Source organism: Cervus elaphus, chromosome 10 (assembly GCF_910594005.1).
Source record: "Cervus elaphus chromosome 10, mCerEla1.1, whole genome shotgun sequence".
NCBI lineage: Eukaryota > Metazoa > Chordata > Mammalia > Artiodactyla > Cervidae > Cervus > Cervus elaphus.
The window spans coordinates 49937347-50151921 of NC_057824.1; the positions used below are offsets into that span (position 1 = coordinate 49937347).

The following is a 214575-nucleotide window of genomic DNA, read 5'->3' on the forward strand; positions in this document are numbered from 1 at the left end:
CTGAAGGCTTCATAGCCTAGAGCCTGTGCTCTGCAACAAAAGAAGCCACAAGAAACCCAAGCACCGCAACTAGAGAGTAGCCCCCACTTGCTGCAACTAGAGAAAAGCCCAGGCAGCAACAAAGACCAAGCACAGCCAAAAAAAAAAAAAAAAAAAAAAAAGCCTATTAAACTGCTTGAATTAAGGAGGAAAAAAAAATGCTAAGATTCCCATTTGCTGCTTCTCCCACACATCCACTCTCCCAACTTTTCCACCTTACACTCCCCAGGAGGCTGATTCCTATGGACCACGTCACCCAGGTGCCCTTGCCCCCTGGCTTCCTCCTGGGACCTGCCAGTGGAAGGCACCTGCTGATCAAGGGGAGAAGACCACCCTCCTCACTGAAGCACCCTGGGTTGCTGTTCTCCTCCACCAACGTCCCTCTCACTATAACTGGGGCTACTTATTCCCCGTTCTGGTAATTGTTCCCTCTCTTTGCTCCTTCAAGCATACGGGCAACAGGGACTCCACCCTTGCCCGTCCAATGTGCTCCACCTTCTCTGCCGGCATCCCATAATCCTTCCCACTCCTTTGGAAATGATCCCTTTTAAACTCCCCTCCAGTCCCTCCATTTGAGAGTGTCATCTGTCTGCTCCCCTGACTGATACAAACGGAAACTAATTTCCCAGAATTTACTAAAGTCACTTTATTTAATTTAAAAAGAGAAATTACTTGATTGCATGGCCCTGTTGAATACCAACTAGGAGAAGTAAGAGAAACATGTAGATGCCTTATAACAAAAGATAAGTACATCAAAGACAAAGAAAACTCTTAAGAACTTTCCAAGTGAGAGCAAGTCATGTACACAGAAATAAGATTAAAATTGTTATCACAGCAGGGACAATGACATAAAGTATTGTATTTAGGTTGGTACAAAAGTAATTGAGGTTTTTGCCTTGTGAAATTTGCCATTTGATATTGGAATACATTCTTAAGTAAACGTGGTTATGTTGTACATCATTTTAATACACATTTCTCACTTTATTTTTTTTTTTTGCTAATGACTAATTACTTGTTGTTTATTTTACATGTATTTTAGACTATGGATATGATGTTAGACAAAAAGCATATTTGAGAGATTTTCTTATTTGAGTTCAAAATGGGTCATAAAACAGTGGAGACATCTCAAAACATCAACAACACATTTGGCTCAGGAACAACACAGTGGTGGTTCAAGAAGTATTGCAAAGGAGACCAGAACCTGGAAGATGAGCAGTGTAGTGGCCGGCCATCGGATGTTGACATTGACCAGTTAGAGCAATCATTGAAGCTGATCCTCTTAAAACTACATGAGAAGTTGGCGAAGAACTCAACATTGACCATTCTATGGTCATTCTGCGTTTGAAGCAAATTGGAAAAGTGGAAAAGCTCAATAAGCGTGTGCCTCATGAGCTGAACAAAAATTTTAAAGATTGTCATTTAGAAGTGTCATCTTCTCTTATTCTGTGCAACAACAATGAACCACTTCTCAATCAGATTGTGACCTGCAATGAAAAGTGGATTTTACATGACAACTGGCGATGACCAGCTCAGTGGCTGGACTGAGAAGAAGCTACAAATCACTGCCCAAAGCTAAACTTGCACCAAAAGAAAAGGTCATGGTCACTGATGGTGGGCTGCTGCCTGTCTGATCCACTATAGCTTTCTAAATCCCAGTGAAACCATTCCATCTGAGAAGTATGCTCAACAAATCGATGAGATGCACTGAACACTGCAACACATGCAGCCGGCATTGGTCAACAGAATGGCCCCAATTCTTCTCCACGACAATGCCTGACCACACGTCGCACACACGTCGCACAACCAACGCTTCAAAAGTTGAACCAACTGGGCTACGAAGTTTAGACTGATCCATCATACTCAACTGACCCCTCACCAACCAATGACCACTTCTTCAAGCATCTTTACGCTACAGGAATAAATCACTTTATTTCTCGTCGGCAAAAATGTGTTGATTTTAATGGTTCCTATTTTGATTAATAAATATGTGTTTGAGCCTAGTTATAATAATTTAAAATTCAAGGTCTGAAATCACAATTACTCTGCAACCAAGCTAATAAAGAATCTTGAACCGGGTGCCCAAAGCCAGCCGTGGGGCACCACTAGGTGGCGCTACTGACACCCGCCGGGAAGCGGTCATTTGGGGCGGGCACCCAAGGGTTCCCTGGAGGTCCCACTGCAGAGGACGCCAGCTCCGCCGGGTGAGAAGAGCATCCTGGGAGCCCCTGTGGGGGTCGTGGGGTTGGGAGTTGGGCCAAAATTTACAATGCCTGTTGAAAAATATAAGCCCAAAATGTAATAAAGTGGCCCTAGATGGTTGTACACTTGCACCCAGCAGATGTAAATAAAGATCACCTCTGGAGGAGGGCACAGCACCAAGGTCTCAAAGAATTCACAAGGATCAAGTTCCAAATAGGATGAAATATAAATTTAAAAAATCATCAAACACAACAACACAAGTGATCATGAGCAAAAGAACTACAGAAACAATTAACTGCAGAGTTAGAGCTTTAAAGGCTGCTAATATTAGTATTATCTGACACTGTTCATAAATCAATAGGTGTAAGGAAATAAGATATTGGAAGTATGATTTAAATTTAAATCATCAATCAATTTAAATCATAAATCATAAATAAATTTAAATCATAAATCAATTTAAATCAATTTAAAACTGACCAGGCAGGTTTGCGGGGTGGGGTGGGGTGGGGGTGGGGGGAAGCACAAATAGAAACTCTTCAAATGTAAAATATAAACATTGAAATAAAATAGTAAATGGATAAGTTACACAGCAAATTAAATACAGTGGGAGATAAAATTGTCAGAAGGCAGCCTGGATGCACAGAGAAGGAAGATACAAAGGAAGAAAAAAAGTCAAATATAAAGGACAAATATAAAATAAAAAGCTATGGTTTTTCTAGTAGTCATGTAGAGATGTTATAATTGGACCATAAAGAAGGTTGAGTGTCAAAGAATTGATGCTTTTGAATTGTGGTGCTGGAGAAGACTCTTGAGAGTCCCTTGGAGAGCGAGGGGATCAAACCAGTCAATTCTAAAGGCAATCAACCCCGAATATTCACTGGAAGGACTGATGCTGAAGCTCCAAAATCTTGGCTGCCTGATGGGAAGAGCTGACTCACTGGAAAAGACCTTCATGCTGGGAAAGATTGAGGGCAGGATGAGGCAGGGGCAGCAGAGAATGAGATGGTTGGATAACATCACTGACTCAATGGCCATGAGTTTGAGCAAATTCCGGGAGATAGTGAAGGGCAGGGAAGCCTGGTGAGCTGCAGTCCATGGGATTGCAAGAGTCAGACACAACTCAGCAACTGAACAACAACAACAAAGGACAGAGTGAAAAAGGCCTGATGTGTCAAATAATACGACCTCAGAAATATGGACTCGAGAAACTGGGAAATAAACAGTATTTGATGAGACAACAGATTTTCTAGTATTGACTCAGGAAGCCCAATAAATTCCAAGCATAATAAGTAAAAAGAAGTCACAGCCAGAAACATTCTAGTTTAATGGTAAAATACCAAAACCAAAGAGGAGGTGTTAATAGTAAGCAAAATAAAAAACCCAGTATCCATAGAAGCACCACAAACAGACAACTAACTTCTCACCAGAACCCAAAAGAAAGTGCAAAGTTATCTTTGAAGTGTTGAGAAAAAAAAACTATGTCAACCTTGAATTATGTACCCAAATAAGCTATTTTCAAGAACATTAGTAAAATAAAGATATTTATAAACAAAATAAGAAATAACAGAAAGAAGCAAGCTCTGAGGTACAAAAGAGAATGGTGAGAAAAAAGAAGCAAGCATACAGGTAAATCAAAAGTAATACTGAGCTTATAAAAGAGTAACATGATGCCTAATTTGTGTGATTGAAAATACCAAGGTAGGAGTCCCAGGTCTAGTTAGGTGAGTAAACACACTCCACCCTGTCTCTCCCCCACTGATAACCACTAAAGCCCTGGACAGAATACATGGAATTATTGGAGGACTCTGAAAAATCAGTTACAGGAGATTGGGAGAGAGAAATCAGAACTCATGGAAAGGTATGGTGGTGAGTTTATGGTTTGGTTTTGTTTTATCCTCCCGTGTCTCTCATCCCAGACTCAGAGCATCCTGAATCCCAGAACTGCACAGCAGACACAGGAAGAAAAACTCCAACAGAAACCCTCCTTTACTGATCAGAGGACTACGACAGACAGACTAGAAGGAAAATCGTGGTTTTATTTGTAATTGCACCCCACCCTGCCCTGGGTTAAGACCCAAAGAAGCACGCTCATGCAGTAGGGGTAACCCAGTCACAGAGCAGTCATGGCCACTGTGAGAAAAACTAGAAGAGGGATAGGTGTTAGCTCTTCTCTAAGTTTTTGGTAGAATTCAGCTGTGAAGCCGTCTGGTCCTGGGCTTTAGCTTGCTGGAAGATTTCTGATTAGTTTAAATTTCTGTGCTTGTGATGGGTCTGTTAAGCTTTTCTATTTCTTCCTGGCTCAGTTTTGGAAAGTTGTACTTTTCTAAGAATTTGTCCATTTCTTCTGACTTGTCCATTTTATTGGCAAATAGTAGCTGATAGTAGTCTCTTATGATCCGTTGTATTTCTGTGTTGTCTGTTGTGATCTCTCTAATTTTGTTGATTTGATTCTTCTCCCTTTGTTTCTTGATGAGTCTGGCTAATGGTTTGTCAATTTTATTTATCTTCTCAAAGAACCAGCTTTTGGCTTTGTTGATTTTTGCTGTGGTCTCTTTTGTTTCTTTTGCATTTATTCCTGCCTTAATTTTTAAGATTTCTTTCCTTCTACTAACCCTGGGGTTCTTCATTTCTTCCATTTCTAGTTGCTTTAGGTGTAGAGTTAGGTTATTTATTTGACTTTTTTCTTGTTTCTTGAGGTAAGCCTGTATTGCTATGAACCTTCCCCTTAGCACTGCTTTTACAGTGTCCCATAGGTTTGGGGTTGTTGTGTGTTCATTTTCATTCGGTTCTATGCATATTTTGATTTCTTTTTTGATTTCTTCTGTGATTTGTTGGTTGTTCAGCAGCGTGTTGTTCAGCCTCCATATGTTGGAATTTTTAATAGTTTTTCTCCTGTAATTGAAATCTAATCTTACTGCATTGTGGTCAGAAAAGATGCTTGGAATGATTTCAATTTTTTTAAATTTACCAGGGCTAGATTTATGGCCCAGGATGTGATCTATCCTGGAGAAGGTTCCGTGTGCACTTGAGAAAAGGGTGAAATTCATTGTTTGGGGGTGAAATGTCCTATAGATATCAATTAGGTCTAACTGGTCTATTGTATCATTTAAAGTTTGTGTTTCCTTGTTAATTTTCTGTTTAGTTGATTTATCCATAGGTGTAAGTGGGTATTAAAGTCTCCCACTATTATTGTGTTATTGTTAATTTCCCCTTTCATACTTGTTAGCATTTGCCTTACATACTGCAGTGCTCCTATATTGGGTGCATATATATTTATAATTGTTATATCTTCTTCTTGGATTGATCCTTTGATCATTATGTAGTGTCCTTCTTTGTCTCTTTTCACAGCCTTTATTTTAAAGTCTATTTAATGAGTGTTGCTACTCCTGCTTTCTTTTGGTCTCTATTTGCATGGAATATCTTTTTCCAGGCCTTCACTTTCAGTCTGTACGTGTCCCTTGTTTTGAGGTGGGTCTCTTGTAGACAACATATATAGGGGTCTTGTTTTTGTATCCACTCAGACAGACTTTGTCTTTTGGTTGGGGCATTCAACCCATTTACATTTAAGGTAATTATTGATAAGTATGATCCCATTGCCATTTACTTTGTTGTTTTGGGTTTGAGTTTATACACCCTTTCTGTGTTTCCTGTCTATAGAAGATCCTTTAGCATTTGTTGAAGAGCTGGTTTGGTGGTGCTGAATTCTCTCAACTTTTGCTTGTCTGTAAAGCTTTTTATTCCTCCTTCATATTTGAATGAGATCCTTGCTGGGTACAGTAATCTGGGCTGTAGGTTTTTCACATTCATCACTTTAAGTATGTCCTGCCATTCCCTTCTGGCCTGAAGAGTTTCTATTGAAAGATCAGCTGTTATCCTTATGGGAATACCCTGTGTGTTATTTGTTGTTTTTCCCTTGCTGCTTTTAATATTTGTTCTTTGTGTTTGATCTTTGTTAATTTAATTAATATGTGCCTTGGGGTGTTTTGCCTTGGGTTTATCCTGTTTGGGACTCTCTGGGTTTCTTGGACTTGGGACTTCCCCATTTTAAGAAGTTTTCAACTATTATCTCCTCAAGTATTTTCTCATGGTCTTTCTTTTTGTCTTCTTCTTCTGGGACTCCTATGATTTGAATGTTGGGGCATTTAACATCATCCCAGAGGTCTCTGAGGTTGTCCTCATTTCTTTTAATTCTTTTTTCTTTTTTCCTCTCTGCTTCATTTATTTCTACCATTCTATCTTCTACCTCACTTATCCTATCTTCCGCCCCCATTATTCTATTGTTGGTTCCCTACAGAGTGTTTTTGATCTCATTTATTGCATTATTCATTATATATTGACTTTTTAAAATTTCTTCTAGGTCTTTGTTAAACCTTTCTTGCATCTTCTCGATCCTTGTCTCCAGGCTATTTATCTGTAACTCCAATTTTCTTTCAAGACTTTGGATCATTTTCATTATCATTATTCAGAATTCTTTACCAGGTAGATTCACTGTATCTTCCTCTTTGGTTTGGTTTGGTGGGCATTTATGCTGTTCCTTTACCTGCTGGGCATTTCTCTGCCTTTTCATCTTATTTATGTTGCTGTGTTTGAGGTGGCCTTTCTGTATTCTTGCAGTTTGTGTTTCCTTTTTTTTTTTTTGGTTGTCAAATGATCCTTTATTTTTCTTTTTCCTTTGCAGTTCTTAACTAGCTGGGCACTCCACTGCACCACTGTTGATATCATCTATGATGTCATGAGGGTGGCGGCCATCAACATTGCAGCCCACAGACTGGGCGGTCCCCAGGATCTCTTTAATGGTTCCAGAAAGTTCTCTAGCTAGAGACCGGTGCCGCATCTGCCGGGCAATGTTGATGATCTCATCAAAAGTGATGTTTCCACTGTGCTTAATGTTTTTCTGCTTCTTTCTGTCCCTTGGTGGTTCCTTGAGGGCTTTGATGATCAGGGCAGAAGCAGAAGGTACCACCTCAATCTGAGCTTGTCTGTTCTGAATGGTCAGTTTCACTGTAATCCTCAGACCCTTCCAATCACCAGTTGCCTTGGCTATGTCATCACCGACCTTTTTTGGAGACAGGCCCAAGGGGCCGATCTTGGGGGCCAGGGCAGACGTGGCACCGACTTCCCCACCGGTGCACCTCAGGTACACGACTTTGATCTCGTTGGGGTCAAACTTAGGGGGCATGGTGGAGGCGGCTGGTGTCGGATGAACCTGAATTCGGGACGACCGAAGAAAGTTGCACCTTCGCCTCCTCCTAGCCGAAAGCCGAAAGCTGTGTTTCCTTTTTATTGTGGAGGTTCCTCACTGTGGGTGGGGTTGGATGGGTGGCTTGTCAAGATTTCCTGGTTAGGGAAGCTTGTGTCAGTGTTCTGTTGCATGGAGCTGAATTCCTTCCCTCTAGAGTGCAATGAAGTGTCCATTTATGATAAATGTATGATCTTTTTAATATGTTGTTGGATTCTGTTTGCTAGAATTTTGTTAAGGATTTTTGCATCTATGTTCATCAGTGATATTGGCCTATAGTTTTCTTTTTTTGTGGCATCTTTGTCAGGTTTTGGAATTAGGGTGATGGTGGCCTCATAGAATGAGTTTGGGAGTTTAGCTTCCTCTGCAATTTTCTGGCCTGTATATTGAAACTCAGGTCTATGTTCCTACTCAAACTCTTCCAGAAAATTGCAGAGGAATGTAAACTTCCAAACTCATTCTGTGAGGCCACCATCACCCTAATACCAAAACCAGACAAAGACACCACAAAAAAAGAAAACCACAGGCCAATATCAGAATCCAACAACATATTAAAAAGATCATACATTATGCATGACCAAGTGGGTTTTATCCCAGGGATGCAAGGATTCTTCAATATCCACAAATCAATCAACATAATACACCACATTAACAAATTGAAAGATAAAAACCATATGATTATCTCAATAGATACAGAGAAAGCCTTTGACAAAATCCAACATCCATTTATGATAAAAACCCTCCAGAAAGCAGGAATAGGAGGAACACACCTCAACATAATAAAAGCTATATATGACAAACCCTCAGCAAACATTATCCTCAATGGTGAAAAATTGAAAGCATTTCCCCTAAAGTCAGGAACAAGACAAGAGTGCCCACTCTCACCACTACTATTCAACATAGCTTTGGAAGTTTTGGCCACAGCAATCAGAGCAGAAAAAGAAATAAAAGGAATCCAGATTGGAAAAGAAGAACTAAAACTCTCATTGTTTGCAGATGACATGATCCTCTACATAGAAAACCCTAAAGACTCCACCATAAAATTACTAGAGCTAATCAATAAATATAGTAAAGTTGCAGGATATAAAATTAACACACAGAAATCCCTTGCATTCCTATACACTAACAATGAGAAAACAGAAAGAGAAATTAAGGAAAAAATTCCATTCACCATTGCAATGAAAAGAATAAAATACTTAGGAATATATCTACATAAAGAAACAAAAGACCTATATATAGAAAACTATAAAACACTGGTGAAAGAAATCAAAGAGGACACACATAGATGGAAGAATATACCATGTTCATGGATTGGAAGAATCAATATAGTGAATATGAGTATACTACCCAAAGCAATCTATAGATTCAATGCAATCCCTATGAAGCTACCAACGGTATTTTTCACAGAACTAGAACAAATAATTTCATAATTTGTATGGAAATACAAAAAACCTCAAATAGTCAAAGCAATCTTGAGAAAGAAGAATGGAACTGGAGGAATCAACCTGCCTGACTTCAGGCTCTACTACAAAGCCACAGTCATCAAGACAGTATGGTACTGGCACAAAGAAATATAGATCAGTGGAACAAAATAGAAAGCCCAGAGATAAATCCACGCACCTATGGACACCTTATCTTTGACAAAGAGGCAAGAATATACAATGAAGAAAAGACAATCTCTTTAACAAGTGGTGCTGGGAAAACTGGTCAACCACTTGTGAAAGAATGAAACTAGAATACTTTCTAACACCATATGCAAAAATAAACTCAAAATGGATTAAAGATCTAAACATAAGACCAGAAACTATAAAACTCCTAGAGGAAAACAGACAAAACACTCTCCGACATAAATCACAGCAAGATCCTCTATGACCCACCTCCCAGAGTATTGGAAATAAAAGCAAAAATAAACAAATGGGACCTAATTAAACTTAAAAGCTTTGGCACAACAAAGGAAACTATAAGCAAGGTAAAAAGACAGCCTTCAGAATGGGAGAAAATAATAGCAAATGAAGCAACTGACAAATAATTAATCTCAAAAATATACAAGCAACTCCTGCAGCTCAATTCCAGAAAAATAAACCACCCAATCAAAAAATGGGCCAAAGAACTACACAGACATTTCTCCAAAGAAGACATACAGATGGCTAACAAACACAAGAAAAGATGCTCAACATCACTCATTATCAGTTCAGTTCAGTTGCTCAGTCGTGTCCGACTCTTTGCGACCCCATGAATCGCAGCATGCCAGGCCTCCCTGTCCATCACAAACTCCCAGAGTCTACCCAAACCCATGCCCATCGAGTTGGTGATGCCATCCAGCCATCTCATCCTCTGTCGTCCCCTTCTCCTCTTGCCGCCAATCCCTCCCAGCATCAAGGTCTTTACCAATGAGTCAACTCTTCGCATGAGGTGGCCAAAGTACTGGAGTTTCAGCTTCAGCATCAGTCCTTCCAATGAACACCCAGGACTGATCTCCTTTAGGATGGACTGGTTGGATCTCCTTGCAGTCCAAGGGACTCTCAAGAGTCTTCTCCAACACCACAGTTCAAAAGCATCAATTTTTTGGCACTCAGCTTTCTTCACAGTCCAACTCTCACATCCATACATGACCACTGGAAAAACCATAGCCTTAACCAGATGGACCTTTGTTGGCAAAGTAATGTCTCTGCTTTTTAATATGCTGTCTAGGTTGGTCATAACTTTCTTTCCAAGGAGTAAGGGTCTTTTAATTTCATGGTTGCAGTCACCATCTGCAGTGATTTTGGAGCCCCAAAAAATAAAGTCTGACACTATTTCCACTGTCTCCCCATCTATTTCCTATGAGGTGATGGGACCAGAAGCCATGATCTTAGTTTTCTGAATGTTAAGCTTTAAGCCAACTTTTTCACTCTCATCTTTCACTTTGCAAATCAAAACCACAATGAGGTACCATTTCACGCCAGTCAGAATGGCTGCTATCCAATAGTCTACAAGCAATAAATGCTGGAGAGGGTGTGGAGAAAAGGGAACCCTCTTACATTGTTGATGGAAATGCAAACTAGTACAGCTGCTATGGAGAAGATTGTGGAGATTCCTTAAAAAAATGGAAATAGAACTGCCATATAACCCAGCAATTCCACTACTGGGCATACACACCAAGGAAACTAGAATTGAAAAAGACACTTGTACCCCAATGTTCATCGCAGCACTGTTTATAATAGTCAGGACATGGAAGCAACCTAGATGTCCATCAGCAGATGAATGGATAAGGAAGATGTGGTACATATACACAATGGACTATCACTCAGCCATTAAAAAGGATACATTTGAATCAGTTCTAATGAGGTGGATGAAACTGGAGCCTATTATACAGAGTGAAGTAAGCCAGAAAGAAAAACACTAATACAGTATAGTAACACATATATATGGAATTTAGAAAGATGGTAATGATAACCCTATATGCAAGACAGCAAAAGAGACACAGATGTATAGAATAGTCTTTGGACTCTGTGGGAGAGGGTGAGGGTGGGATGATTTGGGAAAATGGCATTGAAACATGTATATTATCATATGTGAAATGAATTGCCAGTCCAGGTTCAATGCATGAGACAGGGTGCTCGGGGCTGGTGCACTGGGATGACCCATAGGGATGGGATGGGGAGGGAGGTGGGAGGGGGGGTTCAGGATGGGGAACAAACGTACACCTGTGGCGGATTCATGTCAATGTATGGCAAAACCACTACAATATTGTAAAGTAATTAGCCTCCAATTAAAATAAATAAATGTATATTAAAAAAGAAAAAGAAAAACTAGGAGAGAGAGAGAAAACAACAGCAACAACAACTCTTCTCCCTGACCACAGACACTAAGAAAGGGAGACCTTGTGGTTGAAGGAGCCTGGGAGGAACTCCCTTGCTTTTCTCTCTCCCCTCCCTCTCACTGTTTCCCTGCAAGGCAGATGCAGTCACAGAAAGTGCCTGTAAAAAGTGATGAAGAAGCTAAAACCTGGGCTTTCTATCTTTAAGAGGAAGAAGCTTGAAAGAGGGATTCCATCAGCTGCATATGGAGTCCCATGTTCTCACCTAAGATAAACATCCATGGAACTGATCCTAAAGAACATACTAAAGGCTTTGTGAACTAAACTGTGATGTAGACCCCCACCCCAGTCCCAGGGTGGCTCATGGGCAGTGGAGGGGCAGGGGGTGAAGGAGAGGAAGGGGGTGGGTGCACACACAGGACAAACTCCACAGCCAAGTTTTTGAAAATCGAAATGGCTTTGGAACCACAGCCCACAGCAGGCATGTTGGGACTCTGGGCTGAAGACTCAGGGAAACTCATTGCCTAAACAGCAATCAACGCTCTCCAAAAGATTCTAACAGGACCCAGCACCTCATAGAACAATAGTTACAATGTCCAGGATATAAAGCAAAGTTACTGGAAGTAGAAATAAAGAGAAAAATCTCAACAACCCACAAGGCATGCCCACCTCGATGACACAGATGTTGGAATTGCTAGACAAAGACTTTAACACAGCAATGACAACCTTGCTCTATGAAATAAAGGTGAACAGTCTTGAAATGAATAGAAAGACAGACATTCTCAGCAGGAAATAAAATCCGTAAGAGCCAAATGAAAACATTCAAGCTGGGCGCAGCTGGGAACCACGCAGTTCACCATGGCGGAGCTGCAGCAGCAGCTCCAGGTGCAGGAGGCGGTGGACTCCATGGTGAAGAGTCTGGAGAGGGAAAATATCCGGAAGATGCAGGGCCTTATGTTCCGGTGCAGTGCAGCCTGTTGTGAGGAAAGCCAGGCATCCATGCAGCAAGTGCACCAGTGCATTGAGCGCTGCCATGCACCTCTGGCTCAAGCTCAGGCCCTGGTGACCAGCAAGTTGGAGAAGTTCCAGGACCGCCTGGCCTGGTGCACTATGTATTGCAATGACAAGGCCAAAGGTTCGATAGATGCAGGGAGTAAGGAGTTTCACGTGAAGCGGCAGCTGGAGACCTGCGTGACCAAGTGTGTGGATGACCACATGAACCTCATCCCAACCATGACCAGGAAGATGAAGGAGTCTCTCTCTTCCATGGGGAAATAGCTGTCTGCTAGTGGCCATCAGGGCTGAGGGCAGGAATTGATTTAAAAAGAGGAATGGGGATTTGGGTCTTTTAAGGAGAGTTGATGAATGAGGAAAGTAAGGATGGCAGCAAGTCTAAGGCCTGTGTTTCTTTCCTCTGGTTGCTGGTTCCTGTGTGTTTCAATCCTAGAAAGTGAAATGGAAAAAAAGAACAAAACGGTGCTAAAATTTGGGTCACAGATAGCACAGGAGGTTTGTTGTGAGCCTGAATTTCATGTGGCAAGTACTTCCCCTGCCAATAGGGAGTCTCCCTTGTCCCAAACCAGGGCTCTCCAAGGTACCAGATTCTCTTACTGCACAGATACCAAGAGGCCGGCAGGTTCATGTAACCTGCTTATGGTCTAGTGGAGTATGAAAGGAGGTGTTTCTATTTGTTGCCCATCTGCTGTTTACCAGAAGGATCACTACAACATTTTCCACAAACTAATAAAATCCATGCAGTCACTAATGTCAAAAGGGGCAGGGGACTTCCAGGGGGTTTGTTTTGCTTGTTTTTCTTTTATAGACAAGGGCATGACGTTACGACGTAAAGTTGGGAGAGGCAGTTTGGATAAAAACTTTGAAAGGGTCCATGCAGGTACTCATTTCTCCATCAAGATGTGGATGTGTGTTTCTTAAAATTCTCACACATTACATCATTCAGCCTGGAGACCCTGCAGAAATGTAAGACGCGATATCACACTGGTAAGGGAAGCAAGTGTTCCCTCTCACTGGCAGCCATGGTGGGCCCTGAGGCTGCCTGCAGCAGAGTCAGCCAAGCGACAAGACAATCTTACAGTGATACTCAGCCTTGAAGGGAAACGGGATTTTGACAGTATTATATGCTCATATTCAGGAATGAACAGTGAAAGGGAAACTATTAGCTACTTAAATAAGAGGGTTGTGAAGTACGGGCTTTGGAAAAATCTGTTTTTCATGAGACAGAATGAAAGCCTAAACCCAGTGTTGCTTACTTTGCCTCCTGAAATAACAGAGCTTTGTTGAGACAATCCCCTGGCAACAAAAAAAGTCAAGGGAGGAAAAGTAAGCAACTCAGGGATGAACTGTGGCTCCTTTAGAGCGATAAAGGGACTGCCCTCCATTACCAAATACCACTTTTACCAGGGCCTTTGCTACATGCGTTGTTCTTGCCCCAGTTCTGGCCCCTTATCATTTTGATAAGGACCTTGTCTTTTTACCAACTTACTACTTGAAATGATAATACTGTCTGTTTGCTGTTTCAAGACTGTGATATATTTTCCTAGTGGTTTGGTTTTCAAAATAAATAAGACTTAATTTTCAAAAAAAAAAAGAAAGAAAGAAAACATTCAAGCTGACAAACATGATCTTGCTGGAACAAAAAGTTAACTGGAGGAGTTCAGTAGCAGAATGGAGATAACAGAGGAAAGAGTCAGTAAACTTAAAAATAGATCAAAAGAAACTATCCAACCTGAACAGCCAGGAAAAATAAGATTTATAAAAATGAACAGAGCCTATAGACCTAGGGGAAAATATAAAAAGATCTAACACATGTGTCACTGGAATTCTAGAAGCAGAGGAGAAAGGGATTGATGCAGAAGAAAACACTTGAACAAACAATGGCTGCAAACTTCTCAAATGCTTGAAAGAGATCAATTTAAAGATGTAAGAAGCAAAAAAAAAAAAAAAGATGTAAGAAGCTCGGTGAACTCCAGAGAGGACAAACTCAAAGAAAACCATATCCAGACACATCATAATCAAACCAGAGAAAATTAAAGATAGAGAAATCTTGCAAGTTGCCAGAGAATCACAAAACACTACATACAGGGGACAATGATTCAAATGACCACTGATTTCTCATCAGAAACCGTGGAGGACAGAAGACAGCAGAACTGCATGTTTAAAGTGCTGAATGAAAAGCAGTGTCAACCCAGATTCTACCTCCAGCAAAAAAAATAGATGTTCTGAAATAGAGAAAAACTGAATGGACTCATGGCCAGCAAACCTGCTCTAAAAGACATGCTAAGGGAAGTTCTTCACAGGGAAGAGAAATGAAATCAGAGGAAAACTTGGAACTTCAGGGATCCAGGACCAGTGACAAAAATGGTAATTATCCTGGTGAATAGAAGAGGTGGTTTTCTCCTCTTAAGTTCTTTAAAATATATATGACTATAGAAAGCAAAATTACAACATTGTTGGTGTGATTTTCTGTGATTATAGATACAATACATATGATAATTACCACATAAAGTGAGTGGTAAAGAAAACTCCATGGTTGTGAGGTGTCTTCGTGTCACTTGAAATGATAAAATAATTTTAATTTTAACTAAACTGAAAAATTAAGTACACATATCCTACAGTAACCACTAAAAACTACACAAGTTTTCTTTAATAAATGGTGCTGGGAAGACTGAATATCTACATGCAAAAGAAGGAAGTTTCTGTATGGCGTAATGGAAAACTTGTTAAAAAAAAAAAAAACTTGTAAAAAAAAACTTGTAAAAAAAAAGTGGTGATGGTTGTACAACATTGTGAGTGTAAGAATGCCACTGAATTGTACACTAACAAAGGGTTAAAATATAAAATTTTATGTTGTGTATATTTTATCACAAGTATTAAAACTTAATAATGTAGTATACCAAAACCACAGAACTATACACTGTTCATGAGGCTGATTTTTTTTTTTAATGGGACCAAAAAATCTTAACTACATTTACTGGGAAACGAAGAGTTGTTTTGTTCTTGTTGTTTATTCACCAAGTCATGTCCGACTCTTTTGTGACCCCATGGACTATAGCCCGCCAGGCTCCTCTGTCCATGGGATTTTCCAGGCAAGAATACTGGAGTGGGTTGCCATTTCCTCCTCCAGAGGACCTTCCTGATCCAGGGATCAAACCCGTGTCTCTTGCATCTCCTGCCTTGGCAGGCAGATTCTCTATTGCTGAACCACCAGGGAAGCCGGGAAATGAAGAGACACACTCTTGAATAACTCTGGGATTAAAAAGAAATTAAGAGGGAAATAACAAACCTCTCAGGTAACAGTAATAAGGACAACATGTCACCAAGACCTTGCCCACAATGAGCGTGTATGCAGAGGAAAGTGTCCTGGGTTAAAGGCATTGGTGATCAAAGAAGAAAGATGAGGGATTTCTTTGGCAGTCCAGTGGTTAAGACTCTGCTTCCAGTGCATGGGGCGCAGGTTTGATCCCTGGACAAGGAACTAAGATCCCACATTTGGTGTGTCGAGGCCAAAAAATAAAAAAGGAAAAAGATGAAATAAGTAAAGGATGAGAATACTTTGGGCTCTAGGATGATAATATGTGCTTAATTTTTCAGTTTACTTAAAATTAATATTTTACTATTTTAAGTGACATGAAGACACCTCACAACCATAGAGTTTTCTTTACCAAGTTCACTTTTTGTGGTAATTATCATATATATTAAATCTATAATCATGGAAAATCCCACCAACTATATTATAATTTTGCTTTCAATAGGCATAAAGTGTAGGGGTTTGGCAGAGACTCATGTGTTCCTTAAGATCTAGCTCCCTTTCCTACCAGACACACAGAAGTGTGGGCCTTGAGGTGCATGCTTTCATGTGCTTTAAAAAAAATATTTTCTTGGACACACCCCACGGCATGTGGGATCTTGGTTCCCCAACCAGGGATTACACTTGCACCCGCTGCAGTGCAAGCAGGGAGTCTTAACCACAAAACAGTCAGGGAAGTCCATCATGTATATTTAATGGATAATTTTTAACAGAATACCGAAGAGCTGAAAAAATATTGAAAAATTGAAAAGGTCTATTAAAATTCACATTAAGTTTAAAGATTTTATTTATATCAAAACCAGAATTTATTATAATTTGACATCCTAGCTTTAATGGAAGCAAGCATCAATAAGACACTCAAAACTGACTGAATTCTTTGGCATCCCCTGAAACCCTCAGTCTGAGGTGAGTGCTCCGCCTGCCTCACCCTAATCCTCTTCCCACATCTAAACACATTTCCCAGCCTCTCTACACACAGATTGGGGTCAGGCAACTGATCCCTGGCTGATGCAGTGTGGGAGGAAGTGAAGCATGTAACCTCCACAGGAAGTGATGTCAAACCCCCTCGAGCAGCCCTCCAAACTCTGTCTCCCATCTGCCAGGTGAACAGAGAGGGCATGAAGGGACCTGAGAAGGTGAGACAGAAGGAGCCGGGGTCCCTGAATCACCGATGGGAGCAGAGACGCCCTGGAAGCCTGTGACCAGGAGCGTCCACACTGGACCGTTACAGGACCCAGGACAGAGCACCCACTGTGCTCAGCCAGCAGCATCTTGGGCTGTTTGGTACACAGTCATACGGATTTACCTTACCGCGTGCACGCCGGGTCCAAGAATGAAGAGACACAGTCGCCATTTCTTTAGTAGACTCCAGGTCCCTTTCCTTCCTGCCTGCATTTTCCAGTCCACATTGTGCTCTCATGAAGCAGGGGTTTTCAGCAATAAATAAGACAACAATCGTGAGCACCTCTCTATCTACCACACACTGGCCAATGGTGAATTCAGACTCTGTCATGAAGTTGGGGGGTCCTGGCCAGAAACAGGTGGCTCTCTCAGATGAAGACAGTTGGAAGAGAGCTGAAGAAAGGGATGCTTAGAGAAGAAGGGGGCGGGCAGGGTGTTATTGTTGTTTAGTTGCTAAGCTGTGTTGGACTCTTCTGCGACCACATGGATAGTAGCCCACCAGGCTCCTCTGTCCGTGGGATTTCCCAGGCAAGAATACTGGAGTGGGCTGCTATTTCCTTCTCCTGGCGATCTTCTTGACTCAGGGATCAAATTTGCATCTCCTGCATAAGCAGGCGGCTTCTTCACCACTGAGCCACCTGCGAACGCTGAGAGACAGGGTGGTGGCCCACGGCCAGGCCAGCAAGTCTGCTCTTATAACTGCCGTCCTGGCGGGGCGGAGAAGAGAGAGAGCCGTGGGAGGGGCTACTTCATGGGTCACTCCCAACGTTCAGACATCATCCCTGGACTTCGGAGAAGCCTTTCTTTCCCTTGGTCCTGCTGTTGCTGCCCTCACTCACTCGTCTCTGCAGAAACAAACTCTCTCCCTGCTCCCCCAGGTCTCATCAACTCTCACATGCCTGTGTTGTCTGCAGTTCAGTGTTAACTATTTTCCTCACAATTTCGATTTGCCCTTCAGAGGATCACGCTAGAGCCATTGATGCAGATTTGTGAACCAGGAATGCAATGCAGCCCAGTCGTAACACAAAAGAGTAGACATGGGGACATCTACATGGTTAAGAATCCTCCTGCCAATGCAGGCAACACGGGTTCTATCCCTGGTCCGGGAAGAGCCCACCAGGCATGAGGGAACTAAGCCTGAGTGCCACAAATACTTAGCCCGCGCTCTAGAGCCCGAGGGCAGCAACTACTGAAACCTGAGCACCTTCACGTCCAGAGAAGCCACTGCCATGAGAAGCCTGTGCACCCCAATTAGAGAGCAGCCCCTGCTCGACGCAACTAGAGAAAGGCCTCATGCGGCAAGGAAGAGCCTGTGCACCCTGACAAAGACACAGAGCAGTCACATAACAACAATAATAATTCCAAAAAGAGACGTGGGAGATAGAGATTGAAGCGATGCATCTACAAGCCAAGGAATGCTGAGGACGCTGGAAGAACCAGCAGCTGGAAAAGGCTGGGAAGCATCTTCCTCCCATATGCTGTTGGGAGGCGTATGACACTGCTAACCTTGTGATTGTGGATTCTGGCCCCCAGAATCGTGACAGACACATTTCTGTTGTCTTAAACCAAAACCAGATAAATATGAGGGGCCAGTGACATGCAGTAACACTACGTTTTGTGGGCTGAGATGAAATGTATCTGGGGTCCAGGACCTTGGCTGAGATCCATTTGCCATTTCAGGCCTTGTAAGCAACTCTCACTCAGCTGTTCAGAATGAGTGTTTACTAAAAAGATATTGTAAAGAAAGAAGGAGGGAGTGGGAGAGACGGAGGAAGAAAGGGGGAAGAGGAAGAAAAAGGAGGATTTTTATGTCAATCATAATTCATCAGAAATTTGAATTCTTTGCAATGCACATAAATAAGATCACTTCATGGCTTTTTATCCTAAATTTGCTGACCAACCTGAGGATTGGTGGGGAGACCACGTTGACAGGGATGTGCTTGAGCTGATTGTTAAATTTGGGGGAGTGTTGCAAGCCGGTTGTTAAACACAGCCTTATTAAAAATTAAACAGTACCTGTACAACGTGGCTTAATGCCACTTAAATGGTGAAAATGGTAAATTTTATTTTTAGGTATATTTTACATAGTAAAAAATCTTAAGAAAAAACATGAACTTAAAATTAAATGTGTGCATGTGCTAAGTCCTTCAGTCCTGTCCGACTCTTTGTGACCCCACAGACTGTAGCCCACTGGGCTCCTCTGTCCATGGGATTCTCTAGGTAAGAATACTGGAGTGGGTTGCCATGCCCTCCTACAGGAGATCTTCCTGACCCAGGGATCAAACCCACGTCTCTCAAGTCTCCTGCATTGGCAGGCGGGTTCTTTACCACTAGCGCCACCTGGGAAGACCTACAATTGGATAAATCAAATTAAAAATGAGGGACGGGCATCCCTGCCTCCTTATTTCATCATATGCCACTACTTTCTCTGCTTTCGGGGTTGCTGTGCTACTGCCCCTGCATGGTGGGAAGACCGCACACGGCACGTGCTGCACGTTTCTTCCCGCCTCACTTTCAGTGACTTCACATCGGTAGCTGTATTACCTGCTTAGGCTGCCAGGGCCAAATACCACAGACAGGGTACCTAAAAACGAGAAATTGATTTCTTACAGTTCTGGAGGCTGGGAAGCCCAAGACTCTGATGCTCACAAGGCAGGTTTCACCCTGAGGCCTCTTTCCCTGGGTGTGTAGGCGGCTGCCCTCTTGCCATGTGTTCACATGGCCTCTGAGTGTAGGCGGTGCTCTGGGCTCACTTCTGATGAGGACACTGATCCTATTGGGCCAGGGCCCCCTCCTGGTGACCTCATTCAACCTCCAGTATTTCTTTAGGGCCTTCATTTCCAAATACACACTGAGGGGTTAGGGGCTCAACATATGAATTTGGGGTGGGGGGGGACACAGTCCACACAATAGTTAACTTGACATTCTGGGAGTGTTTACACATGGAAATTGTAAAAACCTACAAATCAGGACACCTTTTCTGAAAACTGGCGAACACTCACCAGCACGCTCCTCTGAGGGGAAGTGCAGACAACAATCCCCTGGTCCCACTCTTGTGATTGTCCTTCACTTCTCCCAGCCCGGGAGCTCAGCAAGGTCAGGGGCCAGCCTTTACTCCCCAGTTCTTTGCCCTCTGTTCTCATGTCCTGGGAGCCTAATCAGCATTTGTCGGTGGATCAGGAGCTGAAACGCACCCTAGTGACGTGAGGAAACCTAGTCACACAAGATGAACCTTGTGAATGTGACAGAGGCAGGAACTGCAGATGCAAGCTCTGGAGCCAACTGTGGGGCAGAGGACTTCCCTTCTCTGAGCTTCTGGTTTCTTATCTACAAAGTGGGGGTAATAACAGTACCTCCCTTGGAGGGGCCCAGTGAGGACAGGATGACACAGAGGGCTCTGCACACGGCCTGGATAGCTGCATGGATTATCACACTGATACCCATCCTTTAAAGATCTCTCCTTTCCATACACATTAGGTCCTCACCAACCACCCCACACCCTGTGCTGGGTGACAAGGACCCAAAGCGCCCTGAGCCACTGTCCCATTAGATCCTCAAGCATCTCCCTGTGTAGCAGGAAGACAATACAGAAAAGGGAAGCGTTGGTTGTTAATACGGCCAGAGGGCTGCTGACCCTTTGTCACTGCATGGGGAAGTGGTCGGGAGCATGGGCTCTGGGTTCAGACCCAACACCACCACCGACATTCACATGCAATGTGACTTCGGTTGAATCTCATAGTCTCACTTGGGGCCCAAGTTTCTTCCCACACAAAATGAGGATCAACATAGACCCTGCCTGCCTCCTGGGGTTAGTGGGAGAGTTAAAAGAAGTTGTTAATTTTGATGAACTCTAATTTTTAAGTATTTTCTTTTATGGGTCATACTTTAGGCTCTGAATATAAGAAATCTTTGCCTAACCCAAGATCTCAGTGACTTTCTCCTGGTTTTTTTTTCTTCAGCAGTATAATTTTAGAACTTTCACTGATATTATTAAAATACTAATATAAAATATTTTTATATTTTAAAATAAAACCTGGATTTGTTTTAATCAGGTATGGTAAGACAAACACACAAATAACTGTTATGAAGAAAGCAGTTTATATTTACAACTCCTTAAAAACAAGATGCCCATCACTCCATGCATGGAAGCACCAGGATCAGTCAGGAAGCAGAGAGAGGAAGGGGGACTCATGAGCAGGAGCCTTTGCTGTATGTTCTTTGAAAAAGACAGGCAAGGGAGAGCAGGGAGATTTAGGATTGGCTGGTTTGAATAGTGTCTGTAGGCTCTGGGGATTAGAGGCTGTCACTGGTAACCTGGTACCTGGCCCTGGAGTGAATAAGGCAGAAGAATATGGGCCTCGTGGAGCGTAAGAGCCAAATGGAGGAAGTGGTGGGGAGTGTGGGCTCTGGACTGGTTGGTTTGCATTTGACAGGCGAGCTCCTGGGCACGTCCGTTGCTCTTCTAAGAACTGGCAGCCTAGGAGGGACAGTCCCTCCCTGGTCACTGAGGACCCAGATGTCAGACCATCAAGAATACAGCGAACAAGAAAACACAGTCAATATGGGTACAAGACGCCCAGTACAGTAAGTGGGAGATGCCATTCCTGCCTGTTTCAACATTAACTTTGTGGGGCCTGGGTCTCTGCTTGTTTCACGCTGTGGGTCTTCTCTTCCCAGCTGGACTCTAGGTCCTGGAGGGCTCACTGCACGCCTGCACCCAACCAGGGCAGGACAAGCCTTCTCTGGGCCCCTTTCCCAGGGAAAACAAGAGGAAATAAAGGGTGCTGATGTCAGCAGAGGCCCGTGGACTGTCTATGGGAGAGAGTAGGGACCAAGACCTTGACCCTCCTCTCTCCTCTGTCCCTGTCCTTCCGAGAACCCCTCGTCATCTTTCTGTGCCTCGTGTGTCCTGCCTCGTCCGGGCCCAGACCACGCTCACATCCCTCCTGCCTATGTTTCCCCAGACCCTGAGAAGTGGACAGCTGAATGGAGTACAATGAATGATCTCCTCTACTCTGGGCTGTGGGAGGAAGGAGAAGTGAGGGAGGGTAACTGGGGGTGCTTGGTTGGGGAGGGGCAATCTGGATAAGAGCCAGGTTCACAAGGCAGACGGACATGAGTGTGGTCCAAGTCCTGTCCTGGAGGAAGCAAGAGCCTTCAAGGTGACCTCTGTGTGGATCTTGAAGATGTTTGGGCTGAACTGATAACAGGAATTCATCTTCTCTTCCCCTGATAGGAATGGGAGAGTTGGGGACTCTCTATGACATTAAGGTCTGTGACTCAGTTTCCCCCAGGGATGAAAGGGATATAAGGATGCATCCACCAAAGAATGTCCTAAAGCTGGAAGTGAGAAAAAGCATGTTTAGGGCTTGAGTCAGATAAAAGGATTCCATGGAGGCGCAGAATCTGTTCTCTCCTGCCTGGAAACACAGGTATGTAGAGATAGCACGGCTGCCTGGCTGGCCGTGAGAGAAGTGTGGAAAAAACTATTAGGACTTGGTGGGGGGAACTGAGAAAAGGAGAAAGGAAGTCAAAACGGTGTCTTCCCACCACTATGGTCCATTCAGTACGCAATGCCAAGCTCATCGTGGAGCTGGTGAGGGTAGCCTCCTTCTCAGCCAGCCCTGGGGGTCACCAAGACCACCAGCCCCCCGTGTCTCACCCCACCCAGCACCAGTCACACCTGGCAGTGTCTCCCTCAGAGATGATCCCAGGGACAGTCACCAGGGTGACCCATGACTGCTCTGACCTTGCTCCTCTCTGTCCAGGGAAGGCCCTGGATGAGCCAGGGGCTCACAGCTGCAGATGGAACCCCCTGAGGAGTGTTATTAACTGCAGCCTCCTGGGGGTCACCTCCCAGAGCTCTGCACTCAAAGGGCGAGGCCCAGAAATTCTGAGGTGTGACCAGGAGGAAGCTTCCAGAGGGAGCAGAAGGCTCTGTGGGCTCAGCAGGACTGGAGCTCAAGGGCTGGTCCCACCGCTCAGAGTCCTGGACACGGGCCTTGGTTCTGCCTGAAGACTGGGAGGGGGAGACACTGCAGGGGAGCCCCGGCCTGGAGGGAGAGGGGCCAGAGCAGGCTGGTGCCCCCGTGTCTGAGGGGGGCTGAGCGTGACCACCAGCGGCTCCCCCCGGCTCCTCCCTGAGGGGCTGGAGCTGGGCGGGGACCCGGGCCCACCTCTCCCTGAAGGAGCCTGAGCTGGTCCTGCTGCCGCCCCTTCCCCTGGGAGGAGAGACACTCAGAGAAGCAGAGACCAGGAGAGACACAGAGGCGGCTAGCCAGGGAGATGTGAGGCGGGAGACAGGAGCTGAGGGGGGGAGGCCCAGCGGGCGCAGGTCAGGACCAGCCCCCAGGGTGAAGACGGGGGCGAGGAGCCCCAGACCATGGCTCCCTCTGCACTGACCACAGGGAAGCCCTTTTGCAACAAAGGAAAAGAAGAAGCCAGGTTGATAAAGGAAGTGCCCGTCACTGTCGGGGTGGGCGGGTTTGGGGAAGGCCCCCACCCTCCTCCGTCCTCTGGAGGAGCCTGGTCCTCACTCCTGGTGCTGAGTGTCCCCCAGGCCCCCACAGGCCTCCCCTCCGGCCTTGAGGGCTCTGCCTGTCCTCTCACCCGGGAGGGGGGCAAGGCCATGGGGCTGCCCCTGCTGCTGCCCCTGCTGCTCCTGGCGTCTCTGCAGGCTGGTGAGTGGCTGGGCGTGTCCTGCTCTGCCAGGGACCCCGGGGAGGGGCTGTGGCTGGGTGTGTGTAGAAGGGTCCCCTGGGGTAGCTGGCCAGGCCTCCCACCCCCAACAAACAGAAGGGGTCCCACAGTGCGGGGTCTCCCAACCTTCCACCCTCCTCCCTGCCCCAAGCCTGGAAAGAGGATCACCCAGGCCAGAGGGCCAGTCCTACCCCCCGTCACACATCCCCCTGCAGGTGAGGGTGCCCGATGGTCTGGGGTCACCTGCTGTGTCTCTCCTGGTGGCTTCAGAGTCTCTCCCTCCCTCCTCTAGGTCACTGGGCACAGAGAAATCCAGAACCTCTCTTTGAGATGAAGCAACCAAGGAATCTCTCAGCCCCCGAGGGTGGCTCCATTCACATCCCCTTCTCCTTCTCTTACCCCGGGAAATTAGCCAAGGATCCCAACGTGAGAATATCCTGGAGATGGAAACACTTCCATGGGGAGTACATCTACAACATGACCCCTCCATTCATCCATGAGAATTTCAAGAACCGGCTCTTCCTGAACTGGACAGAGCGTGAGAAGACCGGCTCCCTCCGGATCTCAGACCTGCGGAGGGAGGACCAGTCTGTGTACTTCTGCCAGGTGGCATTAGACACACTGGCATACGGCAAGCAGCGGTGGCAGTCCATCGAGGGGACCAAACTCACCGTCACCCCCGGTGAGTCCAGCTGTCCTGCCTGAGGCTCTTGGAGGCCACTGATGCCTTGGGCCCCGGGCCTGGCTCAGGCACCCTCTTCCTGACTCCCCTCTCTCAAACTTCTCTTCCTGCCCACCCCCTACTCCTCCCCAGGCCTCCACCAACTTTACCCTTTTCACCTTTATCTTCCCGAACCCAGGACCACCTCCTGTGCCCATCCCCCTCTCTGCCCTCCAGATCCAGCCCCTCCCCCATCCCCAGGCCCCCCCCCCCCCCGCACCCTCTGTGCTTTCAGCTGTCCTTGCTTCCTGCTCCAAGTTGGGCTCCACCCGGCCCCTGCCCGCGCCCCACGTCCTCCAGGTGACTTGACATCTCGGGGTGCGGCTCCTCCCCTTTGCCCTGAGTCCTGTGTGGAGCCCCAGCTGTCACATGTCTGTCCCCCCAGCCATGAGCTCAGCCCGCACACACAGCAGGTGCCGAGGGGCCCCATGTCCCCATCACCTGATTTCCCGTCTCCCCTTCCTTCTCTGCTCTGCCCCCCAAAACATCAGTTCAACCGTCCTTCCCTCATGTCATCTCTTTCCTCGCTTTCCATCTCCTCCCTCCTTCCATCCCCTTTACCTCCTTCCCTCTGTCCCACCCCCCCATGTGGTTCCAGTCACCCTGTCCCCGTGTCCACCCTGACCCTCCCCTCTGTCCTGGTCATGACGAGGCAGCAGGCCAGGCAGCTCCCCTGACTGTGACCTGCATCCGGGCGGGATGCCTTGGCAGCACCGCCCCAGCTGACCTCCCCACACCCTAGGTAACAGTTGGTCCTATTGCCTTCCTCGCACAGCGAAACCTGCCTGACGTGATTTCTGGTGCAGGTGGGGTCTGACCCCAGTTTAACCCCAGAATCTCTTCTCTTAACCATGAGCCTCTCAGCCTTACCTACTGACCTGTCATCGCGTTATCTTGACTATTTTTAACCTAACAATGGATGTGTTGCATTAACAGATCTCCCTCTGTCAATCAATGGGCCATCGGAACTTGAACCTCAATTTGTTTAACCTCACTTTATTTGTCTCCAGAGCAATGGGGGTGGGGTCCTGTCTGACAGTCACAGGCAGTAAGGGGGTTGTTGTCTGTAACGTTTTAGAAAACTAGTGAATGACTAATACAGTTTGCTTTTATAATCACTTGTGCTGGCAATTCTAAACAGTATCCACGAGGGATGATGGCTCTCAGCTGGGAAGGGCACTCTCTCTGACCCTTGGAAAACAACTGCCCCTTCTTGACCACCATGCTGATTTCAAAGCAAACAGTGCCTCGGAATCTGAATTCACCGAGACAGACCCAGATTAATGTTTCCTGTGTCTCCTTCATATATCCTTAAATGACCTTTTCTGAGAGGTTTTTGGCCTCCTTAGATCCCTCTTCTTCCATTTCTAATTCCCTAACTTCCTCTCCATTCTTTGTTTTTATTATTAGTGTGCAACATTATCTTTTGAATGTTTACTTTTTATAACTTAAGTTGTAAAAGTAAAGCATAAGTCTTGACCAAGATGGAGAGTTACATGCACATGTTTATCTCCACTCCCTCTCAAAATCTAATGAATGACAGCGAAGGGAGTTTTTAAGACAAAAACCAGCAACAACAAAACATTTGTGATCTAGGAAGACAAAACCAAAATTGGGGAAGCTGGAAACAGGTGTATGTAACTCACTCAGGAGATCACAGGAGTTTAAGCCAGCAGTGGGGACAACCAGGAGGAAAGCAATTCACACAACAACCCCCCCTACAGGGTCATAAATGTGAACCCCTAATATCCCTGCTGGGAAAGATTGACAGCAGGAGGAGAAGGGGACGACAGAGGATGAGACGGTTGGACAATGTCACCAACTCGATGGACATGAGTCTGAGTAAGCTCTGGGAGTTGGTGATGGACAGGGAAGCCTGGCGTGCTGCGGTCCGTGGGGTCACAAAGAGTTGGACACGACTGAGCAACTGAGCTGAACTGAATATCCCTGAAGGAGGGTATGAAGCAGTCCAGATTATGACTGGAGATTAGCATAAGTTTTATGCTTTTGTTGCTGTCCAGTAACTAAGTCGAGTCTCACTCTTTTCAACCTCGTGAACTGTAGCAAGCCAGATTCCCCCGTCCTCCACTATCTCCCATAGTTTGCTCAGATTCATGTCCATTGAGTCACTCATGCTGTCTAGCCATTTTATCCTCTGCCATCCCTAAATCCTTCTGCCTTCAATCTTTCCCAGCATCAGGGTTTTTTCCAACGAAAAATCAGGGGCCAAAGTATTGGAGCTTCAGCTTCAACATCAGTCCTTCCAATGAATAGTCAGGGTTGATTTCCCTTGGGATTGACTGGTTTGATCTCCTTGCTGTCCAAGGGACTCTCAAGAGTCTTCTCCAACACCACAGTTCAAAAGCGTCAATTGTTCACCTCTCAGCCTACTTTATGATCTAGCTCTCACATCTGTATGTGACTACTGGAAAAATCATAGCTTTGACCATGGGGACCTTTGTCAGCAAAGTGACATCTCTGCTTTTTAATATGCTAAGTTTGTCATAGCTATCCTTTGAAGGAGCAAGGAAGGAAATTTCATTTCATGGCTGCAGTCACCATCCACAGTGATTTCGGAGCCTAAGAAAATAAAATCTATCACTGCTTTCATTTTTTCTCCTTTTGTTTGCCATGAAGTGATGAGACCAGATGCCATGATCTTAGATTTTTTAATACTGAGCTTCAAGCCAGCTTTTTCATTCTTGTCTTTCGTTGGTCCTCATTAAGAGGCTCTTTAATTCCTCTGCGCTTAATGCCATTAGAGTGATATCATCTGCATATCTGAGGTTTTTGATATTTCTCCCAGCAATCTTGATTCCAGCTTGTGCTTCATCCAGCCCGGCATTTCGTATGATGTACTCTGCATAGAAGTTAAATGAGGAGGGTAACAATACATAGCCTGGTCACGCTCCTTTCCAATTTTGAACCAGTCAATTTGTTCCATGTCAGGTTCTAACTGTTGCTTCTTGACCCGCACACAGGTTTCGGAGAGACAGGTGAGGTGGTCTGGAATTCCCATCTCTTTTAAGAATTTTCCACAGTTAGTTGTGATCCACACAGTCAAAGGCTTTAGTGTAGTCAGTGAACCTGAAGAAGCTGTTTTTCTGGAACTCCCTTGCTTTCTTCATGATCTGCCTCCTCAAAGCCCAGCCTGTACATCTGGAAGTTTTAGAATTAGAATTCCATCATTTTCTGTATTTCTGTGTTCCGGAACCTTCTGTCTGGGAATCATCCACTCCTTGAATTTTCACCAGAATTTAACCATTAAACCTTCTGAGCTTGAAATCTCTACAAAAGGTAGTTCTTTAAAACTGGCCTCAATTTCTTCTTTGTCTGCCCATTAAAGTTTACTCTTTTTTAATTCTTTTCAACTTTTGTTTGTCTCAGAAAATCAGACATTTCACAGAGCTTTGTAGATTTCTCAATGATTTTTGGAATGCATGTATGATTTCAACACTCTTTTGACACTGTTAGGTTTGTAAGAGTCTTCTCTGCTTTCTGGTTTGTTTTTCTCTGCCTCCTGCATTGTTTATTCCTTCTGCTGTCCTATTTCCTTAAATATGTATCCAGTCTAGGTTTTCATTACTTTCAAACTGTGAGTGTCCTTAGAGCTGCCTCCTCACTGTTTTTGTTACTCGTTTCTCGGATGCTAATCTTTCATTCATTTAAAACATCTTCACATTTAAAATAATGAAAGTTTATAGAAGCTTTAGTTTTGTAGGGTTTTTAACGTGCATTCCTATCACTTTTATCTGATATGTTAGTAAAGTTAAGTAATTTTTAATTTTAAAAATCTTAGTTGAGGCATGGTATTTACACTTTTATTATTAATTTCTAATAAGAGTGGACATGAATTTGGTCCACACTAACCAGAAGACTTCATTGGAATTTGGGATTTTCTTCCCTTTAGTGGGGTATTAAGTAATTTTTCAATTATCTATTAAAAGAGGTACAATCTATTTGTAGGACTTAGAAATTAAGTTAACCTTAGAAGTGCATTCCAGTATATGTTAGGTACAGACACATACTGTTTGATTCCACTTACAGGAGGTCCCTAGAACAGTCATATTCACAGAATCAGAAAGCAGACTGCTGGGGGCCAGGGGCTGGGGGGAAGGGGAAAAGGGGGACAGAGCTTCAGTTTATGAAGGTGAAAAATTCAGGAGATGGATGGTGGTGAGACTTGTACAATAGTGTGAATGTACTTAATGCCACTGCACTATACAGTTAAATATGGTTAAAATAGTAATTTCCATGTTATGTGTCTTTTACCACAATAAATAATTTTTTATCCTGTGATTTAGTTCACCTGTGGGTAGGTGGTAAAATGAGGTTCTGAGGTCATAGCACTGATCAGTCAGAGTCAGGATTTTAAAGAAGTGAAGAGGATTCAAAGCTTCCAGCATCACCTCTTGTTACTCCGCTCCCTGTGGGAGAGCTTCAGAGACCTGCTCCCCACCCCCACTTTCCCCAAACTAGGGAACAAGATTTGACAGCTTCACCCAGATACCTCCAGCCCATTAGTGAAGAATTTGCATATTTTTCAGCCACCAAAACAACCACCTGGGGTCCTATCACCACCACCACCACAGCTGGCCTCGGGGGCTCAGAGGGCAAAAGGAGTTCCAAGCTGTGGTCCCTGACCATGGAAGCTACAGTCGGGTTGGCACTGGCCAGCGTTGTGCTGCTCAAGATCCCGATCGTGGGACTGGCTGTGTACCTTTGGTGGAAGAGAAGCAAAGGTAAGTGGTCCAGGACTGCTAGCCTCTCCCCAAGATTCCCAGCTCGGTGTTTCTCAGAACATACTGCACCAGAATGACCAGGGGTGCTCCGTTAAAATGCTAGTCCCTGCTGGACCTGAGGTCTGGTTTTGGGAATGTGCGTTTTTAGTGACCTCCTCAGGTGGCATTCGTGTGTTATCAAGTTTGGGACCCACTGTGTTTGTATGCATGGAGGGAGAGGCCAGATCCTGGAAAAGTTTAAGAGAGAAAACAAGTATGACTTGGTGATTGCACTGGTGCAAGGGTGAAGGCATGGGAATAAGTCTCATGTCTCCAACTTGGGCAAATGAGGCCATGGTGAGGCCACCAAGTAAATTCGGGAGCAGAGGAGGTCAAGGACCATGATTGGGAGAGAAGAATGGTTCTTGAGCTTGGGATGGTTTATGTTTGTGTGGCATCTGAGTAGAGATGCCCATCAGAAATTTGGATGTATGCATTTACAGCTGAAAGAGAGTGCAGGGAAAGAGGCATTAACTATTTATGCCACAACAAACTCCAAAACTGATTTGAAATATTTTTGAAAAAATTTGCAACTTGGGAACTTCCCTAGTGGTCCAGTGGTTAAGACTCTGCCTTGCAATGTCGGGGATGCAGGTTTGATCCCCGGTGGGAGAAGTGAGATCCCGTATGCCGCAGAGCAACTAAGCCTGCACGCCGAAATTACTGAAGCCCACGCGCTGCTACACAGTCAGTACGTGACAAGGAAGATCACGCATGACACAACAAAGATCCTGTTTGTCCCAACAAGACGCGGCGCAGCAAAATAAATACATAAATAATTTTCAAAATTTGTAGTGAGCAATGAGCCCTGTCAGACTGTAAAGCTCAGAGCTTGCAAAGCACAGAATTGTGCGTGCCTGCAGCCAACCCTGCTTCACACTCTGGCCTGGTAACCGCTGGCACACGAACACTACCGCTGTGAGCCCGAACTTACCGACCGGTAAAATGGGAGTGAAAACAGTACTTCCCTGGAGGTGTCGTGACAAACAGAAGGCATTTAGAATAGATCCTGCAGCAGAGTAAGCGCTACATGAGCATGAGCAATTACAATTTAGCTACAACAGTTAAAATTACGTCATTCTGGATTATGATAGGTAAACAAATGGAATAAAAGTGAAAAATCAGATACAAGCAGGATAAAAACAGATCCAAATATATGTGGGAATTTAGTAGGTTAAAAGGAAACGTTTCTAATCAAGGGGGAAGAATGAGTAGCTCTGGAATAATGGAGTCACAGCTGAGAGAGAATAATATCAGCTCCCTGCCTCATAATTTGCACCAAAATTGAAGATATAAAGGAGGAAAAAATAACCCTATTGCTAGCAGAAAGCAGGTGAAACTTACTTTACAACCATGGGTTGAAGATGACTGGCCTAAGTATGACAAAATATCCAAAGTCATAACAAAAATATTTATAAATTCAACTACATACAAATTGTTTTATTAATTCTGCAGAGCGAAAACCAGAGTGGTTGTCTCCTGAGAGTGAGGATGAGGGTCAGAGATGAAGAGAAAATGTGACATAGTCACTGTGGAAATGCAAAATGGTATTTGAGGATCAACTCAGATGAGAAACCACAAATGGGTAAAAACATCATTGCACATAGTTATGTCTTCCCCCAGCAGTATTCAAGCCTGCAGGTTTAGAAGCATTTAGGACTTACTGGTTAGAATCTGCGTACAACTGTTAGCACCAAAATCCAGAAGGAAAGGTTAAGATAAATAACACAGAGTTTACCTTTTCCCCTCATATAAAAGAATGTGGAGCCAGAGAGCAGAAGCTGCGTCCATAAGCACCGAGGCTCCTACCTTTCTGTTCACTGTCCTGCATTTCGGCTTCTCACCCAAAGGCCACCTCATGGTTCATTATGGCTGCTAGAATTCCAGCCATTGTTTCTCAGTCCAATCAGGATGAAAGAACAAAAAGACTATTCCCCAACTGTCTGTCCTCCTTTTAAAGAGCCTTTGTGAAGTCCTACCCACAACTTCCCCTTATGTCTTATTCGTGAGATTTAAAAATTTTTTACTTAAATGATGGCTGCTGTCGTTTTTTGGGGGGGTGGGGGGGGGAAGGTTCTTCACTGTGGTCTGCAGGCTTTCTCCTTGTGGCACTGGGGCTTAGCTGCCGCATGCAGCTTGTGGAATTTAGTTACCTGCGCCCCCACCCCAGCCCACCCCCACCACCCAGGGATTGAACCTGTGTCCCTTGCATTGGAAGGCAGATTTTTAACCACTGGACTACTCAGAAAGTCCCTTATGGGTTAGATTCAGTTATACATCCTACATCTGTCTGTTGGGGGGGGCGGCACCCAGTCACTCCAGATAAAATCAAGGTTCTGTAACTGAACAAGGAGAAGTGAGTGGATTTGGGGCAACATACAGTATCCCCTGCCCCGGGGCACAGCCACGATTGGGGACATGTCAGCAAGTGTGGCAGAAGCTCAGGGGGACCCAGGGGGTCAGGGAGCCCGTGAGAGGGCGCAGGTGGAGAGGAGGGGGCTCAGTGGGGGGCTTGGGTAACCTGAGAGGGAGCGGATCGTCAGGACAAGAGTGCAGTGAGGTCACGCACAGGTAGAAACGGATGATCCCGAAGAGAGCCGGAAGGAAAGATAGCTGAGCATAGAAACCCTAGTGTGTGCTGTGTCAGAGTTCTCAGTCCAGTGATTCAAGAAAAGAGGAAAGAAAACGACCCAGGGTGCAACTGAGCGGACCTGTGGTAGTCTGAGCTGAGGGAGGCCAAGACCACCGTGTTCAGAGAGTGACAGGGCTCTGGGTGCGGGAGGAGCTGCTCCCCTGACTGGTGTGGGGGCCGAGGCAGCACAGGTGCGGGCAGCCTCGGGGTGCCGCCGGGCGGGGGGCGGTGTGTCAGCTCTGAGTCCCAGGCCCTTCCCCGGGAGGTTTCAGCTGCTCCCGTCTCTGCAAGGATGGACTCAGAGTGGGACCAGGCAGAGAGGCGGGGAGGAGACAGGCCTCCGTGGACGGCACAGTGACACGCTGTTGGTCCTCCTACAGGTGTGCGGACTGAAGCCAGGACCCCAGCCAGGTGAGCGCTTGTCCTCCAGTATGGGGGGTGCGGTGGGGCGGGGCTATTTTATGAGCAAGAAGTTTCCTCCTGAGAGCAGCACCAGGGAGCCTTTCACAGGCCTCCCCTCCTGGACCTCCACCCACATCCTCCCAAGCCCCCACAGGCCAGGCTCTTCACTTCCTGAGGCTCCCGATCCTTAGAAAGTCAGAGCAATGGACCAGCACTTTCTCTGACTCTGTCCCAGAACATCTCCCTTTGTCTGTCTCTGGCACCTGCCTTTCCTCCTTCCATCCCCAGGTCTCAGCCTTTCCCTCTGTTCATCCTGGTCTGTCTCCCCCTTGAACAGTCCTTCCAGAACACACCCGCCCCCTCCACGCTCTGTCCCCTTTCTTGCTCCTCTAAAGTCTGTCCTCTGCCCTGTGACTCGCGGCCCCCAACCTGGCTCCCTCTCCTCTGGCCCCGGCTCCTCTTCCTTCCCTGACACTCACCCTCCTCACCGCCCACCGCGTTCCTTTCTCATCCTCTCTGCCACGTCCAGGCTTTTCCGTCTCACAGCCCCTCCCTCCTTTCTCGCCTTCCTGACTCTTGACAGTGTCCTCCCGGGACCCCTCCCCGGACGGCGTCTCCTCGGGGACCAAGGCCTGAGCACCGCCCGGGGGACCTGAGGGAAGCTCCCTGGTTCTCACGCTCCAGTTTGGACCCAGGCGCTGCCGCAGAGAGGACAGGCGCCCCCTCCTGCTTCTCCTCCCTGCGCCCCTCAATAAAGCCGCTTCTCTGCAAGAGTCCACCCCAGTCAGCTCTCAGGGACGGGGCTACACTGCAGATGGCCCCTCAACCCCATCCAGGCAGCCTCCTCCTGAGAGCCCCAAACCTCTGCCTTCATGTCCGAGTGTGACCAGGCAGGTCACAGAGTCCCCACCGAGAGAGCGGCCCGAGGCAGGTGGTAGCTCTTTCCCGCCCAGACTCTGACACAGCACTGCCCTCCTGTTCCCACTCAGGGAGTCCTCCCAAAACGCGGAAGAGAATTACGAGAACACCGGGAATAAAGGTAAGTCCTGCCACCAGCATCCCCGCTCTCACCTGGGTCTTCCTTCTTCTCCCCACACCCCCTCCCCACACAGGTGCCCTCAGCATCCTCCTCTCTCCCCTGCCTCACCCACCCTCCCCTGAGACCCTGGTCCTGACCTAGAGATGACCTCACTGCTGGAGCCCCTGCCCATTTCTCTATCTTGGCTGCCTGGTCACCTGACTCTGGGACAATTGGTCTTTTTCCAAAACAACATATAGAACTGGAGCAGGACCATAAAATAAGCAGGTCAGGCTAGGACCTGTAAGGATGAGAGGGAAGTTTGGAGAAGGTGGGGTGGATGGACAGAGGGACCGTGGTATCAGTGGGGCACCAGCTGTGGGATCGTGGCTCTGAGATGGAACCCCTCCCCTCTGCTGTCTCACCCCCTCCCATTTCCTTCTCCCCCAGGATGACGCTGGAGTCCCCAATGCCTCCCTCACTGTCTCCAGCTTGAGCTCACCAACTCAGCAGAGCCTCCCCTCCCCCCTCCCCACTGGGAACCCCAGGAAGAGACCCTATACTCTGTCTTAAAGGCCTAAGGAGTGGGACTGAGTGGGGACCTGCTTCGAGTCAGCTGCGCACAGGGATCTCAGCTCCTCATAATCTCCCCGGCCAGACGCAGACAGCTGAGAGGCCGGCAGGTACGGGGCCACCAAGGACCTGAGAGTCACACAGCCCCCGCCCCAATTCCCTCTTCACCTCCCCAGCCTTTCACCACAAAAATAAAAGGACCTGTACAATCTGCCTGAATGCATCTGCGGAGAAAGCTGACGTCACCTTCAACTTCTGTCCTTCTGGATGTTGAAAAAAATGAACCATGATAGATAGCTCACACCCAGATTCCTCCCCTGGTACTTCTGTTCAGTGACTGCCTCAGGCCAGAGACAAATAAATCCCCAAACACTGGTAATCAATCCGGAACCCAAGGTCCGTCCCCTTAATCTAACCCTTCTACTTTCCTTAGGACAATAACTAGCACGTGTCGTGTTCGTGCTTTACGTGCATGGCCTCATTTCAGCATCATCAGCCACTCTATGTGGCACTGGATGCACCATCTGAGAGAGGATAAGAACCAGAATGGTCACAGTGCTTTTCCCGAGGCCATGTTGCTAGTAAGTGACTGAGGCAGGATGTGAACCCAGACCTGCCCTCTCGATCTCCTTCTCCCAGGACTCAGGCGTCGTCGCCTCCCCAGATCCCTATACTGACAGGTCTCCCACCAGAAGGCACCATGTGCCCCAGCGACATGGAGAAGGAGAGAAAAAAGCCAAAATTTAGAGATGAACCAAACCACATTAACTAGTAACCTGGTTTATTAATATATAAGCTGCACAACTCTAACTTTAGCCAAGTAACCTCACAGCCAATGAACAATCCCATCAATAGACTACTTCATCCAACAAATTAGAATACACATTTTTTCCCATGGTCACATAGAACATTCACCAAGATAGACCACATTCTGGGTCACAAAATACATCCAAACAAATTAATTAATTAATTTATTTTTTCATCCAAACAAATTTAAAAGGATAGAAATCATGCAGTGTCTACTCTCAGACTGCAATGGAATTAAACTAGAAGTTTCAGTAATGGAAAGAACTGGACAATCCAAAATACATATAGATTAAACAGTACACTTCTAAATTCATATAGATCAAAGAAGAAATCTCAAGGTAAATTTTAAAATATTTTTAATTAAATAAAAGTGAAAGGACAACTTGTCAAAATTATCAGATGGAGCAAAAGTAGTGTAGTGCTTAGAAGGAAATTCATGGCACTGAATATGTTTATTAGAAAAGAAGAAAGATATAAAATCCATAATCTAAGATTCACTAGGAATCAGGAAATTTGACTGAACTGAATTTCTTAAGATTCAATCTTAGGAAACTAGAAAAAGCAGGGTAATTTAATTCAAAGTAAACAGAAGAAAAGAATGATAGGTATTAGAGCAGAAATGAATGAAATAAAAAATAAAAAATCAATAGAGAAAATAAACAAAACCAAAAGATCAATAAAGTTGACAAGACTCTAGGCAGACTACTAAGAAAAAAATTAAGAAAAAAGAAAATTACTAAAAATTACTAATACTAGAAGTAAAAGAGGGGCTATCACTACAGATCACATAGACATTAAAGGATAATAAAGGAAACTCCATCTCCACAAATTTGTTAACCTAGATGAAATGGACCAATTCCTTGAAATACACAATCTGCCAAAACTCCAATAAGAAAAAAATAGACAATCTGAATAGGCCGATATCTATTAAAGAAATTGACTTGACAATTAGTTACCTTCCAAAACAAAAAACACCAAGCTCAGATGGGTTCACTGGTAAATTCTTACCAAACATTTAAGTAAGGAGTTATGTCAATTTTCTACAATCTTTTTCAGAGGATAGAAGCAGAGAAAATATTCCCCAACTTGTTCTACGAGAGCAGCATTTCCTAAATACCAAAATAGACAAACATGTTACAAGAAAACTACAGGCCTCATGAAGACATGCATCTGACCAAATCCCACACCCTTTCATGATTAAAAAAAAAAAGCCTCTAAGTAAACTAGAAATAGAATGGAACTTTCTCAATGTGATAAAGAATATCTACCAAAACACCAATACCTAACATTATACTTGGGCTTCCCTGATGGCTCAGCGGTAAACAATTCACAGGAGATGTGAGTTTGATCCCTGGGTCAGGAAAATCTCCTGGAGAAGGAAATGACAACCCACTCCAGTATTCTTGCCTGGGACATCCCATGGACAGAGAAATCTGGTGGACTGCAGTCCATGCAATCACAAAAGAGTTGGACACGACTCAGCAGCCAAACAACAACAACATCATACTTAACGGAGAGAAATCTGAATCTTTCCCACCAAGATCAGGTCCAAGGCAAGGATGTCCTCTCTCACCACTCTGTTTCCACACCATGAAATAGAGGTCCTTGATAATGCAATACTGTAAGAGAAGGAAATAAAAGTTTTCAGATTGGGAAGGATGACATGTTTGCAGATGACATGATTATCTATGCAGAAAATCTGAAAGGCTTGACAAAACAAACAAGAATATCCTAGAACTAATAAATGACTGTAGCAAGCTTACAAGTTATACGTTTAACCTAAAAGTCAATTGCTTTCTTATATACTAACAATGAAAAAACAGAATTTTAGAAAAAAACAAAACAAACATTATCACTGACACTAGCAACCCCCAAAATGAAATACTTAGGTATAAATCTAACAGCATATATACAAGAGCCTTATGAGAAAAATGACAAAACTCTGATGAAGTCAAAGAAATAAATAAATGGAGGAATATTTCATGTTCATGGACAGGAAGAATCAACGTTGCCAATATGTCAGTTCTTCCCAACTTGTTCTACAGATTCAATGCAACCAATCAAAATCAAAGAAAGTTATTTTATAGACATTGACAAACTTATTGTAAAGTTTCTGTGACACAGAGAACAGACTTTGGACACAGTGAGGGAAAAAGAGGGTGGGACAAATTGAGAGAGTAGCATTGAAACATACACATTACCATCTGTAAATCAGATAACCAGTGGGAAGTTGCTCTATAAAACAGGGATCTCAATCCAGTGCTCTGTGACAACCTGGAGCAATGGGATGGGGTAGGGGGGAGGAGGGAGGTTCCAGTGGGAGGGGACATATGTACACTTAAGGCTGATTCATGTTGTATGGTAGAAACCAACATACACTGTGAAGCAATTATCCTCCAATGATAAATTTAAAAAAAATAAAGCTTATATGGAGAGGCAAAAGACCCAGGATAACCAACAATACTGAAGGAGAACAAAGCTGGAGGACTGACCCTACCCACCTTCAAGAGGTATACTAATGAAGATGGTGTGGCATTGGTGAGAGAACTGACAAATAGATCAGTGGAACAGAACGGAGAACCCAGAAATAGGTCCCCATAAATATAGTCTGATCTTTGACAAAGGAGCAAAGGAAACACAATGGAGCAAAGACAGTTTCTTCAGCAAATAGCGCTGGAACAACTGGACAGTCTCAGGAAAGAAAAAAAAAGGCTCTAGACACAGATCTTACACTTTCCACAAAAATTAACTCAGAATGGATTATACCTAAATATAAAATTCCTGGAAGATAACTAGGAAAAAATCTTACTATTTTGGGTATGAAAAGTGAAAGAGTTAGTCACTCAGTCATCTCTGACGCTTTGCAACCCCATGGACTGTAGCCCACCAAGCTTCTCTGTCCTTGGAATTCTCCAGGCAGAAATACTGGGGTGGGTAGCTAGTCCCTTCTCCAGGGGATCTTCCTGACCCAGGGGTCAAACCCAGGTCTCTCTTTACTGTCTGAGCAACCAGGGAAGCCCACTTCAAGTATGGTGAATCCTTTTTAAACACTATCAAAGAAATGATCCATGAAAGAAATAATTGGTAAGCCGGAGTTCATTAAAATTAAAAACCTCTGAGTGGTTCAGTGATAAAGAATCTGCCTGCCAATGCAGGAGACACAGGTTCGATCCCTGGTCTGGGAAGATCCTACAGGCCTCAGAGCAACTGAGCCCGTGCACAACTGCTGAGCCTGTGCTCTAGAGCCCAGGAGTTGAAACTACTGAGCTCAACTACTACTACTAATACTGCCACAACTACTGAAACCCACACACTCTAGAGCTCATGCTCTGCACAAGAGAAGCCACCTCAATGAGAGGCCCAGGCCCTGCAAGTAGAGAGTAGCCCCTGCTTGCTGCAACTAGAGAAAATGGCTGCACAGCAACGAAAACTCAGCACAATAAAAGATAAATCAAAACATAATGACAAGGAAATTATTAACAGAAAATAAGTCACAGACTGGGGTAAATATTTGCAAAAGACACATCCTGATACAGCAACTTTTATCCAAAGTATATGAAGAACTCATATTTCAACAATAAGAAAACAATCCAGATTTTCCTGGTGGCCCAGTGGTTAAGATTCCGTGCTTCCACTGCAGAGGGTGTAGATTCAATCTCTGGTCAGGGAACTAACATCCCACATGCCACGCAAAAGCAATCCAGTTTTTAAAATGGGCCAAATACCTAAATAGACACCTCACCAAAGAAGATATATAGATGGCAAATAAGTATATGAAATGATGTTCCACGTCATATCTTACCAGGGAAATGCAAATTCAAACAACATTTGACACCACTACACATTTATTAGAATGGCCAAAATTCCAAACACTGACAGTACCAAATGCTGGCAAGGGTGTGAAGCAACAGGAACTTTTTCTCACATTGCTGGTGGGAATAGAAATATACAGCTACTATACAGCTACTTGGGAAGACAGTTTGGTGGGTCTTACAAATCTAAATATACTCTTATCATAAGATCCAGTTATTGCACTCCTTGGTATTTATTCAAAGGAGTCGAAAACTTAAGATGACACAAAACCCTGCACACTGATATTAATAGTAGCTTTATTCATAACTGCCACAACTTGGGAAGTAAACTAGAAGTCTTCCAGAAAGTAAATGGGTAAATAAGCTGTAGTACATCCAGACCATGGAATGTTATTCCACAGCTTAAAAAAGTTACCAAGCCATGAAAAAACATGAGAGAACCTTAAAGGTGTATTGCGAAGTGAAGGAAGCCAATCGGAGGCAGCTGTATACTCTTGATTCCAACTTTATGACATTCTGCAAAGGGCAAAAACCATGGAGATAATAAAAAGATCACAGGCTGCTGGGGGCAGGGGTGGTGGTGGGCAGAGATGAAGAGACAGAGCACAGAGGATTTTTAGGGCAGTTCAAATACTCTATATGGTGTTATAATGATGGATGTGTATCCTTATACATTTGTCCAAATTCACAGAATGCACACCACCAAGGTTGAACCTTAGGGTAAACCATAGTCTTTGGATGATTATGACGGTCAATACGGGTTTGGTAAAAAATGTACCATCCTGGTGAGCAACATTGTTAAAGGGCAAGGCTATGCCTGTGTGGGTGCAGGGGGTATATGGGAAATCACTGTACCTCTCTCTCAACATATCGTCAACTGAAAACTGTTCTTTTAAAACGTCTTTTAAAAAACTATCATAGAAATTTTATTAAAGAGTAATATTTGATGATATAAAGATTTCTTTTAAAAAGATCAGTAAAGGAGAACTTCCCTGGTGGTCCAGTGGCTAAGCATCTCCCAATGCTGAGGGCCTGGGTTTGATCCCTGACTAAGGAACGGGATCCCCCATGAAGCAACTGAGACTTCACATGCCACAACTAAAGATCCCACACCCAGCAATGAAGATTAAAGATCCTGCATGCTGCAACTAAGACCCAGAACAGCCAAATAAATAAACATATATTAAAAATAAAAGATCAGTAAGGGAATTCCTTTGTGGTCCAGTGGTTAGAATTCTGAGCTTTCACTCCAGGGGACATGGATTGAGGAACTCAGATCCCCCAAGCTGCACAGTGCGGCCAAAAGAAAAAAAAGAAAGGATTGGTAAAATTTTTAAGTCTGATAAATAGCAGTTTTTTAAAAAGATATTCTTAGTGTGTACTGAAGTATACACTACAAATGCATAGTACTCCAAACACACTAAGTGTGGTATATATGTAAGTACATGCAGTATATATGTACTGAAACGTGTCCAGGTGAAATAATGTTTGGAATTTTCTTCAAAATAACAAATGCTTCCAGATAAAATCTATGCTTCTCAATAAAATCTGATGTCTGGAATTTGCTTTAAAATATTATGAAGGGGAGATATAAATTAGGAATTTAGGATTAACATATACACACTACTATGTATAAAATAGATGACCATCAAGGACTTCCTATATAGCACAGGAAACTATACTCAAAATAACTTGTAAGGAAAAAGAATCTGAAAAAAGAATATATGCACAACTGATCACTTTGCTGTACGCCTGAAACTAACACAATAATGTTTGGTTTACAAGAGACCCACATGAAGCATAAGAATATGGAAAGGCTGGAGTGAAAGAAAGAAAAAACATGTCAGGCAAATTGTAACCAAAGAAATCTGGCTTAACTACAGAAATATAAGGGGAAAAAACAGACTTGAAGAAAAAGGAAATTTCTAGGAATCATGGGTTTACTGTGTAACAGTAAAGATTCATTTACTGAAGATATATTAAAATTCTAAATGAGAATGCATTTAAGTGACTTCCCTGAGGGTCCAGTGGCTAACACTCCAGGCTCCCAATGCAGGAGGCCCAGGTTCAATCCCTGGTCAGGGAACTAGATTCCACATGCCGCAACTAAGATTCCGCATGTCAAAACTAGAGATCAAAGATCCCAAGTGCCACAACCAAGACCTGGCGCAGCCAAATAAATATTTTTAAAAAAATAAAACAGCTATTTTAAACAGAAATACATCAATGATTATTGGGGGGGGGGAGTACAAAGGATCATGAGGCAAGTTCTGGGGATCGTGTAAATGTTTTATATCTTGAGTGCATCTGTGGTTATGCAACTATATGTCTATCAAAATGTACAGTTATGATACTAAAGAGTAAATTTGATTGTATGTAAATTATACCTCAATAAGTCCAAATTTCAAGACAAAAAATATTTAATATCTTTAAATGCACTGATTATTATTAAAGGAATTCTCAGAGACCAAAACTAAATGAAACTAAAAACTCGGAGAGTGATACACTGAAGACTGCTTTCCCTTTGAGAGTATTTGCCAAGCTCAAGGAATCTGAGATTTGGTGTTCAGAAAACTGAAAACAGGCAACAAACCCCCAAGGTCTTTGACAATGGGGTGAATCTACCAGGCAATTATCCACTTGGCATAAAGCCAGAGTCTCAAAGTTCTACATCCTCATACTGTGTGAACTGGAGACCACCACCCCACACTCAAGCAGAGGATTTAAAGAATTTGACTGTCTTGGACCATGATCCAGAGTGAATAGAGAAAACTCTGGATAATTTACACCCTCAAGTCAGCCCTCAGGGAGATGTGCAGCCGAAACTCACAAAACAGCGTGGGCTGAAAAATCTCAAGCTGTGTTAATTTAACATGCTCTAGGGTGTTACTAGCCTAAATTCTTGGCAAAAGCAAGAATTTTCTTTGGAGAAACCCATGATTGGGTGAGATTCTTCTACGCTAATTTGGTAACCTCTAAATTCAACACTAAACTAATAAAAAATCAAGTACCAGATTAATGAGCAAGGGATCTTATTTGAGTCATATTTAAATCAACCATAAGGTTAGTAATAGGGGTAACTAAAACCCGGAGCCACACATGCTTATGACTTAGATCTGTTATCTGTTCTTCACATTCTTTGCAGCCTTCCAGCCCGCTTTTCCATTTGTTACTTTTGGCTGCTTTCCAGTTTCTTCTTTTCATTTTTTGCTCTTGTTATCAGCTTTGACTTGAATTTGTCATTCTAACATTAAACTAACTGCTTTTTAAATTCTATTTTCCCCAGCTTTACTGAGGTATAACTGACAAAACTTGTAAATATTTGAGTTGTACAGTGTGATTTTTTAAGGTGCACATCATGATGGTTTAATATAGGTATACATTGTGAAATGATTACCACAATTAAGCTAATTAACACATTCATCGCCTCTCATAGTCACCTTTTCCCACTATCAGTACACACAGATTCTCTTTTCTCCACAATCTCACCATCACCTGTTATCTCTTATCATTTTGACAACGGCCATCCTAACAGATATGAAGTGATGTATCATTGTGGTCCTGATTTGCATTTCCCTGATGATTAGGGTTTTAAGCACATTTTCATATTCCTGTTGGGCATTTGCATGTCTTCTCTGGGAAAGCATCTATTCATGTCCTTTGCCAATATTTAAATTGAGCTGTTTCTCTGTCATTGAGTCATATTAATTCCTTATACATTTAGATATTAATTGAATGTAATGCGCTTGAATCATCCCCAAACCATCCCCCACTCCACACCACCACCGGCCACAGAAAAACTGTCGTCCACGGAACTGGTCCCTGGTGCCAAAAAAGGTTGGGGACCGCTGGTATAGGGGTCTAATTTTTTCACATGTGGATATCCAGTTTTCCTAACACTATGTGGTAATTCACAAAATTGAGTACTACACATGTGAAAATTAATGAATTACAGCTATCCACAATAAATAATAATTCTCAGGATGAGTGAAAGAAGCAAGTGTAGAAGAGTATTTCAGTATGATTTCATTTTATATAAAGTTTAAAAATATGCAAAAACAACCCCTGTGTGTAAATGCAAATATATATGGTAAGATTACAAAAAATATCATCTAAATGATACACACTCATTTCAAGGTAGTGGTTTCCTCTGAAGGGCCAGGAAAGGGACCGGATTAGAGAAAAACATAAAGAAGGCTTTAGAGTAATTATAATGTATTTTTCTTCAATTGGGTGGTGAAGACAGGTGTTTGTTGCATTATTGTCCTCTGTTAGAGATATTCTTGTAATTATTTCATTTTTAACCAAGAAAAACCTTTTCTATTTAGGTACATAGGAGAAAGAGGAGCCCACAAAGGAGACTGACAAAGAGTGGGCAGTGAGATAAATGGAGAACATCGTGGGGTCCAGGAAGCCAACGGCGCATGCAAGTTTCAAGAAGGAATGTCAAGTGCTGCCAGTGGCCAAGTAAAACAAGCACTAAGTGAACTCTGGATTTGGTAATTATGATGTTCATAAGTAGCACTGGCCAGAGCCCTTTCAATGGTGTGCTCAGGGTAGGAGCCAGTCTGAGCAGGGCAATAAACAGAAACTGATGAATAAATCAGCAAGGATATAAAGTGTTTTGTGGGGGTAGGGAGGGATCACCCCTCTTCTGGAGGTGAGCCTGGGTGCAGATGCAGTTTTCTAAGGTGGCTTGAAGCAGAGACAGCAGGGACAATGGTCTTTGCTTTCTCTGTGAAGCAAGTGCTGCCCCCTTCTGGAAGTGAGGAGAGAATGATGTAGTGTGACTGTGATTGTGCTTTGCACAATCAGTTCAGTTCAGTTCAGTTGCTCAGTCGTGTCCGACTCTGCGACCCCACGGACCGCAGCACGCCAGGCCTCCCTGACCATCACCAACTCCCAGAGTTTACTCAAACTCATGTCCATTGAGTCGGTGATGCCATCCAACCATCTCATCCTCTGTCGTCCCCTTCTCTTCCCACCTTCAATCTTTCCCAGCATCAGGGTCTTTTCAAATGAGTCAGTTCCTCACATCAGGTGGCCAAAGTATTGGAGTTTCAGCTTCAGCATCAGTCCTGGGAGAAGGCATAAAGGATTGCCTTTATTAATAATAAGAAATGTAACAAAACAGGAATTCTCTGGCAGTCCAGTGATTAAGATGGCAATTTCATTGTTGGAGCCCAGGTTTGATCCCTGGTTGGGGAATTAAGATCTCACAAGCCACATGACACAGCCAAAGGGAGAAAAAAAACCAAACAAACAGACTCACAGATACAGAGACAAAAGTAGTGGTTATCAGTGAGGGAGGTGAAGGGGGAAAGGAAAAATAGGGGTATGGGATTAAGAGAACCAAACTACTAAATATAAAATAAATAAGCAACAAGAATGTACTGCACAGCACAGAGAAATACAGCCATTTCAATAACATTAAATGGAGTACAATCTATAAAAATATTGAATCACTATGTTGTATGCCTGAAACTAATATATTACAAATTAACCAGAATTCAATTTTAAAAATTAAAAAATAAAAATAGAACCTAGAAAAACCACACACACACACACCCCCTCAAAAGAAGGGGAACTTGTTATCACCAACTAACCTATTGTGATACGTTGCAACAGAAAAAATGGCCACAAATTCCTTACGGCTCCTTCTATCATGATGAAGAGGCTATTTCCTCATGCCTGAATCTGGGCTGGCGTTATGACATGCTTTGGTCAACAGAATGTGATGTAAGTGTTGTACAGTTTCTCAGCCTAGACCTCATGTGGCCTTGCAGCTCCTGCTCCCAAGGGACACAAGGAGAGGACATTTCCAGAAATAATGACCAACACCAGGTATTACCTAACGCTAAGTGAACAATACAGAGAAAGCACTGCTAGAGTTTAAAATAAGGTTGGCAAATTCAGGGGAGGTTTTCTGTAGGAGATGAGAAAGCTGAGCCTGGGTGTTTGAGATTGGTGCAGAAGAGCGAGAGGATTAGGGCGGTGGGGAGAGAATCAAAGGCCTGTAGGAGAGGTGGATGTGGGTGTCTGGAAGGCAGCAGGCAGCCAGCCAAACTGGAGCAGAGAGTTGTTCTTGGAGAGAACTAGGCAAGAAAGTTTGGATTATTCTGTAGCCAACGTCTGCCACTGATTTGTGAGCAGAGGCAATTAATCATACAGGTCAAGTTTTCCTAAGTTTTCACAAAAAAAGTTGCAAAGAACACTCTGGGCCCAACCCCCTAATATCTTTAGCACTTCCCCCCTCTACTATCAGCCCCCGCCCCCCGACGCCTTCCTCACTGCCTGTCTCTAAGGGTTCATTTCCATCAGTGTTTGTATCCATTCAAGACTCATCTTGTAAAGAACTGAAAACACAGGACAGCTTAGGCAGGAAAGGAGTTGATTAGCCCAGGTGACTGATGAGTTAAGCAGCACATCTGGCTTCCACTGCTCTCTCTGGTCATCTAGTCTGTTTCTCTTCACTGCCCACTTCTGCCCCCTACCGTTCAGCTTCATTTTCAGTCCCTCTTTGGTGGCCCCAGCAGCAGTGGGCTCCTCCAACAAGGAGCCAAGACGACTCATCCTCCCATGTCAGTCTTGCAGGAAAGAACGAGACTTTCCCCTCTAGATCCAGCAAAACCACTAAGATTACTAAGACTTAGTAGGTGACCTGTCCATCCTGGAGACAATCGATATGGCCAAAGGGATGTGTTGCTCTGGGTGACCAGCCCTGAGTCAAGGGCAGGATACCTATGCTCCAGAAAATGATTTGAGGCTGGAACTTTTACCTGTAAAACTTCAGAACACACAGCTCTAAAAAAAAACCATCCCCTCGTTTCTCATCCTCCCATGCAGCCCTGAAGATAGTGGAATTACATACCGTGTATTAGATGTGTCCTCTGATGGCCATGGACACCACTCAGGGTATAGTGCTGCACTGGTGCACACATATAGTGCACACAGCTGGCCCCTCCACATACCAGCAGTCTCATGACAACTGGTGGCCCACGAAATTGGGGATCCGGGCCGCTGTGGCTGCACTGCTGGCCCAGGAGCCCCACACTCTGGTGGTCATCAAACTGGCCAACACAGAATACAAGTCCGTGTGTGGCAGCAACTGGAATGCCCTCCAGGTGAACTGGTTCTTCTGAACTGCCTTTGCTGACCATGTGGCCTTTGTGAACACCTGAGAAATGACCTCCAGCCTGGCCTTCCCCAACAGCAACCACCCAGGGAGGTTCATCATCCACAATGAGGTGGACTTGATCCTTTCCTTCCTCTCCCCAATCTAAACACTTCTGCCCGTGTTGGGGCTGTGTGGACAGAGGGCCCTGGTACTGGGACACAGTTATGAGGAGGACCACAGCCACAAAAGGACTTCTGGAATAAGGGCAGGTACCATCAAGTTCAACCACAATGGCTTTCAACCTAACTGTTGCCCCACTTCAACCCCTTTTCCACTCAGAATAAGAATGATTATTCTAAAACATAAATGAGACTAGGTCAACAACTTGGTCTTCTGTGTCAGTATAAAACCAAAGCTTTTGATCTCAGTACAAAATCAAAACCTCTCACCATGGTCACCAAGGCCCTACAAGATGGTGCTGCCGAACTCTGCAGGCTCATTTTTCACTGCTCTTGCCCCATGCTCTGTAACCCAACCTCAAGGTCTTCTTACTGCTCAAGTAAGTCAGGCTTGCCTTGGGCCTTTGTATCTGTGCCTGGAATGCCCCTCTCCCACATGGCCAGCTTTTTCTCATTCAGTTCTCTCATCAGGCACCACCTCCCAGAGGCTTTTCCTGACCGTCCTCCCACCCCAGCACTCTATCCCCTTCTCACCTCGCCATTTGTTCATATCACTAACCAGAACCTGAAATTATTTGGCTTACTACTATTATTGTTGACCTGTCTCCTTGAGTTTGTCTGATTGCTCACTGCTATATCCCTGAGAGCTCGAGCCATGCTTGAGATACTGCAGGTATGTTAACAAGCATTCGTTGAACAAACGAATGACAACTTAAAGTCACATGACTCCAATGATCTCTCTCTGCCCTGCACCTTCTCACAGCAAACTGCCTTCTCTGAGAAACAGGCAATGTATTGCCAAAGTGTCCCCTTGTTGCTGTTGTTGGATTATATCTGCATAATAATCACTACGGATGCTTCACTTTTAAATCATGTGTGCATGCTCAGTTGTGTCCAACTTCTTGCGACCCATGCACTGTAGCCTGCCAGTCTGCTCTCCATGGAATTTTCCAGGCAAGAATACTGGAGTGGGCTGCCATTTCCTACTCCAGGGGATCCTCCTGACCCAGGGATCCAATCCAAGTCTCCTGCATCCCCTGCACTGGCAGGCGGATTCTTTACCACTGCACCACCTGAGGCACTCACATTTACATTAGGGCAGTATGATTTTCTTTCTTTTAAAAATATCTTTTAATTGGAATATATTTGAAGGGCAGTATGGTTTTCAATGCAGTTTCTACCTTTATTTTGGAAGACTCCCAAGAACATTCTACTGTTTTACTAATGACAGCTGAGAGATGACACAGAGCCGAGGAGTCCTCGGTCCTAGTTTGGTCAGAGAAACAATGATGTAGGTGGCAGCTGGGGCAGAAGCACTCTGTCCTCGCTGGAAGACTGGCCTCCTGAAGAGACCACCCGTGACTACTTTGACACGTCATCTTGTCTCTTGGACGTTCAGTTCCTCGGTTGGGGGGTGGGAGATGGGATCACTGAAAAGGATCCAGTCAAGACTGGGTTTTATCCGTGCACAGAGGGCTCCTCTCCGTCACGAGATCTGGCTGGCTCTGTCTCTGGCGCCGAGGCTTCCCTTATCACCCTAAAAGGGGCTCCGTGACCAGGCACGACCACGTCGGCAGTGCCCAGGACCCGCTTTCGGCTGTGCTTCTGGGCCACTGGGTCTTCACTCAGCGCCTGCCACGAGCCCTCGTCCCCATCACGTTCAAACACATCGCCCACTACCATGATGGTCCCCAGGGCCGTGCCAGCCACCAGCACGCTCACGTCCCGCTGGCCACCGTGGCCGGGTGTGGCCCACACCTCGAGTCCCGGCCCCAACCGCAAAGGCCGCTCCTCACCCAGTCCGTGGGGGAGGTAACGGCCCCCGGGAAGGCAGAAGTCGTGCGAGACCAGCAGGGCCGCCCCGGGAAACAGCCCCAGGTTCCCGATGTGGTCCGAGTGTCCGTGGGTCCCCACCACCAGAGTCACGTCTCCGGGAGCCACTCCCTGACCCTCCAGGGCCCCCAGGAGCGCCTCGCGAGCCCAAGGGCCCGCGGTGTCCACGAGGATGGGGCCCCGAGCCGCCTCCTCTAGGGCGGCCTTCGCCTCGTAAGGCAGGGGCTCTCGGTGGGTGGAGGGCGGGGCCCAGGCCTGGGGCAGGACAAGGGTCACTGAGCCGTCGGCTCGCACGGCGTCGCCGACCCCCTCGGGCTCCGCGTAGCCTTGGAGCAGAACCACCACAGAGTAGGGGTCGCCGGGCACCAGCAGAGGGGTCTCCCCGGGCAGCGGCTCGGTGCGCACTAGACCGCTCATGGCCTGAGAGGGATCAGCTGAGAAGTGGGGCTGTGGGCGACTGTCCTCTCCCTTCAGGTCCCCACACTCGCTAGGCCTCCGCCGAATGGTACCTTCCAAATCTCAGTTCCTACCCCCCTCACACGCTTAAGTTGGCATCGCCCAATTGAATTTCGGCGCGAATCCGCCCGTCCCTCAGCGTCTTCGGCCACCGCCCCGCTCGCGTGTCAGGTTCTCAACCGCAACCCCGGGGGTGTCGTAGTTATTTCCTTCTCTCTAACCGGAGCCGCTGTCCACCTTGGACCTAGCTTTAGCGCCTCTCTTAAGACTTGCCTCACTTCGAAGGAAGAAGTGACACTGGAAAAGCGAGAGGGAATTTGTCTTCCGCGAGCTCCCGTAACCCAAATATGGCGGCCCCGCGCAGGAAATTTCATTCCGGCGCGTTTTCAGGCATGCGCAGACCGGGGCTACACAGACCCCACCCCCAGCCTGAAACCGGTCTCAGCCCGCCGATCCCTGCCAACCTCCTAGGCTGCAAAATTACAAAGCACCATTAACTTCCTACAGGCCGGCGGCCGACGGCCCTCTTCACCGGACGCTGCTGTTTATCGGGCAGCTATGATGCGTGCACGGCAGTTGTTTGAAATTTGGGGTCCAACTGATATTAAAAAAAAAGTTTACTAGCGTTATAGAAAATTTGGCACCTTTGATGTTACATGGTCGTCTCTCGGTGAAATTACTACGAAGTAGACCAAAGTGTCTACCCCATCTAACTTCATCTAACTTATCAGTGTTGCCCTGTCCCCATCCAGTGTCCCCTTCCCGTTCACAGATTGGTGGCATGTAGCCTCCTAGATGCCAGCGGTGTGTATAGGTTGTTCAGAATGTCCATTCTGTCTTCTCTGTTTTAAGAGTCTAAAAACAGACCTTCAAGGGGCAAAGGGACTTTGCCAGGGTCCACTGCTCCTATGCCCAGCTGACCTCTGGGTCCAGTGGGCAGTAGTGGAGATATTCAAATAACAATACGGTCACCACACACACCTGAGAAGGGGCCAAATGGCATTTAGAGGACTCATCTGCTGGGGCCGGGCTTCTATCTACTGCTTCCACCTTTCTCTCCATAGCCAGGCAATGCTACACCACCAGGATCCTGCCTGAGACCAGATGGGAGAGAAGAGCTACAAGCTGTAAGGTGGGGTCACTCACACATACACACACTCTTAAAGCTGTGGGACAAGGAGAGCTCAGACTTCAGAGGGTTCTCCATGACCCCTGTCCCTCCTGGGGGCTCAAAGGCAAGGGTCAAAGATCCTCTGGGTCATGCTGGGAGTGGACCGGTGTGTTAGTCATCTCCTCCTCTTCCTCCTCCTCCTCCTGATCTTGCTCCTCCTCTTCAGTCTTCTCTTGCCCATCTGTGATCTTCTCCTTTCCAGTCCAAGTTTCCTGTAGACATGCTAGATTGGGAAATAAAAAGTAACTTAGATATTAGTCCTGGGGGACAGAAAGGTTGTAGCCTGGCAAGAAAGGGGCCAGCTCCCACGCTTACCAGTTTCAGAAGCTGGAAGCACATGACCTTCACAGAGAAAATGCTGTAGGGGCTGCTCCTGATGGTGGAAGTACCAGTCTCCCACGACATCTTCAAACTCCTCCAGCATGGTCTCACACTGGTCAAGTGGAAGGGTCAGAAGGGTACCTGCTCTGCTGTTCTGTGCAGACCCTCCCTGCGCTTCATTCCCTGTCTCCCCACCGTACTCTGGACAGGCAGGGAGCCAGGCAGGTGAACTTGGGTTATTAGATTTGTGGTCCTCTTTCATTCAACAAACATTTATTGACATCTACCCTGCCAAGTAAGTTATTAAACTCCAAGTCTTAGTTCCTTGCCTGTAAAATGGAAAGTGGTAATAGAATCTACCATATCAGGTTGTTGTGAGGGTAAAATGAGGCAGCAGCTGGAAAGTATGTGGCCCCAAACTGGGCACACAGTAGGTACTCAATAAAAGCAGTATATATTCTTAGCCTCCATTATTACTTCTGGATATGCTCCTGGGCCCATGTCAGTCAATGGCAGAGTCCCTGCTTTGCTCAAAGATGGACCTCCCTAGGATCTAGCTCCCCTCTCAGGTTCCCTTCTCACCTCCCTGGGCAATGCAGTATTCTATCCTACCTGCTTCTTGAGGAACGTGACCTCCACGCTGGGCTCGTCCCACAACTCCAGAGGGATCCCCAGATCCACCTTCACCCCCTTCTGCACCAGGCCTTTCAGCGTCGCCATGGTCTGACTCTGCCCCTGAAAGATGGGAATTTGAGCTCAGTCCAGTCCTCTGCCCCACCTCCACCCCTTTTTGCCAGATCCACTTTGTCATCTACTGGAGATTCTGGTGAGTGCCACAGGGATGAGGCGAGTCTACCATGGGGAGGGGACACTTCAGAGCTGGGAGGAGATGGGCAGACTTCGTGAGGACCTCAGGGGAGATAGGCTGTAGTTTCTGAAAGGTGGGATCCTGCCCTAGAGAAGAGTCTGACCTTGGCGTATCTCAATGAGCCCTTGCGCTCAGCGTGAACACTGTAATCCAGGATCCGCTCACATAAATTCTCCAAGGCCTCTTCCAGCCTTGTCTCTCTGTGGGAAGAGGGGAAACAAAGACTCCCTGGATGCTGTGGGTGCTCCCAGGGCTCCTCGGAGGACTGGAAGGTGGAGGAACATCGAGAAGGACTCACGAAACGCTGTAAGGGATGTGTCTCTTCCTCTTGCCTGTGTCCAGCACCTGCCCCAGCTCCAGCACCTCTCGAGATCGGCCAGTACGACTCAGCTCTTCCTGTAGCTCCAGGCTCAGGAGTTTACATACTAGATGTCCAAGGGGATGTGAAAAATAAACAAACATACCAGCAACTCATTCCATAGATGGCAGCAGAGCCACAGTGGTTATGGGTGCAGGCCCTGGGGCCAGACTGGCAAGGCTGGAATCCTGACTCAGCCACATAGTAGCTGGGTGACAATCCTGCTGGGTCTTTGTTTCTTCACCTCTAAAATGAAGTGCCTCCATGACAGGGCTGTGGTGAGGATTAAATCAGTCTGTGTACAGCCCCTAGAATAGTGCCTGGAAGGTGGTGAGCACGGCAGAAGGGTTTGTTGTTTCCTGGAGTTATTTATTTAACTCCTTCTGGATACACAATAGCAATACAGAGAGCAACAGACCCGTGATCCCCATCCACAGGACACTGCTAGTGTCACTGGGGACAGATAAAAAGACGATGACAATATTTTGTAATGGACCCTACACTGGGGCGGGGCGGGGGCGGGGGGAAGGAGATAAAACCAAGAGACTTAATCTCACTAGGAAATGCAAAATTCCTTCAATGGTCATTCATTGACTTCCTACTAGCCTGTGATTCCCTCAAAGATGAGCATTGTGTCTCTTCCACCACTGTCTTCCCAGTACCCATGGGTCCCAAGAAAAGGAGTGGCCTATACAGAAGTGCCAAGCAAACTCACCACAGGGGCAAGTAACAAAAGTGTCTCACATATGCCTATGGCACGATGCTAGGACCAGGGAGACATAGGTGCTCTCCTTCCCTCCAATGCAGTGAGAGGTGACAGATAAGGAAGGAGGCTTCCAAAGGTGGTGACACTTAAACTGGACGTTGAAGAACCAAGTACAGAAGAGTGAGGATCATTCCCGGCAAAGGACAAAAACAAAGTGCAATGGCAGAGGAGCAGGGGGAGCAGGCGGGTTCAGTGACCCCTGAGACGGTCAGTGTGGCTGCAGCGTGGGCACGTTGGGGATGGGAGGTAGGGCATGGAAATGTAAGAAAGATGGAGGCTGGTAAGAAAGAAAGAGACTTGAAAGATGTGCCAAAAACGTTGAGTCTAATCACAGCAGGAGGCCTGAAGAGGTGTTAAAGCAGGAGGGACTCAACTGAGTCTGTGTTTAGAAAGACTGACAGGTGTATCGGGTTAAGAGGGAGAACACAAAAGAAAGGAAAGGAAAGGAGCGGTTATGACCATGTCATGAAGAACACTGATACTGAAATGCAAGGTGGAGTAAGGCAAAGGGGAATAGAATCCAGGAAGAAATTAAAGCCAGGAAGGCAACAAACTAGGGAATCAATGCGCTCGATGGCTCAGCTCTGAAGTGCCCCCTCCCAGTTGGTCCCACAGATGCAGCTACAGAAGATGCTGCTCGCTGAAAACTCCACACAGTGCACACCCTCTTCAAAGCCTCACAGTTATGGGGACCCTCTCCCAGTTGTTTGGCCACCTCTCTCTTTTATGAGCTTCAAAGCCTGATTTATTGACTCTCAAACCCTCGCAGGAGGGCGTAGGACCTATAATTTGGGAGCGTCTCTACTAGGGTGGAGCAGAGGATATCTACACGGTAATGAGCCTGACAGCCCACTCCTGCAGGCTCTTCAGATTTAGCTCTGGTCGTATGGGGGAAAACACACGCACACACAGAGAGAAGATGCTGACTGGAGTGGGCGATCGGGCCGATAGTCTCTGAACTACAATTCCCACAAGCCACTGGGGCCCAAACCAGCAAAAAAAAAAAAAAAAAAGCAGGCCCACTTCTGGATGTCTCATGGGAATTGCAGTGCCATAGTTTGGGGGTAGCGCTACGCATTCCCTCTGTTGGCCCCATTCGAATTCCACCAGGCTCCATCAGAACCTCACTCAGGTCCTCAAGGAGGTCGAGTGACCCACCCATCACGTTCCATTTGGTCTGGCCCAGACGAAGGAGGTAGGGCAGAAGGATGCGAATAGGGGCTACTCCCTTTAGATACCTTCGCATTTGCTGGGCAAGCGTTCTGTGTCATCGTCCTCCTCCTTCGGCGTCCCAGCCCAAGCACCGTACACAGTCAAAATGAAAAGCAACGTTCCCAACCGCACAGGTCCCATGACCAAGTGCCGTCCACAGCTAACCATCCCTCACTTTCAAACCAACTTCGAGCAGGCAGCGGGCCCTTTAAATCCCCAGGCGGTCGGCGGCAACTTTAATCCAACCTGGCCTGGGAGGCGCACGCGCAGTGCCGCCTCGAAAGAGGGCGGGGCCTCGCTGCGCTCTGGGCTTCCCCACCTGGTTTTGTGGCGCCTCCCGAAGGTCCTGGCCGCCGGATAGTGAAAGAATAAACTGAAGTAATTACAGCAAGAGAGTGTGCTCCTTACACGCATGCACAGAGACACCATTTTTATATCATTTCAGGCTGTGAGACTAGGGAGCTCACTCCGGCTCGGGGAAGGGGCAAGGGACCCGCTCTCGGTCTCTGCCAGGACCTGCTCCCGGAGGGGGCGGGGCCAATATGGCGCCGAGCGCCGGGTGAGCGGCGCTTTGGCGGCGGTGAGAGGGTTTTCCTGCGCTGGGCGTTCGGCTGGCGGGGGCGGGTCTGAGTGGTACCTGGGACTAGACTCTTTGAAGGGCCCGTGTGGGGACCCAGAGGAGGACGGTTGGTTGTGTCCGTGTGCGTGGGGACCCTGTGTTTGCACTGGAGGGATGTTGGGGGATGAAGTGGGCTCTCTACGCTTTCTTTCGCGCTGTACCCATTGCCTGGAGACCCTTCGACCCGCTTCCCTGCTGGGGAATGCTACACGGGATCTAGATCAAGTTAGTCTCCTGTGAAGCCTCCTTGCCGCTTCCACTGACCTGAGGTTTCCTGAGGCCGTGCCTGTTTTGTGAGCCTTTACACTGGCAGCGGGTACCGCGGGCTATTGAAGGATTAGGAGCTCGCCAGGGAACTGGGACACGACCGCCTCCTCTTTACTCGGCTCCAGGTCCAGAGTATGTGTTGAATAAATGTGTCCTCTGCAGATAAGATTTATAGAAGTGGGGGAGGAGACCTGGGATGGGTTGAGAAGAACGAAATTGTTTTTCCCTCTCCTCTTCCCGCCCCTCCATCAGGCCCACACCTGCCCCTCACCACCTTGCAGTCGGTCCTAAACACTTTTGACATTAGACTTCCTAATGCCAGCTTCAAGTGAACCACTTTCCTTTTGGCCACAAAGTAGATTCCAAGCTTGGGCCTATGTCTTGTTCGATAATAGTGGTACCGAGTCCTTAGTGAGTTTCTAATCTCTAAGCCTTACAACTTACTCATATATTCAGCAGATATTTGTTGAGTATCTAATCTGTGTGGGGACTCTGCATACATCAGTGAACATAACAAAGCTCTCCGTCCACCCAGAGAAGGGAAGGGGCGATGTGGTGAGAAGCATAAGAAGTAATACAGTATGTATCAGCAGACGTTAAATTCCATGGGAATTAAAAAAAGCAAAGTGGGGGTGGGGTGCATTATTAAACAGGATAATGGGAATAGGCAGCCTGGGGACATCTAGGGAAGAGCATTCCAGGCAGAGGGACAGAGCAAAGACCACAAAGCAAGAACATGCCTGGCATCTTGGAACAGCAAGGAGGACCGTGGGGCTGGATCATAGTGGAAGAAGGAAGGAAAGGTCAGAGACTTGATGGGGAGAGAGCAAATCATGAGGGACCTCGTAGACCGAAATAAGGATTTTGTATTTACATTGTGGCACACTGGGAGACAGTACAGGGTTTTGACCAGATAAATGACCCAATCTCATTTATATTTTGACAGAATCATTCTGGCTGCTATGTTGGGAATAGATGTAGGGAGCAAGGATGGAAGCAGGAAGACCTTGTCAGGAGGCTCTTAAGGTTCCCGGGGGATGGATAATGGTGAGCTGGCCACACAGTGGGAGCAGAGGGATCAAGTCAGATCACCTGATGGGTTTGCAGTGAGGGCTTATGTGATGAAAGAGCGTCTGGATTAATGGCGTTGCTATGAAGATGGGGAAAGCTGAGGCTGGAGCAGGTGGGGAGGGGGATGTCAGGAGTTGAGTTTAGAAGAAATTTTAAGTAGCCAATTAAATATACAAGTCTGGAGTTGGGAAGAAAGCTCTGGATGGGGGATATAAATTTACCATCCTTAGCCTGTATGCAATACTGAAGGCTGTGAGAATGGTTGAGGTCACCAAGGGAATATGTATAGCTCATAGCTATACGAGGACCAAATGCAGGGCATTCCAGCATCAGGCAGATGAGAAGAGGAAGAACCAGCCAAAGGCAATGTAAAGAGGGGCCAGTGAAGTAGGAGGAAAACCAACACCAGGAGTCACAATCCTGACTGGGGTAGGTTCAAGAGAAAGAGAGGAGTTGGGGAGGGGCGGGACGAGAACCTCTACAGTAACAGGTAGGAAGACAGAGCACGTGGGTGCCAACGATGCTCAGCAGGTGGACATAGTGATGGGAACCTGGGGAGGTCTCTTCTGATGGCCAAAAATCAGGGAGGAGAAGAGATGACAGGTGAGATGGAACCTGAGTCCACTGAGCTCTGACCATCAGCAGCATCAAGGGCCCATCTGAAGTTTGTGGCCATGAATTTAAAGTGCAAATTGGTCAAAATGGCTTGTGTATTTTCTCATCACATTCAGTGGTAGGGGCACATAGGCTCAGACAGGACGAGTTGTATTTAACCAATATTTTATATTTGTCAAGTATGAATAATGATGCAAGAAGGGACAAGAGACATGAAGGTAGGCACGTCAACCACCGGAGGAAAAAAAGACACTTTGCACATTTTACAGAGAAGAAACCCAAAGCCGGGAGCATTTAAGTAGCTTGCCCAGACAACACTTCTAAGTAGTGCTGGAGCTGGGATTTAAACAGAACTGAGATCGTTCCACTGTGCCTGGCGTAGAAGCAGAGCTCAATAAATTGCATCCAGTTGGGTCCAAGTCCTACCTCCTGTTCAGTGAGTGCCGCTCATGTGAGGATGGACAGAAGACATCCCCCAGCTCCTCCCCCTCACACTCCACCGTTCTCCCCTCGGGGCGGCCTGTCCTGACAGATAGCCCCTCTTTAGGTCTCACTCTCAGGTTCCTGTCACCCCCCTCCCCAGGGTCTCCATCTCTCCCTCTCCGCCCCGGGGCATCATCCTTCCGGGGAGGGGAGGAGGGGCTCCAGGATGGCTGAGGAGAAGAAGCTGAAGCTGAGCAACACCGTGCTGCCCTCGGAGTCCATGAAGGTGGTGGCCGAGTCCATGGGCATCGCTCAGATTCAGGAGGAGACCTGCCAGCTGCTGACGGACGAGGTCAGCTACCGCATCAAGGAGATCGCGCAGGTACCCTGGTCTTCCTGCACTGCACAGAGACTGTGCCCAGGCCACCTTCCCCAGGGTCTCGGGCTGACATCTGTCCTCCCACCCCCCACCCAGGATGCCTTGAAGTTCATGCACATGGGGAAGCGGCAGAAACTAACCACCAGTGACATTGACTACGCTCTGAAGCTAAAGAACGTCGAGGTGACAGGGACGCACAGGACGTAGGGGCTGGGTGCCGAGACCTGCCAGTCGCTGCACTGACCTCCGCCCAGCCTGCGCGGGCTCCCTTCTCATCCAGGGTCTCTCTCTCCCTCCTGTTGTAGCCACTGTATGGCTTCCACGCTCAGGAATTCATTCCTTTCCGTTTTGCCTCTGGTGGCGGCCGGGAGCTTTACTTCTACGAGGAGAAGGAGGTTGACCTGAGCGACATCATCAATACCCCTCTGCCCCGGGTGCCCCTGGACGTCTGCCTCAAAGGTCGGGGGAGGGGAGAACAGGGCAGGGAGGAGGGAAAGGGCCCTGTGTGGGTGTGAGGAAGGGCACTAGTGAAGGAGCCCTCCTCCTGAGACCCCTAGTGGGGAACACGAAGGAGAACCCACATCCCTTCGTGTGGAGTGACTTCCTGGTGTCGCCACCCCGTGGTTCACCTGGACACCTTTCTTCCTCGCAGCTCACTGGTTGAGCATCGAAGGCTGCCAGCCGGCGATTCCAGAGAACCCACCCCCAGGTAACCTCCATGCCCAGCGCCCACCCTTTCCCCTCCTCCCTCCACATCTCCTTCCCTGACTGCTTTCCTTTCCCACCAGCTCCCAAGGAGCAGCAGAAGGCTGAGGCCACAGAACCCCTGAAGTCAGCCAAGCCAGGTCAGGAGGAAGACGGCCCCTTGAAAGGCAAAGGTCAGGGGGCAGCTCCAGCTGACGGCAAAGGTCAGTACCGCTGGGCCAGGCCTCTTGCCCCAAAGCCAGATGGTCATGTGGGTGAGGTGGGTGAGGTCAGGGCAGAGGGCGTGAGCTCTGGCCAGAGCCCCAGAAAGGGCCAAGAAGCCGGTCTCCCTGGGTAGGGGAGGTGAGGCTAGAGGTTTGCCTGGTGCCCAGGCCTCCTCAGGAGCTTTCCTGCCTAAACCTGGCTCCCCTACTCACACAGGGAAAGAGAAGAAGGCGCCACCCCTGCTGGAGGGGGCGCCTCTGCGACTGAAGCCCCGAAGCATCCACGAGCTGTCAGTGGAGCAGCAGCTGTACTACAAGGAGATCACTGAGGCCTGCGTGGGCTCCTGCGAGGCCAAGAGAGCGGTGAGGCCCCGCTGCACCCTGCCTTCCCTCCTCCTCGGCCCGGGGTCGCCCCGCTTCACTTGCTCCCCTCCCTCCCACAGGAGGCTCTGCAGAGCATCGCCACGGACCCGGGTCTCTACCAAATGCTGCCACGCTTCAGCACGTTCATCTCCGAGGGGGTGAGAGGCCACGGGAGGGCGGGGTGGGGTTCCCGGACCGGCGGACCGGGGGACCGGCGGACCGGCTGGCCGGCGGGTGGGAGGCAGGGGTGGCTCATGGAGGGTTCCCGCTGCCCATCCCTGCTCCCTCCCCACCCCAGGTGCGAGTGAACGTGGTGCAGAACAACCTGGCCCTGCTCATCTACCTGATGCGCATGGTGAAGGCACTGATGGACAACCCTACTCTGTACCTAGAGAAATACGTGAGTGGACCTGTCGGCCCACCCCTCGTCCAGGCTCGGGGACCGTCTGTCACAGTGAGCTGACGCGGGCTTCTCCTGCAGGTGCACGAGCTGATTCCGGCTGTGATGACCTGCATCGTCAGCAGGCAGCTGTGCCTACGGCCAGACGTGGACAATCACTGGGCGCTCCGGGACTTCGCTGCCCGCCTGGTGGCCCAGATCTGCAAGCACTTCAGCACAACCACAAACAACATCCAGTCCCGCATCACCAAGACCTTCACCAAGGTGAGCCCTTTCCATCACTAGCTGGGTTGTCACGGGAACAGTGAGCACCACGCCCAAGCCAGTGTGGCTTCAGGAAGTGACACTGAAAACCAGCGACAGAGAGGGGCGGACTGGACCTGGGCCAAATCCAGTGTCTTTTTCTAACTGTGTGATTCCACTTTAAAGTTCAAAAACAAAAACTAATCTCTGCGGGACTTCCCTGGTGGCCCAGTGGTTAAGACTCTGTGCTTCCAATGCAGAGGGTGAGGGTTCGATCCCTGGTCAGGGAACTAAGATCCCACATGCTGCACAGTGCTGCCAAAGAATTAAAACAAACTAATCTCTGACAGAGGTCAGAATAGCAGCTACTATCAGGAAGAGAGGGTGGTCGGGAAAGAGCTCTTGTGTCTTAATGACTTATAAGGAAATGTGTGTATGAGACTCGAGTCCTTACCAGTTAGCTTTTCACACCCCTTCATTTGGGTTTATTTTCCATCCCCTTACAGAGTTGGGTGGACGAGAAGACCCCGTGGACAACGCGCTACGGCTCCATCGCAGGCCTGGCAGAGCTGGGACACGATGTTAGGCCCTGGGAGGGGAGCACTGGGAAGGGGAGGGATTGGGAGGTCAGAGTGGAAAACAGCCTCCCGACCTGGGAGACCCTGTGGTGACCCCTGGACCCCGGCTTCTCCCTTCCTTTTCCTATAGGTGATTAAGACACTGATTCTGCCTCGGCTGCAGCAGGAGGGGGAGCGGATCCGAGGGGTTCTGGATGGCCCAGTGCTGAGCAACATTGACCGCATCGGGGCTGACCATGTGCAGAGCCTCCTCCTGGTGACAGAGCCCCTCCCTCCCCCTTCTTCCCACTGATGCCCCCTCTGCCCCCGCCACACACACACACACACACACACACACGACAGTGTTTAGCAAAGCATAGAGCGTCTTCCATTCACTTATCCCGTCTTCACCTCATATGCAGAGCACACCTCAGAGTCCAGTATTGTTACATAGCTGGAAAGACCAAGGCACTGAGTAAGAAATAAGGAGTGTGACGCAGCCTGTGACTTTCAAGCCTGACCTGCCCCTGATGCTTCTGCAAGGCACATGCCCTATGGACCAGCTGGCCCTTAGATGTGACCAGTGTGATCATGCAGTGAGCTGTCCGCTCAACCAGCTGGTGCCTGTGCTCTCTACAAGGAAAAACCACCGCATTCCTTACACATTGATAAGCCAGCGAGTGCAGCCTGGCCTCTGGCAGGCACACACTGAAACAATGGATGACCTCCGTCACCCCTTCCCCATCCCGATTCTCAGCGTCCCGGCCCTCCCTCGACCTGGCGGTTCTTTGCCTTGTCTCTGCAGAAACACTGTGCCCCTGTCCTGGCAAAGCTGCGCCCGCCACCCGACAATCAGGACGCCTACCGGGCAGAATTTGGGTCCCTGGGGCCCCTCCTCTGCTCCCACGTGGTCAAGGCCCGGGCTCAGGCCGCCCTGCAGGCTCAGCAGGTCAACAGGACCACCCTGACCATCACTCAGGTCACCGCAGGGCAGGGAAGAAGGGGGATCGAGTGCAGAGAAGGGGAGGGTGAAGGGAAAAAACTCGGGGTGTGGTCCCATCCCAGTGGGGCTCGCAGACACTGCACGCCGGGGTGCGCACCCTGACTTCTGTGAAACACGGGACCCCAAGTCAGCCGTCGTGGGGGAGCTGGTGAACGCAGATGGTGACGTTTTCTTCCTGCTGCTGCTTTCTACAGCCCCGGCCCACGCTGACCCTCTCACAGGCCCCCCAGCCTGGCCCCCGGACCCCCGGCTTGCTGAAGGTCCCCGGCTCCATCGCATTGCCCGTCCAGACGCTGGTGTCTGCGCGAGCTGCCGCCCCGCCACAGCCATCCCCGCCACCAACCAAGTTCATCGTCATGTCCTCGTCCTCCACCGCCTCATCCACCCAGCAGGTACCCCACGTGGTCCCAGGGATGCTGGGGCCTGTGTCACATCTCACTGTGTGGTGGGAGCCTGGGAGGCATCCCCCAGCCTGGGGTGTGGGGTGGGTGCAGGCCAGCAGCACTGCCTTCCTTCCGGCCCAGGTCCTGTCCCTCAGCACCTCGGCCCCGGGCTCCGGCTCCACCACGACCTCTCCCGTCACCACCACCGTCCCCAGCGTGCAGCCCATCGTCAAGCTGGTCTCCACCGCCACCACCACGCCCCCTAGCACCGCCCCCTCGGGTCCGGGCAGCGTCCAGAAATACATCGTGGTCTCTCTGCCACCCACTGGGGAGGGCAAAGGAGGCCCCACATCCCATCCTTCTCCTGCCCCTACCCCATCCTCAGCCCCCTCCCCGCTTGGGGGCAGTGCCCTCTGTGGGGGGAAACCGGAAGCTGGGGAGAGCCCCCCTCCTGCTCCAGGGACTCCAAAGGCTAATGGCTCGCAGCCCCCCGGGGCTGGCTCCCCTCCGCCCGCACCCTGATGCTGACCCTCTCCCTGGATTCTCCCTCTCTCTCCCACACACACAGACACACACATACTGGGTGGAAGGGGGTAGTAGCCAGCTTCCCCCATGTGACTTTCTCTTTAGATATTGTACAGCCAGTTGCTCAGAATAAAAGTTTGATTTTTAAGTTGTGATCCACCTCAGTCCTCCCTGGGTCAGGTCCCACAGGAGGGTCTAACTTGTCGAGCTCACTGGTCTCGAGGACTCAGGACTCTTCTAGCCCCAGGCCAGGACACTAGGAGAGAAAACACTGTCCTTCTGCGATGCCCTGACTGCCACCTCTGCCTCCCATGCCCTCGTTTGGGAGCTTCAGATCCGAATGACGTAAGCGTCGCTGTGGCTTAGGTGTCGCACCCACTTGTGTGGGCTGGCGCTGCCGCAGGGTCTGAACGCCAGCCTGAGAAAGCGGACCTGGAGGCCGGAGCACGTGTGCCGGGGAAGCTCGAAGGAGAGGCTGGCAGGGCCCAGCCCCAGGGGAGCCGAGGCGGAGGGGCCTTGGCCGGGAGGCCCAGGAAGGCCCGGGACGTCCATCTGTGAAGAGCAGAGGCAGGGAGGGGTGCTGAAGGCCCCAAGAGGAGGGAGGGCAAGAGAGCCAAGGGGCCAGGAAGCTGACTACACAGACCCCCTGCGTGAGAAGGCACGGGTCAGGGCTGGTGGTGGAGGGAGGGGCAGGGCCTTGGAGAATCAGCAGCTGGTACCTGGAAGAGGCCTGAGAGCTGAGAGCCTCCTTGCACCCGAGGCAGGTCCCAGTGAAGGGCTCCCTCCGCCAGTTCTGCCTTCTGCTCTGGGCTGCTCAGCTCCTGAGACAGGCTGGAGTAGGGAGAGGAAAGGGCTGGGGTCAGCCCCTGCCCCACAGCTCCCACCCCAGCGCTGTCTGTTGTCCTGAGAAGCTAGTGAGACTGCCCACAGGCCTGCAGTGCACACGCGCTCACCTGACCACCCCTCGAGGCAGGGGAAGGTGCAGCCTGACGTTGAGAGCCTGGCTGCAAGGGAGAAGGGAGCAGTCAGTCCCGGGAAGGCTGCATCCCATCTTCATTAATGTCACCACCAAACCTGCGCACAAGCGCCCCCCACCCCCTTCCCCAACTCCAGAGGCTCTCCCCTGGATTCTGAGGCTGCTGGCGGCACCTGGGGTGAAAAGAGCAGGCATCTGGGCCTTGTCTCCTACCCTCCACAGCTGGACCAGGCTGGGCTACCCTCACTCACCTCTTTGGGGGCAGGTCACAACGTAACTTCAAATAAACCTGGAGCCTGTGTGAGAGGGTACAATGCTGTTACTCAGGCCCCATCCCACTGGCAGGCCCCTATGTGCGGCTGTGGCTTTTGCCTCAAGACAGAGAAGAGCTGAGATCCACCCAACTCCACGAGCCACGCCAGGCACGGAGCTGGGTCTGCCTGTGGGCAGGGTGCCTATTCTAACTTGGAGCCAATGTCAGCACCACCACCACTCCTGAGAGTCAACCTGGGAATTACACATATACATACAAATATACGTGTACACACACATACGTACATACATTGGCTTGGGCTCCAGAAAAATTCTAGAACAGGGAAATGGTCTCACCTGCCTGAGCCTCGGTCCCACTGCACAGAGGGAAAGAGCCGGAAGGGGAGCGGGGAGGGGAGGTCATCTGAGAGTTGGTACCTCATCACAGTCAGCTGAGACCAGAGAAGAAGGGAGGTGAGTTTGGTCTCCTTACACCTGAATGGCCTCCCTCCCCCTCAAGATACAGAATGTGCTAGGCCAGCCCGGTCCTGACCTCACCCTGAGGGGGCTGCAGACGGAGGATCCGATGAGATTCAAACTCATCCAGGTACACTGAGCTGTGAAAGGAGACCTCATCCACCCGAATTCCCGGCCCATAGCCTGGAAAGAGAGAAAGACCCCCTCTGCTGACCTGTATTTTGGGAGGGGGTGGGGATCCGTCTAACCTCTCCAGATGAAACCTGGGACAAAGACCTCTACCTAGAAGAAAAAGACCCGCTTTCTCCTTACCTCTCAGTTCGGACTTCCCCACACAAAACTCCTCGGTCAAGCCGATGCGCATCTCTGTCAGAGGAAAGAGTATCAGAAGAAGCCATCATGCCACCATACCACCATACCCGCCACCAAGGAGCCATTCCTACACCCGAACCCGGCCCAGCCCACACGCTGCTCACCTGAGCCGCTGGGCAGAAAGCTCTTGAGCCGGATCTCTCCCTGCACATCCACCTTGAGCAGCGAGCCCTGAGAGCAGCGGGAGGTCAATACCCAGCGATTCCCACATGCCACCATCCTCAGCCGCAGGGCTGGGGGCCCAAACTTACATTAGAGGCTATCAGTACGGATAATCTCTCGACTACGTCCAAAAACACTTCGTTCTTTTGACTCTAAGGAAAGAAAGGGGGTCTCGTGGTTGGAGGTTGGTCAGTCTGTCTCCTAATGTGGACAGGCAGAAAGGACAGAACAGTGGAGGCTGGGGCCCCAGGATGGGGGCACAGGGCTAAGAAAAGGGATCCTCCATATCTAGAGAAGGGGAAAAGATATGCCGGGATCTTGGACTCTGGGGGCTCAAAAACCAGAGGATGTGAACCCATCAGCCCCTCCCTCACCTGGTCAGAGCGGCTGGACAGGACAGGCCGGCTGGCTGCACTGCTGGGGGCCACTTTGCTCTGTTGTGTCTCGGCCCCAAACTGAAAGCACCCAAATCAATCAATCCTCACGACTGATGCTTCCCACTAACCCTCCTCAATCCTGGCCTCCTCTGTCCCCGGACTGACCAAGCCAACGCTGCTGAGATCAAAGAGGCTGAAGGGTTTGCTGACCACAGCCTCTGTCTGGATGAAGTTCCTCAGCACCTCCGTGGATGTGGTCTGTACGTAGCCATAGTCCTAGGGGCAGAAGAAGGACACTTTTTGGGTAGTCGGTTGGGGGAAGGGGTGAAAATGAATGCTGTATCTTCAGGGAACCGGGGACAGGGAGGAACCTCACCAGCACTTCATCCAGGAGTTCGTAGACCAGAGCCACGTTGCGAGAGATGGTCGCCTCCCCTAGGGAGCCACAGTAGTCACCCAGGAGAGTGGCCAGCCTGCGAAAACCCAGACAGAGGGTGCATAACAACTCCTCTCTGACACCCTGACCCCTGCGCCCGGGTGGTCAGCCCTGCCCTCCTCACCGGGAGAGCAGCTCCAGGAGGCTGAAGGGAGAAATGTTTTCTGAAGTAGTGGCCACCAAGTAGAGACCGCTGTGTCTGATGTGAATGAAGTGCCGGTCATCGTGGTGCTGAGGCAGAGGCAAGGAGAAAAGCGTGAGGAAGAGAGCTGCAGTGATTCCCGGCCATGAGACTGAGGCTGCCATCCTGATTTCCCTACTTACTAGCAGCGTGATTTTAGGCCACATACGAAACCTCCCCAAGGCCCAGCTTCCTAACGTGTAAATGAAGTTAATAACAGTACCTACTCCAAAGTGGCTGAGAATGAGACGTGTGAAGAGCTGTGCCTAACTCGGTTAGCGATCAGTAAACCGCCATTAATATTATTTAGAGGAATGTACCCCACCCCCCCCACCCCCAGTATCTCTTACAGAAAGTCCCGGGAGGAGGCGCCTCCCAACCCCAGACCACCAACCGCATACCCACCACCCCACCCCCACTCCCGCCAGTGGTTACCATGACAACCGGAGACTCGTCTCCAGGCAGTCCCGTCAGCTTCCGGTAGAAGAGCTCGGCCACATCCCGGCCGCCGCTGTCTCCGCGGACTGACCGAGTGGAAGGAAAGCTAAGGATATGGCGACACTCGCTGGCACTGGGGCCCTAGTCCCACTCAGCCCTTCTCCCCCCGCCCCTCTGGCCAAGGATACAGTCCTTGTAGATGAGCGGGTCCCCCTTGGAGGACAGAATGAAGAACTGGGAAATCATGGCCGTTCTGGAGAATAGACTAGGAGACAGAAAACGTTGGGCCTGCCCCGCCCTGCGGCCCTGGAACAAAAGGACGCGAGAAGGCTGGCCCTTTAAGAGCGATTCTCCTCCGACCGCGGGAAACCCGGCGCGTGCCCCGCCTTGCCCAGCTTTTCCCTCTAAACACCCGCGCCTCTTCCCCGTCACTCAGCCAAGGTTCGCCCGCTGATTGGCCGAGGCTGGGGCCCGCGGCAAGCGGGAGGGGCGAAGGGCATCCTCTCCGATTGGCCCTCACGCAGCGGCGCTGGTCACGTGGGGGGCGACGTTTCGCGCCAATTTCGGTTGGTCGGCCGCAGTCCGCCGCGCGGACGTTTTTTTGCTGACCGGGGAGTGAGAGCTCAGAGCCCGCCAATCGCTGCTGTACGGTCCTCGGCAGCAATGGCACTTAAGGACTACGTGCTCGAGAAAGGTGAGGGAATGCGAGTGTAGGAGGGGCGTTCTGCGCGGGAAGCTTGCTGGGCGACACCTGTTGGTGTGGGCTGGAGTCCTGGGGGACCGGGCTCTTGGCGCGCGAGGCCGGAGGCAGGGTAAGGAAGTGGTGGAGTGGAGGCGCACGGTTTCTGGGATGCGCACGGGCCGCCGAGGCCGGGGGAGAGCTGGTGATCGTGTCCAGGAAAGGAGTCGTGGAGGGGGGCGGTGCGGACACCCGAGCTGGAAGCTCCAGAGGGAAGGGTCGCGCTAGGGACAGAGCAGGCCCTCAGAGGCCTATCTAACCAGCAACCCCCAGTCCCGCTTTTCTCCGCGCGCGCTTAGGTACTCCCAGCGCCCCAAGACGCGCCGAAGCCCGGGGTGGGGCGGGCGGTCCCGGGCCGCTGCGCGCCGCGATTGGGCCGCGTTAGGTCCACCTCCTAGCGGAAGTGGAGGCGGGCGGAAGTTGCGCGACGCTGCTGGAGGGAGTGTCGTGTGTAAACAGTGTCCTTCCGCGCGGTGGCCTCGGAGAGGGCGACCGAGGGTGGGGGCGTGCCTGGAATTGGAGGGGTTTCTGCGGAGGCCGATGGATGAAGTGGTGGGGTGGGGCAGGGTGGCCCTCGACGAGCGGGCCAATCGCCGGACGGGCTCCCTCCTCGGGCGGAGGAATCCCGGGCTGTGAGGCGGCGGCATCTGGGCCCATGTGCTTCTTTGTTTACTAAGAGCGGAAGCAGTGGCGGGAGAGGGGGTGGGGCGGAGGACTGGCCTGGTGGCGGAGATCCCCGGGAGAGCAGCAATTTAAGGGACCGAAAGAAAGGGGGAATAAAGCACGTAGAAGGAAAGCTGAGAACCGTGAGACTTGAGTATGCTGCCGGGTGTGGGAGGCCCTCAGAAAAGGGTACTGAGATTTCTAATTAAGGCAGAGAGTGGAATTCCCCTGGGGGGGAGCGTATTGGGTAATACTCTAAACTGCCAGGGGCCACTTATTCTTCCTTAGGTAAAAACAGACTTGCGAAAAGGAGTTTTGCTCTGTTGGGGAGAATTACGTAGGCCTATTTGAATGTTCATTTAATTTGTTTAGAGATTTCACTTTAAATAGAAGTAAGTTTTTTAGATCTCTATCAGGGATTTGTAGTAAGGTATATGAAGAAAAGTCCATCTTTACGACTTTATTCTTTCCTTGCAGAAAAAGTGAAGAAGTTCCTACAAGAGTTTTACCAGGATGAAGAATCTGGCAAGAAGCAGTTCAAGTATGGGAACCAGTTGGTGAGTCTGAAGTTAGGTAGATGGAGTGGGGTGGTGACTTGAGCTCTAAGGCCTGGCTTATTTTAGCAGGTATGTTTTTCTGGGAGTGATGAGTTTAGCACCACACCTGATACTTGTGTATCACTGTGTGCTGTGTCTGTGCTCAGTCTAATTCTTTGCGACCCCGTGACTGTAGCCTACCAAGCTCCTCTGTCCATGGAATTTTCCAGGCAAGAATACTGGAGCTGGTTGCCATTTCCTTCCCCAGGGAATCTTCCTGACCCAGGGATTAAACGCATGTCTCTTGTGTCTCCTGCACTGGCAGGCGAATCCTTTGCCACTGTGCCACCTGGGAGAAAGCAATGTGAGACTCAACAGGACTCAGTTTCAGCTCCTTCAATCCCTGAAAAGACCTTAATTATTGCGAACGTAGTGATACACACCTTTCTCCCCTGTGGAGCCTGGATCCTGCGTGCTGAGCTTGTAGTGACCAATTTTTGCTTGTGAACACAGGTGAGATAAACTTGGCTCCACTGCTTTCTCTTCCTCACCCCAGGTTCGACTGGCTCATCGGGAGCAAGTGGCCATGTACATAGACCTAGATGACATTGCTGAGGATGACCCTGAGCTGGTGGACTCAATTTGTGAGAACACCAAGCGCTATGCCAGGCTCTTTGCTGATGCTGTTCAAGAGCTGCTGCCTCAATACAAGGAGAGGGAGGTGAGAAAAATGCAGGGCACACAACTTAGGTTTGTGTCGAAAAACTTCCTGGGTACTAATGCTGTCCAAGCTGACCCAAAGGGGTCAGTGGTTTCTACCTGGCACTCTTAACGTTCTCTCCTTTCACCATTCTGCCACTCAACTTTTCCTGTTTTCCTTCCTTTTCTTTTAGGTAGTAAATAAAGATGTCCTGGATGTTTACATTGAGCACCGGCTAATGATGGAGCAGCGGAGCCGTGACCCGGGGGCAGCCCGAAGCCCTCAAAACCAGTACCCTCCTGAGCTCATGCGCAGATTGTGAGTGGCCACGGTGGGGACATGCGCAGGGTTCAGGTCCCCAGACTCTTGGTAATGACCACTTTCTCCCTTAGTGAGCTGTATTTTCAAGGCCCCAGCAGTAACAAGCCTCGTGTGATCCGGGAAGTACGGGCTGACTCTGTGGGGAAACTAGTAACAGTGCGTGGAATTGTCACTCGTGTCTCTGAAGTCAAACCAAGGATGGTGGTGGCCACTTACACTTGCGACCAGTGCGGGGCGGAAACCTACCAGCCGGTATGTATGAAGCAGAGAACGGGAACACTTAACTCTGTGAGAATGAATTTTGTCTACTGATGTTTATCTGATGTCTTTTCTGTTTACTGTAAAACACGCCTGTATGGTCACTTTTCGGTATGGAGTGGTCTTTCCATCCAGTCTGTTTTCTTTGTGTCTGTCAATGTCTATCTAGCATGGCTTAAGACATTCTCGAAAGTGCCATGGTCTCTGCTGAAGGAGAGGCGTGATTCCAGTGACTGAGGGGCTCCTTTCCTTATGACTTCTTTGGTGCTTCCTTTTTCACTCTAGATCCAATCTCCTACTTTCATGCCTCTGATCATGTGCCCGAGTCAGGAGTGCCAGACCAACCGCTCAGGAGGCCGACTGTACCTCCAGACTCGTGGCTCCAAATTCATCAAATTCCAGGAGATGAAGATGCAGGAACATGTGAGTTTGGGGTATGAGGGCCAGGGCCCAGGGAAGTTGGAGGTGGGGAGTTCACTCAACTTCAGTAGTCACTCGTGAAATAGAGGGAAGAAAGTAGAACAGAGAGGAGCTGAGGCAGAGAAGTTGCAGAGAGTAGGAGGCAGGCTTCTCTGGAACTTTCTGACTGAGCTGGGATATGGTAAAGGAGAGCTCAGGTTCCCTCTGTCGGTTTATATGGGGCCAAGTAGGCCAGGGAGTGGCAGAGTGGTGTGCGCGGGAGGGGAGGTTGTTAGCCCTCCGGCCTCAAGCGCCCTTCTCCCCCAGAGCGACCAAGTGCCAGTGGGAAACATCCCTCGCAGCATCACGGTGCTGGTAGAAGGAGAGAACACAAGGATCGCCCAGCCTGGGGACCATGTCAGCGTTACCGGCATCTTCCTGCCGATCCTGCGCGCTGGGTTCCGACAGATGGTCCAGGTGAGAAAGGGAGTTTAAGAGGAGGAGCAAGTGGTGATCCCTTCTTCCTCATCCCTCCCTTTTATGGGCCCTGCAGAAAAGTGTCAATAGCAGAACAGAACCAGAGGGTTTGTCAGGAACTCCAGAGGGAATCGTGTGGGTGGGCAGGTAGAGAACTTCATTCACGCCCTGGTGGTTTCCTGCCCAAGGGTTTACTCTCAGAAACTTACCTGGAAGCCCATCGGATTGTGAAAATGAGTAAGAGTGAGGAGGATGAGTCTGCGGCCGGAGAGCTGAGCAGGGAGGAGCTGAGGCAAATCGCAGGTGAGGGGTCGGCGGGAAGATAAATGTGAGTTTATCCCAAGCACTTCTTTCCCCTGGAAAATACTCTTGAGTCTTTGCTTTCCCACAGAGGAGGATTTCTATGAAAAGTTGGCGGCCTCCATCGCCCCAGAGATATACGGGCACGAAGATGTGAAGAAGGCATTGCTGCTCCTGCTGGTGGGAGGGGTGGACCAGTCTCCTCGAGGCATGAAAATCAGGGGTGAGTGGAGGCATCGGGGAAGAAAGGATGCTGGATCAGGGTCCCATCGGTCACAGAATAAAAGCCGGCATCTTGATTTCATGGGCACAGGGTGGGATTAGACACAGGGCAGGCAGACCTCAATAGTCCTTTTCTCTGTGTGCAGACAACTTGCATCGAAGGAACAGTCACTCAGGGGCTTCCTTCCCTTCCTCCAGGCAACATCAACATCTGCCTGATGGGGGACCCTGGTGTGGCCAAGTCTCAGCTCCTGTCTTACATTGACCGCCTGGCTCCCCGCAGTGAGTATCAGATCCTGGGAGAGGCAACCTGAGGACAGGGAGGACCGCCAGGCGTCCGTTGTGGGAGGGTCAGGGACTGAAGATGGGTGTTGATGTTGTCACCCCCAGACCTGCCACAGCCTCAGGATGGCCCGGCTTAGGTCCGTAGAGCAGTTCAGCACAGGCCTCGCCTCACCGGCCCCGTTCCCTCTGCCCTGCTGTGGCTCCCTCGTTCTCCCTCTTCCTAAACACGCCTGTGCGTGTCTACCTTCCTGAACCTTCTATGCAGGCCAGTACACTACAGGCCGTGGCTCCTCCGGGGTGGGCCTCACGGCAGCTGTGCTAAGAGACTCTGTGAGTGGCGAGCTGACCTTGGAGGGCGGGGCCCTGGTGCTAGCCGACCAGGGAGTGTGCTGCATTGACGAGTTTGACAAGATGGCAGAGGCCGACCGCACGGCCATCCATGAGGTCATGGAGCAGCAGACCATCTCCATCGCCAAGGCGGGCATTCTCACGACGCTCAATGCCCGCTGCTCCATCCTGGCTGCCGCCAACCCTGCCTACGGCCGCTACAACCCTCGCCGCAGCCTGGAGCAAAATATACAGCTTCCTGCAGCATTGCTTTCCCGATTTGACCTCCTCTGGCTGATCCAGGACCGGCCCGACCGAGACAATGACCTGAGGTGACTGCAGCTCTGCACGCGGGGAGACACCCCCTGTAGCCCTCTCTGTGCGGGGAGGAGAGACTGGGAAACCCCTCACTGTCTCCTTAGGGAAACGCCAGAACCTTCCCCTTAAACGCAGGGCTCGCTCCACAGTTCTCAGAAGGGGTCAGGGCTGAAGTGCCGATGATCCTTGATGACCCGGCTGTGGGGTGGAGCGCTGAGGGGGCACGAGATCCAGCGCTCCTGTTGCCTACCTCCCCCCTCCCCCCCAGGTTGGCCCAGCACATCACCTACGTGCACCAGCACAGCCGGCAGCCCCCCGCCCAGTTTGAGCCTTTGGACATGAAACTGATGAGGTAGGACAGCCAGACAGGGCTGTACACTCCCCTGGGCGCCACGGGAGGCAGTGTCCTGGCCTCTGTGCTTCTCTTAAAAAGCTTTCATCCCTCCCCCCTCCTCTGGTGTCCTGGGTCTGGGAACAGGGAGTCTTGGTTTCCCTGGGCAGGCCGTAGGAAACCACAGCGGAGAAACCTGCCTTCACACACCTCCACCTGCCTGTCTGAGGGTTATTAACAGGTGCAGATTTTGGCAAAGCTGGCTTCTGCTGCATGGGTATCTGACAGCATTGCCTTCTCTGAGGCTGTCCAAGGACTCCTAGGGATTCCTACTGCTGTTTTTCCCTTTTAGCTGTTCTCATGAACTAACAAAACCCATCTCTTACAGACAGGTGGATTTGTCTCAATTGTGCAAAGGCCGTTTTTCTTTTAAGAAAAAAGTTGGGGATAACTTGAAATGCTGCATTTGGAGAAATCCAGCAGTAATACTTAAGCTTAATCATCCACCAATTGTTGTTTCCTACTTTAAAAAGTGTCCTCCCTTCCAGTTTTTTTACTCCAGTTTTCCAACTCAATGCAGAATAAACACACTCTCCACCTCTCCTGCCTTCCCACAGGCGGTACATAGCTATGTGCCGGGAGAAGCAGCCCGCGGTGCCAGAGTCTCTGGCCGACTACATCACGGCGGCGTATGTGGAGATGAGGCGAGAGGCTTGGGCCAGTAAGGACGCCACCTACACTTCGGCCCGGACTCTGCTGGCTATCCTGCGCCTGTCCACCGCTCTGGTGAGTGCCAGTCTGTGTGCTGGAGGATCGTCCGTTTGGGCTCTGCTGGGGCCTGCCCTCCTGTCTTTGCGCTGCCGCCTGCCTCCTGCTCAGGCCCTGCCGGGGCTAAAGTGCTGACAGTGCAGATAGTGGTCCTCGTGTGCTACCGCACTGTGGGTACTTGCTGCTCCGGCAGGGCACGCCCAGCGTCCCAGGAGAGAGGCTGCTCCCTGTTTCTCAGATCTTGCTGAGGGGCGGGTGGGTTAACCTCGCTCCGGTGTCGGGAACTTTCATTTCTACCGTCATGCCTTGGACAATCGTCCTGGGGGCTCCAAAGTGCTGTTCGTGCAGGTAGTGTGATCACCTGACCTACTGCTGAGCCAGCACTTCCCGAGCCCCAGGGACACTACCCCTCTGCCAGTCACCTTCTCGGCTGAGCGCCCCAAGCTCCATCTGTCATGGTGGGGAGCCCAGTGGATTCAGAAGGGTCTGGTCTCCCTCACAGGACAGCTGAACGCCGGGACTGGCCAGTGTTGAGAGGCGGAGACTTGGGCAATTGCTGGACGCTGCCCCGGGCATTGCACTTGTCTCGGTCTGACAGTGCCGGCCCCACGCTGCGGATGCCTGGTGGGCGGGGAGGGGCCGCTACTCCTTTGTGAGTAGGAACGCTGAGGTGCCCAGCCTTAAAGCTGGAGCAGGGTGGGGGCCTCCCTGACTTGGTTCCATCCCCCTCCTCCTGTGCCCATCTCTCCCTACCTTCCCCTTAGGCACGTCTGCGAATGGTGGACACTGTGGAGAAGGAAGATGTGAATGAAGCCATACGGCTGATGGAGATGTCCAAGGACTCACTGCTGGGTGACAAGGGGCAGACAGCTAGGTGAGTAGCTTAGCAGAGGGTGGCAGGAGGCACCTTGACCCTCTTTAGCAGGAAACCTATCCTGCGGCTTCTGCACCCCTGGGTCTGCGGTGCTGGCCTCAAAGTTCTAACCCTGACCACACACCACACTCGTCCATCCAGGACCCAGAGACCAGCAGATGTGATATTTGCCACGGTCCGTGAGTTGGTCTCAGAGGGCCAGAGTGTCCGGTTTTCCGAGGCAGAGCAGCGCTGCATCTCTCGTGGCTTCACACCTGCTCAGTTCCAGGCGGCCCTGGATGAGTATGAGGAGCTCAACGTCTGGCAGGTCAACACTGCCCGGACACGGATCACTTTTGTGTGAGTCCAGTCACTTGGACACTGGATCTGCTCTGCATATTGTCCTGCCCGGCTTCCTTTGATGGTCTGACAATGCTCTTGAGGGGAAATGAAGGTCCCCTTTTTTGCCCAAGCTGCACTTGTTTTACTCATTCTTTTTCCTAATAAAGTGTGTGTCCATTTGCTGCTTCTGTTCAAACAGGATTTTGAGTTTTCTGGATTCTAGTCTTTTCCCTTTATGCTTACCTTAGTCCAGCCATTCAATAAATCGGAGGGGACTTCCTGCTCTGCCTGCCAAGGCGCCAACACAGGACCACAGTGGGCTCTCCCACCCCCCTCCAGTTGTCAGTCTAACGTATAGACAGTACTTCTGCCCCCTGGGCAGGTTTCTCATCTTCATGAGCGCTGGCTGCTGCAGTAACACAAACGCCTCCCCCTCAGCCACCCACAGTGCCCACAGGAGAGAACAGAGCCACTAGAAGGGGTGCTGAGGGGCTGCTCCCCTTTTATTAGTGACAGGTTCCTCTCAAGGGAGTGTAGCACCCCTTCCCTTGACAGCTGTCTGACCCCTGTACGTCAGCCCTTCAAGTACCCTCTTGTCAGAAAAAGAGCCCCCGCATCCGCCTGCCGATGCCTTGCCGGTCATAGAGAACATTGAACTTGTTCACGAACTGGTTCATGGTGTTGCAGGTCTTGGTGATGGTGCCAAGGTAGGCCATGAGCCCCACGTCATTGCATTGCTGTGAGGGAACAGAAAAAAGCAGTTCCCCGGCAGCTCTGGGTCTCCCACCATGTGCCCAGACACAGAAGCCCGTCGTGTCCTACAGGCACAGGGCAGCGTGAGCCCCACCTCCCCATCCTGGGCTTTGCACTCACATCGTAAAAGTCTGTCTTGAACTTGTCTGTGCTGAGCACCGGGAGGCAGTGACACAGAGCATAGGCTTCCCGTAGGATCTCATGGTTAAAGGGGACCTCTCCTGAAGGCACAAGAAGCTGCATTAATGTGGAAGCTGTCACTCCCCCGGAGGGAGAGGAAAGCACCTCAGGACCCAGGGAGACCCCCGTCCTACCTGCCTCGGAGGCCTTGACGTACTCCAAGATGAGCTTGACGCGGCTGTGCAGCATCTTGATGGCGCTGTGCTGGGCGATCAGGTGCTCGGCCACTGGGGGGTCAGGCCGAGAGTGAGAAGGGGCGGCCACACCGTCCCCCCACTTCTAAGGAAGCCCCCGCAGCCACCCTTACCAGTGGAGTTCTCTCCACTGCCTGTTGCGGTCATTCGGGCCACGTGGTCCACACCAATGCGTTCCGCTTCCTCTGTGGCCAGAGTGTAGGTCAGCTCAGCAAAGAGCATGGTGGCCTGTGGGGCACACAGGGTCAAAAGCAGGAAACCCATGGGCGGGCGGCAGGGGCTGAAGGGCTGGGCATTACCTACCTCTCCATTGATTATATCTATGACTGACTCAAAAACGCTGACAGGAAGCTGCGAAGAAGAGACGAGAGAACAACTCTTTAAACGTCAGACACCTGAACCTATTTAAGCACAAAAACTGGACTTGGCCCTTTCACATTCCATTTCCTCAGCTAATCTTCCCAAGGACCTACTGAAGCGAAACTCATTTCCATTTTTACATGTGCGGAAAATGCAGTTTAAAGGTTAAGTGACTAAAATCTCACAGATGGTAAACTGCAAAAAGGAGAGTCAACAGAGATGTCTTACAGTAAAAGCAGGGGCATAGCAACAGGCAGGACAAAGTGGGCACCAGGTCACTATACTCACATCTGTGTGCTTGGTCATAGGGTTCAACTTAAGAAACAGAGGGCTCTCAATTATCTCGCACACCTGGAAGAAGGGAGGATGCACACGCGTGTCAGGGTCCATCTCATTCTCTCATCCCCGCCCCAGTATGTACCTGTGTGAACGTGTATACCTGCTTATGGACGTGGATGTCGGAAGGGTCAGGCGGCCCCCCTGTGGTATACCAACCCAGAAACTCCAGCTCCTTGAATACCTGTTTAACTGGAGAGAAAGGGGCCAGGACACACAGTATATCTCTAAATCATCCTTCCTTAATTTGAAACTCCTGGTGTGTTTTTACCAGCTTCTCCCCTTCCCATCCTGGCTCCACATGGAACAACTGATCTCTTCTTTTCTCACTCCTTGTTTTCTTTGAAGGGAATAACCCGTATGTGTTCCTTTTGTAAAGTCTCTTCAGCTACTCTCCATTATTCCTCTGATCTGGTCCCATTTCTCTGTTTATTTTTTTTTCCCCAACCCTCTCCATCTTCCCCATTCTTTTATTCCCCACTCCCACTTTTCTCCCCCACGTCTCTTCCCCTCTCACACTGCTCCTCCTTGGTGTAATAATATTCCTTGTCAATGATAATCTTCTCTTCCACGGTGTGGGACAGCAGTTCAAAGGAGTTCATCACCTCAATATTTCGGCCCTCCTGCTTCCCAATCAGAGCCCCAATCACTGGAGGAGAAAAGGACACATGAGAGGTGAGGGTAGGGAATCCTCAAGGACTTCCCTGGTGGCTCAGAATCTGCCTGCAATGCAGGAGACCTGGGTTCAATCCCTGGGTAAGGAAGATTCTCCTGGAGAAGGGAATGGCAACCCACTCCAGCATTCTTGCCTGGAGAATTCCAAGGACAGAGGAGCCTGGCAGGGTACAGTCCATGGAGTCACAAGGAGTCGGACAAGACTGAGCGACTAACACTTAAAGGAATCCTCAAACTTCTCTAATAATAGCCTGAGGGTCTGAGGTCATGTGAACCAAGTACTACAGAAATGATTTGCGGAGGAGGAATTGGCTTCAGCAAAGGAAGGAGAAAGGACCACTATTTGGGGGGAGGAGGCTGGAGAATGACGCTGAACACTCACCCTGCATAGGCCGCCCCTCCTGCGAGCGCATGCGAATCCAATGGTCTGAGATGTTGAGAATGACGAGGGGATGAAGAGCGACTGAAACGCTGCCAGTCACTCCGGAGGCCATCACGCTGGGGACGACTAAGGAGGGGTAAGACGCGGTGAGAGTCCAGGCCCCACGTTCCTCCCGGCAGCCGGGAAAGGGAGACGGCAGAGTCGGGCCATCCATCCCTCCCGCAAGTTAACCCAGGGAGCTCGCTGCCGACTCGCCATCCCCGACTGCTCCCGGGACTCTAGGAAGGCCTCGACGGGCCCGCCAGGAAGTCTCCAGAAGCCGCCCCCGCACGGCCCGTTACCTGCAGCATCCACCTCCATCCCGCTGCTCCCTCCGGTCCCGTTCGCCGCTGCCGCCGTCGCCGCCATTTCCCCCGCGCCCGCCAGCGTCGGCCCCGCCCCCTCCCTGCCGGCTTCCGTAGGCAGCGGCGCATGCGCATTGTCGCCGAGGCGCGTGCCTGCTGGGATCCTGGGCCACGCCGGGCGGTTCCTACTTGGCCTTTCGGGGACGGCTCGGGCGGGCCCGGAGCAGGGAGATCCGACAGCTGTTTGGTACCCCCTTTTCGCCTGCAACTGACCGTGAACAAATTACCTAACCCCACCCTGATCGTCCTCTTCAGTAAAACTGGGATAACGCCGCCTAGTTCCTAAGGCAGAATGAATGAAACGTCATTTTGCTGCGCTCGGAATAAAACCCAAATCCCTAATCACGGCCTGCAGGGCCCTGCAAGATTCGGACCCTGCCGATCAGCTGGCCATGGCCTCTACTTTGCTGCCCCTTGGTTCCCGTGCTTTAGCCACACTGGCCCTCATGTCTGTTCCCTTCACACGCCTCACTCACGCCCACCTAAGGGCCCTCTGTCGCCTTCATCACTGTAACACAGGTGACCAAATCCATACGTGACACAGGGGCACCTAAGTGATATTTGAGTGAATACTTTGCAATGGAGCCTGGTCTTGAGTGACTCTGTCTACACGGCTTATCTTTCCTCTTTCTGTTAACACCCCCAGCGTTTTCTAACCCCCCGCAACTTCCCTCTACCTTCCATCTCCATCAGTTTTGCCAAACTTAACTTTGGCAAACCTGGCCAACTCCAGCCCTCTCCCCACCCCTGCACCCAAGCAACTTGGGTACACTGCCTTTACCCCATCTCCCATCTCATTGCCTCTACAACCTAGCTGGCTCTTTCAGTGTGTGTCTGCATTGCACCCAAAGTGTTACCTCCTACAGAGCAGGTGTGAATTCGCTTCAGTCCTGTCTGACTCTTTGTGACCCTATGGATTGTAGCCAACCAGGCTTCTCTGTCCATGGGATTTCCCAGGCAAGAATACTGGAGTGGGTTGCCATTTCCTTCTCCAAGCGATCTTCCCGACCCAGGGATTGAACCTGGGTCTTCTGCATTGCAGGCAGAAGCACTTTACCATCTGAAGCATAAGTGAAGCCCAGAGAACAGGTAGAGACCTCTATCTTGACCGTATGGAGTCTACTGGTGCCCAGAACCAGCAGATCCCAGGAGATGTTTTTTGATGATAAGGGTGACTTCTGTGAATTAAGTAATCCCTCCTAAACAGCTCCTAACCACTGTTTTTAGTTTTATAGTTATCTGAACAATGTTTCGAAAGCATTTAAAACAATAAAAAGACAGGAATTCTGTAAAGATTGAAATAGCAATGCAAAGTAGCAAATTTAACAGCAGAATCATCTTTTTTTTTCCCCCAGCCTTCAGTCCAGCTAAGAAGCCTTATACTCCAGAGCAACTGTCTACTATTTAAAAGAGGTATATATTTCTGACCTCATTTTTCCTAAGCATCAGTCAGTCGTGTCCAACTCTTTGAGACCCCATGGACTATATAGCCTGCCAGGCTCCTCTGGTCATGTAATTCTTTAGGCAAGAATACTGGAGTGGATTGCCATTTCCTTCTCCAAGGGATATTCCCAACCCAGGGATCAAACCTGGGTCTCCCACATTGCAGGTATAGATTTTTTACCATCTGAGCCACAAGAAAAGCCCAGAGAACAGGTAGAGACCTCTATCTTGACCCTGTGGAGCCTACTGGTGCCCAGAACCAGCAGATCCCAGGAGATTTTTTGTGATAAGGGTGACTTCTGTGAATTAAGCAATCACTCCTAAATGGAGCCTGGATGAAGAGAAGTTAAAAGGCCAGCAGCCCTCAAAGGAAGGGACCTGAGAAATCCTGCAGGGAGAGAGGTCTTCTGGCCAAAGGGAAGATAAGAAAGAGTCTCTCTCATTCTTACCCCCAGTGAGTGACAAATCTCCTAGTCAACTGAGAGGGTTATGGAAGAACTTCACTTCTCTACACATACCTCATTTAGGAAAAATGAGGTCAGAAATATGTATCTCTTTTAAATAGTAGGCAGCTACTCAGGAGTATAAGGTTTCTCAGATGGACTGAAGGCTGAAAAAAAAAAAAAAGAGAGATTATACTGGTGTTAAAGTTGCTGGTTTGCATTGCTATTTCAGTCTTCACAGAATTCCTGTCTTTTTGTTGTTTCAAATGCTTTTGAAACATTGTTCAGATAACTATAAAACTAAAAACAGTAGTTATTGTGAAATTTAAAGATGACTTTGAAATTGAATGAGTTGCTTTGGAAAAGTATATGCTAAAGAAGTAGGGTGAGGAGTAGGGACTCCCCTTGTGATCCAGTGGTTGTGTCTCTGCACTCCCAATGCAGGGGGCCTGGGTTTGATCCCTGGTCAGGATCTCTCCCACACACCGCAACTAAGATCCGCAGCAGCCAAATAAACAAAAAGAGGCAAGCAGCCTCCCCAAGAGACAGCAGCTTATCACAAGCTTGCCTATTTTTTCCTTTTTTGTAAAAAGGGCCTCCCTGATGGTCCAGTGGTTAAGAATCTGCCTTGCAATGCAAGGGACATTGCTTCGGTCCCTGATCCAGGAAGATCTCACACGCTGCGGGGCAACTAAGCCGGTGCACCACCACTACCGAGTCAGTGTGCGGCAACTCCTGACACTCATGCGCCTGGAGCCTGTGGAGGAGAACCCACTGCAGTGAGAAGCCTGCGCGCTGCAGCGAAGAGTAGCCCCCACTGGCAGCAGCTAGAGAAAGCCCAAATGCAGCGACAAATAGCCACCATGACCAAAAAATTAAATAAATAAATCTTTGTTTAAAAAAAATTTTTTTTAAGTGCATTGAATTAGAGAAAAAAAATAAAACACCTCAAAACCCCAGGGTAAAGCAACCATCCCCTGGTTCTTTTTCTCCCAACAAAACTAAACATAATGTATTACTTGGTTGTTTTGTTAACTTTTCCTTCCACAGAGTGGCGGTGACTGGGCTGGTTGGGAAGACAGCAGACGGTCTGCTCAGAGAGCCTGCAAAGAAAAGATTCTCAGGGACAGCTTGGGGACCACAGTTAATATTGCATTGCATTTATGAAAGCTGCTAAGAGAGTACATCTTAAAAGTTCTCATCACAAGAAAAAGTAACTACAGATGGTGATGGATGTCACACTCCAGTAACTGTGAATTCTCCTTTTCACCAATTACCCCTTCTTTCCAGACCTTTTGTTCAGAAGAGTCAGGTGTGAGCAACAAGGCATTTTTAAAAACTTACAAAGACCCATAACTCCCTCCACCTTGGCACATGTTTTTGTTCCCTATTCTTGCTGTAATAAATGACCACAGACTTTATGACTTAAAACATCACACACTTATTCTGGCGGTCAGAAGTCTGAAATAGTTTCCATTGATCTGAGACCAAAGTGTCTGTATGGTCACATTCCTTCTAGGGGAGAATCCCTTTTGATGTCTTTTCCAGCTTCTAGAACTGCATTCCTTGCATTTCTTGTTTCATGGCCTCTTCCTCAACTTCAAATCCAGTATTTTAGCAGTATCTTCAAACGTCTCTCGTTGTCTCATTACCACTTTGCCCTCTACAGTACTCTCTCTACCTCCCTCTTATAAGGACACTTGGGATGACCTTCAGGGCCCACTGGGATAATCTCCCCATCTGAAGATTCTTAATCATATCTGCAGAATCCCTTTTGCCATGTTCACAGGTGCTAAGGATTAGGACCCAGAAATCTGGGGGGCCACTGTTCAGCCTGCCGCAGCATGTATGAGCCTCTGGAGGGGAGCTGGAGAGAGCAGTGCCCTCAATCAAGTGACCTGGAACCACATCAAGCCAACAAGAGCTCCTGACGGTTGGGCCAGAATGAAGCTGGAATTCCCTAGGCTTCCTTTTGACCGGGTTGCACTCAGAGAAGTCTACTGGCCAGGCTGGCCTGGGGTAGTGATTAAGGGAAAGAAAAGAAGTGTCAGGCCAACAAATGGTCAGGGCAGAAACTTAATTTTTCAAAATAAGTCTAAAGAGCTCTCCATCCCTTTCATCCTGATCATTACCCGAGAGAGGGCTGACCAAGTGGCGACGGCCACAGTCAGTGGCCAGGCTGCCTTACTAAGCTAAGGTGTGTGGACCAGCAGGAGGTGAAGCAAAGCCAGGCATTTAGGGTACACTCTGACACTGAGGGCCCCATCGACCCATGACTTTGCTTCAGGTGGTTTCTCCCAAGGCGGTAGCTGCCACTTTTTCATCTAAAACCCTTCTTGGGCCAGGCTGACTACATTTTGAAATAGATCATTTCTATTTGACTAGTGAGGCCTTTTAGACTCTTTCTGTCTAGTTAACTCAGGTTGGAGTTGCGTCACCCCAGATTGGGGGTTTCAGCAGGTGGCGCTGTTGCAGGGAGTGGCTGCTTCCTCACGGTCCCAGCTCTGAGATGCCTCCTGCCGTCAGATTCTGCGTGCTGTCTGGGGCCTTTCATCACTCTCCTTCCCCTACTTCACACGAGTTAGTCAGAGTGAGCATGAGTGCTCAGTTGTGTCTGACTCTTTGCGACCCCATAGGATGGTTAACCCACCAGGCTCCTCTGTCCATGGGATTTCCCAAGGCAAGAATACTGGAGTGGGTTGCCATTCCCTCCTCCAGGGGATCTACCCAACCCAGGAATCGAACCCGCATCTCCTGTGTCTCCTGCATTGCAGGTGGATTCTTTCACCACTGAGCCACCTGCAAGTGAGTCTGAAGAGGCTAAGTTACATGTGTGGTGAAGCACTGCATCTTAGCACTAACACCTCCCTAAGGCCAGGAACTTCCAATCACTGAGCAAGAAGCGCTCACAGCTGGGATGCCCCAGAGCTGCTGCCGCCGTGGGCTGCGTGGTGTAAAGGGGTGACCCAGAGGGATCAGCACTGAGGTATCGACCAAAAGACAAGGAGTAAGGGCCCTCTCTGATTCCAGGGGTGCAGAGAATGCGATCACCCTGCAAAATCTTAGGGCACTGAGTAGAAAGGTGAATAAAGAACCAAGAATTGCACATCAATTTCCAGTAACTGCTAAAAACTAACGGGGATGCCCCTCGAATTCAGCCTAGGGTTCAGGTGCATCCCCTAAGAATGCTCACACCCAGAGAGCTGGAATAGAAGGACATCCAGATGTCCTGTCTGTCCCTCTCCATAGCTCCAAGCCTGCTTCCTCCCACTGTCCAGAATGCCCAAGTACTTAGAGGCCTGTCTCAGTCCTCTGGGGTCCTATATTGCGATGTTGGACAAGAGGGGCCAAGTGATGGGAAGAAATTGGCCTGGTGGCGATGGTCATCCAGAGCCAGGGTGGAGTGTGGTCCTTGCTCCTGGGCTGGCCTTGGGGCTGGCAAAAGGTTTTGCCCTCGAAGCAGCAGCTTTCACAGGCCAGCTCTTTCCACAGTGTGTTACTTCATAAATGCAACTCCCAGACAAATAAGTTAAGAAAATTTTCTGCATTCTGGGAGACAAGCTGCCCTGGAGCAGTAAAGATGGGGCAGCTTCCTTGTTAATTGTCCCTTAGGGGGGACTTCCCTAGTGGTCCAGTGGCTAAGACTGGACACTCCCAACACAGGCAGCCCAGGTTCAACCCCTGGTCCAGGAACTAGATTCCACATGCCGCAACTAAAGATTCCATATGCCCCAACTGAGACCTGGCACAGTCAAATAAGTACATAAATAAAAATAAAATATTAAAAAGAAAGAGAACTGGCTCTCTTCACACACTCTTTGGGAAGATTTCTGTTTTTACCCCCCACCCCGACCCTTCCACCCTAAACCAAGTCCTGACATCCTTCTCTGAAGACAGCTATTGTCTGACATGAGACCCACATAAGGCCACCAATACTCTTCCTTCTATTGACCTCTGAGAAGGCTTACTATTTTTTTAATGAAATTAATGTTTTTACTGCTTCATCAAGGATATTCTTAAATGAAACCAGATTTTTTTTGAAACTGGATTTTTTTAAAAGCTATGAGCATATAGCAATGAAGAATATAACAGTTCAGTTTTGTGCCACTACCTGAATTTATGCTAAAGCGTTAGCAGTTTCACATTTTCATAGCATCACTTCAAATGTCAATACCATGAAAAAAAACAAAAACAATCTGTCTTATGAAAACAGTTTTGATCTCCCAGACCACCTGGTCTCAGGGACCCACACAGGTTCACAGAACATTGAAAACGGCTCAAAATCAGCTATTTCAATAATAAGATAATAGTACCAACATCACACAAGAAGATTAGAGATTTTAGATGAAACAGATAAATTCGTAGAAAGAACTTAACAAACCCAATATGATTCAAGAAGAAATAAAAAATATGAATAGTCTTATAGGGACTTCCCTGGCAGTCCAGTGGTTAGGACTCTGAGCTTCCACGGCAGGAGACACTGGTTTGATCCCTGGTTGAGGAGATCCTACATGCCGCCTGCTATGGCCAAAAAAGAAAGAAAAAGGGAAAAAAAAGAATAGTCTTACAATCTTAAAAAATTCAATCAAGAATTTAAAAAGTCCTTCCATAAAGAAATTCTAGGCCCAGATGACTTCAAAGATGAATTCTTATGGAAGTCTCTTCTGAGATAGAGAACAAAATAGATACAATTCTGCTCTAATCTGTTTGAAAAGCCACAGCTGCATCTTTAGAACAAATTAACTGTTTCATCACGTTTGCATCTGGCATCCACTTCTTAATGGTCATTCCCTTGGCCCCGGGGTGACGGGAGGGGACAGGGGAGGGCTGGGGAGGGGAGAGGGACCCAAGCTCCAGCTAGATCAGGAGTCCCCTACTTGGAGCCAGAGCCGAGGCAGGCGATTGAGCCTGTGGCAGCTGTGCCTACCAAAGCTTACATTTTTTTACTCTATTATTTTTTCTTTTCTTTTAGATAAAAGCTATATGGAAGTTTAAATGTTTTCTTCTCCATCTTGATGAACTGCCTTGGGAATCTTCTCTGTGATTCAAGGCATTTCAGAGTCCACAGACTCAAAAACAATTAATAGTAGGGCTTTTGAGAATTTGCTGGGAATTAACCAGACGGCTGGATTCTGGGGCAAACACCAAAAAAGTGAACTGCAAATTGACTTCTGGGGTCCACAGTAATAGGGTTGATTGTGTCGACGGTGCTGGGACTCTAAGAGCTGTTTCCTGAGGACTGTCAGTAGGTGAGGGCTTTCCAAGTGGCACTAGTGGTATAGAACCCGCCTGTCGATGCAGGAGAGGGAAGAGACGCGGTTCAATCTCTGGGTTGGGAAGATCCAACCTACTTCGGTATTCTTGCGTGGAGACTCACATGGATAGAGGAGCCTGGCAGGCTACAGTCACAAAGAGTCAGACGTGACTTAATAACAGCACCACCACCATATTTTACTGGAATTGGTTAGATTACTGTCTTTAGACTGAAGTTGCCAGAGAGTAAGTTCGGTTGTACTGAAGAGCTGAATGGGTGCGCTACAAATATTGAAGGCAGTGAAAACTGAGATCAAATGCGAGGCAAGGCCACAGGGGAATCAAGAAGATCACAAGATTTCATTTTGTTTATAATCTGAAGGATTTGATTCTGACACTTCCAGGATTCCTCCTGGAAGGGAATAAACGTGAGTGAACCACGAAGCCTCGCCCCTCATTCCCTCAAGCGTTTCATTTATTTCACGCTTCCTTCACATGGATGGGGCTTCACCAGTTTTCTTCGGATCTGGGTGGATCTGGATCGGTAACTTTCCCGTCTTTTCTGCTTGTATCACTTGTGCAGGTTTTTGTCCTCACGTGAACTCTGATGGGCCAGAAGGTTTTCTTCAGATTTCAGTCATTTAAAGGAGGCACTTTTACATGAACTTGGTCTGTTTGGAAGCATAAACTTGATTTGGAAACTTCAAATATGGGCGAGTTTTCTATATCGAATCCTTCAGATATCCTTCTGTTGGCCGCGGGTCAGCTGGGGACTCGGATCGCTTGGATCCAGGGCGTTAGGCTTGGCCCTCGGAGGCCCCACGGGAGACCACACAGGCTCATAGCGGGCACCCGCTGGGCACCCTGCGCCCCGCCTTCCGCTCCCCAGCCGGGCAGGCGCGCCGCGGACCAGGTGCGCGGCGGCGCCCTCCCGGCCTGACCAGCAGGGGGCGCGAAGGGCGGGGACTGCAGGCCCGCCGTGTCGCTTCAGCCCTGGGGCCCCCGCGCCCAGTCAGCAAACCACCGAGAGGCGAAGACCTCCCATTTTCCTAGAGGGAACAAAAGGACGTGGGTGCGGGGGGAACCCAGGATGGTGGAGGGGGTGACTAAGACCGACCCGGAAGCGAAACGGAGGGAACTTCCGTTCTTTGTTCTGTCCCCGGTGTGTGGGTCCGTGACAGTGTCCAACGGGGCCTGTTTGGTGTCCGGTCCCCTAAATCTACCGTCCCTGCCCCCAGGGTGAGTCCGGCCGCCCCCAGGGCTCGAGGTGGGACGGAGGCAGTGATCGCCGGAGAAGGGGTGGTGTCCCTGCCGCCGCGGCCCGCGGGGTCCCCAGGACCACCCGGAGCAGGGTGCCGGGGGGGAGCCGGTACCAACTCTGCTTTCCCCGGCACCCCGCCCCTCACGGCCGGCCCTGCGTCGGGGGAGGAAAGGGGCTCGGTTCTGGTTCTGCGACAGCGCCCGGCTCCAGCCTTTCAAAGTTCCAGTATAGCTGGAGAGGCGTCCCTCTCTTTAAAAACGGCCGATGACAGCGACCCTAACTTGGTCCTTCCCGGAGACGTTTTCATATGATGTTAACAGTTATCCCGGCGGGAGGGAGGGTTTAATCAACCTAGATCGGCCCAGAGAATGAGGGGTTCTAGGAAGTGTGCGCAGTTAGAACCATTCAGATGACAGAAGAATCCCCCTGGCGCCCAGTAAATCGAGTCTTTTCCGGAGAGGTGTACCACTGGGTCACATTTCCAGCTGTATTAGGTGCCTGATTTGATTCGCTTTTCAACTGGGATTGAACATAGACCCGGTGTTCCCTTTCTGAAACTCATGGAGAGGAGAAGCAGGATCCTGAACTTGAAATCTGTGGGGCACTTAGAGGAACTAAACGTATTTATCATCCCCAAGAAGAGAAATTGTGGAGAGTGGGCATCATCTGGTTTCGCATGTTTGGTGGAGAATCCTGCGGAAGGAGAAGGTTGTATCACCGAAGCTCCATAGGACACTAGGACTCTGAGAGGTGAAAGTCCAAGGGGTGGATTTTTTTTCAGTTAAGCATCCAAAGCCCTTTCTGATGGCTTACCTGTACAGCAGTGGGATAGACTCCCTGAAGTAGCTGAGAGTGTCTAGTAGCAAGTTAGCTGCCAGAACCTTAGGAACTTGAGGTGTTTCTTGTCTTGGGTTGAAACGGAGAAGCGTGATTTCATTTCCAGCTCTAAAGGTGCAACACAAATACCAGCTGTGGTCTTAATCAGTATTTGTTAGCACACATCCTTCGTCTTTTCCTCTTAACTCCAAGTATCTAGATTAGAAGTGAAGTTTACAAAACATTTGAAATTCCTTTTTCTTTTCCTTAGTCCTACAGCATTGATATCAACTAAAGTCTGAACTCCCAGGGATTTGAACAGAGGCTGCCAAGTTCCCAATAATTGCTAGTCTGGCCTTCTAGAGACTAACTCCAGAGAAGGAAGGAAAGAGTCCGGCAGGTAAAGCTTTCCATGACGTGCTCTCACTGCCCGGTCGTCTCTCCCAGTCCCCAGGAGCACCGCAGGGAGTTGGATGGGCAGTGGCGCAGGGGGAGGACCCTGCCTGGACCTGAAGCTCTAAGGGCACAATGGAGGTTTTTCTTCCTGTGAGAAACATTGTTCTGTGATCCAGACACTGGGGACTTGTTCTCAACAGTGTGCCTTTGAGCTCCAGCTTTGGTTAACCCAGCTGTGAGGAGGGAGTGCTACTTCTTTCTCTGGAGTCTGAGCCTCTGACTTTCCTTTCTAAGGAGAGTTTAGACTGAGAGTGGATTTATTGGGAGTGTCTGCTTATAACCAGTCCTGGAGATTGTCAAGTTGGGCAATAGGAAGAAGAAGATGGCTGACTCTGAGAAAAAGCTGAAGGGCCCCAGCTAGGAGGGTGATGATAGCAAGAGGGTGTGTCACATTGATTGTCAGTGGGCCTGGCTCATGCCTGGTTCATTGCTTTTCACTATATAATGGCATTGTGGTGGGCCTTCTACAGCCCCTTGCTGCCCAAAGACTAGAGTTCTCTGAACTCTGAGTGACTCTCGCGGTCCTTCTCCTTTTATATCTTACATGAGTGCAGCGGTCACTCTTGATTTTTATACTCCTTTCAGGAGTACCCTGCAATGTACTTGGCACTCAACAGATGCTTGTTATATGAGTAGATGAATAAAGAGAGGGAGGCGGACAAAATCCAGGGGTTTTCCCCTAGGTTCTTGCGTAAGTGTCAGGCTGCTCTGGCGACTGCTGCACTCTTCTCAACTTGTTGATTCTTGAGGACAGACTTGTACTGGAGATTCAAATCTTAGTCTAGGTACTAACTTGACATTCACTGTTGTTCACTGGAGCAACAGAGAACAGATCCCTTTTGATTGCCGTGGCAGCCAGGGAGCAGGGACCTTAGTAGGGATAAAAACAGAGTAATAAATGATATTAGGCTTCTTAAAAAGCATTGGTTCTTGCTTCAGGGACTTACATTCTGATCCAAGGAAATCTGCTATGAGAGAAGGGAGATGAAAAAGCAGGCTGGCTGCTACTTCTCAGGGCGAGGAGACACAGCAACTGGGGACTAGTTCTGGGGACTAGTCTCCCAGAACCTGGCGAATATGTCCACCCACACCGTGTGATGAGACTATATAAGGACCGCACAAAGGGCCCAAATCTGTTAATAACATCCCACCGCCGACTGACACTGAAAACAGAAAATGTCTTAGGGAGAAAGGGAGGAAGAATTTATCTTTTTTCTGGCCATGCTGCATGGTTTACAGGATCTCTGTTCCCCGACTAGAAATTGAACCTGGGCCACGGCCGTGAAAGCACTGAATCCCAATCACTGGACCACTGGGGAACTCCCAGATTTATCTTAATAGATCTGAGCTACCTGTCCTAGTTCTGTGAGACAGGGTTTTTAAAATGAGTCAGAGAACTTCTGGAAGTTCTGGAAGTATTCTGTAATATCTGTTATTTGGGGGCTGTTTCTTGGCCCCTTTTCCTCTAAAAAGAGCATCTACGTTTACTATAATAGCTCGAAACGTACCACGGTAAAATTTTTTTTTTCTTTTTAGTAGAAGAAAAATGTTTAATGAGGATTAAAAAAAAAATCCCGGTATATGTTAGTTTATCCATTATTAAGTATACTTAAAACTTGATATTATACTTATACATTTTGCCACCTGTAACACTTTTTCATTGTCCTTCATTTGAGTAATTGCTTAGTATTTAACTTTGTTAATGGCATCATTTGGCACCTGTCTTCTCCATTTTTGTTGTTAGAAATACCACCCAGTGTGAGTTGGGGAGCCTAAAGTGGGATGTTGTACAGGAACTTGGGTGTTTGACCCAAAAGACTAGTCCCAGTTACTGCATTTGCTCTTGCTGTTTGGTACTAACTGAAATGCTAGTTCCCCTCTTCCATATGCAGGAGGGTTTTTAAAAATTATCTTTGAACCTTGAAATTTTGTTTCTGCAGTGCTTCCACCTTCTCATACAAAACCTGCTTCCTGGTGACTCTGCAAATAGGAGACCAGAGATCCGAGCTTCTAGCACAACCCATGGAAACTCAGGCTGATCGGGTATCTCAGGAACCTCAGGCCTTGCTTGAGAGCGGTAAGGAATTCATTCTTTTATTCACTTACTCAGCAGATACCCATTGAAATCGCTCATTCACCAGGTGCCGGGCTAACTGCTGGAGTCCTGACTGGAGAGGACATAGTCCTTGCCTTTCACTAACTCCCAGCCTAGTGGGGAAGGCTGGCTGAAGCCATTCATTAAGTACAGCTTGATAGGCTTTATAGCTGAGACATTTTTTTAAGGGCTGTGGGTGCCTCATGCAGCGTTTAGAAACCTGTGACAACCACCAAACTCCATTTTCCAGGTGCCTTATAACAGCCAGTGGCAGAGCCCTGGTGTGTGCTCTTCTGGAGCATGTGCTTAGGGGAGCTCTGGGGAGTTATTTTGCAGATCCCAGGCAAAAGGGGTAGATGGAAGAGGAAGGGCGTGAAAAGTATTTGTATTTTGTTCTCACAGACTGTGCCACTGACTTTGGAGCCAATTTGTGTCCAAGGAAGTATTATTCCCATGCTTATCAGGAAAACTCATTTAAAAACATTTTTATCTGCATGATTCTACAGAATCTAGTATCTCCAGAGATTTAGTCTCTCAGGGACCAATATGTTAACTTAAGAATTACAGGGAAAGATACATAATCAAGCACAGAACTTAGAGTGTGTAGATTTGATCTGGGGATCGAGAAGAGAAGAGAAGAATCATGGGCATTATGACTCCCTTCAGAGTTGGAGTGAAGCTAGTTTTCCTCTGGGTAAGGAGCCCAAGAGATTGAGTTGAAAGGTGGAGAATGATGGAGGAGGCACGAACAAGGTAGCTGGTGCCTCCTGGGGCAGGCCAGAGGGCCAGGGTCGGCGGGGCTGCGGGCGGCTCTGCTCCGGCCACGGGGCCCACGCCGGCCGTGAGCACCTCTTGGAGCAGCAGAGGGGGCGAACTTAGAGATGTAGGAGTGGGGGGTACTAGGTCGTCCCAGGACCCGGGAGTTTCTGTAACGGGTAGAGAGGCTTGAGTGCAGATTGACTCTCTCATGGACCCTCTCGTCCTCAGCCCTTCCTTCCTCAAAAGGCCCCGAATTTCCTGACAAGGACAGTCTGGGGGATGAGATGCTGGCACCTGCACTCCTAAAGGCCAAGGCCCAGGTGAGCCATGCTTTATCCTTCTTTCCCTTCCCACTTTGCAGGAATCTCTTGTGCAGCAACATCCCATTCCATGCTTCCCCCGTCAGGACCGCGGGACTCCCCCGCAGAATCATGGACTCCACTTAGTCTCAGCCTCTCCTCTGTTTTCCTCCACCCTGACCGCCATTTCCACTTCCCCAATATTGGGAAGTGTTCTTCAACCCCATCCCGAATTAGCTTTTGGCTCCACCAGCCTCATCCCTGAGCCAGAAATTGCACGTGAGAACATGTCGTTTCAGGAGCTGGTGACCTTTGAGGACGTGGCTGTGTACTTCATCCGGAAGGAGTGGAAGCGTCTGGAGCCTGCCCAGAGGGACCTCTACAGGGACGTGATGCTGGAGAATTACGGCAATGTGTTCTCGCTGGGTAGGAACGATGCTTCCTCAGTGAAACTCCCTCTTGGCCTTCCTTTGCCTCCTTCTTTGCTAGTAACAGTTGAGTCACTGAAAAGCATCATCTAAGGACTGACTTCCTCTCAGAAAGTTCTGACAGTAATAGTGACTCCCATTTGTAGTCTGTAGTTCCTTAGGCATGTTTACAGTCTCTCCTTCAGTTCTCACACTGTCGCAGCTGTTGAGGCAGCCAGAATTATCCTCATTTTATAGGTGAGGAAGGAGAGGTCATATTGCTAGTGACTGGCAGGACCCGCCCTGGCCTTTAAAGTCTCAATCTGTTACTTTTCCTCATGTTATTCTTAGGACTTAACATTAACATATAACCTAGAGATTTTCTGAAAAGATTCACACACTGGGATCCCTGAACATGTGAGGCACTGCTTTGTGGCCACGTGAAGATTCTGGAACTCTGTCAGGCTCCTCCCCTTCTCTGTTGGACTTCCTCTAGGGACCTGTAGCTTTGTGGATGGACCTCGGGTAACTGCTGCCCTTGTAGAAATTTTACCTTGTGTCAGGAAGCAGTTAGCTTCTTAACCTTTAAGCCTGTGACTGTTCCTTCCTTCCCCCTCACCCACTGTCAGGACGGTTTCCTGGGCAAGGCCAGGGTCTTCCCCACTCCCACGTGAGGCCTCCCCCTGCGTGTCTTCTCTGTCCCCTGCAGGTCCTGGGTCTGGGACTGAGCTCTGGGCCACTTGGTACGAACAGGATAAACCTTGTCCTGTCTTTCCCCATGAGCAGGAATCCCTTTTCTGAATTTTGACGTGATCTCTGGGCTGGAGTGAGAGGAATTGCCGAGGGGCCTGGATTGGAAGGGAACTGAGAGCAGAGAGGTCCTGAGAGGTACCTGTTCGGGGGAGGGAGGAACAGCTCTTTTTGTCCCTAACACTCACTGCCCTGCCTTGACTCCTTCAATTACTGACAGACTAAACATGCTAACCATCTGGACCCCTTCCACTCGTCCTCTATGCCTGAAGTTCCCTTAGAAACCCCAGAGCGCTGAGAATGGCAAAGTCAAACATAGAAACTGTTTACAAATCCGCTCAGTTAGCACAGTGTTCTAGGCCCAGGCCAGAGGTGGACTGACCTTTGTCTCTTGCCTGTTCCCATGGACTTGGTGAAGGTGACGTGACTGCAAACCAGAGTGTCCTGTTCCCCTGGGGCTGCAGGGCTGCACCCTTGTTGTGGCTTCCTCATCTGCTGCTGCTTCTCCACACCTGGCTGTGTCTTCCTGTGGGAGACAGACTGGCCCGTGTTGCGTTTCTTGTGCCCACTCCTCTTCATCCTCTCCCTGGCCCAGCTGTCACCGTCTCCCAGGTTATCTTGAGCCTCTGACCTCTAGGACTTTGTCACTTCATTTAATAGTATGTCCTGCCTCTCCTGTTTTTTGGTTCTCTGCCTCTGCCTGATCCAGTTTTCTCTTCACTTCCAGCTTATTTATGGATTTTCCTGCTTTTCTTCTTCCCTGTTTCTTTGGCCCAGTTCTCTTATTCTGCCTCAGCTGCATACAGCCTGGGCAGGCCTTTTTGCACATTGATAAGTGGCATGTGCTTTTAGCCTGTGAACATGATGTGATTAGCCTGTCTCTGGTTTTGAGTCTTTTTTCCACAAGGAACAAATGATATTTGTGTTTTATATTGTGCCAGATGGTGAGACCAGAACTGAGCCTGATTCTGAAATTTCTGAAGATACAGGATCACACGGGGTGCTCTTGGGAAGATTCCAGAAGGATATTTCTCAGGGTCTTAAGTTTGAAGAAGCCTATGAACAAGAAGTCAGTCTGAAGAGGCAGCTGGGGAGCTCCTCTGGAGAGAGACTGAATAGGAAGATGCAGGATTTTGGTCAAGTGACAGCTGAGGAGAAGCGAGCCCCCACGGGAGGGAGAAGTGAGAAATGCAGCGATCTGAGGAACAGCTTCACTGTGAGTTCCAACCTCATTTCCCATCAGAGACTCCCTGTGGGAGACAGACCCCATAAGTGTGATGAATGTAGCAAGAGCTTTAATCGAACTTCAGACCTTATTCAGCATCAGAGAATCCACACTGGGGAGAAACCCTATGAATGTAGCGAGTGTGGGAAGGCCTTCAGCCAGAGCTCACACCTCATTCAGCATCAGAGGATCCACACTGGGGAGAAGCCTTACGAGTGTAACGACTGCGGGAAGACCTTCAGCTGCAGCTCCGCTCTCATTCTCCACCGGAGGATCCACACGGGAGAGAAGCCCTATGAATGTAACGAGTGCGGGAAAGCCTTCAGCTGGAGCTCCACCCTCACTCACCACCAGAGGATCCACACTGGAGAGAAGCCATACGCTTGTAACGAGTGTGGGAAAGCCTTCAGCAGGAGCTCCACCCTCATTCACCACCAGAGGATCCACACTGGAGAGAAGCCCTATGAATGCAGCGAGTGTGGGAAGGCCTTCAGCCAGAGCTCACACCTCTATCAGCACCAGAGGATCCACACTGGGGAGAAGCCCTATGAATGTATGGAATGTGGAGGGAAGTTTACCTATAGCTCAGGCCTCATTCAGCATCAGAGAATCCACACAGGGGAGAATCCCTATGAATGTAGTGAGTGTGGGAAAGCCTTTAGGTACAGCTCCGCTCTGGTTCGCCACCAGAGAATTCACACTGGAGAGAAGCCTTTGAATGTAATGGGAGTGAGCAAAAGTTCCCTCCAAGTGACTGCTGAAGTAAGGATCAGAGAGTCTACGTGAGAGAGAGTCACACGCCGGTTTTCCTCACTTCCTGAGTCTCCAGAGCTCCTGCCTTACTCCCCGAGTATGAACTTAGGATGTGTCCCTTCACCTTAGAGAATGGGGCCTGTTGCTCAAATCATCCTGGCCCAGTGGTTAGCAACCTAGTCAGTTTCCCCAGGAATGATTCCAGCCTTGAAGAGCTAGGCTGCCAGCCGCAGACAGAGTGCTGGGAGCAGAGGAAGCTCTGGGACCAGTCTCCTTCCATTTGGGAGGGGAGTTTGCACTATACCATTTTTCTCACACCAGAAGAGCCTTTCCACAGTGGGGATGGAAGCACAGTAGGAATAAAATTGCAGGGGTTCCTCTAGTTGGAGTCGGCATAGTCAGCACAGAAGAAAGTGGAAGGAACGTCTGGGTTGTGAAAGGGAAAATGGAGGCTGCATTTCAAAGCCACTGCTTCTAATCCAGCTTTAAATTTTGATGAGGAATTTCTTCCTTTTGATAAGGAATGTGCTATTTTGTTTCCTGACTTCATTAATTATGGAAATCTGGTGCTGAGGGATTTGTTATTTCGTTGGGCAGGTGTGGGTGAAGACCCTGAGAGAGGTTTTCTGTAGTGACCGTGTATCCTCCAGAGCTCTTGGAGCAGCAAGACCAAACCTCCACGCATTTGGTGGAGAACTCGCTCATCCCTTTTATGACAGGACTAATTGGGAAGCCCAGCTCCTTCGTGAGTGTAACCTGAGGGGAAGGATCCAAAGCCTTTAGCACTAGCCTCCATTTTCCTTCCCTCCTCTTCCTCCGGCCACTCCTGTGATGGAAAGTGATTTAAGCTAAACCCCTAGCTACCAAGGATGCTTTTAAGGAGCTCACTCAGCCAGCTTGCCCCGCCCTCAGACCTGTGACCTATGACCTCTGGCCCCAGCTGCTAGACCTCTCCCGACCCCACCTCTGACTTCAGCAGCCAAGTGTGAACGCAGAGAGCAAAGCCCTGAGGAAGAAGCTCGGGCCTGAGCCTAGCGGAGGGCTCCTTGCTGGGTTAGGATGGAGCTCCCCAAGTTTTCCCAGCAAAAGGGATGTGACCTTTCATTCTGTTTTCCCAATCCTGCTCATCTGTAGCATAAATGAAATGCACTATTAAACAGAATAGTTTTTCAGAAGGATGGCTTGAGTGTGTCTTCTTGCAGGGGCCAAGTTTATTTCAGTTTAAACAAGAAACATCAGTGACTATGAATGGACTCTTTAAAAGTTAATCTTTAAAACTTTACAAACGACCATTTCTCCTCTAATCTCAAACCTGGAACCTCTGCCCTTCGACTGCATCCTGCCCTCTGCACACAGCGCATGCAGGCTGTCTCACTGACGCGGCCGCTTACACATCCATGCCTGCCTTTAGGGTTTTATGTCTGCACGTCCTTCTGTGTGGTGCAGTACTTAACACCAGCGACCAGGACTGGAAAGGCGTTTCTGGGTATGGGGTCCTTGACAGGAGCCTACTTAGATGCTGGGTCACAATGGACAACCGAGGAAGTTCCCTGGCGGTCCAGTGGTTGGGACTCGGTTCTCTCACTGTCTGGGTGCAAGGTTTGATCCCTGGTTGGGGAACTAAGATCCTGCAAGCCATACCACACAGCCCAAAACAAAACAATAGGTATACTGAGATTTCTTGATTTGGCTTTTGGGCGGGGGGCAGTTATAGTCATGAAGAAGGCTGAGATGGAGAAGATGAGGAAATGTCTGGAACTCTAGCCTCTGAAAAATTCTGGATCATACACTGTGATTGGCCATGTAATGTGTTTTTAATTTTTTAAAACTCATCATTTTTGGCTCTTCTTTGACGCCCACCACAGACTTGAGGGTGACTTTGTTTCTCCATGTGCAGACCATGAGCCATCACAGCAGGGTCACTAGGCTTCTTGCTAGTCACGCAGGTGTTGGCGTTTGAGTCAGACCCATGAAGTATAATTCCCGAGGGTAGAGCTTCTAAACATTTACGCTGAGAACTGGTCATGAAATGGAGAACATTTCTAGGAGATAAACGTGAGCGAGGCCTTACTAGGTTCTGCGTGGTAAAGGGGAGGAAGTGGCAGGCAGGAGGTGCCTGGCTTCTCCTGTGCAGGTGCAGTCGTGAAGCTCTGGGAAAGACGCCTGAGCATGTGGAACTGCTGGGTGATGGCCCATCACTGCATGGGAGGGCTCAGTCCCTTCTCTGCCCAGGCGCTGACCGCCTCTACCCTGCAAAGACCATGACCGTCACTCCTCAGAGCTCAGGGGGACCTGAGACTCAACAGGGCCACTGTGTGAAAAATACATTAAAAAAATACCTTTGCAATAGCTATAACGTTTGACTCACTCGAGTGTCCTAATGATTCATCCCTTTCTCCTGATTCCTCTTTTCTGTCCCTAACTGGGCATTCCTCAGTGTTCAGTCATGGTATCGGTGGTCTCTTTCTATGCCTATGCCGTTACCCCAGGAACCCATTTACTCCGATGACCTCAACTGTTAGCTTCAATTAATTTTTACATCTGCACAACTGGTCCTGATCTCTCCCAAGCTCCAGTCTCTGGTCTCATCAGGTGGTGGGGCATTTACCTTTGGGCCTTTTGAAAGTTTCAAATTGTTTCTTTCAAACCAGATACATTCCCCGCCCCCCCCCCCCCCCCATAAACTGCCCTCTCTCAGAATTTCTACAAACCGCTCAAGGTCAAAAGGTCTGAGGTGGACTTCTCTGGTGTTCCCGTGGTTAAGAATCCGTCTGCCAATGCAGGGGAGACGGGTTCAGTCCCTGGGAACTAAGATACCACATACCACAGGGAAACTAAGCCTGTGCTCCCCAACTACTGAGCTCTCACCCTATAACCCATGCTCTGCAACAAGAGAAACCACTTCCCTGAGAAGCCTGTGCGCCAGGAAGCTAGAGAGCAGCCCATGCTCACCTCCACGAAAGCCTAAGAGTAGAAACAAAGACCCAGTGCAACCAAAAATTAAATAAAAAATTTTTAAAAGAGTAATTAGTCTCATCCTCCTACATCTGACCAGCATCAGTCAGATGCTGAGCAGGAAAGTCCTGAGCAGGAAAGATGGATTGCTGTCACGGGGGAAGGTTTTAGAATTGAGGTCATGGAGGTGGGGGGGGGGGGGATTTCCAAGTGAAGGTCTTAGTAGAAGCAGACACGTGGCATATACTCTTCCTGACCCTTTCCCAACTGGTTTTTGTATGGCCACCTGGGGATTTATAGCTAAGGAGCAGGGAGGGGGTCAGTGGATGGGAACTTCCTAAGGGGAAGCTTTAGGGGTCAGAGGGGTTTGGCTAAACTGACTTAGGATTCTTGATGGAGAAAGGGCAGGGTGGTTTGGACATCTCCCTGGGGTGATGGTGTGGGATGACTAGATATTAAGGGGGTTCAGATGTGAAGGATGCGGGACTCGCTAAAACTAGATTTTACAAGGAAGAGCACAGAGGGGGCCCAAGAAAAGGTTTGGAAGTCTGTTTGCTCAAGCAAAAAGTCTGTCACATCAAATAGCAGGATGGTAATGAGCCCCAAACACACCCTCTGTTCACTCCCGTGAGGTTCCTGCATCCTGCTCCAGCTCCCTACCTTCAGCCAATGAGAATTAGAATCCAGGAGGGCCTTGGAAAGCATCTTCAACCTCGGCTTGGTGCAGACACTGTGGACAGTATCCCGGGGCAGCAGGCTCTCCAGCCTCCGTGGTGCTGTGTGCAGGGATGGGAGGCTGGCTGCTGCCCCAGGCAAAATCGCTGGACCTTAAGTTGTGCTGAGTACGCTCCTGCTTTCCACCCTTGGCTCTGCCTTCTCACCTGTGAGTGATTCACAAGGACATTATCAGTCATAACAAAAGTAACAAAGCAATTTCATCCCTGATGCTTCCTGCCCACCCTAAGTTACACCTGTTCTTTGAGCTCCAACTGAAATAACTCTGAGAGAATATTCTGTGTTCAGTTTCCAAGTAGGAGAAAAGCCTGGTTTTACCTGAACATGACAGCTGGCAGGAGTGTGAACGGAAAAGAACATCTTAGCAAACTGTTCCTGATTAAAAGATTGTCTTTAAAAGCTCCCCAAAGACTTTTTCTTTTTTGTTTTTCAAGGAGATCAAACCAGTCCATCCTAAAGGAAATGAGCCCTGAATATTCATTGGAAGAACTGATGCTGAAGCTGAAGCTCCAATACTTTGGCCGCCGGATGTGAAGAACAAATTCATTGGAAAAGACCCTGATGCTGGCGAAGACTGAAAGCAAAAGGAGAAGAGGGCAGCAAAGGATGAGATGGTTAGATAGTATCACTGACTGGATGGACATGAATTTGAGCAAACTCCGGGTGACAGTGAAGGACAGGGAAGCCTGGCGTGCTGCAGTCCATGGGGTCGCAGTCAGACATGATTTAGTGACTGAACAACAAATTGTTTATAGAGTTTAAGTTTATTTTTCCACTTTAAAAAAGCAGTCAGGTGCATTATTTTAAATATGTTAATAATGAAGAACTGAAGGGGTTTTTTTAATGAATAAAAATTCCCATGGACTATCACCTATACACACAGATAAATATGGTCACCAGCGTGGTTTCTTGGGAATGACAGAGACTCTCAGCACGTTCCTCCACAAGCATGGTTTCCCTCGCGTATCCCTTACTTTGGCTGCTGACGCCAACTTCCCTGTCAAGCCCCGGACCTGGGCGTCGTCCTGGCTGCTCGCCTTTTCCTCCCCACATCCGCTCCCTCCACGTCTCCAGCCCATCCTGTCTGGCCCATTCCGGGGGTGCTTCCGCAGCGGCCGAGGCCGTCTCCAACTTGTTCCCGACTTTGGCACCAGCTTTAACAGCCGGTCTCTTTGCTCCCAAAGTCTCCTCCAGCCCATTGGTCCTGCCTGTGCCGGAGTCATCTCTCCTAAATGCTGATTGGATGATGGCAGCTCCAAGCTTTCATTCTTCCTCTTGACACGGGGCTTCTCACTTCCCGGCCCTTCCCACTCTCCCGACGCTCCTCCCCTCCAGCACACGGGGGCAATGCAGAACGGCAGTGCCCGGATGGCATTTAATGCCTTGGGCCTTTGCACATGCTAATGGCCTTCCCCCGCATCCACTCACCTCCTCCTCCGTAACCTTCCCCTAGTCTGTGGAGCCTTCCCAGGGCCTGGTGGACGCCACCTTCCATCCCCACCAGGTCCACCATTTCCTCCAGCTGCCTCTGCACCTTGTACGCACGCTCATGATTGTGCTCATCTTTCCTCCTCTGTCTTCTACTTATTTGTTCAAACCTCTGTCGCCTTCACTCTGGTGGGGTTTTTCCTACATTTTCACACTTTGCTACCACAAATAAGTATGGCGTTCATAATCAGAAAAAATATACACCAAGAAAAAGGGGAAATAAAGGTAGTAAGGAGTACCAGCCATGACGTAGGCACTGTGCATCAGGCATTGTTCTAAGCGCTTTACCCGATAACTCATTTAATCTCTGTAGCCAGCCTGCGCGAGGTGGGTACTATTACTGCCCCGTTTTTATTCCCTTTTCTTCAGGAAAGAAGAAAGGAAGGAGAGGAGGGAGGGGAGTTCTCCAGGCACAATACACTGCGCAGGGAGACTCAGAGACACTCATTACCGTCTCCCCAGATCTCCTGCCACTGATCCTTGAAGCTCTTCGCCAACAACTTAGTGAGTGCCGTGGGGGATACAGAGATGAACCACCCAGGGCTTCTGCACTAAGGGGGCGCTAGCCTAATGGGAGCCAGAGTGAGACCCCAGGAGAGGTCAGTAACTATCATGACAGGGTATCTTTACTGACCATCTATGCGCCAGCATGGACAGGAAAGTCAGCATTATCTTCACACGATCATATGTGCTGTTAGTCATATTAACACCCCTCTTACAGATGAGAACCTGATACACGATAGAGATAGTAAGCAGTGGCACAGGCGTTCAAACCCAGGCAGTCTGGCTCTAGAGCTCGGGCTCTTCATTACACCGCAGTGCTGTCTCTGCAAATGAAATGGGGAATCACAGGAAGCCAGCCAGCTGGTGTCCACGTGGACAGAGCACGTGGCTAGCACAAAAAGCTTCAGTGAGCAAATGGCATTAAAGCTGAATTGAGAACAGGGGTCAGTAAATACAGGCAACTGTTCCTTTTTTAGTGTTACAAGGGTGTGATTCCTCCTTTCCTCAAGACTCCATCATGTTCCCCTGGATACCACCCCAGACCATCTCAACATTACAGTCACCGTCACCATCATGCCCACGTGCGGGACCTTCTGTGCTCTGTGGCATTCTGTGTGTGGGACAACACTTAGGCTGGGGGCAGGCAGACATCATCAAGACAAAACTGTCCAGAACTGTGAAATACCACCCAGTCTGCCTTACCACAGTGTGGACTCCAGACGAAAAGTTCCAATGAAAAGGAAGTTCAGGTGGTCTCTTTGGCAGGAAGAGACTGATGCATCATCAGACTCATGGAGTAGCAAGTGACCCCCAAAAAATTGCTCATAAAGCTACTTATGTTACCTGTCTTGTACCCTGAATTAAACATCTAAGTTCTCAGAAATTTGTATCTGCTCTAATTACACCATAGAAACACCAAACTTCCCCAGCTGAACGTACTCTGGGATAACCCCACTCCATTTTCTTGACGTCTCACACCTGTTCGGGGACTGTCACTCTGTCCTGTCAGATTTCACCACTGACTCCACAACCCGCCATCAGAGGCCTCTCCGCTCCCCAGGACCCCCCAGCCCCTTCCCCATGAGCTTGCCACTGACTCCCACCACCGTGTCTTTGCTGGTACCGTTCAGTTTGCAGTGTCCTGCCCTCCTTTCCAGGTCGCTGAATTCCCAGTATGTTCACACCGGGGGGGAAAGCACTCCAAGCGCGAGGACAGCAGCTGCAAAGGGCTCTTGCAGAGGGCTGTGTTTGCCACATTCTCAGAACAGTGAGGGGCGCTGCTGTCTAGGAAGGGTGGTGCTCTGAAAATCGACTATCAGATGGGAGGGGGTTTTTTCACACAAGAGTTCTTGGTCCTCGATTCCAGTTGAAATGAACAGAAAATTTCCCTAGATATTACAGGCAAGGATTAACTGCTGGTGTGAATCTTTTCCTCTTTTCACATCTGAGTCCCTGGCCTGGCACATCTTCTACTAAGCAGCAGCCTACGTGGGCATCCACTGGTCTCCACGGCGTGAATCCTCCATTGCTCCACCAAGGCTGGCCACTTGGCAAAGCCTTTGTTCATTTGCTTGAGCTTGTTTTTTAAAAACTTTATTGAGAAGTAATTCATCACCATATCCAGTGGTCTTTAGTATCCAGAGTTGTGTAACCAGTCATCACAATTTGACATATCATCCTAAAAAGAAATCCTGCACCCTTTAGCAGTCACTCCTCACTTCCCCCCAACTCCCCCAGCCCTAGACAACTACCAGTCTACTGTCTCCATGGACTTGCCTATTCTAGACATTTCATGTTAACTGGTATCATAATCGTACAATATGTGGCTTTTCATGTCTAAGTTTCTTTCACTCAGTATAATGATGTCATTTCACCTATGTATGTTGCAGTGTGAATCTATACATCATCCATTTTATGGCTAAATAATATTCTATTCTATGGATAACCCCATTTTTTTTTTCTTTCACCCACTGATGGAAACATTTGGGCTTTTTCTTATTTTTGGCTATTATGAATAATGTTGCTTTGAACATTCATGTACAAGTTTTTGTGTGGATATGTTTACATTTCTCTTGGGTACGTATTGAGGGTAGGAATTTCAGTCAAATGCTATATTTAATGAGGAAATGCCAGACTGGCTTCCAAAGTGGTTGTTGCATTTTACATTCTCACTGGCAGGGTATAAACTTCTGACTTCTCTGCATCCTCAACAACACTTGATGTTATCTTTTCTATTACAGCCATCCTAGCTGGTATGATGTGGCTTCATCGTGGTTTTGATTTGCCTTTTTCTCATGGCTACCTTGAGCACCTTTCCTTTCCATCAACTTATTGTCCACAGGTTTATCTTTGTCCTTTGCCTGTCTTCAATTGGTTGTCTTTTTATTACTCAGATGTAAATATATTCAATGTAAAAGTGCCTTATCACACATACACGATTTGTAAAAATGTTCTACAGTCCTGTGGGTGGTCCTTTCACTTTGAAAGAGTCCTTTGAAGCACTTTGAAGATGTCCTGTCTTTCTCCTTTGCTCCCTTATGCTTTTGGTATCTGTAGTAGGTTGGACAGAGAGGTGGAGGTTTGCTGCTCACACATACTGGGAGTAGGATGCCGGATAAGATGCCCAGATACTCTAACCCCAAGCCTAATTTCAGACATTGAATAGTTTTTTCAGTGTAAGGATGTTCCAAATACACTGTTTACCTGGAATCCAAATGTGCTTTTATTTGCTAAACCTGGCAGCCCGGCCAGGGGTCCTGTGTATGTGCATATGAATGTGTGTCTGTGCGACGCACGAGCAGACGCTCACAAGCATCTTCAAACCAAGCTGGCCTCACAGTCCCCGGGACAGCGACCCCCCAGCCCACCGGGGTCCTCAGCCGCTCTCCTGGACCCGAGCAGGCACTGGCCTCCTAACTGTGGGAGGTGGGCACCGGGGCTGAGCAGAGCTCAGGGAGACCAGTGGTCTTCCCGTCTCTGAAGGTCCCCAGCAGACCTGAGCACTGGTTGCCGACATCATTACCGGCTCAATACTGCATCCATTACTGACTCTCCCTCCTCTCTCTCTCCTGCCTCCTCGCGTCCCCTAGATAAATCTTTCTGCCCCCAGGCCCTTTTCTTGGGCTCTGTTTTAGGGGAAATCCAAACTGACAGCTGGTACTGGAAGTGGCCCTAGAAACTGAGTCCTCAGGATAGGATTCTGGAACAGGTGGTTAAAAAAAAAAGAGACTGGTGATAAACTCCGTGGTGGTAACCGCTGGCATCCTACCCCGCGGCAGTCACTACCATTCACTTGTTCTGATGAGAGATGAAGTGCAGGTACCGGGGGAGCATGTTTAGGCCGTGGTTCTGGGACCCGCATGTTACTGGGACGGGAGCGGTTCTATATAAGCGCTGCAGAGTGTCCTTCTCTCAAGCTTTGAAGAAAGAAAACAATAGACTGGGGTCAGCCAACTATCTATTGAGGGCACGCTGTGACAGCCAGGAGTCCTCCGGGTGATGTTTAAGGGTGCACCTTCTACAGAGCAGGCAGGCTGCTCTGAAAATCAGGTGCAGGATTTAGTTGTCAGGGCGGCAGAGCAGCAAAGGTGGCTAAATGAAAAGCCTCCCCTAGTCACTGAGGCCAAGATTCCAGGCCCTGATTGGGGTCCTAGTATCCGAGACATTTTGGTAGCAGTGCTTTATCACCTGGAACCCTAAATTCCCTTCAGCCCTCTGGCCTAACAAAAGCACCTCCCTTCCCCCTTGATGCAGGAGAAGAGCCTCATTTTGCCTGAAGACCATGCAAAGATCCCACCTGACTCAGGTGCCTCTCAAGATTAAAGCCCATTCTCAAAATCTGTCCCCATCTTCCCCAATACATACAGACTGCAATATTGTGATTGATGACAAACATGAATGTAGTCACCAGACAATCTGAGCAGGCCTATAAGTTACACGGTGTGTAAGCAGGAGCCACATCCCCACGTCCTTTACCTTTGCTGAACTGATGTCTCTCTGCTCACACCTATGGCTTCATTTCCCTTTGATGTGGTGGGAGAAACAAGTAGGGTTTCTGTCTCACAGAGGGTTCAGCTCAGGATTTTGATGTGTGAACCAAAAATGTGCTGATTCACACGGCCCTGCTCAGGAGTGGCCCTAAAGGCTAGAGAGGGGAAAACTGGTGGGCAGAGCTGTGAGCCGTGTACTGAACACCAACTTTTCATGGAAGGAGAAAGTGTCTCCTGGGCTGTGGCTTAGCTAGACAACGGGTCTGCAAAGAATAAGGCTGAAAATCTGAGACAAAGAGATCAGAGGAAGATTTCAGCTGATGGACTCACGGGAGCTGAAGAAGTGTTTGGACCTTTGTCTCACATCAACGCCCATCAGAAAGTACCACTGCAGAGTCAGGACAGACCTGGGGTCCAGGCCCTTCTCACCAGAGGATGAGATGCAAGTCTCTGGACTTAGCAGGTTCCTACTGTCCCTGATCTGGACCAGGAGCTCCAGTGGGGGCTGGAAAGACACCCAGCTGCCATCTAATCACTAAATTCTGTGGGCCTCCATGAGGATCTGTTCATATCCCAGCACTGCTGAATCTTTTTCAGTAATGACTCCCCCACCTCCCGCCCTAACATATTTGGCTGGTGCAGGGGCTGATTACCTGTAGTTTAATCTGATTCCAGGATGGCACATGAGGCAGTTTCCTGCGATCAGAACTGGTACTAGACATGACACTTTCTTGCTGTCCTCAATTCTGGCATGTCAGGTTTGCATGACCGATAGGGCTGCAGCAGCAAAGAGAGATTTCAGTGACTACCAATAAGAAATGGAAAAAAACTTCACAAAGGTAAGCAACCGATAGGAGGAAAGAGTGAAGTCAGGTTTCCAAGTACCAGGAGGACCAACTGGCCAAAAGCCACACCTGAAACCAAAGAGTCTGCAGTCAGAGGGAAAAGACAAGGTCGATTTAAGGTAAAATCATACTCTGGATTACTGGCTTCTGGAACTAGAAGAAAGTGTCTCAAGGAGTCAAGATTTTCAGACTTTGGCAGACAGAGTACACAAGACCAAAAAGCATGTGAGGCTGACAGAATGTTCCCAAAGACCAAAAAAAAAAGAAAAAAAAGTGTTCCGTATGTAGGAAACGCACAATGAAGACCAAGCTGCAGCTGCTCTACACACCTGGCCACAGTTTCCTAACACATTCGCAAGTACTCAAAAGTTTCATTTACCCCAAATCCAAATATTCCAAAAGCAAAACCAGTAGGAAGCTTCCTCTTTCTAGAATAGGGTTTGATTAACAATTTTTTTTTAAACAATAACAGTCCTGAGGCATTACAAGAACTTTTAAGTTTATTCTGAATCAGATTAAACTGTGTTCAACATGGCTCATTTCTTTACAAGTCATAATCTTGAGTATATCCTAAAACAGCTAAACAGTTCTAATGCTTCTTCTTTAATTATACTGGACACAAAGCAGTGTAACTATACAGAAGGCAATGCCGGCATGGTGTACGGGACGTGAAGTGTGGTGAGGGGACCCTGCCCCGGTGACTTGGTAGGCAGGTGAGGAACCCACCCTGTCCCTGCCTGAGCTCTCACTCCATCCCCTTAACATTGAGTCAAACAAACAAAATCTACTCCATAGTTAACTCTGCAATTATTGGGCTGTCTCTAACATTCACGTTCTAAAGTTAGAAAAACAAAAACCACCAAGAGATCGTACCCGACAGTTAAGACCCTTCTCCCTCTGCAGTGTGGACTTTCTGATGTTTGGAAAGATTGGACTTACTACAGAAGGTTTTCCCACAATCACTACACCAATAGGGCTTTTCCCCAGTATGGATTCTATGGTGCTTATTAAAATTGGAGCTGTGGTTGAAGGCTTTCCCACACTCCTTGCACTTATACGGCTTCTCTCCAGTATGGAGTCTCTGGTGAGAACTAAGACCCGCGTGCTGACTAAAGCTCTTCCCACACTCATTACACTGATAGGGCTTCTCCCCGGTGTGTATTCGGTAGTGGCGAATGAGGCTGCCTTTGCCACTGAAGGCTTTGCCACAATCTTTACACTGGTAAGGGGCCTCTTCAGTGTGCATTCGCTGGTGCTTAAGGAGGTCTGAGCTCTGACCGAAGGCCTTCCCACACTTACAGTCATAGGGCCGGTCCACCAGGTGTGTCCTGTAGTGAAGGGTCAGGTTGGAGCTGTGGCTGAAAGCCTTCCCACATTTGGTGCACACATACGGTTTCTCCCCCGTGTGTGTTCTCCGGTGTTTAGTGAGGTTGGAGCTATTACTAAAGGCCTTCCCACACTCAGCACATATGTAACGTCTCTCTCCTGGGGCAGGTTTAGTCACTACTTCTCTACCTTTAGCAGAACCTTTGTCTTGGAGAGGGCTTTTTGTTCCTCTCTCCTTTTCTGGATTTACCCACTGCCTTTCTAACCTGGCCTCACATTTATCGGCGATAATCATGGGAAGTGTATCCCTTCTGAATCCTTCTGCATGAGATTCTTCAGAACTTCCCTCCTTATCTGTTGATTCCTCATTCTGGGTCTTCGACTTACGATCTGAAACAGTAAGCAGGATAAGGACATGTCAGTTGCTTCCTATCATGAGGAAAAAAACCATTAAATGAGAAAGAACCATCAGGTAACACTGATGGATTCTCAGGGGTAACCAAATACCACTCTATAAAGTCACAGTATCACGTTTAAGACAAACAGGGCATTATCAGATCTAGTTTACAATGCCAGACTTTCACGCAAGCCCCTACCAGAAGCTATCATGGTATGAGGAGTACACAGCGTTGTCTGCCAGGAGAACTTCATGTATAGAGGGAAATGAGGCAACACTTCAGGCAAAACTAAGCATACTGAGACAGCAGCAAAGCAGCTGGGTGATGCTCAGGCAGAAAGAAACAAAGAAAGATTGTGGAAGCGTCAAAGTTGGTAACAGAAAATAAAAAGGATAATTAAGGGCAAGGAGGCTAGTGGCCAACTCACAAATTCTGCATTCTCATAGAAGCTGAATGTATTTAATAGCAATAAAAGAGAATGTTTGGTCCATTTATAATCATTCTAATCCCAGATCCTTAGTAATCTGAATGACAGTACTTAACTCCTATGAGGGTTTAACTCTCCTCATTTGAACTATCAATACATGTGTTCTGTCCTTCTCTCAGTTATAAAGCAACTGTTGAAATCTGACTGAAGTCGTTAAGCTTTTTTAGACCGTTTCACTAGGCAGTCATACCTCTGAAAAGTCCACCTAACCATCCACACACAGAAAAGGAGAAAAAGAGAAATCCACACTGAAAACTGGTAATAGCAGGGCCACCAAGTCATGAACAAATGAACCAGCACAATCTCTTATCAGTTCATTCAACCTGCCCTCGCCTCCGTGAACAGTCCCCTTATCAAACTTCAGCTCTGCCTTCAAGAGTGTATCATTTGTTCCCACGCCAAGACTGAGACACACCTGAGGGAAGAAACGAACTCATTCTGCCTTGTCAGCTCAGGGGACTGCCTGACAATCAGGAATTAGGGTGACTGTTTCCTTCACCACAAAGGCCTGGGGCACCAAGCAGGGGCCTGAGAGATGGTCCTACCTCGAACCTTCCTCAGCGCTGGAGTGAACTTCTCCTCTTCACCAGTCTCTTGGATGTAGAGGGGCCCCCAAGACTCGTATCTGTGACTGGTCTCCACAGACTCTAGCTGCGGGCTGCTCAGGGACTCCTCTGCCGTTCCTGAGGGTGACATCTTCTCCCACGACCGTTTCTGCTCACGGGGAGGTGGGGAAGCCTAGAGACAATTACAAAAGGCTGGGTCTGTGCACAGCTCACTTTAAGAACCAGAATGAAAAAAAATCTCAGAACAGCTATGTAGAACCTCTAGGAAAGAGAACTTCCATTCCATTCAACTCCCAAGGGTAATCCCTGAACTCCACACAGGATAACAGAAAACCAGCAGGAAAGAGAGCCTAAGTCAGTGGAAGGTCCTGTCAGCCGCTCTCAGTGTGTGGACACACCCACCCCTGCCTGACCCGCTGGGCTCTCAATCTCGCAGGAGAGGAGGGCGCCCCGGTCTACCTGTGGTGCCGGCTCATCCAGCTCCCGCTCCAGATCCTCCAGGAGAGTGACGGCCTCTTCGGCGCTCTCAGGGCAGTGCTCCTGAACCCAGGCCTGGAGCTCCTGGGGCAGGATGGTCAGGAACTGCTCGAGCACCAGCAGCTCCAGGATCTGCTCCTTGGTGTGGATCTCGGGCCGCAGCCACTCGCAGCAGAGCACCCGGAGCTGGCTGAGTGCCTCCCGGGGGCCAGGGGTGTCGTGGTACCCAAACTGCCTGAAGCGCTGGCGGAATATCTCCATGGGAAGGCGCTTCCCTTTCTCTTCCTCCTCCTCAATCTTCACAATCACAGGCCCCTGCTCCTGTGGAGGCCTGGGGCCCAGAACCGTGGCCATGCCCAGCACCTTCATCTCGGAGGCGCTCTAGAAACAGCTGTCACTACAGACAGGATTCCGTGGGGCAGGAATGTTGGTTCCTGTGGATTTCTGGTTCTTGAGGGCTACACGTTAAACCTATGAAAATAGGATTACCATAAAATTATCAAAAGAAAAAGTATGCTATTTGGTCTTTAAGAAACTGTGGAACTTATAGCCACTAAAAAATGCCATATAGAAACATGTATATTATCTAGGGTGAAACAGATCACCAGCCCAGGTTGGATGCATGAGACAAGTGCTCGGGCCTGGTACACTGGGAAGACCCAGAGGGAGCGGGTAGAGAGGGAGGTGGGAGGGGGCATTGGGATGGGGAACACATGTAAATCCATGGCTAATTCAAGTCAACGTATGACAAAAACCACTACAATATTGTAAAGTAATCAGCCTCCAACTAATAAAAATAAATGAAAAAAAAAAAAAGCCATATAACAATGACTATCAAAAATCTTTCTAGAGTCAGCTCAGGATATCCTATTTTGATCTGATTTTGTCTTCATCCTCTGAAAGAGTGCTCTGTGGCTCAATTCCACTTCTGCATAGCTAGCTGAAGAAAATGAAAACACTAATTCAAAAATATACATGGGCCTTCCCTGGTGGCTCAGTTGGTAAAGAATCTGAATGCAATGCAGGGGATCCAGGTTCAATCCCTGGGTGGGGAATATCCCCTGGAGAAGTGGCAACCCACTCCAGTCTTCTTGCCTGGGAAATCCCATGGACAGAGGAGCCTGTGGGTGGGTTACAGTCCATGAGGTCACAAAGAGCTGGACACAACTTAGCGACTAAACCACTCAATATTCATACCAACATTATTTACAACTGCCAAGATATGGAAGCATCCTAAGTGACCATCAACAGATGAGCAGCTAGAAAGGGGTGTGTGTGCAAATACTATTCAGCCATACAAAAGACTGGAACCATCTGCAAAACATGGATAGATGGACTCAGAGGGTATTATGCTTAGTGCAACAAGTCAGAGAGAGAAAAACAAATATTGTACATTGTCACTTACATGTGAACTCTAAACAATAAAACCAGTGAATGTAACAAAAAAGAAACAGACTCACAGATATAAAGAACAAACTAGTGATTACCAGTAGGGGACAGAGAAAGGGGGAGATGGGAAAGTAATAAGTGAACAGACAACAGAATCACCCTATTATTAAGTATACTCTGAAAGAAAACTACCTAAGTTAATTAATCTTACATGCTTATGACTGGCCTTCCTGATGAGCATGTTTTCAAACTCTGAGCAGCATCTTCCCTGTCACATAGGTGTTCCTATACTGGATTCTGAGTAAGGAAAATTACAGGAGTCTCAATAAAGAGCCAAAGACATAAAAATCTATGTGGGTGTTCATTACATGAAGTTACACTGACAACAACAGTAGAGACCACACAAAGGATGTACGAATGGCTTACAAAAGCTGAAGATGAGGGAACAGGAGTTGTAGATAATCTAGATCTAAGGCATTTAGTAAACTGAGTGTGCTCATTTTTTTTTAACCTCAACATAATCAGCCATAGGCATACATACATCCCTTCCCTTTTAAACCTCCCTCCCCACCCCACTCCTCTAGGTTGATACAGAGCCCCTGTTTGAGTTTCCTGAGCCAGACAGCAAAGTATGCTCATTTCTCACATGCATGTCAACCTCCATGGATCTGGCTTGACTGCACCTGAAATATCTTGCACACACACACATAATATACACATAATCACAATGAAGGAAAAAGGGAAAAACACTAACTGATCTTTCTGGGACAAAGAATTATGAACGATTTCAATTTTTAAAAGTCTTTTTCATTTTCTAAATTTTCTTTAGTGGATATTACGTTTCTAACTAGAAAAATCATAAAATCTTTAAAGGATCATAAGCAGTTTTTAACAAACCAAGATAGATTTTACTTCTAATGCCCAAATTCTAGGGCCTTCAAAAAAAAAAAAAAAAAAAACCCAGGAAAACAAAAAAGCACGAATTCCAGCCCATGCAGAACCTTCCAACAAAGGTACATGTTACAGCTTTTATATCAGGTATTTAGTTTCACATATTCGATAAATATGTATTTAAAACATGTATTTTATATGGCTCTTCCCCTTTATTTTTGTGATCAATTTGGGTAATTAAAAACACAGGAAATAGGGTTCTAAGAATGAAACCTCAATATGCAATCTTGCTTTTATGAGAAAGCTGATAATTATCAGCTGCTAATTAGTTCAGAATTCTAGGGATGAGAGCTGGACTCTCCGCTACGGTACCCCAACTCCGAAGCATCGCACGAGGTACCACTGTTCCCGCAGTGGACCAGAGTCAGCACTGAACGCTCCTCTATGCTGTCCTCTGCACTCACCATGCCACTGAGGCTCCCAAGATGAGGATTACTTGAAAACTGAGCCAGGGGAAGCACTGCCATCTTGTCTCTAACACTCAAGAACAACTCTGTTAACTTAACTATTACAGAATTTCCTACTTTGTCCAGAAGAGGGCACCCCAAGAAGAGCGGGACTCTCCATTGGGCTGCTCAGCTTCTGGGATTCAGCCTGGGAAACTCAGACACTAGTGGTTATAACTAACGCGGCATAGGAGGCACTAAACAGGGCGTGTCCTACATGGGATCCAGACCTTAGCAAATCCAGACACAGATGCCACTACATCACACCACTGTCTTTGCAAAACACACAGAGTCATACTTTAGGAAAAAAGTTTCCCTAGATGAGTACCGTCAGTAGTAACTGAGCCCAGTAGCTCAGTGATTTATTCCAGCACACCAGTTTTGCAGTGCCCACAATTCAAATTCATGCCTCAGTAAGGCCACCAACATGTGGGGGGCTGGGCGCCTGGGGCCTTCTTCCTAATTGCACTCACTCTCCTTGATACCATCCGGTTGCATGGCTTTAATTACCATCTATTTATTCACACTTGCCAATTTATCTCCAGCCTGGACCTCTCTTCCGAGCGCCAGACTCTTACAACCAACTACCCACTTGACCTTGCCACCAGCATATCCAGTGGCTTCCTAAACTTAACGTGTCCAAAACTGCACTTCCCATCATTCCTCCAAAGCTGCTCATCTCAGTGAAGGGCAATTTTACTGTTCCGTTTTCTGGAACAAAAAACCCTGGTCACCCCTGACTCTTCCTTCACATTCTACACACAATTCAGGAGCAAATCTTGTTATCTCTACACACAAGAGATTCAGAATTCAACCACATCTCACTTCCTCCAACACTGCTGTCCCAGTCCATCATCTTGCCTTTTTTCTTTTTTCTGCCCCACTACACAGCATGCAGGCTCTTAGTTCCTTCATCAGGGACCAAACTCACGCCCCCTTCAGTGGAAGCACCGAGTCCTAACCGCTGGACCACCAAGGAAGTCTCGGTTGTCTGTAAAATATTATACAAGTCAGATCACATCACTCCTCTGTTCACACCTTTCAAGGCTTTGTGTCTCATACGGAGTAAAAGCCAAAATCATCACAAGGCCAAAAACAAGGCCTCAAGGATTTCAGTCTCTGTTGCCTCCGGATTTCCCTGTCCTTTGTCTCTTCTCTTTCTTCCACCTGTCAGACTGGTAAAGAATTTTTTTTTTTTTTAATCTGATAATGGTTTATTTCCACCCCTACGCTGTCAAAGCCAGTATTTGGTCTTGACCAAACATCTGGTCATGCTGAGTTTGTCTAAAGGTTCATTTAGGGATGCCCTCCAGATCTTGGCTTCTCAATTTTTCTCAATAAAGAGTTTATAAAATAAAAAAGCATGTGAATAGAAAACAGAGGTTTCATTACTCACATTGTCTTCAACCACAATGAACTATCTTCTTTAAGCTCTCTAGACTGTTTAGCACAAAAGGGCCAAAGAGCAAAAGTTCATAGTCTACAAGCAGAGGTGTTTGTTCTGTTCCGAGTTTTTTCCCCTCCTTTAGGCCAATTTCCCAAAGCTTATATGCCCCCCCAAAAGTGCCCCAAATCCCATTCTAGAAGATCAGGCATAAATGAACCAAGTTATTATTATAAATTCTAACAATTATATGGGATTTACCTGCTTTTTTTTCCTACTTTTTTTTTGCCCTACAACTTTTTAAATGTTACTCTTCTGTAACTGAAAACTCCTACCCAGGCAAATCTGCTAATTTTGAGGCACAGATTTCTACTGTTGGATAGTTTTGTTAGATTTTCTTTAAACAGCACCAAATTCTGCATCACTTTTTCTCTTCTTTCTTCACTTAGTTCTCTCCTAGTTCAAAACTTACTCTCTCCGGAGTAGTCTTCCAACACCTGAAAACAGTTCTTTTGCTTAACTCTTCAACACCTGAAAACAGTTGTCTTGCTTAACTCTTTTTTTTTTTTTTTTTTTTTTGCTTAACTCTTTTCACAACTCTTTCAACTGCTCCTTTTATAACAGGGGTTTCTAAGTACCTCACTCACCCGATCACCTTTCTCTAGACAAACTGTAAGTAAACGGCCCTCATAAAATGGGTTTCTAAACTTGAGCAGATTCCTGTTACGTACTTTCTAACCTGAACAATGCCCAACGAACTAGTCCCTCCCTATTTCAGACAATACACAAAACTTCCGAGGCTCAGTTTCTCACACGAGGCTCCCGACCCTCAGGCGAATTCTTGAATTTGGACCGCCTACTTAGGGCCCGGGAAATAAGAGAAAACATCCCCGTTCTAGCTGACTGGCGACTGGGCTGACCGAACGCAGAAAAAAACTGCTTTGTAACGCGAAAGAGACCAACTTTCACTTGTTAAACCCGGGGGTGGGGGTAGGAGCGGAAATGCTTTCAGGAGAGCAAAGGCCTCCGCCATCTGGGCCTGGGTAGGGACAGAGGCCTCCTCAAACCTCCCCCCAGGACCGGTCTGGGGAGTCCCCAGAGGCCACAGCTGCCTAATCCACTCGTCCCTCCCCGCACCCTTTCGGCGGAAACTCCCTCTTCCGCCCGCCACGCGAACCGTGGACCAGGAGGCTCACCGTGAGTCAGAGCCGCTCGGGCCGCTGGGACACCTCAGCGCGCACCGCGGCCGGCGCAGCCGGAAGTACGTCATAGCTCCGCCCGCGGAGAGCTGCGAGGGGCCGCAGCAGCCCCTCTAGGAAATCGGGAGGTCTTTTCTGCATCTCGGTGTCTCGGGTGCGCCGGTGGTCCCTGCCCCGCAGCGATTGGTGGAGAGAAGCCCCCGCAACGTGAACAGCCGGGGACCTAGTCTGCACTCCTTTTTTTGTTTTTTGCTTTTTTTAACTAAGAAAGGGCCGACTAGAGGAAGTCTTGGCGGTGTCCCCGCCGCTTCCCGCCGGGCCAGGGGGAGTCGTGGGCTCGGCGCGGTGACCTCGGTCCCTCTCCTGGACTTGAGGCCGGTTCTCCTGTGATCCTCAGGCCGGTCACTGCGTGGGAACTCGGTCCCCGTTTATGGACATGGAGTTCCACACTTAGCCCTCTAAGCCCGAGATTCAGTTATCTCTCTCCCGGCGGCATCCACCTGAAGTAGCTGTGCCCTTGGGCCTCTGGGTTCTAAGCTTCCTGGACAGAGATCTCTGATGTCATCTTCTAGGTGCAGCTGATGTTGCAGCACTTGGTACAGAGGTCCTTGCCTACCTTATCGACCCCCTCCTCCCAGCCCCGCTGTTGCTCAATTGCAATTAGGGACTAACTGTAGATTAGGGATTGGTCCTTCAAAAAGCACACATGTTGGGACTTCCATGGTGGCTTAGTGGTAAAGAATCCGCCTGTCAATGTAGGAAACACAGGTTCTATCCCTGATTAGGACGATCCCGCATACTGCGGAGCAACTGAGCCTATGCACCACAACTATTGATGCTGTGCTCCATAAGAGAAGCAACCGCAATGAAAACCCTGCACAACTAGGGAGGAGCCCCTGCTCTCAGCAACTAGAGAAAAGACCACACAGCAAATAATGTTAACCAGTGTGGTTGGTGGTTCGCTGGGATGTGACATCTGCATTTCAGAATTGTTTTGGCTTCCAAGAACTTCATCCTCTTCCAATGAATTCATTCAACAATCACATAGGAAGAAACTTATGGAGAGTTCTACTTGCAAAAAGTTCAATTAAACATTTGCTTTCCTGTAATTTCATCTCATTGATCCTAGTCTTTTTGTTTCTTTTAAACTGTGCCACAAGCCTTGTGGACTCTTAGTTCCCCAATCACTGATGGAACCCAGGCCCTCAGCAGTGAAACCACCAATTCTTGACCACTGAACTATTAGGGAATTCCCATGTTGATCCTAGTCTTGCCTGAGCTTTTCCTCTCACAAAATGCATGTAGTAGTTCTTGTCAGCCCCTTCAAAATTTTTGGAAACTGCCACATGATTGTCCCAAAGATCAGCTGCAAGTTTCACAATCTTGTCTGAAAGTTTGTTTCTGAATCTTGCAATGTAAAGTGTAACATGACCCTCTGAGGGCCCTGGTTTCTTATTTAAACAAATCTCCATACTCTGCCATATTCTCCCCCTTAACTCTCTACATTACTGTTTTCTTTTTTTTGGAAAGATTATTTGGTTTGAAAAGAAAAAGGCGGGGGGGGGGGGAGCAGGGTCCGTTCCCTTTGTAGCAGAAATCTGGAAAGCGAAATGCTACGCTGGTTACTGTAAGTCTACCCTCCCTCCTCTGTTTTGGACAGGGTGGTTGTGGTTCTCTACAAAAGAGCTGCTTTCAGGATTTTTGTCCCTTATGTTTCACTCACTTATCTTTACTGCTATCACTATGTTTTGCCAGTAGAGGGTGATCAAACCTTGATTTCTCTTAAAACAAGGCAAGCTCCTTGCCCATCACAGCTCTAAAACTTCCTTCCCCCCCACCCCCTGGAGTCCACCTGTACAGCCTGTTGCAAAGTTGCAAAGACATTCATTCAGCTAAAGAAAATGAAAAGAGAATCAAGGTTATGCAGTTAGACAACCCCATAGCTTAGACCTGAAACACTGTACTAATGAACCTTGGGGGACTTGAAGATGCAATTTAATTACCAGGAAAAGGGGAGTAATAACAACCTCCTCTGACAACTTTAAAGCGCCTGGATCACAGGAGAGTGAGCTAGCTTTGTAATTAGCTGTACCAGCACTAAGGACAATTTAAACTTCAAAACTCTGGGCTACAATATTTTTCTCACCTCCTGTGTTTTAATGTTGGCCTCCCACGCCCCACCGCCATGGATGTGGCTCGGCCCATTGCAGATCCTTTTTTGTTATCCTACCTTCTCTGGAGAAAGCCACCTGTCTTCTTAACAAGAGAAGGTAGTTCCCTGCCAAGACTTTTTACAAGAGCAGGTTGCCAGCTCATTGCCTTGTCGTGGAAGAACCCAGAAAAAAATGGCATTATCTCTGAGTAGATGAAGATCACAAAGGGCATGTGGACCAACCCTCCCACTTGCAAAATCCCTTCCTGCCCAGGACCCCACGTGTCACAGCTGACCTGATTTGCTGCAGCAACCTGCTCTGGCTGACTTGGCAACAAGGCTCCTTCTCCCAGGAACTTCCACTAGGATCACTCCTTCTGGTTGTGCAACTTGGGCCCTACAAAACCCGGGGGGCCACCATTCATCTCATCAGGGAGTTGTACAGTTTGTTTTTTAATATTTATTTGGCTGTGCTGGCTCTTAGTTGTAGCATGTGGGATCTAGTTCCCTGACCAGGGATGGAAGCTTTGCCCCCTGCATTGGGAGGGTGGAAGTCTTAGCCACTGGACCACCAGGGAAGTCCCTGGAGTTGTGCGGTTATCACAAGGCAGCCAAGTGTCTTGAGGAAGAGGTGCCTTTTCTAATTTGCCTCTGCCAGGACAATCAGAGGTTGAGGCTGGGCAGAGCTGGTTTTATGTATCTGCCTTACTCATTGCAGAACCTATTATTCCTGACATCCAGCACGTGGTCTGACAATGTTTACTGAAAGGGATTTAAATCTATTTCCTGGAGTCGTGCAGAACAGACTGAATCCCTCTTCTGACATGACAGGGCTTTAGGTACTTGAGGGTAGAGATCAAGTCCTTATGCCTTTTTTCCTCACCAAACAAAACCCTTCATTGCACACCAGAGGTGGTTTTGTTTTTCCCTCCTATGGTTGATGTCTTTTAAAATGCGAGTCCAGAACCACATGCAGGGTGCACAGTGGCCGGTAACTCAGGTAGAGGAAGACTCAGACCAGCACTTCCCGTGTTCAGGCGTCTGGAGTGGAGGCTGTGCTGAAGACACCTGAGACTTGGGAGGCGGCGGTGGCGACTACTGATGAACAGACACGCAAAGTTTGGAAAGGCCTCTTAAACCTGTATCAGCAATGTCCATTATTCCAGGGCCAATACTGGTCCTTTAGGACACCTTTAGGATATGGAAACTGAAGCTCAGGGGAAAATAGAACACTCTGCACTTCTCTCTGGTTTCTAGAGTGAAAAAAATTAAATGAGACAAAGCAAAATAAAAGTTTCTAATAAGCAAGGTTATTAGAAGTCATAGTTTAAAGATCTAAACTATCAGTTTTACATGCTATTCTTACCATTAGGATAGTTTCCTAAGATTCATAAAGTGGTCAAAGATTATTTAATGGTTTCATTTTGTGAGAAAATTATGTTTTAGGAGATCGTTAAAAAGCATCTTTATTCTGTGGTTTTTCATTCTGTTGCCCTCTTAGAAGCTACCTAAGCTCCTGAGAAATTACTTAGGACATGTCATTTGGGTGAGGGTTGTTTCTGGGTCGCAGTACGTGTGAAATACATTTGACTTTGAAATTATACTTCTATTTCTTTATCCAAAATGTACATTTTATGCAACCAAGGACAACAAAACACAAACATCACAACTATTGCCACCTAGAGATGATAATTTATTGTTTTACCAAGGTTGGAAGAGAACACAAAGAAAATATTTATTACAAATCCCCACCATCTCCTTCGCCGACCTCACTACTCTAACATTTCTCTGTCAGACAGCACCGGCCTCCCAAAATGGACCATTGACTATAAGTGCATATCAGTTTCATTTTCCTGCTATTTCTCATGATTGAAACTTTTAGCTCTTGGTCAAGGTTTCAAAAGACTTTTCAATGGAGGAGTTTCCTAGCTTTGACAACAACAAAAAAACCACTTTCCCTCTAAGATCCCATTACTTACCGAAAGAAGCCTTTCCAGAAATGTTAATGAGGATTTTAAATAAACAAGTTCACTTAAAAAATCATTTACTGAACATCTACCAAGCACCTGGACTCTTCAAAGACCAAATGAAAAGGCCAGGCTTGAACAGCAGTAACTTAACTCTGGGGGTGTACAAAGACAAGTGAGTTTCTTCTTTTGGTCTAATTGATTCTAAAGGAAGAAACCAGGAACTGACAAAACAGGAAAGGTTTATTTTATCCAGTCTACAGATAAACAAGACAATGCCTGAGTTAGTTCTCTATTATAGATTTAGGCTTATCGTGTTGACCTGGGTGTAATAATCTCTATTTAACTAAAAGCTAATAAAAATACATATGTTCATTTTAAAATAATTGCGAATTTTGCCTGCATATCCCACCCTTTGCCCCTAAACTCACAAATTTTCCTGTATCATCACAACCCGTTTCCTCCCACCCACCCCCCTCACATATCTGTTTTCACAGAACCCCTACAACCAGAAGCATCTCTAATATGCTTTGTCCTTGCTCGGGCGGGGCAGTGGGCAAGTACTGGTCCACAACTCATGGCCGGTCTCTCTCCTCTCCCTCCCCCAGGCTCCCCTGTTACTCTTAAGCAGCTGGAGTCTGGCTTCCGCAACCCTCCTCCCTACTCTCCTTCATGGCGCATCTGACCTTGTTGGGAGACTAACCAAAAACAACTTGGGGGCACCTGTGGCTGCCCAGTCCGTTCCCTGGACCAAAGGAACTTGAAACCCACATCTGATGCTAGAGTGAAATCCCAGTTTCAGCATCACCTTTCAATACCTCACAAACTTACTCTTTGCATCTTAACACACTCAGCCTGACTGCTTAATGAGTGCTTGCTGAAGGGAGAAAATTTAATTTAGGACCAATTAACTTTGCTGATTGCTGTGCAATTTGAAGTGAGTCATGATTCTTTAGTAAATGGAGGTGAGAAATTCAACAATTAAAAGAAAAACCTGTTAAATAACAGACCATTGTTCAGAAGTCAATCTAATGTCCACTCTTTACCTTCCACAGTTTCAGAATAAGAGAAGAACATGAGGTTTGTGGTAACCACTATTAAACAGAACCAGACAATATGAAACTAAGTTCTCATGTTAAGACATTCTTATGTGATGTCTAAAATATTTCCCAAACTTGTTTGACCTGCAGAATCGGAGATGGCTTACCTCCCTATAACTTCAAGTTTGTTTTTACAAAGCTCTGAAAAGTAAAAGATAATTTCAGTTTTAGATATAATAAAAAATTAATTTGAATAGCAAAATAAGTAACTACTTTTCAATGTACAGTAGTGTGTCCATCCCAGGAATGAAACCCAAATGTTAGAGAAACTTTTTAAACAATGCTTTCTATTATATTCTCCAGCAGTAGCTGAAATGAAAATCTACTCTAACTTCTACAAAAACATCTATTTATACCACTTACTTTCCTTTTCTCTGATTCTACATTTTGCTTTGCAATCTGCAGACCTGCATTTGGTTTCCCAGTTCAGGCACCATGGCCCCCTCATCACTATTTCTGAGCAACTGCACAGAGTGGGACCACAAACACATGGCTTCTCTGGCAGGTATTGCTGTCACTGTCTGATTACGTGTTAATTCTGTTACACCAATTTACACGATGATTCTTCCATGACGGTGGTAGGATGAACCTGGTTAGCTAGCTTTAGATGAATACGTAGGACAACCAGACCCTGCAATAAAAGGTGATCAACTCTAGGATAAAGAGAAAAAAGTTCTTTCTCAGCTGTGAATCTTCTCAAGCCCTCTCTAATCATCACAAGCCAGGGGAGGTGAGTGGGATCAGGGGAGGTATAGAGGGAACACTGCAATGCCAGGGCCTGGATGCACCTGTGTCTATTTTCCAGGGAAAAGTCCATCTTCGTGTTTTCCTACCCCATGTTTTCTCAACACAGAGATGAAAGAGTTAGTGGGGGAAGCAGGATGATGCTTTACACCATTGGTCCAGGTCAAGATAGTAAGTGGTCCCCCTAGCCTTCCCAGTCCACTCCCTACTCTCAATTCATGGAGCAGACCTTCTTCCGCCCCCGACAAGCTCAGAGAACCCATTCTCCTTGCTTGAATCGGTGATCTGACAGCTAAGCGTCGAGTTCCTGGCTGTGGAACCTGCAGGTGTCTATAGCGAACTGTTCCATTTTAGTTCCCTATTCACCTGTCCCTCCTAACGAAATCTACTCATTCCTAAGCTCTTGACTTGATAAGCACCAAACTATGCAGTGTGTTTTTTTTTTCCCTCTCCTCAGTTCTGTGAATTGACTTTTTGTCTATGTCAATTTCACTACTCACTCCAAAACACTGCTCTTTTGGAGTGATGTGTTCTGTCAAATAGATTAAAATAAAAATACATTATCTGGCACAGGGTGTATACAGAGTAACAGGGGCTGGAGGTACAAAACACAGACACTGACATTACGATCATACAAAATATATAGAAGTACCCAACATTAACAATTTTTGTCAGAAATTGTACATTTTGCTATTTCTTTAGCATTTCCCCTTTTTTTCCTTCTGTGGATCCTCTGCAGTTAAGATTGAGCTTTCTCCACAGTGTTTCTGAAATTCATTACACGACTGGAACATACTGAAGGAATTCCTTTTCTGTCCAAAGCAATGAGTGCTATACATGGAAAGTTTTCCTCACATATAATATTAACAATGTTTATTTACAGTGAGCTTTCTGATGCTAAGAGCTGAAATGTGATTAAAGGCTTTGCCATATTTATCACATTTAAGAGGTTCCTTCCTGGAATGAATTTTCTGATGCCAGGTAAGATGCGAATTCTTACCTCTCAAAAGGGTCAACCTGTCTGTACATCTTTAGCACAGTTTCACTTTAAAATACTAAGTGCCCTAACATATCAAGATGCCTTATACATCTGCAGTCTTAGGCTTTAGCCTTGCCTGCCAGGATGAAGCAGAAATAAATGCCCTGCAACCTGAAGAATTTTACTTCTCTTCCTGGCAAGGTTAAGGTATATTTTTAAAAACCTCTCAAAAATGTCCACTGGGTCAGCTAGCATGCCACCAATTAACTAGAGCCCTTGAACTGTTAACAGACTTCAGCCAGTCGAGGACTTTCAATCCCAAGCGCTACTTTAGATGTTGTCAGCCTTTTGGACCATGACCCAATTACTGAGCAGCTGATCAATGGATGCAATGCGAATAGTTTTAATAAACAGCAGTAGCCTGTTTTCTTCAGAAATGATGTCTTCAAACAGCTATTTCAAGGAGTCCATCTGCAGAAGACCTGGAACAATCCCCACAGCTGTCCCACAGTCTGTACAATATCCCAGGAAAATGGGAATTACATATGGGGGAACAGGTTATAATTTCCACAAAAAGAAATGATGGTAGAATTATGTTGGCATGGAGTTGTGGCTCAAAAAGGCCAATGTGGACCCAGCCATCGTTCTTTGACTCTTCAGAACAGGTGGCGCTTTGATCAGTGTCTTGAGTTAAGCACCTCACTGCTTTCAGTAGCTCCCTGGCAGCGGACGTCTTTGCTCAAACGCACCAAGTTTTCTACTTGACCATCCTTGTCTTACTCTGAAGAAAATTCCTCAAAGCAGTTTCTTCTACCTTCCCTTTTCTATCAAAAGGTAGTCAGGTTTGCCCTTCTGGAGTATCACTCCTTTTCTTAATCTGGTTGGATAGACTACTCTGGTCACCAGCTGACCTCGGTGAAACTCCCCCAAGCAACACTGATGCAGCTGCTTAGGAGCTGCAGGGAGGCTGGGGGCGGGTCCAAGTTACAGAGGCCAGAGGATTAGTGCTGCCTGGCCTGGAGTTGAGGCTACAGCTGCCCCACCTCCATGGCTCCCCATGAAGCTGACCCTGTCTCACAAGCTTGGGCTGTTGGTTGACGAACAAGTGACGGATGAGTTTTAGTTCTTGACGGAAAATCTCAAACTCTACGTGGCAGGGGGGTGGGGAGTCTCCTATCAGGAGGCTAGTCTTCAGGTGTGTTCTTAGTCTGTTTCTAAGTTCCTGCATGAGCAGTCACCCCCACCTGAAGCCCTGAGGACTTCCTATGTAGCCCACGCTGCTTGGGGCTCGTGTGTGTGTATCCAGAAATGGTCTGTTATGAGCTTCTAGAAGGGAGTGCAACCTCCTGCACAGATGGTGGGAAAGATCAAAGCTTCACAGCCTCACCCGTCTTTAGTGACGAGAAACAGAAAAGACACCGTGCAGAATGACTGCGACATACCCACCTACATTTCAGTAGGCTGGTGAGTTTCTCGGAGCAACAGACATGTTTAGTAACTGCCAGATAATGGTGTCAAATGCTTTTTCAGTTTCTGGAAGGGGTGGGGGAAAAGTGTTCCTTTTTCTGAAAAGCAACAGAAATCACATCTTCTGAACTTTATTGTTTAACGTTCCACATGATTCAGAAAGTGCTCCAATCATCACGGTGTCCAGCAGTTGACTGACAGATTCTGGTGAACATCTTTGCCATAAACGGATGTCCAACAATAGCCTAAGTGTCTTTTGTAAGATGATGACAACAAAGTCACTTCTGACATTCCCTGGTACTCGCTCTCTGATCTGGGTCTAGATAAGAGTCTATGCCGGTGGTGGACTGACACGTTTGTTTTATCTTCAAGACAAAAACAAACATGAGACTCTGGAGCTCTAGCAATGCCCTTGGCCCTGAGGGTCTCACAAGCTGGCCTGGGCTACTGTATTTCAGGTCCTCCTGACTCACGGGCCCTGTGGTGAATGTCAAAGCCCTGCTAGAAGTCAGGCCTAAGGAGCACTTCTTACATGTTCAGCACTGCGTCTAGGACTGTCCAGGATATAAATATAAATATATCCCTGACAGGAGAAGCGTCTCTTCTGGGGAGTGATGGAAACTTTCACACATGGAACAAGGAAGGATCACAGACAGTATGCAATCAAGTGCTCACTCATGGAGAGATGTGCTGAGGAGTGCGACAGCGCTTTAGGAACTCAGGGATCTCACAAAGGGAGAGAAGTTTTGAATCACAGTTGCCATTTCAGCAGGATTTGTCTCAGTGAGGAGGACAGACCACCTACCTTTGGGACTGCTGCCTGGTGCACGTGTACTCTCCCTTTCAGGAAGAGACTGAAATCTTTGGTTTGATATGGATGAGCGCAGTCCTAGATTTCTACAGCTTTGGTAGGCTACCATTACCCGGACAGAACTTACCATATCTATGTAATTAGTTTGAGCAGCAGGTCTCCATGTAGTTTGTTCGAACTGTCCCTCTTTTTTGAGAAATAATGTTCAGCAAGATGTTGGCCAAGTAGGGTTTGCCTGTGGCAAGCAGGTTTTGGACATCGGTGTCGTTTTCACAGACACGATCTCAGTCTTTCAATTATATGGTGTGGCTGTGGAGAGTCCAAGAGTGCCTTAGAGGTACCCTCATTACTGAAAGCCTTGCTGTTTTCCCGTGTGTGTGCTTCTATCCTGTGTAGAAGTAGCATGTGGATTACATCCTAAGTTGAGCATTTCCCTACAGGGGCTTTGGAAGAACTACCGGCCCACGGACTACACAAAGGCAGAACACTGCTGATGTAGCTGGAACGATCCTTGAGTGTGATTTTCTTTATAACCTGTTTAGGCTTTTTTTTTTCTGCTCCATGGGCACAAATCTCTGAAATCATTTTAGAAACGAAAGGGGGAAATGGCTTGACAAACGCTTTACACACAGCTTTTCAGGAATGCTCCGAACGCGTCGAGGGAGGCCGGGCTGTACTCTGAGGCTCGCTCTCTGGTGTGGATTCTGTGATGCAGAGTGAGGGTCGAGCTCCGGGTGAAGGCTTTGCCACACTTCGTGCACTTATAGGGCTTTTCTCGGGTGTGAATTCTCCGGTGCAAAATAAGGTATGAGTTTCGGTTGAAAGCTTTTCCGCACTCACTACATTCGTAGGGTTTTTCCCCCGTGTGGATTCTCTGATGCTTAGTGAGGTCTGAGCTCTGGCTGAAGGCCTTCCCACACTCGTTACATTCATAGGGTTTCTCCCCAGAGTGGATTCGCTGATGCAGAATGAGATTTGAACTGTGACTGAAGGCTTTGCCACACTCGTTACATTCATGAGGCTTCTCTCCTGTGTGGATGCGCTGATGCAGGACGAGGTTTGAGTTAAGACTGAAGGCTTTCCCACACTCACTACATTCATAGGGCTTCTCTCCAGTGTGGATTATTTTATGGCGAATAAGGCTTGAACTCCGTGTGAAGCATTTTCCACATTCATCACATCTGTGGGACTTGGTTCCCGTGGGAACTTCCTCGGTGGTGGTGAAGTTGGAGCTCAGACTGAAGCTTCTTCCCAGACCCTTCCCCTTCTCCCTCGGGCCTCGCTCTCCTGTGCTGGGTTTTTTCTCCTTGACTGTAGCTGGCCCCGAGTCTCTCTTTTCTTTTCCAGCTTTCTCCTCAGGGTTTCTCTGCTGCCTTTCTACCACTCTGCCCTGCTGTTCACGCTTTTCTCCGACATCTTTCTGGAATTTTCCTGCGGTCTCCCCACGTGATGCTGAGTCTTCTGCACTTTCAGCCTTTGAGGTGGACTCCTCAGTCTCATTCCTGTTTTCACAACCTGACACAATAAATAGAAAATACAAATAGCACCTTCCTCTTTTGAATATATGGTTTACTCAAGTGACACTTTCCCAGGAAGCCTCTACATACCTGCAAAATGACCTCACAGTACAAATTGTAGACAAAATAGTAGAAAAAGGGAAAAAACACAGGGATAACAGGGAGAACTGGGAAATGTGAGGGCAGGCAAAGAGTGGGAAGGACAATGCAGGGAGTGTGCAGAAGCTGGGAACAAGCAGAAGGAACAGACCAGGCGAGAAAAGAAGGGAAGGGGTGAGGCATTAAAGAACATAAGAGGTCACAACACATGGTTCTATAATTGGTCACCCAATAATTAATTTGAAAGAATCAATACACGTTAAAAAAAAAGTTTCAGTTTTAATTTATGAAATATATTTTGAAGTATTTATGAAATTAAAAAGAATCTGGCAGGTGACGTGGACCTTCAGACACATGAAACGGTTTCTCTCCACCAGGGAGAAGAGAGGTGACGTGCTCAAGTAACAGGGCTGAGGGAGAGAGGCTGGTTGTGGCATCAGTAAATGTAACTGAAACTTTCACTGACAGATGATTGAGAATTACTAAGAACAAAGAAAGTGAACACAAGTCTGGAAATGGCTAACAAAGGATGTAATTTAAGAAAACAAGATTTTACAAATGCAGAGCTGATTTGTGGTTTTAGCAACCTGCAAAAACTGGAATATATTTTTATTGCAGACTGCTATATTCTGTGTGCCACTCTATTTTTTAAGTACAGACTAAAAACTGTTCAGTACAAAAACACTATTTTATATGTTTACATTTGTCTACGGGAAAAAACCAAACAAACCCAAATCTATTCTTCATTTATTTGGCCTTAAGAAACCTTTCCAAGTGGGTGTGCACTACCTCAACACAACCACTGAAGGAGCTGAATATCTAGACCCTGACTTAGTGATGAAACTGCCATAAACAGTGACCCGATCATAAGGAAAGTGAAACTGGTCCATTCTTTTGAATTCCAAGCCTAGGTCCTTGATGATCTGGATGGTTCCCTATGTTGTAAGTTAGCAACAGATGGGTACTACCCAGCTCACAAACACAGATCAGTATTTTGGCTTAATTTTCACCTCATCCAAAGAGCAAGTATTAAGAATCGAACCCCAGCTAATCCTATGGTTCAAAACAAAACTTGAAGTTTCTGTAGTTAACATCCTCTCTTCCTAGTTTCCCTTCATTCACATTCCCCTAGCTCTCCCCAGGCAGAAGTCTCAGGAAGTGGGCTTTCTCTGTGACAGGACTGATCTGACAGTTTCCTACAGTGAAGTCTCCCAGGGGTTGAGACCTAACAGAGACAAATGAGATTGTCAGCTGCGTCACCTTGTCTTATCCAGTTGATGCCTCTGAGAACTTCTTTGTTCTTACTACACACTCAGGAGCCAGAGCTCTTCACAGAAGATCACCATTAGGTTTGGAACCTAGGAAACCTGACCCTGAGGGAGGGACAGGCATAAGGTCATGGAATTATACAGTTTTGGTGGAGCAGTGCTCATAGGACGCGAGACTGAAAACCCGTGGAAGGACACCTGGTGGGCTCAGAACAACTCCCAGGTTAGGATGAGACTGACGGTCAGTGCCCACCTGGCCATCTACACTGAAAAACAGACACTCCCCAACCCCGACAAAAGCACCTCAGTTGTAACCACAGGGAATGAAGCAGAATCCTCGCTGGTGACGGAGTAGTTGAAGAGGTAGGGAATCAAAACACAAGAGTTGCTTCTGCTTTCAAAAGACTCCCTAGAGGTAAAACTACCTAGACCTAGGAAATCCACGTGAGGTCAGGAAGTCCCAGTGCCAGGCTTTGGGATGAAATAAACAGTGTTCTCCTTCTCCATCTGGTCTGAACAAACGGGCTCGGTAGTCTAACACATCAAAGACCCCACAGCTACTGGAAAAAGAGGTAATACACTCTTATCACAAGTAATCCTGCACCCGTCTTACCCTGGGAAATCACGTTCCCATAATTCTCCTGCCTGGCGTCCCTATTGAGATTCCTCCGAGCCAGGTTCTGACATCCCCATTCCTCCAGGATGAGGGACACGGCCATGTCCTCGATCTTCACCATTGCCTGAAATAACACGAGATCCCCACACTCAGTTCCCCCAAAGCCCAGGGACAGTCCCACTGCCCGAACCTGCAGTCAGGGACGGAGGTGACTGCAGACCTACAGGATGCTGGGAAGAAAAGGCGGCCGCGCCGGGTTCCAATGGACCCCGGGGAGTGGGGCTACTCTGTGGGCCCGGGCTTCAGCAGCCAGCGTCTTGGGAGAAGACAGCCAGGAGAGCCCCAGCAAGAGGCAGACGGCAGGGACTCAAGAGGGCAGAGGGGCCCACAGCTCACCTGGGAATCTGCCGAGAACAATGCAGATGCCATCGCCTGGTCTCTGGGAGCCCCCTCAGGATGAGGGGCAGGAACGTGGGTGGCAGGGAGAGCTGAAGGAGGAGAAAGGAGCTGTGAGTGAAGCCAGCTCTGCTCTGGGTCCCCCTCAAAGAAGGGCCCAGGGCACCCTCTTCCCTGCACTAGTGTGCCTGATGTTCAACGAGGAACTGCAGACTGACAATTACAGAGACTGTAAGAAGGCCGGCGTGAGCTGTGTCTTCCCAGGACTTCTGTTCTTGGGCAGGGGGAACAAGGAGTCACAGAGGGTGAAACAGGCCCGAAGAGGGTAACGACTTGCCTGACGTCCCCTGTTGAGAGGGCAGAGCCAGAACCAGAACCAGGTTCCTGTCCTCAGCTACAGAAGTGGGTGACACTCAGCTCTTGAGTCAAGGACTTCAGATTTCCATCCAGTTGTGAAAAATTAAGTTTTAAAAATCTCTAGCAGTAATGCCTTGAAACAGAGAAGGAAGGGGCTCTTCTTATTTTTAAGTTTCTGCCAATTTTTGTCCCTCTACTTTTCTCCTTCACTTGACCAGTTTTTGGATAAAACACACACAGGGTCTGAGTGCTGATGAGATATTTCCAAGTGTATGACGGCATGGGTTGATACTCCTCTAATAAAAGACATACTCAACACAGGATCACACTAACTGCAATGCGTCAGAAAAACTGGAAAATTCTTAGGAGACTGCAAAATCAAAACCTTCCCTTGCCAAGTAATGTTAGATTTGGAAATGTTACTGGTAAACAGATGATGTTACTGTATTCCAAAGATATTAGAAAAACGATTCTGAAACAGAATTACTAAAAGCTAGAGCAAAGTGTCCAAAAAAATCAAGTACCTAGCACTCCAACCTTATAAGAGTGAGGAAATGCTATGGAAGATGATCAGCACAAAGAGGAAACTAAGAATAAGTGCATATTTACTATGTAACAACTATATATTCCAGGATTTCTAGAACTATTACTCCGGTAATCTGAAGCCCTAATCTGGCATTTAAAACCATGAATATCCTTTTCCATTTCCTAATTTCAACCCCTACGAGGAAATAATGGGATGGGGTGGACAGTGGTGGACTAAACTTCACAGCATACTGGATGGTTCACGTGGGTTTCTCCAGCTTATGAATGCTGGCTGTCCTCCAGAACGCAATGCTTCCTTCAGCTCTATACGCCCACCCTAAACGTCACTACAAGCATACACACTGGGTAAGGACTGTGCATTTATCAGCTCTTGAACAATCATTCTTTTAGCATGTTATCATTATTTACTGATAGTCTATGTACCTACTTTGATTTTAAAACTGGATAAAATACATTAATATTTCCCTCAAAGGAAAAAAAACTCATTTCTATTTATATGACTCTGAAATGATTTTTTTTGCCTCACGTTCCTCAACCAAAAACATTTTTTCCTTCCTTTTCCCATTCTTTGGAATTTCTGAAAGTAACCTAGAAAAAGAGTGCTGTTATACAGTATTTATACATTTTAAAGAAAATGAATTTATTTATTCTGGGGCTGTGCTGCGTGGCATGGAGGATCGTTTCCCTCACCACACACTGAACCCATGCCCCCTGCAGTGGAAACACGGAGTCTTAACCCCTGGACCACCAGGGAAGTCCCAAATAAAATCAATTTAAAAATGATCTTTTTACAGATAATTTATGACATACCAACTGCTGAATATATATCATCTCCTCAGGACTTTCCTGTTAAAAAAAGGTCTGCTAGACATCCAGAATGCTAACAATTCAACAAACAATATAATGTCCACCCAAGTTTATTATGCACATACCACTTACCTCCTCAGTGACACTCTTTAACTCATGAAATTGGTCTGTAGGCTGTTTCCTCTGATGTGTAGTAGTAATGACAACAGAAACAAGCATGCCTCTCTCCTACAGGCACCAACACCACAGACACATCTGATCGGTGCGTCCCTGCTTCACACCCCACGTGAAACCTGGCTTCTTACCTCGAGGTTGTAACAGACGGGGTTTCCGAGATGAATGTTTGAAATGGGACTGGGTGGGCTCATGAGGAAGGTCAAAGCTCGAGGACTCCTGCACTGGATCCAGAGGCACCATCCCCCTTGCGAGCATCTCAGGCCCATGAACTTGACCTGGGACCTGAGGACAAACGGGTTGGGCTTGTGGGTAAATTACTTTTTAAACAGGAATTTAGACAAACACAAAGACAGTAATATGCCAGTGGCTGGGCGAGGGCCAGGGCCAGAGTACTTTTTTAACAGCCAAGTGGAGCAGGATCGAAGTACCACAAAGACTATAAACACGAGCTTTAAATCAAACTCTCTCTCCGCTCTGGTGTCAGAGTCCACGTGCTGCTCACACGTCCCAGGCGTCACCTGGCCTCACCTGCTGCCCTGACAAATCCAGCTCCAGATCCTCCAGCAGGGTCACAGCCTCCTCCCCGCTGTCGGGCCGGTACTCCTGCAGCCAGGCCTGGAGCTCCCGGGGCAGGATGGAGAGGAACTGCTCGAGCACCAGCAGCTCCAGGATCTGCTCCTTGGTGTGGATCTCGGGCCGCAGCCACTGGTGGCAGAGCTCCTTCAGTCGACTCAGGGCCTCTCGAGGCCCGAACGTGTTCTGGTAACAGAAGTGCCTGAAGCGCTGGCGGAAGATCTCCGGGTCGGGCGGGGGAGACTCCTGGAGGCTGGCGTCCTGCCCCCACATGTGCTCCTCCTCATCCTCCTCTTCCACCTTCACTATCACGATACCGTCCTTCTCCTGGGCAGCCTGGGGGGACAGACCTGTGGCTTCCCTCGACTCAGCAGTCATCATTCAGGCTCAGGGACCTGACTCGATCCCAACAGGGTCTGTGCTCGTGTGCGCCCCTTTCTGTCCTGTGAGATGTCTGGTATCCGTTTCTGTACTATTCCTGAAGAGTTAAAAAAAAAAAAAATTACTGGTACCTTTATGAAACAAACCTTTTTAAAAACAAAACAAAACAAAAGTGATACTCTGCCGTTAATACTTCATACAAGGCTACACATTCAAGCATTAAAAACGCCTCTGGGGGGAAAAAAAAGGCTTCTGAATAGTAAAGGAAAAAAAAGCCCCCAGTACCAACTGTTCCACTGTCACTTTATAGATACTGAGGTTTTGGAAGCAAACCCCCAACTGGCGAATTCTACCCTCAGGGTGTCTGCTGGAGTCCAAGCACCTTCCTTCCAGGGGGAAGGCAGGTTATGACGTCAAGTGTTTACACACTCAGCCTGGGAGAGCTGAGAAAGGGTGCCGGGCGGGGGCTCGCAGTGGCACGTGTACGCGCTCCCGGCAGAACCCGGGGCACCCTTTTTTCGCGCTCCCGGCAGGACCCGGGGCACCCTCTCACAGATGACGCGACTGCGGCGTGGTGACCTCAGCCGCGCGCTCAGGAGCGAGAGGCCGCCTGCCTAGTGGAGCCGACACTCAGGCCAGATCTGAAGGCTCGGACTTGTGACCCCCATTCAGCTACTTCTATGACTTTTGCGGGTGCCTTGGTCAGTACAAAATGATCCACTTTGAATAAGGAAAATGTCAGAGTGCCTATTTCTATTTTAAAAGTGAGAGAAAATAGACCACATTTAATGTACAAATGGATACTAACAAGCTCACTTGGTCTAAACGCTGAACATGTTCACAAGAGACAGTATCGGGGGGTGATGCAGGGGCAAAATGGGTCAAACGACACAAACTTCCTGTTATAAAATAAGTCAGTCCTGGGGATGGAGTCACAGCGTGGTGACTCCAGTTAATACTGTGCTGCATGTTTGAAAGCTGCTGCAAGAAGTTCTTAAAAATTCTCTTCAAATGAAAAAAATGTAACTATGGTGACAGATGTTATCTGGACTTACTGGGATCACTTGGCAATATACAGAAACACTGAATCATTATGTATCTTGAAACTAACCTTATGCTATATATCAACTACATCTTAGAAAAGAAAAAGCAGCTTTAGAGATTCTTGCAGAGAAACTACAAGAAGGGGAGACACTAGGAAGGCAAACACACACAAACAAGAAAATGGCATGGCGGAAGCTTCTGTCTACAGCAATTTTTAACTCAGCCAGGTTAGAAGGTGAAAACCAATGTGGATCTAAATGTAACAAGAAGTCAACCAACAAGTGAAAAAGTTAAAAAAAAAAAAAAAAAGAAAGAAAAAAGTATGAGGAAGGAACTATTAGTTGGTTGTTACATAATTTTAACCACTAAAACTGATACTTAGCATCCTTGAAACTCCTTACTGTCTACACATTTTAAAAACTTGGAAATATTCCCTAATTTGTTTAAGAACTTCCAAATGAGGATTTTTAGTGGGTCTTAAGCCTGTTTGTTAAAATTATAAAACATCTTTTGATTAGTTTGTAAGAAGAGGTGATATAAAGGCATGGAAAAATGGAGATGTAGAAGGTGAATTTCAAAGAACAAAAACTGAAGAGGGTTGGTGGACAGGAGCAATCACGAGTTACTAAGCAGACGCAAAAATGTATTTCTTTCATCTCAATTGACAAACCTTTGTGAGGCATCGTTTTCACCTCTACAGCCATCAAAATTAAGCATCAAGTTCAATTGAGTTTTAGAGACAGCATCCGTCTGTATCAAAATGAGATAAGCCAATAGTTTTATTAAACTAACAAAACATTTTTAATTACATGACTTTCACTAAAAAATTATTAGCAATTTTGGTGGAAAACAGATCATGTACATTTAAAGCACAAAATTATTTTAGAAAAGAACAACTTACTGTATTTTTTTTTAATTATACAAAATGCTGGTATAATAATATATGTATGTAACTTTTGTAAACAGTTTTTACGGACAGGATTGTGTGACTGGAAAAGTTTGGACATGACTGTTCTAAACAAAGATTATGATTTTAATCTGAGGCTTATAACAGGATTCATTTTTTCTTTCTTTGGTCCCTAATAAAAAACAGAAATTGTTCTTAAAATAGCAGCTTATAATTACAATAAAGAACATTACATTCAAAAAGGCTCTCTGCATAAATATAAAAAGAATGTGGGAATTAAGTCATTTCTCCAATACTTTAAACTGGTAAAAGTCCTGTTGTAAACCATCTTCTAAAAAGCAAGAGAATTCCAGAAGAACATCTACTTCTGCTTCACTGACTCTGCTAAAGCCTTTGACTGTGTGGATCACAACAAACTGTGGAAAATTTTTAAAGAGATGGGAATACCAGACCACCTTACCTGCCTTCTGAGAAATCTGTACACAGGCCAAGAAGCAACAGTTAGAACTGGACATGGAACAACAGACTGGTTCCAAATTGGGAAAGGAGTACATCAGGGCTGTATATTGTCACCCTGCTTATTTAACTTCTATGCAGAGTACATCATGAAAAACAGGGCTGGATGAAGCACAAGCTGGAATCAAAATTGCCGGGAGAAATATCAACAACCTCAGATACGCAGATGACATCACCCTTATGGCACAAAGTGAAGAGGAACTAAAGAGCCTCTTGATGAAAGTGAGAGAGAGAGAAAAAGCCAGTTTAAAAACTCAACATTCAGAAAACTAAGACCATGACATCCAGTCCCATCACTTCAGGGCAAGTAGATGGGTAAACAATGGACTGATGCTGAAGCTGAAACTCCAATACTCTGGCCACCTGATGCGAAGAACTGACTCATTTGAAAAGACCTTGATGCTGGGAAAGATTGAAGGTGGGAGGAGAAGGGGACAACAGAGGACGAGATGGTTGGATGGCATCACCAACTCAATGGACATGAGTCTGAGCAAGCTCCAGGAGTTGGTGATGGACAGGGAAGCCTGATGTGCTGCAGTCCATGGGGTCACAAAAGTCAGACATGACTGAGCAACTGAACTGAACTGACCCATTCCTTCAGACTTGTTTTGCACTCCACGCCCTTGCTGGGGAAATATATTTTGTTTTTCAACTTCAGAGCAACTTTACCTAGAAAGTCCTTGGTTACAAGTATTCAATTTCCTAAGCATTTCTGAAGATTTATCATACGCAAGGGCTTCCCAGGTGGCACTGTGGTAAAGAATCTGCCTGCCAATGCAGGAGATTCGGGTTCGATCCCTGGGTCAGGAAGATCCCTCAGAAAAGGAAATGGCAACACACTCCAAAATTTTTGCCTGGGAAATCCTATGGACAGAGGAGCTTGGAGGGCTACAGTCCACAAGGTCGCAAGAGTCAGACATGACTTAGTGACGAAAACAACACAAATACACATGGTGTCACCCTAGGCTGAGGGGAATAAAAAGATGAGAAGCGTGATTCCAGTTTTTACACAAATCATTAGAGTACAGAGCAGATGTTCCAACAGTTCTAAGGAGGTTTCAACGTGAGTGCTGGGGCAGCCCCGAGGCAGCTTCCAGGAAACGGCCCCCATGGAGCTGGAGCATCAGAAGAGCCAGGACCTGAACAAGAGGCAGCAAGCAGGGAGTCCAAGAGAGCACTCTTTTGGCTGGCTTTCTCCCAGCTGGGAGGCTAAATAACTCCTGTAAGGCTTGGTCTCTTTCATTTCATTCGGAAAAGTGGGAAAAAAGAGTATCTTTTCCAGCTATGCCAGAACCGTCTTCCACCATCCCAATATCCAGGTTCCACATCTCCTGCCGACACTAGTGCTTCATCCCCACCCAGTTTGTCTTGCTTCCATTTCTCCCCATTCCAACACGAATAACATACCAAGGTCAACGAAGTATTGCCAAAGTCTGCTGCTGGTCACTCCCGCCTTCCCCTCAGTTACTCTCCGTGAATCCTTAATATCTACTGACTTAGCGTTCAAACAACACACTCCGCTGGACTTTCCACTTCCATTACTTTTCTCTTAGTAGTAGTGATCCCTTCTATTTCAGCCTATTCTGCCCATTAACGTTCCTGTTAACATAACACCCATTAACTTGGGGTGTGACTTTGCATCTTTACTCCTTTGCTAGGACAAATCTCCCACCTTTATCAACCTCAACTGGTCAAATTTCACTCACCTTCAAGATGTTTCCTGACATTCCAAATTAAAGACGATATCTTCCTCCTTTGAACACTGTTGGGACTTTCTCTGTCAGGCATGTCTACTCTCCTTGTATTACCATTACCTGAGTTTCTATCACCACCTCCCAACTAAACATTAAGCCCCTCGAGGACAAGGACTCTTGTTCACTTTTCTTCCAAAGAACTGAGCAGACCTTAATTCTGTTAAATTGGAGAGAAGAAATAAGAACAACTATTTCAGCTCCCCTTGTCATCTTACTGCCTTCAGTGGCAACTAGGGATCAGCTGGTCCATGAACATCTCATTCACTCAGACTGAGAACTTCATCTCTGATTCCTTTCCCCTTACGTAAGTACATTCATCTCCAAGCACCAGGGAGATGCAATTCTTTGTTCACACTTATTTTTGTATCTAGTTCTGTGAAGAATGGCTTCCTCTCTTTGGTTCCCTACCTTCATTTTCCTCCTCTCCTTCACAATTCGTCTCCAACCTTGCTCTCAAGATTCTTCTTCCTAAAACTGCATAGAGCCTTGCAATCCAACACTCCCCAGCACGTGGTCCCAGCGTCCCCATCAAGCTTCATTTCCCATCAATTTCTTCCCCTCCCCTGCATGAACCTTATCCATCCAGCAAAATGACTCTACTCCGTATTTCCTAAATGTCTTATACTTTGACTGTCATCCCTTTCTCACATCATAATGCCTGGGATTTCCCTCCCAGTCTTCACTGCCTTTTCAAATCCTCCTTATCCTTCAGAGCTAAGCTGAAATGCCACTTGCCCCTCATCTGTTCAATTCAAGAAGCCTCTAGTAGGCATAATAGTAAGAACCAATGTTAACTCTGGTCTATGTACCAGGCATTTCACACTACACTCTTAGAAGGTAGGTACAATTGTGGTCACAATGTATAACAATGAAACTAAGGTTGATAGATGTTAAGGAACACTCATGGTCACAGAGCAATTAAATGGTTAAGTCAGGATTTGAAATGAGTTCTGTGAGACTCAGTTCAGGTTCCAACCATCACACCAAACTCACTTAAGCAATGGGACAAACCCTGTTATAGTCAAAGCAGCACAAGCTGGAACACCTGAATTCCAGTCTCCTCGGATGAGTAAGTTACTGTCCCTGGGTGAGTTATTGAACCTCTCCTACAGCCAGTATCTTTATTTGTCAAACAGGGGGAGGGTAGGATCAGAGGAGCAGACAACTATCTCTGGGGTCCCTTTGAGTGTAAACCATTCTGACACACTATCCGATACAGATAAGATTACCCCCCCGTAACTGGTTCTCACCAAAGGTAAATACAAAAGATTTTCTTACAAAAAAGGCTTGGAGTTACAAGCTCACTTTATTTCAGAGGCTATTTTCTAAACAGGCCAGTTATCTTTTCCAGGGTATAGTCGACATTTTAAACTGCCCCCTCCCCCATTTTTGAGAAGCACTCTGAAATGTTTTAAAACAGGAAAAAGCTACCTTTAAAAGATAACTAGGAAAAAAAGAAAAAAAAGATAACTAGGTATCCTGAGAATTCCAAAAGAATACTGATACTCAGAATAAAAAGGAAAGATTTAACGTAACACTCATCTGTATTTAGATACAGTATAAAGTTAGCAAAAATTTAAAAGCTTAGATCAAGCAGAGAATCAGCAAAAACCTAAGGTATTGATTAGTGAGCCTCCCTGTTTGTATTTTAAGATTGGTGAAAACAGCCTGAAATAATGAACAAGAATCATGCATATTAATTCAGAGACAATACAAACTTGGAGAAACATTCTGGGGCAAATTATCATCATGGTTCCCTAAGAAATAATGCTATTTCTCCACATGTGGCTGGCAAATACAGTAACAGGGCTTTGTTGACTGGTCACAATGAATCCTCCACAATTCAATTCAACAAGTATTTATTGACCACCTCCAATCCGCCTAGCAATGGCCTGTACAATAAATGCTTTCTTTGGTCTCAGGCCATGTAACAGCCGCTCTCTATAATGAAAGTATCTTATTGTCTACTGGAGGCACTGTAGGAAGGGGAGGGCAGGGGGCAGTGTCAGGCTGAACTGTAGCTGAATTTTTCAATTACAATGACTAAAGCAAATAATCTCAAAGTTGGAGGGGCCTTTGGAAAAAACCTAATCTGATGGATGACAGAACTCCGAGTTGGCAGAAGTGTCCTGTCTTATCCAAGGTCACTCAGTTAATCAGTCTCCTAATGGTCCCGTGCAATTGCCACAAATTCCTTTCACTCTTCACCCTTCCAAGTCAGGCAGAGTAACTACTACCCAGAAATAAAAAAGGCACCTAATCTTCCGGACGGCTCGTTTTCAAAAGCCTTCGAAATATGCCCTAAAGCTGAGAGAGTGGGACGTACGTATTATCTCTCTTAGACCAGAATCACTTCTCCATCCACTCAGACTAGGCTTCATACGCTCTTTAATCACCGCTTGGGGGACAGGGTGAGGAGAAGCAGGTGATCTGGAAACACGTTCTCGGCATCTTGAAACGTGTCCGTTTCTCATTTTCACCTGAGATCTTTCAAGGACCCCGAAAATTAAAAAAACAAACAAACAAAAAAACCTCTCACTGGAATAAAAAGCAAATGGCGACTAAAGCCTAGGGAAGGAAAAATAACCAACAGGGGTCGGTTCGCTAGCGACCCGGTTCTCAAAAACATCAAGCGAAGACGACGACGTTGCAGGTGAGGGCCCGAAAGGGGCCCGCAGACAACCGTTCCCCCGGGTCTCCCAGGACCTCCTGCCAAGGTCCGAGGCCCTATCCCTGCCTGGGCCCCCGATGGGGCGGAGTCAGCTACCCCGGGGGACGGCGCTGCCTACGGCCCGGCCTGAGGAGGGGACAGGGGCACGGACTCGCTGCTCGCGACGCCCGGGTCGCCAGGAGAGGACCCCGGGTTCGCAGCTGCAGAGCCCACCCCCACGCACACACCCCTGCGGCCCCGCCCGCTCCCTCAGAGGCCGGCCCCAAATCTCACCGTGAGCCCCGGGAGCGGCTGGGGGCGCTGGGCGAGAAAAGGGAGTTGACTCTGGGGCTCAGGCCGGCCGAAGGGCGCCGCGCTCAGCTCCAGGCCCTCCTGACGCCTCGACACAGACACAATGAGTCACAAAGGCCGGAAGTGTGTCAGCACCTCGCCTTCCGGGACTGCGCCGCGCTTCCGGGTCCTCTCTAGGAGGGCGGGAGGATTCGACATCTCGGTTTCCCCAATGCTGGACATGTCTACTGCCCTGCACTGGTGCAGCCTCCCGCTTTGGGGGTCCCCTCCCGCAGTCTGTGCGCCCCCAAGTTAGGGCTGGGGACGAAAGGATTGTGTCTTTTCGAGATACAAACAGACTGTCCAACTCTGACACCAGTCCATCTGATAATTCGATTTCTCCTTTTTCACCTCGGGCAGTCCTTGTAGTAATTAGAGTTATTATCAAGCAATAATACTGAGTAATTGTATGTTTGTGGCAGAGGAGCTGAAAGAACGATGTACACAGAGGAGATCAAAGTTAAGCCATGGGTGGCTCAGTTTCACAAAACTATGTTGGTAGTTCCTCTCCAGCCCTGAAGGTGTCTGCCAATTGAGTGGGTGGTATTTTCAAATACTTGGCTTGTGAATAAAGAACGTCTTTCTATGCCCAAGCTAGTCATAAGGTTCTATGTTCTGCTCATGTGATATATGCTATTATAGCAATTTAAAAGACGTTTTCAGAATAATAACAGGCACTTTTGCCTTCAAGGTGCTTTCACAACCTACAACAATTATGGCCTTCACCTGGCAAGATAAGACAGAAGTAATACTCTACCTGCTGAGCAAGAGCACCCACAGACTTTAATGATTGTGACTTTGCTCTATATTCCAAGGCAAGTTCTGGGGAGAGACTGAACTTAGTAGTTTGGCTGTATGACTCCTATAGTTTGAAGAGTACTTTGAAAAAATATTTGAAAACTAAAAGTCAATTACAGTATTGTTAAATGAAAAGTGCAAAATGGAGAAAAGTAATCACTTATAATCCTTCCACCCTAACCCAATTATGATGGGTTTATCTCTTTCCTATCTGTTTTTGTATATATGTGTGTGTGTATGTGCTAAGTTGCTCCAGTCATATCCAACTCTTTTTGACCCTGTGGACTGTAGCCCACCAGGCTCTTCTGTCCATGAGATTCTCCAGGCAAGAATACTAGAGTGGGTTTTCATGCCCTCCTTCAGGGGATCTTCCCAACCCAGGAATGGAACCAGTGTCTCTTACATCTCCTGCATTAGCAGATGAGTTCCTTACCACTAGCACCACATGGGAAGCCCTTCCCTATGTATATATTTTTATTTATTATTTTAAATATGGTTCAAAATTATAGATTGTATTGGATAGGTGGCTGATATGTTTGAAGTACCTGCTACATTCATATTGTGTGACCACTTTTTGGACCAAATTGATGGGATCAGGTTTGGGCACTTTTTGGAAGCACAGTTTATATGCTGACCACTGGGATTACAGAGGTGGTCTGGTCTGAGAGCTCTGAAGAATGGAACAGTAGGGAAGTAAAGCATCTAGATCTCCTTTCTTGGGGAGTTCAGATGTGAGGCAATCAGAAAACCGGGGCCAGGCAGAAATCAATCAGCAGAAGGCATTAGGTGACAGAAGCCATGAAGCTGTGGGTGTCATGGGTTAGCAGTGGTTTCAGGGCTTATGCACCACATGGCAGACTGCGCAGAGGGGAGCCCGCCCCCCACTACTGAGAACCCCCAGCATGAGCAGGTGGCCGTCTGAACAGCCTGCAGGCCCCGGTTCTGTGCGGTGCTCGACTTTGCTGCAGACGGTATTGTTTCCTATCTCCCCATTTCCCTGTGTGTCCTTACAATAAAGTCCTAGCCAATAAAAGAGACTTACTTGGTTCCTTGTCACCTAGAAAAGCCAGATGTGGTTGATGTGAAATTATGTGTACTACTTTAAAAAGCTTAATTATCATATCACTGACATTTAAAATTTTGCTACACAGAATGGATAAGCGTCATTTTAATAGCTAAATAGTTCATTCCTATATTTCTAGACATGCTGAATACTTTGAAAGTTTTGCTAGGTTAAGAAATATTTAAATGAAGATTTTTGTGCAAATGTCTTTTGGATTGTTTAATTAGTACAGATTCTGACAGGTGAATTAATATTTATATGTACACATACATACATATACATAAAAAACATCATTTATAATTGCCAAGATATGGAAGCTATCTAAGTGTCCATCAACAGGTGAACGGGTTAAGAAGATGTGGTTTGTGTGTGTGTGTGTGTGTGTGTGTGTAGATATACAAAATAGGAAAATACTCAGCCATAAAAAAGAATGGAATTTTTCCATCTGCAACCACATGAATGGACTTGGAGAGTATTATGCGAAGTAAAATAAATTGGACAGAGGAATACAAATACTGTATGATATTTGTATGTGGAATTAAAAAAATACAACATTTATATGTGGAATCTAAAAAATACAACAAACTGGGGAATGTAACATGAAAGAAACAAACTCACAAAGAACACACTAGTGGTCACAGTGGGGATAGGGAAGGAGAGAGGGAATGCAGTGGTGGGGAGTAAAAGGTACAAACTATTATGTATAAAATAAGCTACAACCGAGGGAATATAGCCAATACTCCATAACTATAAATGGAGTAGACCCTTTAAAAATCATGCATCACTATAGATCTGTAACTTATATCGATGATATACTTCAATAAAAAATATATGTATAACCATATTTCTTCCCCAGAGAGGCTTCATTCTTACCTTCGTGCTGCAGCAAAGTTATTTACACCAGAAGGGTGACAAATGTCCTTCCATTGACCTTGCTTAATTTACTGAGTCACATCAGCATTATGGCAGAACTTATTTATTCATAGCCATTGATCATGATATATTATGTATCAGGGATTATGCTTGTTTGGAGGATATGATAGTGACATTGCACTGGTATTCTAGAAGTTTGCAGCCTGGTGGGGACATTAAACCAACGTATGAGTCACCGAAATACAAAGTGAAGTGGTGCGCATATCCAGAGCTGCAGAAATACACTTCTCTGCCTGATTGCGGGTTTCCCAGAGCAGAATTAAGCCTTCTGTGCGGTGCCTCTTTCCAAGGTAACTCTCTGGTGGTAGAAAAAAGGATGGTCTCTGTCAGGCACAGGGAACTCTACTCAATACTCTGTTATGACCTGTAAGGGAATAGAACCTAAAAAAGAGCGGATGTATGTATATGTGTAACTGATTCATTTTGCTGTGGAAACTAACAACTATACTCAAATAAAAAATTAATTAAAAAAAAAGGAAAAGGGGGTGTCTAAGCCTGCTCCATGGTCAGCAGTGATGCACGCAGCTTCTCTTCCTGTTGCCCCTAAGTCCCACACTTTTATGCTATTGAACATCGATTTCTCTTTATGCATGTCCAGCCACCCCACCCCCAAGTGCCCACAGGGGCCAGGCTAGCCAATGGCTGGGATATATGTGACTGTTACCTGAGCCTGAAGTGAGACTGTGGGGAGTTGCCCATGTGTTGAGCACACTCTCTGGCCAAGGGAAGCATTCACCCTTCAGGCTATTGCTGCCAAGCTGGGTGTGGACTCAGAATTTCCAGAGAGGCTAATTCTTCCAAGGAGAAAAGAGAAATGGGATATTTAGCTGAAGTTTCTCAATTTTTACACAGTGCCTCCTCCCCCACCCCCTGCAAGTTGCCTTTGATGTAACTCCAAACCTACAGGTAATAGAACACAAGGTACCGGACATGTCTGAGTTGGGCTAGAAACTGGAAAGCAGCCAAATGAATCCAGAGCTTCCTCTAAACATCTGTGTAGTTTAAAAAGGAAAATGAAAAAAATAAAATAAAATAAAAAGGAAAATGATCATCACTGCCGCAAAGAGCTTGCAGGGTAAGGAAACAAAGTGTGGATGTATAAACACACCCAGGCGGCACGGGGTGACTGGTCATGGGGAGAACTGTCATTCATGGCCACCTGATCCTTACAGCTGCTGGTTCCAGGAGTCATTTTTTCTAATATTTATTTTTATTTCTTTATTTACTTATTTATTTGGGGCTGTGCTGGGTCATCATTGCTACAATATGGGCCTTCTCTAGTTGTGGCAAGCAGGGGCTACTCTTTGCTGTGGTCCACCAGCTCTAGGTGCAGGCTTCATTAGTTATGGTGTGGGGCTCAGTAGTTGAGGCTCTCAGGCTCTAGGGCACAGGCTCAGCAGTTGGGGAGCACGGGCTTAGTTGCTCTGAAGCATGTGGGATCTTCCCCAGCCAGAGACTGAACCCATGTTCCCTGCATTGGCAGGTGACTTCTTAACCACTGGACTACCAGGGAAGTCCATCCAGGAGTCACATTCTAACGATTATTAACAGGCTCTGAATGTTGAGAAAGAAGAGACTATAGACGGTTAATTAGAATTTTTGTAGGAAAGGAGGTGAGGTCTTATAAGGAGCAATTTGTCAGGAAGGTGGAGAAAGATCTTAATGTAGGTTGGTTAAAGGAACAGTGGCAGGGGACTTCCCTGGTGATCCAGTGGTTAAGACTCCATGCTTCCACTGCAGAGGGCCAGGGTTTGATCCCTGATTGGGGAACTAAGATACTGCATGCCACACAGTGTGGCCAATTTTTTTTTTTTTAAAGGCAGGCAGAACTCAGGTGTATTAAAGGCAAAGAAAAAGACAAACAGACAAACAAACTCAAAACATACAAGCAAAACTCCCACATCTGCCCCCAGCCCCCACCCCAAACCAGTAGTAGTTTAGGCAGGAGATGAAGAGAGATCCAGCAGGGAGGAAAAACTAACTTCTAAATGAGACTTGGTAAGAATGTTTGTACATGCATAAAGGCAACTGTACTTTGCAAGCTGTAAAAACAAAGTTGCACATTAGTTGTCAGAAAAAGTAGTCACTGAAGGATGGATTGGTGAGAAGAGGGGGAGACAGGATTTGACAGGGAGGGGAAAGAGTAGGAGGTGAGGCTGGTCAGGTGCAGAGTTGGGTGCTGGGGCTGGGCTAAGGTGGGTGGGAGCAGAGCCAAGAAGTTCCAACCGACTTCACAGGTCAAAGCAATTTGGACGGAGCAGGGCAGCTGGACTTAAGGGACAGAGGTGGAGGGAGAAAGGGGAGGCAGCTGGGAGTGATGCTTATTGGGTGGGTTTGGTGTTTGGGGTTAAAAAGGGAAGATAAAGAATTGGGAAGAAGGAGCTGGGACCGTTCTTGGAACTCAGGTCATGGCTTCTGGTAGACACCCACAGTTTTAATGCAGGGAGATAAGGCAGAGAGGAAGCAGGGACAAATTAACTTGAAGGAAACTTCAGCAGTCCCATAACATCTTCCCTCACTACCATTTCGCTGGTGGTACAAGAGTGCGTGATCCACACAGTCAAAGGTTTTGGCGTAGTCCATAAAACAGAAATAGATGTTTTTCTGGAACTCTTGCTTTTTCGATGATCCAACGGATATTGGCAATTTAACTCTGGTTCCTCAGTCTTTTCTAAATCCAGCTTGAACATCTGGAAATTCGCAGTTCACGTACTATTGAAGCCTGGCTTGGAGAATTTTGAGCATTACTGTACTAGCGTGTGAGATGAGTGCAATTGTGCGGTAGTTTAAGCATTCTTTGGCATTGCCTTTCTTTGAGACTGGAATGAAAACTGACCTTTCCCAGTCCTGTGGCCACTGCTGAGTTTTCCAAATTTGCTGCCATATTGAGTGCAGCACTTTCACAGCATCATCTTTCAGGATTTGAAACAGCTCGACTGGAATTCCATCACCCCCACTAGCTTTGTTCGTAGTGATGCTTCCTAAGGCCCACTTGACTTTGCATTTATTGACTATGCCAAAGCCTTTGTGTGGATTACAACAAACTGTGGAAACCTCTTCAAGAGATAGGAATACCAGACCACCTGACCTGCCTCCTGAGAAATCTGTGTGCAGGTCAAGAAGCAACAGTTAGAACTGGATGTGGAACAACAGACTGGTTCCAAATTGGGAAAGGAGTATGTCAAGGCTGTATGTTGTCACCCTGCTTATTTAATTTATATGCAGAGTACATCACGCAAAATGCCAGGCTGGATGAAGCACAAGCTGGAATCAAGATTGCCAGGAGAAATACCAATAACCTCAGATATGCAGATGACACCACCCTTATGGCAGAAAGCGAAGAAGAACTGAAGAGCCTCTTGATGAAAGTGAAAGAGGAGAGCAGAAAAGTTGGCTTAAAACTCAACATTCAGAAAACTAAGATCATGGCATCTGGTCGCATCACTTCATGGCAAATAGATGGGGAAACAGTGGAAACAGTGACAGACTTTATTTTCCTGGGCTCCAAAATCACTGCAGGTGGTGAATGCAGCCATGAAATTAAAGACACTTGCTCCTTGGAAGAAAAGGCATCACCAACCTAGACAGCATATTAAAAAGCAGAGACATTACTTTGCCACCAAAGGTTCATCTAGTCAAATCTATGATTATACCAGTAGTCATGTATGGATGTGAGAGTTGGGCTATAAAGAAAGCTGAGCGCCGAAGAACTGATGCTTTTGAACTGTGGTGGTAGAGAAGACTCTTGAGAGTCCCTTGGACAGCAAGGAGATCCAACCAGTCCATCCTAAAGGAAATTAGTCCTGAATATTCATTGGAAGGGCTGATGCTGAAGCTGAAACTCCAATACTTTGGCCACCTGTTGAGAATAACTGACTTATTGAAAAAGACCCTGATGCTGGGAAAGATTGAAGGCAGGAGGAGAAGGGGACAGCAGAAGATGAGATGGTTGGATGATATCACTGACTTGATGCACTTGAGTTTGAGTAAGCTCTGGGAGTTGGCGATGGACAGGGAGGCCTGGCGTGCTGCAGTTCATGGGGTCGCAAAGAGTTGGACATGACTGAGCAACTGAACTGAACTGAACTGAACAAGAGTGTGTATGTTACATGTGGCTTCATATGACTGGTCCACATAAAGCTTCATCTGGTGCCCAGGGAACACCCCACTGGTGGTACCCATGGACAGACCCCATGGTCTGGGCACAGTGCCCTGCAGCTCTCCCGGGAGCCACCTGGAAGGCCGTTACATATAGGAACAAGCTCTCTGCACGCCTTGCTTAACAGCCAAGTGGGAGGCAGAGGCAGAGTAGAAAAGGTGTATCATCTGCAGTCACTGGGCTGCTGCCTCTCATTGCATGTGTGGTTTCGTGTCAGCTCCTCATCTGTAAAACAGGGATGATGTTGATCACAGCTTCCCACCTCTGTGCTGTCTGGAAGGTCATGTGAAATGGGGAAATGACAATGCTTTGCTGACTGCAAAGTACCTTCTGGTGCTAAACATCACCATTCCTTGAGTGCTGAAAACTGCATTTCTTCCCACTTTGAAAAGCCCAAGATGATTTATTTGGTGTGGGTATGAATTACAGGGGAAAAAGTTAGCACTGTTTTGTTTTTTTTTTAGTTAGCACTGTTTTGAGAATTTTCCCCAAATTCGCCATATTCACTCTCAAAGGAATGACAAGCTACAGGGGTTATTGTCAGCCACCTGTTGCTCTGGGTAAGCCATGAGAAAATCACCATGCGAAAAGAATAAAAGCAAAATATAGCAATACAACATAACCCAAATAAAAGTACATCGGGTTGATCAGTTGAGGTTGTCATGCCCTGCTAAGCTAAGGAAAAACATACTGTGGACCTTGGAACGCTCAGTCAGCACAAGTTCAGAACACTGCTTGTGCACACACCAAGATGTTTTCCCAAGGCATATGTGGACATATGACCTCCACCTAGGTGATAGCCCTTGTATAAGAAAATAACAGATAGTTTAAAGTAATCAATAAAATGGGAGAGGTGTCCAGGGACACAGGAGGCTGACTTCATGTAGCACAACAGATCCTTTCTGCTTGCCAAGACACTAAATAAAAGTGATGTGGCTCTGAGGAACAGGGCTCTAGACCCAAGAGGTCTTGAGACCCCTGTTTCCATCTTTAAAACTTTAATCCTGTCTCGTTTCTTTTTCCCAAACTGTGCATCAACCACTTTCGATCCCTACCCGCTGTGCTGGCCGCAGCAAGTGGCGCCCAACATGGGGCTCGAAAGTGAAGGATCACCAAGAGCGAACCTGCACCTTTGTTTCAGTTCAGTTCAGTCGCTGAGTCGTGTCCAACTCTTTGCGACCCCATGGACTGCAGCATGCCAGGCCTCCCTGTCCATCACCGACTCCTGGAGTTTATTCAAACTCATGTCCATTGAGTTGGTGATGCCATCCAACCATCTCGTCCTCTGTTGTCCCCTTCTCCTGCCTTCAATCTTTCCCAGCATCAGGGTCTTTTCCGATAAGTCAGTTCTTCGCATCAGGTGGCCAAAGTATTTCAGCTTCAGAATCAGCCCTTCCAATGAATATTCAGGACTGATTTTCTTTAGTATGGACTGGTTGGATCTCCTTGCAGTCCAAGGGACTCTCAAGAGTCTTCTCCAACACCACAGTTCAAAAGCATCAATTCTTCGGTGCTCAGCTTTCTTTGTAGTCCAACTCTCACATCCATACATGACTACTAAAAACACCATAACTTTGACTAGATGAACCTTTGTTGGCAAAGCAATGTCTCTGCTTTTTAATATGCTAAGTTGGTGATGGCTTTTCTTCCAAGGAGCAAGTGTCTTTTAATTTCATGTCTGCAGTCACCATCTGCAGTGATTTTGGAGCCCAAAAAAATCGCCGAGAGCAAAACTGCAACTTTGGGGAGGACGAATTTCCTTTAGCTCCTCTTCCTCCCTCTCCTGTCTTAACCGATGGAGTGACTCAAGCTTTTCCTTCCTTGCCACAGACAACAGGTCTGTCACCCCTCCAGAAAAGTATTTGGTGGGCTCAACAGGAGGGTGACTTGGAGGCTATGATTATGATATTTCCAATGACTATACGGGAACGAGTAGCTCCTGGGAAAGATCCTAATAATCCTAATGGGGTGTATGAGGCTGTATGCAAATAGATTCCCTTCAAAACACTAAAGGAACTTAAGCAAGCTGTTCAAAATTATGGAGTAAATTCTCCTTTTACCTTGGAAATAGTGTAGGGACTAGCTGAGGGTTCCCATTTGATTATGGTGGCTCATGACCAAGCCGGACAGATCCCCATCTCTTTAGATCAATTGGTATGCAGTGGAAATTGGGGGAGAACTCAAGATCAAGTGCTTATGGAAGATCAGGCTATAGAACAGGTGAGGCAATACTGCATAAAAGCCTGGGAGAAAGTAGAAGTTAAACGACAGGCTTTCTTTACTTTAAGAGAAGACCTCACCTCCCCGGAGGAGAGACAATCCTTGCTGGGACACCTTATCAGTCTACCCCTGTCATCAGAGCCAACTAGAACACTCTCTGGTTTAAAGTTTAGCTATGAAACTATGACTACAGAAAAGAGAGATGACATTTTTGACACTGAATGGCCATGATACTGTTTAGACTTCGGGTAAAAACTGGTTAAAATAAAATCTTTTTTGAAGTTGAAAAACTGGTTCTTCTTGCATGCACAATTAAAAAAAAAAGTTGCCTTGTTAAAATACTTTTTTGGAGCTCCAATTCTGCCTGAGAAACAAAAACAGACCTGGGAAAAAACCTAAAGTTAACTCTTATCATGTCCTTGGGATACAAAACCCACTCTATCTGGGACTCCAGCCATAAACAAATTGGTAGAACTCAAACCAAGAAGAAAAGAAGGGGCAAAGAGACATTTTAAATATCAAACAGAAAAGTATGAGATCTCTGTCTATATGTCTGTCTAAATTGATGTGTGTCTCAGTGTGTGTCTTCGTCCTTGGACAAAATTGCTAAAGGCTGATTGGCCAATGAGCTCTATTTAATTGACCTAAAGAGAAGGAAGTGCTTATGAATCAAACAATTCTAAATTCAAAAAATTAAACTAAAATGCATTTCAGGCTTCTGTGAACTGGGAAATATTCACTATTGAATTGATACCTGGTATTAATGTTTATTTATTGACTTTGTGAAGATATTTTTTCAAATGACATAGCTTTGGGTGAGTTATATTTACTAATCTACAAAATGATATAAAGTACAGTTCATGGTTGCTGAAAGTAGGATGTGTGTTTTTAATAAAAAAGGTATAAGGAATGGAATTACATTCTATTAAAGAAAAGGGAAGTACATCTGAACTTACAGGTGGCTGTTTTCTGAATGGGCAAATAGAGTGATGAATACAGAAGCATAAAAAAGGTTTGTGGCAAGTGGAAGAGAGTTTGTGCATGATACAAGTTTCTTAAGACATTAAACTGCCTTTGAAATCTTTTATTGTTACTTTGACTAAGTGAATAACTATTGTTTCACAATGAATATAAGCTGGTACCAATCTGGAATTTGATTTTCTCTTCCTGTTAAAAAACAAAGTTTTCTTGAAATATGGCTTTTGAAAACAGACTATGTAAATTTGTCTTTAAGTGATTCATATTTGCTTTTAAAATCTTTTGTTACTTTGATAAAATCAATGAGTGTTATTTCACAGTGACCTATGGAAACTCTGGCACACATAGACAAAGCTTATTCTGCTTCTAGAAAACTAACCCCTCATCAGAAAATTTGAAATGGATAAACAATGGCTATAAACCAAACAGTCAGGGATATGGGAAGTCCAAGACGGCTGCTTGGCTTTTCCCTGCTCCCTGACAAACCTCTTTTATTTGACACGGTAAAGCCTTTCCTGGCTGTAGGGTTAATATCTCACGATGGAAAAAAATGGTTAAAATATATTTTCTGCAATCTCCAGTGATCAGGAAACCCACTTTGCTGGACAGGTTGTACAGACACTGGCAAAAATTTCATGAGCTTCTTGGAGATTATTACCTTCATGGACGTCCTTTGTCATCAGGCAAGGACCTCTTGGCTATATGAGATTGAACAGACTGCTAAATATGACTACAATTTTCATGACCTTTTGTCTGACATATTACTGGCTCCTAGTCTTTGTTTTCAGATATTAAAAAAACTCCTCAAGTCACTGATGGTTTAAAACAATTTAGTGATTTATACTTGTGGGTAAAATTAAAACATTTTTCTTTTCTCTCTGTCTCGTCCCTCCAGAAGTTGGAGACATTTGGGTTCTGAAGAGCCTTGCTGCTGCTGCTGCTAAGTCACTTCAGTCGTGTCTGACTCTGTGGGACCCCATAGACGGCAGCCCACCAGGCTCCCCCGTCCCTGGGATTCTCCAGGCAAGAATACTGGAGTGGGTTGCCATTTCCTTCTCCAATGCATGAAAGTGAAAAATGAAAGTGAATCGCTTAGTTGTGTCCGACTCTTCGCGACCCCATGGACTGCAGCCTACCAGGCTCCTCCATCCATGGGATTTTCCAGGCAAGAGTACTGGAGTGGGGTGCCATTGCCTTCTCCATCTGAACAGCCTTATCAAGGTCCAAAAAAGACTGTCTCCAGACATAGACAAAAATCTCAGCATATACTGGGGAGCCCAAACTCATATAGATGAGGAGACTAACAACAGTCCTCAGATGCATGGGAAAAACCCTCCAAGAACTAATGAAGAAAGAAGTTGCAAGATCAACATATCTTCTGCTACAAAAACATAAAGGGGGATATGCAGGGGTTAACAGTCAGCCACCTGCTGCTCTGGGTAAGCCATGAGAAAATCACCATAGGAAAAGAATAAAAACAAAATACAGCAATACAACATAACCCAAATAAAAGTACATCGGGTTGATCAGTTGAGGTTGTCATGCCCTGCTAAGCTAAGGAAAAACATAGTGTGGACCTTGGAACGCTCGGTCAGCGCAAGTTCAGAACACTGCTTGTGCACACACCAAGATGTTTTCCCAAGGCATATGTGGACATATGACCTCCACCTAGGTGATAGCCCTTGTATAAGAAAATAACAGATAGTTTAAAGTAATCAATAAAATGGGAGAGGTGTCCAGGGACACAGGAGGCTGACTTCATGTAGCACAACAGATCCTTTCTGCTTGCCAAGACACTAAATAAAAGTGATGTGGCTCTGAGGAACAGGGCGCCTGACCCAAGAGGTCTTGAGTCCCCGGGTCCCATCTTTAAAACTTTAATTCTGTCTCTAGTTTCTTTTTGCCAAACTGTGTGTCGACCACTTTCGATCCCTATGATCCCTACCTACTGTGCTGGCCGGGCCAGAGAACAACCAGATGGCACTGACTCCCTCCCTGTGCAAACAACTCTCACCCAGCCGAGTAAACAGGCCTCCCTGGGTAAGGCGCAGAGGCGCCGCTCCTGTGGGAAGCAGCCCAGAAACCAGGAGCCCGTGCCTCGGGGTCTGGACTTGGGTTCTGCTTTCAGTCGCCCGCTCCCCCTCCCGCCCCCAGGGCAACGGGGTCACCTGTCTTGGCTCCTGTCTTGATGTAAACAGGGCTGGGGGCCCCGGTGGTTTGAGTGCGGCCAGGCCCCAGCTCTCACTCCTCCCGTGTAAATACATACATCACAAAGAATCTTTGTAACCATCCAGGGGAAGGGAGCCTGACTCAGGAAGGGGGTGGGGATGGAGATGCCGGGAGAAGGGAGGTGGCGGAGAGGTGAGGCCCATCCACGCTGAGCTATGTGGTGCAGAGGCCGCTTTGCCCAGTGTCTGACCGAGGGCGCTGCAGCAGAAACCAAGGAGGGTGGGAGGGGGGCTGGGTGAAAGGGGGGTGGAGCGGACCTGATGTCCTCAGCCCTGACACCTTCCCTACTGTAGAATTTCACGTGTGTAAGAAAAAGAACCAAGGCCTCCTCTTCCTGCAGTGCAAGGTCGAAGAAAGAATATCAGTGGAGAGTTGAGAAAATAAATTGTATTCCCGCCTCCACCTTTTAGTCAGCTGTGTGCCTTTGGGATGGTGCCTTAACCTCTCTGAGTCTCCTTGTCTAGATAAATTGGAACTATACTCTCTGCCATTAAGCTCTCTTGATGTGATGGGAATTTTAGGAAGTAATCCACACGACTACCCAATGAGGTAGGGAATGATTATCTTCATTTTAGAGACAGAGGAATTGAGGCCCAGCAAGTAGACCTGATTTACCCCCAACATGCTCATTAAGAATCGGGAGGCTGGGACTGACATATACACAAGCCTATATATAAAACAGATAACTAACAAGAACCTACTGTAGACCACAGGGAACTCTACTTAATACTCTGTACTGACCCACACGGAGGAGAATCTAAGAGTGCATACACGTATTACTGATTCATTTTGCTATACAGCAGAAATTAACAAGACATTGTAAACCAACATATTCCAATAGAAATTGATTTAAAAAAAAAGGAGTGGCAGAAGAAGCTCTTTTCCCTGCCAAACCCCCATTCTGCCCCTGCAATGGAGGATTTCTTTCCTTGCCAATTTGAAAACCGAGATTAGAAAGTTCTGGCTTACTGAAAACCACCTTTCTTGCTGGAGACAGAGGTTCTGACTCATAAGCTCTGCCTCAGGGCCCCCACCTCCCCCAGCCATCTCCTCTCCTCTCCCTGCACTCCTGTATCACCTTGGGTAAAATCCAGGGACGGAGAACAATCAACGGCTTGTTCCACCCAGGGTAGAACTTGGCAGGAACCCCTGGAATTGCTGTCACCACCTTTCCCACTCCAGGGTAATTCATAAGTGTCTGCATTTCCATGGCATGAGGGGGAGAGAGAGAGAGAGAGAGAGAGAGAGAACCGGTAACCCTCTACCTACAAAAACCAGCACTGGGAGCATTCTAGGGGGAGGAGGAAGAAAGGTTCAGAGGCCTTTGACAATAAACTCCCGACCACGATGTTCCAGGACCGGGATGGACAAACTTCTGCCACTGGACCAAATGTGGCTTGCCACTTTTTGGTAGAGTTAGCAATCTAAAAATTTTATGGCTTTTACTTATTTTTCAAAAAAATTTTGTTGGAGTATAGTTGCTCTGCAATGTTGTGTTAGTTTCAAGTGCTCAGGAAAGTGATTCAGTTATACATATATTCATTCTTTTTCAGATTCTTTTCCCATATAGGTTATCACAGAATGTTGAGTAGAGTTCCTTGTGCTATATAGTAGGTTCTTGTTGGTTGTCTATTTTATGTACAGAATTTTATGTTTCTCAATGGTTGGGGAAAAAAATCAAAAGAAGGATTATTGTCCATGATGTGAAGTTATATTAAATTCAAATTTCAGTGTCCATAAATCAGGTGATTTTGGAAGGAAACCACGCTTCTTCGTTTACAGAGTTGCTTTTGCACTATGAGGGCAGAGTTGAATAGTTGTGACATCAACCATGCAGCCTGCAAAGCCGAAAATATTTGCTGTCTGGCCCTTTAGAGAAGTTTGTGATCTCCTGTCCTAGGAAAAACCACGTGTCTGCGACAGAGACTTGTGGGGAGGGTCTCATCACTGGTGAGTAGACATTTATTTAACCCTTGGTTTCTGTACAGCACCCACGCCTCAGCTGTTCCCGGTGGCCTCAGTCCAGCTGGGTCCAGTTGGTAGCCGAGGGGTGCGGGCTCTCAGACCCACCGGTGGATGAGAGTGGCCTTGCCCTTCACCCTCCACCCTTCAAGGGTCAAGTCCTTTCCTCCCCCAGCATGCGGAGTACCAGCAGCCAGGCTTGGGTGCCTCAGGAGGGAGGCTGCAGGATTTTTCCCTGGAGAAACTGACCAAGAGATGCGATCTCGATGCTGACCGTGGGAGTCGAGTTCCCACCAGATCTTCTAAGGGGCGCTCAAGGTGGACGAGGCCTGCCCACACCCAGAGCCAACGAGGCCTGTGAGTGGACCACTGGGATATGTGAGGAAAGCCCCATCTTTAGGTCTGGTGAGGTCGAGAACTTCGGGGTTGATCACGGAAGAGACAGGACCAAGATGAGACAGGATCACAGAACAGGCTTTACTGGGTAAGGCTTGGTCATGACTGCTTGAAAAGGACCTTATAGACAGCTGAAGGCCTAGCAGGAGAACTTCCAGGAACAGTTGCGGCATCTGGAACCCAGAGAGGGAACAGGGCGAGGGAACTTCCAGGAGAGAGGGGAATCGCAGAAGGGAATTGCGTGTCTTGGTGATGTCACTCAGGAGTCCAGTGGGGAGTTTCTGGGTAGAGAACCCTGAAGGGCAGCAGCAGGTTTGGGGGTTTTACTGCCCTGGGGTTTGTCTCATCTACTGGGAGCTGATGGTGATGCCCTTTGGCAAAGCAGGCAGGTTCAGGTGGCTAAATAGATCCTTCTTTGGGCTATATTTAAAGCAATGGGACTTGTGAGGATTTGTGTTAAGGTGGGCTTGGAGGCTCCTGTGAAGAAGCAAAACACACCAAGGCCATCTCCAGCTCATGAAATAACTGTGGCTACAACAAGAGAAAGACCGAGAAACCATGACGATGCAGGGGGCAGAAGAAAACAGTGAACAGAAACCTGCTGTTAACAACCTCAGAAATGCAGGGTCCTCTACAAATGGAACACTCAGGAAACACAAGAAGTATCTTTGGGATGGGAAATACTGGAGCAAAAACGAAACATTCAATAGAAGGGAAGGTTAAGGAAATATGACAGCAAACAGAACAGAAAAGACAAACACATTTTCAAAAAGGAGTGAAAAACATGAAAATTAGAATCTCAACCCAGGAGTTCCCACATCTGAATTTTAGGAGTTTGGGGAGGCAAGAACAGAGAAAATGAAGTGGGGGAAATTATGAGTAAGACAATTTAAGGTAATTTCTCAGAAATGGAGGACATGCACAGCCCACTGAATGCTCAGCAAAATGAATGTGAAAGAAACAAAATCAACACATGGATGAGAAAATTTTGAACCTAAAGATTACCAGAAATCAAAAAGAGGTCTCATGTAAAGGATGAAGAATCAGAATGCTCCTGGGTGGCTTAATAGCAATATTGGAATTTAGGAAACAATATTCCAAATTGTTTCCAAACTAGAATTTTACACCTAAACTACAAAAAGTTATTTTTAAAGAGGACCAAAAAGACACTTTTAGATAACCAAGGTCTCAAAATATTTACTCCAACAAGCACGTTATCTCAGAATGCTTATAGAAGAATATGCTTCACCCAAAGAAGGAGCTTTGTCAATCCTAAAGGAAATCAGTCCTGAATATTCATTGGAAGGACTGATGCTGAAGCTGAAACTCCGATACTTTTGCCACCTGATGCAAAGAACAGAGTTATTGGAAAAGACCCTGATGCTGGGAAAGATTGAAGGCAGGAGGAGGAGGGGATGACAGAAGATGAGATGGTTGGTTGGCATCACCGACTCGATGGACGTGAGTTTGAGTAAGCTCTGGGAGTTGGTGATGGACAGGGAAGCCTGGTGTGCTGCAGTCCATGGGGTCCCAAAGAGTCAGACACGACCGAAGCAACTTAGTACGTACGCAAAGGAGGAGTAATCAGGAGAGAACTAGGACCCAGAAGCAGAAAACCCAACTGATGGGAGGGGACGGGATTAAGGGCTTCCCAGGGGGCTGCAGAAAGGAGATCCCAGGATGACAGCAGGGCAGGAGCTGAGAAGCAGCCTTTCTGGGGCAGGAAGCAAGAGTTTCAGAATTTTTCTAAAGAGTCAAACATATGTCTGTATTCAGGTGAGAAATAGAACTGTTTTCAAAATCTAAAGAAGAGATTTTAGCCCCAATGGAAAAAGACTTCTTTGCATTTCTTAAATTTTTTTTCCTGTTGCTGTTTAGCAGTTTTCAACAATCAAGTCCTTCTATTTTTCTACATTGTTTGTCATTTGTGCATCTATGCAATAATATGAAGACAGAATTTTAGGTCAAGAATATTCCAGCATCTCTGACTATGTCCGGAATGTGAGATACTACTCTGTCATTCTAAACACTTCAGTCTTCCTCTTTTATATTATGCAGCGACATTCCCCGTAATGAACAGGGCCCATGGATTTTCCAGGCAGTTTGGGGCCTGTTCTAAAATGGGGCACAGAGCCTTGTGCTTCTCAGCCAGCTGTTCTGAAGTTGTGATTAGTCATTTGTCCCATCTGCCGTTGTTAAGAACTTTAAACAGCTCTTCATCCGAAAGATGGCCGGATTTCGGGTATGGCCGAAAATACGCGCCTATATCTGGAGGATTTTAGTGAAGAGAGCCTGAGCTTTGAACCTGAAATTACTTGCCTCTCCCACTCCATAGCTGATGAATTTTGGCAACTGTTCTGAGTTTTAAAAATGATCCTATCGTGGCTGCAAAGCATCTGGTACCATGCATGTTTCCTTGGAGATGCTTAACGCCTAGTGGCTGTGACAGGTGTTAATGTTTTGCAGTTTCCATGGTGCTTTCATCTGTCTTTTCTCACTGAATCTTCAATGAGGTGGGAAGGCAAGTTTGACGTCTCTACTTAAAAACAGATAAAACTGACACTCGGCACAGCCTAGTCCTCCCGATGGACCCCTTGGGGGCAGAGCCTTTCTGGTCTCTGGGCAATGCTATAGCACAGATAGAGCCATTGGGAAGGGAACTTACTTGAAAGAGCAACCATTCCTGCCTTAGTTTTGCTTTCATTCCTACCCGTCCAACAGAAGGATCACGTGGTCAAGAACAGACCGTAATTACAGACCTGCATCCAGAAAGAGGGTGTTTTCACGTTCCAGTGGGACCAGGAGAGATAAGTGATGGCAGGACAGAGCAGATCCAGGAAATAATGTTTTTCTATCCATTGCCTCAAAGAAAACTGGAAAACAAGTGTGTATGAATCCCTTCACTCTTGTCAATACGTTTATTCCATAGATGGGGTAAGAAATATCAGGGCAGTCTACAGTAAGGACAAAACTGCAAGCAAAGGATAGAATTTAAAAAATGGCATTCTTGGCACAATCTTTCCCATTCGTCATTTTAAAGACATGTTGTGGTTGTTTAGTTGCTAAATGGTGTTTGACTCTTTTGCGACCCCATGGACTGTAGCCCACCAGGTTCCTCTGTCCATGGGATTTCCCAAGCAAGAATGCTGGAGATGGTTGCCATTTCCTCCAGGGAATCTTCCTGACCCAGGGATTGAACTCATCTCCTGCTTGGCAGACAGATTCTTTACCACTGAGCCACAAGGGAAGCCCCTTTAAAGACAAAGTTTGATGAAAATGTTTACTTAGTTACATTCGAAGAGGAACTTGAAGCCTGCATAGAAATAAAAACATTATCCTTTGCTTGGGGCTTTGTCCTTCTAATTACTGCAGACTGCTCTGATATTTTTTGTCCCATCTATGTGCAAGGTTGCCAGGAGAAATATCAATAACCTCAGATACGCAGATGACACCACCCTTATGGCAGAAAGTGAAGAAGAACTGAAGAGCCTCTTGATGAAAGTGAAAGAGGAGAGTGAAAAACCTGGCTTAAAACTCAACATTCACTTTCGGCTTTCGGCTAGGAGGAGGCGAAGGTGCAACTTTCTTTGGTCGTCCCGAATCCGGGTTCATCCGACACCAGCCGCCTCCACCATGCCGCCTAAGTTTGACCCCAACGAGATCAAAGTAGTGTACCTGAGGTGCACCGGTGGGGAAGTCGGTGCCACGTCTGCCCTGGCCCCCAAGATCGGCCCGTTGGGCCTGTCTCCAAAAAAGGTCGGTGATGACATAGCCAAGGCAACTGGTGATTGGAAGGGTCTGAGGATTACAGTGAAACTGACCATTCAGAACAGACAAGCCCAGATTGAGGTGGTACCTTCTGCTTCTGCCCTGATCATCAAAGCCCTCAAGGAACCACCAAGGGACAGAAAGAAGCAGAAAAACATTAAGCACAGTGGAAACATCACTTTTGATGAGATCGTCAACATTGCCCGGCAGATGCGGCACCGGTCTCTAGCTAGAGAACTTTCTGGAACCATTAAAGAGATCCTGGGGACTGCCCAGTCTGCGGGCTGCAATGTTGATGGCCGCCACCCTCATGACATCATAGATGATATCAACAGTGGTGCAGTGGAGTGCCCAGCTAGTTAAGAACTGCAAAGGAAAAAGAAAAATAAAGGATCATTTGACAACCAAAAAAAAAAAAAAACAACTCAACATTCAAAAAACGAAGATCATGACATCCGGTTCCATCACTTCATGGCAAATAGATGGGGAAACGATGGAAACAGTGACAGACTTTATTTTCTTGGGCTCCAAAATCACTGCAGATGGTCACTGCAGCCATAAAATTAAAAGACACTTGCTCCTTGGAAGCAAAGCTATGACCAACTTAGACAGCATATTAAAAAGCAGAGACATTGCCGACAAAGGTCCATCTAGTCAAAGCTATGGTTTTTCCAGTAGTCATGTATGGATGTGAGACTTGGACCATAAAGAAAGCTGAGTGGCAAAGAATTGATGCTTTTGAACTGTAGTGTTGGAGAAGACTCTTGAGATCCCTTGGCCTGCCAGGAGATCAAACCAGTCAGCCCTAAAGGAAAATAGTCCTGAACATTCATTGGAAGGACTGATGCTGAAGCTGAAACTCCAATACTTTGGCCACCTGATGTGAAGAACTGACTCACTGGAAAAGACCCTGATGTTGGGAAAGACTGAAGGCAGGAGGAGAAGGGAGTGACAGAGGATGAGGCAGTTGGATGGCATCACCAACTCGATGGACATGAGTTTCAGCAAGCTCTGGGAGTTGGTGATGGACAGGGAAGCCTGGTGTACTGTAGACCATGGGGTCACAAAGAGTCGACGCGACTCAGCGACTGAACTGAACTGACTGATGTAGTAAATGTAGTTTTTCTTTTTAAGCAAGCTTCAAGTTCCTCTTCAAACATAAGTAAATAAATATTTGTACTAAACCATGTCTTTAAAGTGGTGAATGGGAAGGATTGTGCCAAGAATGCCATTTTAACGTAAAAGGCAAGTGATGAAAGATAGGGACCTGTGGCAAGGACATAAAGTGGGAGCTTGTGCACCCTTGTGAAAGGGTCTAAGATGGCATAATTTAACGGGAAACAGTGATGGGCAGGAAAAGACAGCGAGCGCATAGTTCCCTGAGACTGTGAGAAAGAGCTGCCTCAGCAAATGTGTCCTTCAGCCTTAACTCTTAGTTGCTACATAATCCACAGGGAGGGTGGATTCCGGGGGTGGGGTTGCATGGTGGAGGGAGAAGAGGGGAGGAGGCAGGGTGCATCCAGCTGTTGCACATACAGAACATCTGGAAACTGAACCCTTGTAACCTGAGAACGACCTGATTTTTGTATACTTTGATTTCATCCATACCGCATCTTCTCCCCTACATGCTTGCCCAATTTCTGATACTTGTTCATCTCTGCAACAGAACCACAACTATCATCCGTCATATCCCTCTCCTGAGAAATTCAGCAAAATGTAGCTTAAGAGGTTACAAAGGGACCAGAGGGGAACAGTGAGCCGATAGTCTGTTTAGCTAGACTATGTGTTTCTGGACTGTGAATTTGCTTATGTGCACTTGGTAAACAGTGGAACTATTAATATATTAGTATAAGGTGAAGCCCTATTGTTTCATATACAAGTTTTCTCAGCATGTTATTGCTTTGAGTTGCTAAAGCACCAGCACCTGCAAACAAAGCACTCTGACGAAGTTGAACTCAGCAAACTATGGGACAACCAGGAACAGTGCACGTCCCTTCCTCCCTCCTGTTAGCTCCCGTGGCCACATGCTTTAGTTTGTAAGGCTTATGTACACTTGTCCCTATCTTTGTGTATCTGCCCGTGTCACCCTAACTCTATAGCCTCAGTCTTTCCTCACAGCCCTTCCATCAGGCTACCCTTCCCTTTTATTTAAAAAATTTCCCCTCGTTTGACTGAGATATAATTATCAATAGTATTATATTAGTTTCAGGTGTACAACATAATGATTTGATATATGTACATACTGTGAAGTTACCACAGTTTAATTAACACCCGTCACCTCACAGTTAATTTTGTTTTCTTGCGATGCAAACTTTTAAGACCCACTCTCCTAGCAATTTTCAAATATACAATACAGTATTAACTATAGTCACCATGCTATCTATTATATCCCCAGAATTTGTTACCTTATAACCCAAAGTTTGTACCTTTGGACCATTTTCACTATTTTTAGAAATCTCTAGAACAGGGATTTGTGGCCACACATTCTTTAATCTCCACTACCCATCGCAGAATAAACATTTACCAGAATGGTGTTGAAATATTTACCAGTCTCTCTCCATTCTCCCCACCCTTCCACCTTTGTGCTTTTGCACCAGCTCTATCTGGAATGTTCTTGGCTGGAAGGGCATTTCCACAGCTCCTCCTTTGAATACCACCCCATCTGCAAAGTCCTTCGGGTTTGACCTCTGCCCTCAAGCTCTGTATCTCTCCATCTCTGGGTTATGATCTCACATTGTATCAACAACACGTCAGTTCCCGTGCTAGGAGCGTCCCAGGTCGAGAAAGGCAAGATTCTAGCCTGATTTTTATTTCCCCTATACTCTGGTAGGGCTGATTAAATGTATGTGGAAAAAAAGAACACGGAAAGTCGAGGGATCCAGCGTGCGTTCTTTGGTTCAACAACCCAACTTTCCACAAGGTCTTTTCAAAACGAGCTTCTATGGGCAGTGCCAAGGACTTAAGAGCAGGCGGCGTCGGCCTGAACTCTGCAACTAGGCTGGCTCCAAGGAGGCTTGAATGAGGGGCTCACAGCGCGGATCTCCCTCTCCCCCACGCAGTCTTTGTAAGTTATTGCCATATTGCCACCTATGGGCACAAAAAGAGCCCAAGACCCAAAACGCCGGAGAGGAGGGAAGATGTGGCGACTGCGACTGGCCGCCGGGGCTTCTTGGGCCCCACAGGCCGACACTGGCCCTGCGGGACCGGAAAACCCACGCCTTCGTCCTCCCGGGGCAGGGTTACCGCGCCTCACACGCTCGCCCACAGACGAGTGCAAGGAGAACTGACCCCCTGGGGCTGCCGTCGACTTCGAAACACAAAGGCCGGAAGTACGTCGGCGTCAGCCTGGCCGGGCGCCCTCTCTAGGACCCTGGAGGCCCCACAGCTCAGTGGTTCTCCAGACCCGAAGCTGGTGGGCGGAGGGATCTGACCTGGCGACACCCAAGGCGTGTACCCCACTGCAGGGGCGGCAAAGTGGCTCGCAGGAACACATTTGCAAATCGGAAGCAGAGTTTACGTGTGGAAGACAAACTCCACTTAAATGTATCCCGGCTTGTTTCAGCTAAGGGCTTGGAGCGCAGAGGATTATCACCCTAGCTCCCCCAAGGACGAGGATAAACAGGCCTGCAGAAAGCAGATCAGGGCTCAGGGTCTCTCAGTGACCGAATGGGTCAGAACGCGGACTTGTACGTGTCGCAATGGTTGGTGCACTTTCCGCTGCCCGGGTCTGCCTCTTAACAGAAATGAATCCTATGAAAAGCTTACTGCTTTCAAAAGGGTAGGAAACTTGGAACAGTTTCAAAGCTGATCAGACGGAGTGTGTGAGAACTCAGAGAAGACATCTTATACCCACTAGGATGGCTACTATAAACCACCCCCACACACGAAACAACAAATGTTAGCAAGCATGTGGAGAAATTGGAACCCTTGTGCGTGGCTGGTGTGCCTTTGTGCAGTGGTGCAGCCCCTTCGGAAGACTGTATACACTAACAACAAAATACCTGAAAAGAAAGATAAAACAGTCACATTCACGATAGCATCAAAACCGGCAAAATATTAGGGATAAATCTATTGAAGAGATGAAAGATCTGTACGCTGAAAACTATAAGGCTGATGAAAGAAACTTAAGTCACAAATAAATGGAAAGATACCCTGTGCTCATGAACTGGGAGAATTAACATTAAAATGTCCATATCACACAAAAAACATCTATTGAATCAATGCATTCCTTACCAAGATTCCAAGAGGCATTTTTCACAGAAATAGAAAAAACAGTCCTACAAAGATATAGAATCCAATGGAACAGAATCAAGAGCCCACAGATAAATCCACACCGAGACAGGTCAATTGATCTTCAACAAGGTTGCCAGGAAGGCACAATGGGAACAGGAGTCTCCCCAGTAAAAGGTGCTGGGAAACTGAATTTCCACCTGCAGAAGAATGAAACTGGACCCCTGCCATACACCACTCACAAAACAATAACTCGAAATGGTTTAAAGACAAATATAAGACCCGAAACCATAAACCTAATGAAGAAAACACAAGACAACACTGGTGTTGGCAATGATTTTTTGAGGATGATACCAAAACACAAGCAACAAAAACAAAAATAAGTGGGACTGAATTAAATGAAAGAACTTCTGCTCAGGGGGAAAAGGAGTCTACAAAATGAAAAGGCAACTTATGGAATGGGAGAAAAGTATTTGTAAGAAACTCATACAACTTAACAGCAAAAAAACCTAGTAACCTGTTTACTGTATATTGGACAGAGGACCTGAATAGATATTTTCCTAAGGAAGACAGACAAATCACCAACAGGCACATGAAGAGATGCTCAGCATCACTAATCGTCAGGAAAATGCAGATCAAAACCACAGTGAGATATCACCTCGCATTTGTTATAATGGCTATTATATAAAAGACAAGAGATAACAAATGCTGGTGAGGATGCAGAGAAAAGGTAACCCTGGTACACTGTTGGTGTGTTAGTCACTCAGTCGTGTCCTACTCTCTGGGACCCCATGGACTGTAGCACTCCAGGCTCCTGTGTCCGTGGGATTTCCCAGGCAGGAATGCTGCAGTAGGTAGCCATTTCCTTTTCTAGGGGATCTTCCTGATCCAGGGATCGAACCTGTGTCTCCTGCATTGCAGGCAGATGCTTTACTGTTTGAGCCACTGGAGAAGCTGTAAATTGGTGTGGTGACTATGTAGAGCAGTGTGGAGGTTTTTTAAAAAAATTAAAACTACAATATGATCCAACAATCCCACTTCTGGGTAGATATCCAGAGGAAATGAAATCGGGGTCTTAAAGAGACACCTGCATTCCTGTTCATCGCCAAATTATTTGCAATAGTCAAGATGTGGAAGTAACCTAAGTGTCCACTTAGGGATGAATGGATAAAAAAGATTGACATGTATCTTCTTCTAAGACATGGGATTATTCAGCCATGAGAAAGGACACCCTGCTATTTTTGACAATACAGATGAACCTTGAGGATATTATGCTAAGTGAAATAAGTCAGGCAGGAAGTTTCTGGATTCAACAGCCAGTTCTGGATTAAGCGAAGCTTTTCTGTTGTCCTCAGGTTCACTCATGTTGAGTAAGGATTTCCTTCCTTTTTAAAGTTGAATAATATTCCACTGGGTAAATCACATTTTGTTCATCTGTTCATCCTGCGATGGACATTTGGGTTATTTCCACCTCGTCTTTAAGAGGGAAATGACATGATCTTACTGTGTGGTCAGAGCACTGAGGATGATGGGAAAGGAGGCAGACTTGGGAGGACTGTGAGTACCCGAGGGAGGTGCAGCAAGACAGATGCAGTCTGCGGGGAGGAAAGGGCTGGAGTCAGAGCAGTCTGGCTTCGGTGACATCCTTTCATCTGAAAGGGAGGGGGCAGGAACCCAGGGTCTTAGTTTGGGAAGTTGGGAGGAGACTCCCAGAGAAGAAGGAGCAGAAGGAGGAGGAGAGGAGGATGGTGAAGAGAAGTGGTTTTGCTTTTCTTTAGGGATGGGGTGGAGCAGGGAAGACAGTGCTAGAATTGGGACTCAAGATTCTGAGAGATCGTCAGGACATCCAGGGGGCAATGCCTGAGGATAGGAGCGAAAATGGAGTAAGGTGACCCCGGAATTATAAAAGGGACCAACAGACACAGTGGAAGAGAAATGTCCTCCTTTCTCCTCTCAGGCAGAACTCTCTGCCAAGCCCTGCAGGCTCTTAAAGTTGCTGGAACGTCTCCCAGCCCCTTAGCTGGACACATAGTGCCCTCTGGTGGCCATTACGTGCAGCTGCAGCTGAGCCTGGACCCTAGGGCGGAAATGGCCTTCTGGCATCCTGAAAGCTGCAGTTGTGGCCCATTAGCCTAAGAAGGAACTCCAACCCTCATGATGGATCTTAAGATCCTGCACATAAGGACTGGGTACTCAAAGGTCCAGAGAAGCTAACAGCCCCCTCGACCCGTGCCGTGAGCCTAGGAGGCACTGTGGGACAGCAGAGGAGAAACAGGAGACCAGTAATGGGAGGTTCACACCTAACTTAGAGGAGTCGGATGCTTTTGGTGTAAATGTTGTTGTTTATTTGAAAGCATTCACATAGAGGGAGCCTCATCCCTGCAGTCCCTGGAGGGTGGCAAGGCCCACATCGTGGTTACATCATCTTTCTCCGCCAGGCCCCTTCCACAGCCCGGCTCTTTCTGGAGAAGTAACCCTGCCTCCCGATCACACCTTTCTTCGAGGCCTGGGATTTAACACTGAGCTGGCTGGGCCTCTTACGAGTATCAGGAATCTGAGCAGAGTTCCCAGGAGCTCTGGTTCCCTTCCTTCCTCTTCCTCCATTAGGAAAAGTGCTGTGTCCATCCTGATCTCTGGTATGTGAGTTTTGAGGTGCCCAGAGCTGGCCCCATGGCCTGGGGATTCGGAGGAGAAGAAAGAAGGGGAAGAAGGCAGCACAACAGAACCCAGGGAGGTGGTCTCGACTGAGCTTTGCTCATGAATCCCGAGCGCTCTCCCCGTCCCGTCAGGCAAAACATCTAACCACGATCTTTTTCCTGATGGTGAGGGGCCTCCCATGGCTTTGACTAAACTGGCCTGGTTCTCAGAGGTCGGGGTCTCCCGCTGAGTTCTCTGCACAGATGCAGCCCAAGCAGCCATTCCTCCTTCCTCTCCTCCTTCCGCTCTCCTGGGACCCAGCATCCTCTGCCCCTTTGCCTCCAGCCACACGGGCACAGACCCGCGCTCGGAGCTCAGGCTTCCGATCTTGTCAGAGGGTTTGCAGGCTGGGTCAGGGCAGGTAAGGGGAGGAAACTAAAAGGAAATAGCCTTGGTATGTCTGATGGTGACTCATGAGGTCTGATTGGCTGGAACTGCAAGTTCTAGCCTTGTTCAGCCAAATGGAAAAGGGCATTAGCAGAGAAAGTATTTCAGCCCTATATCCAGTTGGTGTCTCCTGCCTAACTTGGAGCATGCCATCCCTTCACTCCAGTGGGTGAGCTAGCCCCAGAAGAGTCCTCCAGAGAGGGGTGAAGTACTTATGGACTGAGAAACTGTTGAGAAGGAGATAGTTTGTGGCAACGAGCCCCTCCTGGGGTGGGACATCCTCAGCTGCACTTGACGATAGTCCCACCTTGCTGGAGAATCCGTCGGTGGGTCTTTGCTGGGTGGGCAGGAGGTGGCCATGGCAGGACCACACTTGGCTCTCTGGACCCCTCCTTCCTCCCTGCAGTGCCCAATCTCTGCCGATGGTCCTGCCCCGCCCTCGGGTTGCTTCCCTTTGTCAGGATCTTGCCGCCCTCACACCTCAGCTGTCTCACACCCAACTGGTCACGAACAGTCTTTTGCCTCTTCTTGGTAAGCTGTCTTAGGCTTCCCCTGAAATCCGAACCCCTCCTGGAAGTTTCTCTGGGTTTATCAGCAGCTCTGTGCCCTCTTCTTGTCCCCAGGCCTGGCCAGGACTCAGGTCTTCTGAGGTTTTCGCCTCCTCGTCCAGCCCGGCCCATCTCTCCTGCTGTGGGTGGGCCGGGTCGCACATGCCAATTGGCCTCAGCCCTGGCCTGTTCAGGCTGGACCCTGGGTCTCCTCCTTGATCTAAATATTTCTTCCTGTCACATGTTAGGCTTTGTTCCAGTCTCATAATGTGTTGCAGTATCAATTGCTACATTTTTTCCCTTTTGACTATTTGGATTTTCTTTGTAGCCCTCCTATTGGTCAGACTGGGCTTTTTTTTTTTCTTTTTTGCACTGGAGAGATGGGTGGGGAGGTGTGATATCACAGAATGAAAAAACCACTTCTTGGCAAGCTGATTTTTAAATTAGATCAAAGTATTAAAAAAAAAAAGGAGTATGGCCTTTAATTTTAGGTTGTCAAGAAAGAGAGGTAAGCAAGAGGGCTCAGAATTCGGAAGGCTGGGAAGGATGTGTCCAAGGAGCTCGGCTTGGAGGACTGACTCAGTGGGACATGGGAGGCTGAGGCGGGGCGGTGAGGGAAGGGCCTGCCTGGGCAGGTGAGGCCTAGTAATAAGATCGGTGAGTTCTGCTCTGTCTTTGGGGCTTAACTCTGTGGGTGGGGATGGGTGACACAGTTAAAACAAAACAAAACACACACATTCAAATGAATCTGGAGGGAGTCCAAGGACATCAGGGCCGATTCTGTGTCCTGGATGGATGGAGCCTCTGAAATGAGCTACAGTATGTGGCCCCAGGCCAACAAGGTGTGGGGAAGGCTGGGAGCTGGAGTGAAGGGTGGTGTCTACGGGGAGCTGGACTGCTGGGAAAACAGGTACCGAAGAGGCTTGGATTTGTAGTAAAGAGACTGCAGAGTTCCACGGCCTCATGACCCCTGGGGACATCAGCAGTGGGCACGCGTGAACAATGCCCCCGGGCCCGGTGATCCAGGCCACGCTATGGTGGTGAGACGCCCAGTAAACACTAAGAATTTCAGGTGAATCCAGCGCTCGGAGGGGCAGGACTGATGACAAACGCTCACATTTCTACAGCACTTTGCAGTTTAAAAATAATCATTCTATAAGGTGATGATGCTGATTTGATTTTGCAGATTACATAATGGGTTTTTTGCAAGACTGGTTGGCCGTGAGTCGGCTCAGAGCTCGGCATTCAAGTCTTCCCTCTCGAATCCACCACCCGGAATCCACCGCCGTCCCCTGGGCCTGGCCCACGATGTTGACAGTGGCTCGTAGTGCCCACCTCTCTCACTGCGCAGAAAGGGTGACTACCGGGCTTGCTGCTGCGGGTCCCACAGGACAGTGAGGGGCCGGGCCAGGCTTCCGTGTTCCACGTGGCAGGAGTAGGGGGCTGGGTCCTCAGAGGGGACCTCCACCACCACCCAGGACTGGTAAGTGCCGTTGCCGCTGGGGAGCACATCGCCCCCTGACTCACTCTCCTGGGTGTCACCGGCCCGAGTCCAGTGCAGCCCAATGCTTCGCGGGTAGAAGTCGTAGGCCAGGCACTTGAGTGTCCTCTTGTGTCCTGGGGCCGCGTGGCCGGTGACCGACACAGAGGGAGACTCTGTGGAGGGACAGGGGGTGGATGCCCAGGGCCTGGCATCTCCCTGCCCACGGCTCCCCACCCCCGGGTCAGGGGTGAGCAGGGCTTCTCCTTGAAGGCTGGGGCCCCCCACCACCCTTCCCGAGACCCTTCCCCACTGCGTCATGGGCCCTCTGCGGCCACTCTCTTCCCCGCCCAGCTTCCAGCATTTATGACTTCTGAAGGTCAAGAAGTTGTGAACAGGCCAAATGTTTTTCTGTTCTCTCCACTCAAACATCCAAAACGGGCTCTGTGCCCCCCACCCCCCATCTCAGCCCTGTCTCTTAGTTCTGCCTCTGGCTCCGTCCATCCACCCCATCATCTGGCCAGCCCTTCCCTGCTCAGGGCTGTGACCCTCTTCCTAATTTCTTCTCCAGCCTCAGCTCATGCCAGCCAATCCTGCTACCCCTGTTTCCATCCTTGTGGAGCAGGCATTGCACACACCTGCCTTCTCTCCTGGAGAAGGCAATGGCACCTCACTCCAGTACTCTTGTCTGGAAAATTCCAAGGACAGAGGAGCCTGGTAGGCTGCAGTCCATGGGGTCACGAAGAGTCAGACACGACTGAGCGACTTCACTTTCACTTTTCACTTTCCTTCATTGGAGAAGGAAATGGCAACCCACTCCAGTGTTCCTGCCTGGAGAATCCCAGGGACGGCGGAGCCTGGTGGGCTGCCGTCTGTGGGGTCGCACAGAGTCGGACACGGCTGAAGCGACTTAGCAGCCGCAGCAGCCTTCTCTCCACGGCCAAGCTGGGCGGTGGCGTCACCGGGAGAAGGGGCTGCGGGGTTTGCCTGGGATGGTCCCCGGGGCGCCCACTTGCGGTAGCCCTGGTCTTTCCCAGCAGAGCAAGGGAAGGGCGGGGCGAGGGAGGGCGGGGCACGGGCGGCAGCGGGTACCTTGGCGGTCCAGGTGGGTCCTGCTGTGGGGCAGGTATCTCCGCAGCATCCCTGGGCACTCCTCCTCCAGGTAGGCCTTGGCCCGCTGCACGTAGACGGCCTCTGCCTCCCACTTGCGCTTGGTGTTCTGAGCTGCTGGGTCCAGAGGGACCCAGGCTGGGATTTGTTTGTCGAACTTGATGAAGTCCCGGCCATCATAAGCGTACACCCAGAACGCTCCACTGATCTCGTTATCCCGGAGCTCACAGCCGAATGCTCCCTGAAAGGTGTGAGACCCTGCGCCCTCCCCCCCGCCGCCCCCTGAAAGTCAGCCGGCCAGCCTGGCGTCAGTTATGCCTAAAGAGCTCTTCCTCTTGCACAATCTGCCACCAATAGCCTAGATAACGGGGGCTTCCCTGATAGCACAGCAGTAAAGAATCTGTCTGCCAACGCAGGAGACACAGGTTCGATCCCTGGGTCGGGAAGATCCCCTGGAGAAGGAAAGGGCAACCCACTCCAGTGTTCTTGCCTGGAATATCCCATGGAGAGAGGAGCCTGGTGGGCTACAGTCCACGGGGTTGCAAAGAGTCAGGCGGGACTTAGGGACTCAACAACAGCAATAAGGCCAGACAACCGAGCGGTGTGTCCACGGTCAAGTAGCTCGTGACTGGGGCAGCCACCCCGGGAACCCGGGACACACTGCAGGCTGCCTCACTCTCCACCCCACATCCCTGGGCAGGGGCGAGTCTGGCACAGAAAGAGGGACCCGCCTTCGATGGACGGGGCTGTGGAGGGGAGGGCTCAGAGGTGCCCGGATTCGTCCTGACTCAGCCTTCCCTTCAGTGTGAGCTGAGGCCTGGGAGTGAGGATGGGGAGAGCAGTCAGGCAGGTGAGTGTGGGATGCGGGAGAGGCACGCAGAAACGTCTGTGTTTCCGATTGTGCTTCCCGATCCTCCTTTGGGAGGGCCTGCTTCCATCCCGCTCCCAGTTGCGGGGCTGCCTCTTGAGCGGAGCCCCTGCACCCCCGCAGCCCGTGGTCCACTCACCTTCGCTGTCCTTGTAGTAGTCCATGATGTCACTCAGGGTCTCCATGAAGATGTCCTCCCTGGCCCTCTGAAGGGCGCTCTCCTTCTCCCAGTCCTCCATGCCTTCCACCTGGCTCCACGGGGCCAGGGGCTCGGCCCTCCTGCCTTCGCTATTGTAGTGGAAGAAGGGCTGGTCGTTGAGGTAGGCGACGGCCTGGAAGCGGGGGGAGCCCTGCCGGGGCTTGGACAGCCCCGTGTAGAGGAAGCTCAGAGAGTAATTCCCTGCGAAAGGGGGAAGGACTTTGAGGAGTGGCGTCCCTGCAGGCGAGCCCGATGCAGGGCAGCAGGGGGCCGGGCAGGGAGGGCCCTGGGCCTCCCCCTCCTCAGCTCTGTCCGCCTGCTGCCAGCCGCAGACGGCCGGGGCCTCCCTAGAGAGAAGGGGCAGCCTCTGCCCTGGGGATGATAGTCCAGAGCCCACTCTGGGCCTTCACTGCATCTTGTCTTCTTGACAAACAAGCAGATAGTATCTCTCAGCCTCCTTGTAGGTGTATTGGGACCATGCGGTTGAATTCTGTCAAAAGGAAGTGTGAGTGGGCGCGATGTCTTTTGGTCCAAGGCCCCATGAATGGGTTTGCTCCATCTGTCCCTCCCCCTTTAGGCGATGGCTGTGGAGGCCACAGGATGAGACAGAAGAATCCCAAGATGTAAACAGGCTGGACCCCAGAGTCATCCTGTGGAGGAGACTACCTGATGTGTCTTCAGTTTTACACGAGGACTTGCTTGATTTGTATTCAACTTCACATGAGCAAGAAATAAATATTTGATGGTTTAAGCCACCCTGAACTTTGTTACTGGAGCATAGCCTAGTCTACCCTGACAAATACATGTAGTTAGAAAGTGTTGGAAGGAGAATTTGCTAGGAAACTCAGGAAATGACCTAGAATAGCTTGGCACAGGGTAAGACCAGGATGGATCTCAGAATTCCCAGGGCTGTAACTTGCCCTTAGGTGTGAGATGGAGGCTGGGAGAGGGGGGAGCATTCCCACAATGGATTCCATAATTAATTCATCCTATAACTCACACGGGTGTTAATCATGTTGGAGGCAGAATCCTAGTTCGACTATTATTTTTGCTAATTAGTTTCTAAATGTGATGACCATTTAGCTCTGTAGCCCTTTTACCCTCCATAATGTGGGTGGGTCTTATCTAATCAGTTGAAGGACCCAAGGGGAAAGAGTGAAGTCCCCTGAAGTAGAAATTCTGCCTCAGGTTGCCTTCAGATTCAAGACAGCAATGTCAGCTCTTCTCTGGGTCTCCAGCCTGCTGACCTGTCCTGCAGGCTTCTGACTTGCCAACCCAGCCCGACACTTGTGTGAGCCAATTCCTTAAAATAAATATTTTTCTCTAAAGTCCTATTAGTTCTGCTTCTCTGGAGAACCCTGATTGATACAGAGTTTGGTGTAGAAGGTGATTAACATTCTAAATGTGATTGACTGCTATAAAGTTAACATAAAACATATTTCTGACAGCTCATACAATGTGTAATGGATTTTAAATTTGCACGGTTTTATCTTACATTTATTCATCCTGAAATCCTGTATGCCAGAGCCAGACTCATTTTCCTGTCATGGAATAGGCTCTATTCCTTCCAAGCTCCAGTCGGCCTCTTTCCTAGTCACCCGCCTGCCTGGCCCAGAGGAGTAATATCTGAACTGTGGAGTGAAGGATGAAATTTCTTCTGGAACCATCTCTCCAGTTAATCTGCCTGCACATCTGCCCCTTGGGGTCGCTCGCTCTCCCCCTGAGTCTCAGATCCATCCAGTGGTCAGAGCGAGGGAAGGGATTAGAAGTTCTGCTTGTGTGGCTGCTGCTCTGTTCGGGCTGTGTGACCCTGGGCAGGTCACTCCACCTCTCTGGGTCTTAGTTTTGTTTATCCTGTAAGAGTTTTAGATTCCGATTCCTTAAGGTCTTACTTTGCCTGAGTCCAGAGGCTCCCTGAGTGCTTCTGGAAGTGTGTGAGCTGAGCTAGTGAACAGCCTGGGACACCCATTCCTATTGTACACTTGAGAATCCCAGCCACGTTGGGCCCCTTCTTGAGCCCATCTGTCCAGCTCATTACCTCCCCTCCATTCTTCTCCAGACCTACCCCTTGCTTCCCCACTCACCAGCCTGGGTCTCCTTGGGGACTGCAGGACCCAGAAGCAGCAGCAGGGACAGCAGGACAGGTACCATTGTGCTGACCGTCCAGATGGAAGGTCCTGGACTTCCCCGGTCCTGGGAGCTTGCTGCAGACAACATGGAGAATACAGCCAGGTGTAGTTCTGGGAATGGCTGGGCTCCGAGCCTGGTCGGGGTGGGGCCAGGGAGGGGCAGGAATCCACAGGCCAGTGAGAGGCGTCAGAAAGGGCTGAGAGAGAGAGGAGGGTGCACAGGCCAGGCGGGTGGGTCTGTGCTCGGCGAGTCTACAGACCATCTGAACACCGAGAGCTGAGACAGCTGATCTGGGGACCAGGGCCTTGGGTACCCCAGGGTGGGAGAATGCCAGTGGGCTGGGTGTGTGTGAGGCGAGGGGCAGACGTCTGGGGCGTGTCACCCTTCCAGCCTCTTCTGACATCCCCACCCCGGGGTTCATAGGGGGGGTTGGGTATTGCCAAGCCACGCTTCACCCCTCCCCGCTGGAAAAGCCTGGGACTGGGTAGATCCCAGCCAGGGTGCGGCCCCCACCCCACCCCACCCAACCCCCGCTGCTCTGCCAGAGCTCTGCCTCCCGGCCTTCTATGCCTGGGGGAACCCCAGCATTTCCATCAGGGAAGCGGGCACAGCCAGAAGCCCCTTGTGCAGCACCCCCCGCAGCAGAACAGGTGCATGCGGCCCGGGCCCAGGGGAGCAGCTGCTCGCTCCCCGGACACCGACTCAGGGGTCAGTGAAGCAGAGAAGCAGCCGCAGCAGACGACCAGTCCTGGGGGTCCTGGTGGCTCCCGGGGCAGCGGGGCAGCCAACTTCCCCTGCGTGATGTCCCTGGGCCGCGCTGTGGCGTCTGGTGCCAGCACACGTGTTCCCAGGACCCGTTGCACAGTGCAGTGCCTGGCAGCAAGAAGACAATCAATGAACATTTAGAGAAACAGATCAATGGGTCCGCGAGCAAAGACAAAAAGAGATGGCACCAGACCTACTTGAGGGGCACTGAGCCCGACTGGGTGGAAACGGATCGAGCGGTTGGGCAGTGGGATGGTAAAAGCAAAAGGGAGGCTCGAGTCAGAGTTTTGGGGCCACAATCCAATGGGCGCCCAGTGTCCAAGGAACGAGGCACATTCCTTGACCGTGTCTTTTCTGTCCCAGCCTGTGTTCTCTGCACACCCGTCCCTCTAGGTCAGCAGTTCTTAGCCTTTTATGCCATCTACTCAGGCTTCCCTGGTGGCTCAGATGGTAAAGAATCCACACACAATGCAGGAGACCTGGGTTCGATCCGTGGGTTGGGAAGATTCCCCTGGATGTGGGCATGGCAACCCACTCCAGTATTCTTGCCTTGTCCTGCCCCCATGGACAGAGGAGCCTGGTGGGCTACAGTTCTTGGGGTCACAAAGAGTCAGACATGACTGAGTGACGAAGCCAGCACAGCATAGCCATCTACTCCCTTGCTAGTTATTCTCAAGATAATTATTATTTTTTAATGTTAAGATTTTATTTATTTATAAAAGAAATTTTATGATTCTAAAGCTGAAACTCCAATACTTTGGCCACCTGATGCGAAGAGACCCTGATGCTGGGAAAGGTTGAAGGCAGGAGGAGAAGGGGACGACAGAGGATGAGAAGGTTGGATGGTATCACCACTTGATGGACATGAGTTTGAGGAAACTCCCGGAGTTGATGATGGACAGGGAAGCTTAGCGTGCTGCAGTCCATGGGGTCACAAAGAGTCAGACATGACTGAGCAGCTCTACTGACTGATAAAATAAATTAAAAAATTTCCTTCAAGGTAAGTTGTTTTCTTTTTGCTGCTCCATGCAGATCTTAATTCCTCAACCAGGGATTGAACCCAAGCTCTCAGCAGCGAGAGTGCAGAGCCCTAACCACTGGACCACCAGAGAATTCCCAAGACAATGTTTAATGCATAAAATAAAACGTAGGATACAGAGAAAGCCCATTGCATGCAAATGCAGGTTTTTCCATGCACTCCTGGGGGTTGATGGGCTGTCTGTAGCAGGGTCCCTCAAATACAGAGCAACATGCTCTTCTAAAATGGCTGAGAAACTGTTGAGAAGGAGGTAATTTGTGGCAACGAGCCCCTCCTGGGGTGGGACATCCTCAGCTGCACTTGACGATGGTCCCACCTGCTGGGGAATCCGTCGGTGGGTCTTTGCTGGGTGGGCAGGAGGTGGCCGCGGCAGGACCACACTTGGCTCTCCGGGCCCCTCCTTCCTCCCTGCAGTGCCCAGTCTCTGCCGATGGTCCTGCCCCACCCTGGGGTTGCTTCCCTTTGTCAGGATCTTGACGCCCTCACATCTCGGCTGTCTCACTGGTCAGGAACAATCTTCTGCCTCATCTTGGCAAGCTGTCTTGGGCTTCCCCTGAAATCCGAACCTCTCCAGGAAGCTTCTCTGGCTGGCTGAGTGGCTGTGTGTCCTCTCCTTGTCCCCACCGCTGGCCAGGACTCAGGTCTTCTGAGGTTTCCGCCCCTTGCCCACCCTGGCCTGCGTCGCCTGTCGTGTAGGTGGCGTGGGTCTCACATTCCAATTGGCCTCAGCCCTGGCCTGTTCACGGGGGCCCTGGATCTTCTCACTGATCTAAAAATTTCCTCCTGTCATGTTATTCTTTGTTTGTTCAAAGGTCAGAAGTTGCTTTGAAATAGCACTTGCTGTGTTATTTCCCTCTGAGTTACTTGGTTCCTCTTCCATGACTAATTATTATTATCTTAAACATTTCTTTATTTATTTGGCTGCATTGGGTCTGTGTGCAGCACGCGGGATCTCTAGTCTCAGCATGCAGACTCTTAGTTGCGGCATGAGGGATATGGATCCCTAACTGGGGACTGAACTCAGGCCCCCTGCGTTGGGAGCACAGAGTCTTACCGCTGGCCCACCAGGGAACCCCCATGATGGCATTTCCATGTATTGTCTGCCGAGTAAGGTGTGAGAAGAAACACTGCTCTGAGACAGACCTATAGGACCGTGGCGTTTATCCAGGCCAGTGTCTCCCTGGGGCGCTCAGGACAAGGACTGAATCCAGATGTAGGCCTTTTTCTTCTTCTTCTGTTTAAAAAATATTTATTTATTTGGCTGAATTGGGTCTTATTCGTGGCACTTGAGATCTTCCACACTGTTACTTCCAATTACATGATCTTTTTGCAATTCTTCCCTTTCTCTGTTAATTATTTTTCAGTCACAATTCTTTGCTTAAGACCACAAGGATTTTTTTTTCAATGTTTGATTTATGCAAAGTCACATGGTTGTAAAAAATATTTTCCCCTTATTTTTCACACAGTGATTTTTATATCTTCTAGCTGGTTATTTTGAAGACATTTACCTCCTTGTCTCTCAATGCTTTCTTGATGTTTCCTTATCAAGTCAACATCCTGGAAAATGATGATTTTCCTTCATCCTTTCTTAGCCTTCACCACACATGTCCATTTCCCATCATCCGTCCTCCCAAAATAAATACCTTATTTGAGAATTTAGGTTAGATCTTCATTATTTTCATTATTATGACTGCAATACCTTCACAGCTCTGCTGCATAGTGAGCTATAATCATTTTACTTTCTCACACAACTTTTTGTTTTTAATGGAGCTGATGGTTATTACTTTTATATGTTCTTTTCGTTTATTACTTTTCTTATTCAACTGCCTCACTAGTCATACGAATCTCATCACAAGACATTCAGGAATCTTGGGTTTAGACAGGTTGCTCTCCACACCTGGGATCTCCCTTCATCCTCGTCACCCTGGGAACTCCATCTCTTACCTGTGTGGTACCTCCTGTGTCCCAGAGATCATATATACCATCCCAGGACCAGCTTATCTGCCTTCTCCCTAGGTCACGTAGTCTCCCAGGCCCAGTGCTGTGGACCCGAGTCTTTCCTTCTCCTGACTCCTCCTCCACCCTCCTTCCTGGTGGCCTCTCCCTCTCCCCTGCAAGCAGACAGATCCATCCAGCTGTGGAGAGAGGGAGGGAGGGAGAGAAGAAAGCTTTCTCCTCCCACCATGGGGAGGGGGCAGAGACGCCAGGCCTCCTTCTGGCCCCACCCTTGAGTGACCCCTGCACCCGGGCACCCTGCTGCTCCAGGGCTTGGCATGTTTCGTCAGCATATGGCGGTGGGAGGAGGCCGGGCTCATCTGGTGGGAGGAGGGAGACAAAGAAGGCCTTGTCTGCTGGAATAAAGAAGTGGGATGACTTCTCGGCACCCTTGGGGGCTCCCTTCCTGGCACCAGTCCTCAGAAACTTACTGTGAAAGAGAAGTTTGTCTTGGTGCTTAAGGGTCCTGTCAGAAGCTTAGAAAGAATTGGGCAGAAGCCCCCTCCCCCAACCTCCAGCACCAAACTTAACCTCCTCCCCTGATACCCACACTGCCCGAGGCACTGTGGATATTTATAAATGGAGCCATTGAGGAATCGGGAGAAACCCAGGCAACTTTGAAAAGTGTGCCTGTTCCCTGAGTCCTGCGTTTCTCCCCACTTTCCACCCCCTCTTCAGTTAGACAAGGACTTTGGTCACTAGGTCTGGACCATCTGCGAGGCCCCGAAAGGTGGGCTCCCAGGTCTGATTTTCCCGGGAGGTGACCACATGCCATCCGCAGAGACGAGCTGAAGGCCCCTGACACAGTGGCTCCTTCTTGAGATGTGGCTTAGCGGAGGGGACATCGGACTCTAGAGCCAGCCTTGGTTCCCACCTTGCCTCTTCCACTAGCTGCCTGAGTGACCTTCAAAGTGATTCAAACTTTCTGGACCTTGGTTTCCTTGCTAGTCACCTAACTCTGTTATTAGGAGTGTAAATGTTTAGGGTTTGATGAATTGATCCCTTATAATCATGTAATGACCTCTTCATCCCTGGTAATATTTTTACTATGAAACTTAATTTGATATTAATAATGCCCCTCAGGATTTCTTTTCCTTTGTGTTAGCATAGTATATTTCTCCATCCTTTTACTTCTAATCCACATGTGAAATTAAAAAAGTGGGTTAGGGACTTCCCTGGTGGTTCACAGGTAGAGAATCTGCCTGCCAGTGCAGGAGACCCGGGTTCGATCCCTGATCCAGGAAGCTCTCACATGCAGCAGAGCAGCTAAGCCTGCGGACCACCACAAGAGAAGCCGCCGCAGTGAGAAACCCGAGCACCACAGCTTGAGAGTAGCCCCCACTCGCTGCAACTAGGGAAAAGCCTGCCGAGCAGCGAAGACCCAGCTCAGCCACAAATAAGTCAAGGAAATGATAAAGTGGGTTATTTGGACTTAGCATGTGAGTAGCTCTTGCTTTTTACTCAGTCTGTCTCTCTGCCTATAAATTGAAGTGGCTTGACCACTTACACCTCACGTGGTTATTTACATGGTTAAATTCAAACCTCCCATATTGCTATCTGTTTGCTATTTGTCTCATCTGCTTTATTTGTTCCCTCTCTTTCCTCTTCTGCCTTCTTTTGGATGAACTCATCATATGTTTATAATTCTACTTTGTCTCCTTGGTTGCCCATTAGCTACAATCCTTTCTTGACTGTATAATACTGTACATTTTACATTTTCATCTTATTGCAGTTTACCTGCAAGGGATATCAGACCATTACACACAGTATAAGAATCTTACAAAACATACTCCGATTTTTCTCTTCCTGGCCTGTATGCAACGTGGGATCACAGCATACTCTGCCATGCTCTCGCCACAGGTGAAGTCTATAAAGTAAATCTATAGACTTACCAAAGTCAGGCTATAAAGTCTGGAAAAGTAGGGAACTCTTGCATTCCTGGCTTCATGGCCCCTATGTTATACACCTGAAAATATAATAATGTACAGCAATTATACTTCCATAAAAAAAGGAAGAAAAAAAAAAGAGTTTAACCCTAAACAGTTCCCTGGTAGAACTACCAAAGGTTGTACTTCAAGAAGAAAAAAGTTTAGCACACCGATGTTCATAGCAGCAGTACTCACAATAACCAAGAGGTGGAAACACCCTGACAATCCATCAGTGGATGAATGGACAAACAAAACGTCGCACCTACATACATGCAATGGAATACTATTCAACCTTAGGAAGGACTGAAGTTCTGATAGATGTTACAACATGAATGAACCTTGAAGACATAATGCTAAGTAAAATAAGCCAGCCACAAATGCTGTATGATTCCACCGATGTGAAGAGTCTAAAGTAGTCAAATTCATAGGAATAGAAAATGGATTAATAGGTCTGTAAAGGCTGGTAAGTTGAAATATAACCAGCCTAGCAGCATAGTAGAGTTTAGGGGTTTGCTATCTGCAGCCAGATTGCTTATCCAAATCCCAGCTTCTCCATTCACTAGCTAGTTGACCTTTTATAAGTTACTCAACTTCTCTGTTCTTTATTTCTTTCCCGTATAAGAGGGTACTAGTAGTATGTACCTCATAAGGTTGTTATGAAGTATGAGTTATTAACCGTTTAGCACTTATAATATCCATCACTTATTATGCACTGAATAAATGTTGGTGTAAGAAGATATTGGAAATTTGGACTGGGATTTCAAGAGGCAATGTTTTGGAAAATGCAATATGTAGGACATTCTAAAGCGATTACTAGTCTGAGATGCAGTATTTCAAAGGAAAACCAAATGAACAGCAGTTATATCACTCTTAATCTCTATGCCCACATCTAAGTTTGGCAGAATTGTTGGAAATTAAAGGCAAAGAGGGCTAACTCTGGAGAGAAGCTACTTTTGTTGTTGTTGTTATCTTCAGTTTAAATTTTTATTTTGGCCACGCTGTGAGGCATGTGGGATCTTAGTAGTTCCCCAGCCAGGGATTGAACCTGCACCCCCTGCAGTAGAAGCATGGAGTCTTAATCACTGGATCACCAGGGAAGACCCTGGAGAGAAGCTACTTGGGAAAGAGATGTGCTTTTAGTTCTTCCCAATGGAAAGGGCTGCGAGAAGTTGCTGCCTCCTGCCTGCTTCTCATGCCCAGTGAGAGTCCAATGCGTGGACTCTGGACTGATAAATCAGAGAGGCAAGAGATAGGATATCCAGTAGATGAACAGAAGGCGGTGTGGTTGCGTTGGATACGGCCTATGTGCCCAGAGGTTTTTGGCCCTAGAGACGCATCAGTATTTCCTGTGGACCAGATGTGAACAGAAGAGAGCCAGTGAGAGGTTTCTTAAGTCCTGCTGAATAGTATCCCCCGAGGAGTGAACAGGCTTCAAAAGTAAAACATTCATGTGAGAATTCTCTGATGGTCCAGTGGTTAGGGCGTCATGCTCTCACTGCAGAGGGCCGGGGTTCAATCCCTGGTTGGGGAACTGAGATCCCTAAAGCCATGTAGTGTGGGGCTCCCCCCCAAAAAAAAATCATCTGGCAAACTGTAAAAAGAACAAATGACTTAAAAGGTGAAGATTATCAAGCTGGACTTGAACTTCTCCGTAATAATATTAAATGCTAAAAATAGTGGCACAATGCCCCACATCTCCACAGGGGCGGTATCTGGAACTGAGGTGTCGGAATTCTCCCAGGGAGCAGGTAGACGCCCATCGGGCTATGGGGGAGGCCCGTGCTATTTCTCCCAGCCCAGACAACCGTATGGAATGCTCTCTGTTGTTGCCTGCCAGCCCCCGCAATGAAAAGACACCAAAGCCTCTACCCCCTTTCGGATGATCTCCCCATTTCAGTTCACGTAGACGATGTACCCCTCACCCTTGACAACAGACGGTTGTTCTCCAGAGTCCACTCTTTAGCAGCTGGGCTGCCCGCCCCTCTGGTTGCATTTCTTTGACCCTGCACCGAGGCTGCCAGGAATGACAAGGGGTGGGGGAAGGAGTGGGTGGTGGAGGGAGGCAGGGCCTGGGGGAGAGCGAGGACCCTGCGGGCTCGGGCCTGAGGACTCTTCTGTCTGCCTCTTTCCTCTGCTGTGGGTGCTTTGGCTCGAAGCGTCCAGGTGAGTGCTGGGGCAGCGCAAGGCTGGGCTGGCCCAGGGCCCGGGGTGGTGGAGGGGGCTGCCCGGACTCTGGGCCGCGCAGTTGCAATTCTATTGCTCACGCCCACGCTGGGATAGCATTAACATTCAGACTTGACTCGCTAAGCCTGGGATGTGGCCTGAGGTTCTGCATACCTGGTGATGCCAGGGCCGCTGCACCTTTAACCACCCTTTAGCAAAAGCTCTAGAATGTTTTCAAGGCCAGGTGGGGTGAGCTGGTGGCAGGGGGCTGGGCCCAGCGCTGGCCTCAGTGGACATCCTTCCCTCACGACCATGTTGAGTCTTAACTCTCTCCAGAGGTGGCTTCTGCCCCCTGTGGAATCCTGGAATTTTTCTCTCCCCCCAAAAAAGAGATGCTCAGAAAAATTCTTAACAAAATCATGATGGAATTAAAAAAAATATGTTTATATATTTGAAAATCTCCTCAAACTCTGGGCTTTCCTCGTTCTCCCAACTCTTGAGCTCATAGGAACTGCTTCTAATGTCTTGACAGGGTTTAGATCCTGCCAACCCCCTCTTGAATAAATTGATTTGCCAACTATTTCTCCCCTCCCAGAAACAGAGTGGTCTCTTGAACTTTCTCAACAATGCTGAGCCCTCAGCTCCCTAGGTCCCATTGATTGGCCTGGGGTCTCTGACCCCCTGTGGGCAAAGATATGTTTCTGGGAGGAGGAAGAAGGTCTCAGAGAATGAGAGGGGTGGGCAGGATGGCTGGAATAGATGGGGAAAGCAGGGGGTCCCAGGAAAGCAGGGGAGGAGGGATGGCTATATTTGGGCTCCAGTTTCTCGGAAACTTCCCCTGGTCTGCAGACTCAGGAAGATGGGGCAGGATGTTTACTGCCTACACCCTCTAGGCCCCAGAATGCGTGTAGAAGAAGCCCTGTCCTGGTGCTAACAGCCGCGGTGCAAAGGACGCGGCAGGGCGCCCAAAGCAGGGGTGCTCAGGCAAGTCCTCCTGTCCTGCTTTTTCCTGTTCTCTCCATCTGTGGGGAAACCTGGAGGCCTCAGCTCAGTTCTGAGAGCCTCCCAGAGAACATCTGGCTGTCTGGCTATGGGTCTGGGGTGGGCATGGGCGAGAGAGAACAGAGGCAGGGCTTCTGGAAACCACTCAAACTCCTGATGCTTGGAACATGCCGGGGCTGCTCTCTGTTAAATCCCAGGTCTGCTGGGATGTGTGTTTGGAGGGTGCTGGACCTGCACTTTGAAATGAGATGAGGCTGAGAGTTTCTGAGTGTTTACTAAATTAGCATTTAGTCTGGTGACTTGCTGGAGGGCCCGAGGCAGAAACCCTGGGAGTTCAGTCCACCCGCCCCGCCCCCCCCGCACCCCCCCCCCCCCCCCCCCCCGCAGCAACAAGTGCTGGGACCCTTTGAACTCAGCAGTGGGAGGGGCCGGAGGCATCGTCACAGGAGGACCTGGAAATGGGCCGATGATTATGCCCTGCAAAAGCCCTTGGAGATGCTCTGGTACAGACGTCTTGCTTTACGAGCTGGTAACTGAAGCCAAGAGGGAACAGGTGATAGATCAGTGCTACTCGGAAGCAGTGGTTCTCAGCCTGGGGCGATCTGCACCCCAGGGGACACTTAGCAATGCCTTGAGATTGTTGTGGGGGGGGGTTGGTGTTCACTGCTGGTATCTAGTGGACAGAGGCCAGGGACGCTGCTAAAGGTCTTATAGCTCATGGGACAGCTCTCCTCTGACAGGCCCCACATTAAAGAGACAGGCCCCACACCAAAGAGACAGGCCCCAAATGTCAACAGTGCGGAGGCTGAGAAACCCAGGACCAGCCTTGAAACGTGACCTCTTGTTTGGTCTGCTGTGCTCAGTCACCAAACAAAACTGAAACATTTATGAAGAAATCACTCCTTTCTAAGGAAAGCTTTCACTAAGCTTTCCCATCTAAAACATCTAGTGATTTATACTGCTGTCTTGATTTCCAAATTACAAACAGATTTTGATCCATATCTATTTACCTTTTATTATTTTCAATTATTCATCTTCTTCCTTTGAATTCTAAAAGAATTATCCAGTGTGCTTTCTAGCATGCTGATTTAGTTTTCTCCAGAATCTTTCCTATTGCCTTCAAAGATCAATCTGATGCTCTCTCTCCTACTCTCTTTGTAGTGGGTGCACTCATAAAGATCCATTTACTCTCATTTTTGAGACGTGTTAGGGATGAGAGGGGATAACCTTTTATCTTCAGTCTGCCATCTTTAATCATGGGACCAGTTTTGCATCTTTCTAGAGACTGGAAATACATTTTTACTGAAAAAATAAAATTTTACTGAAAAGAATTTTCAGCAGCCTGATACACTTGGAGTTTTCAGTCTGTGATGAAGAAGAAAGACAGGGACTTAGGGGGCAGGCAGAGGTTCAGACTCTGATTCTTAGTGGCTCAAAATACGGCTTCGCACAGTTGGTGGATGGTCATTTGAAGCCCTCAGAACTGTTTCTTGGAAGCATCTCAATGTCTCTTTTGATTGCACAGAAGTGACCATTCTCCCTAAGTTCTGGCATATGGCCCATTCTTATCTATAGTTTATAACACTAATAATCATTTAAGATTGCTTTGTGCATCTCTCTGGGTATTGTAATAGTTGATATGAGAGAAATTAGGTATGTCGCAGTTGCTGCCGTGTTAACATAGAAATTCAGATTATTAATATTAGACTTAACAGGAAGAAACTGAAGCAAGTTCAAAGTCAGAGAGGAAACAAGGATGGTTGGAATTACAGGAAAGGTAATTTTGGGGTCAAATCCTCAAAGAAGATGGAAGGAGTAACCCAGGGACACAGATTTGAAAGGGAGGGTTGCCTTGGACAAGTGGAAAGACACTTCTTTCCCGAAGATGCTACAGCAGGATGTGACTGTGAAGATAAAAGTAGCTGCAGGGTTTCACATTACAGTCTCTATTTTCTCTGGAATAAGAGCTTCTCACGGTCTCCTGAGGGTGAGGGGAACTAGGTGTGTGAGAGTCTGGGCTGATGGAGGAGAGTTAGGAAGAGCAGGTGGATGCTGAGGGCTGCTGAGAGGGCACAGATGAAAGATGGCAAACTGGCCTCACGGTGTGATGGCATTCTGTCCCGAGAACTGCAGGATTTCTGCAGCCTGTCCTCGACTCCAGTCACGTCTCACCACAAGGGAGATATAAGCCCAAGGAGCAATGAGGAAGCAGAGCCGAGTTTCGAATTTTGTCCAGTCAGCTCTGGCTCTGGCCCGAACCCCGTGACATTTAACTAGCAGATTCCGCCGGCTCTTCTTCCAAGTGGTCTCCTTTCCTAAGCTGCTCAGAGCATCAGACCACATAAGCGTCGACATTCGCTCTGTTCACTGGATCACCACTGACCCCCTGACCCAACCTCGTCTCCGTCTCCCCACGGTGAGGGGAGCAGAGGCCAGACTGACCCGCCTGTGAGCCCCTGGGGGCCTGGAGCCGGAGGAGGGCGGCGGCCGAGGAACGCACACCCCTCCCGGGGGCAGCGCCGATTTTGTTCCGACGACAAGGACAGGAGCACCCGACCTGGGGAGGCAGCGGTTTTCAGAGGACTCTGACTATTCAGCCTTTGGGAAGCGAGAGAGGAAGGGAGGGAAAGAGAGACAGAGACAGGCTCTGCTCTCCGCAGGTCCAGAGTTCCTCTCCCCGCAGGTCCAGAGCTCCTCTCCCCGCAGGTCCAGAGTTCCTCTCCCCGCAGGCCCAGAGCTCCTCTCCCCTCCTGCCCTTCCCTCAGGTCTCTTCCCACTTAGAGAAAGTCTCAGCTTCTGCAGAGGTATGGACACCTGGCTCCCCTGTGAAGGAAGCCCTGTGATCAGCTCTCGGTCCAGACATCCAGTGCGTGGGGGGTTATCTCCATGGCAAATGAAGGGCTGTGGTTGCGAATCCAAGCGCCACGGCAGGTGGATGGGTGGGCGGGCCTGGCGTCCGAAGCTTTTCCTTGGAGAGTCCTGCCGTGCCTTCTCACCAGAATTCCCAGCAGCACTGGAGCGGGGAAGAAGAGAAGGCCACAGTCCCACTCACTCACTATTAGTACTTTAGAGAGATGCCTCCGTAACTGTAAAGAGGTGCATTCAGCTCGTGGTATCTGATCAACCAGGTTCTCAGGGAGGAACAAGCAAGCCTGCGTCACCCGTCCTTGGGTCGGGAGTGAAGAGGGGGCCCGGCGCGCAGCGCCCCGACGCTCACCCGTGTCCTCTGCTTCCTAACAGGATGTGCGGCAGCTTCCTGAGGCGGGTGGCCGCGGAGGAGAGCCGGCACCCCACCGCCGTGGGCCGCCTCCTGCTTCCCGCGCTCCTGGGGCTCCGCCTGGTGCTGCTGGCCGCCGGCGGGACGGGGGTCTTCGGCGGCGGCGAGGAGCAGAGCGAGTTCGTGTGCCACACCCAGCAGGCGGGCTGCAAGACGGTGTGCTACGACGCCTTCCACCCCCTCTCCCCGCTGCGCTTCTGGGCCTTCCAGGTCACGCTGGTGGCTGTGCCCAGCGCCCTCTACATGGGTTTCATTCTGTATCACGTCATCTGGCACTGGGAGGCACCGGAAAAGGGGAAGACGGAAGAGGAGACGCTGAGCGGCCAAGGGGAGGAGGGCGGAGAGGCCGCGGGCGCTGGCAGCTCCAGGCTGCTCTGGGCGTATGTGGCACAGCTGGGGGTGCGACTGGCCCTTGAGGGGGCAGCCTTGGGGGGGCAGTACCACCTGTACGGGTTCACGATGCCCACCTCCTTTGTGTGTCGTCTAGAGCCCTGCCTTGGTAGTACCAACTGTTACCGCTCCCGCCCCTCTGAGAAGACCATCTTCTTGAAGACCATGTTTGGGGTCACGGGGCTCTGTCTCTTGTTCACGCTTTTGGAGCTTGTCCTCCTGGGCCTGGGGAGATGGTGGAGGATCTGGAGGCACAAATCCCCCTCTTCTAATTACTCCCCGACTTCAGAGAGTGTCAAAAGACGCAAGGCACCAACGGATAACTTCCCGGTGGTGGAAATAAGAGAACGGCCTGGAGAAGCAGGTGACAGGGGCTCTGAGGTCCCTCCTTCTGCCCGCCCCTGATGAACGGGTCCTGAAGGTCCCCCAGGGTGGGTCCCTCACCCTCTGGGGAGCACAACGCCCCCACGCTATAAAGTAGAAAAGCAGGTTCTCAGCAAGTGTGTCCTGACCACCCAACAGCTGGATGGTTCCTTCCAATGAATCATGGCCAGAGTGCTCAGCCCATTTTACCTCCTGCCCTTCCGTTAGGTCTCTTCCCATTTAGAAAAAGTCTCAGCTTTTGCAGAGTTATGAAGACTCCTGGCTCCGCTGTGAAGGAAACCCAGTGATCAGCTCTTGGCCCAGACATCCATTGAGTGGGGGTTTACCTCCATGGCAAATGAAAGGGTGTGGTTGTGAACCCAAGAGCCGCGGTGGCGGGGTGTGGGACCTGGTGTCTGAAGCTTTTCCTTGGAGAGTCCTGTCGTGCCTTCTCACCAGAATTCCCTGGTGTCAGCATCACAGCTTTCACAGGCTTGTTTCCAGAGCTGGCCAGCGGAAGCCTCCATAAAACAGTGCCTTTCCCTGTCCTGCACGTTAAATACTGACCACCGAGCTGGCATTCCTATTGCGGAGGACAGTCGTCTTTCCTGTCTCAATGGGTGTCCTCCTGTTTCCAGCTGTCCACATCCTCTGCTCCCCCCACCTTTGAAGTCCTGTAATCAAAAATGCCTCCAGTCTTGCTGCATAAATCTTATTCAGAAACCCTGGCTTTTCATGCATATATAACCCAGGGTCCTTTGATAGTAGATTTGATGTATTCAAACACTTGCCTACACTCTTTTGGAAGATCACTATGACTGCTTTTTAAATTCATAGTCCTCAGTATAACACAGAAATCACTACTGTTGATTCAGGGATAATAGTAAGGGACATTTATATCACAGTATGATTCAGTAGGTAATCTAACGCTGAATATCAGGCTTCTTTTTTCTTGAGTTTCTCAAGTCATTTCGGTCCAAAAGCTTCCCAGCTCCCACCTTTTTGCAGAAACACTTCCTTTCTCAGTTCTTCCTTGCCCTCAAATTCTCAACAATGAGAGGTTCCTAGGTTTGGAAATGGAATCGAAAGGATCTTCCAGTATATTAGGAAGGTTTATTCCAAAGGAAAGACATCTGGTTCCCCAGACACTCTGGCAACAGCTATCAAAATAATAATGTTTTCTTTCTGCTACACAGTGTTTCGTAAAGAATCCGGTATCTTGTATAGCCAGAGCCCAGCCAAGTGACCAAGGAAATAAAAAAGCAACTGACATCATTCTGAATTTCTCCTTGATGATGTTCCTTTTTTTTTTTCCATTTATTTTTATTAGTTGGAGGCTAATTACTTTATAATATTGTAGTGGTTTTTGTCATACATTGACATGAATTAGCCATGGATTTACATGTATTCCCCATCCCGATCCCCCCTCCCACCTCTCTCTCTACCGCATCCCTGTGGGTCTTCTCAGTGCACCAGGCCCGAGCACTTGGGTGATGTTCCTTTTTAAATAGCTTTATTGAGGTGTAGGTTACATACCATATAATTCACCCATCTGAAGTATACAATTCAATGACTTTTAGTATAGTCACAGAGTTGTGTATCCATAATACCAACAGTTTAAGAACATTTCATCAACTCAAAAAGAAACCCTAAAATACTTAGCTTTTACCCCCAAATCCCCATACCTTTTCAGACATAAGCAACCACTAATCTACGTTCTGTCTCTACAAATTTTCTTAGGATGGGCTTTTCATACAAATGGAATCATACAGTATGTGGTCTTTTGTTGACTGGCATCTTTCAGTTAGCATCATGTACTTCATTCCTTTTATGATTGAGTATTATTTCATCGTATGGCTATACCACATTTTATTTATTCATTTTTGAGGTGGTGGACATTTGGATTGTTTCCACTTTGGGGCTATTATGAAAAATGGTGCCATGAACATTCATGGACTAGTTTCTGTGTGAATACATATTTTCAGGGCTCTTTGGTAAATACCTGGGAGTGAAGTTGCTGGGGGATGTGGTAACACTTCTGTTTAACCTGTTAAGGAGCTGTCTAACTTTTTCCACAGCAGTTGTGCTAGTTACTCTTTTATATTCCTAGTAGCAATGTGTAAATGGGTTCCAATTTATCCACATCCTTGCCAACATTTGGTATTATCTTTTTTCCCAGTTTGATTTTTAAATTCTAGCCGTCCTAGTGGGTGAAATGATATTTCATTGTGGTTTTGATTTGTATTTTCCTAATGACCAATGATGTTGAGCATCGTTCCATGTGTTTATTGGCCATTTGTACAGCTGCTTTGGAGGAATGTTTATTTAAATCCTTTGCCCATTTAAAAAAAATTGGGTCGTTTGTAATTTTGTTGTTGAGTTCTTCTTGTGTGATCCTCATCACAAGTATGATTCCAAATATTCTCTCCATTCAGTGGGTGGTCTTTCACTTAACTGACAGCGTCCTTTGATGCACAGGTTTTTAATTTTGATGAAATCCAGTTTATCAATTTTTGTCTTTTGTTGCTTATGATTTTGGTGTTATAGCTAAGAAACTATTGCCTAATCCATGACTATGAAGATTGCATCTACCTTTCCTTCTAAAAGTTTTATAGTTTTAGCTTTACATTTGGGTCTTTGATTTTGAATTAATTTTTGTATATGTTATGAAACAAGGGTCCAACTTCATTCTTCTCCATGTAGATATCCAGCTGTCCCAGCACAATTTGTTGAAAAGTTTCTTTTCCCTACATATAATAGTTTTTGGCACCATTGTTGAAAATCAATTGCTTGGAGATGTATGGCATTGTTTCTGTACTCTCAATTCGATTCCATTGATCTATCTATTCTTATGGCAGTACCATGCTTTGATTACTGTAGCTTTGTAATAATGTTTGAAATTGGGAAGTATTAATCTTCCTGCTTTGTTCTTTGTTGAGATTGTTTAGCCAATTGAGATCCCTTGAAATTCCATATGAATAAAATTGTAAATTAGGGAGCCTCAACATTTTCAGTTAAGAAGGATATTCATTTCAGAAGTATGGCAGGAATGAGGACACAGAGACATTAAGGAGATACAGTGCAATACAAAGGCAGACATACAGACACACACACCACAGACAGTCATGTTTGCATCAGTAACAGATAAGAGCACCTCTTTCTTGGCTCATATTTAAAACTCAGATTCCTTCTCTTTCTTTTTTTCTCTCCCTTTTTTGGCTGCACTGTGCAGCTTGTGGGACTCAGGATCTTAGTTCTCCCCACCGGGGACCAGGAATGGAACTTGGGCTCCACAGTACAGGTGCAGAGTCCTAACCACTGAGCCACCATGGAATTCCCGCAGATTCCTTCTCAATATGGTATTCCAATTCACAAAGAAAATGCAGCTATCAGTTTTATCATTTAAACATTTAAGACATTCCGTAGAACTTCCATCAAACCCCAAAACAGCGACCACAGGAACCCCCTGTCCAAGTCACCTGATCATACAGTTGGTAACCACTTATGGAGCATGTTACACGAAACGCAGGATCTGATTTGGGGACACAAGAAGAATGAAACATTTCTTTCATAAGAAAAGGAATAGAGTGGGAAGAATAAACAACTGAGCACCTCCGAAACATAAGATCAAAACTCCACGGAAGAGAAACAGATAATTCCCTGAGATGGGCAAGCATCTTGCTTGTTGAAAGCCTCAATGGATGCTCCTTTGGAGAGCAAAATGGTTACTGTCTTCAAGTTGGGTACCAAAAGTCAATTCACTTGTGCTTCTGAATCTTTTTTTAAAAAACTATTTATTTTTGGCTGTTCTAGGACCTGACTGCTGCGTGGGCTTTTCTCTAGCTGTGGAGAGCGGGGACTCCTCTCTAGCTGTGGTGCCCAGGCCTCTCAGCGCAGTGGCTTCTCCTACTTCAGAGCACAGGCTCTGGAGTGCTGGCCGCAGCGTGTGGGCCCAGCAGTCGCGGCCACCCAGCTCTAGAGCAGAGTTGCGGCGCACAGGCTTAGTGGCTCTGCAGCATGTGGGATCTTCCCAGACCAGGGATCGAACCTGTGTCTCCTGCATTGGCAGGCAGATTCTTTACCACTGAGCCACCAGGGAAGCCCCCCGATGCTTCTGAATCTTAAGCACTCCCATTTAAAACACCTGATTTCTTTCCAGTCTCCCGGTCCTATTAGGTCTTTCACAACATCCTCACAACAGCCACAGCTTCAGCTCCACCCTCCGGGTACTGCTTTCACACCCTGGTCTTGACCTTCTCAGGTGGGAGGGTCAGGAACAGCTCTAGCACCAGCAGCTGCTCCTTCCTAGCATCTTGGACAACAGTGGCTCACAGAGCACCCACAAGCTGACACAGAGCATCCTTAGCCCACAGACTTTCCTCTGCATCAAACCACCTAAAATACCGGTGGGAAGTCTCAAACCCGGGGGAAACCATCTAATCCTGCGTTCCTCTCCCTAGCTTAATTATTAGAACCACTATCTGCACTGGCTGAGTGTGCCCCATGCCCTGAGGCTGAGCTTCCTCTTCCTGGCGTGTCCCCTATGCTGGGGAGGAAAGAGAAATCAGGGTGGTAGGGTGATCTAGGTCGTGGGGGCTAAACACTCCCTTTCCTGCTTGCGTCCCAGAAAGCTGGCTCTCCAGGCGGCCCAGGAGACTCCAGGAGAGTTGAGCTTTGAGTGGGTGGGTTTTGTGGGAGCAGCAAGAAATACTGCCTTTTGAGCATCTCAACTAGACCTCGGGGTTGGAGGTCAAGAACGGGTTCCTTCCTGTGTCTGTGAATCTGTACGTCTGCCTTTGTATTGTCAGAATGAAGCTGAACAAAAAAGGACAGACTTCAGAAAACGCCAGCCTGTGGGGCAGGGCGCCTCCTTAGCCCCACTTCTAGCGGGGCTGCACAGACGACCCCCCCCCCCCCCCCCCCCATCCCGTCCTCTTCCTGGCCCTCCAGGCCGCTAGGGTGTACCGCCCCCGGAATGCCCTCCTGGGCAGCAGCTAGCCTAGGATTCTAGACCCTAAATCTTCTGGGAGCAGCCGGCGAACCGGAAGGACAAGTTCCTTAGCGCCTCCCAGTTTGGTTCCACCAGCAGCGGCTTGCAGCTGCGGGAGCACCACCATACTCCGGCGCGCCCCGCAAACCGACGCGCGCCTCGAAGCCTCTCTAGGCCTCCCGGGGGACTTCCGCATCGCTCTTGTTGGTCCCGTCGCAGCCCGCCGTCCTGTCACTTCCCACCCGCGGTCTTCGCGCGGAAACCCGGCGGTTCGCGCGTTCCGGAGCGCGCGGGAAGGGCCGCAGCCCCCCGCAGCCCCGCGCCCCGGCTGGATCGCGAACCCCAGAGGAGTTCGGCGGCCGCGGGTCCGAAGGCCACCGCCCGCCGCCCGCAGGCGTCTCATCCGGGACAGAGGGGCGGCATGGAGGCCGAGGACTTCCAGGAGGAGCTGACCTGCGCCATCTGCCTGGACTATTTCGAGGACCCGGTGTCCATCGAGTGCGGCCACAACTTCTGCCGCGGCTGCCTGTGCCGCACCTGGGCGCCGGGAGGCAGCCCCGTCCGCTGCCCCGAGTGCCGGCGGCCGTCGGCGCCCGCCTCGATGAGGCCCAACTGGGCCCTGGCCCGGCTGACCGAGAGGATACGGCGCCGGCGCCTGGGCCCCGTGCCCGCGGGTCTGTGTGGCCGCCACTGGGAGCCGCTGCGGCTTTTCTGCGAGGACGATCAGAGGCTCGTATGCTTGGTGTGCAGGGAGTCGCAGGAGCACCAGGCCCACACCATGGCCCCAGCCGACGAGGCCTTCAAGAGCTACCGGGTGAGCCGGCCGTTTACGGGGCTGGGCTGCCGGTATATGCCCCGGGAACCTTTACTGTCTGCACTGGAAGCCTAAACCCACCCTCACCCCCACCCCTGACAGGCTGAAAAAAGTTAAGAGACTCACAGAGCAGAGCTGGAGTTTAAAACTGGAATTGGGAGGGCGGTGGAGGCTCAGTCATCACCGCAGAACTTTCCAGGGACTGGCCTCCGGGCAGCTCGGTCATCCTGAGAGGTTATACACCAGTGCTGTCCAATAGAAACAAAAGGTACCAGGCACAACTGTTATTCAAAGTTTTTCTAATGGTGAGAAGAAACAGGTGATGCTGATTTTAATAACTCATTTATCCAAAGTATCGAACATCGATATGAAAATTATCAATGAGATATTTTAATTTTTTCATGATGGGCCTTTGAATCTGTGTGTGCTTTACATTTACACACATCCGTTTGGACTCTCCATATATCAGGAACTCACATGGCTAACGGAAGCTGTATTGGACAGTACAGGTTTGTGCCTACAGATGTCATCAACAGCTGATGATTTGGGAAAAGCCTGGCTTGGAGGGATAGGTCTAGATTTTGTTACTAGCTTCATCAGTTGGGAAAATCACTTAATGTTTGAATTTGGAGATTCTCTGTTCTAACTATCTTATGGGTTAAGAAGCTTCAGTTAAATAAATCAGTTTATCATACTCTGTTCCAGCCACACTGGCCTTCCTGCTTTTGTTTCAAGCCTGTTCTCTCTCTCTACCCATACCTTCTGTCCTTTAGATCCTTTTAGATTTTAGCTTGAAGACCTTCCTTGATCATCCCTTCCAGACTAGCCCCACCCCCTTCCATTACTGAAGGTGTCACTCCAGTGGTCTCCATCTGAATTGGTATCTAGTAAGTACTCGTTGAAAACATGATGATACAAGTTAAAGTGTATTGTAAACTGCCAAATGCTGTTCATTTTTATCAGCTGACTATAAACAGGAAACATGCAAAGTTAGACTGGAAAGTATATATTCATTTCTTTATTCAGTAGCGTTTATTGGTGCTTCCTGTATGCTAGGCATTGTTCTAGACCCTGGACATAAATGGATGAGAAAGACGTGGGTCTTGTCTTGTAGGGGATGTAAGCATGTAGACCAGTAATTTCAGTGTGTGTGAGTTATCAACACACGGAAGGTTTGAGGTTAGAGTCATCAGACCGGAGTGAGGATCACCTTTATAGAGGAGGGAAACGTGAGTCCGCTCTTGATGGGTGAGGTTGCTCTTTGCCTTAGGAGGGTAGTGCGTGGGATGGGGGCTGGTGGGAGTTGAAGCTGAAGAAAGAGGCAGGGTCTGCGTTGTGGAGGATCTTGTCCACCACACTGAAAAGCCTGAGTTTTCTCTTCCAGCGAATCGGGATCATTGAAGGATTTTAAGGCAAGGGAAGCCATGATCAGCTCTCAGTTCTTTTGTTTTACAAAGTTCACCATGGCATCCACGGGGAATGAATGCAAAAGACCAGTTAGGCTGTTGTTGCTCCATTTGAGGCAGGAGGCTGTAGGGCCTGAATCAGTGCAGGACAGGGGTCCTAGAGAAGAGGAGGGCATGGATTAATTATGAGCTGGACACAGTAACATCGTGACTAATTGGAATGATGGGTCGGGAAGAGAGAGGAGTCTAGGACCGCAGTCCGGATATCTGGGGCTCGCTGGGGACGCGAGCGTGAAGTAACTGTGACATGAGGTCCAGGGAGGAGGGACAGGAGGCAGGGGGCATAGGAGACTAGAAACACAGCATTTTAGAGTTATCAGTCTATCCTTTTTTTCTTAGATTATGTATTTTATTTTAGATTATATATATATATTAGATTATATATTTTTAAGCTCTCTCTTTTAAAAAATTTTTATTGTTGTTTATTTGGCTGTGCCAGGTCTTAGCTCTGGCACATGGGATCCTTGGTCTTGGTTGTGGCGTGCCAGATCTTTTAGTTGTGGCATGTTTGATCTAGTTCCCTGACAAGGGATTGAACCCGGGCCCCCTGCATTGGGACCACAGGGTCTTAGCCAGTGGACCACCAGGGAAGTCCCCAGGATTGGTCCTTTTCTGCACCCTCCTCTGCTTAATCACTGCTCTGTTCATCCACCTCCATCCCCACCCCAGCTGGTGCTCATGCTAAAGAACCCACCTGCCAGTGCAGGAGACGGAAGAGGTACGGGTTGGATCCCTGGGTCGGGAAGATCCCCTGGAGGAGGGCGTGACAACCCACTCCAGTATTCTTGCCTGGAGAATCCCGTGGACAGAGGAGCCTGGTGGGCTATAGTCAATAGGGTCACAAAGAGTCAGACACGACTGAAACGACTTAGCACACACTTAGCACACACACATCCCCACCCCGACTTAACTCGAAAAACGTTAGGTTGCTCTTGGGTGAAGCTCCCTATTTCCACCATCCCATTCTCAGCATGTGCATGTGTCATAAATGTTTGGAGTTCCAAAGTCTGTGGAAAATACCCCCCATCTGTGCCCACACCTGAGCCCTGCAAACAGTGTGCTGGTTGCTTTCTCTTAGGATCTGAGCCCCTGAGCACCACATCAGGAAAGCTGCTTTGGTGAATTCCTAGCCCACTCTGCTTGCTCTCTCAGGCCACACCAGTGGCTCAGGATACACATTAGAGCCCCCTGGAAGCACGTTTAAGACATTCTGATGTACAGATAGGATAGAGGACCGTGGACCTACATCTTAGGACCTTCCCAGAGGGAAGTCTTCCAGAGGTTGTCTTTAATGGAGTTGTTGATGGTGGGAGAGAAAGAGAACACACAGAAAGAAATAGCTTCATAAACTTCAGGGAGCCAAGTGTTTTCCTGGAAAAGGCTTCCAAGCCCAGCACCTGTTTCCTTCGAGTCAATATTTAGTCTGTTGACCCTGGGAACGAATCCCTTCATTGCTATTAACTCATTTAAGAAATAGCTCTTGAACCACCCGTTTTGTGTCAGCTGCTGTACTGTAGTACCAGACCCGGAAAAGGAATACAGTGGTGACAAGACCATGGAGCTTCCAGTCTGGCTGGGGTGGGGGTGGGAGGTAAACAGCAGACAAAGAGATAATCCTAGATGATAATATGTGCTGTGAAAGAAATAGTGTGCCGCGCCAGAGAAGTGACGAGGGCTTTAATAAGGGCACAGGCAGTCTTCTCTGAAGAGATGACATTTCAGCTGAGGCTTGATGGATCAGCTATCAGAGGAACTGTGGGAATAACGTCTCAGGCAGTAGACAGCAAATTCAGACCCTGAGGCTGGGAAAAGCAGGACATACCCATGACACTGAAAGAAGAGCGATGCTCCCGAAGCATGATCAGCAAGAGGAAACGTAGCCCGAGATGAGCTGGGAGATGCAGGCAAGAGTGGCTTTCTGTCGGACCACTGGGTGGTTGAATTTTCTCAGTGATGAGGGAAGCCAGTGGAGAATCTCAGCAGGGGACTGACGTGACGTGACTGGTCTTTAGAAGATGATTCTGGCTGCCCCGAGGACATTGGCTGAGAGATGGACAAGATTGGAGACAGGGAGACCGGTCATGAGGCTGCTGTATTGATGGCTGTCCACACAAGAGGTGGTTTGAACAAGGAGGTGGCTGGGGGTGGCAAATAAGCAGATGGGCAGATTTGACGTGTATTTTGGAGGTAAGACATACTTGCTTGGGTTGGATACAGAGGATACAATGATTGAAATTCACAGAAACTCAGAGCTGGGTTGGTGTTTAAGAAAAGAGAATCTATTGTGGTTGCCTTCATCTTCTGGGTAAGGAAGCTGCAGCCCAGGAAATATGTGAGGCTGACTTAACCACAGATCATAGCTAGTTGGTGAAGGTCTAGACTGAAACTCAGATCTGATTTGAAGTTTCGTGTCTTCTAAACTACATGATCACAAGTCAGAAAATGTCTTCATTCTATAAATGTATGTTCTTTTGTGGTAGTTCTATATAAAATCAAAAGTCTGAAGTTAAATGAAGAAAAAGTGATTTTTTTGAACTTGTGGGTCTACCCAGCTTTGAAATGCTCGGTGTCGCCCTCCTGCCACCTTGTGGCAGGTCTTGTTACTGCAGGGAAGAGGTTTTCTAATCTCCCCAAGGGGTTTCCCCAGGGGACTCTTTAGATCCCAACTGTGGCAGGAGACAGAAATGCATAGGTAGAGTCTTGGGTGAGGGGACAGCATGATTCATGCATACTGGAATTGCTAAGGGCTTTTAAAAATGGAAAAGTTCTATTTCAAATATATGTCATTAGCAAACACAAGTGAAAACTTAAAAAAAATTCTTAGTCACCTTCAAAGGAGCTGTTTATTTCATTAGAGGCTCCACACTCGCATGGGATTTGACCCTGATGTGTGCCCATCTCTAACCTGTCCGCCTCTGTCTCTAAGGTCCTGCCTGACATTCTGCTTCTGGGTGCTCACCCTCTGCAGCTTACTCTGTTGATTCTAATTGGCTCAGTTTTTTTTTTTATAGCTTATTTGGGTTTTTTAAATTACAAAAGGATATATGCTTCTTGTAGAAATCCAAACAAAACAAGTTTATTAAATTTCTAGTTCTCCCTCCGACTCCCTCCACCATTCCTATTCCCTGGAAATAAGCAATGTTAATAATACCTAGTTATATATCTTTCCAGATTATTTTCTATTCAACTATAAACACACACACACTTACACAGACACATGTATATTTGTTCTTTTCAAAACAGAATTATAGTGAGAGCTGAAATTGATGTAGAGTATCAGTATATCATAATTTAATAATTCCCCACTGATGGATAATGAAGAATCCTGCAATAAACATTCCTATATATATTATTTTTACTAGTATTTTGTTGGGTATTATTATTAGAAATAGGATTATTGCATATTTTAAATACTGTTAAATCTTGCCAGTTGCCCTTCAAAAAGGTGGGAACTTTTTAAAAAATTATTTATTTATTTATTTATTTTAATTGGAGGATAATTACTTTACTAGATGGGATCTTTTTGTTCTCCTACTATTATGGTGCCAGAGGTCTTCTCCCTTGCCAGTACTGGATATTTATTAATTTTTGTTTGCTTAATGAGCAAACTTTATGTAGTGTTTTGATGACTTGAGAGCAGACTGGTTCTCGTGCATTAGCCTGTGGTCATCTTCAGCGTCTTCTCAGTCTCATCCCGTGTTTGGCTGAGGTGACTTTTAGCTCTTGAACAAGGAAGATGCTGGAAGAGATGATTTCTTACTTAGGTGTGTTTGTTCTGCTGGCAGGAAAAACTTCTGAAGACTCAGTCTAGTCTGACAGCCAAGATGAAGAAAGTCATGCACTTTCAGGACATGGAAGTGAAGAATGCTGCAGAGTGGAAGGTAACAGCAGAAGGACCTGGGTATTTCTTGCCCTTAGTCCTTTCAGCCTGAGGCTGCTCAAGGGCTTTGGCTGGGAAGAGCTCACAGGGTCTTATCAGTTGTCAGGCTGACAGAACAGGAAGAATTGATCTCTACCGTGGCTTTGGACCACGTGTGTTCCACACCCTTCATCCTCAGACCTCAAGGGTGGTACCCCTTTCCTTCCTGCAGTCCTCCTGGGTTGGCTTCTGAGGTGGGTGTTGATTTGGGTCTATGGCACTGTGGAAAGCAAATGAACTTTTCCCCCAGAGCTATTGTCCAGTTGGGAGGTATGATGTGGGTACGCACACGTATGTCTAAGATTTACCACAACTAAACACTAGGTGTTCTGAGGGCTAAATTAAATAATAGGTGTGAAAGTGCATTTTAGTTTAAAAACTATATGAACAAGACATGACGATCAGTAGTAGAAACTCAGATACTACGAAGAATGACTTAATACTATAAAGATTAGTACAAAGATATCAAGCAGGCATAGAGAAAGGAGTAGAGGAAATTTGTAGGGGGTGAGCAGGAGCTTTTCTGGAGGAGGTGATTTGGATGAAAGGGTCGTGGGCAATTGGGGAGTCACATGCAGGGAATTTAGGAGGAAGGACCAGGCAGAGAAAGGCCTGAGCCAGTCTCTCGTGGCTGCAGGAGAAGATGAAGAATCAGCGCATGCGAGTCATCGCGGAGTTTGCAAAGCTGCACGTCCTCCTGACTGAAGAAGAGCAACTGTTTCTTCAGGGACTGAGGCAGGAAGAGGAAGAGACAAAGAAGAAACAGAGTGAGAACATCTTCAGGCTCAATCAAATGATCACTTCTTTGAAGACTCTCATCCTAGAGGTGAAGGAGAAGAGCCAGGGTTCCACCCTGGAGCTGCTCCAGGTGAGGCCAGCAGGGACGGGCATAGTCTCTGTCTTACTGGACTTGTTAACATCACTAACTCACCTCCCTCTTGTCTTCGGAGCTGAGTGTCCTTCCTGGTGAGTGGGTTTAGTAGAAGACATGCTTTTTCTCTTTTGCTAATTGTGTTACTATTTTTATTATATAATTAGAGCGTCAAAGATTCACTTTCCAAAGGAAATTAATGTGAAGTTTAGGTTTGATGAGCTCAGGTAATATGAGATACTTAAATTCCAAGAATTGTCAAGAACGTTTACAACTTGCTTGAGCAGTGAAATTCCAATTCCATATCCAAACATATATTACAGCAGAATCTTTGAAATAACACATTTCTTTTGTATATGAATTCTTTCATTTAGTATGATGTTTTTGAGGTTCATTCATGTTGGAGCATCGTATCATATTTGCGTTCCCTTTTTATTCCTGAATAGTATTCCATTGCAGAATATACGACATTTTGTATACCTGTTCACCAGTTGATGGACACAACCCAAATGTTATTATGAAGGGTTCTGCCTTAATATTTGTCTGCCATTCTTTGTGTGGACATGTGTTTTCATTTCTCTTGGCTAAGTAGTAGGAACAGAATTGCTAGGCTACCTGATATATTTAACTTTTTAAGAAGCCGCCTTTTTCCAAAGTGGCTGAACCATTTTATATTCCCACCACGTTCTCACTAACACTTGTCTATGATTGAAAGAGTGTAGATGGAGAAGTAGACAGAAAGCCAGGAGACAGCTCCTGTCATAGTGCCAACGGAGGAGGAGGAGGGTTTCAAGGAAATGATGGGTCAACATTGTTAAATAGTGCAGAGGGCTCACACGGAAAAGAGACTGTGTTGTGTTAACCCCATTGGGCTTGGCAGCAGCAGATCATGTGTGATGCTCACAAAAACAACTGACAGAAAAACACCTGCTCGCCAAGCTGAGTAACAGATCTCAAGGGGAGGGTACGTAACTTCTTTCTTTGTTTCTTCTCTTCACAGAATCCAGCAGAGGTATTGACCAGGTATGAGCTCTTTCCTGCTTATGGGTGGTTGAGTAGATTGTAAAGATACAGGCCAAGCAGAGAGGAGAGGAGGCCTGGGCTCCATGGATGAGTCTGGGCACTGATGTGAGGGGGCCGTGGGAGGAATCCTGCTGTTTGCTTGCACCAGGAGGAATGGGAGAGCAGTAGTCTGAACCCTGGGCTTGGAACCTTCAGCTGGGAGTTGAGGGTCTTGGCCGTCCTGTTTGTCTCCTAAGAAGAGCAGCCTTCTGTACTTTTCTTAGGTGTGAGAATCAGGATGTGAACTATTCCTCTGAAGATCTAACGGTGAAGACTGTGTGCCGGCTACCAATGATGAAGGAAATGCTGAAGCGGTTCCAAGGTGAGCAGAATTTCAGGGAGTTGGAGCTCAGAGAATGAGCAATGAGAGAAGTCTGAAAAAGAAGAAGACAGACCATGCAGCCAACAGGAGGGTCAGGAAGGTGGTAAATGACTACTTAGGGATAAATGGATGTATGCTCCACTGAAGAAACGTCCGTTTAAAGGTAAATGATGTTTTTATGTTAAAGGTGCTAGTTACACAAAAACAAAAAGACCTATTCTTTCTAAGAACTCATGAGCAAATTGGAGAGACAGACATATCACTTACTGCAATACAGTGGGGCCCAGTGTTTATCAGTGGTATGAATAAAATACCACAGAAGTACAGAGGACAGCCTCTCTGTTGGGGTGAAGTGAGGAAGTTTTCACAGCACAGGTGTCAGTTGTTTGGGACTTTGAAGGATAAGTAGGAGTTTGCCAAGTGGAAAAATAAGAGGCAGCTTCCAAGCAGAGGTGGCAGCATGAGCTGAGATGTGGAGAAGACAGAGGGGAGGGTGTCTGATATGACTCAACGTTAAGGTGCATACGGGGAAAGGCAGGAATAAGGTTGAGAAGATGAGTGTAGGAACGACTGAAGGTAAACTGAATAGATCTCCAGAGAAGTACCAAGGCCTGGATGTGACATGCAGCTACACACTCAATTCTCCTGTAACATCCCTGATCAAGAACCACGTTGTAGATGTCCACTTCCAGGTAAAATGAAGTAACAGGGGACTGGACTTACTCTTGAAATGTAGTTGACCAAAGACATCCAAAATAGACAATACATGAAACAACAGTTTTTAAAACACTGAACATCAGGCAATGAAGGACAGTGATACATGGGGAATGGGAAATGAATGAGTTGAGTCCCACGATGGCCCCAGCCTCCAGCCTTGAGAGTTTCCAGGCCACCTCAGGGAAGGTAACACAGGGGGAGCCGGGCGGGCTGCCTGAGTTGAGGGGTGCTGCTGAGAGCCCAGAACAAAGCAGTGGGAGTTTACAGAGTGCCGGAGAGGAGAGCGCTGGACAGGGAGAACCCTGCTGGTTTACAGAGACGTCCCGAGAACATGCCGCAGAGCCCTGATCAGCACGCGCTTGTGAAGAGCTACCCGAGGTTGGAGGAAATTTTCAGATTGTTAGAAGGAACAGTTCCTGGTGCTTGCACAGGGCCAGGAACAACGCCTGTTCCTACCAGCCCCTCGAAAGCTCTTAATTCATGGGGCATGGGTAGAGTACTCAGGAAAATCTTGCCTCATCAGTGGGGATAATTAACCCTTCACTGAGCACGGCTCTGGACCCACTTTACACGTCAGGAAAGCAAGACCCGAAAAGGATGAAATTATTTCCAAGTAACTGCATCCCAGGACAAAACTCAAGAAGATGGATAGGTATTTTAAAAATGAGTCCCCAACAACATACAGTCACAATGTCTGCCATCCCATCAGAGATTACCAGGCAGGCAAAAAGTTAGGAAACATGACGTGGTGAGGAGAATACTTGATTGAAATTGACTCAGGATTGACCACGATGCTAGCATAAACATAGAAGGACATTAATGCAGTTATTGCAACTATTTTGTAAAGATGCATGTTCTGGACATGGGAGATAAAAAAAAAACCCAGATCTGACTTCTGGAGATGAAAACTATGAGATGAAGAATGAGCTGGTTGGGGTTAATAGGTGATTGGACATGAACTTGAAAAGATGCAGCAGTGAAAACTATGCAAAATGAAACAGAGGAAAAAAACTTAAAAAAAAAAAATGAAAGCCACCTCAGTGAGCTGTGGGTCACCTTCATGCAGCCTTATGTCTGGTAACTGGGATCCCTCAGGGAGAGCAGAAGGATAGGGGTGAGACAGAAAAACAGTTGGAGAAACAGTGACTCAACTTTCCAAATTTGATGAAAACTGTAAGCACACACATCTAAGAAACTCAGCAAGTTCTAAATGAGAAAGATGATGAAAACCACGCTAAAACCAGTGATATAGATGAAATTTTAGTTGCAACAACTAGAAAAGGACATGTTACGTACTGTGGAACAAGGTGGAACAAAGATAAAGATGACATCCCAGTGCTCATTGGAAGCAGTGCTAGTGAGCAAGACTGAAAGAAAAAAATTTTTTGCCTAGAATTTTATTCCTGGCAAAAATACACTTCAGAAACAAAGGTGAAATAAAGATGTTTGCAGATATCCAAAAACTGAAGGAGTCTATCAGACCAGAACTGCAAGAAATGTTAGAGGAAGTCCTTCAAGCAGAAGGAAAATGATACTGGCTAGAAGTCAGATCTATACAAAGGAATAAAAGATCTTCCAAAATGGTAATGATGTAAAGAAATATCTATTTTTGTCATTATTTAAGTCTCATTGGTGGCTCAGAGGTTAAAGCGTCTGCCTGGAATGTGGGAGACACGGGTTCAATCCCAGAGTTGGGAAGATCCCCTGGAGAAGGAAATGGCAACCCACTCCAGTACTCTTGCCTGGAGAATCCCATGCAGGGAGAGGAGCCTGGTAGGCTACAGTCCATGTGGCGTAAAGAGTCGGACACGACTGAGCGACTTCACTTTCTTTTCACTTTAAAGGTGATAGGGATGGCTAATGCCTGTGGTAATTTGATTCGGGCATAAGGTACCCAGATATTTGGTCAAACCTTGTTTTGGGTATTGCTGTGAGGGTGTTTTTAGATGAGGTTAACATATAAATCAGGAAACTTGAGGAAAGCAGATTGCTCTCCATAATGTTGGCAGGCCTAATCTAGTCAGTTAAAGGCCTGACTAGAACAAAAGGCTGACTTTCCCCCGTGAACAAGGGCCTTTTACAGCAGACTGCCTTCAGACTCCATCTGCAGCTTTGGTTCTTCCTGCCTTGTGGAAGGAACTGGAACATTAATTTTCCCTGGGTCTTGCTGCTGTTACACACCATGGATTTGGACCTGCCAGTCACCATGATCACATGGGCCAGTTCCTTCTAATCTCTACAAGTACACACACATCCTATTGGTTCTATTTCTATGGAGAAGCTTGACAAATACAGTAGTTGTTTAAACAAACAGAAAATAATACATTGTGTTATTTTATAACAACAAGAACGTGAATGTTGGGAGGGGAGAAATGAAGGTATACTGTTATACATTCTTACATGTGAAGTGGTATAGTATCACTTGAAGGTAGGTTGTTAAGTGAAAGATGTACCTTTGTAAACTTTATGGCAACCACTAGAAACAAAGTTATAGCTAATAAGTCAACAAAGGAGATAAAGTGGAATCATTATAAAAAAATACTTGGTTAATCAGAAAGAAGGCAAAAAAGAGGAAAAAAGGACAGGCAGAAAATACAGCAAGATGATAGGTACAAACCTAATCATATTAAGTATAAATGGTCTGGATATCCTAATTAAAAGGGAGAGACTGATTGGACTGGATAAAAAAATGCAAGACCCAACTATCTATATGCTGCAAGAAACACACATTAAATACAAAGACCCATACATGTTAAAAATAAAATGAGAAAAGATACGTCATGCTAACGTTAGTCAAAAATCTAACGGTTCTGTTATTATCAAATAGATTTCAGAGCAAGGAACATTACCAGAGATGAAGAAAGTCACTTCCTAATGATAAATAGGTCAGTTTATCAGGAGGATATAACAGTTTTAAACATTTATACAGCTAATAACAGAGCTTCAAAATATATTAAGCAAAAGCGAATGGAGCTGCAAGGAGAAATAGACACATTCACGATTGCAGCTGGAATTTTCAATACCTTTCAAAAATAAACTTTAGAACAAGTAGGCAGAAAATCATCAAAGACAGACTGAATAAAACTATCAATCAACTTGACCACCCTGTTATTTATAGAATACTGCCCCAAACAACAGCAGAATACACATTCTTTTTGAGTGTACATGGAACATTTTCCAGGGTAGAGCAAGGCGGGCCATAAGACATCAGTATTCAGGGCTTCCTTGGTGGTTCAGATGGTAAAGAATATGCCTGCAATGCGGGAGACCTGGGTTCAATTCCTGGGTTGGGAAGATCCCCTGGAGGAGGGCATGCAACCCACATCAGTGTTCTTGCCTGGAGAATCCCCATGGACAGAGGAGCCTGTGGGCTACAGTATTCAAAAGGATTCAGGCCATGTAAAATATGTTCTTTGACTACAGTGCATTTTGAAATCAGTAAAAATAAAAACAAAAAGCTTTGATAAGTCCCCAAATGTTAGGAAGCTAAATAATACACTTCTCAATAATTCATGAGCTAAAGGTGAATCAAAAGGGAAATTAAGAAGTACTTTGAACTGAATGAAAAGGAATTTGTGGGATACAGCCAAAGCAATACTTAAGGGGAAATTTATAGCACTAACCACATGTATTACAAAGGAATTTCTTAAACCAATGGTACCAGTTTCTACCATAAGACATTAGAAAAAGAAGAGCAAATAAAGCCTTAAAGAAACAGAAGGATGGAAACAAAAATCAGAGCAGAAATTATTGCAATTTAATACAGAAAAACAACAGACAAATTAGCGGAACCAAAAGTTGTCTCTTTGAGAATTTAAATTTTATTGAAATGTATTTTAAGCAGAATGACTGGAAGAAAAAAGACATATTACTAGTATCAAGAATGAGAGCGGCATCATCGCTACAGCTTCTGTAGATGCTAAAAGGATAATTAGGAAATACTATGAGCAACTTTATGCTGGTAAATCTGACAACATGGATGAAATGGACAAAGTCCTTAAAAGACTCAAATGACCAAAGCTGACTCAAGAAAATATAGATAACTGGAATAACTTTATTCATGTTATAGTTAGAAACCTCCCCAAATGGCTTCACTGGTGATTTCACCAAACATTTAAGAAATACCTATTCTATACAAATTCTTAACAAAAAATTGAAGAGACTATTCCCAACTTGTTCTATGAGACCTGCATTACCATGATACTAAAATCAAAGACATTACAAGTGAAGTGAACTATAGATCAATGTCCGTCATGACATAGAAGAATTTGAAAGAAAATTTTAGCAAGTTGAATTCAATAATGTATAATACATCACAACCAAATGGGATTTATCTTAGAAAAGTAGGTCTGGTTTAATATTTGCAAATCACTGTAATTCACCACATTAGCACTTTAAAAAAGATCAATTTGATCACCTCGGTAGATGCAAGAAAAAGAAACCTTTGTCAAAATCTAACATCTATGTCAATTAAGAAAAACAAACAAAACGCAGCTCTCAGCAAACAGGAGACATGGAGGATTTGGGAGGGAAGAGAATTAGGAGGCAGGCCAGGGAGGAAGTTACAGACACAGTGCTGAAGGTCTGAATGCAGACAATGGAGATGGGAGAGGAAGGGAAGAACCCGAGTGATTAATTCAGAGGTAGAATTGATAGGATTTGGTGATTCATTAGCCAAGGGGAAGAAGAATCAAAGAAGCTTAAGATTTTCAAGTATGAGCATTTGGGTGACGGTCATGTCCTTAAGCCTTAGACAGCATAGAAAAGAAGATGTGTGCTTATGAGGGAGGATTAGTCTCAAGAGAATGGAAGGGGACTTCAGAGGCTCTGAATTTGGTTTTGAGTTACCTGCTGGGGGCTCGTGGAGATGCCCAGTGAACAACTCGAACCAGGAGACAGAGACCTGGGATGACATCTGTGTGTTCTGGTACAAAGAACCAGCCAGTTGACAGCCTTGGTTCTGGTACGGATTCAGCAAGTCGGTATTTATTATTGTTTCTTCAAATTTTATGCTGATGGTGAAGACTTGGGGCCATGGAATAATAAGCTCCTATTTTCTAGGCTGTAGTCTTTGAGAGCCGAAGGGAAATGAAGACCTCAGGTTGCTAATGCAAACTCTGGCTTGCTAGGTCCAGCTGAGGAGCAGTTGAGGGGGCAGTGAGGTGTCTCATCCCTAACAGTACTTGATAGGAGGAGAGGGATGGAACTGAAGCTGGGACAGATGCGCATTTCTGTAGCAGGGTCAGTGGTCAGCTCTTCCTTACTGATCTCAGCTCTCATTTTCTCTGCAGTGGCTGTAAATCTAGCCGAGGACACCGCTCATTCCAAGCTTGTCTTCTCCCAGGAAGGGAGATACGTTAAAAACGGAGCATCCGCCAGTTCTTGGCCACTGTTTTTTACAGCATGGAGCTACGCTACCGGATGGAGGAATCCGCAGAGGACCACAGGCTTTGTGGAGAGATTCCAGCATTTGCCCTGCGTTTTGGGAAAAAATGTTTTCACTTCAGGGAAGCATTACTGGGAAGTCGAGAACCGAGGCAGCCAGGAGGTGGCTGCGGGAGTGTGTCGGGAGGACATCATGGGGATCCCCAGTAGTTCAACAATGTGCCCCAAGGTGGGAATCTGGGCCGTTTGTTGGAGTTCTGCGGGCTATCGGCCCCTGACAGGCAGCTCTGTGAGTCCTACCAAGCGAGAGCCAGCTCTTCAGCGGGTGGGAGTTTTCCTGGATCACGGGGCTCGGGAAGTCTCCTTCTACAACGCGGTGGATGGAGAATACCTGCACACGTTCTCCTGTTCTTCCAGCTCCCGTCTCCGGCCGTTTTTCTGGTTGAGTCCATTAGCATCTGTAGTCATCCCCCCAGTGACTGGTGGGAAATGAGGTGATTCTCTTCGCCTTGTACCCCAGGCCGGGGACGCCCATCGCTTGGCCCTCATCTTTGACTTCATGCGTTTCCATCCTGACTGGTTCATTCAAATTCCAGCTTCATGTTCTGTTCAGCCCCCTGTCCTGTGTGTAGACAGATGTGGAAGACCCTGTGGGGTACCTTTCTGGTAGCCGCTCTGAGCACTTTTTCTCCCTCTCTTCTGCTTCTTCCTAATGAACTCTTCGGGATGTGCACCCCACGTGCTTCAGGAGAGGCAGGCCCATGGGAGGGAATCCTGGCCAGTGAGGTCGGGTGAGACATCCTCCAGGGTGCTTCTGGGGAAAGTTCTTTAGCTTTTAGAAAGAGATGTTTGGGAAGACACAGCTCCTCTTCTGACATCAGCAGCTGTACTGGGGTGAGAGGACCATGGTAACCGTGGACCAGGAAGGAGAAACGTGGTCTTTGTTGGCTTCATGAAGCAGTTGGAATCTCCCTAACCCCAAATTTCTTGTTATATGAGATTGTTGCTCCTTATTATGTAAGGCAGTTTTAGTTGCGTTCTGGTCGTTTGCAGGCTGACGTGTCCTCACCGGTGCTGTTGGCACATAGCATGGACATCCCACAGCGTAGGCTTATCTCACTTTTTTGCCAAAATTGGACAGGTTTATAGAATCTATTTCTGTTCAGTCATGCACTTCCTTTCCTTTCCAGTAAGTACCAGTATTTCTCCTCCTGGAATGGAAAATCGAGGCAGCTTGCCTCTACGCTGCCCGTGCTGTTCCTCTTCACCCAGCCACGTCCCTGCCTTCAAGTGTTCACTCTGCTTTCCCTCTGTCAGATTCGTATACCGTGTGCACGAGGTTATTAACATCATCTGGAAAACGTTGGGAAATACTTGTTAAGTGTCTGCACTGGGCCAGCCTCTTCATGTAATGCCCCCATGTGACTTTTGCAGCAGAGATGGAAAATTAAAGTTGTTGCTAATAACCACCACTACTAACCATTTTAATGTGTTTCCTCCTCGAGTCTGAATAGATGTTCTAGCAGTAATTTAACACGGCTTCTTACAAAACTTCCAGCCCCCTCCCTAACCCTTTTCCCCTCCTGTGTCCCAGCCCATCCTGGCCTGTCTTCCTTTTCAGCCTGAGCACTCCCCCTCATTCAGTGATCTCTGCTGAGTTCTCCTTAACTCTCCAGGATACTTGCTGTTATGAGTTGATTTCTGTCCTCCACAGAAAAAGGTATGTTGAAGTCCTAGCTGTGAGTGTGAGCTTATTTGGAAATTAAGATGAGGCCATTAGTGCGGTGACCTGAATGGGGAGGAAATCTAAGAAAGAGGGGACACATGTGTACACACAGCTGATTCCCTTTGTTGTGCAGCGGAAACTAACACAGCAGGGTAAAGCAGTTATGCTCCAATAAAAGTTAATTAAAAAGATGAGGCCGTGAGGGTGGGTCCTAACCCAATATGACTGGTATCCTTAGAGGGAATCTCGTAAACACAGACGCTCACACACGGAAATGCCCCATGAGGATACAGAGGGAAGACGGCCATGGAAGAGGCTGGAGTCATGCTGAGCCAAGCCAGGGAATGCCTAAGGCTGCTAGAAGCTGGAAAAGGCAAAGAAGAATCCTCACCTTGAAGCTTCTGGGGGAGCTTGGCCCTGCCAACACCTTGATTTCAGACTTCTAGCCTCCAGAATTGTAAGACAATACACACAGTTCTCCGCCAGAGAAACTGTAGCTCTGGGAGCGGCAGTGAAGACTCTCCAGAAGACAGTTTGGCAACCACTGTTTATCCTGCACTTTCTCAAAGTGATTTTTTTTTTTTTTTTGCTGACTGTGCTCTCAGCTTGTGGGATCTTAGTTCCCCCACCAGGGATTGAACCCAGGCCCTTGGCAGTGAGAGAATGGAGTCCTAACCACTGAACTGCCAGGGAACTCCCTCGAGATGCTGTTGACCGTCTCCAATGTTAACCGAGCCTTTTTCCCCTGCCTCCCAGAATTGGTGCATGCACTGGTGCTATAAGCCGCCCACTCTTTGTGGCCCTGGATAAAGTTCTGCCAGTCTTTTCCTCCGGAGACCAGCCTTTGTTACGGAAAACACTGTGCACATATCTCCTGTGATTTCTACTCCTCCTCCCCCTGCTTAAAGCCATGAGGGGATCTTTCTCAGCTTTTCACTCTGAGAATTTGGTGGGGTCCCTAGAGGCAAAACCCAGGAAATTAGGCACTTCTCCCAAATACTGCAGCTCCCCAAAGCTTCTTACTTTTAAGCTAGACCACATCAGCCACCAGCAATTTGTCAAAACTCATTTAAGTACGGCCACTAGGTTAGGGCTCCAGTAGATTTTGGTTCTCTGTTAAGTAGATCTCAGCTTCAAGTCTGTGGGTTTGTCTGTCTTTCCAGATTTTGGGGTGCAAGTTTGCCATGTAACCTCAGTTCTCTGATGGGCCCCCAAAAAAGCCAATGATTTTCTGTCTTTTCATCTTTTTCACATCATAATGATGTGTTATGATTTCCAAATTCTTTACATGTTGGAGCTGAAACTGGAAGTATTCTTTTATAATATTAAAATAGGTGGCTCATAGAGTACTATAATAGTTAGTTTTATGTGTCAACTTGACTGAGTTAAGGGATGCCCAGAAAGCTGGTAAAACATGTCTTGGTGTGTCTGTGAGGGTGTTTCCAGAAGAGATTAACATTTTAATCCACAGGCTGAGTGAAGAAGATTGCAGTCACCATTGCAGTTAGGCGTCACCCAGTCAGTTGAGACCTGAACAAAAAGTCAGAGGAAGGGCCAATTTATTCTCTGTTTTAAGCTGGGACATTCATCTTCGTTTGCCCTTGGACATTGGTGCTCCTGGTTCCCGGACCTTCAGACCTGGACTGGGACTTAACATCAGCCCTCTGATCCTCGGGCCTCTGGACCTCAACTGGAATTTATGCCATCGACTCTCCTGGTTCTCAGGCTTTTGGACGTGGACAGAGTTAAACCACCAGCTTTCCTGTTTTTTTAGCTCTCAGCAGATTGTGGAACTTCTTGTCCTCCACCATCACAGGAGCCAATGGGCAATGATCTATGCTATTAGTTCTGTTTTACTGAAGAACCATGACTAATACATCCTCATACAGCTGAGTCTTGCTTGTTTTGCTAAACAGTCTATCAATTCTTAACTGTTACTTTTAATCCACTCACCTTTAAAGTTACTATGTATAGTTGGATTAAAATACACCATTTTGCTAGCTGTTTTCTATTAGTTTCATTTCTTCTATTTCCTGCCTTCTCTAGTTTTATTATTTAAAAAATAAAGTTGATTTTTATCTCACTTATTTTTTGTACTTCTTTTAAAAACTTTTGAGTCATGCCGTAGAGTTTACAATGTACATTTTGAAAAATCTGAATCTACCATCAAATAGTATTATTTCATGTGTGATAAAAGACTTGAAAACAGTGTTACCTTGATTCCCAGTCCTTGTTCCATTGTCATCATAGTTTCACTCTTAGGTATGCAATAACCACCCAATACATTGTTACTTGGAGAGGGAAATGGCACCCCACTCCAGCGTTCCTGCCTGGAGAATCCCAGGGACGGGGGAGCCTGGTGGGCTGCTGTCTATGGGGTTGCACAGAGTCGAACACGACTGAAGTGACTTAGCAGCAGCAGCAACACGTTGTTACTATTAATGCTTTAAATACTTGCTTTAAACAACTTCCTTTGGTATGCTGAATAATGTTCAGGTGGTAAGAAATGACCAAAAATAGTAGAAAAGAGATACAATAAAGAAATCCAGGTAACGGAAGAATCATAAGAAATTTTGGAAAGATGTTTGTCATAGGATACCCATACTGATAACCTAGAAGCTATCGGTATGCAGGCAGCCAATAGAGACTCTCAGGAAAGAAAGAAACTCAGAGCTCCTCTGGAGTCTGGTTGCTGAAAGTCCAGCCCTTAATTCTTGGTGACCTGGGCTCCTTTCAGGGCTGAAGGAAAGAATGCAGGAGATAGGTGATTCTGAAGTGGGAACGATCTCCGGAGTCAAGGGGACCGTGGTCCTCTGAATAAACCTGTTCTCCCTCACAGTTTTGCCGTTACTGGTGTCGTGTGTAGACGACGGGATGCTTGTAGACAGGTCATCTCATTTCTGGTTTCTCACTCAGCATGACGCACACACTTTCAAGTCATGCTGCTTTACCCAACTGTAAAAATCTCTGGCTTTTGGTCTGAGTCTACTTTCAAACAATATGTCACTTTGTGGGTAGTGAAAGACTTTTTAGTCTTCCCTTAATGAAAACTGATATTTTTGAATTTGCCTAAATTTTCTTTCCCCCAGGACTTCCCAGGTAGTTCAAGTAGTTAAGACTCTGTGCTCCCAATGCAGGGGGCATGGGTTCAGTCCCTGGTTGGGAAACTAAGATCCTCCATGCAGTGCAGTGCAGCCAAAAATAAAAATTAAAACCAAGTTGTTTTTTTTTTATTACTGTTTTCCTGCCTTCTTTTGGTTTAATAAAATATTTTAAAGTTTTACTTTATTTCAGTTATTGGATCTTTAAAGAGCTATACCTAGTTTAAAAGTAATTTAAAATTTGACATTTTGGTTAACTACTTTTCAATACAGTGGAGAAAATGATAAGCCTTTTCAATAAGTGCTTTTTGGAAAACTGGATATACACATAAAAAAGAAACAATCAAGTCCTTATCATGTACCACACACAAAAATCAACTAAAAATGGCTTATGTAGTTAAATGTAAGACCCCCAGAGATAAAAATTCTAGAAGCATTGAGAAAAAGCTTGAAACTTGCTTTGGCAATGACTTCGTGAGTATGACACCAGAAAGTGCAGGCAACGAGAGCAAAAATAAGCAAGATGATATCAATCTAAAAAGCTTCTGCACGGCAAAGGAATTAATCAACAAAATTAAAAAGCAACCCCCAGAGCGAGGGAAAATATTTTTGAGACACAATCTGATAAAGGATTAATAACCAAAATATATAAGAAATTCCTACAACTCAAAAACAAGATTAAATAAGTGACCTTATTAAGGATGGGCAAAAGATCTGAAGAGACATTTTTCCAAAGAATATTTTTAAACCACAATTTGATAAAGGATTGTGCTCAGTCAGTCATGTCCAATTCTTTGTGACCCCATAGACTGTAGCTTGCCAGGTAACATCAAAATATATAAGGGATTCCTACAACTCAATACCCAAAATTAAATGGTCTTGTTAAGGATGGGCAAAAGATCCGAAGAGACATTTTTCTGAAGAAGACATTTTTCTGAAAACAACTTACAAGAAAAGGAGCTCAATGTGAACAATCATCATGGAAATGCACATCAAAACCACAAAACCCACACTTGTTTGGACGGCTGTTATCAAGAGAATAAAAAATACGACAAATAGAAGAGAGGTTCCTCAAAAAAGTAAAAGTAGAACTACCATATGATCTAGCAATCCCACTTCTGACTCTATATCCAAAGGCCCTGAAATCAGTACCTCAAAGATATCCCTGCGTTCACATGTTCACTGCAGCGTTATTTACAATAGCTGAGACACGGGAGCAACCCAAATGTCCATTATCAGGTGAATGGATAAAGAAAGTGTGGCATGTACATACAATGAAATGTTATTCAGCCTTAAAGGAAATCCTGCCATTTGTGACAGGATGTATCTTGATAAATGTTTCATAGGCACTCGAAAGATGTGTATTATTATTTTGTTGGAGGGGATGTTCTCAATTAGGTCTAGTTAGTGAGTAGTGTTTATTATTTCTTCAAATATTTTCTCTATCCTTTCTGTTCCCTCTCTTTCAATACTCCAATTATACATATATATATTAGGCCATTCAAGGTTGTCCTAAAGCTCACAGATACTCTGTTCATTGATTTTTTAGTTTTTTTCCTATCTTATTTCATCTCTTGTAGTTTCTATTGCTATGTCTTTATGCATTAATATTTCCTTTTGCAATGTCCTATCTGCTGCTGATCCTCTGATGTGTTTTTCATTTCTGACATTGTAGCTATCAACTCTAGAAACGTGTGTGTGTGCGCGCTTCTGTTTTATCTTCTTTAAAATATGTCTTTATTAACATATTTAATCTTTACTCTATCATTTTGAATATAGGGAATATGTTGTAATAAATTATTTAATGTCTTTGTCTTTTTTTTATTTTTGTTGTGTCCTATGACTTGCAGGATCTCAGTTCCCTAACCAGGGATTGAACCTGGGGCCAAAGCAGTGAAAGCCTGGAGTCCTAACCACTAGACCACCAGGGTTCTGTCTGATCTAATCAATATAGTCAATAGAATACTTCAAATTGTCTATGGAGTGTCAGTTCTGAGTAGATTTCAAGTCACTGATTTTTCTATTCATTTTGTTTAATTGCAAGCCTGGTTATTATTATGATGATTTATTGAATGCTAGACATTGTGAAATTTATCTTGTGTGTTAGATATTTTTGCACTCCTAAAAATATTCTTGAGTTTTTTTTTTTAATTTTTGGAATGCAGTCATTGGGAATCTGATCCTTTTGGGTTTTGCTTTTAGGATTTGTTAAGTAGAATCACAACAGGGTTTAGTCTAGGTTGAATTATTCCTCACTACTGAGGCAAGGCTCTTCTGAGGATTACACCCAGCACTCCAAACTGGTTTTCCAGTTTGGCTGGTGGGAATAGGCAGTATTCTTGGCCTGGCTTAGGTCCAGGTCAAGGCAGTTCTTTTTCCCAGCTTTGAGTGGTTGTATCTTGATGCTTCCTTACTTGAAAAGTTTCTAAGAACTCACATTTTTCTTTGAATAAAATTTATTGGATTTTGCTTTTCCCCCCTCCTTTCTCCTTCTTCTCTTCCTTCCTGCAGCATTTCTTTGGTTTTTCTAGCTTCCCTCCTTCCTCACCTCTCCCTCCCTCCCTTTCTCCCCACCCTCTCCTTCTTCCCCCTTCTCCTCATGCTTTTATCTATGTGGCATCTCCTACTTTGCTCTGCAATTGCATCTACTGTCATACTGGCTTCCTTTCAGCTCCTTAATTACATCAAGATTTTTTTTTTCAACTTAAGGATTTTGTACATCTTTGACTTTATCTGGATCTCTTTTTACCTTCAATTTTCTGGATAATCCTTATCTCAATTTAGAGATCTCAGCTTAGATGCCATTTTAAAAAGAGGCTTTCTCTTGTGACCCAGTTTGTGACAGTGATCTCCCTGTTTTACTGTAGCATAGCAAATTCTTCTATATCATCATTTAGCAATGGATATGCATTGTTTTGTCTGTCACACACTCCTTCCCTGCTTCTAACGTCACCCCTTCACAGCCACACTTTCTTTGTAATACTACTCCATTCCCACTCTCTGTTTTCCGTTTTCTATCACCAGCCTACCTCTCCAACCACTGCAAGAGATAGGCACCTGTCCCAGGGAGGTCTGTCCTTTTACTTCAGGCTCTGACACAGAGTGATTGCTCCAAGGGGGTGGCCACAGGGCCAAACTGTTGAACAGATTTCTTCCCTGGAGTTTTCTCAATTGGAGGTGGAGGAGTGTTGGATTTCAAGCTAAAAGTATGGCATAAGAGCTTCCAGCCGTATGGGCACTCTCCATCTAAAAATGTCTGAGAGAATGAGACTAGAGACCCAGGCCAAGATGAAAGACGGAAAAGAAGGCATTGATGTGATTCAAGTAACCGGCTCTAGCTGATGCAGAGATTAGTTCTACCCCATTCACTGCTGTGATCCCACAACCTTCCCTTAAGATAGTGTAAGTTTTGTTTTAATGTCATTGGCATTTGAAGAATGTGGATTAATACAAACTGTTAACCCAACATGGCATAGTATATTTATTTGTTCTCTCTAGGTCTCAGGGGGAAGACAGCATGCTTGCCTGCTTGTCACTGTGCACAATGCAGTGCTTGGGACTTAGCAGATGATCGTCAAATATTGGTCAATAAATCAATATATAAATGCTGTAACTACTTTAACTAGAAGGGTATTATATGCTCGTAAGAATGAGAGCACCAAGTAAATCCTTAGACAGAAGTTCTGAAGAGAGTGGTGATACAGTGAATCTACTCAAAGAATAAACAGGATAAACTCAGTGAAATAAGACATTTCAGTATCAGAGTTGAGATAGAGAAGCAAAGAATATCTCAACAGATCCTTTACCTCTCGTGGTAATGGTAACGGAGAGGAAGAGGAGGGCATACTGAGATGGGACTAAATGAGGAGATGTAGAGCTACACCACTTTTAAACATTCTATATCTGAAGTGTTTCCGCATGTTATACCAATGTAGTCTAAAAAACTGGAGAATGACCAGCAGCAAGGACGGGAGGTACTATTGGTGATCACCAGTCTCCATTCCTTACCGTTTCTCCTGTGGTATGGTGCAGGGGGAAACCCACCACTGGGTCCTGTGGGCAACAGAGACTGGATCTTCCTCGGATTGTCTTCTCCAAAGGGTTGGATGGAAAGGGGGCAAGAGAGTCTGGGTTTCAAGATGGTAAAATCAACCAGGGACTCTAGGAACTGTTTCTCTCCATGGTTAACTGGCCCTTGGAGATGAAATTCCCATGTTATCTTCTGAGCCACAGTCTTCAAAATATCCCAGTCCCCTGACCCCTACAAACAAACTTCAAGCAAAGCCCTTCGGGAATGCTTATCTCATGCACAATGCAAGCCTAATTGGCATCCTGAGTAATGGTTTCCAGAAGAGATTTAGGATGTGTCCTTTGGGTGGGAATCCCTGATGCCACGTACTTAGTCTCCCCAGTTTGCCTCAGCTGACACAGATCCTCTGGGTTTAGGGAAGTTTTATTCCTCACAGATGATGCTCCTCTTTCTTCAGGATTGGCTCATGTCAGGCCAGGTATTTCCTCATTCTAGCTGTTATGATTCCTGCTGAGGAAACGTCATGTCGTCAGGAAGGGGCTTATTCTCAAAACACCAGTGCTAGAGCCAGATTCTTACTTCATTAAAAGGGAAAGGAGGTGTAAAGCTAAGAAGAGAGTGCCTTGAATGATCCAATAGAACATGAAATACAAAATAGATTTTTCTTTTGACTTTGGACTCACTGATGATGACACTGGTATTAAGTATAGCTTCTTAACCAGGAAACATTAATGTAAATTGTTATGATTCAAGTGCTCATTGCTATCTTTGGATGGAGAAAGCTATCTTTGGCTTATATGTTTGGGGGCAGAGAAGGCATATGCATGATTCAAAGGCTCAACTAACAGATTAAAGAAAAGTTTAGTTACTTAATTTGTCCTGATGCATGATGATGGGATTCAAAATCTGAACACATTTTGCAAGAGCGTTCCAGAATAAGACACTGTCTTGTTCCTGCTGATGCTCTGTCATTAAGAGAATCAGTGTAAACAATAAAGACTGTATAGATGATATCCTCTGTGCTATTGCTCAGTAAATGGCAGTTTTAAGAGTTATGATGGGAATGTGATGAGCATCTCAGAAAGGACCTGTTTGGATGTTTAGTAGCTAACATGTGTGTCAGTATGGAATTATTCTGCATCCTCTATTTCACTACTGTACTTGTGTTCCCCACAAGAAACCTTTACTTGAAACTAAGGCATCCCCTGGCATGTCAGCATGTTACTGGAACCTTTAAGTTACAGGGTGACAATTGGTGAGTCCATGAGGAAAGCAGTCTGAGAAGGCAGAGGAAAGCCTCTTGGGGGACATAAATCAGACTAGGGAAACCATTAGTGAAGTTCCTATGGGAGGAAGAGAGAGAGGAATCAGACGATGGGAAAATTTATTACGCTATGGAGATTTACAGAAAAAGATAGAAACTAATGAGGAAAGAGGGAGGTATATGGATCCCTAAGTAAAGGGAAATGTGTGGATGTTCTGATGGGGCCGGATGACCAGAGGGGATGTGGGGACACTGGGCTCTCAGACCCCGGGAAGCTGAGTGCGAAATAACCGTGCGAGGTGACAGCCCTAAAGATGCTCTCTGCTGCATGAAATGCAGAGAGATTACTGGTCAAATTACACCCAGAAGAACACATCCAGTCCAGAGTTCTTCACTCCAAAAAGTAAGTAATCTGGAATATAGGAAGATCCAGGACGATGCATAGAAGGAAAAACACAAAAAGGGATAGGGTGGGTATTTGGGGATCAATTTAGAGTATTTTTTTTTTTAAAGTTCACCTTCACCATGGAGATTGAGCTCTCATTCTGATCAGTATTCATGTGAGAATTAGGTAAAGGGCTGATTGGAAAATTTGGCTGGTTAAATGTTATAATCCTAGCTTTATCAGCCTGATTTGTAATTTTCATGATCTCAGGTCTTTCTAGGTCATATCTTTCCTGTTTTCAAATACATAATTATGGTGGGTTTGTTATGTGTCACCTTGGCACCCATGCACCTCTCTTTAAACTATACTTAATCTTCAAATAAAGGCAATATCAACGTACCCTTCCACCCACCTGGATACAACTAGCCCACGTACAACCAAAAAACATGTAACCCTCCCCCAAGAAGAGCAAATAAAATATACTAACCTTTTTCCCATTAAAAAAGGTAAAATTAATTTTACTCCTAATTCACACTCCCCTTTTATGTCCTGTAACTTAAATACTGAGATATGAAGCTAACCATATTAATATATCTTATGTTAGACAAAAGAATGACTGAGTGGAATAAACAGAAGTAATTGGTAAATATATCTACACATAAAGTAGTCCCACATCAATAAGAAAGAAATGCCTATAATATTTCAGGTTTTCATTCTGCAGCTGCTCACACGGTCACGGGTGCTTTTTCTAAATACCTTCTTTCACTACCCATTCCAACTTCCCTTTGTCTGCAGTGGGTCACGGTTACTTTTTGGGTGGAAGCACAACCCTAACCTTCACTCCTGAAGGATCTGGGCCATTAGTAGTCTTGTTTGAATTGGGTTGTTGTGATTTTCCACATTTTCATCACTGGACATTTGAGTACAGAGTGCACCCTAGGAAATCTGAATTCCAGACTTGTTCCTCCTTATTCCCATGTAGTAGCAACTCAGTTTTCCCTTGCTCGTCAGGGTCTATCACAACCACTAGCAGAGCAACTTTCTTTACTTGTTGATTCAGTGATAAGAAGAGTCCAAAGTGGCAGGGTGGCAGTCTCAGCTCTCAGTAAATGAAATTGTGTTGCCTGATGAAGGAATTCTTTCCTTTGTAACTGGCAGAGCTTAAATGTGTGAGAGTAAAAATGTTGGCAGTGGATCCCAGTTATAAATGGTACAGTGGGGGACTCACTCCCACTTCCACCTCTTGATTTCTGGCCCCTGAACGGTTGCAATAGGAGAAACAGCACCATAAATTGATATAGAAATTTAGAACATATATCACGTCTTAGAGGACAATGCCCCAGCAATATGAGGTCTTGTCAACTATCAGTTGCTGTACCTGAGTCTTTAGAAGCCTGTTAGGTCAGTTGTCTCAGGATGCTGGAGAGTATGGAATAGACCAATGGATTCCTCCAGCATGGGCCCATCCCCACATTTCATTTGCTGTGAAGTGAACTCTTTATTCGGCAGTAATAACACTACTTCATGGAGTAACATTATGGTGAACAGAGCATCGTGTATATCCATAGGTGGTAGTTTTGATAGCAGCGTTGTAGGGAAGGGAGGCAAATCTAAAGTGTCAACTCCAATAAGAAAAAAGTAAAGTCCCTTCAATAAGGAAGCTATCCAGTATAATCAGCCTATAATCAGTGTTTGATATCACTATGGGATGATATCATATTAGGGGCTCAAAGCTGGGTCTCTGTTGGCGGATGGGCACTCAGTGGTGGCTAGACTGGCCGTGGTGAGTACAAGTCCATGTTATTGGGCCCATGGAGAGCCTCTATCCATGCTGCTATAGCAAATCTGTGAGTCCACTGCCATGAACAGCACGGAGAAAGAAGGCCGGCGTCCACAGATGAGGTTAGCAGTTGGAAAGGATGACTCATTTTGTGGACCACAGTAGTGGATATTTCTTCCTTGTTTTGCTGTGAATATTTGCATATTTTTGATTGTGTGCAGGATAGTTACAGGAGGCAGAAGGATGGCTTTGTTGTGTTTATTTGGGGATTATGTGTCGTTTAAGGAGAGGTGTTAAGTATATGTTTGCCAAATATACTGAAGAGGAAGTCTGAGGGTTTTTTTAATGTGTCTTCTTGGCTAGGGTGAACTACATTTACTACAGTTCCCGTTGCTGTGAGTTTCTGGTGAAGGTGGGCCACCCGAGAGATTCTCGGGAAGATTGAGAGGGCAGAGGGAAGCATCTGTTGCTGCTGATGTGCTGACTCCCCTCACTGGTGTGAGGCGGCTGTGGACCAGCAGTTACTCTGTCTTTCCCTTGATCTTTCTCTAGCTTCTCCGACTTCGGGGCCAGGACTGTACGTTTAGCCTTGTTAAGCAGGCCTCCAGCTTGTGCAAGAGAAACCATGTCACCAGTTCCAGAGGCGACAAGAGTGACATGCGTTTCAGTCCGCCCTTGTGGGATTTATGTCACGTTTGTGGGTTCCAGCCTGACCTTGAGCTACCACACTTTTACACCCATCTTCCCTTCCTGACTGCTTGCCTCATGGAGTTCAAGTTCTAGAATCAGATAGAAAGGTGACAACTTTACATAGACTGCTTAACCAGCTTTCACAGTCAAGTAAGGCCAAATTTCTATACAATCCATTAAATGTATATGTATGTATAAATCTTTTAGTAGTTCAGCTTTTCTGGTTAAACCCTGACTGATATAAGAAAAGATCTGTATGCATATATGTACATATATAATATTTATATCATATATAAAATTTAGAGTGTACCTTTAAAGTATATATACTTAAAAAAGAACATGTGTATATATACACATATAAATATATATATCTTCCTTAATGAGGAGAGACTTGTTTAGAAGTCTGGGACTAATAGAGTCTAGGTATTCTGAAATTTCAGAGTGATCATATTTGTAAGCAGGGATTTGAAGTCCTCTTTTTTTAAAATAGAGAAACTTCAATAATCAGAGCTGTTGAATAATTAGAACTAGAAAAATATTATTCTTCAAAATTCTTCTGTGGATGGAAAGATGCTCGTTGTCAGGTTGGATGAACCCCAGTATTTCTGACACCACATTTCATCTCCGCTTCCTGCTTCCCAGGGGCTGAGGGAGGGCAGACGTGGCAGAGGAATCAGTCCTCTCTGGCAGACTTCGTCCTGGAGGGGCTCTTTGATGACTCTCTCGCCCACCTTTTCCTTTTCTCCTTGACCATGGTGGTCTTCCTTATTGCCGTGAGTGGCAACACCCTCACCCTTCTCCTCATCTGTGCCGATCCCCGGCTTCATACACCCATGTACCTCCTCCTCAGCCAGCTCTCCCTCATGGATCTGATGCCCGTCTCTACAACCATCCCCAAGATGGCGACCAACTACCTATCTGGCCAGAAGTCCATCTCCTTTGTGGGCTGTGCGACCCAGCACTTCCTCTATCTGACTCTGGGTGGGGCGGAGTGTCTTCTCCTAACTTTCATGTCCTACGACCGCTACGTTGCCATCTGCCATCCACTGCGCTACACTGTTCTCATGAACAGAAAGGTGACGCTAATGATGGCTGCCACGTCTTGGTTGGGAGCATCCCTGAATTCCCTAATTTACACGGCAAGCTTGATGCACTTCCCTTTCTGTGGGCCTCGACAAATCCACCACTTCTACTGTGAGTTTCCAGCTGTTGTGAAGCTGGTATGTGGAGACATCCCTGTGTATGAGGCCACAGTATACATCAGTACCCTCCTCCTCCTCCTCCTCCCCATCCTCTTGGTTTCTGCATCCTATGTCTTCATCCTCCACAGTGTCATTCAGATGCGTGCAGCTGGGAGTAAGAGAAATGCCTTTGCCACTTGCAGCTCTCACCTCACTGTGGTTTCCCTCTGGTTTGGTGCTTGCATCTTCTCATACATGAGGCCCAGGTCCCAGCGCACTCCACTGCAAGACAAAGTTGGTTCTGTGTTCTACAGCATCATCACTCCCACATTGAATCCGTTGATTTATACTCTCCGGAATAAGGATGTAGCTAAGGCTCTGAGGAGGGTGCTGGGGAGAGACCTTATCACTCAAAGATCGCAAGTGCAGTTATCCTGAGTACATTAGTGGAATTCCTATCAGATCCTTAAATTGTTCTTTGTAAACTGCAATGATGTTTTTCAAGGGTCCAGAGCCTTGAAGACTACTGCAAAATTGAAGTGGTTAACAACATTTCCAGTATTCTCACTTGCTCTCAGGCATCGAAGCCCCTTACGGTACTCTCGTAGTCCATTTGGGCTGCTATAACAACAGTACCAAGACTGGGTGACTTAGACAACAGACATTATTTCTCACAGTTTTGGAGGCTGTGAAGTACAAAGATCAAGTCTTCACAGTGCTAGACACTCTTTCATTTCCTTTTGATCTCTTTTCAAATGGAATCTTGCCCAAACATGCCTCCCTGATGAGCCTACTTAAAGCAGACTCTTCACTCTTTGTCCCCTGATCCTGCCTTATGATCATACTTCCCTGATACTGCATAGCATTCTATTCTTACTGTCTGCTTCCTAGAGTGACATTTTCAAGAGGGTAAGGAGTTTTACTTTGTTTTCTGTTGTCTCACAAATGCCAAGAAAAGAGTCTGAGATGAAATAAGTACTCAATAACTGCTTGTTGTATGGATTAATAAATAAAAGGGACCTAGATTGTCTTTACTATCTCATGTGACATGAAAGATAGCCACATATTAATCCCATGTAGACGCAGAGACTTGACATCTCAGTGAACTTTCCTGGAGTCTAGTGGGCAGAGGGATGCCAAAGCCACAGACAAATATCTAGATCTTGCTTTTCCTACTAGTTATTCAGTCCTGGGACCATCTTCAGAAGAAAAATACTTAATGCTTTGGAGCAAAGTTATGCTTTCTTTGATGCGTGAGTATCTTCTCTTTGAGAAATAGCTTTTTGCCATTCTATAATAAGATGAGCTGCCCCTCATGAGCAGGGTGCTATGTTATACACAAAGCCCTAAGGTTGGATTTGTGTTGTAACACTCCAATATCAAGTAGAGAGAATTTTCAGAGAAATGGTGCCTGGGTTGTTCCTGAAGGCACAAGGGTCTGATACAAACAGCTAGCTCACAATTCCTAGTTATAGAGCATGGTTGTTCTTTTGCTACGCCCACCCCCACCCTCTACACACATACACATCCAACTATGACCTTGTCCAGAATGCCATAAGATTATTTGGAAATGAAACAATCTGAGCTAAGTTGATGGATGGTTATTCATGTGATGCTAACATCTGCCAAAGGTAAATAGTATAGCACATTATGACCCTATCTTGGGAAGAGTTACTGTTGTTCATTGTTGTTCAGTTGCTTGGTCATATCCAACTCTTTGCGACCCCACAGACTGCAGCACGCCAGGCTTCCCTGTCCTTCACTATCTCCTGGAGTTTGCTCAGGCTCATGTCCATTGAGCTAATGATGCCATCTAACTCTATAAATGTAATTATTCTTGATATATTCTAGATATTAACTCTTTATCTTATATAGGGCTTACAAATATCTCTGTCATTCCATTGGTTGCCTTTTACTCTGTTGATTGTTTCATTTGATGAACGTGCTTTAAAATTTTGATATATATTCCCATTTATTTATTTTTATTTTTGTTGCCTGGGATTTCTGTGTCATATCCAAGAAAACACTGTAAATGCAATGTCATGAAATTTTCTCTCTGTGCTTTCTTCTAAGAGTTTCATAGTTTTAGCTCTTACATTAGGTTTTTGATATATTTCCAGTTAAATTTTGAAAATGGTGTAAGGTAAGGGTCCAACTTTTTCCCACTTACTATAGAAATCAAATAGAATAAAATACTTAGGAATTAACTTATCCAAGAAAGTGAAAGATCTGTATGCTGAAAACTACCAAACACTGCTGAAAGAAGGTAAAGGTATGTAAATAAATGGAAAGATATCCTATGTTTATGGGTTGGAAATATTTATATTGTTAAGACGTCTTTATTACCCAAACTGATCTACAGAGCCAAGGCAAAGCCTACCAAAATCTCAGAGGCATTTTGTTTTCAAAAAAAGAAATATCTATCCTAAAATTTATACAGAATCAAGGGACCTCAA

General features: G+C 47.1%; 17 protein-coding genes and 3 long non-coding RNA genes across 37 annotated transcripts; 11 read left to right on the plus strand and 9 right to left on the minus strand.

Annotated features, from left to right (window-relative positions):
• Positions 1-6863: 6863 nt before the first annotated feature.
• On the minus strand, positions 6864-151704 carry LOC122701865 (60S ribosomal protein L12-like). Of its 3 annotated transcripts, XM_043915268.1 has the most exons (4): positions 151624-151704; positions 93980-93985; positions 83053-83055; positions 6864-7444 (listed from the first exon to the last, which is right to left on the minus strand). In XM_043915268.1, exons 1-4 carry the CDS (start codon positions 151687-151689, stop codon positions 6920-6922), a joined length of 600 nt encoding a protein of 199 aa, XP_043771203.1. In that variant the 5' UTR covers positions 151690-151704; the 3' UTR covers positions 6864-6919. The 3 variants fall into 3 exon arrangements, with proteins under 3 accessions (XP_043771203.1, XP_043771205.1, XP_043771204.1); XM_043915270.1 differs by lacking the exons at positions 83053-83055; positions 93980-93985; positions 151624-151704 and adding an exon at positions 24475-24479; XM_043915269.1 differs by lacking the exons at positions 83053-83055; positions 93980-93985; positions 151624-151704 and adding an exon at positions 19709-19712 and having other exon boundaries at positions 6864-7475.
• On the plus strand, positions 12135-12554 carry LOC122701867 (protein FAM136A-like). Its single transcript, XM_043915271.1, has one exon. It carries the CDS (start codon positions 12135-12137, stop codon positions 12552-12554), a length of 420 nt encoding a protein of 139 aa, XP_043771206.1.
• Positions 22824-42659, plus strand: LOC122701855 (paired immunoglobulin-like type 2 receptor beta). 4 transcript variants are annotated; one of them, XM_043915256.1, is made up of 6 exons: positions 22824-23465; positions 23897-24166; positions 28753-28947; positions 31999-32029; positions 33010-33059; positions 42559-42659. In XM_043915256.1, the coding sequence occupies exons 1-6, from the start codon at positions 23168-23170 to the stop codon at positions 42564-42566; spliced, it is 852 nt and encodes a 283-aa protein (XP_043771191.1). In that variant the 5' UTR covers positions 22824-23167; the 3' UTR covers positions 42567-42659. The 4 variants fall into 4 exon arrangements, with proteins under 4 accessions (XP_043771191.1, XP_043771190.1, XP_043771188.1 ...); XM_043915253.1 differs by having other exon boundaries at positions 22859-23465; positions 23777-24166; positions 42559-42624; XM_043915254.1 differs by lacking the exon at positions 42559-42659 and adding an exon at positions 33489-33830 and having other exon boundaries at positions 22882-23465; positions 23777-24166.
• Positions 46689-47934, minus strand: MBLAC1 (metallo-beta-lactamase domain containing 1). Its single transcript, XM_043915265.1, has one exon. It carries the CDS (start codon positions 47774-47776, stop codon positions 46985-46987), a length of 792 nt encoding a protein of 263 aa, XP_043771200.1. The 5' UTR covers positions 47777-47934; the 3' UTR covers positions 46689-46984.
• On the minus strand, positions 48415-52786 carry CNPY4 (canopy FGF signaling regulator 4). Its single transcript, XM_043915267.1, has 6 exons — positions 52538-52786; positions 50474-50600; positions 50279-50375; positions 49920-50042; positions 49302-49419; positions 48415-49209 (listed from the first exon to the last, which is right to left on the minus strand). Exons 1-6 carry the CDS (start codon positions 52677-52679, stop codon positions 49058-49060), a joined length of 759 nt encoding a protein of 252 aa, XP_043771202.1. The 5' UTR covers positions 52680-52786; the 3' UTR covers positions 48415-49057.
• On the minus strand, positions 53425-57681 carry LOC122701870. 3 transcript variants are annotated; one of them, XR_006343137.1, is made up of 4 exons: positions 57545-57681; positions 57007-57137; positions 56130-56264; positions 53425-53553 (listed from the first exon to the last, which is right to left on the minus strand). It is a non-coding gene; the product is annotated as an uncharacterized LOC122701870 (long non-coding RNA). The 3 variants fall into 3 exon arrangements; XR_006343138.1 differs by lacking the exon at positions 53425-53553 and adding an exon at positions 53573-53588; XR_006343136.1 differs by lacking the exon at positions 53425-53553 and adding an exon at positions 55776-55907.
• On the plus strand, positions 55733-60415 carry TAF6 (TATA-box binding protein associated factor 6). The gene is made up of 14 exons (XM_043915192.1): positions 55733-55888; positions 55982-56068; positions 56191-56344; positions 56538-56594; positions 56674-56793; positions 57011-57156; positions 57237-57314; positions 57455-57556; positions 57638-57820; positions 58306-58380; positions 58508-58633; positions 59162-59335; positions 59554-59751; positions 59884-60415. The coding sequence occupies exons 1-14, from the start codon at positions 55733-55735 to the stop codon at positions 60262-60264; spliced, it is 2037 nt and encodes a 678-aa protein (XP_043771127.1). The 3' UTR covers positions 60265-60415.
• Positions 60392-64325, minus strand: AP4M1 (adaptor related protein complex 4 subunit mu 1). 2 transcript variants are annotated; one of them, XM_043915238.1, is made up of 15 exons: positions 64127-64324; positions 63936-64024; positions 63444-63550; positions 63260-63356; positions 63049-63159; positions 62881-62961; positions 62596-62658; positions 62449-62515; positions 62285-62338; positions 62049-62155; positions 61853-61947; positions 61495-61539; positions 61221-61271; positions 60987-61098; positions 60392-60819 (listed from the first exon to the last, which is right to left on the minus strand). In XM_043915238.1, exons 1-15 carry the CDS (start codon positions 64182-64184, stop codon positions 60598-60600), a joined length of 1359 nt encoding a protein of 452 aa, XP_043771173.1. In that variant the 5' UTR covers positions 64185-64324; the 3' UTR covers positions 60392-60597. The 2 variants fall into 2 exon arrangements, with proteins under 2 accessions (XP_043771173.1, XP_043771174.1); XM_043915239.1 differs by lacking the exon at positions 61221-61271 and having other exon boundaries at positions 64127-64325.
• Positions 64475-71978, plus strand: MCM7 (minichromosome maintenance complex component 7). 4 transcript variants are annotated; one of them, XM_043915193.1, is made up of 15 exons: positions 64475-64632; positions 65818-65897; positions 66433-66597; positions 66770-66894; positions 66969-67149; positions 67441-67578; positions 67882-68031; positions 68220-68334; positions 68423-68554; positions 68752-68835; positions 69104-69497; positions 69752-69835; positions 70432-70600; positions 71347-71456; positions 71598-71978. In XM_043915193.1, the coding sequence occupies exons 1-15, from the start codon at positions 64602-64604 to the stop codon at positions 71797-71799; spliced, it is 2160 nt and encodes a 719-aa protein (XP_043771128.1). In that variant the 5' UTR covers positions 64475-64601; the 3' UTR covers positions 71800-71978. The 4 variants fall into 4 exon arrangements, with proteins under 4 accessions (XP_043771128.1, XP_043771130.1, XP_043771129.1 ...); XM_043915195.1 differs by lacking the exon at positions 64475-64632 and adding an exon at positions 65132-65175; XM_043915194.1 differs by lacking the exon at positions 64475-64632 and adding an exon at positions 65264-65529.
• On the minus strand, positions 72258-75144 carry COPS6 (COP9 signalosome subunit 6). The gene is made up of 10 exons (XM_043915252.1): positions 74999-75144; positions 74658-74783; positions 74118-74249; positions 73704-73792; positions 73553-73615; positions 73208-73255; positions 73018-73132; positions 72845-72937; positions 72651-72751; positions 72258-72514 (listed from the first exon to the last, which is right to left on the minus strand). The coding sequence occupies exons 1-10, from the start codon at positions 75063-75065 to the stop codon at positions 72374-72376; spliced, it is 975 nt and encodes a 324-aa protein (XP_043771187.1). The 5' UTR covers positions 75066-75144; the 3' UTR covers positions 72258-72373.
• Positions 75276-77917, plus strand: LOC122701872. The gene is made up of 2 exons (XR_006343140.1): positions 75276-75580; positions 77541-77917. It is a non-coding gene; the product is annotated as an uncharacterized LOC122701872 (long non-coding RNA).
• ZNF3 (zinc finger protein 3) lies at positions 83303-92196 on the plus strand. Of its 2 annotated transcripts, XM_043915225.1 has the most exons (6): positions 83307-83439; positions 84549-84677; positions 86674-86810; positions 87816-87907; positions 88186-88312; positions 89985-92196. In XM_043915225.1, the coding sequence occupies exons 3-6, from the start codon at positions 86756-86758 to the stop codon at positions 91052-91054; spliced, it is 1344 nt and encodes a 447-aa protein (XP_043771160.1). In that variant the 5' UTR covers positions 83307-83439; positions 84549-84677; positions 86674-86755; the 3' UTR covers positions 91055-92196. The 2 variants fall into 2 exon arrangements, with proteins under 2 accessions (XP_043771159.1, XP_043771160.1); XM_043915224.1 differs by lacking the exon at positions 84549-84677 and having other exon boundaries at positions 83303-83439.
• Positions 102020-110303, minus strand: ZSCAN21 (zinc finger and SCAN domain containing 21). 4 transcript variants are annotated; one of them, XM_043915234.1, is made up of 4 exons: positions 110158-110303; positions 104774-105262; positions 104294-104486; positions 102020-103253 (listed from the first exon to the last, which is right to left on the minus strand). In XM_043915234.1, the coding sequence occupies exons 2-4, from the start codon at positions 105158-105160 to the stop codon at positions 102418-102420; spliced, it is 1416 nt and encodes a 471-aa protein (XP_043771169.1). In that variant the 5' UTR covers positions 105161-105262; positions 110158-110303; the 3' UTR covers positions 102020-102417. The 4 variants fall into 4 exon arrangements, with proteins under 4 accessions (XP_043771169.1, XP_043771170.1, XP_043771171.1 ...); XM_043915235.1 differs by lacking the exon at positions 110158-110303 and adding an exon at positions 108974-108994; XM_043915236.1 differs by lacking the exon at positions 110158-110303 and adding an exon at positions 107536-107556.
• ZKSCAN1 (zinc finger with KRAB and SCAN domains 1) lies at positions 113985-133438 on the minus strand. Of its 2 annotated transcripts, XM_043915211.1 has the most exons (7): positions 133283-133434; positions 127832-127911; positions 125692-126214; positions 125292-125445; positions 123277-123368; positions 122878-123004; positions 113985-120895 (listed from the first exon to the last, which is right to left on the minus strand). In XM_043915211.1, the coding sequence occupies exons 3-7, from the start codon at positions 126115-126117 to the stop codon at positions 120003-120005; spliced, it is 1692 nt and encodes a 563-aa protein (XP_043771146.1). In that variant the 5' UTR covers positions 126118-126214; positions 127832-127911; positions 133283-133434; the 3' UTR covers positions 113985-120002. The 2 variants fall into 2 exon arrangements, with proteins under 2 accessions (XP_043771146.1, XP_043771145.1); XM_043915210.1 differs by lacking the exon at positions 127832-127911 and having other exon boundaries at positions 133283-133438.
• Positions 147032-151534, plus strand: LOC122701871. The gene is made up of 3 exons (XR_006343139.1): positions 147032-147129; positions 147451-147669; positions 151486-151534. It is a non-coding gene; the product is annotated as an uncharacterized LOC122701871 (long non-coding RNA).
• On the plus strand, positions 151696-152272 carry LOC122701860 (60S ribosomal protein L12-like). The gene has a single exon (XM_043915263.1). It carries the CDS (start codon positions 151711-151713, stop codon positions 152206-152208), a length of 498 nt encoding a protein of 165 aa, XP_043771198.1. The 5' UTR covers positions 151696-151710; the 3' UTR covers positions 152209-152272.
• Positions 152273-160825: 8553 nt separating this feature from the next.
• AZGP1 (alpha-2-glycoprotein 1, zinc-binding) lies at positions 160826-166215 on the minus strand. Of its 2 annotated transcripts, XM_043915259.1 has the most exons (5): positions 166197-166215; positions 165449-165568; positions 163305-163565; positions 162280-162555; positions 160826-161363 (listed from the first exon to the last, which is right to left on the minus strand). In XM_043915259.1, the coding sequence occupies exons 2-5, from the start codon at positions 165513-165515 to the stop codon at positions 161068-161070; spliced, it is 900 nt and encodes a 299-aa protein (XP_043771194.1). In that variant the 5' UTR covers positions 165516-165568; positions 166197-166215; the 3' UTR covers positions 160826-161067. The 2 variants fall into 2 exon arrangements, with proteins under 2 accessions (XP_043771194.1, XP_043771193.1); XM_043915258.1 differs by lacking the exon at positions 166197-166215 and having other exon boundaries at positions 165449-166113.
• A 6917-nt stretch (positions 166216-173132) lies between these two features.
• On the plus strand, positions 173133-178989 carry GJC3 (gap junction protein gamma 3). Its single transcript, XM_043915257.1, has 2 exons — positions 173133-173384; positions 177627-178989. Exons 1-2 carry the CDS (start codon positions 173245-173247, stop codon positions 178456-178458), a joined length of 972 nt encoding a protein of 323 aa, XP_043771192.1. The 5' UTR covers positions 173133-173244; the 3' UTR covers positions 178459-178989.
• A 4396-nt stretch (positions 178990-183385) lies between these two features.
• On the plus strand, positions 183386-201771 carry TRIM4 (tripartite motif containing 4). The gene is made up of 6 exons (XM_043915233.1): positions 183386-184220; positions 189472-189567; positions 190243-190473; positions 191477-191499; positions 191763-191860; positions 197869-201771. Exons 1-6 carry the CDS (start codon positions 183828-183830, stop codon positions 198453-198455), a joined length of 1428 nt encoding a protein of 475 aa, XP_043771168.1. The 5' UTR covers positions 183386-183827; the 3' UTR covers positions 198456-201771.
• Positions 201772-211338: 9567 nt separating this feature from the next.
• LOC122701861 (olfactory receptor 2AE1) lies at positions 211339-212557 on the plus strand. The gene has a single exon (XM_043915264.1). The coding sequence runs from the start codon at positions 211691-211693 to the stop codon at positions 212555-212557; it is 867 nt and encodes a 288-aa protein (XP_043771199.1). The 5' UTR covers positions 211339-211690.
• The last annotated feature ends 2018 nt before the right edge of the window (positions 212558-214575 follow it).

What these genes read in the sequence shown, in the direction of transcription:
- LOC122701867 (XM_043915271.1), top strand. Translation starts at nt 12,135, where the DNA reads ATGGCGGAGCTGCAGCAGCAGCTCCAGGTGCAGGAGGCGGTGGACTCC.
- LOC122701855 (XM_043915253.1), top strand. Translation starts at nt 23,168, where the DNA reads ATGGCTCCCTCTGCACTGACCACAGGGAAGCCCTTTTGCAACAAAGGA. An exon ending in CCTGGCGTCTCTGCAGGCTG is followed by an intron (nt 23,466 to 23,776) that starts GTGAGTGGCTGG and finishes TCCCTCCTCTAG; the next exon opens with GTCACTGGGCACAGAGAAAT. An exon ending in CAAACTCACCGTCACCCCCG is followed by an intron (nt 24,167 to 28,752) that starts GTGAGTCCAGCT and finishes CATATTTTTCAG; the next exon opens with CCACCAAAACAACCACCTGG.
- MBLAC1 (XM_043915265.1), bottom strand. Translation starts at nt 47,776, where the DNA reads ATGAGCGGTCTAGTGCGCACCGAGCCGCTGCCCGGGGAGACCCCTCTG.
- CNPY4 (XM_043915267.1), bottom strand. Translation starts at nt 52,679, where the DNA reads ATGGTTAGCTGTGGACGGCACTTGGTCATGGGACCTGTGCGGTTGGGA. An exon ending in TCACGTTCCTCAAGAAGCAG is followed by an intron (nt 49,420 to 49,919) that starts GTAGGATAGAAT and finishes CCACTTGACCAG; the next exon opens with TGTGAGACCATGCTGGAGGA. An exon ending in GCTTCCAGCTTCTGAAACTG is followed by an intron (nt 49,210 to 49,301) that starts GTAAGCGTGGGA and finishes TTCCCAATCTAG; the next exon opens with CATGTCTACAGGAAACTTGG.
- TAF6 (XM_043915192.1), top strand. Translation starts at nt 55,733, where the DNA reads ATGGCTGAGGAGAAGAAGCTGAAGCTGAGCAACACCGTGCTGCCCTCG. An exon ending in GCACGTTCATCTCCGAGGGG is followed by an intron (nt 57,315 to 57,454) that starts GTGAGAGGCCAC and finishes TCCCCACCCCAG; the next exon opens with GTGCGAGTGAACGTGGTGCA. An exon ending in TGGCAGAGCTGGGACACGAT is followed by an intron (nt 58,381 to 58,507) that starts GTTAGGCCCTGG and finishes CTTTTCCTATAG; the next exon opens with GTGATTAAGACACTGATTCT.
- AP4M1 (XM_043915238.1), bottom strand. Translation starts at nt 64,184, where the DNA reads ATGATTTCCCAGTTCTTCATTCTGTCCTCCAAGGGGGACCCGCTCATC. An exon ending in CTCCTGGAGCTGCTCTCCCG is followed by an intron (nt 63,357 to 63,443) that starts GTGAGGAGGGCA and finishes GGGTTTTCGCAG; the next exon opens with GCTGGCCACTCTCCTGGGTG. An exon ending in TGGGACCGAGGCTCAGGCAG is followed by an intron (nt 61,540 to 61,852) that starts GTGAGACCATTT and finishes CCTCTCACACAG; the next exon opens with GCTCCAGGTTTATTTGAAGT.
- MCM7 (XM_043915193.1), top strand. Translation starts at nt 64,602, where the DNA reads ATGGCACTTAAGGACTACGTGCTCGAGAAAG. An exon ending in AGATGAAGATGCAGGAACAT is followed by an intron (nt 67,579 to 67,881) that starts GTGAGTTTGGGG and finishes CTTCTCCCCCAG; the next exon opens with AGCGACCAAGTGCCAGTGGG. An exon ending in GACAAGGGGCAGACAGCTAG is followed by an intron (nt 71,457 to 71,597) that starts GTGAGTAGCTTA and finishes TCGTCCATCCAG; the next exon opens with GACCCAGAGACCAGCAGATG.
- COPS6 (XM_043915252.1), bottom strand. Translation starts at nt 75,065, where the DNA reads ATGGCGGCGACGGCGGCAGCGGCGAACGGGACCGGAGGGAGCAGCGGG. An exon ending in GATGGAGGTGGATGCTGCAG is followed by an intron (nt 74,784 to 74,998) that starts GTAACGGGCCGT and finishes ACCCCTCCTTAG; the next exon opens with TCGTCCCCAGCGTGATGGCC. An exon ending in TAGATATAATCAATGGAGAG is followed by an intron (nt 73,133 to 73,207) that starts GTAGGTAATGCC and finishes TGTGCCCCACAG; the next exon opens with GCCACCATGCTCTTTGCTGA.
- ZNF3 (XM_043915224.1), top strand. Translation starts at nt 86,756, where the DNA reads ATGGAAACTCAGGCTGATCGGGTATCTCAGGAACCTCAGGCCTTGCTT. An exon ending in TCAGGCCTTGCTTGAGAGCG is followed by an intron (nt 86,811 to 87,815) that starts GTAAGGAATTCA and finishes TCTCGTCCTCAG; the next exon opens with CCCTTCCTTCCTCAAAAGGC. An exon ending in TCCTAAAGGCCAAGGCCCAG is followed by an intron (nt 87,908 to 88,185) that starts GTGAGCCATGCT and finishes ATGTCGTTTCAG; the next exon opens with GAGCTGGTGACCTTTGAGGA.
- ZSCAN21 (XM_043915234.1), bottom strand. Translation starts at nt 105,160, where the DNA reads ATGAAGGTGCTGGGCATGGCCACGGTTCTGGGCCCCAGGCCTCCACAG. An exon ending in TGGATGAGCCGGCACCACAG is followed by an intron (nt 104,487 to 104,773) that starts GTAGACCGGGGC and finishes AATTGTCTCTAG; the next exon opens with GCTTCCCCACCTCCCCGTGA. An exon ending in AGCGCTGAGGAAGGTTCGAG is followed by an intron (nt 103,254 to 104,293) that starts GTAGGACCATCT and finishes TTACTGTTTCAG; the next exon opens with ATCGTAAGTCGAAGACCCAG.
- ZKSCAN1 (XM_043915210.1), bottom strand. Translation starts at nt 126,117, where the DNA reads ATGATGACTGCTGAGTCGAGGGAAGCCACAGGTCTGTCCCCCCAGGCT. An exon ending in TGTTCTCGGCAGATTCCCAG is followed by an intron (nt 123,005 to 123,276) that starts GTGAGCTGTGGG and finishes GTGTTATTTCAG; the next exon opens with GCAATGGTGAAGATCGAGGA. An exon ending in TGGGAACGTGATTTCCCAGG is followed by an intron (nt 120,896 to 122,877) that starts GTAAGACGGGTG and finishes TTATTGTGTCAG; the next exon opens with GTTGTGAAAACAGGAATGAG.
- LOC122701865 (XM_043915268.1), bottom strand. Translation starts at nt 151,689, where the DNA reads ATGAACCCGGATTCGGGACGACCAAAGAAAGTTGCACCTTCGCCTCCT.
- LOC122701860 (XM_043915263.1), top strand. Translation starts at nt 151,711, where the DNA reads ATGCCGCCTAAGTTTGACCCCAACGAGATCAAAGTAGTGTACCTGAGG.
- AZGP1 (XM_043915258.1), bottom strand. Translation starts at nt 165,581, where the DNA reads ATGTTGTCTGCAGCAAGCTCCCAGGACCGGGGAAGTCCAGGACCTTCC. An exon ending in CCCCAAGGAGACCCAGGCTG is followed by an intron (nt 163,566 to 165,448) that starts GTGAGTGGGGAA and finishes CCCCTTTCGCAG; the next exon opens with GGAATTACTCTCTGAGCTTC. An exon ending in CTACTACAAGGACAGCGAAG is followed by an intron (nt 162,556 to 163,304) that starts GTGAGTGGACCA and finishes GGGAGGGCGCAG; the next exon opens with GGTCTCACACCTTTCAGGGA.
- GJC3 (XM_043915257.1), top strand. Translation starts at nt 173,245, where the DNA reads ATGACAAGGGGTGGGGGAAGGAGTGGGTGGTGGAGGGAGGCAGGGCCT. An exon ending in CTTTGGCTCGAAGCGTCCAG is followed by an intron (nt 173,385 to 177,626) that starts GTGAGTGCTGGG and finishes GCTTCCTAACAG; the next exon opens with GATGTGCGGCAGCTTCCTGA.
- TRIM4 (XM_043915233.1), top strand. Translation starts at nt 183,828, where the DNA reads ATGGAGGCCGAGGACTTCCAGGAGGAGCTGACCTGCGCCATCTGCCTG. An exon ending in AGGCCTTCAAGAGCTACCGG is followed by an intron (nt 184,221 to 189,471) that starts GTGAGCCGGCCG and finishes TTCTGCTGGCAG; the next exon opens with GAAAAACTTCTGAAGACTCA. An exon ending in AGAATGCTGCAGAGTGGAAG is followed by an intron (nt 189,568 to 190,242) that starts GTAACAGCAGAA and finishes TCGTGGCTGCAG; the next exon opens with GAGAAGATGAAGAATCAGCG.
- LOC122701861 (XM_043915264.1), top strand. Translation starts at nt 211,691, where the DNA reads ATGGTGGTCTTCCTTATTGCCGTGAGTGGCAACACCCTCACCCTTCTC.